Raw genomic sequence first — 288,358 nt, 5'->3', positions numbered from 1 at the left:
TTCTCAGGGCCGCTGACCTCAGTGATTAGCTGCAGCACTGTTGACATATCTCTAGCGCTGCAGACAATCAAAAGTACTAGGAGCAGCAGCAGAGACTCAACACTGGACCCGGGGAGGTTGAGTAAAACTCCGTTTGTTGTTGTTTTTTTTATTTTTTTAAACAATCTACAATTGGGGACAGGGGTTTTCTGAAAATAGAAAATCCCTTTAATTGTCCCCAATTGTCCGGAGCTGTCCCCCGCTGTAATCCTCTGACCGCTGATGCCGAGGAGGCGGGGAGAATGAGCTGCTCCAGCAAGCCGGGCCCAGAGCCTCGCTGAGCTCTGGAGCGGCGTCCTTTCACTCAGTGAGTTCCGCTTAGTGCAGGGTCCCTCTCACTGGAGCGAGTCATTCTCCCCGGCTCCTCGGCGTCAGCAGTGAGAGGATTACAGCAGAGGACATCTCCAGACGGGTGAGTATAAGGATTTTATTATTTTATTCTTATTTTTACAGTTGGACACAGCGGGAGCAGAATACTACTCTCATCATTGTCCCTGCTAGTGCTGATCACAGTGCCAGCAGAGGACAATGATGAGGGCAGCGTTCAGCACCCGGCGCTTGGAAACATCACTAACTGTACACTGATTCCCAAGCGCTGGTACATGTCACACTGATGACACATAGATGTTATCCTTGTGTGTTCAGCGTGAGACGTTTTGCGGACCGTGCAGCATGTAAAAAACAGACATGTTAACGTGTTTTACCCACTGACACCCGGTCCGTGGAAACACACTGACATGTGCACAGACCCATAGATTTGAATGGGTCTACGCGTGTCAGTGTCTCCAGTACGTGTGTACATGTATGGGACACACTGACGTGTGAAAGAGCCCTAAAGCTGTGAGCTTTTGGTGACTTTTTGACACTGCCGTTCCAGCAAAGTGAATGGGATTTATAGAGCTCTCATGCCTATTGTGCTGCTTCTGTTTTACTCAGTGTAAACTGACCTGCAGTGTGTGTTTCAAATCCGCAACATGTCAATTTCTCTTGCGGGTACGCTGAGTTTAAGGCTATGTGCCCACGATGCAGAAATGCTGCATATTTTTTCCGCTTCTCCCTGGCAGGAAAAACGCATGCGGATTTTACATGCGTTTTTCCTGCCAGGTAGAAGCGTTTGTCAAGCGTTTTTGCATGCATTTCTGCATGCGGGTTGTCAAGCACTTTCCAAGCGATTTTAGCATCACTTGGAAAAGTGCTTGACAACTTGTTCACACTATATAAATCCATGCAACCGGCATGGATTTATAGTAGTGTGACCAAGTTAGTTAAAAAAAAGAAGAATAAGAATGGTAAAAAATAAAAAAAAAGATTATACTCACCTTCCGATGTCCTCCCGGTGTTTTCTCTGCTGCGTCCGGTGTCTTGGGCGGCTCGCGGTGGTGTGAAGGACCTGCGTTGACGTCATTGAGTCATGTGACAGGTCACATGACTCAATGACGTCATGGCAGGTCCTTCACAACACCGCGACCCATACAGCAGACCAGACGGAGGGGAGAAAACACCGGGAGGACATCGGAAGGTGAGTATAATCTTTATTTTTTATTTTAAATTCTTTTTTTTACAGTTTCTATGTACCCAGATCTGGATGAGAGTCTCCTCTTCTCCAGACCTTGGTACCATCCGCACATTGAACCGTGTGATATCCGCATGTACAGATGCAGTGATGCAGATGTCAATCGGTCCAATGCAAGTCAATGGCGGCGATTACGCTGCGTGTCCGCAAGATTAATGGACATGCTGCGTATTTTTCCTCAATGATAATCCGCAGCGGAAATTTCCGCAGCATGTGCACAGCACATGCGGATTATCATTGGGGACCATGGGGCACGTATTATCAAGCGTTTTTTAAGCATTTTCGCTGCGGAAATTCCGCAGCAAAAAAGCTTGAAAAACGCATAGTGGGCACGCAGCCTTATGTGCAGAATTTCCCCACAGACTTACATTAGATGTGGAAAATCTACAGGTAAAAAATGCACAGGCATTTTTAGTGCATTTCCGAGTCAAAAACACATGTAATCCGTACATGACTGTATCAATAGAGTTTTGTCAAAGCCAAATATCAGGAAGACATCACGGTCACCAAATAAACCAGAGCAGAATTAATTACAGAGCAATAGTTTATGAGATAATACAGGAGCGCACGTCTCTGCTGCTTTATGTCCTCTCACATTTCATGATACCCTTTTACTCAAGAGCCTTAACCACATAGTAGAGATGTCTCAGGACAGATAAATATAGAGGAAGGAGCTGTTATCCATCCTTAGACTTCCTGCCCAGTCTTGTGGAAATGAAGGATCTCATGGCAGATTAGTTTCACCATCAGAATATGTTTTTCCTGAAAAGCCGTCGTGGCGATGCTGGAGCTCGGCATTCATCATGTGTGCAGTCAGGTTCAATATGATGTGCGAGACGTAGAGGAGCTTGTGAGACAGTGATGATGGGACCATGTCAACACCAATGCATGACATTAAAGAGCAGCCCAACATTTACATATCAGCGGCTGACAGCTCTTGTCATCTGCTTGCCAATCTCGCCTTTCCCCTTCCTTAGCTGACGCTTGACAGGTTGGCGAAGCTTGACTCCTCCATGCTGCCCGGCCAGATCGACATTTTCATACACATCGTGCTGAAACTGCAAAACGTTGGGTCTGCGTAATAAAATGTGATACTTTATATGATCTTATGTGTTCAAGTCAGCAGTCGTCTGATTTTTGACATTTGTTAGAAAGTCAATAAAATGTATATAAAGGTAGTAAGGTCATATCTGCTCATCACACAGCCCTGGATCCAGCACACGCGTGTAGAGCAGCAATACTTGGCTCACGGTAGAAATACAGAATCCATTACTTTCATCTACAGAACAGAATTTTGCTTTGATTCAGTTTTGTGTATAATGGGGTCACGCTAAATTGTTAAATACTTTGGGAATTTGCTTCCATGTTTTATTTATTTACCATGCCTAATGTTAGCTGCAATGTTGTATCAAATGTGCAAAGAGGTTGAAATGTGGCATCCACATTTAGTCCACGTTTAGTCCAAAGACTGGAATATAATATAAGTGTAGATGGGTCTGGTTGTCACGTAAGGTGTGGGAAAGACTAGGTGCAACACGAAGGGATGAGGGGAAGATATCTCAAACGCTAAGGAAAGGGGGCGTGGAGACCCCTAGGCAGATCTAATATCATCCTGTCTACCCTACCGTCCCTATATAGGTTCTGCACCTATCGCTGAGCAGGAACCTAAGCCCTGAATGTCCCTAAAGCTTGGCCCTAGATAACGAGGGGACAGGGTGAGCACTGGTCAGGCCCCACTACAAACTAAAGACAACAAGGTATACAAACAAAGAGGGAAAACTTAGCTTGAGCAGACACCAGTGAGATAATGCCAACTGTCCTCCAAGGGCACCAGAGAAGATGCTAGCTGACTGCTAGTGCTCCAAGCCTGCACAAGGGAAAATGGAAATATCACTGGCGACACCCTGAAGCAAACTGAGAGTATTTAAACACCTAGAATAGGGTGTGTCAATCAGAGCAGGAGGGAGGTCGCAGCTGGGTCCTAACGGAAGGATTAAGAAGGCGTCTGCAATGCCAAATGCAGTGACCTTTTATTGCCAGATCCAGAGCGACTGGCTATAGAAGGTCACCCATGGCACTGGGATATACCGGAACTAAGACCTTCTTCACTTGTCCTTGTTTCCAGTACGCGGGGTATCCATGAAAAAAATGGTACCCATTATAATCTATGGTGCTGTTCACCTGTCCGTGTTTTTACATGGATGGTGTAAACCACATGGGGACATGTCCGTTTTTCCTGGCAGCACAGATGACAAGGACCAGTACATGTCTATGAGTACAGCATACGGATGTCATCTGTGAGTATAGAAGAAGTTTTGTAATTTATTTATTTATCCATCCGTGAAAAACACTGATGACAAAAACGGACACACAAATTACATTGGTACCATTTTTTCAAGCATGTGTTTAAACTGTCTGAATGAGGACTAAAATTCAGCCATTTCAAAGCCCACCGGCTCATGCCGTCCCATTCTGCAAGACTTATTCAGATGAATGAAACAGTTGCAGAAATTTCTGGTCAGCCAGAGACTCCATACAGAAGGGTCTTCCTGAAGGCTGAAGACCACAAGCTCGGCTCATGGTGGGCGCACAGCCTTATACTCTGAAGCCTTCACTCTAATAGTAAAACAGTTTGTATGTGCATCCAGTTGCATTTATCAGCAAGCAAAAGCCATCAGACAAAAGAAATACAATAGCACTCATTATTACTAATAACACCTGGGAGAGAGATTAAACCACAAATTTACTGCTCGATTCCATTAAATCATATGTTTTAAGTGAAAATTGTGCTTCGTTTATTAACCAATTAAAGTAACGGAGGGGAGGAGGTTGCAAAAAGAAGAATTTTTCTTTTTCTTTTGCATTGCAGCGCCATCTTCTGGCAAAATTGCAAATAATCTATTCTGAAAATGGTGTTACTACTAGTTTGTTACATTATAAAAAGTTGTTTATTTTCCATTATATCAAAGCCTAAGGGTGTCTAAGTAAGGGCTCGTGCACATTGCCGTATTTTCGGTCCGAGTGCAATCCGACAAGATATCGAATCCCACTCGGACCGATGTTAGTCTATGGGGCCGTGCACATGTCCGAAATTTTCCTCGGACCGAGTCTGTCCTAGGAAATAATCATAGCAAGCACAAGTTTGATCCAATATTCAGATCCACTCGGCCAAGTAAGTCAATGAGTCAGTGGAAAACATTGGATTGCACTTGGACGTCATCTGAGTACAGTCTGACTTTCATGGACTGACAGAATGGAGAAGGTGGGGACATATTTGTTTCCATCTTCTCCACATCCGATAAAATCGGATCATACTATGATCACACTCTGATCAGAGTGTGATTAACCTAATTATCTCGATTCTCTCGGATGATAGAATCTACACTCGTGTGACCCTAGCCTAAATATGGGTTATTACATAATAAAGAAATTGACATTTGAGATTATGGATTTTTTTTGGCATGGTAACCAGTTTACAACTAGGCACATTTTTGGATTCTTCATACATTGGTTTTTAATAGCGCTAAATCTCTTTCTTGTTTGGATATTCGAATTTCTGTTACCTCTTTTTTTCCAATACACATAATTTTTCATATATATATATTACTTATTTTACTTTGGAGTGTGGCAAAACCCACTCAATCGCAGGGAGAAGATACAAACTCCTTGCAGATGTTGTCTTTGGTGGGATTTGAACCCAGGACCCCAGCTCTGCAAAGCAACAGCGCTAAAAAAAAAAATTCTGTTATTGGGGAAAATATAAAGAAAAAAAGGAAACTAGCGTTTGTTTTTAATTTTTTTTGGAGCATAAAAGACCACTAAAATGAAATTTAAATTGTGTTTCCTTTTCCATAATAATTCGTTTTCATTTAGATTGTGAGCCCCAATGGGGACAGCGATGATGGTGTCTGTAAAGAGCTGCGGAATATGATGGCGCTATAAAAGGGAGCATAATAAATATACATCGGACATGTGACGGGTCTAATAATAGTGATTGAGACTGGCAGCAGCTTTCTTTTTTTTTCTGCATATTTTCCACATATTGTGTGTCTATAAAGTCATAAAAGACCTTTGGAGGGCACAAAATATCTAAATACATTTTTTTCATATCTTATTTCCCCTGTACCTGGGATATTCTGCAAGACCTGGTCATCAAAATAAAAAGGGGAAAGTCTTTCTTGATCAGAGGTAATGTCAGATTGTGCTACCAGAATGGGTTTGAATAAATGATGGTCATAATCCATACATTATACCTAGGCCTCATACACACTGGGACAGCTTTATCTGTCCGCTTTGTAATAGGACTGCCATAGAGGTGCCCGCTCCTTCTACTCTACATCTGTATGCCTTTAAAATTGTGCCATTTTGCCACATGCTCATTCATTTTATGCATTGAGATATTGCGCTTCTCTACAGAGGAATAGTTCTGGGGGAAAGGTAGGTCATGTGTCCCCCGGTGCAGAGTTAGGGCTCATTCACACGTCCCATTTTTCCACGTACGAGAAAAATGGTCTGATTTCTGATCAGACTTTAATCAGAGTGTGGTCCGAGTGTCATCAGTTTTTCTCGCAGCGTAAAGAAAGGAAAAAAAAAAAAGTTTCTCCATGTCCACGAAAATCGTACCGCACTCGGATGCCATCAGAGTGCTGTCCGATTTTTTTCACAAAACTATTGACTTGCATTTTGATCCAACCCTCAAAATCAGACAGGTCACTGCGATTTTCCACTGACCTGTCGACCTGAGAAAAGTCACAGACATGTGAACAGCCCCATAGACTATCACAGGTACGAGTGCAATCCGTGAAAACCACAGATAGCACTCGGATGTGAAAATCGGACATGTGAATGAGGTCTTAGGCAACATGTAGAGGGGTGTAACATGTCCTCCTCCAGCCTTCCTTGCTCTTTTTGCTCTGCTCTCCCTCCTATAGGTGGATCTTACTTTTTCGGTTTTAATAATTTTTATTGGTTTTTCAAAATATAACCGGGGAAAGTGAGGAGGGAGAAGGAAATTATAGGGCAACATTTTATTGGGAAGGGAAGACTAGAAAGATACAAGGAGAACAGTTAAATATACATGTTATTTTAACCTTTTGTCAATATTTGCACATATAGAATAACAAATCAATCTGATTAATAATACAGTAGTTTTAAGTGAGTATTTCACAAAATATATTAGAGTATTGATTGGTCGTAATTTAACAAGCGGTAAAAAGAAAGTACAAGGACAGATCAAAATGTACATTGTATTTGGCTGCTTAAGGGAATGTATGGATCCATGGTTCCCACCTTTTGTAATAAAATGGAAACATGTTATTTGAAGATGCGTGACTTTTTTCGTCTGCGTTTTGTAGAGAGACCTTTTTTATTATATCTAGGATGGTGGGCATTGAAGTTTTTTTACAATTTAATGCAATAGTGTTTTTAACTACCAATATTATATGAATCAAGATTGGTTTACGGTATGGATCAGTATAGTCCATGTCTAAGGCCACGGCCCCACTATCAGTATTCGGTCAGTATTTTTTCTCAGGAGTGGGAGATAAATGCAGAATTGGTGACTTGTTTCTATTATACCTTCTCTCTGATTGTTCCTCACCTGGTTTTGGCTCCCACTCCTGAGAAAAAATACTGACCGAATACTGACCAAATACTGATAGTGGGGAAATTAGTGGCTTTAAACGTGGTACTGTCCTAAGATGCCAGCCTTGCCACAACTCAGATCATTACATTTTTGCAAGATTTTATGAGCTCAAGTGTATTCAGTCTACGTCCCCCTAAACCTGACTGACAGCTGCAGCTTGTACTGAGCACTGTGAGGTCTCAGCAGCAGGAGGGAGGAGGGACACTGAGAAGCTGTTAATCAATCTACACGGGCAGAGATTGAGTTTAATATCTCATAAAGGATCATACTGCCATTCTGATATAGATTATCAAAGTAAGTACACTTGCCTGATCAGGAGTAAGATATTCGTTTAATAATGTATTTATTGTTTATCAGACCCCCCAAATCCTTTTGTTCTGCAAGCAGATAAGATGCTGCCTGCCCATAGATAACACCTAAGCCTATAGCGTATGAACTGACTGAGTTGGTCTTAAATCCACCTCTGTCTTGTTAGAAAGTCAGGCTAATATTGTGTCCAACCTCTACAATTCTGCCTCTTCATCTGCTTTGGTGCATATTTGCAAGATCACAAGGAAGTCTGTTAACGCGTTTCAGACCATGGCAATGACTAAGGACCCTATGGTCTGCAACGCGTCTGCCCAGGAATTTTCTCCTTCCCCTTCTGGGGTTGTGACATATTGCTGTGAGATACATGTTTTTTAATATTTATATAATCAAACTTGGATTTTACATATTTCTGAGGCTGGACCTATTCTGCGATAGACTGAAGAACGTTACCCATGAGGCTGAAGAAGTTTGTCTCAGACAGTAAAACTCCCTGACTGCGCTGCACTTTTTCCCCCGAGGAAGCTTCAACCCACAGAATCGATACGCGTGGGGTTCGTTCCCTATCTTTGCTCCATGGATATTATTACATCTCCGTTACTCATTTAACCCTTATTTGGGTCTTTATAGCGCAATGTGGCGGTTGTTTTATAGCTTTCAGCTACCGGCTATATATCCATTTAGTTTGACTTCAGCCTGGTTAATATTGTTTTATTTGTATATGCATTTTTGTCTTCATCTTTATATTTGGTATTTTATATTCAAAATATATTTATTTACCCATAGGTTATGCTGGTGTGGTATACTAATACATATATGTACATATTTTCTCTTCCATTTTTTTTAGATTTCTACTTATATTTTGGCGGATTAACATTCAACTGACGGCATTTATCTCTTGCTATATGTATTGTCACCCATGTGTCTTTCTTATTATAGGCAGGGGTATTTTCTTCTTTGCCTCTTTAGCTTTTTTAATTGTTTTTATCCTATTGTGGTTTGTTGTTTAATGAATAAATATGTATTATTGTAAGGTGATCCCTTTTTCTTGGCTTACTTCTTTTCTTAAGTGGTCATTTACTTATTTAGTATGCCTAAGGAGATCCCTAATTTAGTGGTGGTTCTTTAAGACCGGAGACAGAAGAACGGTTACCTATGAGGCTAAAAAAGTTTGTCTCAGACAGTACCCCTCCCTGACTGCAGGGGCAGTATTTTCTCAGACTTACGCTTTCTTTTCTCAATCTGTGCAGATAGGGGGTTCACTTTTCTTCCCCTGTTATTAAAATCTGTTTATTACTATTACACTTATCAATAGAGTTGTGTCCCTACATACTGTAACGCTAGGGGCACAACCCTTTGACTGGAGAAATAGTAACACATTTATTTATTTATTTATTGATACAGTTTCAGGGAGGAAAACAAAACAAAGAAACCTCATTCTGCAATGTTATAAGAACAGATGCTCCACTATGGATCTTTCGTTTGGACCACAAGCATTTACTAAGACAAACATGTCAAGAAAGATGACAGCTCCTCTTTCACGCTGTTTTGATCGCTCTCTTTGCATTTGATGTTTAATATTCCTGCTAATTTCCCATAATTCCTGATTGTGATGACATATCAAAGCAACCATAAATAAATGACCGCCATCCTCTTACCGTCTGCTCATCCTTTGCTTACTATCGCCTCCCGTACTTTCTCTTTTCCGGACTTCCTTTTCTATCTCTACAAGACGCTGACTTTGTATTTATTTAATGACACATGGACAGAGATGAATCTAGTGCAATGTATCCAGCGGCCGGACCCCATGTTCTCACCACTTGCAGTTGAAGCCACGATTCATTTGCGTTGTATCGCCCCAGTTGTAATCAGCTGGCACCATCAATGCATCATTTTTTTTCTCTTAGCCTACGAAAACCATTACTGATACAATTGGGAATAATGCTCTACATGAACAGTTGTACTGTCAGAGGATATTGATACACAAATCAATATCAGATCGGTGGGGGTCCGACACCTGGCATCCCCACTTATCAGCTGCTATTTGCACAGGGGGCGGCTGGATGTAAATACATGGAACAGAGCTGCAAAATGCATCTCCATTCAATGAGTAGCACCCTCTGCTGGGTACTGAAGAACAGCTCCTAAAAAAAGCAGCTGATTGGTGGGTGTGCTGGGTGTTGGACTCTTAACAATCTGATATTGATGATCTATTCTATGGATAAGACCCCAGATAGAGTCAAAACATCAATACTCACCTGTACTGGTTCTAGTACTGAGCATGGCCGGATGGTCCTGTCTCTTCTTCTTCACATCAGGTTGTTGCTACAACCTGAAGCACATTATCCATTCAGGTCATTTAAACTCAGCACAGGCAGCAGAATGCTATACCAGTCATCACTGATTCAGCTCTGCTACACCAATAATCGCTGATGCAGCTCTGCTACACTAGTCATCGCTAATCCAGCTCTGCTACACCAGTCATCGCTGATCTAGGTCTGCTACACCGGTCCATGCTAATTCAGCTCTGCTACAGCGTTCATCGCTGATTCAGCTCTGCTACACCAATCATCGCTGATGCAGCTCTGCTAGACTAGTCATCTCTAATCCAGCTCTGCTACACCAGTCATCATTGATCCAGCTCTGCTACACCGGTCCATGCTGATTCAGCTCCGCTACACCATTAATCACTGTTCCAGCTCTGCTACACCGGTCATTGCTAATCCAGCTCTGCTACACGCTGATCCAGTTCTGCCACACAGGTCCACGCTGATCCAGCTCTGCCACACCAGTCATGTGTGATCCAGCTCTGCTACTTCAGTTTGGCATGGAATTAGAATATTTTGCAGACTACATAGTCAATAATATTTTGGGAACTTGACTTTGTAAATGATTATATGTCATTTTGATGTAATTTTTGCTGTACCTGAAATGGAAATTCATTTATTAATTTTATTAGTATTATTCATAATCAACAACAATAATAATACATGGTGAAGATGATGATTATGGTAATATTAACTGTGTCCAATTGATACTTGTTCTTTTTCTGGTGGCTTGTGGCCTTCTGTTCATCATTGGTTGTAGACATAAAAAAATCTATCTAATCTATCTATTATCTACAGTGGGTACGGAAAGTATTCAGACCCCTTTAAATTTTTCACTCTTTGTTTCATTGCAGCCATTTGGTAAATTCTAAAAAGTTCATTTTTTTTCTCAAAAAAGTACACTCTGCACCCCATCTTGACTGAAAAAACAAATGTAGAAATTTTTGCAAATTTATTAAAATAGAAAAACTGAAATATCACATCGTCATAAGTATTCAGACCCTTTGCTCAGCATTGAGTAGAAGCCCCCTTTTGAGTTAGTACAGCCATGAGTCTTCTTGGGAATGATGCAACAAGTTTTTCACACCTGGATTTGGGGATCCTCTGCCATTCTTCCTTGCAGATCCTCTCCAGTTCCGTCAGGTTGTATGGTGAACGTTGGTGGACGGCCATTTTCAGGTCTCTCCAGAGATGCTCAATTGGGTTTAGGTCAGGGCTCTGGCTGGGCCAGTCAAGAATGGTCACAGAGTTGTTCTGAAGCCACTCCTTTGTTATTTTAGCTGTGTGCTTAGGGTCATTGTCTTGTTGGAAGGTGAACCTTCGGCCAAGTCTGAGGTCCAGAGCACTCATCCAGGATATCTCTGTACTTCTTCCGCATTCATGTTTCCTTCAATTGCAACCAGTCATCCTGTCCCTGCAGCTGAAAAACACCCTCATAGCATGATGCTGCCACCACCATGTTTCACTGTTGGGATTGTATTGGGCAGGTGATGAGCAGTGCCTGGTTTCTCCACACAAAAAAAGTTCTATCTTCGTCTCATCAGACCAGAGAATCTTATTTCTCATAGTCTGGGAGTCCTTAATGTGTTTTTGAGCAAACTGTATGCGGGCTTTCATATGTCTTGCACTGAGGAGAGGCTTCTGTCGGGCCACTCTGCCATAAAGGCCCGACTGGTGGAGGGCTGCAGTGATAGTTGACTTTGTGGAACTTTCTCCCATCTCCCTACTGCATCTCTGGAGCTCAGCCACAGTGATCTTGGGGTTCTTCTTTACCTCTCTCACCAAGGCTCGTCTCCCACGATTGCTCAGTTTGGCTGGACGGCCAGGTCTATGAAGACTTCTGGCGGTCCCAAACTTCTTCCATTTAAGGATTATGGAGGCCACTGTGCTCTTAGGAACCTTGAGTAATGCAGAAATTGTTTTGTAACCTTGGCCAGATCTGTGCCTTGCCACAATTCTGTCTCTGAGCTCCTTGGGCAGTTTCTTTGAGCTCATGATTCTCATTTGGTCTGACATGTACTGTGAGCTGTGAGTTCTTATATAGACAGGTTTGTGCCTTTACAAATCAAGTCCTATCAGTTTAATTAAACACAGCTGGACTCCAATGAAGGAGTAGAACCATCTCAAGGAGGATCACAAGGAAATGGACATCATGTGACTTAAATATGAGTGTCTGAGCAAAGGGTCTGAATACTTATGACCATGTGATATTTCAGTTTTTCTTTTTTAATAAATTTGTAAACATTTCTACATTTCTGTTTTTTTTCAGTCAAGATGGGGTGCAGAGTGTACTTTAATGAGAAAAAAAATGAACTTTTTAGAATTTACCAAATGGCTGCAATGACAGAAAGAGTGAAAAATGTAAAGGGGCCTGAATACTTTCCGTACCCACAGTATTTATTATCTATCTATCTATCTATCTATCTATCTATCTATCTATCTATCCATATATCTATTATCTATCTATCATATATCTATTATCTATCTCTTGTAGAGATTTGTACTCACTGAGCCGCGTTGGAGGTAGGCACGGGTGCACACAGTGATGCAGTCCACGGGTTCAAACAAACTGGTGGTTTATTTAGTGTCCATACACCAGTGAGGAAACAAAAGTAACAGCCTTTTCCTGCCACAAAAAGGAATAACAGAACAAAGCTCAAAATAACAAGACCATGCAGCATAGCTTCAGCCGTTTAAACAAGGTGCTTTACTCTGCCTCCTGCCGAGTCTAAGAAGCACCTGCAAGGTCTGCTCACCTTGCCCAACACACACACAGACAGAGACAGGCGCATCTGTCTTAAATTACCCTTCCAAGACCTGGACTGGAGGTAAGTGAGCAGCTGTTCCCCCCCCCAGCTCTTTCAGCTGCTCGTAAAACCCGGCCCTGTAATCCGGGCCCATTAAATTCCTCTCAGCACTATGTCTGCTGGAGCCTGCTTCTCCGAGTCCTACATCACCGAAGCTTGGCACTTCGGGGACACATACCTTCCATCCACGACCGGTCCGGCAGCCACCTTACATACCCCCCCCTCTGCCCAAAGCCGGGGGGCTTGGCACCTTCTGTCACCATACAATAAACCCTTGACAAGGCTTCAGCATTCCCATGTTGTTTCCCAGGCCTATGCTCTACCCAGAAACTAAAATCTTGTAGAGCCAGGAGCCACCTAGTCACTCTGGCATTGTTCCCCTTCTTTTCTCGCATTCACCTCAGTGGGGCATGGTCTGACACTAACCTGAACCTTCTACCTAACAGGTAATACCTCACAGTGTCTAACGCCCACTTAATGGCCAAACATTCTTTTTCTACAATGGAGTAGTTCTTCTCACAAGTGGAGAGCTTCCGACTGCGGTATATTACAGGGTGTTCTTCTCCGTTAATCTCCTGGGACAAGACTGCTACCAGCCCGACATCCGATGCATCCGTCTGGACCACAAACTCCTTGGAGAAGTTGGGCGCCACCAAGTGTTATGTTCTGCTACCAGAGCTAAGGAAAGAGAGGAGATCTGTCCCTACGATAGAACTCAGCTTAATCCCTACGATGTAACAGGGGACCTGATCCTGCGATCAGACCTGCTAAAGTCCTAAGCTAGTCTGTACGGAGACCTATAGATGTGGGGAAGGAATCCCTACAAGTACTAAGGACTGGGAGGAATATGGGACACCTCCTAACAGAAATAGTAGCAGACAGACGAGCAAACAAAATCTATAGAACATAGAGGTCCGTAGACCAAGCAAACTAACAAAGCAAGACACAGAGCACAGGCTAGCTAGAAAGTAGATATACAATGAAGTCCAGCAAAGCCAGAAGGGCGGAGCAGGATTAAATAGGCCAACAAGGTCATGTGACCAGCAAAGGAAAAAAAAACCTAAGAGCAAGGTTCTAACAGTACCCCCCCTTCTAAGAGGATCCTCCGGATCCCCTAGGACCAGGCTTATCAGGAAATCTCCTGTGAAACGCTCTGATAAGTCTGGACGCGGAAACATCATCCGACCTCACCCAAGAGTTATCCTCGGGACCGAAACCTTTCCAGGCCACAAGATACTGCAAACTACCTCTATACCGTCTAGAGTTAAGGATGCGAGAAATTTCATATTCCCCGTCCTCCACCACCGGAGGAACAGAGGCAGAGGCGTCACAATCCGATACAACAGCTTTTTTCAACAGAGAGACATGAAATACCGGATTAAGTTTCCAGGAGGTAGGAACCTCCAACCTAACAGCAGATTGGTTGACAACCTGAAGCACCTTAAAGGGCCCTACAAACTTGGGACCCAATTTCTTAGAAGGAATCCTCAACCGCAGATTCCTAGAGGACAACCAAACCATGTCACCAACAGCGAACAAAACCTCCTGTCGTTTCCTATCAAAGTAGTCTTTAGATTTTCTGTTGGCCTCCTGAAGATTACCACGCACATCCGTCCAAACTCTCTCCAAATCACCGGAAAAATTCTCCTCCTCAGGCACGGCAGATCCCAACTTGGAGAACGACCCAAACGACGGATGTCTCCCAGAACAACAAAAAAAAGGCGAACAACCAGCAGAAGAAGATGTATGATTGTTCAGAGCAAATTCAACAAGTGGCAGAAACTCAGACCACCCCTCTTGATTGTCTGCCACAAAACAACGCAAGAACTGCTCAACATCCTGGTTTTTCCTTTCTGTCTGGCCATTAGATTCAGGATGATATCCGGACGAGAACGACAAATGAACTCCCAACCTATCACAAAAGGCACGCCAAAAACGAGCCACGAACTGAGGACCCCTATCAGAAACAATGTCAGTAGGAACGCCATGAAGTCTGACAATTTCCTTGACAAAGGCCTTAGCGAGAGTTTTAGCGCAGGGCAGTTTGACGAAAGGAACCAAGTGACACATCTTGCTAAAACGGTCCACGACCACCCAGATGACAGTAAAACCCTCAGAGGGGGGAAGGTCAGTTATAAAGTCCATAGCCAAATGTGTCCAAGGAGCACTGGGAACCTCCAAAGGACAAAGCAACCCCGCAGCAGGAGTATGTGAGGACTTAGATCTAGCACATATAGTACATTGACGCACCCACTTAATGACTTCCTTCTGCCATCCAGGCCACCAAAAACTGCGACCCACCAGTCTCTTGGTCTCAGAGATTCCGGGATGACCTGCCAACCGAGATTCGTGACACTCAACAAACAAATCTCTCCTAAAGGTCCCAGGCACAAACAACCTCCCATGAGGAGTGTTAGAAGGGGCATTCTCCTGTGCTTTAAGAATCTCATTTTCCAAAACGGAGTCCAAAGCAGCTATCACAACACCTTCTTGTAAAATGTTCTCCTCTTTCTCAGCACCGACTATGGGAGAAAAACTGCGAGACAAGGCATCCGCCTTAACATTCTTAGTACCAGGGATGTAAGTAACGGAGAAATTAAACCGCGAGAAAAACAGTGCCCACCTAGCCTGACGGGCATTCAGGCGCTTGGCAGCATCAAGATATATCAGATTTTTATGATCCGTAAGAACCTGAACGGGAAATTCCGCACCTTCCAAGAAGTGGCGCCAGTGTTCAAATGCGAGTTTAATAGCCAATAATTCCCGATTACCAATATCGTAATTCAGTTCAGTCTCCGAAAAATTTTTTGAAAAAAAGGCACAGGGATGTAATCCATCCCCGTTATCCTGAGACAATACTGCGCCAACCCCCACAGAGGAAGCATCAACCTCAACCAAAAACGGCCTAGTCACATCAGGCTGCATAAGGATGGGAGCAGAGGTGAACCTCTCCTTGAGATACACAAAAGCTTCTATGGCCTCAGAAGACCACTGAACCGCATCAGCACCTTTCCTGGTGAGATCAGTCAGAGGTTTGACAATACTAGAAAAATTTTTTATGAATTTTCTGTAGTAATTGGCGAAACCCAAAAACCTCTGTATCGATTTCAAACCAATAGGCCTAGGCCATTCCTGCACAGCCTGAACCTTAACCGGATCCATCTCAAAACCTTTGCTGGAGATAATGTAGCCCAAAAAACTAATTCTCTGTACAGCGAACTCACATTTCTCCAGCTTAGCAAAAAGCGAATTGTCCATTAATAACTGTAATACCTCACGCACGCTCCGCCAATGAGACTCCAGATCCGGCGAATAAATCAAAATGTCATCTAAATACACAACCACATTTTTGCCGATCAAAGGTCTAAGGATGTCATTAATCAGATTCTGAAAAAATGCAGGAGCATTAGTAAGACCAAAAGGCATAACCAGATTCTCAAAATGACCCACAGGAGTGTTAAAAGCAGTCTTCCATTCGTCACCCTCCTTCATGCGCAACAGATTGTATGCCCCCTTAAGGTCAATTTTAGAGAACCACTTGATTCCTAAACAGATCAGGAATCAATGGCAGTGGGTAAGGATTGCGTACAGTAATTTTGTTAATCTCACGAAAATCCAGACAAGGACGTAAACTGCCGTCCTTTTTTTTTACAAAAAAAAATCCAACCGCCACAGGAGACTTAGAGGGCCTAATGTGACCGGCGGCCAAACTTGTCTGTATGTATTTCTCCAAAGCCTTCCTCTCAGGAATAGTAAGGTTAAATAAACGACTTTTAGGAAGAGTCGCTCCAGGGACAAATTCAATAGAACAATCATAGTCTCTATGGGGAGGCAAAACCTGCGATTCCTTCTCAGAAAAAACTCTCCAAAAATCCTGAATAGGAACAGGCAATTCTCCCCTATCCAAAGCTGCAATACGCCCGTTACAACACTTGTCATAACATTTATGGCTCCAGGATTTAATTTCACTGGTAGACCAATCCAGTACAGGATTGTGAAATTTTAACCAGGGCAATCCCAATATTACTGGAGAAGGCAAGTTATTCAACACTACCAAATCCAATTTCTCATGGTGAACACCATTAATAGTGAGAGGAAATTCACAGACCTTGAGAGTAATATTCTTCAAAGGGGAACCATCCACAGAAACCACAGCAATGGGGGATGATAAAGGTTCAGGTTCTAAATTGAGTCTTTCCACGAATCCCCCATCAATTACATTCAGAGTAGACCCGCAATCAACAAACACCCGAAATTACATTAATTTTTTCTGAGCAATCGTGGAAGCAGCTAAAAATATACCCTTGGAATTTAAACAGGCAATACGGGCATGACTGACCATTTTTTTTTCTTTCTTCATACGAAGCTCACAGCCTTTAATCAAATGACCAGATTTTCCGCAATAGAAACACAAGCCTTCAAAAAATCGACGGTCTTTTTCTTGAGAGCGAGGTGCCACCGATCCAATCTCCATCGGTTCACCACTGTTAGTACACACATTCTCATAACCAGAAACTGACATAGCAGAGGATTTGCTCTCATTAACCCTAGCACGCAGTCTCCTATCCACCCGTATAGCTAATTGCATAGCCTGTTGCAAATCTTCAGGTGTAGGATAAGCAATTAGCAGGTCTTTAACCCTTTCACTGAGCCCAGAAAGAAATAGACTTTTCAGAGCAGAATCGTTCCACCCTGTTTGAGTAGACCAACGACGGAAATGAGTACAATATTTTTCCACATTACCTGATCCCTGTTTTAAACGTCTCAACTCAGTCTCAGCTGATGCGACACGGTCAGGATCATCATATAATAGTCCCAAAGCAGAAAAAAAACTATCCACTGATCTGAAGCATGTATCACTAGGTTGCAAAGAAAAGGCCCACTCCTGAGGCTCTTTGCGCAAAAGTGACATTATGAACCCTACGCGCTGGGATTCATCCCCAGAGGACTTAGGTCTCAAACAAAAATACAATAAGCAAGCATTTTTGAATGAAAAAAATTCTCGGTGTTCACCAAAAAATAAATCCGGCAAACATACCTTAGGCTCCAAGAAATGTGCTCCAGGACAGTTACTCATGTGCTGACGGAGCTCGGCCACCTCCAGAGAGAGTCCCTGCAGGCGATGAACCAAATCCTGAACCGACACCATGATGGAACAGAAAAATCTTTCCTTAGAGAATTTGCAGGCTGGACTTACTGTTATGTTCTGCTACCAGAGCTAAGGAAAGAGAGGAGATCTGTCCCTACGATAGAACTCAGCTTAATCCCTACGATGTAACAGGGGACCTGATCCTGCGATCAGACCTGCTAAAGTCCTAAGCTAGTCTGTACGGAGACCTATAGATGTGGGGAAGGAATCCCTACAAGTACTAAGGACTGGGAGGAATATGGGACACCTCCTAACAGAAATAGTAGCAGACAGACGAACAAACAAAATATATAGAACATAGAGGTCCGTAGACCAAGCAAACTAACAAAGCAAGACACAGAGCACAGGCTAGCTAGAAAGTAGATATACAATGAAGTCCAGCAAAGCCAGAAGGGCGGAGCAGGATTAAATAGGCCAACAAGGTCATGTGACCAGCAAAGGAAAAAAAAACCTAAGAGCAAGGTTCTAACACCAAGACTGGTTGTTTACAGAGGACCAGTTTCAATTCCTGGAAGGCCGCTTCTGCTTCCGGGGACCACTTGGCCATAGCTGACTTCGTCCCTTTCAGAAGATCCGTCAGCGGGGCTGCTATCAGGGCAAAGTTAGGGACAAATCTTCGATAGTAGCCCACAATGCCTAGAAACGCCCTGACCTGCTTCTTCAAGAGGGTCTGTGGCCAGTTCAAGATCGTCTCGACCTTATTTATTTGAGGTTTTATTTCCCCTCTACCAACCACATAACCTAGGTACTTGGCTTCCTCCATCCCCATGGCACATTTCTTCGGGTGGATAGTAAAGCCCGCCTTCCTTAGGGCATCAAGTATGGCTTGAACTTTGTCCAGATGACTTTCCCAGTCCTGGCTAAATATGATGATGTCATCTAGGTAGGCCGCTGCATACTTTTTGTGGGGTGCTAAGATCCGGTCCATGGCTCTCTGGAAGGTGGCCAGAGCTCCCTGCAACCCCAACGGCATCCTGACGTATTGACAACATCTGTCTGGCGTTGAGAAGGCTGTCTTCTCCTTGGCCTCTTTGGACAGGGGAATTTACCAATATCCTTTGGTGAGGTCCAGATTGGTGATGTACTGAGCGGGTCCTAGCCTTTCGATTAGCTCACCCCCCTAGGCATTGGGTAGGCGTCGAACTTTGAGACCTCGTTCAGCTTCCTATAGTCGTTGCAAAACCGCCATTCCCCATCTGGGTTCGGCACTAAGACTATAGGACAGGACCATCCACTTTTGGACTCTTCAATGACTCCCAGGTTAAGCATCCGCCTTACTTCTTTTGAGATCGCTTCTCTGCAGGCCTCGGGGATCCGGTATGGTTTTAGATTGACGCGAACATGAGGCTCTGTGAGAACCTCATGCTCTATGACCTGAGTGAGTCCTGGCAACTCCGAAAACAGGTCTTTATTTCGCTGTAACAACTCTTTGCACTGTTGCTTTTGGGCATGTGACAGTGACTCTGCCACCTTGACCTCTTTCACATCGGCCTCAGCCTCAGCCACTAAACAGGGAGCTTCCGCGGGCTCTCTATCTTGCCATGGCTTAATCAAGTTAACATGGTAAATTTGGTAGGGCTTCCTTTTCCCTGGTTGGTGGATTTTATAGTTGACTTCCCCCACTTTCTCTACCACCTCATAGGGGCCCTGCCACTTGGCCATGAACTTGCTCTCCACTGTGGGCACTAGCACAAGCACTCGATCTTCTGGGTTGAACGATCTCACCCTGGCCGACCTATTATACATCCTGGACTGTGCCTCTTGTGCCTTGAGGAGGTGCTCCCTCACAATTGGCATCACGTGGGCAATCCTCTCTTGCATCTGGGCAACGTGTTCCACCACGCTCCTATAGAGAGTGGTCTCAGCTTCCCAGGACTCTTTCGTCATATCCAGGAGTCCTCGAGGGTGTCATCCATAGAGTAGTTCAAACGGGGAGAAACCTGTGGAAGCTTGGGGAACTTCCCTGATGGCGAACAACAGATAGGGAAGCAGATAGTCCCAGTCTCGGCCATCCTTTTCCACGGCTTTCCTCAACATTGCTTTCAAGGTTTTGTTAAACCTCTCGACCAGTCCGTCCGCCTGGGGATGGTACACGGAGGTTCTCAGTTGTGCAATCTGCAGTGTCTTGCACAATTCCCTCATGACCTTCGACATAAATGTAGTTCCTTGGTCTGTTAGGATGTCCTTAGGCAACCTCGTTCTTGAAATCATGTGGACTAACTCCCGGGCTATACACCTGGCGGAGGAGTTTCGTAGTGGTACGGCCTCCGGATACCGTGTAGCATAATCTAATACCACCAGGATATACTGATGCCCTCGGGCAGACTTGACCAGAGGCCCCACTAGATCCATTGCTATGCGTTCGAATGGAACCTCGATGACTGGTAGGGGCACTAGGGGACCGTGGAAGTGGGCCACTGGGGAGGTTATCTGGCATGTGGGGCAGGAACGACAATAACTTTCTATTTCTCTATAGCAACCTGGCCAATTGAATCTTTGGAGGATCCATTCTTGAGTCTTGTCTGCACCCAGGTGACCACCCAACACATGAGAATGAGCCATGTCTAACACCCTGCGTCTATAGGGCCCTGGCACCAGCAACTGTTCTATTACCTCAACCCGTGGTTTGGTTACTCTGTACAGCAAATCCCCATTCACAGCAAAATGAGGGAACCGAGTATCAGCCCCCAGTTCCTGAGGCACCCCATTTAACACAGTAACATTTTCAAAGGCCCCTTTCAGAGTTAAATCCCTGAGTTGGGCAGTTCCAAAGTTTCCCTAGGACACCTCCAGCTCAGGGATATTGGCCTCAGGGGATGCTACTTCATCCTCATCGCCCACCAGCACACACATGGGAAACTCATCTACCATGTTCTGCGGGTAAGTTTCCTTAGGGGCGATCTGGCTGTCGTCTGAGCAACCAGGTGTCCCTGCTTTCCCCCACATTTCCCAGAATAATGCAAAGTCACGTCCAATTATTATGGGATGCAATAGATCCTTTACGACCGCCACTTCATGGGATGTGGTGCCACAGTCCGTGTTTACATCCACCTGGGCCACAGGATAGTTCTTAGCGTCCCCATGGATACACCGGACACCCACCACCTTCCCAGGGACCAGTCGATGAGGGAGTGTGGCCCTTATCAGGGTCACCAAACTTCCTGAGTCCAATAGTCCAGAGACTTGTGCCCCGTTTACTGACACTGAGCATGCCTGAGGACCCTCGCCATGTTGATGAACCGCGCTGTAGGCGGGGTAGGCAAAATAAGATCAACGTCGGCCCATATTGCAGTCCATTGGCTCAGAGTTTATGGGACACCGGGTGGCAATATGGCCAGGGGTATGACATCTCCAACACACTATATTATGGAGTGGGACCTTGGGAAGCAACTCAGACCCCTTCCGAACTCTAGGACGCCCCCCAGGTGTGGCGCTAGCTCCCTTCTTTTGGGTGTCCGCTGCCTTTTGGGAACCCCAGTATTGAAAGGCTACGACCCCTTGTTTCCCCAACGGACTCACAACTGCCTGGTATCTTTCCACCAACCCCATCAAGTCATCGACATTATGGGGATCTCCCTGGGCAACATAGGATTTCACCGACTTCGGGAGAGAGTATATATACCTGTCTATAACGACCTTCTCCACCATCTGTGCTGGGGAGGAAGATTCAGGTTGCAACCACTTTTGGACCAGGTGTAGGTGGTCGAACAACTGGGACAGGGGAGGTTTGTCACTGCAATAGGCCCAGTGGTGCACCCGTAGCGCCTTGACAGTCAGAGTCACTCCAAAGCGTGCCAAAATCTCAGTTTTCAACTTAGCATACTCTTTTGCGTCCTGCAAGGCCAAGTCATAATAGGCCTTCTGCGGCTCGCCTGTCAAATATGGCGCCAGTACCTCCGCACACTGCTCTGAAGGCAATTTCTCCCGCTCTGCCACCCTCTTAAAGACCGTCAGAAATGCCTCAATGTCATCACCCGGAGTCATCTTTTGTAATGCTCTTCTTACCGTCTTCCTGACGTGTGAGTCATCACCTGGATCTGAGGCTGTGGCAGTCGTCCTGCCACAGATCTGCTCTGCCAAGATTTCCATTTGTCTTTGCTGCTGTTGGATCTGCTGCATCAGAAGTTTATTTGTTTCCTGCTGCTGCTCCCGTTGCTGCTGCAGCTGCTCCCGATGCTGATGCTGCATGCTCTGCTGGCTCTGCAGCATGCTCTGCTGGCTCTGCTGCATGCTCTGCTGGCTCTTCAGGTACTGCTGCTGGAACTGCGCCTGCTGAGCCTGCTGTTGCTGAAGTTGCTGCTGGTGCTGCGTTTGTTGCGCCTGCTGTGCCTGCAACATATGTTTAAGCAGGTCCTCCATCTTGTCCGGCGACACTTGCTGGCTTATGGCCGACATCACCCAGGACATATACGTCTTCTTGTAGCAGTCACACTGCCGCTTGGGATCTGTGCCCGTGCTTCTAGAACCAATTGTAGGGATTTGTACTCACTGAGCCGCGTTGGAGGTAGGCACGGGTGCACACAGTGATGCAGTCCACGGGTTCAAACAAACTGGTGGTTTATTTAGTGTCCATATACCAGTTAAGAAACAAAAGTAACAGCCTTTTCCTGGCACAAAAAGGAATAACAGAACAAAGCTCAAAATAACAAGTCCATGCAGCACGGTCTCAGCCGTTTAAACAAGGTGCTTTTCTCTGCCTCCTGCCGAGTCTAAGAAGTACCTGCAAGGTCAGCTCACCTTGCCCAACACACAGACAGACTGAGACAGGTGCAGCTGTCTTAAATTAGCCTTCCAAGACCTGGACTGGAGGTAAGTGAGCAGCGGTTCCCCCCCCAGCTCTTTCAGCTGCTCGTAAAACCCAGCCCTGTAATCCGGGCCCGTTAAATTCCTCTCAGCACTATGTGTGCTGGAGCCTGCTTCTCCGGGTCCTACATCACCGAAGCTTGGCACTTCGGGGACACATACCTCCCACGACCTGTCCGGCAGCCACCTTACACTCTTTATATATATATATATATATATATATATATATATACACTGCTCAAAAAAATAAAGGGAACACAAACAACAGAATATAACTCCAAGTAAATCAAACTTCTGTGAAATCAAACTGTCCACTTAGGAAGCAACACTGATTGACAATCAATTTCACACGCTGTTGTGCAAATGGAATAGACAATAGATGGAAATTATTGGCAATTATCAAGACACACTCAATAAAGGAGTGGTTCTGCAGGTGGGGACCACAGACCACATCTCAGTACCAATGCTTTCTGGCTGATGTTTTGGTCACTTTTGAATGTTGGTTGTGCTTTCACACTCGTGGTAGCATGAGACGGACTCAACAACCCACAGAAGTTGCTCAGGTAGTGCAGCTCATCCAGGATAGCACATCAATGCGAGCTGTGGCAAGAAGGTTTGCTGTGTCTGTCATTGTAGTGTCCAGAGGCTGGAGACGCTTCCAAGAGACAGGCCAGTACACCAGGAGACGTGGAGGGGGCCGTAGGAGGGCAACAACCCAGCAGCAGGACCGCTACCTCCGCCTTTGTTCAAGGAGGAAATGGAGGAGCACTGCCAGAGCCCTGCAAAATGACCTTCAGCAGGCCACAAATGTGCATGTGTCTGCACAAACTGTTAAAAACCGACTCCATGAGGGTGGTATGAGGGCCCGACGTCCACAGATGGGGGTTGTGCTCACAGCCCAACACCGTGCAGGACGCTTGGCATTTGCCACAGAACACCAGGATTGGCAAAGTCGCCACTGGCGCCCTGTGTTCTTCTCAGATGAAAGCAGGTTCACACTGAGCACATGTGACAGACGTGACAGAGTCTGGAGACGCCATGGAGAGCGATCTGCTGCCTGCAACATCCTTCAGCATGACCGGTTTGGCAGTAATGGTGTGGGGTGGCATTTCTTTGGAGGGCCGCACAGCCCTCCATGTGCTCGCCAGAGGTAGCCTGACTGCCATTAGGTACTGAGATGAGATCCTCAGACCCCTTGTGAGACCATATGCTGGTGCGGTTGGCCCTGGGTTCCTCCTAATGTAGGACAATGCCAGACCTCATGTGGCTGGAGTGTGTCAGCAGTTCCTGCAAGAAAAAGGCATTGAAGCTATGGACTGGCCCGCCCGTTCCCCAGACCTGAATCCGATTGAGCACATCTGGGACATCATGTCTCGCTGCATCCACCAACGTCACGTTGCACCACAGACTGTCCAGGAGTTGGCAGACGCTTTAGTCCAGGTCTGGGAGGAAGATCCTACAGGAGACCATCCGCAACCTCATCCGGAGCATGCCCAGGCGTTGTAGGGAGGTCATACGGGCACGTGGAGGCCACACACAATACTGAGCCTCATTTTAACTTGTTTTAAGGACATTACATCAGAATTGGATCAGCCTGTAGTGTGTTTTTCCACTTTAATTTTGGGGGTGACTCCAAATCCAGGCCTCCATTGGTTAATAAATTTGATTTCCATTGATGATTTTTGTGTGATTTTGTTGTCAGCACATTCAACTTTGTACAGAACAAAGTATTCAATGAGAATATTTCATTCAGATCTAGGATGTGTTATTTGAGTGTTCCCTTTATTTTTTTGAGCAGTATATATATATATCTATCATCTGCAGTACAGACCAAAAGTTTGGACACACCTTCTCATTTAAAGATTTTTCTGTATTTTCTTGACTATGAAAATTGTACATTCACACTGAAGGCATCAAAACTATGAATTAATACGTGGAATTATATACTTAACAAAAAAAGTGTGAAACAACTGAAAATATGTCTTATATTCTAGGTTCTTCAAAGTAGCCACCTTTTGCTTTGATGACTGCTTTGCACACTCTTGGCATTCTCTTGATGAGCTTCAAGAGGTAGGGTCGCGCCCCCGGGAGCCTTACTGTTTGAGAGACAGTATATATATATATATATATCACGGTGGCTGGCCCAGGGCGGACAGTGCACAAAAGGGGTAGCGATTATTAATAAAGTTCGGAGAAATTCGTGACGCCACCTGTGTTGTCTGGTGAAGGTCACCAGCGCTGCAGCAGTCCTCTGAGGCAGGTGACAAGGCAGCTAAAGATGGTACAGCTCCCCACAGGTGGAGCGGGCCTCAGGGCAGTATAGATAGATAGATGAATGGTGTGCAGGGCGTTGTAGTGCGATGAGAATTAACGGTGACGGTGAAGAAACAGACAGAGGCAATTCCTTGCAGTCATCCAAGGTTTTACTTACAGTCCTTAGGCAAATCACACGTGCGCTTTACAGGTGAAGGCCTCCCTCGTCGCGCTGCGTTCACCGGGCAAGGGTTCAATCCTTTCTCAAGCAGTCCAGGAATGCCTGGCGGAACTCCACTTTCATATGTACCTATTTTGACCTTCTTCACACTTGGTCCTTCTCACCGTTGCCCTACGCTGCCCACTCTCTTTCCCGCTCGGGTATGCTGAAGTCCTTCCTGTATGTCGGATCCAGGACCAACCTGACCCCCTGGGGTTTTGAGTGTAGCAACCGATCCCTCCTGACACCTGGCAGGAGCGGGGCGTATGGGTGCCGTCCTGCACGGGCCGTACCCCCTGGTCCTGCTGGACTGGAGCAGTGTTGTGTTGAATGTAGGTGGTTGGGGTTTCGTGCAGCACTCCCATCTTACCTGAGTGAAGGGAGGCACCACACCTCGGGGTGAGATGCAGTACCTCTGTGGCGACTGAACCCTCAGGGGCGCCACATTCCCCCCTAGTAAAACACAGCACGTCCGCGGGCTGGAACAAAGCAAAGCAGGAATAAATGACATGCAAATTTTTAGAATGCATTATATACAAGATCATAGCAAAAACTATCTTCCCTTTATGGGAGGCACATTACTTTAAATGTTGCAGGTTACATTTTTCAAAACATTATAACTTTCTGGCTGTTCACAGTCCTCAGCCTGGAATCTGTATACCCTGACGGGTAATTATGCAAAACACACACTATAAAGGAAAAAAAAAAAAAACATTTTCAATACTGCACCCTTACGGGTGACTCTGTACAGTACTTTTCGGCAGTTCAATAATGGTGCTCCCTCCGGGGAAGCACCTGTCCACAATATGCTGGCACAGCCGGGTCATCAGCTCTTGATGGCGAGGGTTTGCTCTCCTCCACCACCCTGTGGACATTCAGGGCATACCAGCCCCTTTCACCTCTATGCCTGGTGTAGGTGACGGAGTCACCAGGGTAGAGATTATGGTCGGGAGCGTTATCCGGTGCTCCGGCGTCTTGCTGGTCATCGGCCATGGTTGCGCCCCCTAGTGAACCGAAGCCTACCTTCTTCACTTTTCTTTGAGGTAGGTCGCAGCTCCGCGGGCGACGGTCTTCCTTCCAGGACCTTGCGTCGCTCGCTTCTGACGTCAGGGCGTCCTCTGGCTCCTTCCAGGACCTGACGCTTCCTGGCTCGACGTCAGGGGTGGGGCTTGTCCTCGTCTTCGCGGGCTTCCAGAGGTTACGCCCCTCTTCTTCCCGCGCGACCCGAAAATGGCGGATAATGGGGAAACAGCGGCAATTGGCGGGAAAAACTTCACCACAGTAAGATTTACAGTCTTTTAAGGCACACAGTACCCGGTGGCATCGGGCACGCAATCCTGTTCGTGACGCCAGTTGGGATGTCACGCCCCCGGGGGCCTTACTGTTTGAGGGACAGTATATATATATATATCACGGTGGCTGGCCCAGGGCGGACAGTGCACAAAAGGGGTAGCGATTATTAATAAAGTTCGGAGAAATTCGTGACGCCACCTGTGGTGTCTGGTGAAGGTCACCAGCGCTGCAGCAGTCCTCTGAGGCAGGTGACAAGGCAGCTAAAGATGGTACAGCTCCCCACAGGTGGAGCGGGCCTCAGGGCAGTATAGATAGATAGATGAATGGTGTGCAGGGCGTTGTAGTGCGGTGAGAATTAACGGTGACGGTGAAGAAACAGACAGAGGCAATTCCTTGCAGTCATCCAAGGTTTTACTTACAGTCCTTAGGCAAATCACACGTGCGCTTTACAGGTGAAGGCCTCCCTCGTCGCGCTGCGTTCACCGGGCAGGGGTTCAATCCTTTCTCAAGCAGTCCAGGAATGCCTGGCGGAACTCCACTTTCATATGTACCTATTTTGACCTTCTTCACACTCGGTCCTTCTCACCGTTGCCCTACGCTGCCCACTCTCTTTCCCGCTCAGGTATGCTGAAGTCCTTCCTGTACGTCGGATCCGGGACCAACCTGACCCCCTGGGGTTTTGAGTGTAGCAACCGATCCCTCCTGACACCTGGCAGGAGCGGGGCGTACGGGTGCCGTCCTGCACAGGCCGTACCTCCTGGGATCCTTTACGTAGAATGGAGCCTGCTCCCTGCTCCCCTCCTGGGCCTCTCTGGCTAGGCCCGCCTCTGGAGCAGAGCTCCTACAGAGGCTCTGCTCCTCTCACTTCTCCTCAGACTGATCTGTAGACCTAATATGGCTTCCTATTATATACCTACTGTATATGTGCTCCATGTATAAACTTCCTCCACCCACACCCACTATTGGTTCCCCCTACCTTTGGGTTCCCCCCTACTCCAGCCAGGGACAGGGCTCAGCAAAAAATACATTGCGTCTTGCCCCCCCTGCTGGCCTGGAGTTGTGTTGTGTTGGATGTAGGTGGTTGGGGTTCCGTGCAGCACTCCCATCTTACCTGAGTGAAGGGAGGCACCACACCTCGGTGTGAGGTGCAGTACCTCTGTGGCGACTGAACCCTCAGGGGCGCCACAGTAGTCACCAGAAATAGTTTTCACTTCACAGGTGTGCCCTGTCAGGTTTAATAAGTGGGATTTCTTGCCTTATAAATGGGGTTGGGACCATCAGTTGTGTTGTGCAGACGTCTGGTGGATACACAGCTGATAGTCCTACTGAACAGACTGTTAGAATTTGTATTATGGCAAGAAAAAAGCAGCTAGGTAAAGAAAAACAAGTGGCCATCATTACTTTAAGAAATGAAGGTCAGTCAGTCCGAAAAATTGGGCAAACTTTGAAAGTGTCCCCAAGTGCAGTTGCAAATACCATCAAGCGCTACAAAGAAACTGGCTTCACATGAGGACCGCCCCAGAAAAGGAAGACCAAGAGTCACCTCTGCTTCTGAGGATAAGTTTAGCCAAGTCACCAGCCTCAGAAATCGCAGGTTAACAGCAGCTCAGATTAGAGACCAGGTCAATGCCACACAGAGTTCTAGCAGCAGACACATCTCTTCAACAACTGTTAAGAGGAGACTTTGTGCAGCAGGCCTTCATGGCAAAATAGCTGCTAGGAAACCACTGCTAAGGACAGGCAGCAAGCAGAAGAGACTTGTTTGGGCTAAAGAACACAAGGAATGGACATTAGACCAGTGGAAATCTGGGCTTTGGTCTGATGAGTCCAAATTTGAGATCTTTGGTTCCAACCACCGTGTCTTTGTGCAACGCAGAAAAGGTGAACGGATGGACTCTACATGCCTGGTTCCCACCGTGAAGCATGGAGGAGGAGGTGTGATGGTGTGGGGGGTGCTTTGCTGGTGACACCGTTGGGGATTTATTCAAAATTGAAGGCATACTGAACCAGCATGGCTACCACAGCATCTTGCAGCGGCATGCTATTCCATCCGGTTTGCGTTTAGTTGGACCATCATTTATTTTTCAACAGGACAATGACCCCAATCACACCTCCAGGCTGTGTAAGGGCTATTTGACCAAGGAGGAGAGTGATGGGGTGCTACGCCAGATGACCTGGCCTCCACAGTCACCAGACCTGAACCCAATCAAGATGGTTTGGGGTGAGCTGGACCGCAGAGTGAAGGCAAAAGGGCCAACAAGTGCTAAGCATCTCTGGGAACGCCTTCAAGATTGTTGGAAGACGATTTCCGGTGACTACCTCTTGAAGCTCATGAAGAGAATGCCAAGAGTGTGCAAAGCAGTCATCAAAGCAAAAGGTGGCTACTTTGAAGAACCTAGAATATAAGACATATTTTCAGTTGTTTCACACTTTTTTTGTTAAGTATATAATTCCACATGTGTTAATTCATAGTTTTGATGCCTTCAGTGTGAATGTACAATTTTCATAGTCATGAAAATACAGAAAAATCTTTAACTGAGAAGGTGTGTCCAAACTTTTGGTCTGTACTGTATATCTATTATCTATCTATCTATTATCTATCTATCATATATCTATTATCTATATTTTCATCTGTCTATTTATCCTCTGTTATCTATCCATCTATTAGTACATGTGTAAATATCAGGATATTTATGTATTATAAGTGGATTACCTGTCCCTAGACACAGTCCGATGATAATATGGCTATTGATTGCTATTGACTATGATCATCTATCTGGAAATGCTGATGGGGCAGGGAAATGGTTTAACCCTCTAATTGCCAAGCCCCAGCAGAGGACAGCGTGCATAGCTGATGCTGGGTCGCCTTGTCCTTTCTGTGGGTTGGGAGTAGATTTGGGGAAGTGGTAGTGTTGGTGATATTCGCCAGCACATTTTTTTTCTCATTGATTTCCTTTTACATGGCAGAAGAGCAGATCTGTATTAAAGTCTTGGGAAATTGTGAGAAAAGAGATGCAGCCATATAGGCAGAACAGAGTTCAGCAAAAGTGAGGTTAATCCAGTGTATGGAGCGCTGACAGGAAAGGGGATAAGTGAAGGTTTATATGTAATAGACAGATGTATCAGAATAGAGTGAAGCTCTGCGGAGGTAGGAGAGGGGTTAAGGCTGCTCTCAGCACAATGATATTATATATTTTGCTTTGTGTCAGTCTGTCTGTGCAGAACCTGTGACAGAGAACAGAGCATCACCAAGAGTGCAGAGACTGGGAAGAGGACTGGGAAGAGGACTGCAGAGAACAACCGAGCAAGTGAGAAAACCCGCCACTCACCCTCACACCCTCCTCTCCTTTTACTACCTCTTCCCACTCTAATTGATTGACTTTCTTGCTGACTTTCTTTCCCAACATTTCCCTTTATTTTTTCTTATTACGCACATAGATGTAGCAGAGCTGAATCTGTTAGATGTAGCAGAGCTGAATCTGTTAGATGTAGCAGAGCTAAGTTTATCATTATTTTACATGAGCAGCCAAACTGCCCCCAAATATTTGGCGCTCGATAACTTTAATAACCGTCATGTATCAATGATTCGAGCCATCATCATCCCATGTAAAATGACGTTAAGCTTACCAAATTACATTATCTCAAAGTGTTATAGCAAAGTAGCCCCAAACAGTTCACCACTGCTACATCGGGGTATGTCATCAGGCAATTATATCCGAAGGTGTTATCCTTCATCGTGCCAAGTAAAGCTGATCATTTATAACTAGGATGTATCGCAGTGATCTGGTTCTCGCTCTTTGATTCTGATATGATATTTAGTCATCTTCTTATATAATGGATAATCATCTCATCAGTTAAAAAAATGGGGCTTGGCTGCAGTGTCTATCTATCTATCTATCTATCTATCTATCTATCTATCCACATATCTATACATCTATCTATCTATCATCTATCTATAATCTATCTATCTATATCTTTATCTATTTTTCTATCATCTATGTATATCTCTATATCTCTATCTTTCTATCTATCATCTATCTATATCTCTATCTATCTTTCTATCAATTATCATCTTTCTATCTATCTTCTATCTATCTATCTATCTATCAACTATCATCTATCTAACTATCTATCTATACACATATCTATACATCCTTCTATCTGTCTATCTATCTATCTATCTATCCCTTTATCTATCTATAATCTATCTATCATCTATTTATATCTTTATCTTTCTATCTATCATCTATCTATATCTCTATCTATCTTTCTATCTATCATCTATCTATATCTCTATCTATCTATCTATCTTTCTATCATCTATCTAACTATCTATCTATCTATCAACTATCATCTATCTATCTATACACATATCTATACATCCTTCTATCTGTCTATCTATCTATCCCTTTATCTATCTATAATCTATCTATCATCTATTTATATCTTTATCTATCTTTCTATCTATCATCTATCTATATCTCTATCTATCTATCTATCTTTCTATCTATCTTCTATCTATCTATCATCTATCTATATCTCTATCTATCTATCTATCTATCTTTCTATCTATCTTCTATCTATCTATCTATCTATCTTTCTATCTATCTTCTATCTATCTATCTATCTATCTATCTACATCTCTATCTATCTATCTTCTATCTATCTATCTATCTATCAACTATCATCTATCTAACTATCTATCTATCATCTATCTATCTATCTTTCTACTATCATCTATCTAACTATCTATCTATCAATATTTTGTGTATCTGCCAGTGACTCCCAAACTTATCACTGCAGCAAACCCCTGAAAAATGTTTGTACTCTTGGACTGCTGGGGAACCCCTAATATCCATATTGGTGTAGGGGTGGGTAAAACATTTTTTTAATTCTTTCCCATTGCTATGTTTCCAAACTATCATTTTTTTGTGTATCTTTATGTTTGCAATCCCTATTATAAAAGTGAGTGGTTTGTGTTGCTGTGTTGATAACCCCGGCTTTCCTAGTTGGGGAAACACTGATATATGATGTGGATAATTTGCTTCCACAAACAAAAGGTGGTGCCGAACGACCATAAGGTGCGGCCGACCTAGCGTAGCTTTTCCCTTTAGCATACACATGGCATATACAGTGATTCAGCCAGGCTTATTACAGGAACGCTAAACCTAAAGCACATTGGCCACGATTCATTATTATCTTTGCACCTTTTTAATAAAAATGTATTTGTGTGCCAAATTCATTATGGCTTTTGTACCAAACTTATATCATTTTAGGTCTGCCGGACAATATGGGCGTGGTTTTCATTATAAAGATGTTATTGGTTAATTTATCATTTGGGACTTTTCAAAGTGCCCAAATTTTCCCCCATAGTTGCTCAGCAGTACCCTCCTGGAGTATGACATTTTATTTGGGGGAGGGGAGGTGAGGGTGGGAGACAGTTGTGCAACATTTTAAAGCTACGTTCCCACGTTGAGCTTTTCATTGAGTTTTTGATGTTGCAGATTTTTTGCACTTGTTAAGTAAAATAGATTAATTGCATTTTTTTAAAAATACGCAAAAAACTCACCAGAAGAGTTCTGCAACATTTTGCTCAAAGCACAAATAAAGAGAAAAGAAAACTTTGGTGGATTTTGATGCAAAACACAAAAAAAAACACAAAAGAAAGACATAACAAAAAAAGACTTAAAAATACATATTTATCACTGTTATTAAGCTGCAACAGGAAACACTTGTCTAATATTAATATGGACTTAAAGGGAACATGACAGCTGATACGTATTGCCCGATCCAAGGGCTGCATGTATTAGGCACTGGCTGTATGATCTTCGCCAGATATGTTTGACTCTGAAACGCTGGGGATTATAGGGGGCAAAGATATGTTAAAATCTGGCCGGGGACTGAGCCGCATGGGAGACTAGTCAGACAGGTGGGTCCAGGTGGCTTCTCCCCACCCTCTACTAGTGATTGACAGGTCTCTCCCTACACATGTAGGGACAATTGTTTCATAGTGTTTTAGGCTGAGGGTAGACATAAGTCCATCGAGTTCAACCTATAAGTTAACATGTTGATGCAGAAGAAGGCAAAATCCTCATGAGATAGATACTAATGGCCCCATAATAGGGGAAGAATTCCTTCCCAAATCCACATATGGCAAGCAGACTAATTCCCTGGATTAACATCCCAGAATCTAGTGCCCATAACCTGTAATATTATATTTATCAAGAAAGACATCCAGGACGTTCTTGTAATTTTTTTTAGCGAATTAATGATTACAATACCATGTGGCAGAGAGTTCCATAGTCTCACTGCTCTTACAGTAAAGAATCCATAGTTTTACTGCTTTTACAGTAAAGAATCCATAGTTTTACTGCTTTTACAGTAAAGAATCCATAGTTTTACTGCTCTTACAGTAAAGAATCCATAGTTTTACTGCTTTTACAGTAAAGAATCCATAGTTTTACTGCTCTTAAAGTAAAGAATCCATAGTTTTACTGCTTTTTCAGTAAAGAATCCATAGTCTTACTGCTCTTAAAGTAAAGAATCCATAGTTTTACTGCTCTTACAGTAAAGAATCCATAGTTTTACTGCTTTTACATTAAATAATCCATAGTCTTACTGCTCTTAAAGTAAAGAATTCATAGTTTTACTGCTCTTACAGTAAAGAATCCATAGTTTTACTGCTTTTACAGTAAAGAATCCATAGTCTTACTGCTCTTACAGTAAAGAATCCATAGTTTTGCTGCTCTTACAGTAAAGAATCCATAGTTTTACTGCTTTTACAGTAAAGAATCCATAGTCTTACTGCTCTTAAAGTAAAGAATCCATAGTTTTACTGCTCTTACAGTAAATAATCCATAGTATTTCTACTCTTACAGTAAAGAATACATAGTTTTACTGCTCTTACAGTAGAGTCCATAATCTCACTGCTTTTAAAGTAAAGAGTCCATAATCTCACTGCTCTTACAGTAAAGAATCACCTTCTGTAATTATGATTAAATCATTTTCCTCTAGATGTAGAGGATGCTCCATTGTCACTGTCACAAGTCTAGGTGTAAAAAAAAGATCATTAGAAACATCTCTGTACTGTCCTTTCATATATCTGTACTTTGTAATAAGATCGCCCCTAAACCTTCATTTTTCCAAACTGAATAACCCCAAGTTTGATAATCTATTTTACAGTCCACTTATTTCCTTAATAATTTTGACTCTCTTCTCTGCACCCGCTGTAGTTCAGCTATGTCCTTCTTATACACCAGTGACCAAAATTGTACCTAGTACTCTAAGTGAGGCCACACTTGTGATTTGTATAGAGGCTAAACTATGTTCTTGTCATGAGCATCTCTGCCTCTTTTAATGGATACCATTATTTTATTAGCCTTGGCAGCAGCTGCCTGACACTGGCCACTAAAGTTGAGCTTGCCGTCCATCCACACGCCCAAGTCTTTTTCAGTGACAGTTTTACCCAGCGTTTTACAATTTAGTACATAATTAGGGCTCGTGTAGAAGGCCGTTTAAATCAGATGAGCGCTATCCATGGTTTTGACCGATCGCACTGCTACCCATGTTATTATATGGGGCTGTGCACATATCCAATTTTTTCCTCGAATGAGTGGTCCGAAGAAAATCATTGACATGTCCGATTTTGATCTGAGTGTCGGATCAAAATCAGCAATGCAAGTTTATGAGTCCATAGAACACATCGGACTGCACTCGGATGACATCTGAGTGCAGTCCGATTTTCATGGGCTGACAGAATGGAGAAACTTTTTTTTTCTCTCCACCTCTGAGAAAAACGGATTCAACTCTGATCAGAGTCTCGTCAGCATAATCGTACCGTTTTTCCATGACCCTACCCTTATATACAGTATACTGACGAAAAGCCCAGACCTCATAACTACTTTATTATCTCAGTTCCGAGAAAGATTTTGCTATAAGATGGTCTTTTGTAAGATTTCTACATCAGGTTTAATGTCCCTTTAAAAGAATGTCTAATTGCAACATTTCACCAGGACCCCACTGCATAAATTGACCACAACATACATCAATGCAATGAGCTGTGGCTACACCGACGGCTTCTTCTACTGCTATGCTAAGGCTGAGACGTCTTAGGGTTTTTGGATGCCCATCCATCCCCTGAAGGGGTTAAGTAGGGAGGTTAAGTGGCAGATAGCACTTGGGATGATCTCCATTGACTGTCATCATCATTTATGTGTGCTGACTGGAGGCTGCGAAGAAGCATTAACTGTTTCATGGCCAGAAATGGGGCCAGCAGAGTGGGAGGGGTTAAGTGACACTGCAGGTCTGGGACAGTAGGGAGCTTTAAGGGAGCTCCCCTGCATTTTGGATAGAAGGGTGGGGTTAGTATGCAATGCTGCATGGTGCTAGCAGGCAAGTGGCTGATGCTTTGCAGTCTACATATTGTGTATTGTGCAATCTGGCTTGAAGGGAAAGGGTTAAGGGATCCTAAGTTGTGCAAGTTTTATCATGGGAGTGCTGTATAAATGCACAGCTGACGGATGGGGGGGCAACTATGGCCCAGTCTGGGGATATTATCTTCAGTGGTCTGCAGGGAGTCAGATGATTATTATAGTCCTCTAATCTCATCAGGTTAAATGCGGAAAAATAGCAGTTTAGTGTACAGTGATGGAAGGGTTAATCAATTGTCTTCACTACAAGTACAGGGTAAGCGAAGATCTTCAAGATCGGTAAGTAGCGTTGGCAAAAAAATGGTTAATTGTGGCCATTGCATTATCTTTTGCAGGTCCCCTGATGGAGGAGCATCATTCCCTCCCTTGCTTTCCTCCTTAGGTCCTGTACACATTCTGCATTTCTCAGATTGCTTCTTTTTCCATCTCCCCCACATCTGGAGCCTCCTCTATCTTTATCTTCTTCTCCTTCTGTCTCAATGCATACATCTTATTTCATCCTGTCTTATTCACTCCTTCCTTTCCACGCCCATGCAGTGTGTGGATAGGAGGGAGGTCTCTGGGTATCACTCTCCTCAGGGCATCAGATACCGGAGGGTGGGCTGCCAGCCCTCCTGGAGGGGGCTCATACCTGTGTGAGTGAGTGTGCAGGTGTGTGACTGCTCTACCCTCCAATATCGGACATCACAGTCTGGCGGCTCCGACACCTTCCCTCCTGGTAAGTGAGACCACCCATTCTCCACTCACTTCTGCTGACATTTCCACTTCTTTTTATATATCCTGATGAATATATAGGTAGTTGGATATCGGTCATATATCTATATAGGTTGAAAACTAACAAATATGCAATATAAATATATACGGTATATTATTTATTTATTATTAATTTATTTATTATTTATTTATTATTATTTCTATTTAATTTATGTATATATATATATATATATATATATATATATATATATATATATATATATAAAAGTGTATAGGTGTGATATAAATAACCAACATACAATATAAACAAATACAGGTGTAATATATATGTATGTATATATATAACTAATATGCAATATAAAAATGTGCAGGTGTAATATAAGTATAAATAACCAACGTATGATATAAACATAGACAGATGTAACATATATATATATTTATATATACGTATATAAAGCCAATATAAAATATGAAAATGTACAGGTGTAATATAAATAGAAATAACCAATATACAATATAAACAAATACAAGTGTAATATATATGTATGTATGTATATATATAACTAATATGCAATATAAAAATGTACAGGTGTAATATAAATATAAATAACCAATATACAACATACACAATTATTACTATTATTAGGTGATAAATAATCAGCATATGATATAAAGGTGTATCATAAACATAGATAACTAATATACGACAAAGAGATACAGATTTCAAATAAATATAGAAAAACAATATACAACATAAACATATACAGGTTTAATAGAAATAGAAATAACTAACGTACAATATAAACATACAACACAATAGAAATAAAATTCTTCTTATTATGTGAAAAATAAACATAACCAATATACAACATAAAGATATAAAGGTGTAATATAAGCATAAGTAACCAATATCCACAATTGCTTCCATTTGATTGTACCTGGAAATAACTGAATATCCATGAGGCTGATTGTGAAAGTTGTACAGTATCCTTATATCCAAAGCTTCATTAAAAACTTGATTTACAAGGAAGCTTATAAATATGTCAGGGTTAATTTAGTCATAGCATTAACAGAAGGCAATGGTATCTGTTAAAACGATTGCTCCCTGGGTGTACTAATTAATTCCAATGGTTAATGTTATATGCTTCTTCCAAGTCAGAAAATTGTTGCATAGTCAGTGTTTTCTTTAAGATGTTTGGAAGACATGGGAATTACTTGTCATTAAAATATAATCTGGAAATTCAGATGTGACGGTAATAATAATTTCCAATCTTCCCATGTCATTAATGGGGGCCACAGATACAGTATGGCTTATAGCTTTGTGGTCTTTTATCTGCCTCATGGTCTGCTTGTCACTTGGAGGGGAAGGGCTGGTCACTGGTGATTTTGACTTGATAAACACAATAATAGCACTAAAGGGTTGAAAAATAAAAATTCATGGAGGCTTAAAAAACATTTCTCTATATTATAGGGACCACTATTTGCTGATGGTGGGATTCAGGTGACCCCCACTGATCAAAGCACCTCTATGAAGTGCGGAGCTCCTGCATGAACTGTGCGCACAGAGTGGTGTATGGGATCAATAGACTTACCAATAAGCCCATACACTGCTCTGTGCATGTAGCTCATGCAGAAGCTCTGCACTTCAGAGTGTTGTTTTGGGGGTGTCAAAAACTAGACCACCACTGATCGTCAGAATTTCGCATTTATACGGTAAGGTGATAACTTGTTGATCGCTTGGGGGTCGATCGCTGGGATCTGCACCAATCGGTATAACAGGGAACTTTTATTCCCATTAAAATGGAGTGCCACTGCTCCATTCACTCTCTTAGAGCGGCACTGCGCATGCTCAACCACTACTCCATTCATTCTCTTAGAGCTGCACTGTGCATGCTCAACCACTGCTCCATTAATTCTCTTAGAGCGGCAGTGCGCATGCTCAACCACTGCTCCATTCATTCTCTTAGAGCGGCAGTGCGCATGCTCAACCACTGCTCCATTCATTCTCTTAGAGCTGCACTGTGCATGCTCAACCACTGCTCCATTCATTCTCTTAGAGCGGCAGTGCACATGCTCAACCACTGCTCCATTCATTCTCTTGGAGCGGCAGTGCGCATGCTCAACCACTGCTCCATTCATTCTCTTAGAGCTGCACTGTGCATGCTCAACCACTGCTCCATTCATTCTCTTAGAGCTGCACTGTGCATGCTCAACCACTGCTCCATTCATTCTCTTGGAGCGGCAGTGCGCATGCTCAACCACTACTCCATTCATTCTCTTAGAGCTGCACTGTGCATGCTCAACCACTGCTCCATTCATTCTCTTAGAGCTGCACTGTGCATGCTCAACCACTGCTCCATTCATTCTCTTAGAGCGGCAGTGCACATGCTCAACCACTGCTCCATTCATTCTCTTGGAGCGGCAGTGCGCATGCTCAACCACTGCTCCATTCATTCTCTTAGAGCTGCACTGTGCATGCTCAACCACTGCTCCATTCATTCTCTTGGAGCGGCAGTGCGCATGCTCAACCACTACTCCATTCATTCTCTTAGAGCTGCACTGTGCATGCTCAACCACTGCTCCATTCATTCTCTTAGAGCTGCACTGTGCAAGCTCAACCACTGCTCCATTCATTCTCTTAGAGTGGCACTGCGCAGCTGAGCTGCCCCCTGGGCCGTGGGGTACTCGGTGCCGGGCCGGTCGTTGCTAGGGGAGATGTCACAGTGGCGGTGACCCTGTCCGTGACCCAGGGTGGTCAATAAAAGGGGATTTATAGTTTTTATAGTTTAATGTTCGTGACGCCACCTGTGGTATGCGGCTATATGGAGCCGCTGCTGCGGTGCAGAACCTCTGGAGCTGATGGTGATGCAGCAGAGTTGGTTTAGCGCTCCACAGGTAGAGCTAAGCTCCAGGGCGGTGCAGTGATGTTATAGATAAGGTAGATGTTGCTGTGCAGTGTAGTGCAGGGGATGGCGCAGATAATAATTCTAGGACACAGTGGGGTGCAGTCTTCAAGGTTTTACTCACAGTTGTTGAACTCCAGGCTATCAGTACCAGGATAGCCTCCCACGTCCTGCGTCCACCAAGGAAGGGGTTCAGCAATCCCTCAGGTATTTCAGGAGTACTTAACGGGACCCCTTTCTATGTGCCTTCCTTGGTCGTCTTCCTGCGCTGGCTCTCACCCTCCTGCCCTGCGCCTCACAACCAGTGTCCTAAGCCGGTAACCTCGGATCTTGGCGGGCAACCTGCAGTTCCCTGAATCCTATATGGCTACCTTTTTTAGCGATGTAGTTGCGGTTGTGGGCAGCTGCACCCTGAAAGTACAGAAGCCTCCGGTTTCTAGCTGAGCCTTGTAGTTCTCCACTAGTTAGGGGCCGGTCCCCTTTGCGGCCTGATCCCTCCACGTTCCTGCAGATTCGAGCGCACGGGTGGCATCCACACTTCTAGTGCCCCTGGGATCCCCTCTATTCCTCTTGGAGCCTTCCCTGCTCCCTTCCTCATCCTGCCAGTCTTCCTGGACCTCTCTCTCTAGGCCCGCTCCTCTGAGCAGAGCTCCTACAGAGCTCCTGCTCCCACTCCTCCTCCTCTGTCTGACTTCTCTGACTGGACCCTTTTTAGATGGTTCCCTGCTTTCTTATACTCCTACTGAAGTGCTCCCCTAAACTACTTCCTCCACCCACACCCACTACATGGTTCCACCCTCCAGCCAGGGACCAGGGATTGTGCTGTCCCTTAGGAGCAATCTCGCCCTTCCCTCTGAAGTGGAGTGTAATGGATGCAAGTGTGTGGGTCCCAGGCAGTACTCCATCCTTACCTGAGAGTGGGATACCACACCTCTGGGTGAGATGCAGTACCCCTGTGGTGACTGAACCCGCAGGGACGCCACACATGCTCAACCACTACTCCATTCATTCTCTTAGAACGGCACTGCGCATGCTCAACCACTGCTCCATTCATTCTCTTGGAGCAGCAGTGCGCATGCGCAACCACTGCTCCATTCATTCTCTTGGAGCGGCAGTGCGCATGCTAAACCACTGCTCCATTCATTCTCTTGGAGTGGCACTGCACATGCTCAACCACTACTCCATTCATTCTCTTAGAATGGCACTGCGCATGCTCAACCACTGCTCCATTCATTCTCTTGGAGCAGCAGTGCGCATGCTCAACCACTGCTCCATTCATTCTCTTGGAGCGGCACTGTACATGCTCAACCACTTTTCCATTCATTCTTTTGGAGCGGCACTGCGCATGCGCAACCGCTGCTCTATTCATTCTCTATGGGTCTGCGCTTGGCTTTTTCCCGCAGCCCCACAGAGAATGAAAGGAGCGGCGGCCAGGCATCCGACAAGGATAAAAGTGACCCATTGTGCCGATCCATGTCGGTCTTATCAGTCAGATCCTCACCGATTAGTAAGTTATCACCTATCCTGGGAAAAGGTGAAAAACTTCTTTCCACTGGACAACCCCTTTAAATCTGCAGTGCAGTTTATAGTGTTTCATAGATTGAAAGCAACACTGAGATCCTTAATCTCCATTGTGAGGGTCCCAGAACTCATGATGACAATCTACTGCTTACGGGGGCCTCTGAAATCTTCCCCAATGGTGGGGAACAATTAGGCATGTTGGATATTAACATGCTCAGTCCTTTGTTCCCACGGGAGAGATGCTTGTTACTTCATTCCCTCTACCCATAGAGAAGACACCGTACTATAAGGGTTGGAATTAATAGCTGTCGGCCATCAGTTGTTGAAGGTATATGGACTATGTAGGGTCCTTACTTTGAGGAGAGCGTCCATTTGGTCACTCCTGAATTTTTCTTCTTTCTGTACAGATACTAACAGTAGACATCCCTTGCTGACATATGGTTGTACACAATTTATTGTGCAGAATGACGTGACTTGCATTATTTGGATGCCGACCAGACGCATCATTCGATTTGTAAATAGTCGTATCCCATATATTCAATACTAGACACCTTTTTTGTTTGTTCCCCCCCGTCCAGTGTCTTGCCACTCTCCAGTAGGTGGTCTTCCCGGAGGCTTTCTGTACCCACTGTCTTGCTCATCCCAAGATTCCATATTACTCGGAGACCAGGTTGGGATTGAAGAGGAGATATCACAGAATAAAAACGTCATGAAGAAGAAGACCGTGTTGGCCCTGCTCGGCCTGGTCCTTGGCTACCTGGTGACGGGGGCAGTGGTCTTCCAGATGCTTGAACAACCCTTTGAGACTCAGCAGCAGAATCTCCTGATGGAACACCGCAGGAAGTTCCTGGAGGAAAACATCTGTGTGCAGGAGGATATTCTGGACACCTTTGTGCTGGTGAGAGCCAACTATAGTGAACTATTAAGGACCAGGAATTATATAAATATATAACATAAATCCATTAGATTTCACCTATGGAGATGGCCACTTGAAAAAAAAAATCCCAGAACTATACTCACCTAATCCTCTGCACTGGCCACTGTGTCTCCAGCCAGTCTTCTGCCATAAATAATGTCACATGACAGCTGCAGCCAATCAGTGAATGATGATCAACTGCAGCCCTCAAGATTAAACATTGTTTATTTATTTTTTCCATATATCAATAGTACAAGTGAAAATAAGAAACTTTGTAATATATCTTATTAGAGAAATCTTCTGCTTTCTCCTCCTGGACTGATCTTTCATTCTCCAAATTCTCAATTCATGGGTAAAATACGTCTGCAGTGATTTCCCCATTACTGAGATAGGAGATGACAGTTGGTGCTCATAAAGTTCTATGGAGAAATGTATCATGTCAGGAGAACTTGCAGTAGAATGTCTGTGTGCTTCTCCAATCTCCATAGAATTGTAAAAGCACCAACTGTCATCTCCTATCTTAGTAGTGGGAAAGTCTTAACTGAATAAATATTTTACCCATAAATTGAGAGTGAATGATCAGTCCAGGAGGAGAAAGAAGCAGATTCCTCTGATAAGATATATTACAGAGTTTCTTATTTTCATGCGTACTATTGATCTGTGAAATAAAAATTAAAACTACGGTGACTCTTTCACATTCAGTCGAAACAAGAGTTCCTGTGTGGAGGGAATGTGAAGGCTTAAGCCATCAAGTGCCACCGCTGATTGGCTGCAGTTGTCATGTGACATTGCTTATGCTAGGAGACCACCAGGGATCCTCACCCTGGGCCTATGCACAATAACTTTTAAAGTAGGGGAAAACTTTTTTTTAACAAGATTTACTGTTTAAGGGTCTAGGGAAGATTTGTGACAACCACAATAAAAGCTGCAATGGGGCCATATTGGTTGTCACCCAGATTCCCAGAAATAGATGGAAATAAGTATAACTAAGTAGAATAATAAATCATTGTTTACAAGGGGACAACAAAGTATTATATATATATATATATATATATATATATCATATATAGTTAAGTTGAAAAAAGACAGGTCCATCAGATTATATTTACAAGTTATTTGTATCATTTTTCACTATGTTCACATGTACTGCTTTAATGGGTCTTTGACCAGATTTGTAAAAAAAAAATGACATTGAGACAACAAAAACACATACAAAAATACAGCCAGATGGTGAATAATCTTTAAAATCAGTCATATAAAATAAAAAATAATTATAATCGCAGTACTAGATTGGGATTAGGCTGACAATTGGATCCTAATGTCTTCAACAAGTATATAATAGGGTAAGACCAGACGGAGCGTCGAGGTAGTGACCATAATGTAGCCAAGTACTGCAGCCTATTACTGTAATTGCCTATTGAAAAAAATCTGTCAGCAGGTTTTTTGCTATGTTATCTGAGAGCAGCATTATGTAGGGGCTGAGAATCCGATTCCAGTGACGTGTCACTTACTGGGCTGCTAGGTGCAGTTTTGATAGAATCCCTATTTTATCTGCTGCAGATCTATCAGTTATCAGAATGCTGAGCCCTGTATAACCCCGCCCACACCACTGATTGGCAGTTTCCTATGTATATAGTCAGCAAGCTGCCAATCAGTGCTGGGGGCGTGGTTACAGATTATCTGGACTGCCTTGCACGAGACACCTTGTCCTCTAGTCATAACCTCTAGTGATAATCTCCTGCTGATAAAACACTGATTGTATTGAAACTACAGTAAGTAGCCGAGTAAGGTACACATCCTTGGAATCAGGGTCCCCCTGTTCTCAGATTAAATAGCAAAAAAAATGCTGACAGATTCCCTTTAAACAATTATAAAGGAAACTGCTGTTCCACCAGCGGCCAACCTGTTAGACTGTTAGTTCGGGTTTGGAGACCCAAGTTTGGTCCAGGTATGGCAGTCCGTGCACAGACTATGACACGTGGACGTGTGAATTCAGCCCAACACTAATATACCCAGGCACATAGTGGAAAATAAAATAGTGTGTCCTTTGATAGGTCCATAATTGTTAGTTAATCCCTCGGGCTGTAGTGAAATTATTCTCAGAGGTACAGAACAACCACTTCTGTGTGGAGAAAGGAGCCATTGATTATAGATGAGTTGTTCTAAGGGAGTGAACGTCTGTAACTTTAGCAGCTGTGACATCTCATGTGATACATTGTATGTGATGTTGTGTTTTCTTTATAAGCAGGTAGATTATATATGTTTTATTCAGTATACAGCTCTATGTAGAGGACATCTGCCTTATTTGCTGTCAGCTGCAGCACAAAAGTACAGGGGACGCGTTTCAGCATCGGAGAGATGTCTTCCTCAGGCCAGGCATGCCTAATGGACCACTCCAGGAACCACCATGCATGGCCTGAGGAAGACACCTGTCCGATATTGAAGCACATAGCCCATCATTTTTTTGATAAATTCTTATGAAGATATTACCTGCCTGTCAGTCACGCTCATCAGCGCTTTTATCGCCCACTATTTATCTAAAAAAATTTTTTTTTACATTTTTTTAGGCTTTGTCACATCTGCATTCTTTTAAGCACAGAGAAACAGAATTCATGTGGAAAATGGATCAGTTACAGACCAGATCTAAGCAGAAGCAGCGGGGCTCCATTAAAGGGGTTGTCCAATCCTTTTATATTTAGGATAGGTCATCAATATCAGATCCAGTTTTGGACTGGGCTGGCAAGGGCCCACCAGTAACATAGAATCTAAGGGCCCACTGTTGGTGATTAGATGATTAATTTATCTGTAAATATTAAATCAAGTGAATTAGCACTGCTTATTAGCACTCCTTTATAGGGGCCCACCTGGGAATTCTCCTGCTCTCCGGTGGGCCAGTCCGTGCCTATTCAGATCACTGGGGATGCGACATCCGGCACCCCCGCTGATCAGCTGTTCCCGGAGCCGGCCAGATGTGATCATTTGCAAAGTGGAACAGCACAGCTCCGTCAACTTAAAGGGGCTGCAGTAGGGTATAGGTGGGATGTGCAGTACCCGACCGCGGCCACTATACAGTTGATGGAGCTGTGCAGCTCCACAACTGATCACATCTGGTCGGCTTTGGGCACAGCTGATCAGCGGGGGGTGACGGGCGTCGAACCCCCACCAATCTGACATTGATGACCTATCACAAGGAATATAAAAGTACTGAACAGACCCTTTAATCATCATGACTCCATTTGTTTTCTATCATGGTGTCTGACTGCATAGTAGAATATCACTTTTTTTTTTTTTCGGCATTTTTGACAGAATCCTTATTATGATGAATGGCAAAAAAAATGGTTATGACAGAACTGATGAAGACTGATGACTTCAGTTAAAAAATATATATATATATATATATATATATATCCACAGAAATGATAGGATCCTCTGCACGATCTGTCACACATGTATTGCAAAAAGTGCAGAGGCAGCCTTAGCTCCTTCTCCCTGACATTGCCCTGTCAGTGGTAGTGCCGATTACAGCAGAACGTTTCCTCATTCAGCTTACGTACCCTAATTAAGTGATAATGAATCACAAAAAAAGATGGGAATTAACTGAGTCTTTGGCGTTACAGCAGGTGAAAGATGCGCTGGGTTCTGGAGCTGATATTGCAACTAACGGCACCAATGCCTCCACGCACTGGGACATCGGGAGTTGCTTTTTCTTTGCAGGAACGGTCATCACTACAATCGGTAATGCTCTTTTCAACTTTTTATTATAAACACAGGACAGGAGGAGAATTACATTTATAGAGCTAATTTGACAGATACATATGTCTAATCTAATAATAATAATAGTAATTCCTATTTATATAGCTCCAACATATTCTGCAGCACTTTACAAGTCTGAAGAAACTATCAGACATTATAGAGTAACATATAGTGCAACATTTAAAGAAGAGGTATGAGGGTCCTGCTCACAAGAGCTTACAATCTATATGGAAATAGGGGTGACACAAAAGGTAATAAGTGCTTGTATTGCCATGATTTTAATAAATAAGGGTATTTATTGAAGCTGCATGAACCGGTCACCAGCCAATATCTGTATATGTCCAGATACAAAGTGCAGCTGAGGTCATGGAGAGTGTTGGAAACAAATGAAAGAAGGAACCAAAAAGAAAAATGTAGGAAGGGAGAGCTGAGAAGTTAGAATTATGAGTTGATGAAAAAGATGTGTTTTTTGCGAACTCTTACACTAGTGGATACTAGGAATTAATAGGATTGTCTTGGGTAGTACATTCCAGAGAACAGGTGCAGCACGAGAAAAGTCTTGGATGCAGAAGTTGGAGGTACGGATTAGAGATGATGCTAGTGCTAGATCATTAGTAGGCCACAAGTAATATGGAAAACAGAAATGAGGGTGGAGATGTAAGCCAGTACATCATTGTGGAGAGCAAGGGTAGACAGAGATAAGAGAGAAGATATAAAGCAGTGTAGCACAGTGGAAAGCTTTGCGTGTGAAGGTGATAAATGTATTTATTTTACTCACTTATATAGCGCCATTAATTCCACAGCGCTTTACAGACATCACCATCACTGTCCCCATTGGGGCTCATAATCTAGATCCCCTATCAGTATGTCTTTGGAGTGTGGGAGGAAACCGGAGAACCCGGAGGAAACCCACAGAAACACGGGGAGAACATACAAACTCCTTGCAGATGTTGTCGTTGGTGGGATTCAAAGTGCTAACCACTGAGCCACCGTTCTGCCCCATGTATATTGTATTCTGCAGAGGATGAGCAACCAGTTTAATGACTGGCACAGAATGACGGCATCTGTGTAAGAGGTGGACAGAAATGTGTCTGACTGCTGCACTCAGGATAGATTGGAGAAGGGGGGAGTTTAGTGGGAGTATGACCAATTAGTAATGAGTTTCAGTAGTTAAGATGAGAATGAATAAATCAACAAATGTTGAATTATTATACAATATTTTAATTCTGGTTGGTCAGCCATCATGCACTCATGTATACTTATGTATGGCTTTGTAAACATCTGAAATGTATGCAGCTGTAATGTGGCGGCTACAGACCTTTGTGAGGCATTACTGGAACTCTAAATGATTGTAGATTCATACAAAAGTTTTTTCTCTGTTAAATAATTAGGTAGTGCAGAGCTGAGCGTTGTTTGTTGCCTGCTGCTGACAGATTAGTGATGTGAGCTGCAAATGCTGCTGTTTTGATGCATACAACAGAAGATAATCCTTTGCTACTTGCATCAACAAAACATTTACCGTTTCACATCACTAATCTATCAGCAGCAGCCAACAAACAAACACAGCTCAGCTCTGCCTAGTAATAACTAGCTCCGTTGTGGAGGAATGCAGGAGAGTTGATCTTTGAGAGAAACCAGTCAAAAATTATGTAAAACCACAGGTAAGAATAGGACCACACATTCAACTATGTGAAGCAGGATGCTCCAAGGGGCAGATAGAGATGAAAAAAAGACAAAAAGGTACAATAAAGAAATCTTATGTTGAGCTTGGTCTGTATATTAAGAATAAATTAGGCATTTACTGTGCTTTGTGAAACATAATGTGATTGTGGAATTAATCCGTTAAGTCCCCGATCATGTATTATATACTGCTGGCAGCTTGTTAGGAAATGCTACTATAATGTTTAGCTTTGAAAAAATATCCAGAATATCTAAAATACTCTTGTTCATATGATGGAGAATCTATAATGTAATAATGAAATAAAATAATTAATTATTCTTGATAAACTATATTCTTCTCTCTGTGCAATGTGTCACAGGATTTGGTAACAACGCACCTAAGACAGAAGGCGGACGGCTCTTCTGTATTTTCTATGCACTTGTCGGCATTCCTCTTTTCGGTATCCTTCTGGCTGGAGTGGGCGACCACTTGGGATCTGCTCTCCGCAAAGCTATTGGGAAGGTGGAAATGATATTCTTGGTAAGGTCATGTATCTCCTATACTATATCTATGTAAATATAAATATATACAGTGCATATATATATACCCTAGCTATAACAGTTACCATTCATTAGCAATGAGTTCATAAACTAAATTAAAACACAAAGTGCATTAGAAGGTTTCATTATACTTTCTTTGCATAAAACTTGAAAACTTTTTTTTTCACTTTTTACTAGTTAATTGTACATAGCAGCTGTTTAGTTGGCCGTATATTGTGCGATATCTTGGGTCTCATTAAGACGTCTGTTGTTTTTTTTTTTTATCTGTACAAGAAAAAATGGACCAGATTTAATTTTCCATTTTTGGTCCGCGTCCATTTTTCCATCAGTATGGCATATTTTTTTTCAAGCTTCTCCTACCCTATCGGCATTAAAAACTAGACAGAATTTTGATGACACTCGGATGGCATCCAAGTGCTGTACGTTTTTTTTTTTTTTTACAGTCCTATTCATTAGAATGGGCGATTTTGATCTTCAAATCAGATTAAAATAAAAAAACGACGTCTCCTTGTGGATGGTCAAACTACCAAAAAAGGACATGTGAACGCGCCCATAAAGGGTACTATGAAAAGCACGGATAGAACATGCATGGCAAAAACGAACGTCTGAATGAGGCCTTACTTACTCCTGTGCTTAGGATGGAACCTACAAACTCCTTGCAGAACACAAAGGTGGGAAAATCTCCACGTGCAACTTTGGATAGTTCACATAGTCATTGCTTCAAGGCTCCCTGTAGTTCTCAGCTTTTGAGAGCCTGAAGGTAAATCTTATATATATATTGCAAGGTTTTAACAATTTTCCTTTATACGACGCTAAAGATTAAAGAGAATCTGTCAGCAGTTTTTTCCCATGTTATCTGAGAGCAGCATGATGTAGGGACAGAGACCCTGATTCCAGCGCTCTATCACTTATTAGGCTTGTGTGTTGCTGTTTCAATAAAATCAGCGTTTTATCGGCGGGAGATTATCACTACAGGACTAGGTGTCTCGTGCCTCCTGGTCCAACCCTGTCCCCACCACTGATAGGACAGTGTGCACAGAAAGTTGCCAATCAGGGATGTGGGCGGGGTTATACAGAGCTCAGCATTCAGAGCACTGCTAAATCTGCAGCAGAGAAAACAGGGAATTTATTAAAACTGCAGCAAGCAGGAAAGTAAGTGACACATCGCTGGAATCAGGGTCTGTGCACCTACTTCGCCAGGCATTGTGCACATATCCTGTTCATTAGAGTAAGACAGGTGCGCGATATCTACCTATTGCACGTCTCGCCAGGCGTTCGGGTCATAACGTCATTAGCGTCGCTCACCTGCAATGTGAAAGTAATCAGCACCACACTACCCCTTTAATACCATATTGAGCTCTGCTTCATCTGTAAGTAGACAGTCCTTTTGTCTACTTAGCAAAAACCATTTTACCCTAAGACCTTCAGTTGTGTACAAACGTCACTTATCGTTCTTCCGATCGTTCGTCCTGTCTGAGGAAGGTTTTGAGCTTCTCTCTACACATATTCTGCCAGTAAATCCCTGGATCCAGTGATGGAGTTCACCTGACTGAAGGTGAAGGTACCCGGGTCATATTGCTTGTACCCCCCTCCCACCTCGCATTGTCTCTTGGGGTCCTTCTGGAGATACATTAACTAAACCTTGTCTCCAAAAGAGCTCATTTATCGATTTGCGCTGTGAAATTCAATTTTTTTGTGCTTTTGAAATTAGATTTTGACTTGAGTTTGGGACTCAGCGCAGACAGAAACTCACGTGAGACAAAGTGCAAATAGTCTATTAACTGAGCAGAGCGCTATAGACTACAGGAACATCTATGGAATGAAAGATAATCAGGACATTATTATATACGGCTTCATATGGTGCGGGCATTTTTCGAACACAGGTGATGGGAGGCGCATGCGGCTTCTCATATGTCTACTATGATTACTCTTATTATTTAAAAAGAAAAAAAAAAAATTTGTATAGAGTTTAATTTAAAAGGTTACTCTACTACGCATTTAAAGGGAGTCTGTCAACCCAAACTGATGGTATAAATTAAGCACATAACCTTGAAGGGGATATAGCCCCTATGAAAATCTCACCTTTTGGCTAGGGTCACACCAGGCTATATTCTCTCATCCGAGAAAATCAGATCAATTATGCAAATCACACTCTGATCAGAGTTTGATGACAGTGTGATCCAATTATCTCAGATGAGGAGAAGATGGAGAAAAAGATTCTCCATTGTGTCAGTGCGCAGAAATTGGATTGCACTCAGATGCCATCCAAGTGCAGTCCGATGTTTCCACGGACTCATTGACTTGCATGGCCGAGTGCGATCCTGTTACGATACTGGCGTAGTACTGGTGGAAACCAGTGGCTGAAGGAGCACAAGCAGGAACAGCAAGCGGTAGTAGAAGTTCTTGGAGATAGCAAAGAGTTTGTAGGAAACAATTCGTAGATGAATAGAATAGTCTGGGGAAGAATGTTCAAGAGCTGGAGACTGAAACTAGGCTAACAGCTAGACACAATACTCAAGCAATGAGTGAGAGATCCTTGCGGCTTTAAGTAGGCTCAAACAGGAAACAAAATGGATTACATAGATTCAGAATCTGCCATCTTGGTAAAGGGCAATTGCAGAACACAACAGCAGCCTCCAGTGGTAAGGAGTGAAACTGCAGCACAATATTAAAGTGAACAATAGCGGCCGCTAGTGGTCAAACTGTAGAAGGGCAACAGAAATCCTGACAGATTCCAATATCGGATCAAACTAAGGAATGCTGCGACTTTTATCATGTGCACGACCACATAGACTAACATTGGTCCGAGTGCACTCAGACCAAGAATACGGCCATGTGCACGAGCCCTTAGTGTTCTAATCACTGCTGCCATTCTGCAGAAACTGAAGCTTAATCAGACATACCAGTTAGGATGCTTGGTGCCTCCTTGGGGTATGTGCACACAAAGACTTTTTCAGGCAGATTCTAGGTGCCCCAAAACCACCAAACTAAAGGAACATGTAAAAATTACATTGCTCTGCACATGTTCAGTCTTTTTTACTGCAGGGTTCGGGAATCACAAAATGGTTAAAAGAAGCAACATGTTCATTCTTCTAAATGAAGCCGCCGATCTTTATAACTGAATAAATAGGAAGAAGACGACGGCAGCGGAGCCGCTGCAAAAAAGTGACGCAAAACTGTCAGCAAAGCCATCAGCTGAAGTGCCTTAGTCTAGGAAAGACCTTGATCCGTCAGAGAGTTATAGACGTTGTATGCACATACCCTTGGGCACACGACGAGAGGAAGCTCAGGCAAGTCAGCGCTGTCAATCACCAGCGAGGGAGGCAGGACATGTAAAACCAGATGGATTCACCAAGACCACCTTAAAGTTGAATGTGCAGGGAATCAAAGATCCTACAAAAGCCGAACGGTGCAAAATTTGTAATTAAATTCAATTGCAAAAAGATTTTTTTTTACCTGTGTTTAAGTAAAAAAAAATCCTCAAAATGCGGCCAACCACTTAAGGGGTTAAGGTGTGTGTCCTTTCAGAAGAAATTGCAGCAGAATGTTTGTTTGCCTCTAGCTCCTTCCTCCTCTCTCCATAGAACTTCATGAGCACCAACTGTCATCTCCTATCTCAGTAATGGGAAAACAGATTTTACAGCTTTTATCCATGAATTGGGAGTGAAATATCAGTCCAGGACGAGATAGAAGCAGATTTCTGTGATAACTAGTGTTGAGCGATACCTTCCGATATCAGGAAATATCGTATCGGATTGGATCGGGCCGATACCCAAAAAGTATCGGATATCGCCGATTCCGATACCGGAAACCAATGCAAGTCAATGGGACACAAATATCGGAATGAAAATAAACCCTTTCTTTCCTTGTAGGTTAATTCTACATGAAGTAAAACAACTAAGAATAATGTAGAATGACATGAAAAGCCGGCAATTCATCAGCGGCATACACCGGTACCCGACAATTTACAACAGAAAGAATAGAGAATCACACATAGATTAGATAGATAGAAACATGTCAGTCACATATATATGAAGTACAGTGACAGTGTTGCTTACTGTACTTGTCATTTAGTGTAAAGGATTTATTAAAAAAAATATTAGTGTTTTCGTGCACCGTCTCTTTAAAAAAGCCGGCCGGCAATTCAGCAGCGGTACCCGACAATTTATAACAGAAAGAATAGAGCTTCACACATAGATTAGATAGATAGAAACATGTCAGTCCCATATATATGAAGTACAGTGACAGTGTTGCTTACTGTACTTGTCATTTAGTGTAAAGGATTTATTAAAAAAAATATTAGTGTTTTCGTGCACCGTCTCTTTAAGAAAGCCGGCCGGCAATTCAGCATCTGTACCCAACAATTTATAACAGAAAGAATAGAGAATCACACATAGATTAGATAGATAGAAACATGTCAGTCACATATATATGAAGTACAGTGACAGTGTTGATTACTGTACTTGTCATTTAGTGTTAAAATAAAGGATTTATTTAAAAAAAAATTGGCGTGGGGTTCCCCTTAACTTTAGGCTCTAGCGGAGGTTAAGCAGACAGCTGGGGCAAATGTTTGAAGCCTGGGAAGGGGGTAATACCCACGGAGCTTCCCAGGCTACTAATATCAGCCCCCAGCTGAATACCTAGCCTTTACTAGCTATTAAAATGGGGCAACCCCCCCAAAAAAATAACGTGGGGTCCCCCCTAATTTAATAGCTAGCACAGGCTAGGCAGACAGCTGGGGGCTGATATTAATAGCCCAGGAAGGGTGCCATGAATATTGGCCCCCTCCCAGGCTAGAAACACCAGCCGTCAGCCGCCCCAGAAATGGCGCATCCATAGGATGCGCCAATTCTGGCACTTAGCCTCGCTCTTCCACGCTGCCCTGGTGCGGTGGCAGTGGGGTAATAGGGTTGGGGTTGATGTCAGCTTATAATGCCAGCTGACATCAAGCCCAGGTTAGTAATGGAGAGGCGTCTATAAGACACCCCCATTACTAACCCCATAGTCAAAGTTAAAAGAAAACACAAACACCCAGAGTAAAGTCCTTTAATTGAAATAAAGACACAATTCTTTATTGTTCTAAATTAAACCATACTTACCATCACGCCCATTCCAGCTGAAGCCAACGATCTCCTGCAATAAAAGAAAAATAATAAAGCAACCTCATCCTTACCTTTCGATGGTTCCCAGGACAGCTCCAGCTCTGCTACATCGAGATGACAGGCTGGACCGCAGCAGAACGCTGCCATCCAGCCTGTCATCCCGCAGACACTGAGAAGCGCAGGCATACTTCCACTCCTCAGTGTCTCTCTGTGACGTCATCCAGATGAGCCGAGTTCATGTCCAATGAACTCAGCTCACCTCATGCACGTCACTGACAGCGTGGGAAAGTTCTCCTGCACTCAGCGCTTCAGCGTGAGAATTCTCCCACGCTGTCAGTGACATACATGAGGTGAGGTCATGTCCAATGAACTCAGCTCACCTCATGCACGTCACTGACAGTGTGGGAAAATTCTCACGCTGAAGTGCTGAGTGCAGGAGAATTTTCCCACGCTGTCAGTGACGTACATGAGGTGAGCTGAGTTCATTGGACATGACCTCGGCTCATCTGGATGCCGTCACAGCCAGACACTGAGGAGTGGAAGTATGCCTGCGCTTCTCAGTGTCTGCGGGATGACAGGCTGGATGGCAGCGTTCTGCTGCGGTCCAGCCTGTCATCTCGATGTAGCAGAGCTGAAGCTGTCGTGGGAGCCATGGAAAGGTAAGGATGATGTTGCTTTATTATTTTACTTTTATTGCAGGAGATCGTTGGCTTCAGCTGGAATGGGTGTGATGGTAAGTATGGTTTAATTTAGAACAATAAAGAATTGTGTGTTTATTTCAATTAAAGGACTTTTTTCTGGGTGTTGTGTTTTTTTAAATACTTTACTAGAAATTCATGGTGGTCATGTCTAATATTGGCGTGACCCCATGAATTTTGGGCTTAGGGCCAGCTGATAATGCCAAGCTGGCCTTAACCCCTTTATTACCCAGTGAGCCACCGCACCAGGGCCCTGGATGAGTTGGGTACAGCGCCAGAAGATGGCGCTTCAATGAACGCGCCATTTTCTGGGGCGGCTGCGGACTGCAATTTGCAGCGGGGGTGGCCCAGAAAGCTTGGGTCTCCCTGCGCTGCGGATTCCAGCCCCCAGCTGCCTAGTTGTATCTGGCTGGGCACAAAAATAGGGCGAAGCCCCACGCATTTTTTTTTTAAATTATTTCATGAAATTCATGAAATAATTAAAAAAAATTTATGTGGGGCTTCGCACTATATTTGTGTCCAGTCAGGTACAGCAGGCAGGAACGGGCTGCCCCCAACCACCAGCTGCCTATTTGTACCTAGCCGGACACAACAATATAGGGAAGCCCTTTTTTTCTTAATTATTCCATGAATTTCATGAATTTAAAAAAAAAAAACGTGGAGCTTCGCCCTATTTTTGTGTCCAGCCAGGTACAACTAGGCAGCTGGGGGCTGGAATCTGCAGCGCAGGGAGGCCCAAGCTTTCTGGGCCCCACCCGCTGCAAATTGCAGTCCGCAGCCGCCCCGGAAAATGGCGCGTTCATAGAAGCGCCATCTTCTGGCGCTGTACCCAACTCATCCAGGGCCCTGGTGCGGTGGCTCACTGGGTAATAAAGGGGTTAAGGCCAGCTTGGCATTATCAGCTGGCCCTAAGCCCGAAATTCATGGGGTCATGCCAATATTAGACATGACCACCATGAATTTCTAGTAAAGTATTTAAAAAAAACACAAACACCCAGAAAAAAGTCCTTTAATTGAAATAAACACACAATTCTTTATTGTTCTAAATTAAACCATACTTACCATCACGCCCATTCCAGCTGAAGCCAACGATCTCCTGCAATAAAAGAAAAATAATAAAGCAACCTCATCCTTACCTTTCCATGGCTCCCACGACGGCTCCAGCTCTGCTACATCGAGATGACAGGCTGGACCGCAGCAGAACGCTGCCATCCAGCCTGTCATCCCGCAGACACTGAGAAGCGCAGGCATACTTCCACTCCTCAGTGTCTGGCTGTGACGGCATCCAGATGAGCCGACAATGAACTCGGCTCACCTCATGTACGTCACTGACAGCGTGGGAGAATTCTCCTGCACTCAGCGCTTCAGCGTGAGAATTTTCCCACGCTGTCAGTGACGTGCATGAGGTGAGGTCATGTCCAATGAACTCGGCGCACCTCATGCACGTCACTGACAGCGTGGGAGAATTCTCATGCTGAAGCGCTGAGTGCAGGAGAATTTTCCCACGCTGTCAGTGACGTGCATGAGGTGAGCTGAGTTCATTGGACATGACCTCGGCTCATCTGGATGCCGTCACAGCGAGACACTGAGGAGCGCAAGCATGCCTGCGCTTCTCAGTGTCTGCGGGATGACAGGCTGGATGGCAGCGTTCTGCTGCGGTCCAGCCTGTCATCTCGATGTAGCAGAGCTGAAGCTGTCCTGGGAACCATGGAAAGGTAAGGATGAGGTTGCTTTATTATTTTACTTTTATTGCAGGAGATCGTTGGCTTCAGCTGGAATGGGCGTGACTGTAAGTATGGTTTAATTTAGAACAATAAAGAATTGTGTCTTTATTTCAATTAAAGGACTTTTTTCTGGGTGTTTGTGTTTTTTTTAAATACTTTACTAGAAATTCATGGCGGTCATGTCTAATATTGGCGTGACCCCATGAATTTCGGGCTTAGGGCCAGCTGATAATGCCAAGCTGGCCTTAACCCCTTTATTACCCAGTGAGCCACCGCACCAGGGCCCTGGATGAGTTGGGTACAGCGCCAGAAGATGGCGCTTCTATGAACGCGCCATTTTCTGGGGTGGCTGCGGACTGCAATTTGCAGCGGGTGGGGCCCAGAAAGTTTGGGTCTCCCTGCGCTGCAGATTCCAGCCCCCAGCTGCCTAGTTGTACCTGGCTGGACACAAAAATGGGGCGAAGCGCCACACATTTTTTTTTTTAATTATTTCATGAAATTCATGGAATAATTAAGAAAAAAAGGGCTTCCCTATATTGTTGTGTCCGGCTAGGTACAAATAGGCAGCTGGTGGTTGGGGGCAGCCCGTTCCTGCCTGCTGTACCTGGCTGGACACAAATATAGTGCGAAGCCCCACGTCAATTTTTTTTTAATTATTTCATGAATTTCCTGAAATAATTTAAAAAAAATTGACGTGGGGCTTCACACTATATTTGTGTCCAGCCAGGTACAGCAGGCAGGAACGGGCTGCCCCCAACCACCAGCTGCCTATTTGTACCTGGCCAGACACAACAATATAGGGAAGCCCTTTTTTTCTTAATTATTCCATGAATTTCATGAAATAATTAAAAAAAAAAAAACGTGGAGCTTCTCCCTATTTTTGTGTCCAGCCAGGTACAACTAGGCAGCTGGGGGATGGAATCTGCAGCGCAGGGAGGCCCAAGCTTTCTGCCCCCCCCCCCCCCCCCCCGCTGAAAATTGCAGTCCGCGGCCGCCCCGGAAAATGGCGCGTTCATAGAAGCTGGATGCTGTACCTGGCTGGCATACAAAAATATGGCGAAGCCCACGTCAAAAGTTTTGGGAAAAATTTATTAAAAAATAAATAATAATTTAGGGACTGCATCTTTATTAAGTCCTCAAATGTCATTTAGTGTTAAAATAAAGGATTTATTTAAAAAAAAAAATGGCGTGGGATCCCCCATAATTTTAGTCTCTAGCGGAGGTTAAGCAGACGGCTGGGGCAGATGTTTGAAGCCTGGGAAGGGGGTAAAACCCACGGAGCTTCCCAGGCTACTAATATCAGCCCCCAGCTGAATACCTAGCCTTTACTAGCTATTAAAATGGGGGACCCCCCCAAAAAAAATGACGTGGGGTCCCCCCTATTTTAATAGCTAGCAAAGGCTAGGCAGACAGCTGGGGGCTGATATTAATAGCCCAGGAAGGGAGCCATGAATATTGGCTCCCTCCCAGGCTAGAAACACCAGCCGTCAGCCGCCCCAGAAATGGCGCATCCATAGGATGCGCCAATTCTGGCACTTAGCCTCGCTCTTCCACGCTGCCCTGGTGCGGTGGCAGGGGGTAATAGTGGTGGGGTTCATGTCAGCGCCAGCTGCCATGAAGCCCAGGTTAGTAATGATGGGCGTCTATAAGACACCCCCATTACTAACCTACAAAGTGTTAAAAAGAAAAAACACACTACACCCAGAAAAAAATAATTTATTTGAAATAAAACACCATTTTATTTAATTCTTAGTTTACTAAAAAAAAATAGTTACCTGTCCACGTTCCTGCGCTGATCTCCCATGCACAGCTGTCACATCTGGAGAAGGTGACAGCTCTGCATGGCTGCTGTAAGCTCACGCTGCCGGGAACACGTCCGCTCCCGGCAGCGGGAGCCACTGACTGAGGTTACCGGAGTGCATTCAGGCAGCGCAGCTCCGGAGACCTCCTTTACGGCAGTGCTGTACCGTGGGAATTTCTCACGATACAGCAGTGCCGTAAAGGAGCTAACCGGAGCAGCCCTGCCTGAACTCCGGTGAACCCTTACGGCCCCGTCATTCTAGCGGCGGCAGCGGTTCAGAGCGGTCACATTCTATGTGGCTGCTCTGAACTGGAGATCATCGTGGGACACTCGTGGACTGCTACGGAGGGGTAAGGATAAGGTTGTGGTTTATTATTTTATATTTTATTACAGGAGATCGATGGCTTCGGGGAATTAGGTGTCTAGGTGAGTATAGGTGTAGTTTTTTATTTTTTACTTTATTTTAGGTGGCGATCGGCGGGGACAGGTAATGTATGAACTAATTTCTTTTAGGTAACTACTGGCCACCAATGACATGTATCTAACATTTATTGGGGACACAGTAGGGCAATTTATATAGCAGGATCAGGCTGATGGGAACTACTGCTCCCATCGAGCTGATCCTGCTGGCACGAGTGGACGGGGGACAGACATAGGCCGATGGGAGTAGTAGTGTCACATCGGCCTATGTCTGCCTGCACGCACAGACACCCCGCACACACACCCCGCACACACACACCCCGCACACACTAATCATGACGGGTCTGGGAGGTGAGGCTGACCTGTGCGGCCGTGGGAAAGTTGATGTGAGTTCATGCAGTCAAGCATGAACTCACATGAACCCTCTGAGGGCACCGCGGCTACTTCAAATGAACAGCTGATCGGCATCACCTGATACCTCAGCTGTTCATTTGAAATAACCGGCGGGAAAGCGCAGCACAGAACGGGAAAGCCGGCGGTGAAGTCTTTTCACTGCCGGCTTCCCCGCCCGGGTCCTTCGCTCCTTGGTGCTGCGCTCCCCGCCCGGTCCTAATTTACGATTGGGATTGGAGGTGGCGAGGGGAGCGGAGGATCGGGGTGGGAGGCTGCGGGGAAGCAGTATGGGGCTGTGTGATTGTTTAAAAGCCGGCGGCTTTTTACCGCCCGCCGGCTTTTAAACAATCAGGAGAATTCTCCCACGCTGGGATGGCATTCTGATGACAGGCTGGATCGCAGCTGAGCGCTGCCATCCAGCTTGTCATCCTTCACAGACACTGCAGAGCGCAGGCATTATGGGAACTTCCGATTCCGGTATTCGATATTATAAAAGTATCGGAATTAAGTATCGGAATTCCGATACAGTGAATATCGGCCGATACCCGATATTTCAGTATCGGAATGCTCAACACTAGTGATAACATATATTACAATATTGCTTATTTTCATGTGTACTATTTATTTATTAAATAAAAAATAAAACAATAGTTACTTTTTAACGTCAACGTGTAAGTATAGCCCAAGCATGAACCCTTTAATGAGGGGGTTTGCTCTGATTGGAGCATATACCATTTCATAGGGTGACTGCTTCTCAAGAGAACTGTGGGACTCCATGAAAGGCGATTACTTAGATATATTATACATTAAGTTATATGGTTCAAGAATGGGTTGGGTTTTCTCTTCTGGCTTCTAGAACAAATTGGTACTCAAAGATCCGAAATGTTTCAAAAGGGTTGATCTGATCGGTCATTATGGGTTTCTCTGACAGTTTAATTGTAGGAGACACATTGATTGTTTTGGAAAAAAAAAAGTAAAGTAGGAAATTGTATCCATAGTGTGGAACGTTGGCTCAAGTATTGTGTGGCAATATGCAGGGTATAATGAGGCCGCTACAGCCTAAGATCCACAACGAAAAAATGCAAAAACTATAACAATATCTAATTTTGTTTATTTCTTTTCATGGAATACTTATATCCATCACCAAATGTCAGAGGCAAATTGTGTAGCAACTTTCTTTGCTCCGGTACATGTGTTCTATGAATGAACACACCCAGTTAGATGGACATTGGACATTATGTTTTGCCAGAGTCCAAATGGCCATCTGTGTTCATATCCGTAGCCAATTTCAATACGCCACATGCTTCACCCCTCTCTTTTAAAGGGGTTGCCCAAAATAATGAAAATGCTGCACAAAGGCAGCAATGCATGTAAAGTAAGAACTAATACACACTCCCTCTTCTAGGTTCTGGCTCTTCCTTGGTTGTGTCTCTGACACTTCTGACAGCAGAGGTCACAGTCTATATTCCCCACATGAAGCCTGCAGCCAATCACCAGCCTCAGTGGGATACACCCGGGGAGGTCAGTGATTGGCTGCAGACATCACGTGGGGTTTTTGGGCGATGACATCTGCTGACACTGTATACAAAAGTGTCAGGGACGTAGCAGTGGATCTTCTGGGAGCTAGAAAGGTGAGTATACATTAGTTCTTATTTTGCATGTATTGCATCCCTTGTGCCGTTTCATTATTTTTAACTTTTGCCTTAATGACACTCGGTGGCTTCAGCAAAAGTGGTTTTAGTGGCGCTGAAATGCGCCTGCTAGCTTAATTTTAATGATTTCCTTGGGCTTCTCATAACCCTCTACCAGATATCTGCGGTAACAATGGGTGTCTGAATACATGGCTACTATTTTTTTTAATTTTTTGTTATTGGCAAGATAAAGAAACAAGACAGAAGAAAAATCGACATCTTCGAAATGTGGTGCTGGAGAAGGATGTTATCAATACCATGGATGGCAAGAAGAACAAACAAATCAAGCCAAACATGTCATTCGAAGGAAGGATCACCAAGCTACAACTTGACTACTTTGGACACATCATACTAAGACAGCAATCACTGCAGAAGGACATCATGGTTGGAAGAATAGAAGGAACAAGGCGAAGAGGAAGACCAGCAACCTGATGACTTCATACTATCAAGATATCAGCGGAGAAGACCCTGGTGGACCTATCTAGGCTTACACAAGATCGATCTTCCTACAGAGCGTTCATCCATCAAGTCGCTATGGCTTGAGATCAAGTTGAAGGCCGTTAAAGAAAAATATATATATTGGAAAGATTGGAGAAAGGACATCATGGTCAGAAGAAATGAAGGAACAAGGCAAAGAGGAAGACCAGCAACTCGATGGCTTGATACTATCAAGATAACGCCGGAGAAGACCCTGGTGGACCTATCTAGGCTTGCACAAGATTGATCTTCCTACAGAGCGTTCATCCATCAAGTCGCCATGGCTCAAGATTGCGTGTAAGGCCATTAAAGAAAAGTATATACCGTATATTGGCAAGATTCCTGTGTTATGCCACTTACGCACCAAACAGTGTAAAATTTACTTTTGCTGGAACGAGAAGTTCTGGACATTGAGAAGTTGACCAGCAGATTAGTCATTTGTTTCTTTGAATGAGCCTGTGTGCACATAAACCTCCAGTATCGTGTGAAACCCACACTAACTAATACTATCCTCATCTCACCTATCTTGTAAAGAACTGATGCCAACGAGGGCCACCGCTACAAAATGATCACAAAACTCCTCGCCATACAGAGAAGATACCTCTGCGGAATCTTTCTGATTGATCATGTCATATTACATTTTTTGTAATTCTGGAGAATTTATTACTTTCGTCAAATGTCCAATGACAGCAAAGAAACTGATGTTGGACGCCACTTTATATTATACTTACAATATAGATGATTCAGCGACATCTCTGCCAAAGTTGATCTTAAGTGATTCTCAATGATTGACAGTTTGCTGAAGCTTCTCCCACCAGGAGCTGCAATCAGTTCTTATGATGCAAAACTATTTCAGAGAGAAGCATCCTTTGGAAAATATGTTAGTTGTTTGATTGCATTTAAAGGGAACTTGTCGCACTGGATAAGCAGTATGATCTGTGGGCAGAATATTGTAGAGCAGGAGAAGCTCCATGTGGGGTTTTTTGGGGGGGAGGGATCAGTGAACTTGTAATTTACTCATTTCATTCCTTGCTCCTTCTTGGCCGAGAGGTCCAGTGGGCAGTCCTAACTAGTGACTGACAGCTATCTCTTTGTGTATGCTCATACAGGGAAGGCTGTCAGTCACTGATAAGACCTCCCACTGGATCTCTGAGCCAAGAAGGACCAGGGATTTAAATGAGTCAATTACAAGATTTAATGAATATTTTTCCAAATTGATGAATCAAACTTCTCAGTGGGAAGTATTTTAATTCTTTTATATGATATTCATATCTTCTTGTTACTTTGACACCAGAATATTTATGAATCGAGTGAAAAGCTAATTAACACAGCAGGGGTGATATTAAGTATTTCTCTCAGTCTCTAAAGTAATATTACTATGACAAATAACATTTTGAAGATTCATTTTTTTTTTTAAAGAGGAATCGTTAGTAGAGATGAGCGAACCTGAACTTATAAGTTCAGGATTTGTACCGGACAGTCACTATCTGGTGCTAAATGCCGAACACGGACTTCTCCCGGAGTCAGTTGCAATGTTCGGAGTTACGGGGGGAAGGAGAGTTTTCCATCTCCAAAGTTCAAGTCCCCATTGATTTCAATGTGGTTCAGGTTCAGGCAGGGGCGTACATAGAAATCATGGGGCCCGATAGCAGAAGTTCTAATTGGGCCCCCCTTCTCATAAAAAAAAAAAATAAATAATTGTCGGGGTCACAGAGAAGCAGATCTCACAACTTTACAGCCTTTACATAGTAATTTTCCTCCTGCTGAAGTCCTAGATTCCTCTTTCATTGCCCCCCATAAAGTATGATGCCAACAAAAGTGCCCCCCAAACACAGTATGATACCCGCATGGTGAATTCCTCCACATGCACAGTATAATGACCCTACTGTACCCCACCTCAACTCCCAAGGCAAAGTATGGTGACCCCAACACAGTATGATCCCCCTACTGTGTCCCTCACACTGCCCTCCATACAGTATAATGGCCTACATACAGTATAATGGCCCGCACTAGCCCTCCAAACAGGCCCCCATACAGTATGATGGACCCACACAAACCTTCACACTGTATAATTGCTTGCATACAATATAATGGACCCCCACATATTATAATGGCCCCACATAGCCTTCCATATAGTATAATGCTCCCCCCATAATCCTCAATATAGTATAACGCTCTAATGCTCTCCCCATGGTCCTCCATAAAATATAATGCACTCACCATGGTCCTCCATAGATTATAATGCACTTACCATGGTCCTCCATATAATAAAATGCTTTCCCCATGATCCTCCATACAGTATAATGGACCCCTCATGGTCCTCCATACAGTATAATGCACCCCCATGATCCTCCATAAAATATAATGCACCCCCATGATCCTCCATACAGTATAGTGTACTCCCATGGTCCTCTATACCGTATAATGCATCCCTCATAATCCTCCATACAATATAATGCACCTCATGGTCCTCCATACAATATAATGCACCCCCCATGATCCTCCACACAATATAATGCACCCCCCATGGTCCTCCATACTGTATAATGCACCCCCATGGTCCTCCATACAGTATAAACCACCCCCATGGTCCTCCATACAGCATAATGCACCCCCATGGTCCACCATACAATATAATGCACCCACATGATCCTGCACACAATATAATGCACTCCCCATGGTCCTCCACACAATACAATGCACCCCCCATAGTCCTCCATACGGTATAATGCACTCCTATGGTCCTCCATACAGTATAATGCACCCCCCATGATCCTCCACACAATATAATGCACCCCCCATGATCCTCCACACAATATAATGCACCCCCATGGTCATCCACTCAATATAATGCACCCCCATGGTCCTCCACACAATATAATGCACCCCCCCATGATCCTCCACACAATATGATGCACCCCCCCATGATCCTCCATACAATATAATGCACCCCCCATGGTCCTCCACACAGTATAATGCACCCCCATGGTCCTCCACACAATATAATGCACTCCCCATACTGTATTATGGTTACCGGTCACTGATTTAAAAAAAATAAACACAGTACTCACCTCTCCTGGTTCTACTCGATGCTCCAGTCTCCTCAGGTGCGGTGTGAAGTGCCAGACATCTCCTAGAAGCTGACACCCTGTAATGATGTCATCGCGCCTGCTGCTCTGAGACGTCAGAGGCCGAGGAAGAATGATGGGGCCCTGGGCACCCCCTTCGGCCGTCAGCGCGAGCAATGATGATCGAGGAGGGAGCATCAGCAGATGCCTCTACACCCATCATTATGTGCGGGCGGCCCCGCAGTGCGGGTGCTGACAGGAGGAGATGGTGCCTGCTTCGGTAAGGGCCTGCTGCGGGACCCCAAGGCTCGCGGGCCCCATAGCAGTAGCTTGGCCTGCCGCCATTAGCGGTACGCTACTGGGTTCTGGTTCAAGTTCGGCTAAAGTTCTGGTACCTGAACCGAACTTCCACCGGTCCGCTCATCCCTAATCGTTAGTTTTCGTTATGTGTTCCCATGAAATAAAAATTCTGAAGATTTTTTTTTTCATAGATCTGAATTATGGTGTTTCTCCAAGAAATGTATGAATAAATTGTGAAATGGGTTTTACTAGTTGGGGAGTATCCTGACTGATTCTGTCCAGTCAGTGCTGGCAGCTTCAGACTTTGTATGGACAAACCCTTTTGACCAAGAGAAAGGTAACTTCATGTTATCAATTCAGGAGGAAAATTAGAGGAACGGAACAAAGCAGCGCTATAATGGTAGATGCTCCAGCGTTGTTCTTTTATTAGGAATACACTGAAACAGTCAGGCCTGAACTGCGGACAGCTCCTTTAAATAAATATACTTGATCCTTTACTTCAAGTGAAGTAAGAAAATTTTTACAATTAGTGAAATGAATGTCCTAGGTGCATGTTAAGTACCGTAACTCCCCAGAATGGTACTAGTGATAACTATAGCTCATCCCAAGAAAAAAAAAAACAAGCACCATAGACAAATAAAAATAAAAAAAATTAAGGTTTTCAGAATTTGGCAGTATAAAAAAGTTGATTTAACAAAAAAAAACACATTTTTTATTTCTGCATAAGTAGCAAATTACATAGATTTGGCATCACCAGAATTATGATGACGCACAGAATAAAAGGAACACTGTAGTGAACATTACCGGTAAATTAAAAAAAAAAAAATTCCAGAATTATTTTGTGCATTCTGCTTCCCAAAAACTAAAAATAAAATGTGATCAAAAAGTTACATGTGCTACAAAATGGTAAATATTTACACTAAAGCGTCTCCTGAAATAAAGAAATACAACTCATTTTTTTTATAGAATATTAAAAAGTTATGGCTCTTATAAGTTTGGAAAACAAAATCAAGTACCCTTTTGAATTTATAGTGCAAAAGTAATAAAAGAATAAAAAAAAATTGTATAACTATACAGTTAACATATTAATTATGCTCAGTGAATGGCGTAAAATTGTACATATAAAATAACAGAATTGCTGTTTTCTTTCCATTCCTCCATAAAGAGTTAATCAAAAAAGTATATATATATATATGTATATATATATATATATATATATATATATATATATATATATATATATATATATATATATATATATATACCCAAAATAAAACCAATGAAAAATGAAATATTCTTCCACAACAAGAAAGCCCTCGTGCATCTAGGTTGACAACAACTTTAAAAATAAAAAATATATATGGTTTTCAGAATAAAATGCTGAAAAAAAATACTTACTTGTAAAAGCTCAAAATAGGAAGGTCCTAAGGAAGCTAACTAATATAGATATAAAGTTCCAAAATCAATACCATACATGTGGCATGGTACCAAAATACATAGTAATGTCATAAAGTGAATAAATAAAAGTACCAAATAATATAATTTGCCATACATAAAAGTGCCATATAGTAAAAACAGTGCCATACATATAATACCTGTGTGGTACCACAGCTGGTGCTATGCTCTTAATAAGTTGCCAGGTTTATAATAAATAATAATAATTTTATTTACACAGCGTCAACATATTCTGCAGCACTTTACAAGTTGGTGTCAGATGCATATTAAAAATATTGTAGTAAAGGCTCCAGAACAATTGCTTCCTTGATGATGCTAAAATCCAACCCTAGTTGACCATGAATTTTTATTTTTCCTCTACTACTAGAGATGAGCGAATCGATTTTGCACAAATTGAATTGAGCACTTATTTCAAAATTCATTGCATAAGCAAGTCTGAATAATTCTTGATTCAATTTGGGCAAATTACCTAAAACAGCGTCTACCCTGCTACAGATTGCATAAGAAAAACAAGAAGAATCATGACTTCAGACATGGACTGTGGGTTGCCCCATAGCTCCTTGCAGCAGGCACCCAACCCTATAGCAAAGCCAATGATAATAGATCACTGATGACTCACAGCCACTATAAAAGCCCAAGCAGGAGAGTTTGCTGCCATTTAGATGGGAATGTGGACCTCAGCTCAGTCAGGTTGACATAGTACACATTTTGAGGATTAGTGTATGAGAAAAAGAAAATAGCTTCAATTTCAAGAAATTATGAAAGAGATATGAGTCACTGACGCTGGGTTAGGCAGAGACAGATGGCTGCTGCTGTCATTGCTGTAAATCATAATTAGTGCTCTGTGTCCAAGTGAAGTGATAATTTAGCACAAAACTCATTTTTTTGGCTAATGTTCAGTGTCTGCAACTACCGCACCCAATATTGCCATGTGTATTTGCTGTGTCAAACTAGCACATTTAAATTAGTTATTGTCTCCCAGCACTCATTTTATTTGAACATGTTCATTGTCCTCGAGTGCCGAACCCAATATTGCTTTTTTAAACTTTTGCACTTAAGTAACAGTTAGACAACAAACATCACCAATACTTATAGTTTAGTCTGTGACAAATTTGTGTCACTCATTTTTTTTGCACTTGTGCAGAGTCTGTGATTGCCGCACCCAATGTTACCTTTTTTATTTTCTTCATCAAACTTTTATTTTCAACAGTTAAACACTTCCATTAGTTATTATAGCTCATTCTGCGACAAGTTTTGTAATTTTTATGGTTCTTTTTTAACTTTAAAAAGCATAAAAAGTCTGACAGTGCAGTGTGCTATTAAACAGGTTCTTGGTTACTACAAGTTCTCTTCCTTTTACCTGTAGCCATATATGATGGGGCACCTAAAAGAAACATGTATTGTCTTCTGGAAGGCGGGGCACTTGTAGTATGGGCTTCTATCACTAGGTGAGCAGATTCCTTTTGAGTTAGTATACCAGCTGATGTTGTTGAGGAAGGTTGCATTTGGCTCCAGTGATTTTTTTGTTTGTTTGTTTTTCAATGAGTTGTTCAATCTTTTGCCTATTTTGTGATGACTGATTCACATGAACAACAGATTAAAAAAAAAAAAAAAAAGGATCGGAAATAAAAGAAACCGGAATTCATTTGTATATTTTGAAAGTTGAGTCTCATTTAAAGTAATCTCCAATTGCAGCTAGGCGATTAGCTCTGGTCAGGGGTGAGCAGGTGAGGCAAAAATTTTGCTGCAACTCATTTCACGTCTAATTTTTCCATCAAAGTTTGCTAATAGGAACCCCATGAAATCCCAATAAACTCCACAATGGTCCGATGATAATCTTCCCGAATGGTTTGATGAATTTTCGTCACATTTTCATCAGTTCGGAAGGTCGAGTTCAATGACAATTAAAAAATAACAAAATAGGTGAAAGATTTGTTATGGTTAATACTTATACTTTGCTTGAATTATTATTTAGACAATTAAGTATACCTATATATCTTTGATAATTTAGTATTTTAGTATTAGCTTTATAAGGGTTATTCATAAAGCAATAACACAGGGCGTTGTATCTGATATTGAGGTGTTAAGTTTTCTTTGATAGAAAAGGCATAGAAGGCTGGGCAGAACCAGTTTCAAAGAATTCGGCAGGTTTCGATAATTTACAACTCTGTTTTTCCCGATTAAAATATCTTCTTCCTTAAGTATTGTGAAGCCATTCCCTTTTCCTTATCTCTTTGGTTGTAATAAAGACTTGTGACTGGACATCTGAGTTCAGACAAGAATTATACACTGACAGAAACTGACTGTGTCTTACTTTCTTGTCTCCATTGCATCGTATTTATTTATTTTATTTTAATTTGGACCAATAATGGCAGATTTGGAGATAATTTGCACCTCAACCCAAATTAGCTCTTCTTGGAAGGGGGCTACCATGATAGATTGAACAAAAGGTTTAAAAAAAAATCAATGGAGCCAAACACAACCTTCCTTAACAAGTCAGCTGGCATAGAGTCCTGCGAACATTCACCTACCGGAAAGCTCCAGAAGACGATTCCTGATCTTTTGGGTACCCCTTGTATGTTGAGGTCACATTGCTAAGGCTGTATTTGCCTTAAAAGCGGTTGGATAAAGTCCTATCAGACCTTAGAGTGTCATTAATGTCTTTTTAGGTCAAGTGCACAATTTGGAGCCCTTTCAATTTGTGCCGGATTGATTTGGTCTGAATTGAACCTTCAATGTATTTTGGAAAATGTGCTCATCTCTGATTAACACATCTGAGAACCTCCTTTCCTCCTCATCCTAAGGCTAAGGTCAGACGGCCGTAGATTCTCTCATCTGAGACAATCAAGCCGGTTTTGCAAATGATGCTCTGATCAAACTCTTATCACAGTGTGATCCGATTCTCTCAGATGAGGAGAAGATGGAGAAAAAAAATTCTCCATCTTCTCTATTGTATCAGTGCGTGGAAATCAGACTGCACTCAGATGTCACCCGAGTGCAGTCCGATATATTCCACGGTCTCGTTGACTTGCATGGCCAAATCCAAATATCAGATCAAACTCGGCATGCTGCATTTTTTTCCACGGAGAAATAGTTTTTCCAATAAAGAATAATTCTGAACATCATAACCTGTGCACTCATGATACTTCTATAATGACTTAGTTACCATCTGTCACTTTAGTTGGTGCACTCATTGCTATAATGAGCAACATTTCTATCTGTACATAAAGCTAATACAATGCAAAGGTCTTCTATTCTACCTTGCTGTTCTATTCGCATGGATATACTGTATCATTGCAAATTATTAATCAAGTAATTTCATCTAGCTGACTGGATAGTTTCCACTTGCAAGAGACATAAATCTTTCTTCTTGGTATCAGGATAGAAGAAGTACAAGCTTGCAGATAATAATTTGTATCAATGCCTTAGTTGCATCCTGCAGAATCATTGGGAATTTGGATATTAACCCTCTTTATTCCAGTACAATACTGTACATGCACATCACAGTAATCATGTGGATACAACCATTGTGCACTCAGTACTGGACAGCCCTTGTCAAGTGTCCGTCGGACACTATATTTTAAACATTGCATTGCTCAGATAATTGTAATAATATTCCTCCTTTTATTAAAATTATTCAACCCCCATTGCAATTTTTGGTTTATTAGAAAAATTTGCAAACTTTCTGCTGTTTGCAATAAACCAATGAAACAAAAATAATAAAAACTGCTCAATACAACTAATATAACAAGTGGTTTCTCCAAATTCAGCAGAAAATGCCATTTTAAATGACCACTGCAGACTCAGAATTATTCAACCCCTTCATTACAAGCGTTTTTAGTAGTAATGAGCGAGCACTAAAATGCTCGGGTGCTCGAAGCACGGGTCGAGCACATTGGAATACTCGGGTGCTTGACCCGAGCAACGAGCCCAATGTAAGTCTATGGGAAACTCAAGCATTTTTCTGGCGGTCCCCTCCGGTGGTCTGCAGAAGGCCAAAAATTGCCCAAATCGATGGGAACAGTGCTCAATTAAACGTCAGTCAGGCAGAATATATAGGCAGGCAGGGTATATAGGTGGGTGCATGAAAAACATAGCAGGGCACTTGGAACACACTAGTGCCCTCCAATTTTCATGCACCCCTCTCTTTAAAAAAGCCGGCCAGAAATTCATCAGCGGCATACACCGGCACCCGACAATTTAGAACAGAAAGAATAGAGCATCACACATAGATTAGATAGCCAGAAACATGTCAGTCATATATATAATAAGTACAGTGACAGTGTTGGTTACTGTACTTGTCATTTAGTGTTAAAATAAAGGATTTATTAAAAAAAAAAAATTGGCGTGGGGTTCCCCATAATTTTAGTCTCTAGCGGAGGTTAAGCAGACCGCTGGGGCAGATGTTTGAAGCCTGGGAAGGAAGTAATACCCACGGAGCTTCCCAGGCTACTAATATCAGCCCCCAGCTGAATACTTAGCCTTTACTAGCTATTAAAATGGGGGACCCAAAAAAAATGATGTGGGGTCCCCCCTATTTTAATAGCTAGCAAAGGCTAGGCAGACAGCTGGGGGCTGATATTAATAGCCCAGGAAGGGTGCCATGAACATTGGCCCCCTCCCAGGCTAGAAACACCAGCCGTCAGCCGCCCCAGAAATGGCGCATCCATAGGATGCGCCAATTCTGGCACTTAGCCTCGCTCTTCCCACTGCCCTGTAGCGGTGGCAGTGGGGTAATAGGGCTGGGGTTGATGTCAGCTTATAATGCCAGCTGACATCAGCCCAGGTTAGTAATGGAGAGGCGTCTATAAGACACCCCCATTACTAACCCCATAGTGAAAGTTAAAAAAAACACAAACACCCAGAATAAAGTCCTTTAATTGAAATAAAGACACAATTCTTTAATGTTCTAAATTAAACTCTACTTATTGTCACGCCCATTCCAGCTGAAGACAACGATCTCCTGCAATAAAAGTAAAATAATAAACCAACCTCACACCTTACATTTTTGCAGACTTTTTTTTATGCATTTTTTGAATGCAAGCCACTTTTTACAGTGCCAGCATGGCTATGAGATTTAAGAAATTCAAAAATAGCTTTTTTTATTTTCCTGACCTAATTGGAAAACTACTGCTTTTTTTTTTTTTAAACTGCTGCAATTCTTTCAGCGTTTTTGCAGCGTTTTTTCACTATAAAAAGGAATGAGACAGTGTGAAAACTCTTGAAAGAAATTCAACCATGCTTTTTGATGCTTTTTTGGTGAATGAAACTAACTTTATTAAGCATATACTGTAGACAAATGACACATAATCTGCACCAAAACGCAGCAAAACCTACTTTTTGTAAGCAGATTTTTTTACTGCTGAGAGAGCAGGATTTGCAACATGTGATCATAGTAAATATAATTTGAAATGGGAAGAAATAATTTAATCTGTGCCTAAATATTTAGATCCCTTGATGACTGATTTAATTTTTTGAATGAAAACTATCTTCGGCATCTCATGTGTCTCCCTTGTCGTTTTTTTGTATACAGAAGTGGCGTGTCTCACCGACCATCGTGCGAGTTATCTCAGCTGTACTCTTCATCCTTATCGGCTGTGTACTCTTCGTCCTTATTCCTACTTTAGTCTTCCAAGAAATCGAGGAGTGGACCCTGCTAGAAGCCATTTACTTCGTAGTCATCACCCTTACCACAATTGGCTTTGGTGACTATGTGGCAGGTATACAATTCTATTCTGTGATGTCCTTTACTAGATTATTAATTCCAGCCATGCGTAAATTTGTCTACATTGAGTGGAATATCTACTTCTTTCCTAACTAGTGTTCCCACCCTTCCCCTACCCCCCAAAAAAAACACTTTTGCATAATGTTTTATTAATTTTTTAAATTATTTTTTTACTTAACTATCCATAAAAACATGACATTTTCCAGTTACGTACTAGACAGACATTACACATTTATCAGCACTTTTCAGCTTTGCTGTTTAGACTTGGACAGAGTTTACGGAGGCATCTTATTACTTGCCCCATAAATAGCTTGTAACACCTTTTTATAGGATAGATGATAAATGTATAATCACTTAGAGTCCAGCTGCTAAAGCCACAACATATTCCCTGTGTGAATGAAGCAGTAGTGAGCATGTGCAACCGCCGCTCCTATCGGCACTGAATGGAGCAGTAGTTGCACATGCTCACTACTGCCTCACTCACAAAGGGCAATTCGTAACCCTTGTTTTCGAGATCAGTGGGGATCTCAGCTGGATCCCATAAATTTATCACCTATCCAGTGATATATGTTGTCTTTGGGACGACCCCTTTTAGGATTTTGAATGGCAAAAGAAATTTGTTTCATGGTTAAAAAAAAAAAAACAGAAAACTTTGGCTCAGGAAAACACTTGAAGTAGGTGGACACTTTCTTATTGTTTTTTTTCCATTTTGTTCCATTATATATTCTACAAAAACGGTATATAAATATGTATATAAATAAGATTTGAATCTCGTTTTATAACATCGTGGACAATTAATAAAGGTTTATAGCGTTTAATGTTCCTAAGAGGTATTTGTTTTGATGGCTAATTATGGGGTCAGGGTAGGTTGAAATCTGAAGACTATTGTCTTTTAGCAATAAGTAACATTGGAGAGAGAATGCATTAACAGAAGCCTTGCTTGCTTGTGGCTTGGCATAGAACTCTTTTCTCCCAGGAGAAGACTTCAGTATTCCGACACATGGAATCTTGTGATTTGCTTTTGCCGGGAGTGCCCTAATGGTTGTCCCAGCAAGCCATAATACCCTTGTAGCTGGCCCCGACATAGAAAGGGCGGCCCATTCACACGACTACCGCCGGGGCCAGTTTACAAGAGATGTTGGATTTGCCTTCGCTCTCTTATGGGTCCACATGTATCGCTGTGATCCCAATACTCGGAGTCTTTAGCTATGTCAGTCCCAGGGGCCACTCGTTGAGACAATGCTCCCTGTTTAGTACTCATAGCAAGGCTCTACCTTTTTTTAAGGTCCCCCTTTGCGCTGGACTGTAGGTTTCCGGGCTTGTAAGCTTTCCTCACTGTAGGGGTCCCCACTTGACTGAGATGTCCTGCCGCCTCTGTAACTAGCTTCTTCCCTTCCTGAGCCTTGTAGTTCCACACCCGGCCTTGCAGTTAACCCTATAGGAACCTGACACACACAGACCGGCCATAGGGATAAAATACTTTACTTAATAATATGCATAAACTTTAAACACATAACTTTAACAATTTTAGCACACTTGCCACAATGTCTTCTTGAGGGGGACAGGACTCATGTCCACCCTCTCACACCCTAGACAACTTATGTTTTAGAGGTACACTATATGGACAAAAATATTGGGGCACACCATTTCATCACTGAATTCATGTTTTTCCTCCAGTCTCCGGCAACTGGTTGAACTGAGCCGTCTCCACTTCCTTGTGCAGATAACAGAGCGGCCTGTGCTGAATCCAGATAACTATCAATTCATTTGTTATTTTTCTACAGAACTAAGCCCAAAAGTTGCCTTTTTGCCCATAAAACCCAATGACATCAGCACCAAATATGTGCGCCGGAAGATTCACGGCAAGGCTGATGGCCATGGCCGAGCAGCACCATACAAGATGTCCATCACCAAGCACAATGCCAAGCGTTCGATGGAGTGGTGTAAAGCCGCCATCACTGGACTCTGAAGCAGTGGAAACGTGATGGATCACATTTCACTATCTGGCATCTGATGGATGAGACTGGATCTAGTAAATGGCAGGAGAACGTTACCCCCTGGACTCATTGTGCCAAGTGTACAATCAACTGGAGGAGGGATTACGCTATGGGGTTGTTCTTTAGGGGTTGGCATGGACCTCTTACTTCCTTTGATGGGAAATCCAATTCTTTAGTATACCAAAACATTTTGGACAGTTGTAGCTTTCATTTTTGTGGGAACAGTTTGGATAAGGCACTTTTCTGTTCCCCATGACGGTGCCCAGCGAGCACATGGTACATAAAGACATGGATTGGGGAGTTTGGTGCAGAAGAACATGACCAGATACACAGAGCGCTGACCTTAACCCCATCCAACACCTTTGGGATGAACTAGAATGAAGATTGTGATCCCGGCCTCTCCCCAACATCAGTGTCTGACCTAAAAAATGTTCTTCTGCATGAAGGGGCAAAAATTCCAACAGACACATACAAAATCTTGCAGAAATCCTTCCCAGAAGACTGGAAGCTGTTATATCTGCAAAGGGAACAACTCCATATTAATGTCTAAGGCTATGGAATGGGAGGTCATAAAAGCTCCTGTAGGTGGGATGTGGAGGGGTCACGATACCTTTATCTGTATAGTGAACATTAAAGAGAGCCTGTCATGTCTAGAAAAGCTAATTACATGCAGCTAAAGGGTTATTTTGCAGGTTTACTGAGCCTAAGACATTCATGTATCATTGTTCTTCAGTCAATAATGTTATATATTTTTCTGACTTTCAATGTGTCAGTAAAATAATAAGATCAATATATTAATGTACATGATTTATTATTCCATCATTGTATGTCTTCGGGACTCATCACTTGCTGTCTTGTAGGTGACAGCGCTGGAAATGAGCACACTTGGTATAAACCATTGGTCTGGTTCTGGATATTGCTTGGTCTTGCCTACTTTGCTTCCATTCTCACAATGATAGGAAACTGGCTGAGAGTCCTGTCCAGAAAAACCCGAGCAGAGGTAAGCCACAAAGACGAATTAATGGGGCTGAATGTATTTTTTTTCCAGTACTTCTAAATGTTCACAATTTATTAGGCCAAAGTCACCAATATTGGCGGGATTTGGTCTCAGTTTAATGTGCATTGGGGGCTCCTGACTCTTCCCTGACCGATGATACTGGAGGAGAAGAGGATCCGCCATGTCCAGTTGTGTACTGCTAATCCTTTTGTTCTCCAAGAATTAAGTCGCCCCCAGAGGAGTCTGATAGTGGCTTTCTCATAGAGTACAAGGATGGTGATGATGATGGTGATAAGAAATTTCCATAAACTTTTGGCTTTTCTTATGGTCAATAAGCTTTTTTTTTGTAATATCAGACCTTGAACTTTTTCTAAATTTAATTTCACAGTCCCCATATGATTTTTGGTGAATCGCAGGTAAGATATCTAAGATCACCTCCAAACTGTTGTAGCACCTGAGTGGTAGTTCTTGTATGCTCAGGCTTATGCACCCAAACCTGGTTAGGTTATAACAGAGGGGGTTAGGCAACCTCTTCAAAGGGAATAATATTTTGGGATAACTTATGATAATGTTTTATTTTAATTTGCAAATGTGTTTGTTATGATATCACAATTTATATGTATATAGGTAGATAGATAGATAGATAGATAGATAGGTATGGATAAATATATAGATAGATATTATGGATAGATAGACAGACACCGGGAGCAGCGGTGGAGACTCAGCGCTGGACCCGGGGAGGAGGGCGAGTAAAAAACAGTTTGTGTTTTTAAAAACAAACTGCAAGAAGAAAGTTTTTTAAACTGGAAAACCTCTTTAAAGATTTGTTAAGAACGTAATGAGCTTCAGCAGTGTATGGTGTAGGACCACCGTTCCGTCAAGTGGCTGGTCCTAGAACAGTTCCCAATCATATGGTGGTCCAATCAGTACAATATTTACATCTGGCTTAAAGGGGTTGTCCATAGGATAGGTAATCAATACCAGATCTATGGTAATCCAACACCCGGCACTCTCCATCAGCCAGAGCTGGTAAGAGCTGAGCTGTGGAGGGTGCCGGGTGTTGGATTGCCGTACATCTGGAATTGATTACCTATCCTATGGACAACCCCTTTGAGGTTGAAAGTTGTCCTGCACTTTCAGGAAGAGTTTTCAGCAGGCTCATTATCATGAGAGGCAGGATTACAATGACAGGTAACACCACTATACACAGCTGATAAGACAGGATCCACAAATCCCAATAAGTGCAATAAGTGATATCACAGTTGACTCTGCTCCCACTCTGACTCTGCTCCCGCTCCCTTCACAGTGACCTTTGCACACGCTCATTAGATGCTTCTATACAAAAAAAAAAGTCTGAGTCAGTCTAGACTAGCCTCTGTGGTTGCAAGATTTCTAATTTTTATTTTCAATATTGAGATATGGAAAAAAAATTGCCATTTTTTTACTATATATTTAACACTAAATCCTAATTTAAATAATAGGTAATTTTCATGATGAGACGTTCCTTTTAATTACTCACTGTGTTGTCTGTTCTGAGGGATATCCAGTGACTTGTTTAGTGAGTTGGCCATAATTAATATTACTGATCTGTAGAATGACACATTTCAGATGATAAAAGCTTTATCGGAATGATGAGCATTTCTGGTATCACTGCACCTGATGCACTTGTTTGTTATTCTTGGCATGGTGTGAAATTACATTCCAGAAATGAGTCAAAGGGCCTCCAATACCATGATATAAAACCACCTGAAAATCATGAAGTTCTGCTCCAACCTTCCAAGACCATAATTTCTAGTGACATAGACATATACACCCCACCAGCCTCTCTATAAGGTGCGTTGGGCGGTAGTCATTGACGAGGGGCTGCTGCGTTCATACACCCTGGCACCCCACAAGTAAATAGTGTCCTGTTTCCATTGTGCTTTGTGTGAATTGGATAACACTCACATTTTGGCTGGTGGCCTCCATGATCCTGGTTCCTGGAACAGTCGCACGGTCAACAGGAGGCATTTTGTCCTTTTCAAACAGTTTAACTTTACTGAGCAGTCCAAGTTCAATTGTTGTTACAGCACAATACGATGTCTTCATTACAGTACTTTCAGCCTTATCTATCCCTCGCCTTGCTGGCATCTCTGGCCCCTGGGATACTCCACCTGGCTCCGCAGTTCTCATGAATCCCGTCCCGACTTCTGTACGTGGTTTCCCGTCCGGCTTCCCCTTGTGGCAAGAGAATAAGGCAGGCAGGCTCCTCCATGCCTAGTTCAGGCCGTAGGCCCGGGCATCCCTTGAAGATCCATTGAACTTTGTTAGTGCCGTTCTCGTGCTGCCCACACACCGACCGTATTCTTCCGTGCTCTCCAGCCCTTTGGCCTTGATTTTCTGTGCTCTATACTTTTATCTAACCTCCTCATCTGATCTCAATCAGGAAGTGTTCCCCTTTTTATCTACTCTTGCTCCTCCCAAACTGGGGCTGTTCCTAAACACTTTAACAGTTCCTTATCCTTTACCTATCTAATGGTGATGGGCTCTTTTTGGTGATCTGGCTCTTCTGGCTAAGCTTACCAAAGAGAGCCGGCTCTTTTGGATCCTAAATAGATCCCTATTAAATATGTGTTCACCATAGGTGACGTTGATGCGGCTGAAACTCCGCACACCCACGGCTGAAACCCCACCCACTTGCAAGCAGCCAATTAAATTGATGAGTGGGCGGAGTTTGGTTAGAGTGGGCGAACTTACGTCTGCAGAACATCGGAATTTTACGCCCAGTGAGAGACATTCAGAGAATTTAGTGGCTCTCACTGGGTTGCTGGCTCCCATTGTTCACAGCAGGGAGCCAGCTCTTTGTCCCGGTTCGTTCTCGAATGACCCATCACTACTATCTATTTCCTGAATCTTCAGTGCCCACCACTACACTTCTCCCAGTCCTATCTTATATCTAAAGCTAAACCTATATTCTATGTCCTAATTTCCTAACCTTATACTTTCCCTGTACGTAATACATTATGACATCCACATCACTAAGTATTTATAAAACTCTATAAAATTGTACCTATTTTATCTTTCACATTACCATACATAAACTGTTCACATTAGTGCCTGAAGTATTCTTTGCACTTGAAATACATTTTAATACACAAAAGCACAGGGGAGAAAGAGCATGATTGTCCCAGACACAATCCCTCCACCCAGTTAGCATGAGACCAGAAACCCACTACTTCTGCTTTGAAGCTTTGAACTAAATACTATGGCAGCAACATGTGAATGTAGCCTAATATTAAGGTCCTGAAAGACTCAATACTACTACTACTAACTACTACTAACTACTAACTACTACTACTAACTACTACTACTACTTCTAATAATAATAATAATAATAAAAATCAAATAAAAGTAGCAAAGAAGAAACAGAATGGCCTATTGCTCTGGAAGGTAAAACAAATTCAGCAAATACACATAGAATAGTAAAAAAAAAATAGAATTTAAAATTTAAAATAATGTGCATGTGTTGCCCACTTATTAATCTGGGCAGGATGGTGAGAGAGAATAAGAGAAAAACTATTAAATTATTTTTTTTTTCTTTCTGCATTTTTATTTTCTTCTGTTTTATAAGGACTCTTAAAATGTTGAGTGAAGTGCTCAGTAATAATTTTTTGAGAAAAAATAGAACGCTATTCATCAGTGGGCTGTATCCAAATTTTATGCCTTTTTCATCCAAGTTTCCGTAAAGCATCCATGCGTTTTTATTACATGCAAATAAAAATTAAATTTCCAGGCTTCTCCTTACTCATTAGGATACGTTGCAAAGGAACATATTTTCAGTGGAGGTCCAGCAGTGATATCCGAAGCGGTATATACCTCTGTACATATCATTGCGGGCCACATATTGCAACTCCCACCTACAGTCATGGGTGAAAGTGTTGGCACCTTAAAATTGTTCCAGAAAATGAAGTATTTCTTCCAGAAAATTATTGTAATTACACGTTTTGTTATACACATGTTTATTTCCTTTGTGTGTATTGGAACAACACAAAAAAAACAGAGGAAAAAAGGTAAATTGGACATTATTTCACACAAAACCCCAAAAATGGGCAGGACAAAATTGTTGGTACCTTTCCAAAATTGTGGGTAAACAACTTTGTTTCAAGCTCATTCAAACTCATCTGTGGCAAGTAACAGGTGTGGGCAATATGAAAATCACACCTGAAACCAGATAAAAAGGGGATTTGACTCAATCTTTGCATTGCGTGTCTGTGTGTGCCACACTAAGCATGGAGAACAGAAAGAGGAGAAGAAAACTGTCTGAGGACTTGAGAACCAAAATTGTTTAACAATACCAACAATCTCAAGGTTACAAGTCCATCTCCAGAGATCTTGATGTTCCTTTGTCCACGGTGCGCAACATAATCAAGACGTTTACAACCTATGGCACTGTAGCCTATATATTTTGCAGCTTGCGCATGAGGTTTCTTAACTGCTTTCTGATGTGATCAGTAATAGTACACACCACGTCAGAAAGGCCGGTTCAGTGGGGGCTCCGACGCTGAGCCTGCACTGAACCGGGCACATGTCAGCTGATTCTTACAGCTGTCATGTGCCCGCAACAGCCGCAGGTGGAATCGTGATCCACCCGCGGCTGTTAACCAGTTAAATGCCGCAGTCAATCTCTGAAAGTGGCATTTAACATCGCCGCGCCGGAAGTGCGGCATTAGCCCCGCCCATCGGTGACCCCGTCACGTGATTGCGGGTCACCGATGGGTTGGCATGACAACCCGGGGTCTGCAGCACGCTCCTGTGGTTGTCATGTCTCGATTGCTATGAGCGCCACCCAGTGGTCGGCGCTCATAGCAAGTGAGCATTTTTACTACATAGAGTTGATCTGTTCATCGCCTCTATGTAGCAGAGGCGATCGGACAGCTGCTGCTTCTACTCTCCTATGGAAACTATAGAAACAAGCAGAAAGTGTAAAAAAAAATGTTTTTAAAAAAATGAAAAAAATATAAAAGTTTAAATCACCCCCCTTTTGCCCCATTCAAAGTAAAATAATACAAAATAAACCCCACATACACATATTTGGTATCGCTGAGTTCAGAATTGGCCAGTCTATCAATATAAAAAAAGAATGAATCCGATCGCTAAATGGCGTAACGAGAAAAAGATTCCAAATGCCAGAATTATATTTTTTTGGTAGCTGCAACATTGAAATAAAATGCAATAACAGGCGATAAAAACATCACATCTGCCCCAAAATGGTATCAATAAAAACGTCAGCCCGGCGCGCAAAAAAATAAGCCCTCACCTGGCCCCAGATCCCATTTATTTATTTTTTTTAGCAAACTTTGGAATTTTCATTACTTAAATAAAATAGAACCTATACATGTTTGGTGTCTAAGAACTCGTAATGACCTGGAGAATAATAATGGCAGGTCAGTTATAGTATTCAGTGAATGTGGTAAAAAAAAAACAAAAAAAAAAAAAACTGTGGAATTGCATTTTTTTTGCAATTTCATCGCACTTGGAATTTTTTATCCATTTTCCAGTACACAATATGGTAAAACCAGTGATGGTGTTTAAAAGTATAACTTGTCCCGCAAAAAATAAGCCCTCACATGGCCATATTGAACAAAAAATAAAAAAGTTCTGGCTTTGGAAAGAAGGGGAGTAAAAAAAAAACTAAAACGCAAAAACGTAAAATGATCCGGTCATTAAGCGGTTAAAATCTCATGCATTTTGTTGGCACTGAAAAATGCAGCGGATTTTTTGCAAGCGAATACACAGCGCAGAATGCGTTGTGTTTTTGCACCGTAGGAGCTTAGCCTTAAACAGTGAATACCAGCCAGCACTCGGATGACCATATGCTACCTGTTGTTTTCATTCACCCATTCTTGAAAATGGTGTATTTCAAGTGTCCATGATATTGTTATTGTCATGTTCTTCATTTTACGGTTCAAGATAACTGGCGCTAAAGTATTCATATCACTATGACATCTAGGAGCTTCATGGTTCATTTTGGTTTTCCAATATCTGTAAAAATGTTGGCTGTCCATGATCTCTGGATAACTTGTCAAGAAAAAGTAATATCTCGATGGGCATATGCAGTAAGTGCATTGTACTAAAACTTTCAAAAACATAACTGGCAAGTTCTAAAAAGCTTTTCTTGCCCTCTTTACAGATGGGTGGTCTAACGGCTCATGCAGCAAACTGGACAGCAAGCATGACCGCTGATATGAAGCTTCCTCACCGGGGGTTAAGCCTTAACTTTCAAGAACGAATGTTGCGACAGAAAGGGGGTTACCAAGATTCAGATGAAAACCCAAGAGACGAAGACGAGGTAGAAGTGGAGATGGAAAACAAGGGAGGTAGACAAGCAAAGACGACAGAAGACGAAGACGAGGAGAATGAAGAGCCCCAAACACTTCCAACTTCTATTCCCACCATTGCACCGCAGACACCACCGCTAACTCCTTCTTTTAGGGCAGAGGATCCTGCAAAACGAATCATGGAGTGGGGAGAGAATTTGGCCTTCATTGATGAATCTTCAGATACTCAGAGTGAGAAAGGTGAAGGGGAGAAGGAGACCGATGAAAAAGGGGGGAAGGGAAAAGCAACAAAGAGCAAGAGGAGGAAGAGGACAGGAGGAAGAGGTGGAAGGAGAGAGACCCTCCCAGCTCCACGGAATCGGGATAAGGGGGAAAGCGGGTAAAGAAGAATGTAACGAAATCTTACAACGTTGCTTTAATGAATATCAACACTACCAAAGTGCCACTCCCCTCCCATCACTTCACTGCCAGACCACGCGTTGACCACCAATCCAACCGGCTGAGAGCTGTGACATTAGTCACTTGGCTACTTTTATACTCATTGTCCAGGATATTTTAATTGGCAATTTTCAACATGACATGAAGATTTTCTATGTTCACCAATATAGCGCTATGCAAAAGCCTTCACACCAATAAGTGTGGACACGGCAGGGCCAAATTCTATACACTCATCCTTCTCAGCATGTCATGTAATGGCGCATCACAATAATATACCGATGTGACTAACAGTATTCTCCCATTTCCTAGAAATCATCCGATCACGCTTTTTTATCTGAGTAGTCACCTGATTGGCTTGTGTACCCAATATACACCTGGGTGGTAAATGTGATTAATAAATGGCCTGCAATAAAGAGGTTTAATGAGCTGTCTGTGCGGCTGCATATTAAATGCTGTTTGTCTTCTACGCTGTCAAGACTAGACCATTTCTATCCTCCAAGCAATCCTTGCTGCAGCCACCACTCTGTCTTCCATTAGGTCGCTCCCGGTACTGTAATAAAAGATGGCATCTTTCCAGATATTCTTTCCCCAGCCTCTTCTTACATCTCTTCTCATCGTCTGATCAATTTGCAAACGTCTACATAACGATCTCCTTCATTGCAGACTGTTCCTTAACTTGTCCTCAGGTTCCCCTACTACTTCTAGCTGAGAATATTCAGGGTGTTACATTACAGATACAAGCCGGGCTCTCACGAAGCAGCAAGACTATTAAAGGGAAATAAATGAATATTTATAACTTTTCTTTTTCTTGACCCTGTCCAGTCCATATATCAAAATCCTAAGAATGAAAAATATTTACCCTCTGTTTGTGGTTTTATTTTTCCCTCCAGTGCTGGTTCTAATAAAGTAAGATGTTTGGGGAAAAATATGGGATTTAGGGTATGTTCACACTGTCTGTTTCTGCCAGTTTTTGAGCTCGTCTGCGAAAGAAAATGGTGGAAAAAGCGCTAACAATACAATCAAACAAATGGATTTATTAATTTGTATGGGAAAATGACTTATTCAAACAGCGGGTGAAATAAGTATTGAACACGTCACAAATTTTCTAAGTAAATCTATTTCTAAAAGGTGCTATTGACATGAAATTCTCACCAGATGTCGGTAACAATCCGCACAGGCATAGAAATCAAACCATAGATATCCATAAATTATGTATATTAATGAGAAATGACACAAGGAAGAAAGTATTGAACATGCTTACTGAAATTTATTTAATATTCAGTACAAAAGCCTTTGTTAGTGATGACAGCTTCAAGAGGCATCCTGTATGGAGAAACTAGTCACAGGCATTTCTCAAGTGTGATTTTGGCCCATTCTTCCACACAAACACTCTTCAAATCCTGAAGGTCCCGTGGGCTCCTTCTATAGTTTTAAAGATTGAAAAAAGACCTAGGTCCATCAAGTTCAACCTTTTTCCACCAATTATACATTTTTTTGTCACTAAATTATCTATAGTTCCTTTCATAACTTTTCTACTGGATTCAGGTCCCCTGATTGGCTGGGACATTCTAGCAGCTTTATTTTCTTCTCTTTCTGTGTGTTTGGGATCATTGTCTTGCTGACATGTCCACCCTCATTTCATCTTCGTCATCCTGGTAGATGGCAGCAGATTTTTCTGAAGAATTCCTCGGTATATTTGTCCATTCATCCTTCTTTCAACTATATGAAGTTTGCCAGTGACGTATGCTGAAAAACAGTCCCACATCATGATGTTCCCACCTCCAAACTTCACTGTTGGTATGGTGTTTTTGGGGGGATATGAAGTGCCTTTTGGCCTCCAAATGTGTGTATTATGGCATCCAAAGAGTTCAATTTTGGTCTCATCTGACCAGACTATATTCTCACAGTTTTCACAGACTTGTCTAAATGATGTTGGGCAAACTGTAAATGTGCTTGAACATGCTTTTAGTTCCGCAACGGAGTCTTGCGTGGTGAGCGTGCATACAGGCCATGGAGGTAGTGTGATGAGCGTGTATACAGGCCATGGAGGTTGTGAGATGAGCGTGCATACAGGCCATGGAGGTTGTGTGATGAGCGTGTATACAGGCCATGGAGGTTGTGTGGTGAGCGTGCATACAGGCCATGGAGGTTGCGGGGAGAGCGTGCATACAGGCCATAGAGGTTGTATGGTGAGATTGCATACAGGCCATGGAGGTTGCGGGGTGAGCATGCATAAAGGCCATGGAGGTTGCGGGGTGAGCGTGCATACAGGCCATGGAGGTTGTGTGATAAGCGTGCATACAGGTCATGGAGGTTGAGTGGTGAGCGTGCATACAGGCCATGGAGGTTGTGTGGTGAGCGTGCATACAGGTCATGGAGGTTGTGTGGTGAGCGTGCATACAGGGCATGGAGGTTGTGTGGTGAGTGTGCATACAGGCCATGGAGGTTGTGTGATGAGCGTGCATACAGGCCATGGAGGTTGTGTGGTGAGCGTGCATACAGGCCATGGAGGTTGCGGGGAGAGCGTGCATACAGGCCATAGAGGTTGTATGGTGAGATTGCATACAGGCCATGGAGGTTGCGGGGTGAGCATGGATAAAGGCCATGGAGGTTGCGGGGTGAGCGTGCATACAGGCCATGGAGGTTGTGTGATAAGCGTGCATACAGGTCATGGAGGTTGAGTGGTGAGCGTGCATACAGGCCATGGAGGTTGTGTGGTGAGCGTGCATACAGGCCATGGAGGTTGTGTGGTGAGCGTGCATACAGGGCATGGAGGTTGTGTGGTGAGTGTGCATACAAGCCATGGAGGTTGTATGATGAGCGTGCATACAGGCCATCAAGGTTGTGTGATGAGCGTGCATACAGGCCATGGATGTTGTGTGGTGAGCGTGCAAACAGGACATGGAGGTTGTGTGGTGAGCGTGCATACAGGCCATAGAGGTTGTGTGATGAGCGTGCATACAGGCCATGGAGGTTGTGTAGTGAGCGTGCATACAGGCCATGGAGGTTGTGTGATGAGCGTGCATACAGGACATGGAGGTTGTGTGGTGAGCGTGCATACAGGCCATAGAGGTTGTGTGATGAGCGTGCATACAGGCCATGGAGGTTGTGTGATGAGCGTGTATACAGGCCATGGAGGTTGTGTGATGAGCGTGCATACAGGCCATGGAGGTTGTGTGATGAGCGTGCATACAGGCCATGGAGGTTGTGTGATGAGCGTGTATACAGGCCATGGAGGTTGTGTGATGAGCGTGCATACAGGCCATGGAGGTTGCGGGGAGAGCATGCATACAGGCCATAGAGGTTGTATGGTGAGCGTGCATACAGGCCATGGAGGTTGCGGGGTGAGCATGCATAAAGGCCATGGAGGTTGCGGGGTGAGCGTGCATACAGGCCATGGAGGTTGTGTGATAAGCGTGCATACAGGTCATGGAGGTTGAGTGGTGAGCGTGCATACAGGCCATGGAGGTTGTGTGGTGAGCGTGCATACAGGCCATGGAGGTTGTGTGGTGAGCGTGCATACAGGCCATGGAGGTTGTGTTGTGAGTGTGCATACAGGCCATGGAGGTTGTGTGATGAGCGTGCATACAGGCCATGGAGGTTGTGTGGTGAGCGTGCATACAGGCCATAGAGGTTGTGTTGTGAGCGTGCATACAGGCCATGGAGGTTGTGTGGTGAGCGTGCATACAGGTCATAGAGGTTGTGTGATGAGCATGCATACAGGCCACAGAGGTTGTTTGGTGAGCGTGCATACAGGCCACGGAGGTTGCGGGGTGAGCGTGCATACAGGACAATGAGGTTGCTTGGTGAGCGTGCATACAGGCCATGGATATAATTTGGTGAGCGTACATCCAGGTCATGGAGGTTGTGTGGTGAGCGTGCACACAGGCCATGGAGGTTGTGTGGTGAGCGTGCATACAGGCCATAGAGGTTGTGTGGTGAGCGTGCACACAGGCCTTGGAGGTTGTGTGGTGAGCGTGCATACAGGCCATGGAGGTTGTGTGGTGAGCGTGCATACAGGCCATAGAGGTTGTGTGGTGAGCGTGCACACAGGCCATAGAGGTTGTGTGGTAAGCGTGCATACAGGCCATAGAGGTTGTGTGGTGAGCGTGCATACAGGCCATGGAGGTTGTGTGATGAGCGTGCATACAGGCCATGGAGGTTGTGTGATGAGCGTGCATACAGGCCATGGAGGTTGTGTGATGAACGTGTATACAGGCCATGGAGGTTGTGTGATGAGCGTGCATACAGGCCATGGAGGTTGTGTGATGAGCGTGCATACAGACCATGGAGGTTGTGTGGTAAGCGTGCATACAGGCCATGGAGGTTGTGTGGTGAGCGTGCATACAGGCCATGGAGGTTGTGTGATGAGCGTGCATACAGACCATGGAGGTTGCGGGGTGAGCGTGCATACAGGCCATAGAGGTTGTGTGGTGAGCATGCATACAGGCCATGGAGGTTGCGGGGTGAGCGTGCATACAGGCCATAGAGGTTGTATGGTAAGCGTGCATACAGGCCATGGAGGTTGAGTGGTGAGCTTGCATACAGGCCATGGAGGTTGCGGGGAGAGCGTGCATACAGACTATGGAGGTTGTGTGGTGAGAGTGCATACAGGCCATGGAGGTTGTGTGGTGAGCGTGCATACAGGCCATAGAGGTTGTGTGGTGAGCGTGCATACAGGCCATGGAGGTTGCGGGGTGAGCGTGCATACAGGCCATGGAGGTTGCGGGGGGAGAGTGCATACAGGCCATGGAGGTTGTATGATGAGCGTGCATACAGGTCATGGAGGTTGAGTGGTGAGCATGCATACAAGACATGGAGGTTGTGTGGTGAGCGTGCATACAGGCCATGGAGGTTGTGTGGTGAGCGTACATACAGGCCATGGAGGTTGTGTGATGAGCGTGCATACAGGCCATGGAGGTTGCGGGGTGAGCGTGCATACAGGCCATAGAGGTTGTATGGTGAGCGTGCATACAGGCCATGGAGGTTGAGTGGTGAGCTTGCATACAGGCCATGGAGGTTGCGGGGAGAGCGTGCATACAGGCCATGGAGGTTGTGTGGTGAGAGTGCATACAGGCCATGGAGGTTGCGGGGTGAGCGTGCATACAGGCCATGGAGGTTGCGGAGGGAGCGTGCATACAGGCCATGGAAGTTGTATGATGAGCGTGCATACAGGTCATGGAGGTTGAGTAGTGAGCATGCATACAGGACATGGAGGTTGTGTGGTGAGCGTGCATACAGGCCATAGAGGTTGTGTGATGAGCGTGCACACAGGCCATGGAGGTTGTGTGGTGAGCGTGCATACAGGCCATAGAGGTTGTGTGATGAGCGTGCATACAGGCCATGGAGGTTGTGTGGTGAGCGTGCATACAGGTCATAGAGGTTGTGTGATGAGCGTGCACACAGGCCATGGAGGTTGTGTGGTGAGCGTGCATACAGGCCATAGAGGTTGTGTGGTGAGCGTGCATACTGGCCATGGAGGTTGCGGGGTGAGCGTGCATAGAGGCCATGGAGGTTGCGGGGGGAGCGTGCATACAGGCCATGGAGGTTGTATGATGAGCGTGCATACAGGTCATGGAGGTTGAGTGGTGAGCATGCATACAAGACATGGAGGTTGTGTGGTGAGCGTGCATACAGGCCATGGAGGTTGTGTGGTGAGCGTACATACAGGCCATGGAGGTTGTGCGATGAGCGTGCATACAGGCCATGGAGGTTGTGTGGTGAGCATGCATACAGGCCATATAGGTTGTGTGATGAGCGTGCATACAGGTCATAGAGGTTGTGTGATGAGCATGCATACAGGCCACAGAGGTTGTTTGGTGAGCGTGCATACAGGCCACGGAGGTTGCGGGGTGAGCGTGCATACAGGACAATGAGGTTGTTTGGTGAGCGTGCATACAGGCCATGGATATAATTTGGTGAGCGTACATCCAGGCCATGGAGGTTGTGTGGTGAGCGTGCACACAGGCCATGGAGGTTGTGTGGTGAGCGTGCATACAGGCCATAGAGGTTGTGTGATGAGCGTGCATACAGGCCTTGGAGGTTGTGTGGTGAGCGTGCATACAGGCCATGGAGGTTGTGTGGTGAGCGTGCATACAGGCCATAGAAGTTGTGTGGTGAGCGTGCACACAGGCCATAGAGGTTGTGTGGTGAGCGTGCATACAGGCCATGGAGGTTGTGTGGTGAGCGTGCATACAGGCCATGGAGGTTGTGTGATGAGCGTGCATACAGGCCATAGAGGTTGTGTTTTGAGTGTGCATACAGGCCATGGAGGTTGTGTGGTGAGCGTGCATACAGGCCATAGAGGTTGTGTGGTGAGCGTGCATACAGGCCATAGAGGTTTTGTGATGAGCGTGCATACAGGCCATAAAGGTTGCGTGATGAGCGTGCATACAGGCCATGGAGGTTGTGTGATGAGCGTGCATACAGGCCATGGAGGTTGCGTGGTGAGCGTGCATACGAGGTTGCGTGATGAGTGTGCATACAGGCCATAGAGGTTGTTTGGTGAGCGTGCATACAGGCCATGGAGGTTGTGTGATGAGCGTGCATACAGGCCATGGAGGTTGCGTGGTGAGTGTGCATACAGGTCATAGAGGTTGCGTGATGAACGTGTATACAGGCCATAGAGGTTGTTTGGTGAGCGTGCATACAGGCCATGGAGGTTGCGGGGTGAGCGTGCATACAGGTCATGGAGGTTGTGTGGTGAGCGTGCATACAGGCCATAGAGGTTGTGTGGTGAGCGTGCATACAGGCCATGGAGGTTGTGTGGTGAGCGTGCATACAGGCCATGGAGGTTGTGTGATGAGCGTGCATACAGGCCATGGAGGTTGCGTGGTGAGTGTGCATACAGGTCATATAGGTTGCGTGATGAGCGTGTATACAGGCCATAGAGGTTGTTTGGTGAGCGTGCATACAGGCCATGGAGGTTGCGGGGTGAGCGTGCATACAGGCCATGGAAGTTGGGTGGTGAGCGTGCATACAGGCCATAGAGGTTGTGTGGTGAGCGTGCATACAGGCCATGGAGGTTGTGTGGTGAGCGTGCATACAGGCCATAAAGGTTGTGTGGTGAGTGTGCATACAGGCCATGGAGGTTGTGTGCATTACTTATTGTTTTCTTTGGACAATTGTACCTGCTGATTGTAGGTCTTTCTGTAGCTCTCCACAGGTCATCCTTGGCTCTTGGACAAGTTGTCTGATAATTCTTTTCACTCCCCTGTCTGAAAACAGACACACCTGGTCGTGGCCGGTTTATGGTGAAATTATGTTCTTTCCGCTTCCCGATTATGACACCAACAGGAACCTTCAATTGTTTAGAAATTCTTTTGTAACCAATACCATCAGTATATTTTGCAACAATAAGGTTGTGAAGGTCTTGAGACAGCTCATTGGTTTTACACATCATGAGATGTTTCTTGTATGGCACCTTGTTAATGAGACACCTTTTTATAGGCCATCAGTTTAACCACCTGATATTATTTTTCACCAAGTGGCAGGATTGCTTTCTAATTACTGATAGATTTCAGCTGGTGTCATGACTTTCCATGGCTTTTTGCACCTCCCTTTCTTTGTGTACAATACTTTTTTCCTGTGGAATTTCTCATTATCACACATAACTTAATTCATGGACCTCTATGGATGAGAATTTCATGTTAATATCACCTTTAGAAATATATTTACTTAGAAAATTTTTGACGCTTTCAATACTTATTTCACCCGCTGAATGTTCAGGCTTTTGAGCTTCTTTTAAAAGCTTTAGGATTTCAAAGATGCCAAGCGGTTAAAGGAAATAATATGTCCATTCTACTGACATTTTCTGCTAGGAAGATTTTATAATAAAAGGCTAAAAAGATGCCCGGACGTCTAATTTAGCATTTTGTCAGTTTTCTTTTGCTTAAAAAAACGCTATGGTTTTCTTCATTGTTTAATGCATTTAAATCAAAAAAAGTAAAGAATGCTGAAAAAAACGTAAAAAAAATGCTGGAGAACAAAAAACACTCAGGATACAACCAAAAAATATTCTTCAGTTTACAAAACTCCAGAAAAAAAGAGCGATTCCTAAAGCATCTTCTGTTTGAAAAGTTTACATTTTTTTGACCACTAGAAAAAAAAAACGCAATGTGAACATACCCTTACAGGTAAATATAGACTCCTGCTATATTTCTGCAATTTCACTTATTTAAAGAGAACCTGTCACTTGCCATAAACAGGTATTTATTTTATATGGCTGGTCATCTACTTGTCCTCACGTCACCTTCATATTTCAGCCTTTAAACTTTCCGTTTTACAGCTGGCCAGTCTTTCGTACAATTCCTTGGCATGCTATGTTTTTTCAGGTAACTTCATAATCTCTTTTTCCATTCTATACCCTTAATGACTGCATTCTGTATATTTAATACCGTAAGTCAACAATATGCAACCTCTCTGCTGAAATCCAAATGAGCTCATAGAGTTTCTATTAGAAATATCTCTCATACAGTATATAATAAACTTATTTGTGATTCATTTCTTTTGGAGATCTATAAAGTATGCTCATGCTCTGGCTAAGGCTACATTCACACATGCGTGTGTCACTGTCCGAACATGAACCGTTATGCACAGACTATCCATATTCTCGGGATCGTTGGGGGTCCCAGAGGTCAGACCACCATCATTCTGAAAGTTATCTTGTATCCCTTGGACTGTCACGCAAGGTGAGGGAAAGAATAAGTGTACAACGACGGGAAGAGAGGGAAGGGAGCCCAATAACTACGGAAAGGGGGAGAGGAGACCCCTAGGCAGATCTAATATCACTCTGCCTACCCTGTCATCCCTATATAGGTTCTGGACCTATCACTGAGCAGGAACCTAAGCCCTGAATGTCCCTAGAGCTTGGCCCTAGGTAGGGAGGGGATGGGGTGAACACTAGTCAGGCCTCACTACAAACTAAAGATAACAAGGTAGACAAACAAAGGGGATAAACTTAGCTTGAGCAGACACCAAAGAGATAACGCCAACTGTCCTCCAAGGGCACCAAAGAACAAAGTAGCCGACTGCTAGTACTCCAAGCCTGCACAGAGGTACATAGAACTATCACCGGTGACTCTCTGGAGAAACTGAGAGTTTTTAACTACCAAGCAAGGGTGTGTCAATTAGCAGCAGAAGGTGGAGGTCGCTGCTGGGTCCTAAAGGGAGAAGGATATAACTATGACTGGCGCTATAATAATAAATAATAATAATAATAGTACAGAGATGAGATGATCAAGAAGGTGTCTGTGTAATGGGTCTGGGAGGCGGAACCTCTGAGCTACTATACAAGGGGCGGTCCTTGTAAGGGAGCGGGTGGCGACCAGGCAGGCAGTCACAGCAGGTGACCGGGACAGTCTCTAGAAGAACGGGCAGGAGGTCACGGCAAGTGACCGGGGCAGTCTCTGGGTGAACGGGCAGATGGTCACGGCAAGTGACCGGGGCAGTCTCTGGGTGAACAGGCAGATGGTCACGGCAAGTGACCGGGGCAGTCTCTGGGTGAACGGGCAGATGGTCACGGCAAGTGACCGGGGCAGTCTCTGGGTAAAGGGTTGGTACGACCTGTGGCGGCTGATGGTAGACGTGAGCTCCCAGGTGAGCTGGCGAGAGTCTCTGGATAAACGGGTGGTCACAGCATGTGACGACGGAGCCTCCAGGAGGACCAACAGACAGGCGGCAGATGAGCGCTCCCAGGTGAGCAGGCAGAAGTCTCTGGACAGGCGGGTGGCCACAGCACGTGACGGCAGAGCCTCCAGGTAGGCTAGCAGACAGGCAGCAGATGAGCGCTCCCAGGTGAGCGGGCAGGAGTCACTGGACAGGCAGGTGGTCACAGCACGTGACGGCAGAGCCTCCAGGTAGGCTAGCAGGCAGGTAGCAGATGTGCGCTCCCAGGTGAGCGGGCAAGCTGGTCCATAGACAGACTGACAAGAGTTGGAAGGCAGACCGTCGGACCTCGGGCAAGCAGGCAGGTAGTTGATGTGCGCTCCCAGGTGAGCGGGCAAGCTGGTCCTTAGACAGACTGACAGGAGTAGTAAGGCAGACCGTCGGACCTCAGGCTAGCAGGCAGGTAGCAGAATATCAGGCAGGAATAAGACAGCAAGCTGGCAGGAATCTGGCAGGTATCTGGCAGGTAACTGGCAACGGGACCTGAGGGCTGAAGCAGAGTAGTGAACAGTGCAACAACATTGCTCGGGCACCTCCATTTTGGAGGAGGTGCCTTATATATGGTGAAGTCCTCCGGCCATTAGCCGGGGACTCCTTAGGACGGCGCGCGCGGCCCCTTTAAGAGGGAGGGAGAGCGCGCGCGCCCTAAGCACAGTGGACGGGAAGGAGCGCGCGCTGCCAGCAGAGCGGGAGGAGGACGCCGGGCACGGAGCAGAGAGGTGAGGGGAACAGCGTCCCTGCCTAGCAGAGGGCAGGGACGCCGGCGCTACAGTACCCCCCCTTTAGGCCCCCCCTTTTTTAGGCCAGACAGAAATTTAGCAAGGATGAGCGGGGCATGGATGTTCTCTCGGGGCTCCCACGTTCTCTCCTCAGGACCAAACCCCTTCCAATCTACTAGAAAAAAGGTCTTTCCTCTTACCCTTTTGGTGGCAAGAATGTTCTCTACCTCAAACTCGTCCTCAGCAGAAACCGGAGCAGGAGGCGTACCTGTAGACTTGGAAAAAGAGTTAAGTACCACAGGTTTGAGGAGAGATACATGGAAGGAGTTAGGGATCCGTAAGTTGGCCGGGAGTTTCAATTTATAGGCCACCGGGTTGATCTGACTGATGACCTCCAGAGGACCGATGAACCGAGGCCCTAACTTGTAAGAAGGTATCTTGAGTCGGACATATTTAGATGAGAGCCAGACTTTATCTCCAGGACGAAATTGCGGAGGATCCAGGCGTTTTTTGTCAGCGTGTCTTTTCATCCGTTCGGACGACTGAAGGAGTGCGGATCGGGTACTTTCCCAAATGGAGGAAAATTTGCTAACGAGAGATTCCGCAGCCGGGTTGTCCACAGAGGTGGAGACAGGAAAAGGAATCCGAGGATGCTGACCGAAGACTACAAAAAACGGGGATTTGGAGGAGGATTCGCTCTCGTGATTGTTATAAGAGAACTCGGCCCATGGTAGGAGATCCACCCAGTCTGAATGATGGGCATTAACGAAGTGCCGGAGGTAACTGGTCAGGTTCTGATTGATCCGCTCCACTTGACCATTGGACTGTGGGTGGTAAGCGGAAGAGAAGTCCAGGGTGACGTCTAGCAGTTTACAAGTGGCTCTCCAGAAGCGTGAGGTGAACTGTACCCCACGATCCGACACGATGTGGAGGGGCAGGCCATGAAGACGAAAGATGTGACGAATAAAGTCTTTAGCTAGCTCGGGTGCAGACGGGAGGCCTGGCAGGGGAACGAAATGAGCCATCTTGGAGAAGCGGTCAGCGACCACCCAAATGACCGTACAACCGGCAGAGACTGGGAGGTCAGTTATAAAGTCCATTGCTATATGCTGCCAGGGGGCAGCAGGTACAGAAAGCGGAAGGAGGCGACCGGCTGGCAGATGTCTCGGAACCTTGTTGCGGGCGCAGGACACACAGGCAGAAACAAAGTCTATTACGTCCTTGTGCAGGGTAGGCCACCAGTAGTGCCGGGTAATAAGCTGGAGGGTCTTTTTCTGACCGGCGTGGCCAGCCAGTTTAGACGAGTGACCCCAGTGAAGGATCTTCTCCCGATCAGGTACTGATACGAACGTCTTTCCGGGAGGGAGACGATTTAGACTCACGGGAGCCACCTGCATTACTCTGGCGGGATCGATGATGTGTTTCGGATCTTCCTCGAGATCAGACACCAGAAAGGATCGAGACAAGGCGTCCGCCTTGACGTTTTTGTCAGCCGGGCGAAAATGAAGAACAAAATCAAAGCGAGCAAAAAACAAGGACCACCGGGCTTGGCGCGGGTTAAGTCTCTGGGCATGCTGGAGGTAAGCCAAGTTCTTGTGGTCAGTGTAAATTATTACCGGGTGAAGAGCCCCCTCGAGCAGGTAACGCCACTCCTCCAATGCCAGTTTGATGGCCAATAACTCTCGGTCTCCTATGGAATATATGCGCTCTGAGGAGGAGAAGAGTTTAGAGAAGAAGCCGCAAGTTACCATCCTCCCGGAAGATGATTTTTGAGTAAGTACCGCTCCGGCTCCAGAGGAGGAGGCGTCAACTTCCAGGAAGAACTGCTTGTTGCCGTCCGGGCGATGCAGCACCGGGGCGGAAGAGAAGGCCTGTTTTAAGGAAAGAAAGGCCTCCTCTGCTTCGGGCGGCCACTCTTTGGGATTAGTACCCTTACGGGTGAGCGCGGAAATTGGGGCAGTCCGGGAAGAGAAGTGCGGTATGAAGAGGCGGTAGTAGTTGGCGAAGCCCAGGAACCGCTGAATGGCCTTCAACCCCTCCGGTCGAGGCCATTTCTCGATGGCAGACAGTTTCTCTGGATCCATTCGTAGGCCGGTCTGAGAAATAATGTAGCCCAAAAACGGAAGCGAGGTCTGCTCAAAGAGGCACTTCTCATATTTAGCGAAGAGGTGATTCTGCCTGAGCCTGAGCAGGACCTGACGAACGTCCCTCCGGTGAGTCTGGAGATCCGGAGAGAAGACCAAGATGTCGTCCAGGTACACCACTACGCAGGAGTAGAGAAGGTCCCGGAAGATGTCATTGACCAACTCTTGAAAGACGGCAGGAGTGTTACAGAGACCAAAGGGCATTACCAGATATTCATAGTGGCCGTCCCGGGTGTTGAATGCCGTCTTCCATTCATCCCCCTGACGGATATGAACCAGGTTGTACGCCCCACGGAGGTCCAGTTTGGTGAAGATTCTAGCCCCCCTCAGACGATCAAATAACTCCGGAATAAGCGGAAGGGGGTACTTATTCTTCACCGTGATCTGGTTAAGGCCTCTATAGTCTATACAGGGACGGAGAGAGCCGTCCTTCTTTTTGACGAAAAAGAAGCCTGCTCCCGCTGGGGAGGTAGATTTCCGGATGAATCCCCTGGCCAGATTCTCCTCAATATATTCGGACATCGACCGGGTCTCAGCAGCGGATAATGGATAAATACGCCCACGGGGAGGAGTAGTACCAGGTAACAGGTCGATAGGGCAGTCGTATGGTCTATGAGGGGGTAGTGTCTCTGCCTCCTTTTTATTAAAGACATCAACATAAGACCAATAAGGAATCGGAAGTCCAGGTAGATTAGCTGGGGTAGGAGAAGGACGGACGGGATGGACGGGAACCAGACAGGTCTTATGGCAGTCCTGTCCCCAGCGAAGGACTTCTCCGGTCTGCCAGTCAAGCACGGGTGCATGTCTCTGGAGCCAAGGTAGACCTAGCAAGAGGGCGTGAGAGAGTCCAGGCAGAACATGAAAGGAGATACTCTCAGAATGCAGCATTCCCACCTGCAGAGTAATGGATTCGGTGATGAGTTGGATGGAGCGTGGTAAGAGACCCCCATCCACGGCAGCAACAGACAAGGGTACAGCCAGAGGTTTGGTGGGGATGCGGTATTTCTCTACCAGGGACTGTGAAATAAGATTCCCGGCTGCTCCAGAATCAAGTTGGGCTAGTTCGAAATAACGGTTCTCCCCGCAGACGATTGAGACTGACAGCAGCAAAGATGGAGAGGATTTATTCTTGTCTAGGTCGACCTCTCTGAGCGAACCTAGAAACAGGCGTTTCCCGACCTCTCCGGGCAGGCACGGATCCGGTGCTCCTTACTGCCACAGTAGAAGCAGCTCCCCTCGGCACGGCGTAAGTCCTGACGGGTTTTGACCATCTTGGTCTGGTCGACCTGCATAGGCTCAGGAGAGTGTACCTGAGGAGAGACGGATTTCTGAGAAGTAGGAGCTAGACGTGGAAACCTCCTCTCACGGGTGACCTCTTTGGCACGCTCCTGGAACCGTAGGTCAATCCGGGTGGCAAGAGTTATTAGGTCATCGAGAGTGGTAGGAATGTCCCGACCGGCAAGTTCATTTTTAATACGGCCGGACAGACCCTCCCAGAAGACGGATACCAGAGCGTCGTTATCCCAGGCCAGCTCCGAGGCAAGGGTACGGAACCGTATGGCATATTGGCCCACGGTGAGACTTCCCTGACGGAGGCGTAGCAGTGATGATGCGGATGAGGTCTTCCGTCCGGGTTCGTCGAAGACTTTCCGGAAAGCCATGAGAAAGGCAGGCAAGTCGGACACCAGGGGGTCTCCTCTCTCCCATAGAGGATTTAGCCAGGCCAGGGCCTCCCCGGTGAGATGGGACATGATGAAGGCAATTTTGGCCCGGTCGGAGTTAAACTGTGGGACAGGAGTTCAAAGTGCAGGGTGCACTGATTTATGAAGCCCCGAGCCTGGGCGGAGTCGCCTCCGAAGCGAGGAGGTGCAGAAAGCCGGGGTCCGGGGTAGGATACCATGGTATTAGTGGACAGCGGAGCTGCCGGATTGCGAGTCATGGCACTGGCGGAGGTTGCTGGCGGAGCAGTCAGAGTGTCCAGGCGAGAATTGACATTCCGCAGGTGACCCAGGATGGACTCCTGTTGGGACCTCTGACGGGACAGTTCATGACACAGGTCCGAGAGCGAGGGAGCTTGGGTGCCACCGGGTTCCATGGCCCGAGCAAACTGTAATGGGTCTGGGAGGCGGAACCTCTGAGCTACTATACAAGGGGCGGTCCTTGTAAGGGAGCGGGTGGCGACCAGGCAGGCAGTCACAGCAGGTGACCGGGACAGTCTCTAGAAGAACGGGCAGGAGGTCACGGCAAGTGACCGGGGCAGTCTCTGGATGAACGGGCAGATGGTCACGGCAAGTGACCGGGGCAGTCTCTGGGTGAACGGGCAGATGGTCACGGCAAGTGACCGGGGCAGTCTCTGGGTGAACGGGCAGATGGTCACGGCAAGTGACCGGGGCAGTCTCTGGGTGAACGGGCAGATGGTCACGGCAAGTGACCGGGGCAGTCTCTGGGTAAAGGGTTGGTACGACCTATGGCGGCTGATGGTAGACGTGAGCTCCCAGGTGAGCAGGCGAGAGTCTCTGGATAAACGGGTGGTCACAGCATGTGACGGCGGAGCCTCCAGGAGGACCAACAGACAGGCGGCAGATGAGCGCTCCCAGGTGAGCGGGCAGAAGTCTCTGGACAGGCGGGTGGTCACAGCACGTGACGGCAGAGCCTCCAGGTAGGCTAGCAGACAGGCAGCAGATGAGCGCTCCCAGGTGAGCGGGCAGGAGTCACTGGACAGGCAGGTGGTCACAGCACGTGACGGCAGAGCCTCCAGGTAGGCTAGCAGGCAGGTAGCAGATGTGCGCTCCCAGGTGAGCGGGCAAGCTGGTCCATAGACAGACTGACAAGAGTTGGAAGGCAGACCGTCGGACCTCAGGCAAGCAGGCAGGTAGTTGATGTGCGCTCCCAGGTGAGCGGGCAAGCTGGTCCTTAGACAGACTGACAGGAGTAGTAAGGCAGACCGTCGGACCTCAGGCTAGCAGGCAGGTAGCAGAATATCAGGCAGGAATAAGACAGCAAGCTGGCAGGAATCTGGCAGGTATCTGGCAGGTAACTGGCAACGGGACCTGAGGGCTGAAGCAGAGTAGTGAACAGTGCAACAACATTGCTCGGGCACCTCCATTTTGGAAGAGGTGCCTTATATATGGTGAAGTCCTCCGGCCATTGGCCGGGGACTCCTTAGGACGGCGCGCGCGGCCCCTTTAAGAGGGAGGGAGAGCGCGCGCGCGCCCTAAGCACAGTGGCCGGGAAGGAGCGCGCGCTGCCAGCAGAGCGGGAGGAGGACGCCGGGCACGGAGCAGAGAGGTGAGGGGAACAGCGTCCCTGCCTAGCAGAGGGCAGGGACGCCGGCGCTACAGTCTGCAATGCCAAGCGCAGTGACCTTCTACAGCCGGATCCAGTGCGGCTATCTGTCACACCTGACACACCCGTGATATGGACTTGCTATTTTAGCAATAACTTTTTAAGATGTAGCCGAGTTGATGGGCAGAGCATAAGCACAAGAAAATCTACACCCAGAGGTCGGACCCTCAGTAACATAGTAACATAGTTTTTAAGGTTGAAGGAAGACTAAGTCCATCTAGTTCAACCTATAGTCTAACATGTTGATCCAGAGGAAGGCAAAAATAAACCATGTGGCAAACACTAAGCTCCACATTGGGGAAAAAAATTCCTTCCTGACTCCATACGACAATCAGACTAGTTCCCTGGATCAACGCCCTATCAAGGAATCTAGTATATATAACCTGTAATTATTATACTTTTCACTTTTCAAGAAAGACCCTTGTTAAATTTTAATAGTGAATCACTCATTACAACATAATGCGGCAGAGAGTTCCATAGTCTCACTGCTCTTACAGTAAAGAATCCGCGTCTGTGATTATGTTTAAACCTTCTTTCCTCCAGACGTAGAAGATGCCCCCTTGTCCCCGTCTCCGGCCTCAGAGTAAAAAGATCAGTAGACAGGTCTTTGTACTGTCCCCTCATATACTTGTACATACAGTCATATGAAAAAGTTTGGGCACCCCTATTAATCTTAACCTTAATGTTTTATAAAAATTGGTGTTTTTGCAACAGCTATTTCAGTTTGATATATGTAATAACTGTTGGACACAGTAATGTTTCTGCCTTGAAATGAGGTTTATTGTACTAACAGAAAATGTGCAATCTGCATTCAAACAAAATTTGACAGGTGCATAAGTATGGGCACCCTTATCATTTTCTTGTTTTAAATACTCCTACCTACTTTTTACTGACTTACTAAAGCACTTTTTTGGTTTTGTAACCTCATTGAGCTTTGAACTTCATAGCCAGGTATATGCAATCATGAGAAAAGCTACTTAAAGTGGCCACTTGCAAGTTGTTCTCCTGTTTGAATCTCCTCTGAAGAGTGGCATGATGGGCTCCTCAAAACAACTGTCAAATGATCTGAAAACAAAGATTATTCAACATAGTTGTTCAGGGGAAGGATACAAAAAGCTGTCTCAGAGATTTAACCTGTCAGTTTCCACTGTGAGGAACATAGTAAGGAAATGGAAGAACACAGGGACAGTTCTTGTTAAGGCCAGAAGTGGCAGGCCAAGAAAAACATCAGAAAGGCAGAGAAGAAGAATGGTGAGATCAGTCAAGGACAATCCTCAGACCACCTCCAGAGAGCTGCAGCATCAACTTGCTGCAGATGGTGTCACTGTGCATCGGTCAACTATACAACGCACTTTGCACAAGGAGAAGCTGTATGGGAGAGTGACGCGAAAGAAGCCATTTCTGCAAGCACGCCACAAACAGAGTCGGCTGAGGTATGCAAAAGCACATTTGGAGAAGCCAATTTCTTTTTGGAAGAAGGTCCTGTGGACTGATGAAACCAAGATTGAGTTGTTTGGTCATACAAAAAGGCGTTATGCATGGCAGCAAAAAAACACAGCATTCCAAGAAAAACACTTGCTACCCACAGTAAAATTTGGTGGAGGTTCCATCATGCTTTGGGGCTGTGTGGCCAATGCCGGCACCGGGAATCTTGTTAAAGTTGAGGGACGCATGGATTCCACTCAGTATCAGCAGATTCTTGACAATAATGTTCAAGAATCAGTGACAAAGTTGAAGTTACGCAGGGGATGGATCTTTTAGCAAGACAATGATCCAAAACACCGCTCCAAATCTACTCAGGCATTCATGCAGAGGAACAATTACAATGTTCTGGAATGGCCATCCCAGTCCCCAGACCTGAATATCATTGAACATCTGTGGGATCATTTGAAGAGGGCTGTCCATGCTCGGCGACCATCAAACTTTACTGAACTGGAATTGTTTTGTAAAGAGGAATGGTCAAAAATACCTTCATCCAGGATCCAGGAACTCATTAAAAGCTACAGGAAGCGACTAGAGGCTGTTATTGTTGCAAAAGGAGGATCTACTAAATATTAATGTCACTTTTCTGGTGAGGTGCCCATACTTATGCACCTGTCAAATTTAGTTTGAATGCAGATTGCACATTTTCTGTTAGTACAATAAACCTCATTTCAAGGCAGAAACATTACTGTGTCCAACAGTTATTACATATATCAAACTGAAATAGCTGTTGCAAAAACACCAATTTTTATAAAACATTAAGCTTAAGATTAATAGGGGTGCCCAAACTTTTTCATATGACTGTAGTAATAAGATCACCCCTAAGCCTTCGTTTTTCCACAGTAAATAACCCCAAGTGTAATAACCTGTCTTGGTATTGCAGACCCCCCAGTCCTCTAATAACCTTGGTCGCTCTTCTCTGCACCCGCTCTAGTTCAGCTATGTCTTTCTTATACACCGGAGACCAGAACTGTACACAGTATTCTAAGTGTGGTCGCACTAGTGACTTGTATAGAGGTAAAATTATGTTCTCCTCATGAGCATCTATGCCTCTTTTAATGCATCCCATTATTTTATTTGCCTTTGCAGCAGCTGCCTGACACTGGCCACCAAACTTGACCTTGTCGTCCACCAATACACCCAGGTCTTTTTCAGTGACAGTTTTGCCCAGTGTTTTACAATTAAGCATATAATTATACATTTTATTTCCTTTGCCCAAGTGCATTACCTTACATTTATCCCCATTAAAGCCCATTTATCAGCCCAAGCTTCTAGTTTACATAGATCCTCCTGTAATATAAAATTGTCCCCCTCTGTATTGATTACCCTGCAGAGTTTAGTGTCATCTGCAAATATTGAAATATTACTCTGTATGCCCCATACAAAGTCATTAATAAATATGTTAAAAAGAAGGGGGCCCAATACTGACCCCTGTGGTACCCCACTGTTAACTGAGACCCAGTCTGAGTGTTTTCCATTAATAACCACCCTTTGTTTCCTATCACTGAGCCAATTCTTAACACACATACATATATTTTCCCCTATCCCCATTGTTCTCATTTTATGTATCAACCTTTTGTGTGGAACCGTATCAAAAGCTTTTGAAAAGTCCATATACACAACATCCACTGCATTTCCTTGGTCCAGTCCAGAACTTGCCTCCTCATAAAAACTGATCAGATTAGTCTGACAGGAACGGTCCCTCGTAAACCTATGTTGATATTGAGGTTATTTTTCTTCAGATACTCTAGTATAGCATCTCTTAGGAAACCCTCCAGGATTTTATCCACAGTAGAGGTTAAGCTTACTGGCCTATAATTTCCAAGTTCAGTTTTTGTCCCCTTTTTGAATATTGGCACCACATTTGCTATACGCCAGTCCTGTGGTACAGACCCTGTTATTATGGAATCTTTAAAGAGTAAAAATAATGCTCTATCTATGACGTTACTTAATTCCTGCAGTACTCGCGGGTGTATCCCATCCGGGCCCTGGGATTTGTCAACTTTAGTGATTTTTAGAAGCTGTACGTCCTGCTGGGTTAAGCAAGTGACATTTAATGGAGAATTTTTGTCATCACTAATCAAGTTTTCTGTCATGCGATTTTCTTATGTAAATACGGTAGAAAAAAAAACATTTAGCATATTGGCTTTTTCCTCATCCTCATCCACCATTTCACCCAGACTATTTTTAATGGGGCCAACACTATCATTTTTTAGCTTTTTACTATTTATGTAGTTAAAGAATAGTTTGGGATTATTTTTACTTTCTCTGACAATGAATCTCTCTGTCTCAATCTTTGCTGCCTTGATTTGGTTTTTACAGAATTTATTTAATTTTCTGTATTTATTTAATGCCTCATCACTACCTACTTGCTTTAGTTCTCTAAATGCTTTATTTTTGTCACTTATTGCGCCCCTTACAGCTCTATTTAGCCATAGTGGTTTCCTTCTATTTCTAGCATGTTTATTCCCATAGGGTATATATTGTGCACAGGTCCTATTCAGGATGCTAATAAATGTCTCCCATTTGCTTTGTGTAGTTTTATGTCTCAGGATATCATCCCAGTTTATTGCACTAAGATCATCTCTCAACCGTTGGAAATTTGCCTTCCTGACGTTTAGTGTCCTTGTAACCCCTCTACTACGCATCTTATTAAAGGTTATATGATAACGTATTCTTTTGTGATCACTATTACGCAAGTGACCCCCAACTTGTATATTTGATATGCGGTCTGGCCTGCTGGTTAATATTAGGTCTAGCAGTGCCCCCCTTCTTGTTGGGTCCTGAACCAGTTGTGAAAGGTAATTGTCTCTCATAGTTGTCAAAAACCTATTACCTTTGCTTGAACCACAGGTTTCTGTCCCCCAATGTATTTCAGGGTAGATCAAGTCCCCCATAATAATGACTTCTCCTTGAGTCGCTGCTTCATCTATTTGCTTTATGAGGATATTCTCCGCTGCTTCCATTACTTTTGGAGACTTATAACAAACCCCTATCAGTAGTTTATTATTTTTTCCCCCTCCCATTATCTCCACCACAGGGACTCTACAGTAATCAGAAAGATATAGCTATTTGAGCCCTTTAAGTCAAGAATGATTTCAAAATATTTGATCCTACAAAGATGCCAGTGAAAACCCCCAAAATTATATATATGTAACAATGTTTAAATTGATTAATTAATAAATATAGCTGGACAACCAAAGATAAAAAAACAACACTTAGACACAAGACTAATTAAAAACAATGGAGGTGGAGGAACACAGCATGTATGCGATGTAATGTAGATTGGATAGTAGACATGGTAGTAAGCAAAGTACATGCACGTGTTGCAATAATACTCAAGTGAGTAGCACCACAAATGATTGGAAAAAATAAGTGGTATAAAAACATATGGGACACAGCAAGCACACTGATAAGTGGTGCAGAGTGCAATAAATAACAAGTATAATATGAAACAAAAGTGTACTCAGTTCCAGACAATAAAAATGCAGACCATACAAGTGTAAAGAGTATTGTAATAAAACGTTTGGATGGAAACAATCATAATAGGTACTGACAAGAGATTTAAATGCCCAGATAATTGCTGTGTTGCCTCCACCATATTCTCCAATGCACGTTTCGCTGATGCTTCCTCAGGGAGTGGTGATTGAATGACTATGGGAGTTTCAAAATATTTGCCTATTTTTATCATAGAACATTGTAGTTCTGAAGTAACATATAAACACTCTTCATATGCATATAGATGCGTATAATCATACTTGCCAACACTTCCCCTTTTCCAGGAGCCTCCCAGAAGAGTTAGCAAATGTGCAAAGTGCAATCTGCAGGGTGCATAAGATGCCTGGTGGAAAGCAGCACTTCTGAATGTTTTTAGCATGATGCCAGGATATCCATGGGAATAGAGTGTGGAAACGTGGTATGTTTATGCAAAAAATAAACAAAAATGGCCATGCTCTCGATTCTCCTGGAGGACAATTTCTAAAAGATGGCAACTATGAATACAGTTCATTGTGTTCATATGTATATTTTCCCTATTGGTTGTTGAAGTTGTAGTATTGCAATATGTTAATGCACCCATAATAAGCAATGGAGCACAACCGGTCATATTAATGCTGTATCTAGTGATGGGCGAGCACTAAAATGCTCGGGTGCTCGATGCTCGGGTCGAGCACAATGGAATACTCGGGTGCTCGACCCGAGCAACGAGCCCAATGTAAGTCTACGGGAAACTCGAGCATTTTTCAGGCGGCTTCCCCCGGCGGTCTGCAGAGGGCCTAAAAATTGCCCAAATCGATGGGAACAGTGCTCAAATGACATGGGAACAGCATGGGGGAGACCCCTGGAAGCATTTCTGTCTCCCAGGTCACTGCTGTCAACAACGTTGTCAGAGTATTACACCACTTTTACGGACTCACAATAAAACATACACAAACGAAACCAAAATGGATTTTCCTGGGAAATATGTTAAGGAACATCCTTTCCAGCATAATGACTTGTATGTAAGGCAAAGTAAATAAGCAAAACCAAAAATACTCCTCCACACCTTGGGCTATGTTCACACGTAGCTTTTTTGATGCGTTTTTGCACTTTTGCATTGCTTTCAACCGTGACAAATGCATTCACCGGGACATGTCATTTTAACATTTTACAACTTTATCTGGCCATGTGGTGTGTGAGACATGATCAGACACATCCTGCTTCATTTATGAAGGAGGGACTCTGAAAGACACAAAGCCTATTTTTATAGGGCCATCAGGCGGCCTTTACTATTCTTAAAGGGCCAGCAGTCAGCCCTCACCATTCTTAGAGAGCCATCAGCCGGCTATGCTTTGTTGTTCCCATTACTAAAGAGTGGGTCTCCTTTACTGTTATTGTGTATGCAGTGAGTGGCAGGGCAGCCCAAAATTTGGACGCACCCCAATACCCCTCTGAAAATTTGGACACACCCCAATACCCCTTTGAAGAGACTTAGAGGAGGGCCTCCTGACAACAATGTTCCCATTATTAGGTAGTGGGTCTCCCATAGTGTTGGCATATGCAGTGAATGCAAGAGTTGCCAAAAATTTGGAGGCACTCCAATGCCCCTTGGAAGAGACGTGGAGGTCAGAGGGCCTCCTGAAAACAATGTTTCCATCATTAGGAAGTGGGTTTCCCATTGTGTTTCCCTATGCAGTGAATGCAAGGGTTGCCAAAAATTGGGAGGCACTCCAATGCCCGTTGGAAGAGACGTAGAGGGCCTCATGAAAAAATGTTCCCATTATTAGGAAGTGAGTCTCCCATAGTGCTGGCCTATGCAGTGAATGCAAGGGTTGCCAAAAATTTGGAGGCACTCCAATGCCCCTTGGAAGAGATGTAAAGGAGGGCCTCATGAAAAAAAAATGTTCCCATTATTAGGAAGTGGGTCTCCAATAGTGTTGGCCTATGCTGTGAATGCAAGGACTGCCAAAAATTGGGAGGCACTCCAATGCCCCTTGGAAGAGATGTGGAGGAGGGCCTCATAAAAAAATGTTCCCATTAGAAAGGAGTGGGCCTCCTATACTTGTGATGCCCATGCACTAAGTGTATGGGTTGACAAACATTTACCACTGGGGGGTATACATGAACATACTGTATAAAAATTTTCTTTTACGGGCATCATAAACACCCTTTAAAAAAATGATGTGAGTGTTGCATCACGGACCACGGTCACCCTGGTGATATGGTGTTGGAGGATGAGGATGAGGAGAAGGAAGAGGACAAGAGCAAATAGCCAAAATCAGGAAGCATATACCCAAGTGTGGGTGTGAAGAGGTGCATAGGAATACACCTCCCAAAAAAGACACTGGATTTGAGTTTATGTTACGCTGCTATCATTCGGTGGTGTTGAGAAGTCTGGCCCAATCCAGCCCTTGTTCATTTTTATAAGAGTCAGCCTGTCAGCATTTTCAGTTAACAGGCGGATGCGCTTATCAGTTATAATTCCACAAGCGGCACTAAAAACCCGCTCTGATAAAACACGGCAGGGCAGGCCAGGACCTCCAAGGCGTAGAGAGCCAGTTCATTCCACGTATCCAGCTTGGATACCCAATAATTATAAGGCACAGAGTAATCACGGAGGACGTTGGTACGGTCATCAAGGTACTCCCTCAGCATCTTCAAAAACTTTGCACTCCTTGTGAGAGTACACCGCGCCTCAGGGCCTGTGCGATGGGAGGGTCTGAGAAAACTCTCCCAGAACTTTGACAGTGTTCCCCTGCCTCTGCTGGATTGAAGTTGTGTCTCTCTCGCCTGTACTCCTTGGTTGTCCAACGAAGTGTGCCCTCTACCGCCAGTGTTTTCAGATGGGAATTTTTTTAATAGTTCAGCAACAAGGGCTTTCTGGTACTGCCCCATTTTTGTAGACCTGTCCACCTCAGAAATAAGAGATATAAAATTCTCCTTGTAGCGTGGGTCTAGAGGTGTCACCAACCAGTAATGACTGTCACCCAAAATTTTGAGAACGCAAGGGTCATGGGAAAGGCAGAGTAACATAAACTCAGCCATGTGTGCCAGACTGCTAACACGCAAGACTTCCGTGTCCTCACCAAGAGGACGACTGATCATGCTCTCCTCCTCCTTCTCTCTGTCCTCAGGCCATCCACGCTGAACAGATGGTATGACAGTTGTGCAGGTAGTACCGTCTATAGCACAAAAAACTAGCTCCTGTTCTTCTTTCTCCTCCTCTTCCTCATTGTCACCCAATCCACATTGGGATGAGATAAGGCTGGGCTGTGTGTAATCACCCTGTATGGTTCCTTGCTCCATCTCATCGTGCTCTGCCTGCAATGCATCGTCTTTGATTGTGAGCAGAGAGCATTTCAGAAGACAGAGAAGCGGGATGGTGACTCTAATTATGGCGTCATCGCCGCTCACCATCTTGGTGGAGTCCTCAACGTTTTAGAGGATGGTACATATGTCTGACATCCATGTCCACTCCTGAGGTCTTATGTGTGGAGTCTGAACTGAATACCGACGGCCTTGTAGATGCTGGTACTTAACAACTGCCCTCTTCTGCTCACAAATCCTTCCCAACATCTACAGTGTAGAGTTCCAACGCGTGGGGACATCACACACCCGTTTGTGAGCCGGAAGCTGCAAATGCTGCTGAAACACAGCAAGGGCAGCGGAAGCTGTAGCTGACTTTCTAAAATGGGCACACAGGCGGCGTACTTTAACAAGCAGATCCGGCAGCTCCGGGTAGGATTTCAGAAACCGCTGAACCATGAGGTTAAGCACATGGGCCAGGCATGGTACATGTGTGAGCTTTCCTCGCCTCAGAGCCGCCACCAGGTTCCGGCCATTGTCACACACGACCATGCCTGGCAGTAGGTTCAGCGGTGTGAGCCACAGATCTGCCTGCTTTTTCAGAGCTGTCCACAACTCTTCAGCATTGTGCGGTTTGTCACCTAAGCATATTAGCTTCAGCACAGCCTGTTGCCGCTTGGCTGAGCACGTGCTTGTGTAATGCGAGGACGGCACACTGGGAGAAATAGTGGCGGCTGGGGACTGAGTACCGAGGGACAGCCACCGCCATCAGGTTGTGGAATGCTTCCGTCTCCACGAGCCTAAAAGGCAACATTTCGAGCACAAGCAGTCACGAAATGTGGGAATTTAGTAGTGTAGCCTGTGGGGCGTTGGCTGCATATTTGCGCTTGCGTTCCAAGGACTGGGGTATGGACAACTGAATGCTGCGCTGGGACAAGGACGTGGATGTGCTTCCTGATGCTGCTACTTGGGAGTGTGCAATGACAGGTGCAGGGCAGGAGGCATCTTCACATGCACCTGTGGCGCCCCTGAGGGCTGTGCTGTGTTTCACCAGGGGGGAATGTGGCGCCCCTGAGGGTTCAGTCGCCACAGGGGTGCTGCACCTCAGACCGAGGTGTGGTATCTCCTCTTCGAGGTAAGGATGGAGCACCTCTCAGGACTCAGCCATCCATTCAACACTACACCACTCCTGTCCTGAGGGGGGCTTTAAGGCACCATAGTGCTGCCCCAGCTGGGATAGAGGAGATGGGGGGGGGGATCCAAAAGTAAGGGGGAACCATGTAGTGGGAGAGGGTGGAGGAATCACCTTTAGGTTACACTTATTAATCATATTTAACTAATGGCCATCTTAGGTTCATGGTCTTTTGATTGTGGTCTTCATCGCTGAATGTGGCTTTCTGCTCAGAACCTGCAGCCTGTTGAAGATACACAGTCCTCGTTCTCTGGCCTTGAGACGAGGAGCGGGTTAGAGTTAACCACTGTCCCTACCCGGTCAAGGTCCCTACCTAAGAAGGCCTGGAGGGGAGCGGAGGAGTAAAGCTCCACAGGCAAAAGGATCCCAGGGGAAGCGGACGGAGCGGCGTACGCCACCTGCTACCCTCATTCTGGACAAGTCAGAGGGACTCCTGCTGCAAGAGGGGTACCGGCCCCCGATAACTGGCTCTGCCACTTCACATCTCAGTCAGAAAAGCCCGGAGGCTTAGAGGATCCCACCGGGTAACGGACGGAGCGGAGTCGCCACCCGTACCCTTGTTCTGTGTATAGCCAGAGGGAGACCCAGCCTTGTAACACGCACCACATACGGACAGGAGAGGACCTAGTGGGAAATTCTAGGAACACTCTGGTGCGTGGTGGTCCTGATTGATGCACCCGAACTACCCGGAGTGTGCTGAACCCCCTTCCTGGTGGCAGCAGCGCGCCATGAGGAGCAAGGAGAAGCCTTGCAGCTGACACCTAACAACGTGAGTAAAGTTGGGAAGACTGCATCCATTGCCTCCGGTTCCTTATTTCAGCGCGGCACCACACCTCACTACACCACCCACTACTACTCCCCTGATCCCTCTTCTCTGCCCTGAGGACCTGCTCCGCCTGTGGGGAGTAGTACCATCTTCTGCTGCCACGACATCCCACCTCAGTGGACTGCCGCAGCGCTGGTGGAGGATCACCAGAACACCACAGGTGGCGTAGTCATCACATCCACTCGATTACCACTGTCCCTTCTGGCCCTTATTTTTACTGTGATGACCCTGGGCATCCACCGTACACAGGAGGCCCGGTTCCGAGTAACCCCATCTGTCAGGGTAGGACTAGCAAGCGGGAGCGAGGCGTCACAGACCTGGCGTAGTCGGCAGGATTGCGTGCCCGCAGCAACGGAAGAAATTGTCCCCATTGCTACCGGGTACTGCGCACCTTTACAAAAAGACTGTCGTTTCACATTCCATGTGGCGCCCGCCCTAGAAGAACGGACGCCATTATGTGCAGAAAGGACAGCAACCCAGCACCTCTCATTGTGGGCCTGGCTCCCTCATGGCGCCAAAAGTGCAGACCGCCCCCTTCAGTAAAGACACTCCGCAAGGTAATGTCCGTCAAAGCGGATGGGATGTCCCTGGGAGTGCCCGTCAGCCAGCCGCCCTGAAGCCGCCCCGAAAAGAGGAGGAGACGAAGGCAACAACGAGGTGTGGCCGCAACAATCCGAGACTCACCGCACCCTGCAGCAGTGATGGACACCGCCGAGGAGAGTCGTTTCAAGCCCTCCAACGCTGGTCCACAAGCTGCCACCTTCCGTGGAGTGGAAGGGATTCACTTGACCCTGGAAGAGGCTGAGTTCCTCTGTGAAGAGTCACAGGACCTGATCCGGAGGGTTGCGGAGGCCCAGCGATCGGTGTCCATAGCATGGCGGGAGGAGGTGTTGCAAAAGATCCGGTCCCGCCGCCAAGGTTCTGCAAGCCTAACAATAGGAGCTGCAGCACAGGAGGAGGAAACCCAGGAGGCTGTGCGCAACCCAGGAGCGGGTAAGATGGAAATCCCCAGCCCGCGCGAGGAACGCACTGTACCCCTCCTTAGCATCATGCCGGCACCCCTGTCCCCGGGCGCCATCATCTGGGAGCAGCTATCAGCCCTGGAGATCGAGGCCCAAGCCACCGCCGGCACCGGAGACCTGCTTTGCCTCCCGACTCCCGGTCAGCAGGATCCTGCCCTTACTGGGGAGACCACCAGCCCCAACCCAGACTGGTCCGTTCTGGTTGAGGACCTGCAGCAACCCCTACTGTCGCCGCTACCCGCGCCCCTAGTCATCTGCCCGGCGGCGGAGGAGATGGCCTGGGACAACCAGGGGCGCGACCTAATAGGCTTCCCCCAGGAGACCCGGGCTGAAGCGCAGAGGAGGAAGGAGTTCTGTAGAAGGGAGCTCCTCCAACTTGACAAGGAGCGGCGGGAGAGGAGAGTCCGCTGCGAGCGTCTGGAGGTACGCTCCAAAGCTGCCAAGACAAGGGCCCGCCGGGAGGAGACCGCCCGTCCAAGCCCCCGGGAGGAAGGGCTGATAGTCCGCTTCCACTACGAGATGGGATGGGGCTTCATACGGAGTCTCCAGTTTGAGCAGGACGTCTTCGTCAGCCGGCGGGACGTTGAGCCAAAACTGAAGGAGGGACACCCTGGTCGGAACCTCTACCCGGGTGATCTGGTGTCATACACCCGCCACCATGGGGTGCGTGGCTGGTACGCCCTGGACATCCATAGGGTGTTACATAGATACATACATAGTTTGTAAAGCCGAATAAAGACTTGCGTCCATCAAGTTCGACCTGTAAGTTCTGTAGTTGCTAAAGTTGATCCAGAGGAGGGCAAAAACCCCAAATGATTTAGCCAATCTTCACCTGAGGAAAAATTCCCTCCCGACTCTGAAACCAGCAGTCAGAATAAATCCCTGTATCAACCTACTATTTTATTCTATTTTTAAGTATATGCAGAAATCTGCCTGGTATCTAGAAAAGCATCCAGTCCCCGCTTGAACTGGTGTAGTGAATCCGACATTACCGTCTCCTCACTCAGTGAATTCCATATTCTCACTGCTCTTACCGTAAAGAACCCCTTCCTATGCTGGTGCTGAAACCTTTTCTCTTCCAGTCTTAGTGAGTGCCCTCTTGTTACCGTAATATCCCTCCTTTTGAACAAATCCCGGGCAAGGTCTCTATACTGTCCCCTAACATATTTGTACACATTTATTATGTCCCCCCTCAACCTTCTCTTTTCCAGGCTGAATAGTCCTAGTTTTGCCAACCTCTCTGGGTATTGCAGTCCCTCCATTCCCTTTATTAATTTTGTTGCCCTCCTTTATACCTTTTCAAGCTCATTTATATCCTTTCTATATATTGGGGCCCATAACTGAGCACAGTATTCCAAGTGTGGTCTGACCAGTGCTTTGTACAGTGGAAGAACAATGTTCTCATCCTTTGCAGCTATACCTCTTCTGATACATCCCATTACCCTGTTTGCCCTTACAGCAGCGGCCTGACTTTGGGCACTCCAATTTAGTTTGCTATCAATCAAGATGCCCAAGTCCTTCTCCATCTCTGAATTCCCCAATGATTTCCCATTCAGTGAGTACTGGTGACTTCCATTTTTCCTTCCCATATGTATGACCTTACATTTCTCCTCGTTAAACCTCATTTGCCATTTAATGCTCCACCTACCCAGCTTATCCAAATCCCTCTGAAGGTCTTCACTATCCTCTTTTGTATTAATTGTTTTACATAACTTTGTGTCATCTGCAAATATTGATATTTTACTATTTATCCCGTTGACTATGTCGTTAATAAAGATATTAAATAACATTGGGCCTAGTACAGACCCCTGTGGTACCCCACTAGTGACGCTTACCCAATCTGAGTATATTCCATTTATAACCACCCTCTGCCTTCTATCCTTTAGCCAGTTAGCTACCCACTTGCAGACATTTTCCCCCAGCCCCATCATTCTCATATACCAACCTATTATGTGGCACGCTATCGAACGCTTTTGAGAAGTCGAGATACACGACATCCACTGGTTCCCCCTGATCTACTCGAGAGCTAACCTCCTCGTAGAAGTCAATCAGGTTTGTTTGGCAGGAGCGATTCCTCATGAATCCATGTTGGTTCGGGGTTAATAGATTATTAGCGTCAAGATGCTCCATGATTGCCTCATTAATAAAGCCTTCAAAAATTTTGCCCACAACGGACGTCAGACTCACCGGCCGATAGTTTCCGGCGTCACTTTTTGCTCCCTTTTTGAATATTGGCACTACATTCGCCTGTCGCCAATCAAGTGGTACAGACCCAGTCTCAACAGAGTCCTTAAATATAAGATATAACGGTCTGTCTATCACATTACTTAGTTCCCTTAGTACCCGTGGGTGTATGCCATCAGGTCCTGGTGATTTGTTTATTTTAATGTTACTGAGGCGTTTCTGTACCCCAGCTTGGGTTAGATTTGTCATACTTAGTGGAGGATTAAGCTTGTCACTTCTCATTTCGCCTGTTAGTTCTTTTTCCTTTGTGAAAGTTGACGAAAAAAATTTATTTAATAGATTAGCTTTATCCTCATCTTTCTCTATGATTTTGCCTTCATCACTTTTTATCGGTCCAATATTATTCGATTTAATCCTTTTACTATTTATATACGTAAAGAACAGTTTGGGATTTGATCTACTTTCCCTAGCAATACGTCTCTCTGTTTCCTCCTTTGCTGTTTTTATTTGTTTTTTGCAGGTTCTCGTTTTTTCCTTGTAACACATTAGTGCCTCCTTGCTGTTTTCCTGTTTTAATCTCTTGAATGCCTCTTTTTTGCTATTTAACGCCCCTTTTACGTTCTTATTCAACCATATTGGTTTCCTCTTATTTCTGGCCCTTTTATTCCCATACGGTATATACCTCTCGCACTGAGTATTCAGAATTCTTTTGAAGGTTTCCCATTTACTATTCGTATTTCCTTGATTAAGAACTTTGTCCCAGTCTATAAGTTGAAGGTTTTCTTTCAGCTGATCAAACTTCGCCCTCCTAAAGTTTAATGTTTTAGTTGTTCCCTTATTGATAACCCTACTGAAGGGCATTTTGAAATTGATAATATTATGATCGCTATTACCTAGGTGCCCCCCTATCTGTACCTCAGTTATTCTATCAGGCCTATTAGTCAATATTAAGTCCAACACTGCCTTCCCTCTCGTTGGTTCCTGCACTAGTTGGGAGAGATAATTATCCTTGATATTTGTCAAGAACCTTTTTCCTTTCTGCGATCTACAGGTTTCTGTTTCCCAGTCAATATCCGGGTAGTTGAAGTCCCCCATTACAATCACCTCATTATGTTTTGCTACTTTGTCTATTTGTCCTAATAGCAGTTTCTCATTCTCCTCTGTTATATTGGGTGGCTTATAGCAGACCCCCAGTAATATTTTATTATTATTTTTTGCCCCCTCTATCTCTACCCACATGGACTCGACCCCCTCTTCTCCCTCTCCTATATCTTCCCTTAGTCTGGGCTTTAGACGTGACTTTACATATAAGCAGACTCCTCCGCCCTTCCCCTGTTTCCGGTCCCTTCTAAATAAACTATAATCTGTTAAATTTACCGCCCAGTCGTAGCTATCGTCTAGCCAAGTCTCTGTTATACCTACGATGTCATACCTCTCCTCCGATATAAGCGCCCGCAGCTCATCCGCCTTATTGGTCAGGCTTCTTGCGTTGGTCAGCATGCAAGATAAAACTTTGGGGTTATTTAGCATCCTATTCTTCTCTAACGATCTAACTGTACTATCCCCACCCCCCTCTCCACCCTCATTATATTCACTTCTCCCCTTCCCCCTTGCTTGCCTCACATCCCACCTATTTCCTTGGTTTCCCCCCCCCGTCTCTAGTTTAAAAACTCCTCCAACCTATTAGCCATCTTCTTCCCCAGCACCGCTGCACCCTCCCCATTGAGGTGCAGCCCGTCCCTACGGTAGAGCCTGTAGCCGACAGCGAAGTCGGCCCAGTTCTCCATGAACCCAAACCCTTCTGCCTTGCACCAACTCTTTAGCCACTTATTCACCTCCCTAACCTCCCGTTGGCGCTCCTGTGTGGCTCGCGGGATTGGTAGTATTTCTGAGAAAACTACCTTGGAGGTCCTTGCCCTAAGCTTCCTACCTAGATCCCTGAAATCATTTTTAAGGACCCTCCATCTACCACTCACTTTGTCATTGGTGCCAATGTGGACCATGACCGCTGGGTCTTCGCCAGCCCCACCCAGTAACCTGTCAACCCGATCCGCGATGTGCCGGACTCGAGCGCCAGGGAGGCAGCACACCGTTCGGCGATCCCGGTCTTTGTGACAGATTGCCCTGTCTGTCCCCCTAATAATAGAGTCACCCACTACCAGGACCTGTCTAGCCTGCCCTACACTTCCCCCCTCCCCCTCATTACTGGAGCATACACTCCCCCGGCGGTCAGAGGATCTGTCGTGCTCCAATAATGCCGGTTCTGAACCAGCCTTCCTATACTTCTTCCCTCTATCCCTTCTAACCGTTACCCAGCTCCCTGCCTGTTCAGCCTGCGCTTCCCCACTAAGCTCCACCCCCAGTGTTGACCCATTGAGTGTCTGCTCGGTGAGCAGCAAACTCCGTTCCATGTTGTCGATGCTCCTCAGTACCGCTATCTGAGCACTTAGATCCAGGATTTGGGCTTCCAAGTGCACGATATGCTCACATCTCTCGCAGCAGTATGGATCCCTGAGCGGTAGCTCAGGGAATGCATACATTGCGCAAGATGTACACTGCACGGCTCCGGCCAACATGGACGTCATTCTAAATATGGGGATACAGTCAGTATATATGTACAAGTACAAAACACAATTATTTATATATAGGTGTATGGACGGGGATCAATTAGGGATGTGCAAGTGTATCGATTAGATATCGGCGCGGGATCAGTTAAGTATGGACGGGGGATCAATTAAGTATCAATTAAGTATGGACGGGGGATCAGCTGAGTGGGTCAGGTGGATTAATTAAGTGTGGACGGTGTGTCAATTAACTATGGACTGGGATCAATAAGTATGGACTGGGGAAATAATTAATTGTGGACTAGGGATTCAATCAATTAATTATGGACAGGGGGTTTAATTAAATAGGATGGGGGGTAAAGCAAAAAAATAGGTATGGACGGTGGGTCAATTAACTAAGGACTGGGGATCAATAAGTATCAATAATATCAATAAATATGGACTGGGGAAATAATTAATTGTGGTCTGGGGAATCAATCAATTAATTATGGACAGGGGTTAATTAAATATGGTGGGGGATAAGGCAAATAGATAGGGACTGGGGATGAGTAAAAGTGGACAAGGGGAATCTATTAAATAGGACAAGGGGGATCAATCAATTATGGGCTGGGGGGGTCAATCATTTAAATGTGGTCAGGGGGATCACTTTAATATGGACGGGGGGTGGTCGGGGATCAATTAAATGAGGACGGGGGGGTCAATTTAATGTGGTCAGAGGGATCAGTTAAATATGGACGGGGGTGTTCAGGGGAATCAATTTAAATATGGACGGGGGGGTAATCAATTAAATATGGACTAGGGAATACAATACAATTACAATACAGATACAAATACAATACAGTACAGTACACACTTGGGTTCAGTAGGGCCGCTTATCGCGGCCTCCTGCCCCTCACTCACCTCCTCTAGGGACGCTGCACGCTATCACAGCGCGCTTGTCCCTCCGGTCGCCTCTTACCGGTCCTCCTGATCACCTCCTGGTAACCACCACCTGGCACCCTCCGCTGGCCGGCACTGCACGCTGCCACAGCGCTCTCTTGCGCTCGTCCCTCCGGTCGCCTCCTACTGGTCCTCCCGGTCCGCTCGGTCACCTCCGCCTGGCTCTCCTCCCTTCCCAGGAGCTCTCTCCACACACAGCACAACTCTTGCAGCACATGGCAGGCTCCGCCTCCACCACTTCCTGTCAGGCCTCCTCCTGTCAAGGGTGAGACCCCCGCGCGCCTGCCAGAAGAGGACCGGTCAGGCTCCGTAGGGAGGAACGAGCCTTTTCCCAGGTGGGGATACCTGGACTAAGCAGCCCCGGAGGTTGCACCTCTCTGTTGGTTAAGTTACTGTTATATGCTAATATGTTGTTTTTCCTCCCGGTTTAAAGAGACATTTGTCCCTGCGGACACTGGCAGTAGACAGACTCTTACTTGTATATAGTTTTGCACCTATTTAGGTGCTCCCTATTGGTTTTATGCAAAACCGCTCTACTACTACCTCAGACCTCAGAAGCAAAACCTGTCTGGAGTGGCTCTACCGGAGGTCCAACTCGGGATCTCCATGCCCTGCCGCCACCCCAGGGCCCACGTGAGGGTTAGGGACAGGTCCCTCTTGCTGCTGGACTGACTCTTTTTCTACTAATCCGTCTACTTGCATAATGTCTCTTAGAGTTTTATACATTTGTGCTATTTAATCTGCAACGTTTAAGAAATTGAACCTCCCTTAAAGGGAAGATAGTTATATGGTTAAAAAGCATATAAAAAGTCTGTACCAATGATTTGCTCTCTTTCCAGCCCGCGGACGTACTGTGTTTCACCAGGGGGGAATGTGGCGCCCCTGAGGGTTCAGTCGCCACAGGGGTACTGCACCTCAGACCGAGGTGTGGTATCTCCTCTCTGAGGTAAGGATGGAGCATCTCTCAGGACTCAGCCATCCATTCAACACTACACCACTCCTGTCCTGAGGGGGGCTTTAAGGCACCATAGTGCTGCCCCAGCCGGGATAGAGGAGATAGGGGGCGGAACCAAAAGTAAGGGGGAACCATGTAGTGGGAGAGGGTGGAGGACGCACCTTTAGGTTACACTTACTAAATTCATATTTAACTAATGGCCATCTTAGGTTCATGGTCTTTTGATTGTGGTCTTCATCGCTGAATGTGGCTTTCTGCTAAGAACCTGCAGCCTGTTGAAGATACACAGTCCTCGTTCTCTGGCCTTGAGACGAGGAGCGGGTTAGAGTTAACCACTGTCTCTACCCAGTCAAGGTCCCTACCTAAGAAGGCCTGGAGGGGAGCGGAGGAGTAAAGCTCCACAGGCAAAAGGATCCCAGGGGATGCGGACGGAGCGGCGTACGCCACCTGCTACCCTCATTCTGGGCAAGTCAGAGGGACTCCTGCTGCAAGAGGGGTACCGGCCCCCGATAACTGGCTCTGCTACTTCACGTCTCAGTCAGAAAGCCCGGAGGCTTAGAGGATCCCACCGGGTAACGGAGCGGAGTCGCCACCTGTAGCCAGAGGGAGACCCAGCCTTGTAACACGCACCACATACGGACAGGAGAGGACCTAGTGGGAAATTCTAGGAACACTGTGGTGCGGGGTGGTCCTGATTGATGCACCCGAACTACCCGGAGTGTGCTGAACCCCCTTCCTGGTGGCCGCAGCGCGCCGTGAGGAGCAAGGAGAAGCCTTGCAGCTGACACCTAACAACGTGAGTAAAGTTGGGAAGACTGCATCCATTGCCTCCGGTTCCTTATTTCAGCGCGGCACCACACCTCACCACACCACCCACTACTACTCCCCTGATCCCTCTTCTCTGCCCTGAGGACCTGCTCCGCCTGTGGGGAGTAATACCATCTTCTGCTGCCACGACATCCCGCCTCAGAAGACTGCCGCAGCGCTAGTGGAGGATCACTAGAACACCACAGGTGGAGTAGTCATCACATCCACTCGATTACCACCGTCCCTCCTGGCCCTTATTTTTACTGTGACGACCCTCGGCCTCGGCCGGGCCTAAGCCATGACTGCATCCACCGTACACAGGAGGCCCAGTTCCGAATAACCCCATCTCTCAAGGTAGGGCTAGCGAGCGGGAACGAGGCGTCACACACCATGGACAGGGGATTGGCTTGCATGTACAACAACGGAAGAAGCAGTGGTGCCACCCGCAGACACTGTTCCTGAACCCTGGGGTTCGGCCCACAAAGTCGGGTGCTTTGCTGCCATGTGCCTGATTATGCTGGTGGTGGTCAGGCTGGTAGTTTTGCCACCCCTGCTGATGCTGGCCTGGCAGGTGGTGCAAATGTCCTTTTTGGGGTTATCAGCAGAGTCTTTAAAAAAACAACCAGACTTGGGGCGACCTAACAGTTGTACTGGCAACTTCCTTCATGTTAGTGCTACGGGAAACGGTTGCCTGCTTTCTGTCTGCGGCCACCACACTGCTTCTTCCTGCCTGTTGGGGTGCTCTGCCTCCCTCCCTCTGTGTGCTGCTGTCCTCGCTCTGCATGTCCTCCTGCCAGGTTGGGTCAGTTACTATATCAACCACCACCTCGTCTTCCACTTCCGCACCCTGGTCCTCCTCCTGACTTTCTGGCAATTGTGTCTCATCATCGTCCACCTCTTGTGACACTTTCCCACCGTCGCCTTCGTGTGACCGTGGCTGCTCAAATATTTGGGCACTGCTACATGCGATCTCCTCTTGCCCCGCTTCTAGTGGACCCGGCGAGAGGCCCGAATCTATAAATGGAAAAGTGAACAGCTCTTCGGAGTGTTCAAGTGTGGGATCAGTTGTCTCTGGGCACTCGGCATGGTGGGAGGAAGGAGGTTCAGGGTGAGGAATATGCGGTCCAGACTCATGGCTACTGAGAATTGACCGTGTGGAAGAAAGGGTGGTGGTGGCTAAGTGACTGGAAGCATTATCTGCTATCCAACCAATAACCTTTTCACACTGCTCTGTGTTCAATAGTGGTGTGCTGCGGTCCCCTATTAATTGGGACAGGAAGGTCAAGCAAGAAGATGTGGGTGTTTGTTGTGGCACAATTGCAGCTTGCCCGCGGCCTCCGCCTCTGCATGCACCATCACCATCACGTCCAGTTCCCCGTCCCTTGCCACGTGCCTTGCCCATTTTAAATGGAGGACAATATCTTCCACGCTCACTACAAATGGCTGAATTTGGAGCGAACTTATATGTGATCCGTGTGACGGACAAACCACAGTTTTAAATAACTGTCCTGTAGGTAACTATTTTTAACAGCGCCGACCTTGTGTCAATCAGTTCACTGACATACTGCAACAAAATTTCAATGGAGGCCAGAAATGGCAATATTTTCAGCGCAATTATATTTGATCCGTGTGACGGACAAACCACAGTTTTAAATAGCTGGACTGTAGTTAACTATTTTGAACAGCAAATTGGTGTCAATAGCTTCACTGACACACTGTAACAAAATTTAAATGGAAGCCAGAAATGGCAGTATTTTCAGCGCAATTATATGTGATCTGTGTGACGGACAAACCACAGTTTTAAATAGCTGGATTTTTAGCGCTGTAATATGGAAAGGACCTGGCTGTATTCTGCAGTGCCAACAAGCAAATGGCGTAGAAAAACGGTGTTCTCTGGATTGCTTTTTAAGCAAATAATGAGGATTAAGATCCCCAAAAAAATTATTCCTGGTCCCTGAGACCTGGGGCTATGTCTAGAAATGTCTAACAGCAGCAGCAGCAGACAAAACTGGAATGGAGCCTCTTGTGCTATATGCACTGCAGTCTGCTATATACACTGCCTGCCTATATACACTGCCTGCCTGATATCTCTGGAGATGGATTACAGTAGTCCTCAGAAGGGCTGTTTGTTGAGATGGATATGTGTCTCTAATATAGTTTGGTACATCTACACTAACTAGAAACAAGCAAATCTCTCCCTAGCTCAGCAGCACCTCTCCCTACACTGTCTGATTCCGGAGTGACTGTGACGAGCATGGCGGGGCCAGGTCTGACATAGACCAGATGACGCTATGCGGCCAGCCAATCACTGTAATGCCACAACCAACATGGCTGCGGCATTACAGTGAGTGACAGACAATCCCTGCATGTTCATTGGCTCTGTAAAGAGCGCCAAACATGCAGGGAGGGGACCCGAGCTCCCGTCGAGCAACCCCGGAAATACTCGGCGAGCACCGAGCATCATGAGCAGTGAGATGCTCGGGCAAGCACCGAGCAGTAGCGAGCATGCTCGCTCATCACTAGTTGTATCCCAACACACAGATTCCAATGCAGAACCATGAAGGAGCAGTTCAGGTCTTGCTTTGGAGACTTCTTCCACAATTTTTTTCCTGCAGCTCAGAATATTTCCTATGTTTTTTTTTCCTTTATGACAGCCACACAAAAAAATGCATGAGTGATAAACATTAAGAAACGAAGGAAATAACAAAAATATTGTTTGACCGGCTAAAAAGCAAGAACTGATGACACCTCTGTCCAAGGTCAGCTCATTCACAGTTTCATATCATTAAATCTGACTAATGAATATGTCTGACCGCCAATAAGCTGTGTGTGACCTTGAAAATGTACTGAGAAGACCCAGTCTGCTGGGGGAATGGAGAATATTGTTTTGTCTTAGTTAACTCTTGTTATTGGTATGTTATATGCTCATATGGTATGTGATAATATTTACAATATTTATGTGCTACAATTCTCATTAGTAAATATTACATTTTTCTGTTAGATTGCACAAAACATAAAAACTGCACGGAAGTATTTCAGTTGGAGTCACTTTTTAAAAATGCTCCAGATTATATACTGTATGTGTAATGGCGCCCCCTTCTGTTCTTTTACTTTCTTTCTTTGGACATCCAACTATTTTGCCCAATAATGGTGAATAAAAAGCTGCTTCTGGCGCCGATCCTTAATAGATGGCATGCATAATAGGAGAAATCACTCTAAGGTTATTAGAGACAACCTTCATCATGATTCTCCATTTCCTTAGCCATTTCCTTAGACAAATAAAAGTCATTAGGGTGAATCCATTCTGTGAGTCATTGCATTTCTATATATACAAATAAACGCCACCAAATTAATGAGAATTTACTGTTTAGAAATTTACTTTTGTGTTCTATTATCAAGATAATGTTGTATTTAGGAGGAAGCTGCATCCAAACACCGCATTCTGGAGAGAGTGATCATCGGGGACCGACCATGCACCATGCATTCTTTGAATACACCACTGATTTCAGACCATTGGCAGTGCTTTAGGGGACTTGCATTCTTGCTGCTGGGTTCCCCCTCAGATTAAAGGGATTTTCCAATATTTGACCCCCTTTCATAAGTCCTAACTCTTCCTAAAAATCATTTTTCTAATATACTTTGATGAGCGTATCTCTGTGTGGGTCACATAACCCTTTGTTGTCATTCAGCCACTGGTTGCTGCTTGATTCCTTCTGATCTGTGCACAGAAATTGGACAAAATTACAACAGGATGTCACTAATGGGGGCGGGGCTACCTTTCAATGATTGACAGGAGTCTGAGCACTTCACTGTCCTCTGCACGATGCCGTGGACTGCCGGTGTCTTCGGCTGACAAGCGCTGTGATATGATTTCTAATGACATGTAGCACATCGCAAGGACTTATAAAAGGGGGTCAAATATTAGATGAGCAAACCCGAACTTAAAAGTTCAGGGTTCATACCAGACAGTTAGTGTCCCGTGCTAAACGCCGAACACGGACTTCTACCGGGAGTCCGTTGCAATGTTCAGAGTTCCGGGGGAAGTCCGGGAGGAGAGAGAGAGAATTTCCCTGCTCCAAAGTTCGGGTTTCCATTGTTTTCAATGGGGTTCGGGTTCTTATTCTAGTTCGGGTATTGTCCTGCTACAAAAGAAGGTAGTAGATCCAGCACTTCAGGTAAAATGCAAAATTTTATTCCAATAGTGTTCCATCAGTAAAAACAGCAAATCCACATCATCAGATGAAGAAACATATCATCCAACGAAAAAAGTCCCAAGAAGAAGAAATCTTTATTGTCCTGCTACCCAAACCAGACTTTGGACTAAAGTTTGGGTTGGGAACCAGAACCTAAACTTCCACGGGTCCGCTCATCCCTAGTTATGAGTAGCAGGCACCCTATGATATTACTTTTGGGGCAACCTAACAAAAATAAATTGTCCAAAAGAATAACCCTATAATTGAAATAGCTGGTAAGTGCAATAAAATGAGTTGTCCATCTTTGGGAAACAATTTTCTATTTAAATGCATGTATTTGATGCTTTGCAAAAAAAATTTTTCAATTGGAGTTCACTAAAAAATGTAGATTTGTTTGCCCTTTGTAGCCTCTTTGTTACAGTTCACTGAGAATCGGTCGGTAAATTCGTTCTGTCGGTCTGAGAGTTTGTAACTCTTTTATCTGTCTTTTTCTGAGCTCCTCTCAGCTAATTTATGACCACAGATCACATCAAAGTTGAATGTGCGAGGGAAGCAAAGCCAAAGGTTTTTAACGAAAGCCAATTGCAAAAATAATTTTTCAGACCCAAAATACATGCATTTAAATAAAACAAATAAAAATTGTTGCCAAAGGTTGGCAGCGCCCCTTTAAAGAATTGCACGCTTCTTCCGTTTTTCTTATCAACCCTCATTTAATATAATATTCTAGTATAAAATAAACTATAATTACAGAAAGAAATATGTCCATCAAATCCAATGACACAAATCTCAGGATTACAACTAGAGATGTACAATGTACTGCCCCACCTTTTTTCATGAGTCACATAATCACTTATTCACCTTACTCTTTCCAACCCCCTAACTCCACATTGCTAGCAAGTGGTCTCTGGTAATTTTGTAGCCAGAGATCTTGGTATAAAGCAGGCCTGCATAACACACGGCCCGTGGGCCACATGCGGACGGCCAAAGGTTTTGCTGCAACGCTGCACCCTTCTTCTTATATTCAAATGTATTCAGGGGGCAGTGTGGGGGATATTTTAAAGGTGGGCAGTGTGTGTCTTGGGGGGAGATTTTGGAGAGGGTCAGTGGGGGGGGGATATTTTGCAAAGGGGCAATGTGGGGGGATATTTAGGACGGAGGCAGTGTGAGGGGGAATATTTTGAACAGGGGCAGTGTGTGGGGTTGATATTTTCAGAGGGACAGTGTGGGGGGAATGTTTTGGAGAGGGGCAGTGTGAGGGGATATTTTCCAGAGGGGCAGTGTGTAGGGGGACATATTGCAGAGGGGCAGTGTGAGGGGATATTTTCCAGAGGGGCAGTGTGTGGGGGACATATTGCACAGGGGAAATGTGGGGGGATATTTTCCAGAGGGGCAGTGTGTGGGGGACATATTGCAGAGGGGCAGTGTGGGGGGATATTTAGGACGGAGGCAGTGTGAGGGGGAATATTTTGAACAGGGGCAGTGTGTAGGGTTGATATTTTCAGAGGGACAGTGTGGGGGGAATGTTTTGGAGAGGGGCAGTGTGAGGGGATATTTTCCAGAGGGGCAGTGTGTGGGGGACATATTGCAGAGGGGCAGTGTGGGGGGGATATTTTGTGCCACAACATGGGAGATATTTATGGGGCAGTATAATGATACTTTTATTTTTAAGAGCATTGTGTTGGGAAGTGCTGCTTAAGACAGAAAAGATTGAAGTCTGCAGAGATAAGCTCTGGTCGTGAATTCTCATCATGGCGTATGTACTACACGGAGACAAAAAGGAAGGGGAACGACTTCAATCAGAGAAGATGTCAAGTATAAGGTATCTGGATGTAATTATTTATTTGTGATCCTTCCTGCGTTTCATCAGTGCTATGGTTCCTGTATGGTCCACATTCTGATGATGACTGTTAATAACTCATCTCCCAGTATCTCCTTACCATTGGTAAAGACATACTGGGAGTTGTAGGTTCATGCGATACAATTATACATGGGGCTAATTTGACATTGTAATTGATTGCTGTACTGAGCTTGGTGATTTATTCATGCACTGATAGTAGTTCTGGTGCTGCATTCATGCACTGATGGTGTTTCTGACGCTGCATTTATGTACTGATGGTGGTTCTGATATTGTACACATGTAACAATCCAAATTGTGCTTCGTGGCTATGTTAACCCTTTCACGACATGCACCGTATATCTACGGCACATGTCGCATACCCCTCTTTGACACGGGCTCCGGCGATGAGCCCGCGCCTTTCCGGCCACATGACACCTGACCGCAGCTTCTAGTCTCCCGTGAAGACTATTGAAGCAAGTAAAAAGTAGAAAAAAAATGTAAAAAAAATATTTAAAAAAATTACAAAATATAAAAGTTCAAATCATCCCCCTTTCGCCCCATTCAAAATAAAGGAATAAAAAAAAATTAAAAAATACACATATTTGGTATTGCCGCGTTCAGAATCACCCAATCTATCAATATAAAAAAAGTATTAATCTGATCGGTAAGCGGCATAACGATAAAAAAAATCAAATCGACAGAATTACATTTTTTTGGTCGCCGCAACATTGCGTTAAAATGCAATAACGGGCGATCAAAACATCGGATCTACCTAAAAATAATATCAATAAAACGCCAGCTTAACATGGACAAAATAAGCCCTCATTCAGCCCCAGATCATGAAAAATGGAGACACTACAGATCTCTGAAAATGGCACCGTTTTTTTTTAAACAAACTTTGGAATTTTTTTTCACCACTTAAATAAAAAAGAACCTATATATGTTTGGTATCTGTGAACTCGTAATGACCATGAGAATCATAATGGTAGGTCAGTTTTAGCATTTAGTGAACATGGTAAAAGAAACCTCAAAATACAATTGTGGAATTGCACTTTTTTTGCAATTTCACTGCACTTTGAATTTTTTTCCCATTTTCCAGTACGTGATATGGTAAAACCAATGGTGTCATTCAAAAGTGCAACTTTACCTGCAAAACACAAGCCCTCATCTGCCATATTGATGGAAAAATAAAAAAGTTATAGCTCTGGGAAGAAGAGGAGCAAAAAACGGAAGAGCAAAAATGGAGAAGGGCCGCGGCGTGAAGGGGTTAAAACTCAAAAATCTTCAAAACTTAGCGTTTTGAGATTATGAGGAGGATTTGGTGAGATTCTGCTCAGTTTCTGCTCCAAAAACTAAGTAAGTTAGCGTATGTTCACACTTATTATTTGGAGCTGAAACAGAGCAGAATCTCTCCAAATCCTCCTCAAATATTCAAAACGTGGTTCTAGTGATGTTTTAATGTACTGATGATGGTTCTGGTGATGTATTCATGTAAGTACCCCTTAAATTTTTTTGCTGCCCTTGGGATTGGTTCAGTATGGCATTGCAGCCCGCGAAGCACCAGGGTTCCTCCTTTGGAAAATTGTAATGTATTATTGCATTTTGAAAGCAATAACTTTTTTAAAATTTTCATTAATGAAGCTGTATTAGGGCTCAATTCATATGGTTGAGGCTGTGCCTGGTACTGCAGCTTAGTCCTAGTCACTGTGAACTGAAGTATTTGCTTTTTTTTATTTTACTCACTCACTTTACAGACATCACCATTATCATGACTGTCCCCATTTGGGCTCACAATCGAATCAGTATGTCTTTGGAGCGTGAGAGAAAACTGGAGAACCTGGAGGAAACACACGCAAACACGGGGAAAACATACAAACTCCTTGCAGATGTTGTCCTTGGTGGGATTTTAACCCAGGACCCCAGCGCTGCAAAGCAACAGTGCTAACCACTGAGCCATCGTACTGTACCACTTACAGTCAGAACCACATGTACTGCGCTGCACCCGGGTGAACAATAAAGGTCATGCCGAGCTTACTAGAAAGCCGCGGTCCCATCATTTAGCTGAACAGAGGGTATGTCTGAATTAGGACCCCACCAATAAAATATTGATGGTGCAGATGAATAATTTAATTTGCGTTGCCCTAGTCTGGCATGCAGTTTGGTCCACTGTGGCAAGAGGATCTAGTAAGTGCAAAAGGTGCCCAGAAGTGAAGATTGTCTGCCATGGATGCCAACGCCAGATCATGGCAGTGAGAATCAAATTGCTTATTTCTAATTGTTGGGAAAACTCCTTTAAACCAAGCACACTAGGGTATTCATATAACCAATGCTAGCTTGCATGCCCCAGTTTTGCTGCTATCAACCAAAAGGTGACATCGGTGCTGTAGACAGGTATTTATCCAAAAAAATGGAGTGGTGCAACTTTAGCCAAAGAAAGAGATGCACACACAGCAGGCATAGCCGCTAAAGATCTGGTTTTCGTTGTGCCAGTCCAATCAGTGTTTACCTATCACTAAAGGTTACAGATTGGTTCAGTGATCTGTTACGGATCAGTAGAGCCGCAAACTGTTGGTCTATGAGACTCTGACCACTGCACTAATTAGCACTTCCCTTCACTATTAGGAAACTGATTTAACTGACTGGCAGCAACAGTTGGGGAGGCCTGCAGGAGGGGATAGGATATCCTGGAAAGACTGGGAATGCTACACGCGGTGCACACAACACTGGACATGTCACTACTCTGTAGGCACTGCGTATAATACTATTCTATGGAAGCTATAATTAACCCTATCCTACTGTCGTTGGTATATGGCGCTCTTTGGTGTGCACTGTATGTGACATTACTATTCTGGCATTGCACTGCACTACTATGTTGGCAAACTGAGTATTGCGAAGAGGGTTGTGCATTTTTGCCACCTTCACCTTGGTCTCCCCAGAATCAGACCATCATGAATATTGCTTGATATAATTGGATAATTACAGCAGTAGTGAAGTCCTAATTAGCTCTGGATCTGGACTGGTGGAATCTCATTTGCAGCCTATGTTCTGTGTTCTGTGCATATTTTGCTATGTAGATAGTCAAACACCAGGAATAACCAGCAAAGCCCAAAATAACCAAATTAAACTGGCTCAGTTCTTGTTTCTTGGAGCATTATTGTCAAGTACTGTCCTTCCTTTCATTTGGTCTGGCTTCTAATTTCAACTTAATGGTTATATTTGTGACCTCTATTCAGTACTACTAGTCTGCATTGCATATTTGGTGCTGATTTTACTTTTGAATTTCTAACCTGAAATCCGCCCCGCCGCACTTCTGCATCAAAAATCCTTACAGATTTTCAGAACTTATTCATGCATTTCTATTTGTTTTTTTTGTGTGGAAATGCACCTTAAAATGCAGCAAAACAGTGCCAGGCCAGCAGTTTAATCTTCGGATTTAGAGTCTCCAATAAAATCAATGGGTAAAATCCACACCACAAAAAAAGGTGCATTTCTGTAATAGAAATGAGCAGAAAATGAATGACACAGACCCTGCTGATATAGACCATCCACAGAATAGAAGATATAGTCAAGGTTGCTTCATTGGTAAGATATTCAAGTAACACGTTTAGATTACTAATTGGTGTCTTCATCAGGTCACCACTGACAGACCATAAATCTGCAAGGCTTTACTAGGGTTGAGTTTGTAATTCCATAATGCCAAGGTCACGTTCACACGTTCAGTATTTGGTCAGTATTTTACATCTGTATTTGTAAGCCAAAACCAGGAGTGGAACAATCAGAGGAAAAGTATAATAGAAACACGTCACCATTTCTGCGTTGTTCCACTCCTGGTTTTGGCTTACAAATACTGATGTGAAATACTGACCAAATACTGAACGTGTGAACGTGGCCCAAAAGGTGAGCGCATACCCCACTAATCTAAATATCTCCACCTTACAATGGGCTTATTGCAACTATCGCAATAGAAATTGACATGCTGCACATTTAAGGAAAAAAAATCAAATTTCCGCATGTATTCTGCACAAAAAAAAAGCAGCATGTAGATGAGATTAAAACTCACCCACTTTGCTGGTACTGTAAAATGCTGATGATTTTGCTTACATAAATTCCATGTGTGAAATCCGCACCAAATATGCAATGTGTGAACCCAACCTTTTACTTTCCTGAATGCATTCTGTTTTATGCAGGTGTGTCAGTCGGTTTACAAATCTCCGATTGGCATCAATCATAGACATCAAATTTCCATAAAGTAATTCTGCCCCCAGGGTGCTAGGTCACCCCCTTTACTGCCAGGACGGAAGTAATCTCACCTGTGCCAGTATTACAGAATATTATCTAACTCTTCCTATTTCTAGTTACAAAAGATTACATCACAATTGATATATTTTGATTGACATAAAAATATAAAAATCACAACATGTGCATATTGATGCAGGGATTAACAAACATTTTTTTTATTCTCTGTGATTTTCTTTGTTGCTGAATTCCTTTTCGTGTTTCTTCAAGGACATCTTGAAGGGCACACTGTAATTACAGGTGTCATGTGATTCTTCCCCTACAAGGCTGTACCCTGACCCACGGTAATAAAACACTGAACTCTTCATGTTAAACTTGCTATGTATGACAGCTGAGGGTTTCCGCATTATAGTGTATTTCAGGTGTATTCACTAGTTATGCAATTAGTAGCAATTAATGATATTTGCAAAATGTTTGAGATACAAGTGGATACAAGTTAGATATATTTGTCAACAAAGGATTTATCAAAAACATTCCAAAGAAGAAAAAGGAAATGCATGTGCCCCCTCTGAATACAGACCCCAGACCAGGCACTCATTTATGCTGACCCCAACTGGAAACTTCTATAGACTCTGGACTTCATCCATTATACAGACCCCAGATCAGATGCCCCCATTTTAGACTCCTTTACTAAATACAGACTCCAAACAACCTTAACAAATAAGGACACCAGACCAAACCCAAGTCCAGATCAGCTCTATATAGGGATTACAGACTAGACTTGCCCTTAATAGGGGTGAGCGGACCCGTGGGCTCTGGTAACTGACCTAAACTTTATTCCAAAGTTCGGTTAGGGTACCAGAACTGTACATGAACTTGAACCAGAACTCCATTGAAAAACTGAGAACAATGGGAACCCCAAACTTTTAGTTTCAAAAGTTTTTATTTTGGGGAGCCAAACTTTTGAGCTGGAAAATTCTCTCTCTCCCTCACCCCGGAACTCCGAATATTCATTGCAACAGACGTCTGGAAGAAGTCCGCGTTCGGGGTTTAGCACCGGACACTAACTTTCCGGTACAAACTCCAAACTTTTAAGTACAGGTTCGACAATCTCTAGCCCTTAATACAAATCCCTGACTAGACCTTTAAATAGACCCCAGGGCTGACACCACTCTAGACACAGATACCACTATATGCCCCAGACTGTCCCTCGGACTAGCTTTGTATAAAGACTCTCTCCACTTTTTTATAGACCCCAGGCTTCCTTCTGTAGACCTTATACCAGACGTACAGATACTCATCATTTTCTGCAGTCCTTTTCTGCAGCAGACAGCGCCCTAAAGTGTCTATGCTGGTGTCCAAGAGTAGAGTAGCAGGAATTGCAATAATGGGGAGGGTCAATATATTTTAAAAACACAGAGGGGTATGAAGGGAAAGGGAGGTAGCGGGGCAGGGATTGAACCCATTCAATACATGGCAGGTGCTGGCAGTGTTATGCAGCCGGCGTCTGTCTCCAACAGTTCCAAAGTCAGTTCTGCTCTCTGCTGTTTAATGATTTACATGACGCTGACAATCTCTTACGAGCAGGGTCATCATTACTTTTGCTTTAATTATTCTATTATGTTTAACTAAGTTACTCATGACTGTTGTATATGAACCTCTGAATTGTAAAGCGCTGCGGAATATGTTGGCGCTATATAGATAAAGATTATTATTATTAATCTTGATTCCTATGCATGTGCACCCATCACTCCTTCCGCAATGCGATTGTGCATGTTGATGAGCTAACATGGCAGCTTGCTGAAAGCCCCTGTTACCGCCCCCTTTTTAATCCATGTTTCTAGGCTTCATAGGAAATTGTAATTTTTACTATAAATTGAAAAACTGATGCATTGCCATATATAGCACAAAGCGATCAAACCCCCTAGGGGGACTTAAAAAAGCAGGTGAGAGTTAATAAAAAGTTTTTAAAAATATTAAAAATGTTTAAAAAAATCTAAAAGTTTAAACTTTCGCCCTCCCCCTTCTCTTTTCCCAATCCAAAAATAAAGAATTAAGAAATTTTAAAAATAAACATATTTGTTATGGCTGCATTTGTAAAAGTTTGATTTGTAAAAAATAATAAACGACATAAAAAAAATTCCTAATAACTGAATTGGTGTTTTTTGGTCATTGCTCATTCCCCCCTTGGCACCAATAAAAAATACAGTTCGCCACACAAAAAAACCAAGCCCTGACATAGCTCCATTTCTCAGAAAATGGCGCACAAACCAATTCTCGTCATACAAAGATCTGATTTTTTTAAAAACAAAACATTAGTAACACGCATGTAACTTTTATATATCCACAATCGTGCTGATCTAGAGAATCATGATGCCAGGTCATTTTTACTGTGCACTGAACTCCCATAAAAACAAAACCCAAAAATAATGGTAGAATTGCATCTTTTTCACCATTTCACCCCACTTGGAATTTTTTCCCATTTTTGAGTTATATATTATGGTAAAATTAATGTTGCAAGCCATTGTGTGGCTATGTTTACGGAACAATAAAAAAAGTTATGGCTTTTGGAAGAAGGGGATAAAACGAAGGTGGAAAAAAATAATAAACTTTAAATAACACCTCTCCTATAGCAACTAAACAAACATTAAAAGTCTCTAAAATCTCTCAAATGTCATCATGTACATTCATATGAAATTAGCATTTGCATGGTCCTATTTCCTAGAAGTCTGTGCTCTTGTATGCTGGTGCCTTATTTATCTATGGAATGTGGAGAAATTTTGCTTTTTCTAACAAACCTAGTTCTCTCAACTTGCAACTGGTTTATACTGACAACTTGGGAAACTTGATAACCCTTAAAATAAAGAATCCTCCCATGCATTTGTATGTGCTATACACATTGCTCAGTTTTACAGTATACATACAGACAGATGTGTATCTAGGGGGGCAGCTGGAGCATCTGCCCCGGGCACAGCCAGCAGGGGGGGTGCTGTCAGGCTGCCTAATGCGGCGGTCTGAGGTGTCTCCCCCGACAGCTGCATTCTGCCTCCCCTGGACATGATTCGGCTGTTCTCTGAGCCGGCTGTCAAGCTGACAGCCAGCTCACAGAAACTGCAGCGCACCGGCTCCCAATGATCAATTGAACTCGCGTCTTTCAGACGAGAGCACAATTGAAGCTCTGACCGTTTGCTTAGAGCGACGTCAGCAGCGTGATCAAGTCATGTGATCATGCTGATGACGTCACTCGCCAGCGCCCAGAAGAGAGAGAAGACCATCGGTGGTAAGTGCTCCTGTGGCTATGGAGCTGAACATACCGAAGATTAAGCAGGGGGGGCCTATGTATTCAGTGTGGGGGGGGCTATTTATTTAGTGTGCGGGGGGGCTATTTATTCAGTGTGCGGGGGGGCTATTTATTCAGTGTGAAGGGCGGCTATTTATTCAGTGTGCAGGGGGGCTATTTATTCAGTGTGGAGGGGGGATTTATTCAGTGTGGAGGCAGAAATTTATTCTGTGTGGTTGGGGGAGACTTAATCTTTGGGGAGCGAGTGGGGGGTGGGTGCAGACACGTTATGGGAAGCGAGGGGAAAAATGTGTGCAGACACAGTATGGTGGGCGAGGCTGATGTGTGCGGACACAGTATGGGGAGCAAGGGTGATGGGATGTGTGCGAACTCAGTATAAGGAGTGAGGGTTATGGGATGTGTGCGGACACAGTATGGGGAGTGGGGGGGATGTGGGAGGAGGAAATATGAGGAGGTAGGGGGAAATGTGTAAGGAGACTATTAAGGGGAATAGTGTGAGGAGACAGTATGGGGGAAGAAAAGTGAGAGTGGGCACAGAATAGAGACTGAGTATTGGGTGGGGGGTAGCATGGGGTGACCGTGTAAGGTCACGGTCAGCAGGTGACAGTATGCTAAGGAGGGGGAATGTGATGAGGGGGGAGTGTGATGAGGGGGTCTCAGTATAGAGACTGGGCTCTATAAGGGGGACACAGTGTGAGAGGACAGTGTGAAGAGGGGGCCCACTATGGAAAGGAGAGGGCAGTGTGGAGGGCATGTACCATAAGAGGGACAGTGTGTGGGTCATATTTTGTGCAGGGAATATAGTGAGGGGCAATTATATATTCAGGGGCTCAACGTAGGGCAGATATTTTTATTCAGGAGCATTATACTGACACTCCATACATTTTCTAAGTGAAAAAGTGTAGGAATTTTTAGTAAACAGTGAACCACATAGAACCCTTGAATCTTCACTGTAAAAACATGGCATGCCATCGTTGCAGGACAGGATATAGAGACCGGCAGGGGACCAAGCAAGTATGAACACGAGTGGCAGAAGATTGGCTGGATTAGTTTATTGCGCTTTTTAATTTTTAAGTTATGTTCTCATGTAGATTTGAATATCTGCAGAAAAATCTTCATGTTATTTGTGGACTTTGCAGTAAATGTAACCCTTGGAATTGCAAATGCTGGAATCCATGATGAGTTCCATGGAAAGAATTGACAATCTGCGTATTTTCAGCAATGTGTTGATGAGATTTGTTGGAATCCCATCTGCTTAGTTGCTATTGTATTACGTTGCTGATTTTTTTTCCACACAAATCTTTGCATAAAATACACAATGTGTGAATTTTCCCTGAATCATTATCCGCACCTAAGTATTTTCCATCACATGCAGGTAAGAAAGGTTCAAATCTTATTTATACGGCTAGCACTGAAATCCTTTGTAGATTTTCCTGAGCACAAATGAGCATGGAAAATCTGCAGCATTTCCATCTCTTGTGAACATTCCCTTAGGCTACATGATACACTGCGGTTGTTTTAATAGTCCACACGTTGCAGACTTTTTCCCTCAAGGATTTCTTTGCAAAACTGCAATGAAGTCCTAATGAGTTAAGTGCAGAATTTACCCTATGCATTGCAAGAGATTCATCAAAGCTTTTATACCAGAATTCTGGTGTAAAAAAAAGCTTTGAAAACTTATAACATAATGTTGCTACTTGATGCACTAAATTTTTGTGATTCTTGGCGTTCTTACGCCATTTTCGCCGGGCTCTGACAAAGTGGGTAGAGCTGGGGAAGGACGGATGGGGTTGTGGTGACTGCCACTTGTCAAATTCATGACGAGCGGTGGCGTTCGTTACGCCACAAATATTACTCCACCAGAGACTGGAGTAAGATTTGTAGTGAGGTGCACGCTACTTGTCCCATGCTCCTGGATCATTCAAAGGCGCCCGCTTCTTAATGATTCAGGCCAAGGAAAAAAGAAAAGATATGCAAAAACAGGGATCCCTATAAAAAATAACATTTTTATTCATAGAAAACAAGCCAAGAAATTCATAAAGGCCTTACAATACCAACCAATAAATCATGAAAGAATTATGGTCAACCCTAAACCAACCCTGTTTTTGCATACCTTTTCTTTTTTCTTGGTATATTATATGCATTGGCAGCTTCAGTAAGATTCTTAATGATTCAGGAGCGTCTGACTCCAGCACACCTCCATCATCAAGACCGGGGTGCACAATGCCGGTCTTGATAAATCGGGGTCCACAACTGCTGTGAAGGTCACCGAAAGAATTAGAGGGGCTACCTGGGACTTTAACATTGATGGTCTGTTAAGATAGGTCATCAATGCCTGATTGGTGGGGGTGCGACACCCGGCATCCTTGCCAATGAGCTATTCCCTGTGTCGGCCGGAACTGCTCTGTCGACGGAATAGTGGCAGCGGCCGTGTACTGCATATCCACACCCTATTGATTTGAAGAAGTGGTGGATATGCAGTATCCTGCCGCGGCCACTATACAGCTGACAGAGCAGCTCCGCAACTGAGCAGTTCTGGCTGCCGCTGACACCGGGAACATTTGATCGGCGGTGGTGCAGGGTGTCGCTTCCCCACCGATCTGATATTGTTGACCTAAGGATAGGTCATCAATGTTAAAGTCCCGGACAACCCCTTTAACATGCAGCGGATTCAAAAATGCACAATATGGCTGGCTTTACATATTACATGTTGTGTATTTTATGTAAATTCTCCGCACATACAGTACAGACCAAAAGTTTGGACACACCTTCTCATTTAAAGATTTTTCTGTATTTTCATAACTTTGAAAATTGTACATTCACACTGAAGGCATCAAAACTATGAATTAACACATGTGGAATTATATACTTAACAAAAAGGTGTGAAACAACTGAAAATATGTCTTATATTCCAGGTTCTTCAAAGTAGCCACCTTTTGCTTTGATGACTGCTTTGCACACTCTTGGCATTCTCTTGATGAGCTTCAAGAGGTAGTCACCGGAAATGGTTTTCAATTCACAGGTGTGCCCTGTCAGGTTTAATAAGTGGGATTTCTTGCCTTATAAATGGGGTTGGGACCATCAGTTGTGTTGTGCAGAAGTCAGGTGGATACACAGCTGATAGTCCTACTGAATAGACTGTTAGCTGCTTTTTTCTTGCCATAATACATAATTTCTAAGTAAAGAAAAACGAGTGGCCATCATTACTTTAAGAAATGAAGGTCAGTCAGTCCGAAAAATTGGGCAAACTTTGAAAGTGTCCCCAAGTGCAGTTGCAAAAACCATCAAGCGCTACAAAGAAACTGGCTCACATGAGGACCGCCCCAGGAAAGGAAGACCAAGAGTCACCTCTGCTTCTGAGGATAAGTTTATCCGAGTCACCAGCCTCAGAAATCGCAGGTTAACAGTAGCTCAGATTAGAGACCAGGTCAATGCCACACAGAGTTCTAGCAGCAGACACATCTCTACAACAACTGTTAAGAGGAGACTTTGTGCAGCAGGCCTTCATGGTAAAATAGCTGCTAGGAAACCACTGCTAAGGACAGGCAACAAGCAGAAGAGACTTGTTTGGGCTAAAGAACACAAGGAGTGGTCATTAGACCAGTGGAAATCTGTGCTTTGGTCTGATGAGTCCAAATTTGAGATCTTTGGTTCCAACCACTGTGTCTTTGTGCGACGCAGAAAAGGTGAACGGATGGACTCTACATGCCTGGTTCCCACCGTGGCGCATGGAGGAGGAGGTGTGATGGTGTGGGGGTGCTTTGCTGGTGACACTGTTGGGGATTCATTCAAAATTGAAGGCATACTGAACCAGCGTGGCTACCACAGCATCTTGCAGCGGCATGCTATTCCATCCGGTTTGCGTTTAGTTGGACAATCATTTATTTTTTAACAGGACAATGACCCCAAACACACCTCCAGGCTGTGTAAGGACTATTTGACCAAGAAGGAGAGTGATGGGGAGCTACGCCAGATGACCTGGCCTCCACAGTCACCAGACCTGAACCCAATCTCGATGATTTGGGGTGAGCTGGACCGCAGAGTGAAGGCAAAAGGGCCAACAAGTGCTAAGCATCTCTGGCAACTCCTTCAAGAATGTTGGAAGACGATTTACGGTTACTACCTCTTGAAGCTCATGAAGAGAATGCCAAGAGTGTGCAAAGCAGTCATCAAAGCAAAAGGTGGCTACTTTGAAGAACCTAGAATATAAGACATATTTTCAGTTGCTTCACACTTTTTTGTTAAGTATATAATTCCACATGTGTTATTTCATAGTTTTGATGCCTTCAGTGTGAATGTACAATTTTCAAAGTCATGAAAATACAGAAAAATCTTTAAATGAGGTGTGTCTAAACTTTTGGTCTGTACTGTATATCTGCATGCATTCTACAATGCCAGCAAAGTGGGTTCCTTTTAACTTAATGCTTTTGTTTTTTAGGTGCAGACTCCGCTCAGAACGTGGCTTTTGTTGTAGAAATGCATCGGTTTGGTGTGGATTCTACCCATTCATTTCAAAACTGTATAGTAAATCTGCAGTGACGTTGCTTTGCTACATTTTTTGGGGGGAGGGTTTCAGCAACAATAAAAAAAGCACAGTAAAAATGCAGGAATAATTGCATATTTGAGATGCAGAAACACTGCTGATTTCCATTACGAAATCCACGTGTAAATTCAAGTAAACTCAGTGTAATCCTTCCCTAAAAGTCTGCAGAAATTTCTAGCATGCTACGTTCAGTTTGGCCCTAAGCGCATTCTACAGATTTTGCTCTTTGCTAAACTTCAAGTAAAATTCCCGAGTCCAAATCCATATGGAAATGTGAAATTTGCAACAGAAAAAAATATTTATTTTTCTAATTTGTTCTGTACAGGTTATTCCTATGTTTGCAACATATTGCTGCACATGTATTGTGTGTCTGTGGGATTGCTCCTAGACAAAATCCTATATATGTGGAGGAGCATTGGGTAGGGTGCATCGCACAGGCTGGGGGCAGCGTACAGGCTGGGGGGCAGCATACAGGTTGATGGGCAGCGTACAGGGTCAGGGCAGTGTACAGGCTTGGGGCAGCATGCAGGTTGGGGGCAGTGCACAGGCTGGGGGGCAGCGTTTAAGTTGGGGGGCAGTGTACTGGTTGGGGGCAGTGTACAGGTTGGGGGCAGCATACAGGCTGGGGGCAGCATACAGGCTGGGGGGCAAAGTACAGGCTCGGGGCAGTGTACAATTTGGGGGGCAGCATACAGGTTGGGGGCAGCATACAGACTGGGGGGTAGTGTACAGGTTGGTGGCAGCGTACAGGTTGGTGGCAGCGTACGGTTGGTGGCAGCGTACAGTTGGGGGGCAGCGTACATGCTTGGGGCAGCGTACAGACTGGGGGGTAGTGTACAGGTTGGGGGGCAGCGTACAGGTTGGGGGCAGAGTACAGGTTGGGGGGCAGCGTACAGGCTAGTGTGGCAGCGTACAGACTGGGGGGTAGAGTACAGGTTGGGGGCAGCATACATGTTGGTGTCAGCGTACAGACTGGGGGGTAGCGTACAGGTTGGGGGGCAGCGTACTAGCTCTCTCCTGACATGTTTGGGCAGTGAGGGAGGCTCTTCTCCCTGTTGAGGTCACATGAAGGACATGGTCCTTCTCCCTGTATTGCTGTCTCTGCTGCACATAATCCGAATGTTTCCCTGGCAGACGCGCGGATCAGCTGCTCAAGGTCACTGCAGAGTCGCTGACAAACTTGTGACCACAGGAGGCACAGGAGGAGTCACAGGAGCTGCACAGAGACTGCCTCAAGGTCGCACACAAGGTCGTGCAGAGCCGGGGACACTACTGCACCAGCCGTGTGTACACACCGCACACAGCCCCGCCATCACCACAGCGCAGGTACACGGCGAGGAGCAGCCATTGTGTCCCCTCATAGAATATGTAATGAAGCCGGACAGCAGCCGCAGCCAGTCAGCGCCGCGCACAGGACCAGCCGCCAGTGCCGGACACTACGGAGTCACTACAGTGCGGCTGCTCAGCCTGCCGGGTCACGCCCCTTCCCCGCGGGAGGAGGAGCCAGTGTAGGAAGTGTGTCTGTGTGTGAGTGTGTGACACGGAGTGTGTGAGTGTGAGCGCCGCGTCCTCTGCTGTGTCCTACACTACTGTGTGCACGGACAGCAGCCTGCACCGAGGAGGACTGCAGCACACGGCCACACAAGGTATGCACGAGTGGGGAGAGTGAGCAAGAGCCGGGGCCACGGACAGCTACGTGGGGTATAGCACGAGTGGGGACTGTGGTGACAGTGTGGGCACAAGTGTATGTACAAGAGTATGTGCGGCAGGGATGGGGCTGTGTACACGTTATATGGGCTCAGGATTATAGTGTATAGATAATAGTGTGTGTAATATATATATATCATGTGTGTGTAGTGTGTGTATATATATATATTTATAAGTATAGTGCATGTATGTGTAATATATATATATATGTACAGTATGTATGTGTAATATATATGTGTGTATATTTGTATAGTGTATGTATGTTTAAACTGTCTGTGTATAGTGTATGTATATATAATGTAATTATATTGTATAGACACTATTGTATATGTGCATATATATATATATATATATATATATATATATATATATATATATATATATATATATATATATATATATACCTGTGTGTGTGATGTTCATGTATGTGCATAGTCTGTGTGTATATACGGTACATATGTATTTCTTTAATGTGTTAGTATGCAAATATACAATGTATGTGTCTGTGATACTATACTTACATATAAATAGTGTGTATACATGTATGTTTAGTAAATAGTATACAATTATGAGTAATACAATGCGTACATATAATAAAATTATTGTGTGTGTGTGTGTGTGTATATATATATATATATATATATATATATATATATATGTGTATGTGTGTGTGTGTGTGTGTGTGTGTTAATTTAGTCTTTTGTCCCTTATGTATCAAAGCTCTTTGTGCCATTTTGCATTATTTCAATCATTACACTGTTGTGCTAAACTTTTTATGAAGGATCAGACTGACAATTGTTCAGCTCCCCATATACAACAGCTACATGTCTCATGGGTTTATGGGCACTTATAAACATGTGTAACAAGACTGAGACATTTTAGAAAGTCTCCAATCTGTAGAGATAAACCATTCATTTATATTGGACTGTTCACTATATAAAGGAATATATATGGTGTATAAATATATAGAGAGATACAGATGTGCGTGTGTGTGTATAATATATATATATTGTAGATACGCTTGTGTGTGTGTGTGTGTGTGTGTATATATGCATGTTTCTGTGTATATGTAATACATATATATTATATACACATACATATTTATATATGTATATAGTGTTTCATAACCATTTGCAATAGATTAATAGGAACCCTAAGACTACCATGTAGGGGTACAGCTATTTGCTCCCTTCTCACTAATTATCCTTATAGATTGTATCTAGCTCTTGATGATTTCATTATCCTTGTACTGAGCTCGCTCTTCTTGGAAACATGTAGTGACTTTGAACCAAGGTCATTGGGATTTTGGAGACGTGGGTCAGTGTACGTGGTGGCTGCAGCACAGGGCTCTGATCAGATACAAGCAGTTATATGTAAAGTAAAAGATGTAAATGGATCACGTTTTGTTTAGCTAGAAATATCATTATATATAATTCTATTTAAGGAGTAATTGGACTTTTCAGATTTCTGCAGCTTAGATGGTTCGGTGTGCTTTTATGCATTAACCTCTAAAATCTCAAATCATGGTAATTCTAAGTCTTTGTCCACCTTAGTCAAGTTGTTAAACCTATTTTCCTATTAACTATTTATTTCCGTACTTGGGGAAAGTTGGGTGACTACTACTATTACAGCTCTCACATTAGTGATTTAGCTATATGGGAACCTTCCTACTTATGTAGGAAGTGCCATGCAGATGTCTAAGAAAGCTGGGTGGCCAAGCCTTGAAAGAGTAGTAACGGCAGACACATTTGTATGAATTAACTTTACCAAAATGAGCTGTAACTAAGAAATTGCTTAATAGAAGGAAAAAAAAGGACAACTCAAGGACTAACTTTACTATGGTCGCGACCAGAATTTGAGCAGACCTTTCTTAAAGTGAGTGACAATATCTGTAAAGCGTTGCAGAATAAGTCGGCACTAAGCATAATAATAAAGTATATATGTGTATATATAATATATCTCTTTGTGATTTTCTATCTACAGATGTTACATCTCTTATAACGACTGTCAGCCAAGCCCAGCCGACCACCTGTCGACATAGGGTGTGTGACCCAAAACAGCGGGAGTAGTAGTGTTGCCTTCATGTGTATCTTCTTGTGAGTTCCCACCAGGCTATGTTCTTTTTGTTCATTATTAGTATATAATAAAGTGCACGCATTGAGGCTAAATACATCGTAAAGTTTATGTACTCAGGAACTATGCTCAGTGAGCCGATATATTGTAAAAGTGGGGAGGGGGTACAGGTCAAAGGTTAAACTGACCAGTTTCCTAATTTCGATTCTTCCTGTGTTCCCAGTTCCATTGCTTTTTTAGTTTCTTTCTGTAAACAAATATTTGTTGCTTTTCTTACATATTTACAAATTTTGTAATATTGTAACCCTACTATATAGCAATGCCAGGATTTCCCTGACACTTATGTCTCGTCCAGTCCTTGTTGTTCTCCACTCCAACATTTTACCACTTGTTTCCTAAAAACAAATCCCGGCAATTTACAGTTCTTGCTCGATTTATCTCCTGTGTAAAGCATCAACATAGTTGTGTTGCTACAACTGTGCTACTGTTTCTGTCCTTTACACCCTGAGGTTATTGCTAAACCAGTCGAACTAAACACTGGTGTAGTAGGCTTTACCAGTGCAAAGGTCACGATCTCCCCTGATTTTTTTTTTTCTCCTCGAAGACGAAACTTGTATGATATAATCTTAGGATATTTTCTTTTTATTCCTTGATTGATCCTGGTGCTTTGTCTACAGTCGTCTTAGTGATTTGCTCCTGCAGTATATAGTTAGTGGCTGTTCTGCCTGCCCCAAACAATGTACAATAGGAGTCCTGACATTCCTCCACAACCGGCTGCTACCTGAATCTGACTTTTTTTTCTGAGTTTCCATAGTCACAAGTTTACTTTTACAGTACATTCTGTCTATTGTACCTTTACCTGTGGCTTGTTTCCGTGTGTACAGGTATCCAAAGATATTGGGTTACTTGCTATATACTTTATAAAAGTTAGAAAAAAGTCGTTTCGACTGATTTAAGAGGAAAAAAAGATGATCCTGAAAGGGTTGCTCCACTATTTTGTCCAGGTCATTAATATCGGATCGGTGAGGGTCCGTCTCCCGTCACTGTCACCGATTGCTGTTCTCTGTGCTGGATGTTAGCTGTGGCGGAGCTGAAGTGCAAAACTCCCGACAACTGTAGCTGCTGCTGTCGGGTACTGCAAATCCGCTCTTATTCATTCGACCTATCCTTACGATAAGTTATCAATATAAAAATAGTTGGAGCAACCCTTTAAAGTTGAATTATTTTCAGTCTTTGCTTCTGTTTCCAAAATCCAACACAAGAGTTACCTATCCTCAGCAGGTGGTTGGTCATGTGCACGAGGTAAGGGTTGCCTGACCAGGAGACCTTGGGACACATGTAATCTGCATGGACTTCAGACCCCTGTCCATAAAAACGCTTACTTGCAATTATTAGTTCATTAAAAGTGTGCAGCTGGTGAATGAGCAAAATTTGCATTCAGCAGCTGATTCAATAGTGTATGGGGACCTAAAATTCATCATTGTCAGCTGCACATCTCCTGTCTAACTTTTTGGGCACTTAATGATTATTTGGTTACCATACAGTTTGCATTGCCGATTAGATCTTTAATCAGCGCTTTATTATGGACAGAAATCTGCCCATATAAACTAATTTATCACAGAGTGATATTTTCTGCATTTATTATTTCATTAACAGCAAGACACTGTCCTAAAGAAGACCTTTCGCCAGCTCAGAAATGTGCATTTTTTTGCTCTTATTTTATTCCTGCTGCTCATCTGAGCATTCAATTTTTCTTTCTTTTAAACCCTGCTATACAGTTCCAGTGATATAGGCCTTTTATCCTAGTATGCTAATTTTTATGGTCTTTACCAAAGGGGCGTGACTCAGGGTAATAGTGCTGAGCAGCCTAAAGACACACCCCTGAGGATCCTGGGAGTCACACCTTATCAGAAAAGACCATGAAAATTATCATATTGGGTGCACTAAATATAAAGGGCCATATCTCTGGGACCATATGATAGATTTTTAAAAAAGAAAAATACAGAATACTCGGGAACAGCAGGAATAAAATCAGAGCAAAAACTGGACACTTTTGACTTGGTGACGGGTTCTCTTTAAATGAACGTGTCTGCGCCATGACCCCCTGATGAGTGGCAAAGATCAAGGGGAGTTCTGCTCCAGAGACCCTACGATCTGTTAATAGTTCCAAGAAAAACAGACGACTGTTCATCTTTCTTGCGCAGGGGAAATAAGTCATTTTCTGCTGCTTTTGCCTTTGCTGTAGATTTACATTTCTGCAACATGTTATTTTGCAGGTTGTTGTAGATTTTTGGTACAGGTTTTGCACTAAGGGTAGGATCACACTTTGTGTATTTGGTGCAGATTTGCTTGCAGCGTAATACAGGATGAGCGAAGTATATCAGATCGCAACAAATGTCATTTACACATTGCAGAAATTTCTGCATTGACATTGTACTACGTTGTAGATTTTAAAATATACAGCGTGGGAATTCTTAGTTCTGAATCATTGCGGATTTCATCCTTTGTAATGGAAAGGGTGAAAAAAATGCATCTAATCTTCAACAAATTCAGCATGAAAAAAAACTCGCTAATTTTGCTGCGGAAAAATCTGCACTAAATACTAAATTCAACGAAGAAATCTACCCCGAAAATCTTCAACAATCTGCAGAAATGTAAATCTACTGTATGCACTGTCTTGGATTTTTTGGGGGGGATTTTGCTATAAATTTCACCCATTGTTTTGTTACTGGAGAATCCTGTGTAAATACATGCAGATTATTCAAGGAAATGCATAGGGATACATGTGTGAATATGGCCTTACATTGCAATTAGTAGGCTGTTAGGCTATTTACTCTCATCCACATGTTTTGCAATAGTGCCAAGCCCTCTACACCACACAACTTGCGGACAGGCGTTGCACTGTTTTTTTTAACACGGCAGGCATAATTTTTCAATTCCGGGACAAAAAAAGGTTCTTGGGTTCACCTGCTACCTATTAAGTGTAAACCTTAGTACTATATTAAGCTGCTATGTGGGCACAGGCCAATGTGAATTCTTCCATCATCCATAAACCAAAAATTAGTCATAATGCTACTGGCAAATTTTTGCAAGCTCGTGTTCCCCATATATGTGTACAAGCAAAACTATTATTTTAGAGTGGACAGAATTTACATAGGGCATTTTATTTCAGGATATTAACAAATATTCCTTTCTTTTCATAGATCACTTCTATATAATGTCTTCTCGTGACAGACGCCCTGATCTCTGCATCAAGGCAGAACCAGGGACCCCAGAAAGCATTGGACGGCGGAGTCCTAGTGGGTCCAGCGATAGTAGTGGACATGGGCCTGAACCACAAGGGCCACGCTGCTGCAGAGGTGATGATGAACAAGAAGATACACCTGGAAGGGGAAAATATGTCCTAAACTCCATCCCTAAAAGGCTCTGCCTGGTGTGTGGTGATGTAGCGTCTGGATACCACTATGGGGTGGCTTCTTGTGAAGCTTGTAAAGCTTTCTTCAAACGTACTATACAAGGTTAGTCTGGTCTTATGTCCCTTTTCCGATCTTGTGTTGATAACCCAAGGATAGGTCCTACATATACGACCATTGGTGGAGTTGATCAGTGGGAGTGCCCATAATTATTGGTAATCCATCCATAGAAAATAAAAGTAGTGGAGAATTCCTTTAATGTGGACATGAGAGATGCTTGAAGTAGTATTTGTATATACATCTATGGTCACTTCTCTTTCTAGGACCAAGCATGACCAATCTTTATATTAGTTGGACCCTTAACGATTAGACCTTTAGGCCATGTCGAACCGATAAATAAATGCCATAAGTTTCGATTATGGTACATTGTAACAGAAGAGGAATATGTCTTGCGATGAATGAAGTGGTCATGTGTTAGGAAATCGGAAATGAAAAAAACAAAGTTTGTACTCAGACTTTTTTTAATGTCTTGTAAGTAATTATGTGATTAGTAGGTCAATAAGAAATTGCTTTTTCTACGTCCTCACTTCGTATAGTGCTGAGAATATATTAACTTCTCTCTTTTCCATGTAGGCAATATTGAGTACAGCTGTCCTGCCACCAACGAGTGTGAGATCACCAAACGGAGACGGAAGGCATGCCAAGCGTGCCGATTTACAAAGTGTCTCCGGGTGGGCATGCTCAAGGAAGGTGAGCGTGAAGCATTATTCTCCTGTTTTTGAGTATTATGGACTTGTGTTATCTGGATAACTAGCAAGTCTACTGCTCTATAGGGAACCAAACTGATAAAGTGAATATTTTCGGCCATCTGAGCCGGCCTTTGGCTGGAACCAAATGAATAACATAGTGACATGACATGAGCAAGGATTGTTATTAGAGCTACTCTCTAAACAATGGGCTGCAGGTCCTACAGAAGGACTTTATTTTTTGTTAATCTTTACTTGCAGGGGTTCGTTTAGACCGTGTAAGAGGAGGTCGGCAGAAATACAAGAGGAGACCAGAAGGAGACCTCCTTCAGTATACGCCAGGAGGACATCAATCCCATCAAAGTACAACTGTAATTAAGAAGCAAGGTAAGAACTGGTCGTCTGACCTCTCGCTGCACTTATAAGCTTACGTTGTACGCTGTATTATCATTTATTAGGACAGATACTTTTTATCTGCCCCTTATTCAATAGGAGTTGACTTCAAAAATAGAATCTTTCTTTAAATTCTTTTGCGCTACTTTTAAAGTGTTCTTTAACCCTTTCCTGACATTGGACGAACTGTACCTTCCTATGTTAAGTGTACGGAGCGGGTTCGGCCATCTTTGCGGTTTAACCATTTAAATTCTGCGGTCAATCTCTGATAGCGGTATTAAAATTGATGAAACGCCCCCCTACTCCACCGCGACAATTTGTAGGATTTTGTAGCATTCTGGTGAGTTACCATGGCAGTTGAGAACCCACCAGAGGATTCCGTTGTTGCCACATTGCTGCTTCTATTAAGCCACAGGGCTTCATAGAAGATCAGAAATGTACACAGATCACAGGTTCATCTTCCTTAGGGGGCTTAAAAAATAATGCAAAAATTAAAGGCGATGTCCACTACTTGGACAAACTTTCTTAAATGCTATATTCCCCAGTGTAAAGTAAAAATAACACTCTCTCCTCCCGCGGCGCCATTCCAGCGCTTCAGCCAGTTAGTTGCCGCTAATGAGCTGCAGTTATCGCACTTCTCTAGGATGAAACTTGGAGAGTAGTATGAGACTGCAGCGCATTAGCGGCAACTGATTGGCTGCAGTGCTTACGTGGCATAACAATGTCGTTGCATTGGTGCTGGCGCGGGAGATGAGTCTGTTATCTTTTATTTTACACTGGGAAATGGAGTATTTAAGAAAAGGTGGTCCAAGTAGTGGACAACCCCTTTAATAAAAAATAGTTTAAAATTTTTTAAATAACTTTACCAGAAATGTAATTCATCCCCTTTTCCCAATTTGAAATTAAAGACCTAAAAAAAGCATATTTGATATTGTCATGTCGGTAAAAATTTGATCTATCAAAATATAAAATTAATTAACCCATACTGTACTGTTAAAAAAGAAAAATAACTAGAAACATCAGAATTGCTTTTTTTATTTTCCACATTTCCCACAAAAAAATGCACTAAAATGTGATCAAAACATTGTATAGACCCCAAAATGGTATCAATAAGATATGCAAAAAGAAACAATCACTGCTCCATCGACAGAAAGATAAAAAAAAGTTACGGGTCTCCAGAAAATGGCAAAATAAGCCAATTATTTTTAAACCACTAAAACAAAAATATAAAAATAAGTTTGGTATTGCTGTATCATACTGATGTGGAAAATCATATTGAATCTTCAGTAACTAAAAGGTGCCATATTTATCACGCTCCTGGTTGTCGCTTGTATTAGGCCACTTCAGGCTGTTACTCCTTATATTTCTTCTGCATTACAATGAAGTGTTTTGAATGGTAATGATGTTCATTTAGCAGATTGACCTTTCTGTTTTCTGCCCCTTAGCTCCAGTGAACACTGTAGTGTCACATCTGCTGGTGGCAGAGCCCGATAAGCTGTTTGCTATGCCAGACCCGTCACTTCCCGACGGCTACTTGAAGTCTATGAGTACGCTGTGCGACCTCGCAGATCGAGAGATTGTCATTATTATCAGTTGGGCCAAGAATATCCCAGGTGTGTGAGTAGTATCACTGACCGCCTGCTAGAAAACTTCATGACTTACTAGGATGCAATTGTTGGCTGAGGCTTTTCATTCCTTTTTTCTTGTTTCCCCAATCAAATACTGTTTGCTAGGCGCACAGACGCTCCTAGCCTTAAAGGGATTGTATCATCAGAGAATTACCTAATGTTTAAATCAGGTTTTTGTGTTTCATGTACATACTTACGAACGTTCATAGAAAGAGGGGCAAACTATGCGGCACACTTACCGCATTGCAGGGAAAAAAAAAGATCAAAACTGCGCTAAAGACGCATAGTGGGTAAGAGTTCTCATGAAATCACATCCACTTTGCTTTGTCATTGTTTTACATTATCAATGATCATTTTCATTTAAAAAAAATTCTGTCTTTTATTTTCCATCTAGAATACAGGTACATAGAAATGCACTGGTATATAGAGATGTATCTCTATGTACCAGTACAATATGCCTGTAAAGAAGAATATGGTGCACATTCAAGTACAGAAATTTTTCGAATACTTGATCGTGCAGCCTGTGGCTCTTAGCAATTGCTGCTGCCTCTGATATTACAGGTTGGTAGTTTGAATTCCAGAGAATACCTTAATTCAAGAAAAGAGAAGAATGAGTTAATTAAATAAATATAAGCATGTAAAGACAACAGAGATGCTGATCCCTCCCCCCGGAGTCAGGGGAAGAGAAGCAACCATTGAGCAATTAATTTGAGACGGGACATAGCCCTTACCTCCCTGGACAGCGCCTCCAAATCTGGTCTCGGGATGGTTGGGATATATATATAATATAATATATATATATATATATATATATATATATATATATATATATATATATATATATATATATATATATATATATATATATATATATATATATATATATATATATATATATATATATATATATATATATATATAGGCAATTTTTTTTTTTTTAGATTATGATCTTTATTAAAAATAACAAACAAGATTAGCAATCTTGCAATTTTCACAATGGCCACTAGGTCTTTTAGGCTCCTGCTTCTTGTTATTTCAGGAAGAGTTTTCACCAGACTCCTTATCAGAGGCAGGATTACAAAGACAAGTAACACCCCAATACACAGCTGATAATACAGGATCCACCAATCGCAATAGGCGATGTTACAGCTCCCCCTCCCTTCACAATGACCTTTGCAGCTTTGTACATGTGTTATTTCCTGAAACAATAGGAAGTTAAAGTCTAAAAAAAAAAAGCCCCAGTGGCCAGTGTGAAAATTGCAAGGGTTATATTTTTTTTTATTTTTAATACTGCTTGTGATATTTAAAAAAAAAAAAAATACATACTTAACCCAAAAGCTGATTTATACAATAGGTCATTTTCCGATGACCCATTCCCTTTATTCACGGTGTGACAAATGTTCTGCAAAGGTATGCGTTTCTCTGAGAATTGCTCAGTTTGTAAAACATCTGTTTGCCGTTAGTGAATGGAAACATTTATGGTAAAAACATGTACAGACTTAGTCCTGCTCACAAATAAGAGTTGGATACAGCTTTTCATTAAACTATGATGGCTTTATGTACATAAAATATTAATTTAAGCTGTCCCAGAGGCTGCAAAAAAATGTAAAAAAAAAATTGCTGACATATAAAGGTTATATTTTGCTAAAGTTTACACTACAAGTAATTTAAAAAAAAATTCTCAGTAATATGTAAAGTCTTCCATGTGGGGCAGGTGTGCTTGTATGTTATGTATCGGGTGTAATAAAACATTCTGTGGCTGACAGTGCTACGTTCAGTGCTGATTAGTATCAGTTATTATATTGCACCTCCCGCTGTATAAGTAGGATGTGCAATAAAGTAAGTAGCTGAAATTTGCTCTCTTACAGGTTTTTCCTCGCTTTCCTTATCGGACCAGATGAGTCTCTTGCAGAGCGTCTGGATGGAGGTTCTCCTTTTGGGAGTTGTGTTTCGCTCTCTTCCATATGAAGATGAAGTTGTTTTTGCTGAGGATTTTGTGTTGGACGAGGAGTCCTCACATTCTGCCCGTCTGTCTGACCTCTGCTCCTGCGTCCTTCATCTAGTGCGCAAGTATCGGGCCTTGCGTGTGGAGAGAGAGGAATATGTCATGTTAAAAGCACTCACCCTTACAAATTCAGGTATGTTGTCATTTGTTTGTGTTTTTTGGTTCTACTGATAAGAGCTTTTATATTTAGTGCTAAATTTTACGGTCACATGATCCTCAGGGGGCGTGTCTTTAGACTTCTCAGCATTATTAACTTGTGAGCGCCACCCCCTTTGTAAAGATCATAAAAATATTAGCACTTAATAAAAAGCCCATATTTCTGGATCCACATGATGGATTTATAATACTCAAGGTATCGGCGGCAATAAAATAAGATCAAAAATTGGACATTTTTAACCTTGTGTCCGATATTCTTAAAATTTTACACAAGCCTTTCTGTATTAAAGGAGTTCTCTCAGCCTAAGATATTGATGACCTATCATTAGATTAGCCTAGTCTGTAGCGGTCCAACACTCTGCACCCCCATGAATCAGGTGTTACAATGTCCCTCAGCCATAGAAAATACAAAGCAATAATCTGTAGTGGCTGTTCTTGGGTACTGCAGCTCCACTACCATTTCAGTAGGAGCTGAGATGTTTCTTTGGCTTTTTCAGCTTTCATGCATCACAGTACATAGCAGGCTGCAGAATGCTGTTAAGAGAAATCGGTCACAGGGCTACTCTTAATGGTCTTCAAAAGCATGACAGCTGCATATAAATACATGAAACTGTCAAGCTCTGGTCGGAAGAGCCTCTGTCTAGTCCATGCACTGCGTTCCGATCTTTGTCCGATTTATATGGCCTTCTGACCGCACCCTTAAGAGAGATCATCAATATCAGATAAGTGGAAGGTCCAACGCTCTGCACCGCCACCGATCAGCTGTTAGTGGCTCCGGCGGGCCACTGTACAGAGCAGAGTGCCATCATGCTGTTTAGTGGCTGCTGCCGATCAGCTCCTATAGAAATAATACTGATGTTGGTACTGGAAAACCCTTTAACAAAACAGTAGTGTTTTGAAAAGTGGACATTCACCCTAGTGCCTATTTTATATAAAGTTCTACGTTCTTTAACATAGTTTAGGTAAATGCAGCCATCTTTCTATTCTTCTCTTTGTAGATTCTGTGCACATTGAAGATCCAGATGCAGTGTTACGTCTCCGCGACGCTTTGCAAGAAGCACTCAGTGAATATGAATCAAGCCGTCACCCCGAGGAACCGTGCCGTGATGGAAAATTGCTTCTAACACTTCCCTTACTTCGCCAGACAGCTGGCCGAGTCCTCCAGCACTTCCACGCCCTACGAGAAGAAGGGACTGTCCCTATGCACAAGCTTTTCCTAGAGATGCTGGAAGCCATGATGGATTAGGATGGATGAAATCCCCATATACTTTCCTTGTAAAGACCCAGAGGATGCAAGCTGGGACTTCATATAATGAATGTATAGGACAAGCAAACCAAGCAATGTTTATTTTCCATGCACACATTCTTCCTGTAATGCATTATAGACTGTTAAGGAAGATACTGCAGAATCGGTGCAGGCATGTATGCAATATGAAGTGGATATACATGGACACTGGCAAACATAGCAAGAAGATATATGTATCGGCTATGTGGCATCAAAGCCTTTTTAGTTATTTTTATTTAATTTAGCAAAGTTCTGATATCCTATGGTAGGATAAGCCATAGGAAGAATCGCTGGGAGTCCTTCCATCCTTCAGACATACTCTAGAGCCATAACCTTGCTCCCATAAGTAAGCAATAGGGCACATCACTCCGTTACTGGATGATGACTTTCTCTTTCTGTTCATCTTGATGTAGAACTTTACAGCGGTCAATTTGTTTTTTAAGAATCTGCCCAAGTGACGATTTCCCCTGAAAATGTGGGATTTGCAGTCCATTTTTGGGAAGCCACTGTTTTTTTTTTCCCTTTTATTAGGAGAAAACATTTTGTTCAATAATTTAGTTTTAAAACACTATGGATAATTGCAGGTGCTGTCCAGGGGGAAGGGAAGGGGGCCGTTGTCATTTAAAGGTGCACTTTTATTTTGCAAACCCAGGTTTGCTCATGTGTAATACTTAATATGAAGATGCTACACATTTGGCGACGTTCTGGTGCGTTACTTGCTGAATCTATATCTAATGTAAGGAGAAAACGAGTCGGGATGGTGGATTTCTGTAAGGTTATGTCTACGCTGATCACATGTAAAGGCGTGGATTATGGTTTGTGTCACATGTATATTACTGGTTTTCCTAATCTACAAGATCCAATGGTCATTAGGGTAAAGAATATTACTACTCTATAAGTATAAGGGCAGGTTGCAGAGCGGTCAAGAAACATGATTTTATCTAATTGAAGAAATACCGCATGCTTGATATTTCTCTGCCCCCCCCCCCCCCCATTATATTAAAAGGGGTTGTCCAGATGGATACTGTAATATTGATGATCATCAATATCAAATCGGTGGTGGTCCGACACAGAGCACTCGTACCAATCACGTTACTTACTTTGGTAGTGTAGTGGTTGGATGTAAGCGCTGACCGCACCGATCTGCAGTTCTTGGCCGCAGCTGCTACACATTGTGCAGAGCTGTGCCATTCCACTCCGTCCAATATATAAATCCCACGGCCTCCAGAGCTAATAAAACGGGAGTGGGCAGGAAAATGTTGTCCCTCAACCCCAATATTATATATTTACAGTTGATGGGAAAAGATTCCCATGACCTGGTAATCTGTGCGCGTAGGACTGGAGCTACATGAACCGCCCCTTCCCTGACTGCATCCATGCTCATTTGTGGTCGAAGGACTGGAGCCACAATAACTGCCGATTTTCTGACTGCATCCATGCTCATTTGTAATCTTAGGACTGGAGCCATGAGAACTGCCCCTTCCCGGACTGCATCCATGCTCATTTGCAATCTTAGGGCTGGAGCCATGAGAACCACCCCTTCCCTGACTGCATCCATGCTAATTTGCGGTCGTAGGACTGGAGCCATGAGAACTGCTGGTTCCCTGACTGCATCCATGGTCGTAGGACTGGAGCCATGAGAACCACCGATTCTCTGACTGCATCCATGCTGATTTATGGTCGTAGGACTAAAGCCACGAGAACCGCCCCTTCCCTGACTGCAGCAATGGCTCCTCTTTTGATTAGGCAACTTGGGGAGACATCAAGCCAGGCCAGGCAATCAAAAGAAGGAAAAAAAGAAGTATATCTCACTACTCCATAGTTGATGTGCAAGGAGTCTTCCGGCCACCAGGCAGCACTGGTAGAGCGTTAGCTGGTGGCCGTCAGGCTTGGTAATGCTACTTATTAGCAGGGCTGTGGAGTCTGAGTCAGAGCCCATTTTGGTGGAGTCGGTATAAAATGGACCCATTCAGACTCCTAAAATATATAATACATTGGGTACAGTAGTTCAATGCAGTTTGTGGGGAATATTTTTTCATAAGAATTTGGGAAAGTTATGAAATGTCCTATAAATGTCTGTCCTATTCCTGATCTAAGGGTCTAGACTTTTAGTTGATGAATCTGTGCTACAGTAAATTTATCACTTAAACATGAGCCATGTATGAGGGAGTCGTGGAGTCGGAGGCATGGAAATTGAGGATTTGGAAGTTTGGCTTACTGACTCCACAGCCCTGCTTATTAGTTCCTTGAGATCCACACGATTCCGCACTTCTAAATGTAAAATCCTTCCTTATTCGACAAGTGTACCATACATCCAGGATTAGAGGAACTGAGTAGTACGGCACAATGGTGTGAATGAACCTACGGATTTCAAACAAGCTTGTTCTTAATCATGATATCTAGGTCTTGTGATACTTATAGCATGATTAACAAGTTTGTTTGAAACACGTAGGTTCATCCACACCATTGTGCCGTGCTACTCAGTCCGTCTAACCATGGATGTATTTTATAATAATAAAAAGAAGAGCTACCAATGCAGTCAGGAAAGAGGTGGTGCTCAAGGTTGTCATACAGCAGTCACAGATTGCTGTCGTGGCCAATGGACCGGGTCATGCAAATTTATTCACATTAAATCTAATAATATTTTATGCCCAAACAACCCCTTTAATCATTGATACTGATAGTATCAATTTGTAGCTTTAAAACTTTTGTATGACTGATGAAGGGCCTTACAGCCGCATGGATGCCCAACATATTAATACTCGCTTAAGAGTTGCCAGGGCATTATCATAACGTCTGAGTTTCCCTGTTAGGGCAAAAGCCTTGTCTTGCACAGATATCAAAATTATCAACTCTGCAGAAATGCATGCAACTTTTTCCAACATTAAAGTCCTGCACAATTTTACCGCCAGGCAGGGGCAGACAAATGTCACCGTAAAGCCCTAACCATCCATGTGCTCCTACCAAGATCTGCTGTCAATCGTCTTCAAATGAAAGGAAAAAATAGAGATAGGGCTGAATGTCTCGTTAGGCCCCATCTAAGAACAGACCACCATTGAATGTTCCTGGACATATCCCTTTGACACATTAGAACATTACATTGTGTTGTACTCAAACCAATGCATCATAGTTATTGGCAATCTCGTTGTGACACAAGATTCGGAAACCTCTTCTTTAATCCATCCAGCATGCAACATGTGTTACTGCATCAGGTCCTATATAACAGTCACATTAGCTGCTCTGGTCTCTTCACATGGAAATTGGGCAGAATATTGGCTCCGATTTACAGCAAATTAGCAGGGATCAGGTTAGCTGCAAAAAAAACCTAATATTCATGCAACATATCTCCTAGAGAAAGACTGGATTTTCAGCAGGAGCGGACACAGACAGAAGAGGCCCCTGTACAAGAACAGTATATGGGAGGTAGTAGTGGCCCCCTCACCTCTCGGGCCCCTTTGCAGCTGCACCAATTGCACGTCTGTCCCTTATTTTCATTTTGTTTATGAGATAGCTGACTATTCCTCTAATCTTTCCTTGCTATAACATTGCAAACAGAGCCCAGCAGCAGAAAGCTGTCCTCTCCCGGGATGTCCATACTGACTACAAGTATATGGAGACAGATTAGAATCGGTCATGCAAGTGCAGCTACAGGTGTGTTTGGCCTCAGCTATTGTAAGCCAAAACCAGGAATTGGTCCAAATCATGGATAAAGTACAAGGCTCGTCTTCCCTTTATACTTTTTTTTTTTGTTTTGCAAGTCCCAGCTAGATCCCTCTGCTGTGATGATCATAAACCAGATGTGGATGAGATGCAGCCACATTTTCCTAATGGTAAAGCTATAATGCCATTATGTCAGCGAGGGTTTGGACTCCCATACACTTGCAGTACCGTCTTTTTATTGGTTATTGCAAAGAGAAGCGCGCATTGTTAATTTTCCCAGCAATGTTGCAGAGGACTATTAGGGTTTCTACATTAAATTGCCTGTTTCTTCCTGCTGTGGCCAATATCGCCCCTCCACAGGCATATAAAATCTAACTCCGAGAATCCCATTAAGTCTTACCAAGCCGATTTACTCCTCTGCCCTCAGTTCAACTCGGTGATAACTTTACCTTAACTGAAGTCATGAGTAATCTGCCACAGACTGACAAATCCTGTTAAGAATAAAATGGTTGGTAGACAGTGTATCCTGCCATTTCACAGATGAATTGGTATTTATGGCAAAATATATGCAAACCAAACTCCAACCATATATATGGCTGTATGCATCAGATCTTTCATTTAGCCCAGAGCAATAGATGCCGTAATATAAATAGGTAAATTTACACGAGCATTGTCACGTTCACATTTACGATCTGTTGTGTTGAGCCGCTTACAGTCCTCATTGCTGACTTCTGCAAGGCCATATAAGTGTTAAAAAACCTACAAGAGGAAGCGGGTGTATGAAAGGACATTAGTGATTCACACAAGTGTGTGATCAAAGCTAAAAAAGGTGATTTTTCTCCAGCTTCTCCATCCAACTGCTTTCCGATTTTTCATAGATATATAGGACTTGCACTGGTGACTTTGATCTGACACTCAGATCAATATTGGACAAGTTTCTGTTGCACTGGTGACTTTGATCTGACACTCAGATCAATATTGGACAAGTTTCTGTTGCACTGGTGACTTTGATCTGACACTCAGATCAATATTGGACAAGTTTCTGCGTTTTTGTGCAGACCACTCAGTCCGGGGGAAAAAAAAGAAAATATCAGACATATGGACCACCCCATAGACTATCATAGGTACGAGTGCTATCCATGAAAATCACAAATAGTACCTGTATGAGAAAAATTGATTTCTGAATGAGCCCCTAATAGCCTTTAAAACCCTTGGTGTATAAACATGGTCCAATAGTATGAATGAGTTCTCGAGTGAAACCATGCTTGGCTTGGCTTTTGATCTTTTGGGGAAAAAGAAAAGCCCAAGTCAGACCCATGTTAATTTGTGGAGCATTTTCTTGATTACCTTCGCCATGTTATATCTTCAGATCACACGTATGAAAAGCAGAGCAAAAGGTATGTCTGTCAGTATCATAACTGTTCATTAACCAAAGGATCACCGATCTTTCCCTTACGTGCATTTTTACTTAGTCCACATTACTTTTACTACCTACTCCTCTCCAGACTGCACCAGTATTAGTCAATGTGTTCTATGAATTTTTCCGATGATATTAGGGCAAAGTGTCAATTACCGTTCAATATATAGGAAGTGATATATGCAGACAAAACGATGAGCTATGTCTTATGTCAGATACTAGGTTACCCACATGCTTAGGGAATATATTGGGCAGTTCTGGTATCTTGGTACATAAACTCAGCCTTTTACTTCATTTACTATATAAGGGACATTTTTTCCACAGCTAGAAGACAGAATATATGCCGGCGAGGTACCTACATCCTGCAGTATTGGAGGGGACCTAGTCTTTTGGTCTAGTGTTGTATTGCCTTCCCTTGCAGCTACACTACATTCTGCTGTCCTGCGCTTCTAGTGTTCTTGCTACAGTCCCTGGAGTACTGCTATTTCTGTCTCGATGGTTAGTACATTTTGTCCTCCATGTGGTCACACCTCTGTATTTTGGCTGGTTACCCTAGTACTTGTGGGTGCTCTCTACTGTACATAGCCTATAGAATAATGTGCATATGTAATATACCTCATGGCTTATATAAATATAAAAAGACTTATTAAGGCTCTTATGGGCCTGAACTGCAATAAACATCAGGGAGATTTCATGTTTTGTGCCGATCATTTGGGTATACAATTTAAGCCTCATTCAGACGTCCATGAAACATGGTCTAAGTACGGACCACAATGCAAAGACTAGCCGTGGGTCTATTGACCTTAACTTGGTAGCCTCGTAGGCATGTATGAGACTGTCAAAATCCGTTTAGGAGACCCCCACACAATCCCAAGTGTTGCAGTCTGTATTTGTAAGTATCGCATCTTGTAAGAAGTCCTGAATAAATAAATATACTTATTTTGTATATTTAACAGTCCTCAAGACAAATACAAAAGGCTTTGGGGCAGAAAAGACGCAAGATGTCCAACAGGTAACAGCGTTTAATAAGAACAGACAGAACAAAGGGTGGTGGGGTGATATTTACAGGCCGGGAAAGACGATGGCTTGTTAGGACTCCTCCTCGTTAATGAGCATGTTGGGAATTCCTCTGTTGATGGGAAATTCTGTGCCAGACTCTGGACATTTCAAGGCGCCTTCAGTAACTTCAACCTGGCAGAGATAAATGAGAAGTTGAGTGCACCGGTCTAACATGGCGCATGTCTACCCCCCGCCCTACTTTTATCCTGGGGTCTTACCTCCAGCAATACATGATGAACTTTCTTCAAGAACTCCTCGTCATTTTCATATCCAGATACAAGCTCTCGTGGAAGGTCCGAGCCGTGCCCCAGCTGTAACGAGAGAAAACGAGTGTCATTACTTACACGTATTCTTTACACCGAGCTATAGAAAATCATTCTATAGTATATAATAATTAGGCCACTTCCTCATACAATGCCGGTACACCTGATGGCGGCATTATTATAAATCTAACAGGCACAACAGCAACACAGACTCTACATATTGTCAAAGCGAGCTGCAAAAGAATTCAACCCCTAGCAGAACTAAGTACCGTATTTTTCGGACTATAATACGCACTTTTATCCTCCAAAATTTTGGAGGAAAGTGGGGGTTACGTCTTATAGTCCGAATGTACACTACCGTTCAAAAGTTTGGGGTCATTTAGAAATTTCATTATTTTTGAAAGAAAAGCACATTTTTTTTTCAATGAAGCTAACATTAAATGAATCAGAAATACACTCTATACATTGTTAAGAGTGTTAAATGACTATTCTAGCTGCAAACATCTTGTTTTTATTGCAATATCTTCATAGGTGTATAGAGGCCCATTTCCAACAACCACCACTCCAGTGTTTTAATGGTACATTGTGTTTGCTAACTGTGTAAGAAGGCTAATGGATGCTTAGAAAACCCTAGAAATCCCTTGCACAAGTATGTTAGCCCAGCTGAAAACGGTTTGGCTGATTTGAGAAGCTATAAAATTGACCTTCCTTTGAGCTAGTTTAGAATCTGGAGAAAAAGAGAACTTTCATGTGAAACTCGACAGTCTATTCTTGCTCTTAGAAATGAAGGCTATTCCATGCGAGAAATTGCCAAGAAACTTAATTTCCTACAACGGTGTGTACTACTCCCTTCAGAGGAGAGCACAAACAGGCTCTAACCAGAGTAGAGAGAAGTGGGAGGCCCCGCTGCACAACTGAGCAACAAGACAAGTACATTAGAGTCTCTAGTTTGAGAAATCGACGCCTCACAGCTCCTCAACTGGCAGTTTCATTATATAGTACACGCAAAACGCCAGTGTCAACGTCTACAGTGAAGAGGCGACTCCGGGATGCTGGTCTTCAGGGCAAGGTAAAAGCCATATCTGAGACTGGCTAATAAAAGGAAAAGATTAATATGGGCAAAAGAACACAGACATTGGACAGAGGAAGATTGGAAAAAAGTTTTATGGACAGATGAATCAAAGTTTGAGGTGTTTGGATCACACAGAAGAACATTTGTGAGACACAGAACAACTGAAAAGATGCTGGAAGAGTGCCTGACGCCATCTGTCAAGCATGGTGGAGGTAATGTGATGGTCTGCGGTTGCTTTGGTGCTGGTAAAGTGGGAGATTAGTACAAGGTAAATGGGATTTTGAATAAGGAAGGCTATCACTCCATTTTGCAACGCCATGCCATACCCTGTGGACAGCGCTTGAGTGGAGCCAAATTTCATCCTACAACAGGACAATGACCCAAAGCACACCTCCAAATTATGCATGAACTATTTAGGGAAGAAGCAGGCGGCTGGTATTCTATCTGTAATGGAGTGGCCAGCGCAGTCACCAGATCTCAACCCCATTGGGCTGTTGTGGGAGCAGCTTGACCGTATGGTACGCAAAAGGTGCCCATCAAGCCAATCCAACTTGTGGGAGGGGCTTCAGGAAGCATGGGGGGAAATTTCTCAAGATTACCTCAGCAAATTAACAGCTAGAATGTCAAAGGCCTGCAATGCTGGAATTGCTACAAAGGAGCATTCTGTGACGAAAGCAAAGTTTGAAGGAGAAAATTATTCTTTCTAATAAAAATCATTATTTCTAACCTTGTCAATGTCTGGACTATATTTTGTAATCATTTTGCAACTCATTTGATAAATAAAAGTATGAGTTTTCATGGAAACACAAAATTGTCTGGGTGACCCCAAACTTTTGAACAGTAGTGTACATGGACTATATATGGTGGCTGTGGGTGGTGTGGGGGAGCGGCAGCGGGGGATCAGTGGGGCACAGGAGGAAAGAGCCGCCCGCTACTAAACAAAATGAATATTTACTGCTCCCCACGCCCATGGGCATGGACAGCAGTGAATATTCATTTTCCTTAATAGCACTCAATGTACCGCAGCGCAGCTCCTGCTGCAGCCAGCGGTCAGTGTGCCCGCTATTAAAGACCATGAATATTCACTACAATCCACTCCCATGGGTTGTAGTGACTATTCATGCACTTTAATAGCGGGCACACAGACCGCTGCAGGAGCCGTGCTGTGGGTACAGTGTGAGCGCTATTAGGGAGAATGAATGGTCACTGCTCCCCACGCACACAGTCCCGGCGTGGGGAGCAGTGACTCTTCCAGTACAGCATTTCACAGTGAACCATGCGCAGCTCACACTGAGATCAGTGCTGGCAGCAGAGCAGGACGCAGCGCTGGAACACAGGGGAAGAAAGGCGAGTAGAACTAGTTTTTTTTTTGTGTGCAGCATGGGATGGGGGGAGCCATGCATACCAGGGATAGGGGATAAGGGGTGCCATGCATACCGGGATTGGGGATAAGGGGTGCCATGCATACCAGGATTGGGGATGAGGGGTGCCATGCATACCAGGATAGGGGTGCCATGCATACCAGGATGGGGGCCACATATAACAGGAAGGAAGGGCCATATATACCCGGATGGAGGATATTAACAGAATTGGGGGACATTACCCCTATACCAGTGTCAGCAGCAGGCCCCTTCCCCCATAACAGTGCATCATGACCACATTTTTTGCTTACATTTTTTTATCGGTCGACCATGACAGCACCACGAGAGAGGGGATCCGCCCACCAAGGAGAGGAAACCTACAGGCTTAAAAGGGGGCGGCCCTCTCTCTCGCCTCAGTTTGGTTTCCTGTCCTTGATGGAGGGAACCTATTGCAGGCCCGTGGAAGAACTGGATAGCGACAGCTGTTGAGCAGCGCCCCTATCTGGGATCGGCAGCTCCAGCGTCTACTATGCGGGTGCATCCCTATCTGGGAAAGGCACAGCATTCTTGCACCGGATAAGCAGGGGGCTGCGCCCCTATCTGGGGTGGCAGCCCTTTCATCATCTGCTTCAGCCAGGTTTGCGCCCCTTTCTGTTGGGGGTGGGGGTGGGGGTCTGCTCCGGACTGCGCCCCTATCTGGGGTGGCAGGCCCACCATCGCCCTGAAGATGATGCGGGTTGCGTGGGATGCCGTCCCCATCGACACCCGGCGGAGGTCGGCGCGTTGGATATCCGGGAGGCTGCGCACCGATTTGGGGTAGCAGGCCTGTCGGTCTTAGCAGAGCCTACCTGGAGCGGCGGAGACTGGAACTTCCCGGCGAGAGGCTCGTGTGGGCGCGCACTTCCGGCCTCCTCCTGTAAGTCGCGGTCCGATGATGTCACCGCGCCTCAGGGCGGTCACGTGATCGGGACCCGGAAGTCCGGTCACGTACGTCTAAGTGTAAGTGCGGTATTAACCGCGGCGGCGTCCCTGGGTGGATACAGACCGTGAGATCTCCCCAGCCCCTGATGACTCCTTGTCGTCGGCTTATGAGTTGGACTCGGACAACTCAGCCTCTTCATCATCCACTTCCTCAGACAGTGGTGCGGGTCAGCATTGTTTCCCACTTAATGGAGTTAATGGTTTGCTTAAAGCGATTCGGTCAACCATGGGTATTACAGAGGCCAGACCGGAAAAATCAGTCCAGGACGTAATGTTCAGGGGGCTGGGGCAGAGGAAAAGAAGAAGTTTTCCCTTTAACGATAAACTTCAGGACTTGATACGTAGAGAATGGAAAAGGCCAGAGAGAAAGGGTATTCTCCCTCCGTTCTTTAAAAGAAAATACCCCTTTGAAGACTCAGCTTCTTCCTCCTGGGAGAAAGCCCCAAGAATAGATGTGGCTATAGCTAAGGCATCTAAACGATCCTCTCTCCCCTTTGACGATATGGGGGCTCTTAAGGACCCTTTGGATAGAAAAGCTGACATCTTTCTCAAACGGACCTGGGAAACGTCTGCGGGGGCCTTAAAGCCAGCGGTTGCCGCTACTTGTACCACCAGGTCCCTAATGATATGGTTGGACCAACTTGAATCCCATCTAAGAAATAACACCCCCAGGAAGGAGATTTTATCAAATAGGTCACTCCTACAGGGGGCAGCAGCCTTCCTGGCGGATGCCTCTGCGTATTCAGTCAGACTGGCAGCGAGGTCAGCCGTCATGTCCAACGCAGCCCGTAGAGCCTTGTGGCTTAAATGTTGGCCAGGTGATATTCAGACAAGAAAGAGACTCTGTACTATACCGTGCGAAGGAGAGCATCTTTTTGGGCCTGTTCTGGACGAGCTTCTGGATAAAGCTAGTGACAAAAAGAAAGGTTTCCCTAGCTTGTCTATCCCCGCTCATAAACGTCCTTTCCATAGGAGAAGGTTTCTATGAAAAAGACCGCAGAAGAGTCAGGAGAAATGGGAAGACTGCAGACCGAAAGGTAGAGGGCTCCTATCCCTATAACCGAGGGCCATGGAAACCGAGTCAATGACTCGCAGCCCAGGTAGGGGGGAGGCTGTTGGGCTAAAAATTTCTTCTACTAACTGGATCCTTGATTTGGTAGGTTCGGGTCTGAGATTCGAGTTTCGGCAGATTACTCGTGGGAGATTCATCTTGACCCCAAACCATTCCTCAGTATTAGAGCAGACGGCCCTACAAGTGGAAGTCCTGAACTTGGTTCATAAAGCAGTCCTAGTGGAAGTCCCGACAGCAGAAAAGGGGCTAGGATTCTACTCGCCTCTCTTTTTGGTTTCTAAGCCGGACGGTTCTTTTAGGTGCATCATTAACCTTAAAGCCCTTAATAAGTTTTTGTTAGTTCCCACCTTTAAGATGGAATCCATTAAATCTACAATAAAGTTACTTTTTTCAGGCTGTTACATGGTAGTGTTAAGACGCCTATTACCATGTACCGATACATACGGACTGCCAGAAATACCTTAGGGTGGCTTTGATCATAGATGGAGAAATTAAACATTTCCAGTTTAAAGCCTTACCATTCGGTCTGGCCAAAGCCCCCATGGTATTTACTAAGGTTATAGCGGAAGTCATGGCTCATGTTAGGGAACATAATATTTTAATTATCCCTTGCCTGGATGATTTCTTGATAGTTGAAGACTCAGCCTCCCAATGTGATAATCATCTTAAATTAGTCATCTCCAGCTTAGAAAGTCTGGGCTGGATCCTAAATCTAGAAAAGGCCAGGGTAGTGTCTTCAAAAATACAACAGTTCTTGGGTGTTATGTTGGATTCAGACCTTCAAATATGTTTCCTCCCGGAAGCCAAAAAACAAAAAGGTTAAAATTCTAGTAGAGAAAGCATTATCAAACCCGGTCATGTCCCTTAGAGCTGCGATGTCCTTGTTGGGTACCCATGTTTAGCAAAGGCCCTGAGAAAGACCATGTAAGGTCGAAACGTTGGCCTGCTTTTCACTTATGGGGAATTCTGTTAATAAAAACCAATTTTCGCATCTATACTGGAGTGCCGAAGTTCTTTTGATACTTGTTGGGTACCCTGTCATCTTGCCTTCCTGGGGTTCTGTGGGCACCATACCACTCCAGGGTTCTACAATGGGACGTTCTACATAATGAGGTTTTGTTAGATGGGCACTTAGAAGGACAAATGTCCTTGTCACCCCGATCAGTTGTGTCCTTGCAGTGGTGGGTGAACGAGGCGAACCTGTCACGAGGTGTTCCCTGGGTGTTTACAACCGATGCAAGCTTCCGTGGGTGGGGGGCCCATCTGGGGGATATGGTTGCCCAGGGCTCCTGGTCAGACGCTGAAAAGGGTCTTTCCTTCAACACTAAAGAACTGCTAGGAGTGGATAAGGCGATTAACCATTTCTTGCCTTTCCTTCATGATAAGAATGTTAAAATCCTTTCAGATAATTGGATAGCTGTAGCTTACGTGGTCAGGGGGTTACACGTTCTGGATCACTGATGAGAGCGACGGATCATCTTTTTCAGATTTCGGAATGCAATCTCCTTTCCTTAATGGCCCTCCACATCAAAGGAAAAGAAAACAAAGGCAGACTACTTAAGCCGTTTTTCTCTGAAGTAGGGCGAATGGGAACTAAAGCAGGACATTTTTTCCCAAATAGTCCGAAAATGGGGACTTCCGGTGGTAGATCTCTTTGCCACAAGGCTAAATCGAAAGACAGAGCTCTTTTGCTCCCTAAATCCCAGAGAAAACCCCCTGGCAGTGGACGCTCTCCAAATAACTTGTATTTCAGTCTGGCCTACGCCTTCCCCCCATTGAATCTCCTTCCCATGGTCCTAAAAAAGATCAGAGAGGACAAGGGGAGGGTCCTTCTGGTCGCCCCCTTTTGGCCCAGGAGGCCCTGGTTCTCATGCCTGAGGAACATGTCCATCTCCGATCCTTGGGTCCTACCCGAAATCCGGATCTCCTCAGCCAGGGTCCAATAGTCCATCCTCAAGCTCCTGGCCTCCATTTGACGGTGTGGAACTTGAGAGGTCTCTGTTAGAACGCAAAGGATTCTCCCGAGATCTAGTGGCTACACTAATGCGTAGTAGAAAACCTGTCACTACCAGGATTTACGCTAGAACTTGGAATTTTTTTTTTTTTTATCTTTCTCGAGTTCTACAGTTGGTGAGGGGGCGCCAATTGGTAAAATTTTAGAATTTTTACAGAAGGGCCTCGAGTTGGGGTTGGCAACAAGTACCCTTAAAGTCCAAGTCTCCGCCTTAGGTGCCCTATATAACTGTGACTTGGCAGGAAATTACTGGATTTCTCGCTTTATCAAAGCTGTGTTTAGATCCAGGCCTGTTATCAAAAGCAATTTAGTACCCTGGGATCTAAATTTAGTTCTAAAAGCATTAACCGGTTCACCTTTTGAACCAATAGATTCAGCATCCCTTAAGTCCATCTCCCTTAAAACAGCGCTTCTAATAGCTCTAACATCAGCTAGAAGGATTAGTGACATCCAGGCTCTGTCTTCAGCCCCACCTTTCACTCAGATCCTGGACGATAGAATAATTCTTAGAACGGACCCAGCATATCTCCCTAAAGTAGCTTCCCGTTTCCATAGACTCCAAGAAGTAATCCTACCCTCATTCTGTCCTAATCCAAGTAACCAAAAAGAAGCAGAGTTCCATACCTTAGATGTAAGAAGATGTGTGATTAGGTACCTTTCGGTCACCCAGGCTTTCAGGAAAGATAGTTACTTGTTTATCTCCTACCAAGGGGTTAGAAAGGGACTTAAAGTTGCTAAGTCCACCATAGCTAGGTGGATCAGGGAGGCTATTACTCTAGCCTATGTCTCCAGCGGTGAGGAAGCACCACAGGGGTTGAAGGCTCACTCTACCCGAGCAGTGGCAACCTCGTGGGCGGAGAAGATGGGTGTCTCGATGGAAGACATATGAAAGGCTGCTACCTGGTCTTCTTCATCTACCTTCTATAGGCACTATAGACTGGATTTGGGTGTTTCATCTGACCTCACATTTGGGAGAAGGGTGCTCCAGGTTGTGGTCCCGCCCTAGACTTTTTCCATCTCTGCAATTCTCTCGTGGTGCTGTCATGGTCGACTGATAAAGTCATAAGTTACTTACCGGTAACGGGATTTTTCGGAGACCATGACAGCACCCTTACATTCCCTCCCTTCACTTTATGGGAGCACTCCTCATCTATTAATTACAATTTTCTCACTTAGTGGTGTTGTATAAAAACATTATTTTTATGATTGTTTACCATGTCTACTAACCTGGCGGTCCTCTCAATGCTCTGTAATCCAAACTGAGGCGAGAGAGGGGGCCGGCCCCTTTTAAGCCTGTAGGTTTCCTCTCCTTGGTGGGCGGATCCCCTCTCTCGTGGTGCTGTTATGGTCACCGAAAAATCCCGTTACCGGTAAGTAACTTATGACTTTTTCTATTTTCCTCCTCTAAAACCTAGGTGTGTCTTATGGTCCGGTGCGTCTTATAATCCAAAAAATACGGTACACTGGGGAGATTAAAAAAGTTCAACGTGGTTTACCCCTGACTGACATGTCGGATGCACGTTGCTGAGTCTTCTCCATATACACTGAGTGCCAGCTGTGTTATACAGCCAGAACCTGCCTTTAACAGCAGCAATCAAACCATCAGAATCAATTTTCGGTAACAGCATTTCCCACAATTCAAAGAAAATAAAAAGAGATCAAAATGTCATAAGTATCCAAAAATGGCCTGGATAAAACACGTCAGTTCTAAGTGCAAAAAATAAGCCTTTGCACAGGAACATAAAAAAAAAGGTACAGATCTCAAAAAAATTGGACAAAACTAAAAAAAAATATGTTGGTTTGTGTCACCAACCAAGCTTTTGTTTCTTTAACTGCTAAAATATTTAAAAAAAAAAGAAATACAAGTTTGGTATCGCGGGAGTTGTATTATCCTGAAGAATCATACTGCCAGGTCATTGGTACAGCAAAATAAATGCCAAACCCAAAAAAAACAATGGCAGAATCGTTTTTTTTTTTCTTTTCACTATTACACCCCACTTTTAATTTATTTATTTTTTACTGCTCTTCAGTATATTATTTGGTAAAATGAATGAGGTCATTACAAGCTACAAATCAACAAATCATACTGCAAAAAAATATAAAAAAAACAGCCCCCAATACGGCTATGTCGCCGGAAAAAGAAAAGTCATTGCTCTTGGATGAAAATACAAAAATGTTATTACATATATATGTATGTGAGTGGGAGCCAAAGCCAGGAGTGGGTGATAAATGCAGAATTGGTGACTTGTTTCTATTCTACCTTTTCTCTGATTGTTCCTCACCTGGTTTGGGCTCCCACTCCTGAGAAAAAATACTGGCCAAATACTGATAGTGGGGCCGTGGCCTAAGCCTGTGGCTCCACTATGACTTTAGCTGCACGACCTGCATCCCAACCAAAGATGGTTATTTGCAGCTGCTACATCACAGCACAATACAAGTGAATAGGGGGTTGGAGGCCCAGGGTGCAGCGATTGCAACAAGTCGCAAAAAATCCAACCCGGCTGTATTGTTTGTGCAGCAGCTATACATAATGATCTTTGGACTCCTACAGTGTCGCAGCCGAAGTCTCCGTGTAGCAGTGTCCTAAAGATTCCTGCTTGAAATACATGAACACTTATTGCAGGGTCACAGGTTTTTTTATAGTGAATATTGGAGGTATCATTTGGAAGTGGGAGTTGAGGAAAGACAAGGCGCAGTCTATTCTATGTTATAAGCAAAGAAATAAAAGTAGCAAAATTGAAAAATAAAAAGTATTAAAAGAGGATTAAAAGCGGTGAGTGATGCTACATACTCATTTCTCCACCTAGATGCTGGAGTGAATAAAGGATACTCACACTCTCTGCAGACTGCACCAGGGCCTCCCATTCCAGCTTAGGGATCATACGTGTCACAAACTCTCGGTTGAAGTCCACAGAATTCAGCTTCACCTCCTCTGCCTAAAATCAAAGCAGAGAAAACATGGAAGTCATTCAGTACAAATAACAGAGCGGAGCGGAGACTGGACTTATTCTAGACTGCATCCTAGTGCAGCGCCATCTAGTGCTGAAAGAGGGAAATTAGGCGCCGCTCCGTAGCAAAGGGGCTCCAGTGTGATGAGTTGATTCCAAAAAGCACTGACCAGGGAGGACTGGGTAAAACTCAATTAAGTCTTGCAAAGGTTTTTTTGTGCAGGAAATAGTAGGAATAAGACATAATTATGAAAGATCAAACCTGGAAAATATTAATGTCTGTCTACACAGGTGAGATATATGTGACGGCTCACGGGGGCTGGGGATCAAGTACACTTGCATTCAACCTGTATGTCCACCTGCTGAAAGTCCCATGGCTGCCATATTGGAAAAACGCATGTAATGTACTCTACATTTTTCATGCAGAAAAAAAACACTGCAAAAAATGCTTTGTATGAACATACCCAAACTGGGTTCTCCAGCTCTGTATATGCACAAGAGTCAGTTATGTAGGTTACGCAGGAGGTGCCAGTACATAAATCATCAAACATCATTGGCGGAATGCAGATACTGTCATGGCTGAAAGTGTTGGCACCCTTGAAATTGTTCCAGAAAATTATTGCGGTTACACGTTTTGTTATACACATGTTTATTTTCTTTGTGTGTATTGGAACAACACAAAAAAAAAAAAAGAGAAAAAAAAGGAAAATTGGACATAATTTCACACAAAACTCCAAAAATGGTCAGGACAAAAATTGTTGGCACCTTTCCAAATTTGTGTGTAAACAACTTTGTTTCAAGCATGTGATGCTCGTTCAAACTCACGTGTGGCAAGTAAAAGATGTGGGCAATATGAAAATCATACCTGAAACCAGACAAAAAGGAGAGAAGTTCACTCAATCTTTGCATTGTGTGCGCACACTAAGCATGGAGAACAAAAAGAGGAAAAGAGAACTGTCTGAGGACTTGAGAACCAAAATTATTGAAAAAAAAAAAATTAATAATGTCACGGTTACAAGTTCATCTCCACCGATCTTGATGTTCCTTTGTCAACAGTGCGCAACATAATCAAGAAGTTTACACCCCATGGCACTGTAGCTCATCTCCCTGGATGTGGATGGCGGAGAAAAATTGATGAAAGGTTGCAGCGCAGGATAATCTGGATGGTAGATACACAGCCCCAATCAAGGTCCAAAGAAATTCAAGCTGTCCTGCAGACTCAGGGAGCATCAGTGTCAGCGCGAACTATCCGTCGACATTTGAATGAAATGCTATGGCAGGAGACCCAGGAGGACCCCACTGCTGACACAGAGACATAAAAGGCTAGACTGGTTTGCCAAAATTTACATGGGTAAGTGTCTTGTGGACAGATGAGACCAAGATAGAGCTTTTTGATAAAGCACATTGTTCAACTGTTTACCAAAAATGGAATGAGGCCTACAAAGAAAAGAACACAATAAGTACAGTTAAATATGGTGGAGGTTCAAAGATGTTTTGGGGTTGTTTTGCTGCCTCTGGCACTGAGTGCCTTGAATGTGTGCAAGGCATCACGAAATCTGAAGATTACCAAAGGATTTTGGATCTCAATGTAGTGCGCAGCGTCAGAAAGCTGGGTATGCATGCTTCTTGCTAACATTCAGTAGATTAAAGGAGTTTTCCAGGCTTGGTGCTTAAGTCTGCAATCTGACTACAAATTTGTGAATCCTCCTATCGTGCACAGTGCATACTGTCATGATTGTCCAGAGCAGAGAGCATGACTGCCAGTATGTGATTTGCATACATGCGGTCACATGCTGACTAGACGTGCACGGCTTCGCTTGATAAAAATGAATTGAGTGAGGCCGGACACATCTAGTTGGAATGTAGCTAGAAGTATGCAAAACGCATACTCGTCGTCACATGACCGCCAGCTCCCGGAGAATCCTCACACTGCGCTATGAGAGTATTCACAAGGCTGCAGTCACATAGATTGATTGCAGACTTAAAGGAGTTGGCCACTACTTTTTATGATTCCCTCAATCGATGGACCCTGTGCACCCAAGTGTTTTTTCTAATTACCTCATGCTGTCCGCGGGCCACTCACAGGCATCACGTGACCCACCGCTGATGTCACGTCAAGTGAGGTGTGACATCAGTGATGCGGTCCCCGCGGTGGCTGCTGGGTTGTGGGCGGGGTTTCCCCTTGCGTCACACCCAGCATCCACAGTGCACTTTCCCAATGAATGGGGAGAGGCAGAGCGCGTGGTGGATACCGGGTGTGATGTGCGGGGTAACCCTGCCCATATCACATTAATCAGAGGGGAAAGCAGCACTGAGTCATGCCCGGCTGCAGCCAGAAGTTGACGTGACATCAGAGGATGTCAGTGCCGGCTGCAGCCAGGGGTCACGTGATACCAGTAATAGCGCCGCTCATAGGCAATAAGGATAGCAGAAGGTAGTTAGAAAAACACTTAGGGGCACTGGGTCCATCAATTGGTGGTAATCATAAAAAATAGTGGCCAATTTCTTTAAGCCCCGAGCCTGGACAACCCGTTTAATCTCCTGAATGTTAGCAAGAAGCATGGAGTGTGCCTATAGAATCAGACTACACAGGGGTTAGTGGTAGTCTGTAACCATGGAGACGGACTAGCACAGACACACAAGGAGAATTTATCATCAGAAGGATTTTTTGTTTCTTTAGGCTATGTGCCCACAATGCAGAAATGCTCCGGATTTTTTCCTGAGCGTTTCTGCATCTCCCTGGCAGAAAAAAAGCATGCGGATTGTACATGCGTTTTCCTGCCAGGGACATGCGGATGTGAAGCGTTCTTCACATGCATTTCTGCATGCGGGTTGTCAAGCGCTTTCTAAGTGATTTTAGCATCACTTGGAAAGTGCTTGACAACTTGGTCACACTATATAAATCCATGCAAACAGCATGGATTTATATAGTGTGACTGAAAAAATGGTAAAAAATAAAAAAATAAATCTATACTTACCTTCTGATGGCCCCCGGAGTCTTGCTTCGCTCCGTCCTGGCTTGCTGGCAGCTCGCGGTACACTACACTGAAGGACCTGCCGTCACATGACTAAATGACGTCAGCACAGGTCCTTCAGTCCACCGCGATCTGCTGACAAGTGAAGACAAGAGCACCGGGGGCCATCAGAACGTAAATATATTTATTTTTTATTCTTTTTTTTACAGGTTCTATGGTACCCGGGTCCGGGGGAGAGTCTCCTGTCCTCCACACCCGGGTACCATCCGCACATTGAAACGCATGGATTCCGCATGTACAGATGCAGTGATGCGGATTCCATGCGTTCCAATGCAAGTCAATGGCGGCGAAAACGCAGCTCTTCCACAAAATAATTTGTAGTGCTGCGTTTTTTTCCGCAATGATAATCCGCAGTGGAAATCTCCGCACCATGTGCACAGCACATGCGGATTATCATTGGGGAACATGGCAGGCCTTCTACCATGCGTTATTTAAGCGTTTCTGCAGTGTTTTTGCCACTGCGGAAATGCTTGAAAAAATGCATCGTGGGCACACAGCCTTACGGGGGGTCGGGTCCTTGGGGGGAGGAGCACCTCATGGGGCCCTCGGGGTGGGCATGGCTCGAGCATACTCTGCATAATTACCATGAGCCGCGCACTAAATAAAAAAAACTCTCTCTGGAACCGTATGGCGGATTTTAAGAAAACACAAAGTAGAATATTCAGGGGAGCAGCAGGAATAGAATTTGGGGAAAAACTGCACACTTTTAATCTGGTGATAATTGCAAAAAAAACAAACAAAAAAAACAACTACCCCCCACCAAAATCAACCGGGGCAGAGTCATAGCCCTAAAATCATATACAGAGAAGACAGGAAAAAGGCCCAGACCAGAGATAAACATGAGGGGGGATGGCGCAGACAGACAAGTATTATACCCGGATGATTAGCGGGAATCCTCGCGTCACCCCGCTTACGTGGCTCCGCAGCATATTATGCGTCAAAAGCTTCATCCTCCGGTACCGGCACCCACGTGCTTCACACTTCAATTACTTCCGGGCACGTAGGTCACCGCACGTCTGTAGCTCCGCCTCCAATTCGTGTCGCTAAGCGACTGTGCAGGTAGACGTCCCTGTTCTAAGCGCAAGCGCATTGGGGGTGAGAGGCACGCGCATGCGCTCTATCCGCTTTGGGTCTGGTGGGCGTGTCCTCCAGCAGAGTCATGAGGCCGCCCCTTTGTGGCCCGGCCCACAGTTGTCATGGCTCTTCGGTTGCCCGTATCATTCCTCCTCCTGTCACCGCCGCGTTCAGGCGCCAGGAGCGGAGTGTGGAGCAGAGCCATGTCTATCAAGGTAACCGCGCCGTGTACATTGGACCCTAGGGCACATGCGGTCTGTGCGGCGCATTATCAGGGCTGATAATATCGTGCTGTGCTAATAATAGCTCATATATCAGTGCTGGTGTGTAATAATGGCTGTAGTGCCAGTGATTCAGCCACAAGACACGGAAATCCCCCCATGGCTTTTATCGCTCATGGTTTCCTCGATTTATTACATCAATTTTTAGTTTCTGCACCAAAATGTAAATTTGCAGAGGACGGGGTGCGGATGACCCTTTGGCGTGAAGTGCGACGTCTGTACGATTGCATCTCTACCTAAAAAATGTGAAAAGGTTTTATAAAACGGCGCGGAAAGTTTAGGAGGAGGTTAATTCTGGTCTAAATAAGCATACGGATGTGACATGCGCCTGTTTTAGTAGGAAAGAAGAGAAAAAAAAACATCGGCTCACCCAAAAAATGTCAGGGCAAATGTGTCCACGGGGTCATGAGGGTATATAGCGGGGCCCCGGCAGCAAATATAGGAAAAAATCCTGCTCCAAAAAAAGGAAAAAATATAAGTAAATTTATTTTTTTTTAACTATAAGTATGGTCGTAGGGGTCCGAAACATGTAAGGTTGTATGGGGTCTAAAACGCGTAGGGGTCTGAAACGTGTTAGGTCGTAGGGGGTCTGAAATGCGTAGGATCGTATGGGTCCGAAACGCATAAGGTGGAAGGGGTCTGAGACACATTCAGTTGTGACACTGATTTTAAGGGTCACAAAACGTGTGGCTTCTGTATCTATGGGTGGGCTTGGTGACAACACTGCTCCACAATTACCGCCCCGGTTTTTCCACATTCCCTACATGACTTTCTTGTATTCTACAGTTTAAAAAATCCGATCCGTGCCTTCACTGAGGTCTGTTTTTTACCGCTCCAAATCACTTCTGCTAATTTGTTAGCAGCCGAGAAGCTGTCGTTTTGTCAGGTGGTCAATGCTGGGCTCTAATGTTAGGGTCAATGCCAAATGTGGAGGTATGCCTGGCCCATTATAGTCAGGGGTCCGACCATTTTTCCTATAAGAAGCTGAACGAGGCGAACAAGAAGCCGACATGTCTGATAGGTGATTTCTCTTCAAGGTTGGAGATGCTCTACCGGATGTGCCGATCTTTGATGGAGGTCCAGCAAACAAGAAAAGCGTCAGGGATGTGTTCGGCAACAAGAAAGGGGTGCTGTTTGGCGTTCCAGGGGCTTTTACTCCAGGGTGCTCCAAGGTAAGTTCTGTCTGTTCCAAGAGGAGAAGTACCTGACACAGATCTAGCAATGCAATGGATAAAAGTGCACCTGGGTGCTCATTCGGTAGTCCTCCCCTCCAGGTCTCTGGTGGCGGGTCGTCCCCTCCGGGTCTCTGGTGGCGGGTCGTCTCGTCCAGGTCTCTGGTGGCGGGTCGTCCTACGACTGTATATATTTCAGGATCGTAGGCACTCGGGTTACCAGATACCCCAGTCCAGTTTATCTTGTGGATTGGTCGTAGACATCCCTGAGAGCCGTCATTTCTCTTGAGAATAATTTGTGATGGGATTTTCCAACACTTCTGTAGCAGTAATTACAGCTATGGGGCCGGTGTGGAAATGACTCTCGGCTCTGACTGGTTTCTTATTGCCCAACATGACACTTAAAGAAACTTTCGTAACCAGTGGAGTAACGGGCAGCGCAGGGGGCATCAAACTGACAGTGTTTATTGGTTACCACATTTTTAGTTGCATCACTTCCGTTTCATGTGAGTCGTTCTTCATTTAGAGCATTTTAAAAGACAAGGTTTTTTTTTTTAGAGCGTTTTTAGTATTATTATTTATTATCATTTTTTACATATGTTTTTCCTGTAATTTCTTTGTGCACTGGAAAAATGCTGTGTTTTTTTGTGTACCACAAAAAGCCATTAAAAAAACTTGATGAAAAACGGCTTGTTTCAGAGAAACCCAGTGGGACACATTTTCTTTGCACCCAAATTAATAAAGGGAATCTGTCACCAGGTTTTTGCTACCCCATCTAAGAGCAGCATGATGTAGGGTCAGAGTCCCTGATTCCAGTGATATGTCACTTACTAGGCTGCTTGCTGTAGTTTTGATAAAATCACTGTTTTCTTTGCTGCAGATCTAGAAGTTCTCTGAATGCTGAGCCCTGTATAACCCCGGTCACACCACTGATTGGCAGCTTTCTCTGTACACTGTGCATAGGCAGAAAGCTGCAAACCTTGGGTGGGGGCGGGGTTGGACTACATGGCAGCAGGTTTAGTAGTCCTCTAGTGTTAATCTCTTGCTGATAAAACTGTGATTTTATCAAAACTACAGCAAATAGCTCAGTAAGTGACACATTGCAGGAATCGGGGTCTCTGCCCTTACATGATGCTGCTCTCAGATTAGATGGCAAAAACCCGGTGACTGATTCCCTTTAATCCTTTGAATAATTTTGTGCAATTTTTGGCCTAGCAGCACGACGATGCCACTGGTCCGAACTGTCAATCAAGTTAAAGGGGTGCTCTTCTGTTCAGAACATGAGACTAACCCTTTAATAAGTTTGGCGGCCCCTGTTGACTACTCTCTCCCTCTTAAAACATGCCCACTTTTTTTTTGCCACATTTAAGAGTTGTTGTGTTGAAACATGAATGTAGTGGTGCCCCCTCCAGGTCGATAGCGTTCATTCTGGTATGTTTAGTTGTCATCCTTTGTGTTTTCCCAGACACACCTGCCTGGATACGTGACTCAGGCGGACGACCTGAAATCCCGTGGGGTGGAAGTCCTCGCCTGCATCTCAGTCAATGATGCCTTTGTTGTGAGCGAGTGGGGAAAAGTGCATGGAGCCGATGGGAAGGTAAAGGAAAAATGCTGTGCCAATGTGTGCCCTGCGTGCCAGCTATGTGTCCAGAATGAGTCACTGTGCTGCATGTTATACTGCGGCGTGCAGCAGGCGAAACGTCTCCACTTCTGAAGCAAGTCTTTATTAAAATGGTAGTGTGCATAGTATAGTAGACAGCCTGCGCTCAGATATGAGCTATTAGGAGAAAAATATTGGAACCCGCCTAAGCATCGAATTCACGTTTTTCACCGGCCCCATCACCAACCAGTGTATAACCTTGTTCCTCCCCTAGCGTATAACATCCGGGCCCCTCGTTCCTCCCCTAGCGTATAACATCCGGGCCCCTCGTTCCTCCCCTAGCGTATAACATCCGGGCCCCTCGTTCCTCCCCTAGCGCATAACATCCGGGCCCCTCGTTCCTCCCCTAGCGCATAACATCCGGGCCCCTCGTTCCTCCCCTAGCGCATAACATCCGGGCCCCTCGTTCCTCCCCTAGCGCATAACATCCGGGCCCCTCGTTCCTCCCCTAGCGCATAACATCCGGGCCCCTCGTTCCTCCCCTAGCGCATAACATCCGGGCCCCTCGTTCCTCCCCTAGCGCATAACATCCGGGCCCCTCGTGTATAACATCTGGCCCCTCTTTTTTCCCTCAGTGTATAACATGTGCCCCCCCCCCCCCCCCTGCCATGCCGTCTGCCTTTACTACTACTATCACCTGTGAGTGATATTAATGAGAAGTGGAAGGAACCGCAGCAACTCAGCCACGAAGTGGAGACCCCGTAACATTACAGAGCAGGGGGCCGAGTGCTGAGGAGCAGAGGGCAGGAAAGTCACCAGCACTCTGCTCTGCTGACTCCATAATAGCAGACTTCCTCTAGTATTAACATCAGCACAAATACTGCGCTACCACCAGGAGCTTCATGGCCGAGTAGCTGCATGCAGCCGTACATCACCAAGCACAATGCCGAGCTTTGGATGGAGTGGTGTAAAGCCATTATCACTAGACTCTGGAGTAGTGTAAGGCTGTGTGCCCACTATGCGTTTTTTAAGCGTTTCCGCAGCGGCAATTCCGCTGCAGAAACTCTTAAAAAATGCTTGGTAGAAGGCCTGCCATGTTCCCCAATGATAATCCGCATGTGCTGTGCACATGCTGTGGTAATTTCCGCTGCGGATTATCATTGTGGAAAAATCTGCACCACCACCAATTATTTTGCGTAATTGTGGCGTTTTCACCGCCATTGACTTGCATTGAATCACTTAATATCCGCATGACTACATGTGCACATGCAGATATTAAGCGATTCAATGTGCGGATGGTACCCGGGTCTGGAGAAGAGGAGACTCTGGTACCATAGAACCTGTAATAAAAAAAAAGAATTAAAATAAAAAATATACATTATACTTACCTACCGATGGCCCCCGGTCTCCTCTATTGGGCGTCCTGGCTTCCCGGCAGCTTACGATGGTCTAAAAGGACCTGCCATGACGTCATTTAGTCATGTGACGGGTCAGGCGACTGCTGACGTCGTCGGTCGCGTGACCCATCACATGACTAAATGACGTCATGGAAGGTCCTTTTACACCACTGCGAGACATCGGGAAAACCGGACGCATCGGATAAGGAGACTGGGGGCCATCGGAAGGTGAGTATAATGGTTTTTTTTTTATTTTTTACCATTTTTATTCTTTTTTTTTTTTTTAACTAACTTGGTCACACTATATAAAATCCATGCCTTTTACATGGATTTATATAGTGTGACCAAGTTGACAAGCACTTTCCAAGTGATGCTAAAAAATCGCTTTGAAAGCGCTTGTCAACCCGCATGCAAAATCACATATGCAAAACGCTTCACATCCGCATGTCCCTGGCAGGAAAAAAGCATGTACAATCCGCATGTACAATCCGCATGTGTTTTTTCTGCCAGGGAGATGCAGAAACGCTCATGAAAAACCCGGAGCATTTCTGCATTGTGATCACACTTATTTATCTGGCCTCTGATGGATGAATGCCAGGAGAACGTTACCCGCCTGACTGCATTGTGCCGACTGTACAGTTTGGTGGAGCAGGGATAGTGCTACAAGGACCAGCTCCATGATACTTTGTGTGGAATGCTCTGACTATCGGGGAAACTTGTTTATGAATTAGGACAATTCCATTAAATTGTGCTCACCCCATTCTCTAAATCTGCAATGGGGTGTATTGTGTCAAACACATACACTGCTCAAAAAAATAAAGGGAACGCTCAAATAACACATCCTAGATCTGAATGAATGAAATATTCTCATTGAATACTTTGTTCTGTACAAAGTTGAATGTGCTGACAACAAAATCACACAAAAATCATCAATGGAAATCAAATTTATTGACCAATGGAGGCCTGGATTTGGAGTCACCCCCAAAATTAAAGTGGAAAAACACACTACAGGCTGATCCAACTTTGATGTAATGTCCTTAAAACAAGTCAAAATGAGGCTCAGTATTGTGTGTGGCCTCCACGTGCCTGTATGACCTCCCTACAACGCCTGAGCATGCTCCTGATGAGGTTGCGGATGGTCTCCTGTGGGATCTCCTCCCAGACCTGGACTAAAGCATCCGCCAACTCCTGGACAGTCTGTGGTGCAACGTGACGTTGGTGGATGGAGCGAGACATGATGTCCCAGATGTGATCAATCGGATTCAGGTCTTGGGAACGGGCGGGCCAGTCCATAGCTTCAATGCCTTCATCTTGCAGGAACTGCTGACACACTCCAGCCACATGAGGTCTGGCATTGTCCTGCATTAGGAGGAACCCAGGGCCAACCGCACCAGCATATGGTCTCACAAGGGGTCTGAGGATCTCATCTCCGTACTTAATGGCAGTCAGGCTACCTCTGGCGAGCACGTGGAGGGCTGTGCGGCCCTCCAAAGAAATGCCACCCCACACCATTACTGACTCACTGCCAAACCGGTCATGCTGAAGAATGTTGCGGCAGCAGATCGCTCTCCACGGCGTCTCCAGACTCTGTCACGTCTGTCACATGTGCTCAGTGTGAACCTGCTTTCATCTGTGAAGAGCACAGGGCGCCAGTGGCAACTTTGCCAATCCTGGTGTTCTGTGGCAAATGCCAAGTGTTCTGCACGGTGTTGGGCTGTGAGCACAACCCCCATCTGTGGACGTCGGGCCCTCATACCACCCTCACGGAGTCGGTTTCTAACCGTTTGTGCAGACACATGCACATTTGTGGCCTGCTGGAGGTCATTTTGCAGGGCTCTGGCTGCGGGCCGGGGCGGTGAGCGGCGCAGGTTTCCGGTGTGCGCAGCCATCTTCCTGAAGTTGTGAGCCACAGGAAAATGGCCGCCCGAGCTACAAGTCAGCGCATGCGCCGGCTCGGGCGGCCATTTTCCTGTGGCTCACAGCTTCAGGAAGTGACCGCGCACACCGGAAACCTGCGCCGCTCACCGCCCCGGCCCGCAGCCAGACACTGCCCGCATTCAGTTCAACCCGCGCTGGCCCCCAGCCAAACACCCGCAGCCCTCAGCCAGACACACGCAGCATCTCACCTCCTCCTCCTTTGCTGCCGCCACCGCCAAGGAGGGAGATCCCGCTCCACCACCACCGCAGGTACCCAACATTCGGACCAGAAGACGCACCCCCCATTTTCCTCCCAAATTTGGGGGGAAAAAAGTGCGTCTTATTGTCCGAAAAATATGGTATATATGTGTTTGCAGTGCATCTGTCTGGATATCATGTCCCTGCTATCTGAAGCTGGTGAAGAGTTGGGTGGAGTTGTCACTCCAAGGGTTAATTAATGTTCCGTCAGGTAGTGTGTTGTGTAACCCTCAGAGTTGGCCGCCGTCCACTTTTCTGGTTGTATAATACCAGTGTACGGGGAATTCTCTGCATAGCAGGGCAGCACTGAAGCATATAGAAGAAAATACAGATTCTTCACATCTAAACTATTAAGAATTCTAAAATGTTGAAGACTATTTTGTATCTTCTCACTATTTAAATCTTAAGTAAAATGTTGAACCCTGATGAATCTAATTTTTTTTTTTTTTTTTTGTTATTTCACTCAGACATAGGACTGTTTTTGTATCTAGAACTTATACAAAAGATTATAAAAAATATGCTGTCTTCATGGTTAAAACAGGAGTCTCAAAATGCATTTGTTTGTAATTAACTTGCAATTTTAAAGTTGGATGAAAGTGTTGGATTATCAGAATTTCTGGACTATTGGGTGCTGACATTAGACAATTGACAAAACTTCTGGTATGTCATAATGAGACATCAGAAGTTTTTTATTGTGCAGTTTCTGGATGCTGAGACTCTTACTAATCCGTGGAATAAAGGGGGGAAATGCTGCTAGGCTATGTTCACACATGTGTTTTTTTTCTGCTGCAAATCTGCTACTAACTTTTCTCTGGTAGGAAAACAGCTGCGTTAAAAATACAGGTTTTGGTGCATTTTTTGATGCATTTTTGCTGCGTTTTTTTGACCACCCATTACTTGCTATGGTGCAAAAAACGCTGAAAGAAGTGACATGTTCTGTTTTTCAAAAACACAACCAAGGCACAAAATATGCAGCAAAAAAACAACATGTGCGAACAGAGAATTCTGGTTTCTCGTAGACTTTGCTGGTACTGCAAAACACAGCTGAAAATTTGCATAAAAAGCTGCAGCAAAAAAAGCTGCGAAACCCAACATGTGTGAATATAGCCTTAGATAAATTCTGGCTTTAGACTTTTAATCTCCGGCCCCTCGCCCCCCCTCCCATTTGGAGTTCATACATTCCTCTGCTTGCCAACTGAGGAAAAAAAAGCAGATCCGTGCCGTCTGGGTCCCAACCAAACATACACAAAAATTCTGAAATATAAAGGGGGGGGGGGGAACTTCTCCAAAAACTCAGCAAAGAAGGAGCCGTTCTAATTAGAAAACGCATCATTTTTGATCATCTCAAAAAAAAAAATCTCTTTTGATGGCACATGCACAAGATCTCAGGTGAGGAAGCAGGTCACAGACACTAACATCTTGCGCAGGTGCCGTCATTCGCGGGGGGGGAGACCCATGCGCAGTAAGGTTCTGATGACGTACTGAGAGCCGGACTATCAATTGGTGCATGGGCCCCCATCATTAATGATGGAACATGTGCAAGATCTTAGGTGGGTGAGCAGGTCACAGACACCAACATCTTGTGCAGGTGCCGTCATTCTCGGGGGTGACACGTGTACAGTAAGGTTCTGATGACGAACTGAGAGCCGGACTATCCATCGGCACATGGGCCCACGTCAGGAAAGATGGCACATGCGCAAGATCTCAGGTGGTGGAGCAGGTCACAGACACTGACATATCGCGCAGGCACTGTTATTCCTATGGGTGACACATGCACAGATGGATAGTCCGGCTCTCACTATGTCATCAGAAACTTACTGCACATGCGCCAACCCCAGGGGGAGATGTCGGCAGGGAGAGCACTTCATTGAGAAGAGTGACCACCTGTCAATCACTGGCAGGAGAAAAAGAGGTAGAGAGGCCGGAGAACTGTAAGTGCTGGATTATGAGACGACGAAGACACAGACTGATAATGTAAAGTTATGGAAGTAATCATCATCATGGGCACTGCACTGTGATGACATTATTTTGGGGTCTAAAAACCTGATGACTGTTTCCTTTTAAAGCACATATACTGCAAAAAAAAAAAAAAAGTGAACTTCAAGAAAATGATGCCATGTTTCGTTACTGCAATCTTTTCTCCGATCCTTTGCAACTAGATCACAAAAGATCAGAAAGAAGCGATTTGTACATATTTGTATCGAATGCTTGATCCGCTAATCAATCCTGTATTTCTCTTGTAGGTCCACATGTTGGCTGATCCATGCGGAGACTTTGCCAAGGTAATTACGATGACTCCTGAATTACGACCTATAAATAACTAGCACCGTGACTGCTATCTAACTATATCTGACTGTACAGGTTATACTGTGCCTTAAAAAAGTGTTCATACCCATGAACTTATCCACATTTTTTCACATTACACCCACAAACTGAGATGTATTTTATTGGGATTGTGATATAGCAAGTACTTGTGAAGTGTAAAGGAAATGATACATGGTTTTCTAAATATTTTAAAAATATAAATCTGAAAATTATGATGTGCATTTGTATTCAGCCCCCCTGAGTCAGTACTTTGTAGGACCAACTTTTTGCTGCAATTACTGCTGAAACTTTTTTGGAGGTCAGTCTCTACCAGCTTTGCACAGCTAAAGGCTGAAATTGTTGCCCATTCTTCTTTGCACACTCGCTGTCGCTCAGTGAGACTGGATGGAGGATTCTGTGAACAGTAATTTTCCAGTCTTGCCACAGATTCTCAATGGGATTTAGGTCCGGACTGTGACTGGGTCGTTCACACACATGAATATGCTTTGATCTAAACCATCGATTTTTTTTGCTCTGCTTGGATGTTTAGGGTCGCTGTGATGCTGGAAGGTGAACCTACACCTCAGTCTCAAGTCTTTTGCAGCCTCCAACAGGTTTTCCTCCAGGATTGCCCTTTACGTAGATCCATCCATCTTCCTATGAACTCTGATCAGCTTCCCTATACCTGCTGAAGAAAATGTTCCCCACAGCATGATGCTGATACCATCATGTTTAATGGTGAGGATGGTGTTTTTAAGTGATGTACAGTGTAAGTTTTCCGCCACTCACAGCATTTTGCATTTAGCCCAAACTTCCAGCGGGACTTCTTATGGCTTGCTTCTTGCCATTCTTCCACAAAGGCCAGATTTGTGGAGTATACAACTAATAGTTGTCCTGTGGACAGATTCTTCCACCTGAGCTGTGGATCTCTGCAGCTTCTCCAGAGTGACCATGGATCTCTTGGTTACTTCTCTAATTAGAGCTCCCCTTGCTTGGGATGTCCGGTTAGGTGGACGGCCATGTCTTGATAGGTTTGCAGTTGTACCATACTCCTTCCATTTTTGGATGATGAATTGAATAGTGATCTGTGAGATGTTCAGAACTTGGGCTATTTTTTTATAACCTAACCCTGTTTTATTCTTCTCTACAACTTTATCCCTGACCTGTCTGGTGTGTTCCTTGGTTTTCCTGATGCTGTTTGATACCTAATGTTCTCTAACAAACCTCTGAGGCCTTCACAGAACAGCTGTAGTTATACTGAGAATAAATTACACACAGGTGGACTCAATTTACTAATTATGTGACTTCTGGAGGCAATTGGTCACTGAGGATTTTATTTAGGGGTATCAGACTACAGGGGGCTGAATACAAATGCACGTGACAATTTTCAGATTTATATTTTTAAAATAATTAGAAAAAATAATTTCCTTAACACTTCACAAATACTTGCTACTTTGTGTTGGTATATCACATAAAATCCCAATAATATGCATTTAAAGGGGTATTCCCATCTCCAAGATCCTATCCCAATATGTAGTAGGTGTAATAATAATAATATTAGCTAATACCTCCAATTAGAAATGTTGTATAGTTTTTCTGATTCGCTATCTCTTTCCTCATGTGCAGGCATCGCAGGACCTTAGGTATCCATGGTTACGTCCACTGATAAAGTCAGTTAGCTAGTTGCTAGTTGTCGTAACCATCGATACCTAAGGTCCTGTAATGCCTGCACATGAGGTAAGAGAGATGGCGAATCAAAAATACTATACTACATTTCTAATTGGAGATATTTGCTAATATTATTATTATTATTATTATTACACCTACTACATATTGGGATAGGATCTTGGAGATGGGAATACACCTTTAAGTTTGTGGGTGCAATGTGAAAAAAATGTGTAAAAGTTCACGTGGTATGAATACTTTTTCAAGGCACTGTAAATGGATCTTGTCGGATAGTGCTTGGAAATAAAACCAATTTTTGCAATTTACTGCTTATTAAAATATTAATGTGTTCCTGAGATATTAAAAATTATTGTCTTGGAGACCGACCACCGCTGCTAGAGAGCAGAAGATGCGCAGTACTTACAAGCTGTTTTCTGTTGAGCTTGTAAGCATTGTTATGAATCTGGCCAGGATTGCTGGAACGCATTGTTACCTCCTAATCCGGGACAGCTTCAGTGCAAGGCTTACAATCTAGACAGCAGCAGTGGTCGGTCTCCTAGGCAGCTAGCTATAAACAAGAGAAAAATGTTAATATCTCAAAAACGGCTGCAAATTTTAATAAGCAGTAAACTGCAAAATTGCTTGTATTTACCAGCACTATCCAACAGTATCCATCTATGAAGATGAAAATAACCCTTTTAAGGAGATATTCAAATGTATTTTTCATCAGTTTCTGAAAGTTGGATTTGAGTGGGGTTTGTTATAAAAAAAAATAAATAAATAAAAAAATGCCGTGGCTCGGCAGTCCCAGCCATTCCTACAGTGATAATGGTCCATCGTTGATTCACATGCCTGCTGCAGCTAATTGCTTGCTTCAGTAGTCAGTCAAGGGCAGTGGAATCTGATATTAATTACCTATTGTAAGGATAGGTCAGAATTATTAATGTCCCAGGACACCCCCTTTAAAATATAAATCTTTTGAATACCCCTTTAAGTAGAGGTATACATCTTTTGTGCGATAGTTTTACATTGCAAACCAGTGCACACAGGGTTATGTTATGTGCGCTCGCTGACTTCTCACATTTTGCTCGCAGGCTGCTGGATTACTGCTGGAGAAAAAGGAGCTGGAAGATCTTTTTGGAAATAAACGTTGCAAAAGGTGAAACTTCCTGGAGCCGGGGAACTACATGAGCATTGTTAGAGGCTCCGGTTAACCAAAAATACCGGGCAAAAGAGTGCAGCATGCAGAGCTATTGTGTCCGGTTAAATGCCGGAAAGCAGACTGACCCCCCCCCCCCCGTTATAGTCAATGGTATTGCTACATTACTATCCAGCAATGCACCATTCATTAATTCCATCTATGAATACTAACCTCCTCATGTCTGGGCTATTTTCCATTTTTTTTATCGTATCCATTTTTTCCTTGCCTTTTTCCAAAAGCCATAATATTTTTTTTCCCGTCCACATAACCACATTTTTTTTTTTGTTTTTTTTTCTTTTGCAGGACGAGTTATACTTTTTATTAACATCATTCATTTCATCACTTCATTCACTGGAAAGTGGGGGGTAGATTCCAAGTGTGTTGAAATTGCAAAAAAAAAGTGCGATTCCACAATTGTTTTGGGTTTTTTTCTAGCTACAATGTTTTACTATATGGTAAAGTAACCTGGCATCGTGATTCTCCAGGTCAGTACGAGTATGCAGATATCAAACATGTCCAGGTTTTTTTTTTTAAGTGGTAAAAAAACAAAATCGGAAATTTGTTTAAAAAAGATAAATTATTTTTGCTTGTCGTTTTAAATTTTCAGGATATTGTTCAGTGTGGGGTTTTTTTGCGCCCAGAGCTGACATTTTAACTTATTGACCCCTCAAATGGTATCAGTTATCATTTATCCTATAGATAGGTCATAACCTGTTTTCATCGGACAACCCCTTTAATTAGATTTTAACCTCTTGCCTTCCTCACTTCAAATATTGCACTTATGGAGCAGTCATTACTACTTTGGTGTTCCTGAGGGCGCTGCTTACTGTGCACCGTACCATTAGTTGGTTGAAGCAATCATAGCCTGTATTCTGCACGTAGAAAGGACATACTGCGGATTTTAAAATCTCAATTTTTGTAATTTGTAGATTAATTAACTTAACCATTATTGTATTATGCTGCTGATTACCTGCTTGCATGTCTGTACTGAAAATACTCACCAAATCTGCATCGTGTAATATACACCATGGAGATCTGATTGGTGCAGGTTCCACAACGATCTGCAGACTTGAGTGTTCATTGACCAATTTATGCAACCAGGCACAGAATGAATGGAGAGATGTCTAATTTCTATGGCATATCCTGTGAGCTTGCTAGTAATGTTGGATAGGAATGCTTCTTTGAGTGCAGTCAGACGGCCGTGTAAGTCGGATTGAGATCGGGAACGCAGTGCAAGTGTCACGGGTATGTCAGAAGTGACAGTCACCCTGGAGTTGGTTGCAGGAGATCTTTGTTTGGCATTACAAACATCTTCTTAGAAGCCGTATCTCTAGGACCCAGCAGCTACCTTCCTGTGGCTAATAAACACCCTGACCTGGGTCTATAAATACTTGCTGTGTGCCAGAGGGAGGTGCCAGCGATATTCATTACTCCTTGTGAAGGCTTGAGCAAGAGCAGTACTTGATCCTCTCTTGTGCTAGAGGACGTGTGCGCATTTGTCTGGAGTCGACTAAAGCTAAGCGATTTTTCCTTGTTTGTTCCCCCTTGTTGTCTTTAGTGTTCAGTGGGGATCGACTAGTGCTTAACCCCTCCCTTCCCTAGCCTGAGCTTAATGCCAGGGAAAGACAGGGCGAGGTACACTTGCTGCGATTGGTGAAGAACCAATATATGGACGTTAGTGGAGACAGGGTGACGTTAGATCAACCTACGAGGTCTCCACTCCCCCTTTCCCTAGAGTCTGGGCTCCCTTTCCATCTTCCCTTTGTGTTGCTCTTAGTCTTTCCCACACCTTGCGTGACAGCAATGACTGGCCTTTGGCTATTCTGACCTGAGGGTGACCGCTTCATATATTTATATGCAGCTGTCATACTCTGGTCGGGAGAGCCGCCGGCCAGTCTGTGCACTGCGCTCCAATCTCTGTCTGATCTGTATGGCCGTCTAACTGCACCCTTTAACTGAGTTGTTCTTCAAGAACCACTGATGTTCCTTATCCTTCTTCTTTAGGTTTTCTCTGATCGTTGAAGGTGGGAAGGTGAAAGCTATTAACGTAGAAGAAGACGGGACGGGGCTGACTTGCAGTCTGGCTGGAAATATAATGTCTCAGCTGTAAGGTGGAATCCTACACGAGCTTTCATGTGTTTAGCTGCTTGGAGTAATACTGCGTAGCACTACAGAATTACCAGTATCTTCATCAATGGTGTAATAGAACATAATCCTTAATAAACACAATACTTCTACCTGAAATGTGCTGTCATTATTAACATCACGTCAGGACAGATCTTCCTGTTTATAGTTTCCTTATCGTCAAAGGCAGATTACAATGACAGGTAACACCTCTATAAACAGCTGATGACAATAGGCGATGTCACATCTGACCCTCCTCCTCCTCTCTTCACAATGACATTTGCACATGCTCATTAGATGTTTCTATACAAAAGATAGGGTCATTGTGGCTAATGCGCACGTTTTCCCGAAACAGAAAATTAGAATCTAAAATTACCCCAGTGACCAGTGTGAGAATTGCAAGATTTCTACTTTTTATTTTTAATAAAGATTGTGATGTACAAAAAAAAAACCATTTCCAACATTTTTTTTTTATTTAACACAAAAACCTGATTTAAACTATCGGGCATTTTCTGATGACCCATTCTCTTTAATAATGCAGACAGTTTTTGCCTTGTAGGCACAGCCCCTTATTTCAAATCTGACATATCATTTTATATGGGAATAACTTTAGAATACTAAAATGAAGGTATGGGCTTGTGATTTATTTGGCATTGCAGTACACTACACTACAGTTATTTTTAATTGAAAAACTGTCATTGCAGATGGAGAAAATGTTTTATATATAATATATATATATACACTGCTCAAAAAATAAAGGGAACACTTAAACAACAGAATATAACTCCAAGTAAATCAAACTTCTGTGAAATCAAACTGTCCACTTAGGAAGCAACACTGATTGCCAATCAATTTCACATGCTGTTGTGCAAATGGAATAGACAATAGATGGAAATTATTGGCAATTATCAAGACACACTCAATAAAGGAGTGGTTCTGCAGGTGGGGACCACAGACCACATCTCAGTACCAAAGCTTTCTGGCTGATGTTTTAGTCGCTTTTGAATGTTGGTTGTGCTTTCACACTCGTGGTAGCATGAGACCGACTCTACAACCCACAGAAGTTGCTCAGGTAGTTCAGCTCATCCAGGATGGCACATCAATGCGAGCTGTGGCAAGAAGGTTTGCTGTGTCTGTCAGCGTAGTGTCCATAGGCCGGAGGCGCTACCAGAAGACATGGAGGGGGCCATAGGAGGGCAACAACCCAGCAGCAGGACCCATACCTCTGCCTTTGTGCAAGGAGGAACAGAAGGAGCACTGCCAGAGCCCTGGAAAATGACCTCCAGGAGAGCGATCTGCTCCTGCAACATCCTTCAGCATGACCGGTTTGGCAGTGGGTCAGTAATGATGTGGGGTGGCATTTCTTTGCAGGGCCGCACAGCCCTCCATGTGCTCGCCAGAGGTAGCCTGACTGCCATTAGGTACCGAGATGAGATCCTCAGACCCCTTGTGAGACCATATGCTGGTGCGGTTGGCCCTGGGTTCCTCCTAATGCAGGACAATGCCAGACCTCATGTGGCTGGAGTGTCAGCAGTTCCTGCAAGATGAAGGGATTGAAGCTATGGACTGGCCCGCCCGTTCCCCAGACCTGAATCCGATTGAGCACATCTGGGACATCATGTCTCGCTCCATCCACCAACGTCACGTTGCACCACAGACTGTCCAGGAGTTGGCGGATGCTTTAGTCCAGGTCTGGGAGGAGATCCCACAGGAGACCATCCGCAACCTCATCAGGAGCATGCCCAGGCATTGTAGGGAGGTCATACAGGCACGTGGAGGCCACACACAATACTGAGCCTCATTTTGACTTGTTTTAAGGACATTACATCACAGTTGGATCAGCCTGTAGTGTGTTTTTCCACTTTAATTTTGGGGGTGACTCCAAATCCAGGCCTCCATTGGTTAATAAATTTGATTTCCATTGATGATTTTTGTGTGATTTTGTTGTCAGCACATTCAACTTTGTACAGAACAAAGTATTCAATGAGAATATTTCATTCATTCAGATCTAGGATGGGTTATTTGAGCGTTCCCTTTATTTTTTTGAGCAGTGTGTGTGTGTGTGTGTATATATATATATATATATATATATATATATATATATATATATATATATATAAATTTTTTTTTTTTTTTTACCTAGTCCCACTATGGGACTTGAACATAATTTGATCTGATATTTCTTTTACTTATTTATAATACATTACAATAAAGATCAGTTGTCCACTGATATACAGCCTATTAGACTCTGCTTCTAGTAGGACCTAATAGGCTTCCGTAGCCGGCAGACCCTGAGGCCTTTTCTTGGCCTCTGGCTGCAATGCCTAATTGGGTACAAATGGATTCCATTCCCTCTATCAACCACCTGGATGCTGTGGTTGCTATTGACCATAGCATCCAGGGGGTTGAATGCCACGATCTGTGCCAGATCAATCCCGGCCGAGATGCTCTGGTCAATAGCGCCCGATGCAGCACTGTGTATACACCTGATATCTGCTGCTGGTAGGGCGACCTCAGATTTGTTGCTGAAAAATTTTCACTTTCTCCAGAGAAGTTTCTGAATTTTTGTTTAATATATCAGAAAAAAAAGAGCTTTAATTGACTATATACAAATTGATCAGCACTCGTTAGTGGCCCTGTTACTCCGATCGGTCCCTAGGCTGTATGCATTTTGTCGGCAGCATATTCCCTATTTGCCCTGGGAAATGTGCTGCCATCAGCAATAATTTAATGCCCCGCATAAATCCAAGTAGTAGACATACGAGTGTAGACTTTTACAGATTGCCGCTGGGTTCACACTTTTTTATGGTGCTGATTTTCCGCAAATAAAATCCGTAGCTTTTTTTTTACATTAACAGTCAAGTGCACTTTATTTCAATCACATATTTGCACTATTTATTTTTTTTTGCAGCTTCTGTGCAAAAATTTAGTTTTTTGGTGCGTTTTGGAAACACTTTTTAGGTGCAGTTTTCACTTGTTTATTTGGGGCAGGTTTAACCGTTGTAGACCAACAAAGAGGTATAAAGAACTACAATTTAGACAATTATTAATACATAATTTTTATTGAATACATGAAAAAAATAAAAACAGACAACAAGACCAAAATTAAAAATAAATGTAAAACATAATTAAAATAAGAGTCAAGAGGGGGAAGGGGGATGCTCACAAAAAATGTAGTCCGATGGGTCCATCACATAGATTTCTCACTAGTGGTGTGAGGGGGCCAGGGTATGTTCACTGAGTACTCCCTTTATATTGATGTGGTCTCCCATATTTGGATGCATTACATGAATTGCTCAGGACCTCCCCATTAGTGAGAGCCTGCATATGGCAGGAATTTAAGAAAATGTATGGCAGCTAATCTTTCCTGAATGGATATTCTGTGGTGAATTAAATTAGTTTTTTCCTATATTTATTGCACAAGCACTTTATGTTTAATGAAATATGTATAGTATATATATTATTGCCATCACATTTCTACTTTTTAAGTGACTATATATGCCTAATTTATAATAGTGTGGGATTCCTTTGGGCTAATTAATGTGCTTCTCTATATATGGCGGTATTTATAGCAATAATTCAACACTTATTGTTCTGTTATTATTATATTATTTTTACTTAATCTTTCTAAGTTTGGATAATAACTATTGATAATCAATATATTCTTTGCACTGGCACTTTATATATTTTTTACATTCTTGGTATATATTGACACTATACCGCCATATCTAGCTGAGTATGTTTGTTGAAATGGTGACTATGAATAATTTACATAGCAATTAAATCTATGTGATGGACCCATCGGACTACATTTTTTGTGAGCATCCCCCTTCCCCCTCTTGACTCTTATTTTAATTATGTTTTACATTTATTTTTAATTTTGGTCTTGTTGTCTGTTTTTATTTTTTTCATGTATTCAATAAAAATTATGTATTAATAATTGTCTAAATTGTAGTTCTTTATACCTCTTTGTTGGTCTACTTTGTATAGTTTGAGGTATTTTGTTATATACTTGTTGAAACCTGTGGTATTTCCTTCTTCTATAGGATCTATTCAGGTTTAACTGTTGACCTGCATTTTTTTGTTGCATTTTTTTTTCTGTGTATTTTCTAAAAAAAATGCAAATAAATGATTGAATAATTACTAAAAATATATGCATAAAATCCACATCAAATATGTAACCTGTGAACTGAGCCTTGAATGAGGCCTGATGGGCATTGTCCTGTAGAAACTGCACAAAGGGAACAGTGATCTCTGAAATACTCTGCGTCCCATATACTATACGAGTGGTTACGGGTATACACCTACTGTCATTAAAGTCGTCCTATCTTGGGCCAAACTCTGCGACTGCGCAATGGAAAACTTCCGGTGACTGTGGTAAGAAGAGGGAGGATACAGGACTTAAGAGAGAGGAACTGATCTATCTGCAGAAACCACAGTGACGCTGAGAAGTATAATGTACAGAGGACATAGGGGAGACGGTGACGACTGAGCAACAAGACAAGGATAAAATGTCTCATAAAGTACCAGGGAGATAGCAGAGGAGACCTGATTACTTACACAGCAACTGGAAGACATGGATGGCCAACAGGGTCCAACCATTGACCACCTAATGGATGGAGCTCTGGTCACATGGGTAAGAAAGCCTTGTCTTGCATTTTTGTCTTTATGCAAAAATCATAGATGGATTAATTTAGTGTGATGTATAGAAACACACATCATCAGAGGTGTCAGTACAATGCCACCTGGGGGTGCACAATGCAACGGCGAAACATGGGTTGCAATCTCTGCAAACTATCCCAATAAAAATGTCCCATCAGCGCCCAAGTAGAGCAAATAATGCCCCTTTTTTAAAGTATTAATTCCTCCTTAAAAGTAATGATGTCCATTTTTTGCCCACTCGAAAAGTAATAATGCCATCCGCCACGAAAAAGTTTATACTCCAGTAATCGAATCCTCTTTTCTGCCCCTGCACAACAAGGACGGGCACAGGTGACATCATTGTGCCGCTTGTGCCAGGGCGCTGACATCTTGTAGGCCTACAGCGGCATACAGGACGGGCAGCACTGTGGCCCCTTTCTCTACCTTAATGTTGATGCCGATACAGCTCAAAGTGACGCTCACCTGGAGATCGGAGGAATCCGGCACAAGCACCAGATCTTTAGCGTTGGCACCACTGCTACTTTTTATTTTCTCTAGAAATAATGCGTCCATATATATTCCCCCTGAAATGTGGTATATTATTGCATATCATACTTTTCACATATCTCTATGTATCATTAGTGCAGCAAGTGTTGAGGAAATTGTATGTTGAGCAAATCCATTTCATCATTTTCAGACGTTTTCTGTCGCCTCCACTCCCCCTCCAGGCTCATCAGCCCTCCGTACATCCAGATGCTAATCATGCAGATCTCAACGCGTTTCGGACGACTTTACTGCCATTTATTATTTGCTGAAGATTTGCTGTTTTATTTGTCCCCAGATATAGCGGAGCTGAGCTTGTCATATAGTACAACAAATATCACAATATCTTATTTGTGGATTTGCATAGGAATATAGGTCAAACTACTAAAGGTTAGGAGTTATACAAATACACAAAACAAACAGCGACACGACAGCTTTGCTCCATCTGTGTGTACCCCATTGTGTACGTGGAATAGACAAGGAAGGGAAAAAAAAACACTAGAGGACATTACTAAGACAGTGGAAATGTAGTCCAGGTCGTCTGTAGATGCGGCAAAATTATCACAGTGGTGCAGACTGTGTGACCGATACGCCACATATTGCTAAATAAGAAAACTTATGCCAACTCTTACTGGTTTAGACCATTAATTTGCAAAAGAAAACTGGCGCGCACTAATGATAAACTCTGCACGTTACCACTCCTCCTCTTGATCATGCGAGTATGACAGATATGCTGATTCTTTCTGCATAAAATATTAATAACAATGTATCCAGCTCAGACGTTGGTAAAATCTGCAATGATTATTTAAGAATCATTTAATCAGTAGTTTCTGTACTTCCACAGATTGTCCATGGGAAACAAGCAATGCATTTCTGGTGCATGTAGCACTCTTACGCATGGCGGCTGCTCATGGACAATCTCTGGATATCCACCATGAGTAAGGTTGCTACACACACCTAAAAAGTGTTGGTGGCTTCTCATGGACAATCTCTGGATGTACCCCCTGAGTATGGTTGCTACACACACCCAAAACGCGTTGGTCGTTTCTCATGGATAATCTCTGGATATCCACCATGAGTAAGGTTGCTACACACACCAGAAACGCCTTGGTGGTTTCTCATGGACAATCTGTAGATGTACACCATGAGTATGGTTTCTGCACACACCCCCAAAACGCGTTGGAGGTTTCTCATGAACAATCTGTAGGTGTACACCATGGGTAAGGTTGCTAAACACACCAGAAATGCATTGGTGGTTTCTCATGAACAATCTGTAGATGTACCCCCTGAGTATGGTTGCTACACACACCCAAAACGCGTTGGTGGTTTTTCATGGGTAATCTCTGGATATACACCATGAGTAAGGTTGCTACACACACCAGAAACGCGTTGGTGGTTTCTCATGGACAATCTGTAGATGTACACCATGAGTAAGAGGGCTAAAAACACCAGAATCACGTATATGGTTTCACACACCCAAAACACATTGATGGTTTCTCATGGATAATCTCTGAATGTACACTATATGTAAGGGGGCTACACAGACCCCAAACACATTGGTGGTTTCTCATGGACAATCTTTAAATGTTTTTATGAGTAATGGTGCTACACACACCAGAAACGCGTTGATGTTTTTCATGAAATCTCTCTAGATGTACGCTATGAGTAAGGGTATTACACACACCCTAAACACATTGTTGGTTGCTCATGGACAATCTGTAGATATACGCTATGAGTAAGGGTGCTAGGGTGCTACACACACCCAAAACGCGTTAGTGGACAATCTCTGGATATAGTATATATTCGGAGTGCACACATGAGGTTTCTTGGAGGTGCACGTGAAATGGGAGTGGGATCCCAATATACATCAAGAGAATTATTCACTGTACACTCAATGGGTCAAGCAGAAGTGAAGATGTTTATTTACAGTGTTACAAGTGGTGCAGCGTTGCATCCTATAAGAATACCTTCATGCTTCTGGCTTCTCCTTACTCCTCTACTGTGACATTTTGAAAAAAATTCACCAAATTGAAATGTAATTTATTTATAGTCACAATCAAGAAGCAATTTTCTTTTATGTGAATGTTTCACTTGTACCACTATAAATAAACATCTTCACTTCTGCTTGACCCATCGAGTGTGCAGTGAATAATTCTCTTAATCCCTGGATATACACCACGAATATGGGTGCTATACACACCAGAAACGTGTTGGTGGTTTCTCATGGACAATCTCTGGATGAAAGCCATGAGTAAGGGTGCTGCACATTTCTTTAAATGTGAATTATTAGTGCAGATCCTGAAGCACTGGTGTTTTCATTCAATGACCCTTCAGTCTTATTAATACATCTTGTTTTAGTAATTACTTGAATTTTTCATATAATACACATAATAGAAAATGCAAGTTTTGCTCTGAGCTGTGCCCAATCCTCCATTTTTCTACCTGGAAATGCGTGGTTACATTAACAATTGGACATTACCATTTTTTTTTCACTGTGATGTTTTGCTCCTTCACTGTTCAATCAGTGCTGATAGTGTGAGACTGTGGAGAGACTCGGTGTTATGCTAGGTATGGGAAGGACCCAGCGTACGATGATGGGAAAAGGGGGAAAGCCAAGCAACTAGGGAAAGGGAGAGTGGAGACCCCTAGGTAAATCTAACAACACCCTGACGCCCCTAACGTCCCTAAATAGGTTCCGCACCTATCACCGAGCAGGATACCTTAGCCCTGGCTGTCCCTAGAGCTAGGCCCTAGGTAGGGAGGGGGAGGGGTGAGCACTAGTCAGCACCACTGCAACTGAAGACAAACAAGGGAAACAGACAAGGGGATACACTTAGCTTTAAGAAGACACCAGAAGGATTACGGCTACAATCCACAAAGGAACTCCAAGAAGAATCTTGCCGACTCCAAAACTCCAGACCTGAACAGAGGACTTTACTCTATCACCAGCGATTCTCTGGAGCAACTGAGTGTATTTAAAGATCCAGCAAGGGTGTGTTAATTAGCAGCAGAAGGTATAGATCACCGCTGGGTCCTAGAGAGGGAGGTGTCTGCAAGGCCAAGCACAGAGACCTTCTACAGACGGATCCAGAATGACTGTCTGTCAAACCTGACACACCCGTGACACCCGGGAGGAAAGAAAATACCCAGTTACTAAATTAGAAATCCATTCCAAGGGGAATAACAAAGGAATGGTACAAAGCTGACTTTTGAGAAAAAGTTGCTCCAAAATTGTTATTTCATAGGAAATACCAGTATTTACTAATAGAGATATGTCAAAAGGGATGACTGATCCTATTTAAAGGAATCTTCCAGTTTTGGGCAGCATTTGAAACATGAATGTATTTTATGCAGGAATTTAAGAAATATCTTTGCCTTTTTGTTTCCATACCCTTTTGGACTAGGGGCTTGATAAAAGCAAAATAGCTTATTTTTTACTATGGCTACCTAAATATATACTGTACATTAATTAAAATAAATGGTAATATCCCTTTAAGTTACTCTATAAGAGGGGCTTACAAGGAGCTCAGCGCCTCTCCTTTTTGCCCATTATACTAGACAAAGATCATACATTCACAACAAATACATATAAGTAAATACGATGATTGTGTCAATACCAAACAAATAACCAAAAGATAGACACATCCACCAAAAATAATAATACAATTTATCACTTTTATTCAATACTTGATAATAAAAACATAGTAAAAACACACAAAAATAGTAACAAAAGGGAAAGGTGATAAAGACACTCACATACAGAGAACACTTAGGGTAAAATATGTTAACCTATTAATTGGACAGGTATCACATGCGAAAAAATCAAATGTATCTTACGTGTATACATCCACAAAAAAGTGCACTGTGCTATTGCATAAAGGGTAAATATATAAATAAATAAATATAAATATAATTATCATCATATTTATAATAAATAAATCCAAGTGGATAAATAATGAATCAATATAACTATATGTATAAACATATTAAGGATATTGCACTAAGATAGTAAAACTTTTGGTTACTTCCAAAGATCATACATTGTTGTGAAACGCGGTAACAAAGGACGGTGACTTTAAGTCAGGACAAGTGGTCACACTGCAGTTAAAAGCAGGTTGCAACATCGGATTATATGTCCATCTGTGTCCCTTCCTCATTTTGTCTTTGTGTCACCAGAAGCGAATTATCAACAATGTGACTAATGCAGTCATCTGTGCACAATCACCACAAGTTTGGGTGCCTTCACATTTGACAAATTTTCAGAGTCAAATGATCTCCATTTCGTAAATATTTACTGACTGACGGTCACTGAATAGCGTGTTCACACCAGCGGACCTGGCATCAGATGCGCACTGATCTAATATCATAGGCTGCCATTGTTCTCAGCAGCACAAGACCTGTTTACATAGAACGATGAGCTGCCGAGAACGATGGTCTTTTGTGCAAACCAAAAGATCATATCGAGGACACCATGAGTAAGGCACTTGACCAGAAACGCGTTGCTAGTATGGATTTTTTATGAATTTGCTGTACCTGCTTTAACCCCTTTACCCCCCAGGGTGGTTTGCACGTTAATGACCAGGCCAATTTTTACAATTCTGACCACTGTCACTTTATGAGGTAATTACTCTGGAACGCTTCAATGGATCCCCCTGATTCTGAGACTGTTTTTTCATGACATATTGTACTTCATGATAGTGGTAAAATTTCTTCGATATCACTTGCGTTTATTTGTGAAAAAAACGGAAATTTGGCAAAAATTTTGAAAATTTTGCAATTTTCAAAATTTTAATTTTTATGCCCTTAAATCAGAGAGATATGTCACACAAAATAGTTAATAAATAACATTTCCCACATGTCTACTTTACATCAGCACAATTTTGGAACCAATTTTTTTTTTTTATTGGGGAGCTATAAGGGTTAAAAGTTGACTAGCGATTTCTCATTTTTCCAACAAAATTTACAAAACCATTTTTTTAGGGACCACATCACATTTGAAGTCACTTTGAGGGGTCTTTATGACAGAAAATACCCAAAAGTGACACCATTCTAAAAACTGCACCCCTCAAGGTGCTCCAAACCACATTCAAGAACTTTATTAACCCTTCAGGAATTTTTGGAATGTGGAAGAAAAAAATTAACATTTAACTTTTTTCACAAAAATGTTACTTTAGACCCAATTTTTTTTATTTTCGCAGGGGTAACAGGAAAAAATTGACCCCAACATTTGTTTTGCAATTTCCCCTGGGCACGCAGATACCCCATATGTGGGGAAAAAACACTGATTGGGCGCACGGCAGGGTTCGGAAGGGAAGGAGCACCATTTGACTTTTTGATTGTAAAATTTGTGTGCGCGCGCGATCGCCATGACATATTAATACGGGTCAGGCTCTTAAAGCCCAGGGCACAGACGCGTATTAATACGTCATGGGCTTTAAAGGGGTTAAACACATTAGAATAAAGAATTGAAGAAATTTTAATATACATTCATTGAGCCATTAAAGTTACTGGACAAGATCTTCAAATTGATGGACATTTCACTGGCGGCGAAGACACGGCTCCGTACATAGTTTAGTCTTCTCTGTGGTAACATACGGATGCGAATCCTGGACTATAAAGAAGCAAGATAGAAGAATCAACGCTTTCGAAATGTGATGCTGGAGAAGGATGTTATCAACGCAATGGATGGCAAGAAGAACAAACAAATCAATTGTGGAACAAATCAAGCCAGACATGTCACTGGAAACAAGGATCACCAAGCTACGACTTGTCTACCTTGGACACATCATACAAAGAGAGCAATCACTGGAGAAGGACATCATGGTGGGAAGAATAGAAGGAACAAGGCGAAGAGGAAGACCAGCAACCCGATGGCTTGATACAATCAAGATAACGGTGGAGAAGACCCTGGTGGTCCTATCTAGGCTTGCACAAGATTGATCTTCCTATAGATTGTTCATCAATTAAGTCGCCATGGCTCGAGACTGAGCCGAAGACCGTTAAAGAAAAATTAGTTGAGCCAGACTATTCTTTCTTTTGCACCAGGCCAGTGGTGAGATTTTGAGCCCTGAGTACCGGCCTATGTGGAGCCGTCTATTTTCACCTTTACAAACCATATTGATGACGCCCCTCTGCAAAGCCTTCTGCACTGGTGAAAGGGCATGATGTGGAGTTTTTGGAAAGCTGGCATCACTCCTTATGGGCTCTGCGTTGGCTGCCAGTATTGATGATGGTCAGTCACGCAGTAAATGTCCCCAAAGATCGTTTAGAAATGTGTCTTGAGTATGGTTAATGCAGCTTTACTAGTGGAGTATTTGCACTCAGGATTGAGACTCTGCACTTGGAAAGCTTGAGCAGAATTATGTCATCTTCTAGACTCTACAAAGTCTTGGCAATTGTATCCAATAAAACTTAGAATCTATAGTCAGTGAGAGCAGCGACGTAGCATGGGTTGCCAGCACCCTATGCAATGCAAGAAGTGGTGGTCTACTACGTGATCCAATTGTATCGGAGTCATGTTGTTTCCGATACAGTTCAAAGTGGCCCTCACCGAAGTGGCCCTCACCGAAGAACAAGGTCAACCAATCAGAAGTCCGGGGCATGTGAGTCGTCACCGGATTTTTGCTGCTAACAATGCCACTGTTACTTTCTACTTTTTTCTTTAGAAATTTTGTAGCCCTTATAATTGTTGAACCAAGGGCTATAGCACCTGTGACGATCAGGTAATATTTCCTCATATTGTAAATTAATGGAGCATATAGGCAGAAGCAAACCATTTTCCCTATTCCCCTAGTTCAGTATCCGTTCCGCAAACGTCTCTATAATAAAACAATTTTTTTACAGAAGTTGTGGCTTCTTACAAAAACAAAAAGTTCCATAACTCAGTAGATAATAATTTACAAACGTGATGGTTGCGATGAATTGAGGGACATTTCTATGTAATGGGTCATGTGAGCGCATAAACATTTTCAGTAAAATCCATTATTTGTAATTGTGAGCCACAAAACGGTAAAAAGTCATGTAAACCATGTCAAATAAAGGTAATTATGTAGCGTTCTTCCAACTCGCATGCAATGTAGTTTAAAAATCTATGAAAATGAACAAATGAAAGTCAGACATTGCTTTTCAACCCTGCTTCCACAGAATTAAAAAAAAAAAATGAAATTCATCATTTCTGTCCAGTCCTATTTCATGAGTTTAATTTTTTTTAAACATTCTGTGGAGGGATACCAACAATTTTGACCACGCGTGTATGTTCTTGTGATATGCAAGTTGTTTCTCTCCGTCTACAGAAATTTTCCCAGAACCAGCAGTGTGCAGCACAGGTCCATCCTGTAAAGAGGTTCTGAAAGCTGCCAGCAGGGCATGACCCTGGAAAACCCAGCATTCAACTTTAATTTGTGGGGTTCTGACCATCTCTATGGTGGGTCTACTCATGCATGATGGAGCCACTTCCTGCTCCTGACGGTAGTAACAACTAGTGATGAGCAAGGTGTACGAGTCCCTGCTCTGCATGATTTATAGCTGTTAGACAGCCTCAACACACGCAGGGATTGCCTGTTTGTTAGGGAATCCTTACATATGTTGAGGCTGCCTAACAGCCATAAATCATGCAGACGCAGGGACTTGAACATAATAAATGAGCACGCCAAAGATACTCGGTAAGCACCCGAGCATGCTCAGTTAAAGGATTAAACGAGCACACTCACTAGTCACCACCAAGAAGCCTCCATTTATTATCTTAAATTTCTCAGATTGTTGGCTTTTCTAGACCATATGATTGAAGAATCATTTATTCCCCTGTGTCAACAGAGCAAGGTCAGAAAATCAAGCTCCAAACAGTTTCGTTTTGAGAGCGACAGACAGGAAAATGCCTGAATTGTTAGAGGGATCAAAAGCTATAAAGGCTCGTCAGAAGTCATGGGTGGCTTAGCAGTTATTTCAGTTTTATCATGTGTCTAATGAGACAGCTATCTCTGGTGGCAGCTTATCTCATGGGATAATGGAAGGATCTGATGTTGGAAGATAATAAACCTAACCCTCCTTTCAGAGTAAGCGAGTCCCTGTACACATGAGGCCTCATTCACACGTCCATGTTGTAGCAAAGCCAGGTAGGACTGGGTTAAATTTTAGCACTACAGATCTTGATTAATTGCATATGACTAGCTTTGACTAAGAACCAGGAAATGGGTTCACCCTGAGTCAGTCTGCTAGAGGATGTTGAGCAAAGTGCAGTGTGTTGAAGCTGATGAGTGAGCAGCCAAAATGTGAGCTGTAGCTGGGTGAGAGACAAGCAAGGGTCTGTCTCTGAATGGAGACTGCACGGGTCAGCTAACAAAGCTGAGCAGTCTGTGTGTTGGAGCTGCAGAGAACCGTGTGGAAGCGGCAGCTTGTTCAGTGTGAACTGTGCATGGAGTTGAACACTTCTGTTGAGCGCTGGAAGCACAGTCTGTGAAAAAAGATGGATATGTTAATAGCGCCATCGATTAAAATGGCAACGTGTTCTTCTCATGAAAAAAAGCAGATAAAATATGTGCGTACAACACAGACGTCTGGGTGCAGCCTTGGATGGTTGGTTGTTCCCTCAGAAATCAAATTCTTTGATTGCCAAGAGTGTGCAAAGCAGTCATTAAAGCTAAAGGTGGCTACTTTGAAGAACCTAGAATATAAGACATATTTTCAGTTGTTTCACACTTTTTTGTTAAGTATATAATTCCACATGTGTTAATTCATAGTTTTGATGCCTTCAGTGTGAATGTACAATTTTCAAAGTCATGAAAATACAGAAAAATCTTTAAACTTTTGGTCTGTACTGTACGTGAAAAACTGATGACACTTGGACCATATTCTGATTAAAGTCTGGTCAAAATAATGGGTCAGTTTTTCTCATATTTGAGAAAAATTTACATCTGAATGATGCCTGAGTGTGTATGGTCTTAAGAGATATCAATGTATCCTGTACCTGCAGAAATTCATCTCTATAATACACTTGGTTTGAGTAAAATCATTTCTTAGATACACCTTATTTATTTATTTTTTTATTTAGGAACAAAACATAAAACATAGCAAGTGACACGCCCCCTAGGACCGTGGGGTACTCGCCACCGGATCGGTTGGTTCCTTGGGATAGTCACGGGGGCATGACCTGGTCCCGGGCCCTAGGCGGTCAGTAAAAAGGACAGTTTATTTAGGGGACAAGTTTTGTGACGCCACCAGTGGTATGCAGCTATAGGTGGCCGCCGCCGCTACTGAAAGAGACCCCTGGGGATGTTGGTGACGCAGCTGGGATGGATTTGCTCCCCACTGGTAGAGCGGGGCCCCATGGCTACTGGTATGGTTTATGTAGGGGATTGTGGATGTTGGGGTGCAGGACTGAGGGTGCAGACAATGATTAGATGACACAAGAATGGCGGTTTCCTCTACCTTTACTTGAGGTTTGATGGTGCAGACCGGGGCACTGGTAACAGAAGGTAATGGAGATCCGGGCAGCCTAGAAGCAATTTGGGATCCACCTCACCAGGTGGGGTTGTAGGCCTTCCTTCTGCGCTGTCCTCTTTGGCCCTGCTGCCTAAAGCTATGCTACGGCCCTCTTTCCTGAGTGATCGTTAAATCCTAGCCCGTATGGCAGGCAGCTCGAGCCTTTTTCCGGTGTGGCTCCTTCGTGGCGGCTCCGGGCTCTAGTACGCTGTTGAGTCGCCGGGTGTTTCGCGGGGCCAGGAGACCTGCAGTCTCCCGCCCTCCGGATTTAGCTGCCGGTACTTCAGTACCCGAACAACCACGGACTCCGGTGCCCGGTTTCTGGCGCTTTTCTCTGGGGCGAGCTAGGTCACAGCTCCCTTCCCCAGGTTCTCCCTCGTCTCTCCTCTCCAGTCTCCAACTGACTTTTCTAACCCCCACCTCCGGGCTCCAATTTAAAGGGGAAGTTCCACTGAAACCTGATTAGAGCTCCCCCTTCTGGTCTGGAGCCAGGAAATGTATTGGATGCTGGTGTTACCTGATAAGGGGACCCCTCCTTGCTTCCAGGCATGGCATCACCCCCTGTGAGGGAGGCAATGCCAATGTGGCAACCGGACTCCTAAACATATTTAGTTCAGGTAAAAACATACTTTGAAAAGTTGGCCAGATACCGAGATTCTCAGATGACTAGTCCAAGGCTGGTCCCCAACAGCTTCTCCCTGCCCTGATCCCCTTGACTGACAGGTCTCTCCCTATACACACATGGGGAGACACCTTTCAGTATAGGGGAGCAGGGCCGGGAGATCTGTTGGGGATCTGCCTTGGACTGGTCACCTGAAACACATGGTCCCAGACCGGCTTTTCAAAGTATGTTTTTCTGAAGTTCTGCAATCAGACGGCTGCAGTAACAAAAGCCAACGTCTGATTCAACCTGCCTGTGATTCGGAAATAATTTATCTCTTGTTTGTTTCTTTTTAACCTTGCATAGTGTTTTAAGGGGTCTTGGGCTTCCTTTGGGCATTTTCCTTAAGGCCAGTGCCAGTGCCTGCTTGTCAATCTGAACAGTGTGCAAATTGAAGTGGTCAGTGGGGCGCTAGAAACTGGATAAGACGCTGGAAAAGGATAAAACAAACCTCTTTATTGAAGTATTAATGCCCACAACGCGTTTCTGCAGCGGTCTGCTGCCTTCATCAGGTGGAGTTATGGGAAAATGGCAGAAACAGGCACTTTTATACATAAAACAAAGGAACTCAATGGGAGGTGCCAAGGGAGAATTTTGTACTTAACCCCTTAATCACCATTAAAAAGACAATTACAATTTAATAACAAAGGGACTTAAAAAAGCATTACAGGTCAATAACTACACATTATAAACTTACTATGAAGATGCAAGATGCAGACATTAACGGCAATGCTTTAAAAATACATACATATAAAAATGCATATATAAATGTTTCCAGCGCCTTATCCAGTTTCTAGCGCCCCACTGACCACTTCAATTTGCACACTGTTCACTTTTCCCTTGGGAGTTGTGGCTGGAGGCTGCAGAGAACTGGATACAATTTCAGCTGCAGGACCTGTAGGACCTGCGATGATGTCATCACCCATGTGACCCCACCCGGAATCACATGATTGGAAGCTCCATCTGCTAATCCAGAGGAAACACTGAAGGCATCGTGGCAGCGCTATCAGCGCCAGTAGCTGTTTAACCTGGGTTGTGCGGTCTGCACAACCCACTCAGGTGAGCAGACCACTGTATCTGCACGTATATTCTACTTCCATACAGGTTCACACAAGCACTGCGCTTTTCCACCCCACCCCCTTTTTTGTCTTGCTTGTCAATCTGAGGCTGAGGCAGCGCTCACTCAGTGCTGGTGACGCGCCCCCTGGGCCGTGGGTACTCGGTGCCGGGCCGGTCGTTGCTAAGGGAGATGTCACAGTGGCGGTGATCCAGTCCGTGACCCAGGGCGGTCAATCCAAAGGGGAATATTTACAGGGGATTTATAGTTTTTATATACAGTTCGTGACGCCACCTGTGGTATGTGGCTATGTGGAGCCGCCGCTGCGGAGCAGGTCCTCTGGAGCTGTTGTTAATGCAGCAGAGTTGGTTTAGCTCTCCACAGGTAGAGCTTAGATCCAGGGCAGTGCTGAGTTGTTATGGATGTTGCGGTGTAGTGCAGGGGGTGATGGCGCAGCAGCAATAACTGACAGAGACGGTGGGGTGCAGTCTTCAGGGTTTTACTCACAGTTGTCAAGTTCCTCGGGTTGCACTGTAGAGCTTACAGCCTCCCACGTTGCGCTGCGTTCACCTGGCAGGAGTTCAGCCAACCCTCAGGTACCTCCAGAGTACATAGCAGGACTCCCTTCTGTGTATTCCTTCTGGCCGTCTCCCTGCACCTCACACCTAGTGTCCCAATCCAGTGACCACGGACCTTGTCGGGCGACGTCTTCTCTGTCCCCTGGGCCCTCTATGGCTACCTTCTTGGTGAGACAGATGTGGATTGTGGCTGCAGTACCTGAAATACTACAGCCTCCGGTTTCCTAGTTGAGACTTGAAGAACTCTGCTAGTTTAGGGACCGGTCACTTCTGTGCGGCCTGACCCCTCCACCGCCTGGCAGATTCGGGCGTACGAGTGGCCTCGAGCACTTCCTGTACCCCTGGGGTCCCTTCCACGTTACTGGAGCCTCTCCTGCTCCTCTCTCCCTCAGTCTGTACTGGGCCTCTCCTCAGGCCCTCCTCCTGCGCAGAGTTCCAACAGAGCTCCTGCTCCTCTCATTGTCCTCCTCTGACTGAACACACACACCCAAGATGGCTTCTCTCTTTATACTATTCCTAACAAGTGCTCCCCTGATTTACTTCCTCCACCCACACCCACTACATGGTTACCCCTACTTTGGTTCCCCCCACTCCAGCCAGGGACAGGGCTCAGCAGGAAGCGCGACACATCTTGCCCTTACAGCTGGTCTGGAGTAGTGTAGTTTTGGATGCAGGTGTTTGGGTCCGGCAGTACTCTATCCTTACCTGAGAGTGAGATACCACACCTCTGGGTGAGATGCAGTACCTCTGTGGCGACTGAACCCTCAGGGGCGCCACATACCCCCCTGGTAAAATACAGCACATCCGCAGGCTGGAACAGAGTATAAACAAGGTATTTCAGACTTGCAAAAATTTTAGAATGCATTCACATATAAGAATAATCATAACTTTTCTTCCCTTTATGGGAGGCACATTTTCTTAAACGTTACTGGTTTCTATATAAAACTCTTTAAAGAACATTTTCTTTATACTCATAAAACATTTCTCACATAAAACATTTCCAATCAAATACAGTGAAGTTCACAGCCGAATGTCCTTTTCACTGGTAAGGTGCACTTTGATGATCATGAGGGACCCGTCCGAAAACCCTCAACGTAGGCCCTGGGCGTGGCTGCAGGGCATAGGTGATCCAGGTGTTGGACCACGTCTTCGGCCAAGCGAAACGGGTTTTTGTTCTGAGGTCTGTCTTGTTGTATAAAACCAATAAGGGGCACTTTAAGAAGTGCAACTATTTACAGGTAAAGTTTTTGGCTGCTCACAGTCCTCAGCCTGTCAGTTTTTGGTACCCTGACCGGGTAATTATGCACACACACAGAACTTTTTAAACTTGCAGTGTCTCTGCTGTACCCTTCCGGGTAACTATATACAGTCTTTAAACTTTTTCTTTCAATTAAACAGTTCAACAGTGGTGCTCCCTCCGGGGAAACACTTGATTTCTGCAGGCTGACCCAGCCGGGTGATCAGCCTTAGACTGCGGGGGCCTAGGAGCAGGTCTGCGGAGTCGGCGCCAGGGATTGGAGGCTTCGCCAGGGGGCCTAGGAGCAGGTCGGTTGAGCAGGCGTCCAGGATCAGAGGTTCCGCCAGGGGGCCTAGGAGCAGGTCAGCGCTGTCTGCGCCCGGGACAGGGAAACTCTTCCTACCAGCTCCCGCGGCTGCTCCTGTGCTGCTCTCTGCCTCCTGGTCCTGGTTAGGCTCCGCCGGGGCTGGGGCGCTGCCGGTGGAGTCCGGTGCTTGCTGCCGTCTGGTCCTCATCTTCTCCAGCACCTCCTTCTTCCAGCCGGTGATGGCTGCTTGCTGGGCCTCTCCCACCCGCTGACTTAGCTCACACATCTCAGCGTGGAGAAATTCCGCATCCTCCAGGGACAGCTTACAGATCACCTTTCCCAGGGTAAGAGGTGTCTCGCTCTGCTGCAGGCCGCAGGCTGGAGTTCCAGGCTCACCTCCCTCCATCTTGCCTGCCGGGTGCGGTCTGTCTTGACTCCTGGAGACCACACCCTGTCTCCCAGTTTTCTTCTTTCCTCCTCCTCTCAACTTTCTGGGGCGGTCCCATGGCTGCTTGCTGTCGGCCACACCTGGGGGCAGCTCCCCCACCTTGATGGACACATCTACATACATGGTCCTTGCTGCTTGGGGCGTGCTCCGCTTTTGGCGCCATTCTGGGACCCGGCCCACGATGGGAGGTTCTATGTTGTCCTTGATAACGCACATAATGGCGCCCGTTCTTCTGGGGTGGGCGCCACATTCAGTATAGAACACAGTCTCTAGACGCACAATACCCGGTGATAATGGGTGGGTGTAACATACCTGGCGGCGTCTTTGCATAGTGGTCCATCTCCCACTGTGCAAGAGCGCGCACTTGATCTCCAATCCAGAATGTCTCTCTGGCTTCCCTCCATGCTGTCTGTTTGCTTCTCTTTCTGCTGCTTAAGGGCGGCGCCCGATCACTTCCTGCTTTTTGTACCTGCTGCAGGCACACCCCTTGTGCGTCCTCAGCCTATTGCTGTCTGTCACCTGGTATTTAACCCAGCTGCTCCAATTAACCCATGCCTGAGCATTGTGTTTCATTCAGTGTGCTCTTTCACTCTGAATGTGTCAGGTCCCCTTCTGTGTTTGCTTGTCTGCCTATCCTGGAGGCTGTATTTCCAGGCCTGTCTGAACACGCTCCTTGCCTGTTCGTTTCGCCTTCTAGGGGCCGCATACCTAGACCCGCTCCTGTATCTTGTCTGTCCTGTCTGAACACGCTCCTAGCCTGTTCCTCCCGCCTTCTAGGGGCTGCATACCTAGACCCGCTCCTGTATATTGCTACTGTGTCTGTTCTTGTCTGTATACCCTTCTAGCCTGTTTTCTGTGTTTCTCTATGTCCGTACCTTTCCTTTTTCTGCAGAGTCTGAACTCTTACCTAACTCCTGCTCGTTGTCACTGTACTCCCGTTTGTGGTCCACTCGCTACTTCACAGCAAGTACCCTGTGGGTATCTGGTTCTGCCTTTCCCTTCCTGTCTGTTCCGTGTGAACAGAGCCCTGTCCCCCCTGCTCTGCCTTGCTCACCGCTCCGGCGGTTCTAGCCTGCTCTGCCGTGCTCACCGCTCCGGCGGTTCTAGCCTGCTCCGCCTTGCTCACCGCTCCGGCAGTTCTAGCCTGCTCTGCCTTTGCTCACCGCTCCGGCGGTTATAGCCTGCTCTGCCTTTGCTCACCGCTCCGGCGGTTCTAGCCTGCTCTGCCTTTGCTCACCGCTCCGGCGGTTCTAGCCTGCTCTGCCTTTGCTCACCGCTCCGGCGGTTCTAGCCTGCTCTGCCTTTGCTCACTGCTCCGGCGGTTCTAGCCTGCTCTGCCTTTGCTCACCGCTCCGGCGGTTCTAGCCTGCTCTGCCTTTGCTCACCGCTCCGGCGGTTCTAGCCTGCTCTGCCTTTGCTCACCGCTCCGGCGGTTCTAGCCTGCTCTGCCTTTGCTCACCGCTCCGGCGGTTCTAGCCTGCTCTGCCTTTGCTCACCGCTCCGGCGGTTCTAGCCTGCTCTGCCTTTGCTCACCGCTCCGGCGGTTCTAGCCTGCTCTGCCTTTGCTCACCGCTTCGGCGGTTCTAGCCTGCTCTGCCTTTGCTCACCGCTTCGGCGGTTCTAGCCTGCTCTGCCTTTGCTCACTGCTCCGGCAGTCTCGCTCTGCTCTGACTCCTTTGCTCACTGCTCCGGCAGTCTCGCTCTGCTCTGACTCCTTTGCTCACTGCCCCGGCAGTCTCGCTCTGCTCTGACTCCTTGCTCACTGCTCCGGCAGTCTCGCTCAGCTCTGACCCTTTGCTCACCGCTCCAGGCGACCTTGTCCTGCTCTACTCTTGCTCACCGCTCCAGGAGGCCTTGTCCTGCTCTACTCTTGCTCACCGCTCCAGGCGGCCTTGTCCTGCTCTACTCTTGCTCACCGCTCCAGGCGGCCTCGTCCTGCTCTACTCTTGCTCACCGCTCCAGGCGGCCTTGTCCTGCTCTACTCTCACTCACCGCTCTAGGCGGTCTCGTCCTGCCCTGCTCTCGCTCACCTCTCTGGGCGGCCTCACTCTGCTGTGTTTGTCCGCCACATCTGTGGTTCTGTTCCTGAGTCCCAGTGTGTACTGGGTCCTATCCCGCCTGTGTTCCTACCTGCTAGTGCCTCCCTGTCTGCACTCTAGCCGTGATTGCCAGTACCCCCCTGCCTGCATACCCGCCTGCCTGCATACCATTCGTGCCTGCCTATACCCACCAGTCTGTGTGCCAGCCTAACCAGTCTGTTCCTGTATTCCCCTGTGTGGGTCAACAGCCGTTTCTGGGGTCTGTCCTGGAGTAGCACCTGGTCCCTCTGCTCGGTTCCTCCTTGGTGCACTGGCGTCGTATGCCGTAGTGCGACCCTGGTCGGATCGGGTGAATACCTAGTTACGCCCGTCCAGGCATTCACTCTCCGGCACGGTCCAGTGGAATCACACGCACACGCCGCTCAGCCCGGGCGTGTGCATTACAGTGGGTTCATATCCTGTTCGTGACGCCACCTGGGCCGTGGGGTACTCGGACCCGGTCCGCGACCCAGGGCGGTCAATCCAAAGGGGTATATTTACAGGGGATTTATAGTTTTTATATACAGTTCGTGACGCCACCAGTGGTATGCGGCTATGTGGAGCCGCCTCTGCGGAGCAGGTCCTCTGGAGCTGTTGTTAATGCAGCAGAGTTGGTTTAGCTCTCCACAGGTAGAGCTTAGATCCAGGGCAGTGCTGAGTTGTTATGGATGTTGCGGTGTAGTGCAGGGGGTGATGGCGCAGCAGCAATAACTGACAGAGACGGTGGGGTGCAGTCTTCTTGGTTTTACTCACAGTTGTCAAGTTCCTCAGGTTGCACTGTACAGCTTACAGCCTCCCACGTCGCGCTGCGTTCACCAGGCAGGGGTTCAGCCAACCCTCAGGTACCTCCAGAGTACATAGCGGGACCCCCTTCTGAGTATTCCTTCTGGCCGTCTCCCTGCACCTCACACCTAGTGTCCCAATCCAGTGACCGTGGACCTTGTCAGGCGACGTCTTCTCTGTCCCCTGGGCCCTCTATGGCTACCTTCTTGGTGAGACAGATGTGGATTGTGGCTGCAGTACCTGAAATACTACAACCTCCGGTTTCCTAGTTGAGACTTGAAGAACTCTGCTAGTTTAGGGACCGGTCACCTCTGTGCGGCCTGACCCCTCCACCGCCTGGCAGATTCGGGCATACGGCTGGCCCCCAGCACTTCCCGTACCCCTGGGGTCCCTTCCACGTTCCTGGAGCCCCTCAAGTTCCTCTCTCCCTCAGTCTGTACTGGGCCTCTCCTCAGGCCCTCCTCCTGAGCAGAGCTCCGACAGAGCTCCTGCTCCTCTCACTGTCCTCCTCTGACTGAACACACACACCCAAGATGGCTTCTCTCTTTATACTATTCCTAACATGTGCTCCCCTGATTTACTTCCTCCACCCACACCCACTACATGGTTCCCCCTACTTTGGTTCCCCCCACTCCAGCCAGGGACAGGGCTCAGCAGGAAGCGGTATACATCTTGCCCTGCCAGCTGGTCTGGAGTAGTGTAGTGTTGGATGCAGGTGTTTGGGCCCCGGGCAGTACTCTATCCTTTCCTGAGAGTGAGATACCACACCTCTGGGTGAGATGCAGTACCTCTGTGACGACTGAACTCTCAGGGGCGCCACGCTGGTTATGTCAGTTTCTCTACCAGATCAGGAGTACTCACATTGACAAGCAGCATAGTATACAGTTTGCATCCCATGCTGGCACTAAACTACTGACTACAGTACTATTGTGAGCAATTTTGGCAGTGCAGTTACTGGTCTTTTGGAATAAGAAATCAGGATAAGCAGCAGGCGATGCCGCGTGGAAAGGATTAGCGGTGTCAGCATTACTGATCAAACTATATGATTCTTTTCTTTTAAAGGGAATCCGTCAGCAGGTTTTTGCTACCTCATCTGAGAGCAGCATGATGTAGACAAAGAGAAGCTGAATCCAAAGATGTGTTACTTAGATTACTGGGTGCAGCCATTCTGACACAATCACAGCTTTTAGATTTAGCAATGCAGCAGAGCTGAGAAAGCTAGCCCCGCCCACACCAGGCTCTATATAGACAGTGTGGTGCTTAACACAGGAGGGGGCGGAGTCAATTACCAGGCAGTGCTGTGTCCCAGCAATGAAAGCTCACAATCATTGCAAGTAAACAGGACAGAGCTTGATAAGAGAAGCATCGTTGAAATCTGTGTTTTAACCGCTACACCATGCTGTCTTCAGATTACCTGCTGACATATTCCCTTTAACTTGCTCCCCTTCTGTTTTAATCTAGGTAGCATCTACTTCCTCTATATAGCCTCTCAGCCCTGTATACAATTATTGGTATTATATACTAAGTTGTCTACTAAATGACATTTTTATGTAATTGTGTTACACTATGTTAGCATTTAGATAATGAGCAGTGTCTAAGAGTAGATATTCACAGCTTCTGTGTGTCACTTAATAGTTAAAATATATAAAGCATTTTTTTTTCAAAGTAAATATGAGTTTACACAAAAACAGGACACACACCAGAAATATAAACCGAGTTCTGTTTACTGTAAACCTCAGTAACTTCCAGTGACTCATACAGACAAGTCTGTAGACATGAAAATGCCACAGAAGGTGGTTTTCTTCCAGTACATGGAATTGTAATATTATTTTAATGTAAATTGCATCATTAATATCATTTTAGTATCTTGAAAAACAGTTGGAAAGTCCAGATGATCCAATAAGAGCACCAGGTGCACATTGTGTATTGTTGTGTACTGTTGTGTGCAAGGTGTACTGTTGTGTGCAAGGTGTACTCTTGTGTGCAAAGGTGTACTGTTGTAAACAAGGTGTACTGTTGTATGCTAGGTGTACTGTTGTGAACAAGTTATACTGTTGTGTGCACAGTGTAAAGTTGTGTGCAAGGTGTACTGTTGTGAGCAAGTTGTACCATTGTGTGCAAGGTGTATCGTTGTGAGCAAGTTGCACTGTTGTGAACAAGGTGTACTGTTGTGAGAAAGGTGTACTGTTGTGAAGAAGGTGTACTGTTGTGAAGAAGGTGTACTGTTGTGAACAAGGTGTACTGTTGTGAGAAAGGTGTACTGTTGTGAACAAGGTGTACCGTTGTGAGAAAGGTGTACTGTTGTGAACAAGGTGTACTGTTGTGAACAAGGTGTATTGTTGTGAGAAAGATGTACTGTTGTGAACAAGGTGTACTGTTGTGTGCAAGGTGTACTGTTGTGAACAAGGTGTACTGTTGTGGGCAAGGTGTACTGTTGTGTGCAAGGTGTACTGTGTGTGAAAGGTGTACTGTTGTGAACAAGGTGTACTGTTGTGAACAAGGTATACTGTTGTGAGAAAGATGTACTGCTATGAATAAGGTGTCCTGTTGTGAGCAAGGTGTACTGTTTTGTGCACGGTGTAATGTTTGCAAACACACAGCCAGTAAAGAGATAGTGTAATGATACATTCACAATCCACCTTGTCAACCATTTGTTATTGTTTTACTAAATTTAAATAAAAGAGAAAGCAACATTGCAAATTGCTTAGAGTAAAAATGTCCTACTGTTTTGTGTCTACGACTCCTGTGTATGTGCCGTGTGGTCCTGAGTCAGATACTCCCATATATTTGGTAGGTAAACTACAAGAAGTGTACAGTTGAAGGAGAGTAATAAAACTGGACCATATAGGATTTATTTATAATCTGTTACCATGGAGACAAAGGAAGTTTTTAATTAAGAATTTTTGCAAAGTAGCTTCACTTTCTAGTGCATTGAAGCCAAGAACATGGAGCTAAGACAACCATTGTTTAAAACTTTTGTCCACCTTTATTAAATCTGAATGCTGACTTCAAATTATGGCTGCCTTACCTCCCTTCTTTTATACTTTACCTGGATAATGAGATTGATGAAACGCTGTGTAATGTTTTTTTCTGGTGTGTGTTAGGACCCAATTCATCAAAGCTTTTATCCCAGAAGTGTTGGGTAAAAAGCATTGAAAAGTGGCAAACGCAACCCAAGGCTAAGCTAAAATTTTACAACTTTTGCCATTCTCATTCCAATTTTGTTCCGCTTCGACAAAGTGGGGTGAACTGGGGTGAGGAGATGGTGGCAACCCCCCGCTCATCAAATTCACGATGAGTGGTCATTTTTCTACTTAAATGCATGTATGTTTGGCTAAATATCATTAAGTAATTGGGTTTCATTAAATATTTTGCAGTCTTTGCCTTCTATGGGCTATAGAGTCACCAATGGCTTTCTATAGAGTTAGATGAGAATCTGTTACCTACAGGAGATGTAGATGTGTAGTCTGTGTTTAACTTGCAGCAGTTAAATGGCTAATGGCAGAGTTGCATGCAATAAGTAAATGAATGGTTAATCACAGGTAGTAATGATAAACAGGCAAACTAAATATTTGCTTGCATAGTAGATTATACACTGTTGCAGCTTCTTAATAATGTGAACAGCACAAGTATTAGCAGAGAAAAGTTGTCATACTTAAAGCAGATAATGGTTAACCGCAGATCTGAGCTAGCAGGTACATGTAGATAGATGGTAAAAAATCAGGAGTTTGCTGAAGTGATGATTAGCCAGCTAAGAGAAATGGATCATGAAGAAAAAAAATAATGACTTTGTAACTGAATGTAAAGCTTACTGAATACCCGGACAGCCTTTAAAGGCCTTTAATGATGATCTCAAAGGATTTTGGCAGATCACTTTAAAAACGTGGGGTGCAGCAAATGGAGGCAGCCATAGGAAATGGGAGTAGGCCCAACGCTGGAGCTGGGATAAGTGAATAACACTTATTGCTATCCCATTGCTCGTGTTTGGGATCAGTGCACAGCTTAACATATTTCTCTTTTTACGTAATACAAATATTGTTGCAGGACATGGGTGTGGATTTTAAAACAGACTTGGTGAACTTTCAGCAGACTGTAAAATCAGATCATGCGTGCCCTTCACTGTCTGATCTTTGTTCAGGTCCACAATTCTCAAAGAAATTTAATGGACACAGAACTGCGCAACATAGCTGTAGGACAATGACAAGCAAAACGTTCCTAGTAAAGACTACAATGGCTGACGCTTTCACTGGTGGATTGTAATGGCAATCATTAAAAGTTGAGTTCACCTATGCATCAAAAAAAAGAAAATGTAGCAACATTGCAAATAGTTCTAAACTTGCCAAGGTGGAATGACAGGCTCGGAGTCGGAAATGGTGACTGTGAGGCTTGTAAGGAGCTGTAGGAGGAGGTCACCTATTGGGTAGAGTGATGGCCTCAAAAGAAGACTACAGCTCAGCTTGTCTTGTCTAGTAAGACTTACAAAAAACACCCTCCATGAGTATGTTACACTTGGTACTGGAGTGGGAGATGCTCTAACAGTTGTAGCGTCGGCGTTCCTGCCTCCTGCTAGGCAGGGACGCCGTTCCCCTCACCTCTCCGCTCCGTGCCCGGCGTCTTCCTCCCGCTCTGCTGACAGCGCGCGCTGCTTCCCGGCCACTGTGCTTAGGGCGCGCGCGCGCTCCCCCTCTCTTAAAGGGGCCGCGCGCGCCGTCCTAAGGAGTCCCCGGCCAATGGCCGGAGGATCTCACCATATATAAGGCACCTCCTCCAAAATGGAGGTGCCCGAGCAATGTTGTTGCAAAGCCTTTCAACTCTGCTTCAGCCCTCAGGTCCCGTTGCCTGATACCTGCCTGATACCTGCCTGATTTCTGTCTACCTGCTTGCAATCCTGTGGTCCGACAGTCTGCCTACCAGCACCTGCCAGTCTGTCTATGGATCAGTCCACCTGCGGACCAGGAAGTACCTTCCAGATACCTGCCTGATTCCTGCCTGCCTGTCCAGAGACTCTTACCCGCTCTCCTGGGAGTGCTCTCCTGCTACCCGCCTGCTAGCCTACCTGAAGGCTTAGCCGTCACTTGCTGTGACCACCTGCTTGTCCAGAGACTCTCACCCGCTCTCCTGGGAGCGCTCACCTGCTACCCGCCTGCTAGCCTACCTGGAGGCTTAACCGTCACTTGCCGTGACCCCCTGCCTGCCTAGAGACTCTTACCCTGTTGTCACTTGCCTTGACCACTCGCCTGTCAAGAGACTGTCCCCGTCACTTGCCGTGACCACCTACCCGCCTTCCCTGGGAGCCACCCGCTTCCTTACAAGGACTGCCCTTTGTATAGTAGCTGAGAGGTTCCACCTCCCAGACCCGTTACAGTTTGCTCGGGCCATGGAACCCGGTAGCACCAAACTCCCTCGCTCTCGGACCTATGTCATGAACTCTCCCGTCAGAGGTCCCAACAGGAGTCCATCCTGAGTCACCTGCGTAGTGTTAACTCCCGCCTGGACACATTGACTGCCTCATCGGGAGCTGCCTCCACTCGCACACTTACTACCCCGGCACCGCCGCTGCCCATCAATACCATGGTATCTCTTCCCGGTCCCCGCTTCTCCGCCCCGCCTCGTTTTGGCGGAGATCCCGGCCAGGCACGGGGCTTCATTAACCAGTGCACTCTGCACTTCGAATTGTTGGCACACTAGTTTTCCACCGACCGAGCCAAAGTAGCCTTCATCATGTCCCATCTCACGGGGGAGGCGCTGGCTTGGCTAAATCCTCTATGGGAGAGAGGAGACCCCCTGGTGTCCAACCTGCCAGCCTTTCTCACGGCTTTCCGGAAAGTCTTCAACGAACCAGGACGGAAGACCTCATCTGCCTCATCTCTGCTACGCCTCCGCCAAGGAAGTCTCACCTTGGGCCAATATGCCATACGGTTCCGTACCCTTGCTTTGGAGCTTGCCTGGGATAACGACGCCCTGGTGTCCGTCTTCTGGGAGGGTCTGTCCGGCCGTATTAAAGATGAACTCGCCGGTCGGGACATTCCTACCACTCTCGACGACTTGATAACACTTGCCACCCGGATTGACATCCGGTTCCAGGAGCGCACCAAAGAGGTCACCCGTGAGAGGAGGTTTCCACGCCTTGCCCCTACCTTCCAGAGACCCGTCACTTCCTCCGTTACTCCCAAGGCGCACTCACCCGAGCCTATGCAGGTCGACCAGACCAAGATGGTCAAAACCCGTCAAGAATTACGCCGTGCCGAGGGGAGCTGCTTCTACTGTGGCAGTAAGGAGCACCGGATCTGTTCCTGCCCGGAGAGGTCGGGAAACGCCTGTGTCTAGGATCGCTCAGAGAGGTCGCCCTAGACAAAAGTAAACCCTCTCCATCTCTGATGCTGTCGGTCTCTATCATCTGCGGGGAGAACCGTTATTTTGAACTGGCTCAACTTGACTCTGGAGCTGCCGGAAATCTCATTTCTCAGTCCCTGGTAGAGAAATACCGCATTCCCACCAAACCTCTGGCTGTACCCTTATCTGTCGCCGCCGTGGATGGGGGTCTCTTACCACATCCCATCCAACTCATCACCGTATCCATAACTCTGCAGGTGGGAATGCTGCACTCTGAGAGCATCTTCTTCCATGTTCTGCCTGGACTCTCTCACGCCCTCTTGCTAGGCCTACCTTGGCTCCAGAGACATGCACCCGTGCTTGATTGGCAGACCGGAGAAGTCATTCGCTGGGGACAGGACTGCCATAAGACTTGTTTAGTTCCCGTTCATCCTGCTCGTCCTTCTCCTACCCCAGCCAATCTACCCGGCCTACTGGTTCCCTATTGGTCTTATGCGGACGTCTTTAGTAAAAGAGAAGCAGAGACATTACCCCCTCATAGACCATACGACTGCCCAATCGACCTGATGCCCGGCGCTACTCCTCTTCGTGGGCGTATTTACCCTTTGTCCGCTGCTGAGACCCGGTCCATGTCTGAATATATTGAGGAGAATCTGGCCCGGGGATTTATCCAGAGATCTACCTCCCCGGCGGGAGCAGGCTTCTTCTTCGTCAAAAAGAAGGACGGCTCACTCCGTCCCTGTATAGACTATAGAGGCCTTAACCAGATCACAGTGAAAAATAAATACCCCCTTCCGCTCATTCCTGAATTATTTGACCGTCTGAGGGGGGCTAGAATCTTCACCAAGCTGGACCTCCGTGGGGCGTATAACCTGGTCCGTATCCGTCAGGGGGATGAATGGAAGACGGCATTCTACACCCGGGATGGCCACTATGAATACCTTGTAATGCCCTTCGGTCTCTGTAACTCTCCCGCCGTCTTTCAAGAGTTGGTCAATGACATCTTCCATGACCTTCTCTACTCCTGCGTGGTGGTGTACCTGGTCGACATCTTGGTCTTCTCTCCGGATCTTCTCACTCACCGGAGGGACGTTCGTCAGGTCCTGCTCAGGCTCAGGCAGAACCACCTCTACGCTAAATATGAGAAGTGACTCTTTGAGCAGACCTCGCTTCCATTTCTGGGCTACATAATCTCTCAGACCGGCCTACAAATGGATCCTGAGAAACTGTCTGCCATCCAGAAGTGGCCCCGACCAGAGGGGTTGAAGGCTATTCAGCGGTTCCTGGGCTTTGCCAACTACTACCGCCTCTTCATTCCGCACTTCTCTTCCTGGACTGCCCCTATCTCTGCGCTCACCCGTAAGGGCGCTAATCCCAGAGAATGGCCGCCTGAAGCAGAGGAGGCCTTCCTTTCCTTAAAACGAGCTTTCTCCTCCGCTTCTGTGCTGCATTGTCCGGACGGCAACAAACAATTCTTCCTAGAGGTTGACGCTTCCTCCTCCGGAGCCGGAGCGGTACTTACCTAAAAGTCGCCTTCCGGAAGAATGGTATCCTGCGGCTTCTTCTCCAAACTCTTCTCCTCTTCTGAGCGCAATTATTCTATAGGAGACCGAGAATTATCGGCCATTAAGCTGGCACTGGAGGAGTGGCGTTACCTGCTCGAGGGGGCTCTTCACCCGGTAATAATTTACACGGACCACAAGAACTTGGCTTACCTCCAGAGCACCCAGAGACTTAACCCGCGCCAAGCCCGGTGGTCCTTGTTCTTCGCCCGCTTTGATTTCATTCTTCATTTTCGCCCGGCAGACAAAAACATCAAAGCTGATGCCTTGTCCCGATCCTTTTTGGTCTCTGATCTTGAGGAGGAGCCTAAGCACATCATCGACCCCGCCAGAGTAATGCAGGTGGCCCCCGTGAATCTAAATCGTCTTCCACCCGGAAAGACGTTCGTAACAGTACCTGATCGTGAGAAGGTCCTACACTGGGGACACTCGTCTAAGCTAGCTGGCCACGCTGGTCAGAAGAAGACCCTCCAGCTTATTACCCGGCATTACTGGTGGCCTACCCTGCACAAGGACGTAATAGATTTTGTTTCAGCCTGTGTGTCCTGCGCCCGCAACAAGGTTCCTAGACACCTGCCAGCCGGCCGCCTCCTTCCTCTTCCTGTACCTGCTGCCCCGTGGCAGCATATAGCTATGGACTTTATAACGGACCTCCCTGTCTCTGCCGGTTGTACGGTCATTTGGGTGGTCACTGACCGCTTTTCCAAGATGGCTCACTTCATTCCCCTGCCGGGTCTCCCGTCTGCATCTGAGTTAGCTAAAGACTTTATCCATCATGTTTTCCGTCTTCATGGTCTTCCTCTCCACATTGTATCCGACCGAGGGGTTGAGTTCACCTCTCGCTTTTGGCGAGCCATGTGTAAATTGCTGGGGGTCACCTTGGACTTTTCTTCTGCTTATCACCCACAGTCCAATGGCCAAGTAGAGCGGATCAACCAAATTTTAACCAGTTTCCTCTGGCACTTTGTTAATGCTCACCATTCCGATTGGGTGGATCTTTTACCGTGGGCCGAATTTTCCTACAATAATCACGAGAGCGAATCTTCCACCAAATCCCCGTTTTTTGTAGTCTTCGGTCAGCATCCTCGGATCCCGTTTCCCGTCTCCACCTCGGTGGACAATCCGGCTGCGGAATCTCTCGTTAGCGAATTTTCCTCCATTTGGGAGAGTACCCGATCCGCACTTCTTCGGTCATCCGAGCGGATGAAAAAACAGGCTGACAAAAGACGTCTGGATCCACCACAATTCCGTCCTAGAGATAAAGTCTGGATCTCGTCCAAATATGTCCGGCTCAAGATTCCTTCCTACAAGTTAGGGCCTCGGTTCATCGGTCCACTGGAAGTTATCAAACAAATCAACCCGGTGGCCTATAAATTGAAACTCCCGGCCAACTTGCTGATTCCTAACTCCTTCCATGCATCTCTACTCAAACCCGTGCTACTTAACTCTTTTTCCAAGTCTACAGGTACGCCTCCTGCTCCGGTTTCCGCTGAAAACGAGTCTGAGGTAGAGAACATTCTGGCCACCAAAAGGGTAAGAGGAAAGTCCTTTTCTCTAGTGGATTGGAAGGGGTTTGGTCCTGAGGAGAGAACGTGGGACCCCCGGGAGAACATCTTTGCCCCTCTCATCCTTGATAAATTTTACTCTGGCCTAAAAAAGGGGGGGCCTAAAGGGGGGGTACTGTAGCGTCGGCGTCCCTGCCTCCTGCTAGGCAGGGACGCCGTTCCCCTCACCTCTCCGCTCCGTGCCCGGCGTCTTCCTCCCGCTCTGCTGGCAGCGCGCGCTGCTTCCCGGCCACTGTGCCGTCCTAAGGAGTCCCCGGCCAATGGCCGGAGGATCTCACCATATATAAGGCAACTCCTCCAAAATGGAGGTGCCCGAGCAGTGTTGTTGCAAAGCCTTTCAACTCTGCTTCAGCCCTCAGGTCCCGTTGCCTGATACCTGCCTGATACCTGACTGATATCTGCCTGATTTCTGTCTACCTGCTTGCAATCCTGTGGTCCGACAGTCTGCCTACCAGCACCTGCCAGTCTGTCTATGGATCAGTCCACCTGCGGACCAGGAAGTACCTGCCAGATACCTGCCTGATTCCTGCCTGCCTGTCCAGAGACTCTTACCCGCTCTCCTGGGAGTGCTCTCCTGCTACCCGCCTGCTAGCCTACCTGGAGGCTTAGCCGTCACTTGCTGTGACCACCTGCTTGTCCAGAGACTCTCACCCGCTCACCTGGGAGCGCTCTCCTGCTACCTGCCTGCTAGCCTACCTAGAGGCTTAGCCGTCACTTGCTGTGACCACCTGCCTGTCCAGAGACTCTTACCCGCTCACCTGGGAGCGCTCACCTGTTACCCGCCTGCTAGCCTACCTGGAGGCTTAGCCGTCACTTGCTGTGACCACCTGCCTGTCCAGAGACTCTCACCCGCTCACCTGGGAGCGCTCTCCTGCTACCTGCCTGCTAGCCTACCTGGAGGCTTAGCAGTCACTTGCTGTGACCACCTGCCTGTCCAGAGACTCTTACCCGCTCTCCTGGGAGCGCTCACCTGCTACCCGCCTGCTAGCCTACCTGGAGGCTTAGCCGTCACTTGCCGTGACCCCCTGCCTGCCTAGAGACTCTTACCCTGTTGTCACTTGCCTTGACCACCCGCCTGTCAAGAGACTGTCCCCGTCACTTGCCGTGACCACCTATCCGCCTTTCCTGGGAGCCACCCGCTTCCTTACAAGGACTGCCCTTTGTATAGTAGCTCAGAGGTTCCACCTCCCAGACCCGTTACAACAGTTCTCGCTCATGCAGCCATGCTTCCCTTGTAAATAGTTGCATGGGCTTATGTGGATGGAGAAATTATTCATGGCATGTGGATATGGGATTGTGCATGCTGTAAATGTGATGTGAAAGGTGTTGTGTTGCAATGTATCGCTATGGTCATAAGAAACTAGAAAGAGTAAGTCTTCGGTAGTACCCACATGGTGTACCAAGACAACCAGCTGAATACAGTTCTTGGGTTGTCGGCTCTAGCGAGCAAGCTTGAGGAGAGTTGGCATCAGAGGTGTGTGCCATTTACCACATGAAGGGCAAAGCTGAAGTATGGTTGATCTGTTAGGTTGAGACCTTGACCACCAGCAATGGCAACTTGTCTCTCTGCAGCAAGGTAGGGGGCAACTGGAAGATTGCTTAGGTGGAGTGGTGAAAGAGAACCTGCAAGGTGGAGGCCGCTTGTTGGACCAAAAGCCAACCTATGAATGGATGACAGTTTGGCTCTCTTCTTGACTAGTGAGGTGTTGGAAATCAAGAGTGGCCACGTTACATTGGTTGTATGGTGGTGTGTCCCTTTGCCTACAAGGTTTCTACTTGAACATATGGCAGGCAACCCTGATAAAAGGTCAAACAATGCTAAAGCTGCAGTTAGTTCTTCAACAATTACTACCAAAAGTTTCAGAAACTTTCGAGACCTCTACAGAATGTAACATACTAAGCCAGGACAGTAACCAATTCTTGAGTCAATGATAACACTCATCTCCTAAATTCGGCTTACTGCCTCCATTTTCTTGCTTCTACGTTTTTGTTCCTCTATAGCAGTACAAAAGAAAACCATCTCTTAAAGGGAACCTGTCATCTGATTCATGCTGCCCGAACTACTGCATGAATCGGATTTCGGCTGTGTTATTGCAACCCTGTATGTAAGTCTAGGGGATCGGGGCAAGGAAAAGCCGCCGGGGACCTGCTTCAGACATGTCAGCTGAGACACAAAGGGCCGGATTTATTATTGCCTCTGTACTTATTTGACCAGTTTTGGGTGTTTTTTGTCTATTTTTCATTTGTGCCTCATTTTTTTAAAATGTTCACCTTTTTTTCAAGTCTATTTTATGTGTTCACTAGTGATGAGCGAGCATGCTCGCTACTGCTCTGTGCTCGCCCAAGCATCTCACTGCTTGAGATGCTCGGCGGTTGCCGAGTATTTCGGGGTTGCTCGGGCGGGAACTCAGGTCCCCTCCCTGCATGTTTGGCGCTCTTTAGAGAGCCAATGAACATGCAGGGATTGCCTGCCATGCACTGTAATGCCGTAGCCATGATGGTTGTGGCATTACAGTGATTGGCTGGCCGCATAGCGTCATCGGGTCTATATCAGACCTTGCGCCGCCATGCTCGTCAAAGTCACTCCGGATCAGACAGTGTAGGGAGAGGTGCTGCTGTGTCAGGGAGAGATTTGATCGTGTATTAGGTAGTGTAGGGAGAAAAAACGTACATTACACATATCCATCTTAACAAACAGTCCTTCTGAGGACTAATCCATCTGCAGAGATATCAGGCAGGCAGTGTATATAGCAGACTGCAGTGCATATAGCACAAGAGGCTCCATTCCAATTCTGCCTTCTGCTGCTGTTAAATATTTCTATACAAAGGCCCAGGTCTCAGGGGCCAGGAATACTTTTCTTAGGATCTTAATCCTCATTATTTGCTTAAAAAGCAATCCAGAGAACACCATTTTTTCTGCACCATTTGCTTGTTGGCACTGCAGAATACAGACAGGTCCTTTCCATATTACAGCGCTAGAAATCCAGCTATTTAAAACTGTGTTTTCTCCATCAAACGGATCACATATACGTTGTCAGAAAATACTGCCATTTCTGGCCTCTATTAAAAATTTCCTTTAGTGTGCCAGTGAAGCAATTCACAGCAGTTTGCTGGTCAAACTACTTACCTACAGGCCAGGTATTTAAAACTCTGTTTTCTCCATCACACGGATCACATATAAGTTCGCTCCAAACTCAGTCATTTGTAGTGAGCGTGGAAGATACTGTCCTCCATATAAAATGGGCAAGGCACGTGGCAAGGGACGGGGAACTGGACGTGATAGTAATGGTGCATGCAGAGGCCGAGGACAAGGCCGTGGGCAAGCCGAAATTGTGCCACAACAAACACCCACATCTTCTCGCCTGACCTTCCTGTCCCAATTTCTAGGGGACCGCAGCACACCACTATTGAACCCAGAGCAGTGTCAAAAGGTTGTTGGTTGGATAGCGGATAATGCTTCCAGTCACTTAGCCACCACCACCACCACCCTGTCTTCCACACGGTCAAGTCTCAGTAGCCGTGAGTCTGGACCTCATATTCCTCACCCTGATCCTCCTTCCTCCCACCATGCCGAGTACCCAGAGACAACTGATCCCACACTTGGACACTCTGAAGAGCTGTTCACTTTTCCATTTATAGATTCGGGCCTCTCGCCCGGTCCACTTGAAGCGGGGCAAGAGGAGATCGCGTGTAGCGATGCCCAAATATTTGAGCAGCCACGGTCACACGAAGGCGACGGTGGGAAAGTGTCACAAGAGGTGGACGATGATGAGACACAATTGCCAGAGTACAGAAACAGTGTCTGCGGGTGGCACCATTGCTTCTTCTACTGTTGTGCATGTGACGCGCCCCCTGGGACATATTCCTTTTTGAGGGGAATACCCGGCACCGGATCAGATGGGGGGTTGTAGTCTCCGAGCGGCTGTGACCCGGCCCGTGCCCAGGGCGTCAAGCTCAGTGTTATGTGGCAGTCCTACAGATGTTATTAAGAGTTCTTTTGTGTCGACTACGCCACCCGTTGTGATGCGGTCACTGTGGCCGCCGCTGCAGCAGGGTCCGCTGAGGCTGATGGTGGGTGCGCAGCTTGGTGGGATAACCCCCAACGGGAGGGGTATAGCCTCAGGGGGGACAGGTGCAGAGGATGGGGGTTGTGGTGGTGCAGTGCAGACGGCAATGAAGACAGAGTCGGGTTGTGCAGTTAAGGGTGTTTACTTACTGCAGATGTTGTACTGGTCACTCCAGCTGCGAGTGACCACCCGAGCCGTGCTGCGTCCACCAGGTCCTGGATCCAGCCAACCCCCAAACAAGTCCGGAGCGTGGCCCTGAGCTCTCCTTCTGTCCCGTTCTCTGGCCGTCCCCCACCAGTGATCCACCCAGGTCCAGCTCCCTCGGGCCTTCTGTTGGGACACCCTTGGCCTTGGGTTCCCTGACCCTTCATGTGGTGTGCCTTCGGGGTGGATGTGATGGGTGACCGTGACAAACGCTGCCCACGGTCTCCGGTCTCTGGCTAGGGTGTGTTTTCTGCCCCCACCAGCTTGGGTTCCGGTACCCTGTGCCGACTCCTCACCCGGTGCTTTAATTTGGGTTCTTGGGTCCTCTCTGTTTTCCCCTCTGGGTACTCCTTCTCTGCTCCTCTCTCACTCAGGGTCTCTCTCTTGCTGCAGGCTGACTTCCTCTCTGCTTGCTGTCTGCTCCTCTGCAGATGTCTTGCTGTCTCCAACTGACTTGTTCTCTGCATCTGACCCTGTTCTTAGTTGGTGCCCACCTTATATACACCCTCTATGTGTGAGCTCAGGTGACCAGCACCCAATGAGCTCCTAACTTTACCCAGGCTGCTCCCCCTATCTGCCCCTACACTACTTGGGATGTACCACCCCCCTCCCACTCCAGCCAGGAACAGACTCGGTCGTACCTGCACATTTCTAAGTGGGAGTACCGTCGGCCTGTTCCTCGGAAATGGGATGTATGTAGTGCATGCAGCCTACCGAGCTCAGTTCCACACTCCATCCTTACCCGGGAGTGGAATATCACACCTCTGGGTTGAGGTGCAATACCCCTGTAGCAGCCGAATCCTCAGGGTGCTACATTCCCCCCTGGTAAATCACAGCACGTCCTCGGGCTGTAAGACATAAATAACACCAAAACATACATTTTTTTTTTTTTTTTTTTCATAACCATATAAAATATATAAAACATCATATATATAAAACTTTCTCGTCGCCTCTGGCTCCTCCTCCGGTCACTGTGCAACGTTTGACCGGGTAAAGTGCGACAGTCTCTCTGGAAAACTGGTTTTCCTATAAAACCAGTAGGGGGCGCTTTAGGAAGCGCAACTATATACAGGGGAAGTTGGCCGCTCTCAGTCCTCGGCCAGGTAAAGGGAAGGGAATGGCTGCTCACAGTCCTCAGCCTGGTATGGATACGGAATAACGGGTAAATAGTTCACTCATGCTGGTCCCAACGGGGACTATATATGTAGCAACAGTTTCTTTGGTACCCGGTCGGGTAACTATTTACATCTACTGCTCTGCCGCACTCAACGGCGTCTTCCTCCTGCTCTTTGCTTGTAACTTGTTGTAACTTCAGACCCGTCCGGGTCCTCTTGCTCCTCCTCCTCGCACCGCAACTCCTCCTCCGTCAGGCGGTGTACGTGGAGGGCGTAAGGTCCTTTGGCACACTTGTGCCGGGTAAAGGTGACCTCGTCTCCGATGTAGAGGTCACGACCTCTGTGCCCCTCCGGCAGATGGGACTCCACGTCTCTGCGCGTGACAAAGACGTCGCCGGGGGTGTTGTTGTCTCTGATGAAGCCCCACCCATGCTGCTGGTTGAACTTGATCACTGTCCCGATGGTGCGGGGACAATGCGCTGCACGGGGGTCCCTCCTGGTCCGGCTCTTTTGCTCGGCGCTCCTTATTTGGGCCTGTTGTTCCCGGACCCGCCTCTCTCTCCGCTCCCTCGCAAACTCCTCGAGCTGTTGGCGGCAGCACTCAGCACGCTCCGCTGCAGCTGCCCTGGTTTCCTGAGTGAACCCCATTAGATCTTCTCCGGTGGGGTCCCACTCAAACTGCGCTTCCGCTAGCGGGGGCGAGATCCTTATTACGGGCTTCGGAGCCGGAATCAGGGGTGCACACATGGTCCCAACCCTCCTCTGGTGCTCCAATTCGTAATACTTCTGGGGCCAGATGAAAGGCTGCCCGTCCGGCCACGTGTGCTGGGCAAACAAGTCCTCTCCCAGACGCGGCACCCTTGGTTTTACGGGTGCGGGCGCGGTGGTGGTGGCGCCCGGGTTGCCCAGGCCTTGCGGCCAGGCCTGGGGCACCTGGAAGGTGAAGGGCACCGTTAATACGGCGGCGCCCTGGGCTACCTGGCCTTGCGACCAGGCCGGAGGCTCCGCGGAGGTAGGGGGCGCTGTTGGTGATGCGACGCCCGGGAATTCTAGGCCCTGCGACCAGGCTGGTGGTACTTCCTGCTTGGTCACGCTCGGGGTCGAGGCGTGTGACGTCACAGGGGTCGCGGCGGCGGCTTCCGGTTGGGGCCTAGTCTGCGTCGGTGACATGGCGTTTTCGGGCACAGCAGGGGGACTTTCGGGCTCTGCGACGGGGAGCTGGGGCAGGTAAGCGGTGTCACGGCTTGGGGTATAGACGTCCCCTTTACCTGCCTCCATGCGTTCGGCTCCCTCCTCGGCGCCGTCTCCGGCCTTGGGTCCTCCCGCGCCATCCTCAGAGGCGGTCTGCTTCCTCATCTCGGCTGGCGTGCTCCGGGTCTTGGTTTGCTGGGCCATCTCCCGGCTCCACTCCGCCAATGTCTCTCGCTGTACCCGGGCCATCCTCCGTGCGAGGCCCTCCAGGGCAGTCTGTGCACACTCCCGGTCTCGGGGGAGCTGTGCAAGGACCTCCACTAGGCCTAGTGGGGTCGTGGTGTCCAGCAGGCTCCTGACCGACGGGTCGGTGCTGCTCTGCTCTTCTTCCAGCAGGCTCCTGGCCAGCGGGCCGGTGCTGCTCTGCTCTCTGGACATCTCCGGGTGAGCTTCTCTGCTACTCCTCTCCAGACTTCTTGCCTCCGGGTGCGCTCGCTCCAGACTGCTCCAGGCGGCACCCATCTTCGTTCTTTTCTTCCGTCTCCTCCCACTTCGAGGACGGTCCCGGGGCAACTCGGTGACTGTCAGCTCCAGGGGCAGTTCTTTCACGCTGACAGACACCTCTAGCATCACAGTCTCTGTTGGTGGGGGCGGTTTCCACTTTTGGCGCCATTTTCTGTCCTGGCCCACGATGGGAGGCGGCCTCTTGCCCTCCTTTGGCACGCCCATAATGGCGTCCGCTGCTCTTCCAAGGCGGGAAATCTTCGGATTTGGCGGGAAGCGTCGCCCAGTGGCGGGAAACTCTGCAGATGGCGGGAACAAGCTGGAAATGGCGGACAATCGGCGGGAAACGACTGGTGATGGAGTCCGATGGCGTGGACCCTCCGGAACCGGCGGGAGACTTCTTTCTGAGGTAAACTTGCACTTTTCTTCAGGCACGCAGTACCCGGGTGTTGCGGGCACGTAATCCTGCCGACTACGCCAAAGTTGACGCGCCCCCTGGGACATATTCCTTTTTGAGGGGAATACCCGGCACCGGATCAGATGGGGGGTTGTAGTCTCCGAGCGGCTGTGACCCGGCCCGTGCCCAGGGCGTCAAGCTCAGTGTTATGTGGCAGTCCTACAGATGTTATTAAGAGTTCTTTTGTGTCGACTACGCCACCCGTTGTGATGCGGTCACTGTGGCCGCCGCTGCAGCAGGGTCCGCTGAGGCTGATGGTGGGTGCGCAGCTTGGTGGGATAACCCCCAACGGGAGGGGTATAGCCTCAGGGGGGACAGGTGCAGAGGATGGGGGTTGTGGTGGTGCAGTGCAGACGGCAATGAAGACAGAGTCGGGTTGTGCAGTTAAGGGTGTTTACTTACTGCAGATGTTGTACTGGTCACTCCAGCTGCGAGTGACCACCCGAGCCGTGCTGCGTCCACCAGGTCCTGGATCCAGCCAACCCCCAAACAAGTCCGGAGCGTGGCCCTGAGCTCTCCTTCTGTCCCGTTCTCTGGCCGTCCCCCACCAGTGATCCACCCAGGTCCAGCTCCCTCGGGCCTTCTGTTGGGACACCCTTGGCCTTGGGTTCCCTGACCCTTCATGTGGTGTGCCTTCGGGGTGGATGTGATGGGTGACCGTGACAAACGCTGCCCACGGTCTCCGGTCTCTGGCTAGGGTGTGTTTTCTGCCCCCACCAGCTTGGGTTCCGGTACCCTGTGCCGACTCCTCACCCGGTGCTTTAATTTGGGTTCTTGGGTCCTCTCTGTTTTCCCCTCTGGGTACTCCTTCTCTGCTCCTCTCTCACTCAGGGTCTCTCTCTTGCTGCAGGCTGACTTCCTCTCTGCTTGCTGTCTGCTCCTCTGCAGATGTCTTGCTGTCTCCAACTGACTTGTTCTCTGCATCTGACCCTGTTCTTAGTTGGTGCCCACCTTATATACACCCTCTATGTGTGAGCTCAGGTGACCAGCACCCAATGAGCTCCTAACTTTACCCAGGCTGCTCCCCCTATCTGCCCCTACACTACTTGGGATGTACCACCCCCCTCCCACTCCAGCCAGGAACAGACTCGGTCGTACCTGCACATTTCTAAGTGGGAGTACCGTCGGCCTGTTCCTCGGAAATGGGATGTATGTAGTGCATGCAGCCTACCGAGCTCAGTTCCACACTCCATCCTTACCCGGGAGTGGAATATCACACCTCTGGGTTGAGGTGCAATACCCCTGTAGCAGCCGAATCCTCAGGGTGCTACACATGCAAGCCAATCCCCTGTCCATGGTGCATGCGAAGACGCCTCCTGCCCTGCACCCGTCGTTGCACACTCTCAAGTAGCAGCATCAGGAAGCATGTCCATGTCCTTGTCCCAGCGCAGCGTTCAGTTGTCCATACCCTAGTCCTTGGAACGCAAGCGCAAATATGCCCCACAGGCCACACTACTAAATTCTCACATTTCACGACAGCTTGCGCTCGAAATGTTGCCTTTTAGGCTCGTGGAGACGGAAGCATTCCGCAACCTGATGGTCCCCAGCCGCCACTATTTCTCCTGGTGTGCCATCCCCGCATTACACAAGCACTTGTCCCAAAACATTAGCCGTGCTCTCAACAACGCAGTTACCGGTAAAGTCCACCTAACCACGGACATGTGGACAAGTGCTTGTGGGCAGGGATGGTACATCTCGCTGACGGCACACTAGGTTAACATAGTGGAAGCAGGGACCCAGTCGGACCTTGGGACGGAACACGTCCTCCCGACGCCAAGGATTGCGGGCCCTAGATCAATCAGGGTTGCCCCCACGGTCTACAGCTCCGGCACCTGATATCCTCCTCAGCCTCCTCCTCCTCTTCAGCCTCCATCTCCGGATTTGACCACATCAGTCACAAGCTGGAAGCACTGCAGCACTGCCTCGGCCAAGCGGCAACAGGCTGTGCTGAAGCTAATATGCTTGGCTGAAAAACCGCACAATGCTGAAGAGTTGTGGACAGCTCTGAAAGAGCAGGGAGATCTGTGGCTCACACCGCTGAACCTACAGCCAGGCATGGTCGTGCGTGACAATGGCCGGAACCTGGTGCCGGCTCTGAGGTGAGGCGAGCTCACACACGTACCATGTCTGGCCCATGTGCTTAACCTCGTGGTTCACCGGTTTCTCAAATCCTACCCGGAGCTGCCGGATCTGCTTGTTAAAGTACGCCGCCTGTGTGCCCATTTTAGAAAGTCAGCTACAGCTTCCGCCGCCCTTGCAGTGTTTCAGCAGCGTTTGCAGCTTCCGGCTCACAGACTGGTGTGTGATGTAGTGTCTCTACACTGCAGATGTTGGGAAGGATTTGTGAGCAGAAGAGGGCAGTTGTTGAGTACCAGCATCAACAAGGCCGTCTGTATTCAGTTCAGACTCCACACATAAGACCTCAGGAGTGGACATGGATGTCAGACATAAGTACCATCCTCCAAAACTTTGAGGACTCCACCAAGATGGCGAGCGGCGATGATGCCATAATTAGCGTCACCATCCGCTTCTCTGTCTTCTGAAATGCTCTCTGCTCACAATCAAAGAGGATGCATTGCAGGCGGAGGATGATGAGATGGAGCCAGGAACCATACAGGGTGATTACACACAACCAAGCCTCATCTCATCCCAACGTGGATTGGGTGACAATGAGGAAGAGGAGGAGGAGGAGGATGGACAGGAGCTAGTTTCATGCACTATAGACGGTACTACCTGCACAGCTGTCATACCGTCTATTCAGCGTGGATGGCCAGAGGACAGAGAGGAGGAGGAGGAGGAGGAGAGCATGGTCAGTCATCCTCTTGGTGAGGACACGGAAGTCATGCCTGTTAGTAGTCTGGCACGCATGGCTGAGTTTATGTTATGCTGCCTTTCCCATGACCCTTGCGTTCTCAAAATTTTGAGTGACAGTCATTACTAGTTGGTGACACTTCTAGACCCACACTACAAGGAGTACTTTATATCTCTTATTCCTGAGGCGGACAGGTAATTCCTCTGTGCCTTATAATTATGGGTATCCAAGCTGGATACATGGAATGAACTGGCTCTCTATGCCTCGGAGGTCCTGGCCTGCCCTGCCGCCAGCGTTTTATCAGAGCGGGTTTTTAGTGCCGCTGGTGGAATTATAACTGATAAGCGCATCCGCCTGTCAACTGAAAATGCTGACAGGCTGACTCTTATAAAAATGACCAAGGGCTGGATTGGGCCAGAATTCTCAACACCACCGAATGATAGCAGCGTAACATAAACTCAAATCCAGTGTCTTTTCTTGGGAGGTGTATTCCCATGCACCTTTTCACACCTACACATGGGTATACGCTTCCTGATTTTGTCTATTTGCTCGTGTCCTCCTCCTTCTCCTCATCCTCCTCCACCATATCACCAGGGTGACCGTGGTCCGTGATGCAACACCCACATAATTTTTTTAAAGGGTGTTTATGATGCCCGTGAAATTTTTTTTTAATACACTATGTTCATGTATACCCCCCAGGGGTAAATGTTTGTCAGCCCATACACTTAGTGCATGGGCATTACAAGTATAGGAGGCCCGCTCCTTTCTAATGGGAACATTTTTTTATGAGACCCTCCTCCACGTCTCTTTCAAGGGGCATTGAAGTGCCTCCAAATTTTTGGCAGCCCTTGCATTCACTGCATAGGCCAACACTATGGGAGACTCTCTCCTTTCTAATGGGAATTTGTCATTACTGTGGCCCTGCTCTGTGTGTCTTTAAATTCTTAGTGGGGTTTTTCCTAAAATTGGTCAGCCGTTGGACTCATTGCATACCCTATAACTGTATAGCAGACCCTCTCCTTTCTAATGGGAACATGTCGTACCTTGTTACTGTGGCCCTGTTCTGTGTGTCTCTAAATTCGTAGTGGGGTTTTTTCCTAAAATTGTCAGCCGTTGGACTCACTGCATACCCTATAACTGTATAGCAGACCCTCTCCTTTCTAATGGGAACATGTCGTACCTTGTTACTGTGGCCCTGCTCCGTGTGTCTTTAAATTCTTAGTGGGGTTTTTCCTAAAATTGGTCAGCCATTGGACTCACTGCCTACCCTATAACTGTATAGCAGACCCTCTCCTTTCTAATGGGAACATGTTGTACCTTGTTACTGTGGCCCTGCTCCGTGTGTCTTTAAATTCTTAGTGGGGTTTTTCCTAAATTTTGGCAGCCCTTGCAGTCATAGCATGGGCATTACCACTATAGGAGACCCGCTCCTTTATAATGGGAACATTTTTTTTACTGAGACCCTCCTCTATGTCTCTTCAACGTGGTATTCGGTTGCGTCCAAATTTTTGGCAGCCCTTGCAGTCACTGGATATGCAATAACAGTATAGGAGACCCACTTGTTAATAATGGGAACAACAAAGCATAGCCCTCTGATGGCTCTCTAACAATAGCTAGGGCGACTGCTGGCCTTTTAAGAATAGTCAGGGCCGTCTGATGTCCCTGTAAAAATAGGCTTTATGACTTTCAGAGTCCCTCCATCATAAATAAAAAAGGTTGTGTCTGATGATGTGTCACACACCACATTGCCAGATAAGGTTGTAAAATGTTAAAATGACATTTCCCGGTGAATGCATTTGTCTTAAAAAATAACGTAAAAAAACCCAAAACAATAGGATCTTTCTTTAGTATAAAAAACAGCGTCACCAATTTAACCTCAATGTAATCACATTGTTCAGCTCATGCACATCCTCCTCCATCTCCGAAATGATCACATCAGTCACAAGCTAACAGCACTGCAGCACTGCCTTGGCCAAGCAGCAACAGGCTGTGCTGAAGATAGCATGCTTAATTGACAAACCGCCCAGCGCTGCAGAGTTGTTGAAAGCTGTAACACAGCAGCCTGATCTGTGGCTCTCACCGCTGAACATACAGCAAGGCATGGTCGTGTGTGACAATGGGCGGAACCTGGTGACGGAGAAATGACAGCCGGGGTAGATACAGTTTCCCTCTATGCCAGTCCTTTCACCAAGCTAAAGAATATGGCTGTGGTGAAATACAACTCCCACTGAGAAGCTGTTTCAGATTGAAAAACATTGTGCCCACCAGAGGATTGGATTCTGAGGACTAACCTTTCTCCCCCGCTCAAGAGCCCCATAGCAGCTGCAAAGTTAGCTCTATCATGAACTCTCCTGAGGTAGAAGCCAAGGCACACCAGAGGATTCTCTGCTGGGACCGTCCAACCCAGCCGAGAAGCAGTCCTGGCTAAGAAAAGTATGTGGGAAGGTTCCCGGACACTCTATGACTGCTTTTTTACTGAGGAGGAAACACACACAAACACAGGGAGAATATACAAAGTCCTTGCAGATGTTGTCCTTGCTGGGATTTGAACCCAGGATCCCAGTGCTGCAAGGCTTCAAGTGCTAACCACTGATCCAATGTGCTGCCGTTCACCCTCTAATATCTAACAAGCTGGAGAAACTTGCATCTACTGCCACTCTATCTTCAGCTCCTTTGTGAGAAAATGTATTTGGGCAGCCACTCAGTCTACCAAATAAAATTCCTGAGAAGGAAATTGGGGATGGCTTTGCTACTGGTACTGGGGGCAGTGCTAATACCATGGCATTGTACCATAGTTTACTGGAAATATTCCAGGCTGGTAGGAGGCAAGCAAATTCCCACAGAAAAGTACCAGCAGTAAGGTTCAGGCCACATTTCAAGTGCAAGCAGCTTTAGAGGACTTCCTGGGAGAAATGACACGCAGGGTAGATACGGTTTCCCTCTATGCCAGTCCTTTCACTGAGCTAAATACAACTCTCAGCAAAAAAAGTTGTGGACTGGCTCCGTACCGTCCCTGGCCACATTCACCTGTCCACGTGTTTGTGGTTAGGTGGTGCTTCCCAGTAAGTGCACTGGGGAGGGCACAGGTAATGTTGTGGGACCCGTGCTTGTGGAAGGCGGAGGCGATACCGGGAAATATAGTGGCGGCTGGGGACCGAGTATGGACACCCGGCCGCCGCCGGCATTAGGTTGTGAAAAGCTTCCGCCTCCACGAGCTTAAAAGGCCATATTTCAAGTGCAAAGAGCTGCCCAGAAGTCTGGCAGTTTTAGTGTTGCGGCCTGTGGGTGGATGGGTGGCTGGCTGTATACTTGCACTTGCATTCCAAGTAACAGAAAACTAAGCAGATGGTGGCCTCTATCATCTTCATGGCCTCACCTCGGCACTATGAACTCTCCTGAAGGATAAGCCAGGGCTCGCCGGAGGAGTCTCCAGTTCTCTGGTGAGCCCGTCCAGCCCTGCCGACAAGCAGCCCTGGCTAAGAAAAGTGTGGGGGAAGGTTCCCGGACACTCTATGGCTGCTTTTTTAATGTGGATCGGCCATGCTTATGCATATTATTTCTCAAACCGCATTACAGATCAGGCCATTGTCCAACTCTGTATTAAAGAAATTAAATGCGCAAAGAAAGATGTGTGTGTGTCAAAGCACCACCGACAAGTGGGAGTTGATGTTGGACGGGCTGCCATTGCTTCTGCAACAAGCTCAATTACTGGACGTCCTGGGAGAAATTACACGCAGGGTAGATAGGGTTTCCCTCTATGCCAGTCCTTTCACCAAGCTAAATACAACTGTCAGCAAAAAAAGTTGTGGACTGGCTCCGTACCGTCCCTGGCCACATTCACCTGTCCACGTGTTTGTGGTTAGGCGGTCCTTCCCAGTAAGTGCACTGGGGAGGGTACGGGTAATGTTGTGGGACCCATGCTTGTGGAATGTGGAGGCGATACCGGAGAAATATAGTGGCGGCTGGGGGCCGAGTATGGACACCCGGCCGTCACCGGGATGAGGTTGTGAAAAGCTTCCGCCTCCACGAGCCTAAAAGGCCACATTTCAAGTGCAAGCAGCTGTCAAAAATTTGGCAGTATAGTATTGCAGCCTGTGGGTGGGTGGCTGGCTGCATACTTGCGCTTGCATTCCAAGGAATGGGGTAGGGACAGCTGAACGCTGCAGTGGGACAAGGACGTGGACGGTGATTGTTGCAAGTCTGCAACGACAGGTGCATGGCGGGAGGCATCTTCGCATGCGCCAAGGATCACTTATGATGGGCACACTTTTAGGCAGTGACCTGGGAGTCAGAGATGCTTCCAGAAGTCTTCCCCATGCTGTTCCCATGTCTTTTCAGCACTGTATGCATGTGTCTGATGATGTGTCACACACCACATGGCCAGATAAGGTTGTAAAATGTTAAAATTACATTTCCTGGTGAATGCATTTGTCTTGGTTGAAAGCAATTCAAAAGTGCAAAAACGCTACGTGTGAACATAGCCCAAGTTGTGGAGGAGTTTTTTTGTTTTTGGTTATTTATTTTGCCTTATATACAAGTCATTACCCTGGAAAGGATGTTCCTTAACATATTTCCCAGGAAAATCCATTTTGGTTTAATTTTTGTATGTTTTATTGTGAGTCCGTAAAAGTGGTGTAATACTCTGACCACGTTACTAACAGCAGTGATCTGGGAGTCAGAAATGCTTCCAGGGGTCTTCCCCATGCTGTTCCCATGTCATTTGAGCACTGTTCTCATCGATTTAGGAAATTTTTAGGCCCTCTGCAGACCGCCGGGGGTGAGCCGCCTGAAAAATGCTCGAGTTTCCCATAGACTTACATTGGGCTCGTTGCTCGGGTCAAGCACCCGAGTATTCCAATTTGCTCGACCCGAGCAACGAGCACCCGAGCATTTTAGTGCTCTCTCATCACTAGTGTTCACCTGTTTTTTTCTTATGTTCTGCCTTGTGAGCAGAGTTTGGAGTTTCCAGACGTTATCGGCTGTTTTATCAATTGCAACATTTTAAAAAATAGTCACGTTATCCCCTGGAGTGATTTATGTTTTATGTATAGTTATTTTGGCGCAACCATTTTGCAAATGTGTGACATCTTTGCTCTAAAAAAAGAAGTGCAAAACAGGTCATAGAGAAGAAGAAAGACCATTTTTGACTCTGTGTAAAATTCATGAACCATTTTGAAAAATTTGGAGCAAAAAACAACAATGAATGAAAAGAACTTTGCTCAGAAATATAAACAGAGATTGTCAGGGATCTCTGGAGTTTGTATTGGTGGAGGATTTAACAAGGATTTAACAGATGAGTACAGTGTTTTTTCTATATTAGAACATTATTTTCTGCTGCTGTTTTATTTTTGTTTTCTTAGAATAAACCCTTTAGTAATGTAAATTTGTTATTTTTGTTATTATTATAATTTATTATTATTTATTGTCATTTTATATTTTTCACAATCCTCAGATCCGAACCTTTGAGCAGTCTCGGGACTTTGACTGTGGACCACTATCTCCTATGAAGGATCCCCTGAGAGAGTACCTGCAGCTGACTACAGGATGCGCTCTGCACTACATCATGAGTTTTATGTAAGAGGAGCGGCTGTGATGTTTTTATCTTCAGAGTAAAATGCAAAAATTCGGCTTAAAGGGGACCTGTAAATAGGTTAAAAGTGGCCATTTTCTGCTTTTATTTTATCCCTTTTAGTTTTTTTTTGTTAAATCCACCTTTATCTTTAGTGCAAATTTTATGGTCGTTCCAAGGGGGCGTAGCTCACAGGGTAACAATGGAGAGCAGCCTAAAGACACGCCCCTGAGGATCCTGTTAGCCACGCCCTCTTATTAAAGACTAGAAAAATTAGCACTAAATAAAAAGGTCCATACTCAGGAACCATATGGCAGAATTGAAAAAAAATGGTGCAGTGGGAATATAATAAGAGCAAAACCTGCCCGCTTTTATTCTGGTGAATGATCCTTTATTTCTATGTGAATTTGGTGCAGCCGCTACATATTGCACTGTGCCACTGAGACAGAAATGTTGTACTGTATTGTTAGTAATTATAACTGTCTCTTAATTAGTGACTCCCGACCGTATCATGGGAATGTAGATCTCCATGGCCTGAAAATGAGACTGCGATCTTATTACCAGGTAATGTGATTAATGCAAAAAAATAAACATAAAGGTGATTAGTAGTGCACAGAGCTGGGCAAGTTTTTGGAAAAAAAAAATTTGAGCCTTCCTAAGCCATGTTCACATGTAGCGTAAATACTGCGGGATTTATTGTGCAGAAAGTCTGTGTTTAGCTATTCAAGCAAAGTGGATGTGATTTCATGAAAACTCATGCCCCACTGTGCCTTTAAAGACACTACTGAACTGTGTGTTTTTTGGCGTATTCTTCCCTACAGGCTTCTACGGGGAGCTTGGAAAAAATAAGTAAATACAAAATTGCATTTGTAACACCCCTTTAAGCCACGTCCGTGAGCAGGGTGTCTGTTATAAACTCCTCAGCAGTGAAACCACATGTGCCAGCAGTAGCTACTCACGCCTTGCTGTAGCACGTTTGGGGTCATACAGAGATCCAGCTTGGGGCTGCAGGATCCAAATGTCTGGGACACAGGGAATGGATCGCAGGATCCTCCTCTGAGTTCGACAAGGCGGTGGTGGACATCTCCTGGTAACCAGGCTGGTCTGCAGATGTGGTTCAACTCCAGGATTATCCTCCTTCCTCACACACTGAGCTGCTGAGCTGTCAGCACTCACTTTGTGTCTCTGTTCCCATCTCTCCAATGTCAGACTCTCACTAGTCTGCCATGGAGCGTCACAAACATCTCATGCCCAGCTGGCTCTTCCCTTCTTCTCCAACTTGCCCAGCCAATCAGTCTCTTTCTCGTCTACCCCTCCGCTTCCAGGAGCAAAGACTGCTGAGAGTTGTACTCCAGGATAGTGCAGCAAAAACATTAATGTCTGCTGATGTAAATGTCTGCTTATTCCCAGCTGAAGTAGTCTCTGTACACATAGCTCCCACTGCAGGTGTTACACATGTTTAAGTGCAGAATCAAAGCTTTTCTGTAATGATAAAAAAAAGCATTAAAGGAGTTGTCTGGGACTTTAATATTTATGGCCTATCTTTGGGATAGGTCATCAATGTCTGAACGGTGGGGGTGCGACATCCAGCACTCCCTGCTGATCAGCTGTTCCCGGTGTCGGTGGCGGCCTTAACAGCTAACTACAGCTCCGTCAACTCTATATTCAAATCAATAGGGGGCGGATGTGCAGTACCCGACAGCGACACTAGTAAATGGAGCTGTAACTGAGCAGTTGCGGTCACTGCCAACACCGGGAACAGCAGATCAGTGGGGGTGCCTGGGGTTGCACCCCCACCACCGTTCAGAGATTGATGACCTATCCTAAGGATAGGCCATCAATGTTAAAGTCCCAGACAACCCCTTTAGAAACGCTGTTTCAAATTTGCACCAAAAATGCATCAAATAAAGGGAAAAGCGTATAAAAAAAACCTCACAATACACAAAAGATTTTCATTGTGTAGTTTGGTGCAGAAAACATGCAGATAAAAAGCAGCAAAAAAAACCCCAGCAGTTATGTTACGTGTGAACCCGGCCCTAAGTCTCATTCTGACTTTTGCTTACTATATGGACAGCCCCAGGTTATACTGGGTATGTTTTCTATCTAAGGAAAACTCGGACAGAACTCATATGTTAAAAATGGAGGTCTGAATAAGATCTTACTCTTGACTAGAGGAGGACAAAACAACTAAGGGGAGGTGTCACTTATGGGGGTTGATTGCATGCACCGTGGCTTACATTGGTATAGCCAGCCTGTGACTGGCACCATTATAGTGGTATCCACTGTCGCTGTATCATGGGGCACTGTGGGCGCCATCTATTGGGTGAGATGAACAATTGCAAATGCTATGTGTGAAATCTGTGTACTCCTCTTACATACTGCAATATCACACTCTCATAGCAGTGATGTACACGACCAAGAAATAAAATGAGTATATTATCATCTGTTCCAGGATGAACTGCAGCAATTGATCCTGATGTCACTCCCAGACACACATCTGATCTCTCAGGACCCAGTCTCAGGTCAGCCTGCACCCACCAGTGCCAGAACATAGGAAATATATCTACAAATTACTAATTGTTCTATATGTAACATCTGCTTATTTAGATGCTTCGCTGCAAGAAATGGTGAAGATAATATCACTGATGCTTGGAGCTGCTGTTCAGGTAATTGACCAGGGTCGCTGCGCCATTTCTGGCATAATTGGAACCAAAATTCAGCTACAAGAATTTTTTTTTTGGAACATTTATTAATGTTTTGTTTAAAAATAATGGCTCTCGTTACTTTCCTTATTTTCGACTTATTTTGTGATTTGAGTCAAATTTATTATTGGCGAGCACCATTAAAGTAAGTCAAATAGGAAGTGGCGCAAATAAGAGGAAGATATATAACTAGCAAGATACGACAAGTCTATCACACAGCGGCATCACTGTGATACATATGGTACATATCCAAGCTCCCCGGACTAACGATCAGACGGCACTACGTCGCACATCATGTCTTATTGTTTAAATGCATCCTATAGGTATGTGCACTCCACATCTTTCTTTGGCGGAGGAACTCTGGGTTTTTCAAGAGAAAAGAGCTTCAGGAAACGCAGGTGTTTTTCTTTTTTCCCCCGAAGCATCATTTTTTAGCTTTTTCTTTTGTTGTTTCCTGAGTGGATTTTTGACCAGTAGTTTTTGGGGGGTTTTTTTTGTGTTTTTCCAGCATTTTTGTTGTGTCTTTTTTAATTCATTCTTTGGATATTTTTTGTTTAAACTCCAACAATCAAAGTCCAGCAACCAAAGTCCAACAACCAAAGTTCAACAATCAAAAGTCCAACAATCAAAAGTCCAATAATCAAAGTCCAACAGTCAAAAGTCCAACAGTCAAAAGTCCAACAATCAAAGTCCAACAATCAAAGTCCAACAATCAAAGTTCCAACAATCAAAGTCCAACAACCAAAGTCCAACAATCAAAAGTCCAACAATCAAAAGTCCAACAACCAAAGTCCAACAACCAAAGTCCAACAACCAAAGTCCAACAATCAAAAGTCCAACAATCAAAGTCTAACAATCAAAAGTCCAACAATCAAAAGTCCAACAATCAAAAGTCCAACAATCAAAAGTCTAACAATCAAAGTCCAACAATCAAAAGTCCAACAATCAAAAGTCCAACAATCAAAAGTCCAACAATCAAAAGTCCAACAATCAAAAGTCCAACAATCAAAGTCCAACAATCAAAAGTCCAACAATCAAAGTCTAACAATCAAAAGTCCAATAATCAAAGTCCAACAATCAGAGTCCAACAGTCAAAAGTTGGACAATTGTTTAAATGCATCCTATAGGTATGTGCACTCCACATCTTTCTTTGGCGGAGGAACTCTGGGTTTTTCAAGAGAAAAGAGCTTCAGGAAACGCAGGTGTTTTTCTTTTTTCCCCCGAAGCATCATTTTTTAGCTTTTTCTTTTGTTGTTTCCTGAGTGGATTTTTGACCAGTAGTTTTTGGGGGTTTTTTTGTGTTTTTCCAGCATTTTTGTTGTGTCTTTTTTAATTCATTTTTTGGATATTTTTTGTTTAAACTCAATTCAACAATAAAGAAACAGTTTTTCAAGAAAAACCAAAGTCCACAATCAAAGTCCAACAACCAAAGTCCAACAATCAAAAGTCCAACAATCAAAAGTCCAACAATCAAAAGTCCAACAATCAAAAGTCCAACAATCAAAGTCCAACAATCAAAAGTCCAACAATCAAAAGTCCAACAATCAAAGTCCAATAATCAAAGTCCAACAATCAAAAATCCAACAATCAAAGTCCAACAGTCAAAAGTCCAACAATCAAAGTCCAACAATCAAAGTCTGTTGCACCTTTCCATTGACTTACATTGTAAAGTATAGAGCATCTTCAGAGCAGAAAACCCCTGAACAACGGTCAGGTCACTTATTTTAGTCGCTTGGCGTCTTTGGAAACCTGAAACAACGTTTTTACATAGAATTGCATGTGTTTATTTTTTTGGAGCGTTTTCTAGGTGCCTTTTCAGGCGACTTTCAGAGCAGATCCACCTGGAAAAACAAACAAACATGCTCACATACCCTAATGGTGCCCATAGACCTTAGATAGCTGTCAGCTAAATATTTGTTCAGCCAGCAGCCATGTCTCCCTACCACCCCCAGAGATATGCATACTTGGTTCAGCCGTACTTCAATCTTTATCAGTCCGACGTCATCTGCAGGATGAGAGTCAGGTGGCCCCCCATGCAGATCAGAGGGTCATCCAATGTTGTTGAAATCAGTGGGTTCAGACAACCTTAATTTAATATGTAAGTGAATTTATGAAATTATATTAAGAGTTCCAATAAAGTCCCCTCCATTCTTCCCATGGTGTCTCTTTACAGGGAGAGGGTCGTGAAGAAATAATTGGTGGAATTCGTAGTCTAAGTCTCGATTTCCAAAGCGAGTTGGCGGGAAAGATTCAGGAGGTGAGCCGGCGGACCATCTTAGAGCACCCTCTGTCTTCCTCCTCTTTGTCTTACTTGTTTCTTTGCTCAGTCTCTGCTGACAGTCCTTTGTACTCTCTTTAAAAGATGACCCAAGACTCAGGGAAAATATTCTCTCTACCAGGGTCAGAGTTGTGCCAGCTCTCCCATTCTGACCTGGAAGATTTGGTGCACATGTTATGTGCTCACATGAAGGACATCCTGAAGCAGAGAGACGACACTCTGGAGGTAAGAATGTCATTCTGTACATGGCCTGGCTAACATCATTAGTCATGTTGTAAGGCTCCTTAAAGTGGGGGTTATGGCGCAGTCAGACGGCCGTATAAATTGGAGTGGAACCAGAATGTAGTACACGGACTGGCCGGCGGCTGTACCCACCCGAGCATAACAGCTTCATGTATTTCTATGCAGCTGTTACGCTCAGGTCGGGAGAGCGCCAGCTAGTCGGTGCACTGCAGTCTGATTTAAATGGCTGTCTGACTGACCCCGTAAAGGGGTTGTGGTCCTTTCAGGATTTTTTTTTCCCCTATTTGCATATAAACGGGGTTAAAAATAAATTCTGCAGATGGCTTGCAATAAAACTTTTGCACCATTTGCCTTCTATAGCCTCTATGTGTCATTGTCTATTGCTGGCTGCAGATTTAGTTAACTGAGAATCTGTCAGTAAGCTCGCAATGACAGAATTTTGTTTGTATCTTTCTCAGCTGATTTATAACCATAGATCACATTAAAGTTGAATGTGCAGGGAACCAAAGAGCCTTTATAAGCCAAATGGTGCAAATTTTTTAATGAAACCCAAATACAAAAATTATTAATCAGTACATGCATTTAAGTAAAAAAAAGTCCCCAAAGCCCCTTTAATTGCAGACAAGTTGTGGATAAGTGGAAACGTATGGGTTGGGATCCTTAGGTCTTTATATCTGTTGTGAATTCTCAGTAGCAAACTTTTCTCATTTCTTTACAGCGGCTGTCAATCATCCGATGTGAAAAACATTTGAGACCGACTGATTCCAGGGCTCAAACAATGTCGAAAAATGTGATTTCTGACCCGAATGCTTGGCAGAATCACTCTCTACGCATTGCTGATCTACAGAGCAAGCTACGTCGTGTACGGCAAGAGCTGTAAGTCATACGTACAGTGTGTACGGAAAGTATTTAGACCCCTTTAAATGTTTCACTCTTTGTTTCATTGCAGCCATTTGGTAAATTCTAAAAAGTTCATTTTTTTCTCATTAAAGTACACTCTGCACCCCATCTTGACTGAAAAAAAACAAATGTAGAAATTTTTGCAAATGTATTAAAAAAGAAAAACTGAAATATCACATGGTCATAAGTATTCAGAACCTTTGCTCATACACTCATATTTAAGTCACATGCTGTCCATTTCCTTGTGATCCTCCTTGAGACGGTTCTACTCCTTTATTAGAGTCAGTCCAGCTGTGTTTAATTAAACTGATAGGACTTGATTTGGAAAGGCACATACCTGTCTATATAAGACCTCACAGCTCACAGTGCATGTCAAACCAAATGAGAATCATGAGCTCAAAGGAACTGCCCAAGGAGCTCAGAGACAGAATTGTGGCAAGGCACAGATCTGGCCAAGGTTACAAAAGAATTTCTGCAGTACCCAAGGTTCCTAAGAGCACAGTGGCCTCCATAATCCTTAAATGGAAGAAGTTTGGGACCACCAAAAGTCTTCCTAGACCTGGCCATCCAGCCAAACTGAGCAATCGTGGGAGAAGAGCCTTGGTAAGTAAAAAAGAACCCCAAGATCACTGTGGCTGAGCTCCAGAGATGCAGTAGGGAGATGGGAGAAAGTTCTACAAAGTCCACTATCACTGCAGCCCACCACCAGTCTGGCCTTTATAGCAGAGTGGCCCTACGAAAGCATCTCCTCAGTGCAAGGTGTGGCGCCCCTGAGGGTTCGACCGCCACAGGGATGCTGCACTTCTCTAATGGAGTGTAGTGTTCCTCCTCTGAGGTAAGAACAGCGTGATGGTCAGGACCCTTCCTTTTCATCCAACACCACATTTCTCCACCAGAGGGGGCTAGAATGCACTAGGTGCTGCCTTCCTGGTTACAGGTAGACTGGGGAACCAAAAGATAGGGGGAACCATTTAGTGGGTGAGGATGGACTCACATTTTAGTGACACTTAATAATCCATATTTAATAGATTGCCATTTTGGCTCTAGGTCCTTTTTGAGTATTTTGGCTAGTGGTCAGTCATTCTGTCCTGGTCTTTGCTCTTAGTTCTTTGATGTGATCTCTCACGCTGAACGTGGATCCTGTGTGGACCTGCAGCTGATGGGGACACGGCCCTCGTACCTTAGCCTTGGGGTCGAGGGGCACGTTGCAGATAATGAAGGTCTCAGCCCGGTCAAGGACCATGATCAAGAAGGCCCGGAGCTTAAGAGTGTGTAGCGCCCTGAGGGTTCGGTTGCTACAGGGGTATTGCACCTCAACCAGAGGTGTGATATTCCACTCCCAGGTAAGGATGGAGTGTGGACCAGGGCTCAGTTAGCTGCATACACCACACACACCCCATTTCCGGGGGACAGCTCTACGGTGCTCCCATTTATATAGTTATGCAGGCACATCTGACTATGTCCCTGGCTGGAGTGGGGAGGGGGGAGGAAAACCCAGTGGTGTAGGAGCAGATAGGGGTTGGGTTCTGAGCATAGGTAGGAGCTCATTGGGTGCTGGTCACCTGAGCTCACACACAGAGGAGGAGGTATATAAGGCGGGCACCATCTTAGTTCTGAGAGAAGTTCAGTGGAGAAGTGACAGGGAGCAGAAGCTCTGTAAGAGCTCTGCTCAGAAGGCAGGCCTAGAGAAAAGGCCGGGGCCTGAGAGGAGGAAGGAAGGGGAAGTAGGCCTGGAGAAGAAGGAACAGGAAAGAAGGAGAAGAGACAGAGGAGTAGAAAGGCTCAGAAACAAGAAGGAAGAAGGGACCCTAAGAACCCACGAGATAACGGGTGAAGGGTCAGCATAGGCGGATTATAATGAGGGCAATCCGGGCTACCGCCCGGGGCCCCGGGGCTGCAAGGGGCCCGCGGCTCCGGGCGGGGTGTCTAATGCCGGATTGCCCTCATTATATGTGCGGGCCGCCGCGGCACATACCGGTAGCAGTGGCGGGACCGCTCACCCAGCAGCGGCCGCCGCTACTTCTTCATCGGCCGGGCCAGCACTGCAGCAGTTAACTTCCCTGTGCTGGCCCGGCCGCGTCACTGCTAGGAGACACTTCCCTGTGCGCAGCCGTGTCTCCTAGCTGTGACGTCACGCAGTGCGCGCCCGGCCTGCACTGCTGCAACGGAGAAGTCAGAGCAGGCAGGAGGAATAGAGCCGGGGAATGGTGAGTCTATGTCTATGTATGTGTGTGTGTGTGTGTGTGTGTGTGTGTGTGTGTGTAGGCAGATATCATTGTGTGATGTCTGTTTATATGTATTTTTGTGTTTCAAATGTGTTTATGCGTGTATGTATATGTCTGTATATGTTTGTGTGTGTGACTGCATGTGCGACTGCGTGCGGCCTCCTGCTGAGTATAGTTGGTGCCGTGCGGCCTCCTGCTGTCTCTGGGGGGGGCGTTCGGCCTCCCTCTGTGTATAGATGGCGCCGTGCAGCCTCCCGCTTTGTATAGATGGCGCCGTGCGGCCCTCTGCTGTGTATAGATGGTGCCGTGAGGCCCCCTGCTGTGTATAGATGGCGCCGTGCGCCCCCCTGCTGTGTATAGATGGTGCCGTGCGGCCCCCTGCTGTGTATAGATGGCGCTGAGCGGCCCCCTGCTGTGTATAGATGGCGCTGTGCGGCCTCCTGCTGAGTATAGATGGCACCGTGCGGCCTCCTGCTGTCTCTGGGGGGGGCGCCGTGCGGCCTCCCGCTGTGTATAGATGGCGCCGTGCGGCCTCCTGCTGTGTATAGATGGCTACGTGTGGCCTCCTGCTGAGTATAGATGGTGCCTTGCAACCTCCTGCTGTGTATAGATGGTGCCGTGCGGCCTCCTGCTGTGTATAGATGGTGCCGTGCGGCCTCCTGCTGTGTATAGATGGAGCCGTGTGGCCTCCTGCTGTGTATAGATGGCTACGTGCGGCCTCCTGCTGAGTATAGATGGCGCCGTGCGGCCTCCTGCTGTCTCTGGGGGGGGCGCCGTGCGGCCTCCCGCTGTGTATAGATGGTGCCGTGCGGCCTCCTGCTGTGTATAGCTGGCTACGTGCGGACTCCTGCTGAGTATAGATGGCGCCGTACGGCCCTGTGCGCGGGCGTGTCTCCTAGCTGTGACGTCACGCAGTGCGCGCCCGGCCTGCACTGCTACAACGGAGAAGTCAGAGCAGGCAGGAGGAATGGAGCCAGGGGATGGTGAATCTGTGTGTGTATGTGTGTGTGTGTGTGTGTGTGTGTGGGCAGATATCATTGTGTGATGTCTGTTTATATGTATTTTTGTGTTTCAAATGTGTTTATGCATGTATGTATATGTCTGTATATGTTTGTGTGTGTGTGTGTGACTGCATGCGTGACTGCGTGCGGCCTCCTGCTGAGTATACACTGTGTTCCAAATTATTATGCAAATAATATTTTCTCAGATTTTCCCAAATTACCTATATGAATTGCAGTCATTGTAATTTTCCAGTCAAATAATTATTAGAGTACAATTGAAAGGTTTTTGTACAAACTGCCTATGATAACAGTAGATTTTTTAAAAAATAAAACTCAAACTGCACTCAAAATGCATGTTCCAAATTATTATGCACAGCAGAGTTTTCAACCTTTTCATTTTAATAAAGAACAAAAAAATGGTCATTTTTGAAATTATAAGCATTAGCAGGTTATTACAAACTGAAATCAAACAGTTTTCAACTCAAAACTTTATTCTAGGTGATGTTACATTTGCACATAGGACCCCTTGTTCGAAAGGAGCTTCTGAACTCTCTTGTCCATTGAATTCGTCAGGTTTTGGATGGTTTCTGCTTTAATTGTTTTAAACACATAACATAACATAACACATCTGCATCTCTGGCTGATATGGGCATAAAAGGGGACAAACTTATTGTGTGGCCCCCATGCTCCCCTGACCTCAACCCCATTGAGAACCTCTGGAGCATCATCAAAAGGAGTGTCTATGATGGCGGGAGGCAGTTCACATCTAAGCAACAGCTCTGGGAGGGTATTCTGTCCTCATGCAAAACAATTAAAGCAGAAACCATCCAAAACCTGACAAATTCAATGGACGAGAGAGTTCAGAAGCTCCTTTCGAACAAGGGGTCCTATGTGCAAATGTTACATCACCTAGAATAAAGTTTTGAGTTGAAAACTGTTTGATTTCAGTTTGTAATAACCTGCTAATGTTTATAATTTCAAAAATGACCATTTTTTTGTTCTGTATTAAAATGAAAAGGTTGAAAACTCTGCTGTGCATAATAATTTGGAACATGCATTTTGAGTGTTTTTTATTTTTTTTAAAAATATACTATTATCATAGGCAGTTTGTACAAAAACCTTTCAATTGTACTCTAATAGTTATTTGACTGGAAAATTACAATGACTGCAATTCATATAGGTAATTTGGGAAAATCTGAGAAAATATTATTTGCATAATAATTTGGAACACAGTGTAGTTGGCGCCGTGCGGCCTCCTGCTGTCTCTGGGGGGGCGCCGTGCGGCCTCCCGCTGTGATTAGATGGCGCCGTGCGGCCTCCCGCTTTGTATAGATGGCGCTGTGCGGCCCCCTGCTGTGTATAGATGGCGCCGTGCGGCCCTCTGCTGTGTATAGATGGCGCCATGCGGCCCTCTGCTGTGTATAGATGGCGCCGTGCGGCCCCCTGCTGTGTATAGATGACGCCGTGCGGCCTGCTGCTGTGTATAGATGGCGCCGTGCGGCCTCCTGCTGTGTATAGATGGTGCCGTGCGGCCCCCTGCTGTGTATAGATGGTGCCGTGCGGCCTCCTGCTGTGTATAGATGGCGCCGTGCAGCCTCCTGCTGTGTATAGATGGCGCCGTGCGGCCTCCTGCTGTGTATAGATGGCTACGTGCGGCCTCCTGCTGAGTATAGATGGCGCCGTGCGGCCTCCTGCTGTCTCTGGGGGGGGCGCCGTGCGGCCTCCCGCTGTGTATAGATGGCACCGTACGGCCTCCTGCTATGTATAGATGGCTACGTGCGGCCTCCTGCTGAGTATAGATGGCGCCGTGCGGCCTCCTGCTGTCTCTGGGGGGGGCGCCGTGCTGCCTCCCGCTGTGTACAGATGGCGCCGTGCGGCCTCCTGCTGTGTATAGATGGCTACGTGTGGCCTCCTGCTGAGTATAGATGGCACCGTGCGGCCTCCTGCTGTCTCTGGGGGGGCGCCGTGCGGCCTCCCGCTGTGTATAGTTGGCTACGTGCAGCCTCCCGTTGTGTATAGTTGGCTACATGCGGCCTCCCGCTGTGTATAGTTGGCTACGTGCGGCCTCCCGCTGTGTATAGTTGGCTACGTGCAGCCTCCCGCTGTGTATAGATGGCTACGTGTGCTCAACATTGAGTCTTACAATTGATGTAAAGCTATGTGCCCACGATGCAGAAATGTTCCGGATTTTTTTTGAGCGTTTCTGCATCTCCCTGGCAGAACAAACGTATGCGGAATTGTACATGCGGATTTTACATGCGGATTGTACATGCGTTTTCCTGTCAGGGACATGCGGATGTGAAGCGTTCTTCACTTGCATTTCCGCATGCGGGTTGACAAGCGCTTTCCAAGTGATTTTAGCATCACTTGGAAAGTGCTTGACAACTTGGTCACACTATATAAATCCATGCAACCGGCATGGATTTATAGCAGTGTGACCAAGTTAATAGTTAAAAAAAAAGAATAAGAATGGTAAAAAATATATACTTACCTTCTGATGGCCTGCCGACGTCAACGGTCGCGTGACCCATCACATGACTAAATGACGTCACGGCAGGTTCTTTTCAGACCATCGCGAGCTGCCGGCAAGCCAGGACGCATCGGATAAAGACATCGGGGGCCATCAGAAGGTAAGTATAATATTTATTTTTTATTTTATTCTTTTTTTACAGGTTCTATGGTACCCAGGTCCGGAGGAGAGTCTCCTGTCCTCCGCACCCGGGTACCATCCGCACATTGAAACGCATGGATTCCGCATCTACAGATGCAGGGATGCGGATTCCATGCGTTCTAATGCAAGTCAATGGCTGCGAAAACGCCGCGCTTCCGCAAAATAATTGGTAATGCTGCGGATTTTTCCGCAGCGGAAATTTCCGCAGCATGTGCACAGCATATGCGGATTATCACTGGGGGACATGGCAGACCTTCTACCAAGCGTTTTTTAAGCGTTTCTGCAGCGGAATTGCCGCTGCGGAAACGGTTAAAAAACGAATAGTGGGCACACAGCCTAAAAAAAATATTATAATTAATATTGTGCCAAATTAGTTTCACGTGAACTATCACATGATCTATTACAGGGGATCATGTGACATGTCACGTGATAAATCAGGTGTGTTGGGGGGGGGCCCGCGCCTTCTAAACTGCCCGGGGCCCTTGCTACTCTTAATCTACCCCTGAGGGTCAGGCAGAATAAGGGTACCGGATTCCCAAGTTGGTGGAGGTAAATTACCCCTCAGCCAAAGACCGGAGGTCGTGATCATCTATTGGTGCGACCCCCCGCCAGACCTGCTAGGAAGGCACCATACAGGATAGCGGGAAACGGGGTCCACGTTTACCCGCGTAGATCCGCGGCAGCTGGACAGAAGTTTGGTCACTGGTGGGGCACGAGCCAGAGAGAGGACAGAAGGGAGTCCTGTACCATACTCCTGAATTGCCTGGGGGTTGACCGAGCCCCTCACCTGGTGGACGCAGCACGGCTTGGGCAGTCATTACCGGCGGAAGTGACTTGGATATCAAATGTGAGTAAAAGACCCTGGACTGCAACACGTTGTCTCTGCGTTTCTTACCGCGCCAGCACTAACGGTACTGGGACGCCCTGCACCACAACCCCCACCATCTACGCTCACTGCCCTGAGGCTACACTCCTCCCGTGGGGAGTTATACTATTCTCTGCTGCACCCACAACACCAGCCTCAGCGGTCTGCCCCGCAGCGGCGGTTCACCCTGACCGCAATCCACGGGTTGCGTAGTCGGACATTGACCTAAAACATATAGAAGACTGCCACTGGTCTGACCACCCTGAGCCACGGGATCGGGTTGCCACTACTACCCCCATCATTGCGCAGAAGCCCGGTTCCGAGTGCCCCACGGCCCAGGGGGCGAGTCAGCTTTCTGGCGTAGTCGGCAGGATTGTGACCAACCCGCCACAAACGGGTATTGCGTGCCTGAAAAATACTTTATACTTACCTGAGTGAAGTTTCCCGCCATTCGGAGCCATTTCCCGCCATCTTCAGCCATTTTCCCGCCATCGGATGCCATCTTCGGGACGCCGCGCGGGAAAAAGAGGGGCGTGGACGTCAAAAGCGCCCGAAGCCCCGCCCCACGCACTGACGCCGCACAAGTTCCTGGAAAGAGCCCAGCAAGCACTGACGTCAGCAGCGCGCGACGCCAGGTCCTCAACGCAGACCATCGCCAGCGGAGCCGCGGCCTACAGAAGAGGATCGCCGGAAGGTAGGCCACGGTTAACCGGGGGGGAGGAAGACATCAGGAATGGAGGGCAAGATGGCGGACCGGCAGCAGACTAAGCTGCCCAGCATCGGCAGTGCCCCAGCCGTCGCGGGCCCCGTCCAGCGCCAGGAGAAGACGCGTGACACAGGAGCATTCGCGGGAGCAGGTAAGAGGAGTCTCCCTGTCCCGGACGCTGCCAGCGTCAGCCTGCTCCTGGGCCCCCTGGTGGAGCCGCCGATCCCGGGCGTCATCAACAGCGGCCCTCTCCAGGCCCGGTCGCTAGGCCTGATCTCCCCAGGCGCCTCCCAACCGCGTGCGCCACCGGTCCCGAAGCCACCACCCCTTGGGACTGACCTGTACAGCCAGCTCGCCGAACCCGGTTATCCAGAGGACCCGGACGGGTCTGAAGAATATGATGAGGAGGAAGAAGGCGCGGATGGAGGGTATCGCTACCAGTGAACAGTAGCATACCATTGTGTATAGTTACCCGACAGGGTATGTGGGACTGTTTCAAATTTGAGTGTGGTCCCCGTTGGGACTGTTATGGGACTGTTAACTGTGTGAAGTTACCCCTTTTCCCTGACCTGGCTGAGGACTGAGAGCAGCCATCCCCTTCCCAAACTGGCCGAGGACTGAGAACGGCCGTCCCTGTAAATAGTTGCGCTTCTTAAAGCGCCCCCTACTGGTTTTATAAAAGAACTGCAGCATCTACCTCTGGACGAAGTGTCCCTCAAGTTTGAAGTTTTGCACTTAATAGGAAGATGGACACCTGGTCGCAAGCTGCACAGTGGCCAGTGAAGAAGAGAATTTACTAAAACGTTTTATATGAGAAGTTTTGTATGCTGCTAAAAGATAGTAAAAATGCTTTATATAATGTCTGAAAAAAGAGTTCCGGTAGTATTCAAAATGTTTTATAAAGTCTAGTAAAAGAGAAGTATTGAAAAAGAGAAAAATGTTTCCCATAAAGGGAATTGAATAATGTCGGTCGTTTTCTAGATGTAAAAAGTTATTGAAAAAGTTTTGCATGTCTTGTAAATCAAATGTTTTTGCTCTTTTCCAGCCCGAGGACGTGCTGTGGTTTACCAGGGGGGGAATGTAGCGCCCCGAGGGTTCGGTTGCTACAGGGGTATTGCACCTCAACCAGAGGTGTGATATTCCACTCCCAGGTAAGGATGGAGTGTGGACCAGGGCTCAGTTAGCTGCATACACCACACACACCCCATTTCCGGGGGACAGCTCTACGGTGCTCCCATTTATATAGTTATGCAGGCACATCTGACTATGTCCCTGGCTGGAGTGGGGAGGGGGGAGGAAAACCCAGTGGTGTAGGAGCAGATAGGGGTTGGGTTCTGAGCATAGGTAGGAGCTCATTGGGTGCTGGTCACCTGAGCTCACACACAGAGGAGGAGGTATATAAGGCGGGCACCATCTTAGTTCTGAGAGAAGTTTAGTGGAGAAGTGACAGGGAGCAGAGGCTCTATAGGAGCTCTGCTCAGAAGGCAGGCCTAGAGAAAAGGCCGGGGCCTGAGAGGAGGAAGGAAGGAGAAATAGGCCTGGAGAAGAAGGAACAGGAAAGAAGGAGAAGAGACAGAGGAGTAGAAAGGCTCAGAAACAAGAAGGAAGAAGGGACCCTAAGAACCCACGAGATAACGGGTGAAGGGTCAGGCAGAATAAGGGTACCGGATTCCCAAGTTGGTGGAGGTAAATTATCCCTCAGCCAAAGACCGGAGGTCGTGATCATCTATTGGTGCGACCCCCCGCCAAACCTGCTAGGAAGGCACCATACAGGATAGCAGGAAACGGGGCCCACGTTTACCCGCGTAGATCCGCGGCAGCTGGACAGAAGTTTGGTCACTGGTGGGGCATGAGCCAGAGAAAGGATAGAAGGGAGTCCTGTACCATACTCCTGAATTGCCTGGGGGTTGACCGAGCTCCTCACCTGGTGGACGCAGCACGGCTTGGGCAGTCATTACTGACTTGGATTATCAATTGTGAGTAAAAGACCCTGGACTGCAACACGTTGTCTCTGCGTTTCTTACCGCGCCAGCACTAACGGTACTGGGACGCCCTGCACCACAACCTCCACCATCTACGCTCACTGCCCTGAGGCTACACTCCTCCCGTGGGGAGTTATACTATTCTCTGCTGCACCCACAACACCAGCCTCAGCGGTCTGCCCCGCAGCGGCGGTTCACCCTGACCGCAATTCACGGGTGGCATAGTCGGACATTGACCTAAAACATATAGAAGACTGCCACTGGTCTGGCCACCCTGAGCCCAAGGATCGGGTTGCCACTACTACCCCCATCATTGCGCAGAAGCCCGGTTCCGAGTGCCCCACGGCCCAGGGGGCGAGTGTAGCTCCATAGCAAATGGATCCCAGGGAGGATGCAGACGGAGCGGCGTTCGCCACCTGTCCTCTCTATGCTGATCTAGTCAGAGGGATTCCAGCTGCAAGAGGGGACCGGCCCCCGACACCTGACCTTGCTACTCCACGTCGTAGTCAGGAAAGCCCGGTAGGCCCTGAGGACCCCACCGGGTATCGGACGGAGCGGAGCTGCCACCCGTACCCTTGTTCTGAGAGGAGTTCAGAGGCAGTCCCGGCCTATTTGCACACACACGGACAGGAAAGGATTCGGTCTGTAGTTCAGGAACACTCTGGTGTAGGGTCCCGATTGAACGCTGGACTTACTCGGAGGTTGTCGGACCTCCGTCTCTGGTGACCGCAGGACTCTGCGGGGAGCAGGGAGTCGCCTTCCTTCTGCCATCTCTGATGTGAGTAAAGCCTTGGAAGTTCACCCCTATGGCCTCCGGACTGTTCATTCTGCGCCACACCGTGCAACGCGGCATCCGTTCTCCTCTACTACTACCCCTTCCATCTTGTCCCTCTGCCCTGAGGCCTCGCTCCGCCCGTGGGGAGTAGTAATAACTTTGGCCGCCATAACACCATGCCTCAGCGGACTGCAGCGGCGCTGGTGGCCTTCACCAGGTGCCACAGGTGGCGTAGTCGTAAATCAGCCACTCAACCCGGATAAGCCCACACCATCCTTTTTAAATTGTGATGGCCCTGAGCACGGGTCGGGTCCGGGCCACGGCTGCACCCCATCTCTCCATCACAGGACCCGACTCTGAGTCCCCCATCTCCCAGGGTAAACAAGGGCTTCCGAGAAGAGGCGTCACACAAGGCATATGAAAGCCCGCATAGAGTTTGCTCAAAAACACATGAAGGACTCCCAGACTATGAGAAATAAGATTCTCTGGTCTGATGTGACGAAGATAGAACTTTTTGTTGACAATTCTAAGCAGTATAGGTGGGGAAAACCAGGCACTGCTCATCACCGGCCCAATACAATCCCAACAGTGAAACATGGTGGTGGCAGCATCATGCTATGGGGGGGGTTTTCAGCTGCAGGGACAGGACGACTGGTTACAATTAAAGGAAACATGAATGCGGCCAAGTACAGAGATATCCTGGATGAAAACCCCTTCAAGAGTGCTCTGGATCTCAGACTTGGCCGAAGGTTCACCTTCCAACAAGACAATGAACCTAAGCAATAAAATGCAATAAGAGGTGATCAAAACATTGTATCTACCCCAAAATGGTATCAATAAAAACGTCAGCTCAGGGAGCAAAAAATAAGCCCTCACACAATTTTTTTTTTTCTGCTTTACAAATTTCAAAATTTTTCTCACCACTTATATAAAAAAGCATACATGTTTGGTATGTGCGTACTTGTACTGACCTTGAGGATCATATTGCTAGGTCAGAGTTACCGTATAGTGAATATGGTAAATAAAAAAAAAACAATTGTGGAGCTGCACTTTTTTTTGCAATTTTGCTGCACTTGGAAATTTTTCCTGCTTTCCAGTACATTACATAACATGAATAGTGTCTTTCAAAATTACAACTCGTTTTGCAAAAAACAAAGCCCACTTACAGCTATGTGGATGGAAAAGTAAAAAAAGTTATTACTTTTGGAAGAAGAGAAGGAAAAAACGAAAAAGAAAAAACTAACATGAAAAAAAGGGGTTAAGAAAGTCAGATTTGGGCAGCACAGAGGCCTAGTGATTAATACTGTTTCCCTGCAATATTGGGGTCCTGCATTCAAATCCAAGCGGTGATACAGAACATCTGCATGACATTTGTATGTTTTCTCTTTGGCCACGGCCCCACTATCAGTATTTGGTCAGTAATTTTTCTCAGGAGTGGGAGCCAAAACCAGGAGTGGGTGATAAATGCAGAATTGGTGACTTGTTTCTATTATACCTTTTCTCTGATTGTTCCTCACCTGGTTTTGGCTCCCACTCCTGAGAAAAAAATACTGACCGAATACTGACCAAATACTGATAGTGGTGCCGTGGTCTTAATGTGAGTTTTTTGGGGTGCTCTAGTGGTATGAAATATTGTGGCCGCAACAAAAATGGAAACCGTGGGTGCATTACCACTCATGGCCACTTAGTGGCGCCACTGAGTTCTTCTCACAGACAAATATGGAGCATACTTGCTTCATGCATCTTGTGCCAGGAAAAATGTGTTGTTTTTTTTCATCTGAATATTTTTCACTTTGAATTGCTTTTTATAAAGATTAAAATAAAACGCAAAAAATAGTTGTAAAATTATCTTTTATTATTTAAAGGTATCAAATTCCAACTGGTCTTTTTTGAGAAGATACTGTAGTTGCCTCTGTATACTGTATTACTAACCATCCAGAAATTCTTGGACAGTCTGTAACTTTTTTCCCCTGTCCGTAAAAAAAAGAACTGATGCGTCCATTATTTTATTTTAAGCTGGAGAGATTTGTACAGATTTTTATAACTGTAATTATGACCCTTTTCCAGTTCACAGTGAATGCAGCGAGTGTGTTTATATAGGATTTATGGCCAGCAGACATGTATCACTTATAATTCTAATGATTTATGACGGTCATCTGATGTGTCCGGAAAAAAAAAGTTGCCTGTACTTGACTTCTTGAGAAACTGTCCAGAAAAAAATAAAGGAGGCAAAACTGATCACTCAATCAATTAGTTATTCAGATAAGACAGACTAGACATCCCCCAGGCTTGGTTAGGGCTCATGCAGACAACCGTTTTATTCGGATGAGTGCTATCAATGGTTTTGTTGGATAGCACTTGTACCCTTGTTATTCTTTGGGGCCTTGCACTTGTCCGATTTTTTTCCTTGAATCGAGTGGTTTGAGGAAATAATTGCAGAATGCACAATTTGCCCACCGAGAATCGGATTGCACTCGCCCATTCATGTATATGGGTCCATAAAAAAAATCGGACTGCACTCTGATGACATGTGAGTGTGGTCCGATTTTCATGGACTGACTGCATGGAAAAGGTGGAGAAACTTTTTTTTTTCTCTCCAATTTTGCAAAAAATCAGATCCCACTCTGAACAAACTCTGATCAAACTCTGATCAGAGTGTGAATTGCATAATCAGACCGATTTTCTCAGATGGAGAAAGCATGGTTGTCTTCACCTGCCTTTATTATAAGTCCTGTGGGATCTGAACAACACGTAAAGAAGTTGTCCAGTGAAAAAAGTTATAACCTATCCATAGGTGATAACTTATAGATCAGTGGGGCTCCAACTGCTGGGACCCCCACCAATCAGCAGAACAGGGTACTTTTATCCCTTTTAGTATGGAGCAGCCATGCTCATTCATTCTCTGGAGCCGCACCGATCAATAAGCTATCGGATAGGGTGGATGGGTGAAAACTGATTTTCACTGAAGGACCCCTTTTGTGTAGAACTTTTTAGCACTGTGAAGTAGTCTAAAAAGTCTCAACAAGCAGGTGATCAAAAACATTTTTAGAGATGGAATTTTTTGTTTTTGAGGGGTGGTATATCAGTCTAGATTTAACTGTCCAAGCAAAGTGGATGTGATATCATGAAAACTCCTGCTCACTGTGCGTCTAATGCCACTGTTGAACTGTGCATTTTTGGTACGTTGTAACACATGTTAAAATGCACATATATTTTTAGATGCAGAATTGAAACTTTTCTGTTCGAAAAAAAAAGCATGAAAAAACGCTGCTTCAATTCTGCACCAAAAATGCATAAAAAATGTAGAAAATGCATAAAAACTGCAGCAAGAATGCAATAAGCAGAGAAGATTGTTATTTTACATTTTAGTACAGACACCTAAAAAAAACATGAGGATAAAAAGCAGCAGAAAAAGACAGCTACGTGTGAAAACAGCCTTACAGAGGTTTTTATAATGTTCTGGGACCACGAGAACTGCAAATGGAAGCTTCTTGGAACAGTAGTAAAACATCTCAGAAAGGGACATAAATGACTACGACTCAACCAGGAAGTCAATAAATAACAAAAAGGAGAACTTCTAACTTGCTGGCCTCAGTTAATATCAATGTTCACAACTTCACCAATAGAAAGATGCTGGGCAAAATCAGTATCCATCAATATCCAATATCTACTGTAAGGTGCAGGTGGATGGGCAACAAGTGACTAGACAGTTCTCATGTTATTAAATTGCTTTAGTTAATGAGATAGCATGAAATAAGCAAGTTTGCAATTGACTTGCTTTTTCTATTTGCTGTCATTCTTCTGCTCTGAGAGCTTGTATCTTTCATTGTGTACAGCTTGTTTCCATGAAGCTTGGACACCAGAGTCTGGCTAAGTATACTCAGTAGTCAGGCTAACGAGTTAACTCTTAAGATCTCAGCCTTTTCTTCTAGCCCATTCATTTCTATACAGCAGTTAGCTGATCACCTCCCTCACCCTCCCTCTCAGCTCCTGACAAGGTGCTCTTATCACTCCTACATAATCACAATCCCCAGCACCCAAAATTAGAAGTTTCAAGAGAAGTTCTCCTAATCAAGGCTCTCATTTTCCTGAGCTTTGTGCTTGTTCAAATACACAGTTATCTCTATATGGAAATGTAGTGTAGGCAGTTAATGTGTTGAAGCAGTTAACTACCTGTAGTTGTAGCATAAAATTGACACAATTAGTTATTAGGCTATGTGCCCACAATGCAGAAATGCTCAGGATTTTTTCCTGAGCGTTTCTGCATCTCCCTGGCAGAAAAAAACGCATGTGGATTGTACATGCGGATTGTACATGCGTTTTTCCTGCTAGGGACATGCGGATGTGAAGCGTTCTTCACATGCATTTCCGCATGCGGGTTGACAAGCGCTTTCCAAGCGATTTTAGCATCACTTGGAAAGTGCTTGTCAACTTGGTCACACTATATAAATCCATGCAGCCAGCATGGATTTATATCGTGTGACCGAGAGAATGTCAAAAAATAAAAAAATAAATCTATACATACCCTCCGATGGCCTGCGCTGTCTTGCTTCGCTCGGTCCCGGCTGCCGGCAGCGGTAGACTGAAGGACCTGCCGACGTCAGCGTCACGTGACCCGTCACATAACTCTGACGTCAGCGCAGGTCCTTCATTCCATCGCGAAGTGCCGGGAAGCAAGGAGGAGCGCAGCGCGGGCCGCCGGAAGGTAAGTATACATTTATTTTTTATTTTATTATTTTTTTACAGCTTTTTTAATTGTACCTGGGTATGGATGAGACTCTCCTCTACACCTGGGTACCATCCGCACATTAGTACGCGCCAATTACGCATGTACAGATGCAGTGATGCGGATTCCATGCGTTCTAATGCAAGTCAATGGCGGCAAAAACGCAGCTCTTCCACAAAATAATTGGTAGTGCTGCGTTTTTTCCGCAATGATAATCCGCAGTGGAAATTTCTGCAGCATGTGCACAGCGGATTATCATTGGGGAACATGGCAGGCCTTCTACCATGCGTTTTTTAAGCGTTTCTGCAGCGTTTTTGCCGCAGTGGAAGCGCTTAAAAAACGCATTGTGGGCACACAGCCTTAAAGGGTTTTTCATATCTCATATCGCTCTCCATGGGCAGCCATACCTTCAGCAAGATAAAAATTAGTTTTCCATACAATAGTAGTTACTGTATCATCCCACCTCTGACTGTGTCCCGGATGCTGCTGTTTTCACTAGCTCTCATGTATCAGCACAGCTACCTTTTATTAGCATTTCTCCTGTCTAGAGACACTGATACAGCTCCTGTGTAATCTCCTCTCTCTTGAATCAACACAGCCAGGGATTTGCAGACTCTGTCTTTCTGTATGACTTCTTATATTCCTCTAGCCTTGGAAAATTGCTTTGTATATGATATCTTTCCAATTTACAAGTACATAATGTCCTGGGTACAACCCTACTTGTTCCTTCACCTTACTCTACTGAATTCACCTGCTAATCAGGGGCGAAATGAGAGGGGTGCTGCCGATACCAGCGCCTATTTCAGCTGGATGTGTGTCCGATGACTGATACATTCAGCTGAAATGTATTGCAGAGCAAAGACCCCCTGGGACCCTTCATCGCAATACATACCGCTCGACAATAAGAGGCCAGCTGCTGACGTTGCCGCACCAGTCACAGGCGGTGCATAGCAGTTAGTTACCGGAGTCTGGGCGCAGAGGAAGGTGAGAAGAATAGTTTTTTTTTAAATGTGTTAGAGAACAGCGGCAGAATTGGGAGCATTATTACAGGATGGGCCCAGGAAGGGGCCCAAGATGGAGGACATATATTACTGGAAAGGGCCAGGATGGGGAATTACACCTGAGTGGGGGACATTATTACTGGAAGGGGCCCAGGATCGGGGATATTATACCAGGAAGGGGCTAGGATAGGGTTATTATTAGAGAAAGGAGCTCAGGATGGGGGACATTATACCAGGAAAGGGTCCAGGATGGGAGACATTATACCAGGAAAGGGCCAGAATGGGAGACATTATACCAGGAAGGGGCCAGGATGGGGGACATTATACCAGGAAGGGAACAGGGTGGGGGAAATTATACCAGGAAGGGGCCCAGAATGTTGGACATTATTGCTGGAAGGGGCACAGGATGGGGACATTACAGCTGGGTGGGGGAGATTATTACTGGAAGGGGCCCAGGATGAGGAACATTCTTACCGGAAAAGGCACAGGATGTTAGATATTATTACAGCAAGGAGCCCAGGATGGGGGCATTATCACTGGAATTGGTACAGGATGGGGAACATTATTACCAGAAGGGGCCCAGAATGAACGACATTATACCAGTAAGGGGACCAGGATGGATGACATTAGTACATAATGGGGGACATTATTACACTATGGGGTGGGTCAACAAGTATGTATTTAAAGAATTTAGAACGCTACAAGGGCTAATACATCTGATCAATGTAGGTCGAGGCCCAGGTCCAAATTTTGCCCTAGGGCCCATCGGACTCTAGTTATGCCATTGCTGCTACTGTTCACTACTGACTGTATTTTAGTAAAGATGTAAATTCACAGCCAGCTATGTGAAGGAGTTGCACAGACTCTACATCAGCAAAACAGATTTTTTTTTTTTATAATCATGATCACTTGGAAAGTAAATGAACGAGAAATAAAGTTCTGAATGTAGGAGTGCATTTGCATGATTGGATCATAAATGTGCAGACGCTACCAAATGTATGACATACAGTTACATATGGTTCTTAAATACAAACAGATACTCGAAATGGGTGAGAGTGGTCTAAACAGTACCTATAAGGTTTTTCTTTTTGTGTTTTATAAGGGAAGAGAAATCGGAGGAATTACTTGACAGTCAACAACAAGTTCAATTAGTAGAGGTGGAGTTAAGAAAAATGCATCAGCAGGTACAGTACAAAAAGTTAGACATTTCCTTAGAGCACCCCTCTATTATCCATAGCATATTGTGTTACTAATTCTTCACTGGTGATAAAAGGCAATCATCAAGAGTTAATGAAGCAAAATCTGGCCCAAAATTCTGCTTCTGTCTCTTGAAATTATACATTTGTTTATTAAATGGTTCAAAAGTTTTGATATTTGTTGTATAAGCAAGTTCTTCTCTTCTCTCAAGGTCCGTGAACTCTCCCAATTGGCTGCACAGTCTCGTGGTTATCGTGATGAACTTGATGCACTAAGGGAGCGCTCTCGACGCTCGGAAGGACAAGTGAATGCTCTCACGGAGAAGTTACGCACCATGGACCTCGTCCAGAGAGCTATACAGGTCGGGCTCCTGCATAATTTGCGGTCACATGCAATGGGTGTAGAGGTTGTCATTGCACCCGGGCCCTGGAGTCAAAAAGTCGTTTTGGCCCATATGAAAAGACCAATACTGTTTAAGACCCATGAAAGTTGGAGGCCCTGTTGGAGATTTTGCATTGCCTAAGAGGTTGAAGTTATGCTGCCACCTCTGGATGTAATGTAATCCGCAACTAATTGGTGAATCATAGTATCCTAGAATGTTAAGAGTTGGAGGGGACCTCCAAGGTCCTCGTTTCCAACCCCCTGCTCAATGCAGGATTCACTAAACCATCTCAGACAGATGGCTGTCCAGCCTCTGTTTGAAGACTTCCATTGAAGGAGAACTCACCACCTCTCGTGGCCGCCTGTTCCACTCATTGATCATAGATCATTAGAACAGCTGCTAACTTTAGTCACGAGACTGTATCCTGTACCTAAATCTTCAATATTAGCTCCAACTGAATCACCAACGCTCCTGCTGGAATAAAGGTCCTACATAGACAGGTAGATTACTAGTATTGATGATCGAAAAATGTGAGGTTTTCATGAGAATGATCATTTCTGCAATTTTTCATTTTCCACCCATTCTTTCATATCACAATCTTTATTAAAAAAATACAAACCTAGAAATCCTATAATTTTCCCACTGGCCACCACAGGCCCATACCTCCTGTCCTTTCAGGAAGAGTTTACAACAGTCTCATTATCATCAGAGGCAGGATTATAATGACAGATAACCTTTTATATAGAAGTCAATGCACAGGATCTACCAAACACAATAGCCTCTCCTAACACTAAACCCTTGTGTAAAGGGTCCTATTTTTTACTTCTATTTTTTTCCTCCTTTTTTTTCAAGAGAAATAACTTTTTTTTTTATTTTTGTGTCAACATAATCGTGCAAGAGTTTGAGTTTTTGGTGGACAAGTTGTAGTTTTGAATGGCATCATTTACTTTACCTTATAATGAACTGAAAAAACAGGTTAAAAATCCTAATGTGGTGAAATCGTGAAAAAAAATGCAATTTCGTTTCATTTTTAAGGCATTCATTGTGTGGTAAAAATGACCTGGCAACATGATTCTCCAGGTCAGTACGACTGCAGCGATACCAAACTTGTATAGTTTTTTTGTGGCTAAAAAAAATTTCAGAACTTTGTAAAAGAAAAATTAAGTTTGTGTGTCGCCATTTTCTGAGACCTTTAACTTCTTTTTTATATATATTTTCATTGATGGAGCAATTAAAGGGCTTGTTTTTCACACTGTGAGCCGTAGTTTTTATTGGTACATAAACATGATCACTTTTCATTGAATTGTTTGGGGGAGGTGCAGTGACTTTAAAATATCAATTATGGCTTTTTGATTTTTTTTCTTCAAGCCGTTTACTGTATCGGTTTCTGCTAAATATGTTTGTTTATTTTTTTACATGGGGTAAATTAGAATTTTTATGCTCTTTTATTTTATTTTTTTTTTTATATTTTTATAAGTTTTTACTACATTTATTTTTTTAGTCCCCATGGAGGACTTGAATCTGTGATTGGTAGATCGCTTGTACTATGTAATGCAAAATTGCAATATGTAGTAGAGATCATGATCTCCTAAGATGTCATCCCCATGCCTACATTCTTGTATTAGTATAATTATGAATGCCAATAAAGAGATTTATTTGCATTTAGTATTAGATAAGGATCCTACATGATACCCACTATGCACCATAAGAACACGCTTAGTCAACTGCACCTCCCAGAGTGCAGAAATGTCTCTCCATGTCCAAAGTCGGATCAGGCATTAGATCCTTAGTTGAGGTACTAACTGGCATCTGAAAAATCTAGAAATATTTTAATTTACACTGTATTTACAGGAGGAAAAAGAATTTTCAAGAAGTTTGTTGGAAGATAAAGAAGTGTTAGAACATCAACTTTCTGCAGAAAGAGAGCGATCAGAAAGACTGCGAATGTGCGAGAGAGAAAAGCAGTTGCTCGAAGAGAAACTCAAGAGAGTAGAAATGGTATTTATTTATTTTACTCACTTATATAACGCCATCATATTCCACAGCGCTTTAGAGACATTATGGGCACTGTCCCCATTGGGGCTCACAATCTACATTCCCTATCAGTATGTCTTTGGAGTGTGGGACGAAACCGGAGAACTGGGAGGAAACCGGAGAACCGGAAGGAAACCCACACAAACACGGGGAGAACATACAAACTCCTTGCAGATGTTGTCCTTGGTGGGATTTGAACCCAATATCCCAGCACCAGTGCTAGCCACTGAGCCACCGTGCCACCCATCCTAGGGTTTATTCTTCTATCTACATGTTGAGCCTTTATTGGTGTGTATAATGGATGCGACTGATTTATTTCAGGAGAGAGACTCGGAGGGACAAAGAGTGCAGAGTCTTCTTCATGATAATCTAACACTGGCCGAAGAGGTACGAATGCTGCGGGAAGAGACATCTCAAGTTTGGGAGAGAGTGTATGAGACTGATGGTGATACAATCCCAAAATGGGAAATAAGACCAGTGGCTGAGAGAGCTCAAAGTTGGGACAGACCGGATGCGGAATCTGAATGTAAGTATTGATAGACATATTACTAAAACTTGGATTTGTCCATTTTTCTTGACTTATTTTGTCCAATGGTCAGAGTAGAGTTTTGCCATGAAGTCTCAATGGTTCAGACATTTCTTGGTTTCTCTGTGATTACATTGCACAAAACTTCTATTTAAAATGCAACAAATATTTTTAAATTTGTAATCTACAGTTTTGGACCTAAGCTCCGAGATGTCCCAGGCCCTGCTACGTTTAGAAAAAGAAAATCAATATCTGAGAGAAAGACTGCAGGTCCTCACTGGAGATAAAGTGGAAGCGGAGAATACACAACAGTGTTCTATAGGTCTAAAAGAGCAGGAGGATCAGCCCTCAGATAAAATCCGGGACTTGTGTGTCAGAGAGGTAAGAACACTCCATTGGAAAGAAGAAAGATGTTCGGAAGCATGGTAGATACCTTGGTAGATAATCTAGACCGGTGTACTCAAAGAGAAACAGCGTTCGGTGAACCACTCTAGTTGTTGGTAAGACACAACTGAAGAAGACATTTGGACAGAAGTTGTAAAATCAGGGTGGGTCACTCTGGCATCGCTGGAAAGTTACCTTTTTGGGACACGAGGGAAAAAAGCACACTGTGATGTCTCTACTTGGTGGGGCACCATGCTTAAACAGTTACACCACTGCCTTAAAACTGCTTTTGCTCTTAGTCTCACTTAGGGCTCATTCAGACGTCTGATTTTCTCATATATGAGAAAAATGGACCTATTATTTTGATCAGATTCTGATCGAAGTTTGATCAGAGTGTTGTCCGAGTGTCCTCCATTTGACTCGTACTTGGAGAAATAATTTTTTTTTCTCTAAACCTTCTCCTATCTGACAGTCTGTGGAAATCAGACAGCACTTTCATGCCATCCAAGTGCAGTCTAATTTTTTCACGGACCTATTGACGTTCTATTGGACGTCTGAATGAGCCCGCAGGCTTAAATCTCTCCTATGATAGGGAAATTCATGAGAACTCCTCTAGGGCTGAGCTTCTCTTAGTTCTTCCTTCTTGACAATTAAGAGCTAATTCGGTTGGCAACTGTGCTCTGCTGTATTCCCCTGCACAGCTATAACCAGCCAAAGCTTCCACTTTGCAACCACTCAACAACTTCCCAAGTCTGCTGGTTGGCATCACGGTCACGTCCTCGCGGCTCAGGTAACTGCTTGACTGTGATGGCACACAACTCTCTGAAGCATGAGAAAAGCAGCATATTTATAACTGTTGGTCATTATGGTCGCACCGCACTATAGCAGTTCCACATTTTGCACTTAACCTAACACATGAACATAGGTGTACGTTGGGCAACACTGACTACATACTGTATTTGGTGCCAAACTGACTGAGACCCTAATTGCCTTAAAGGGACATTACACAAGTTTCTGACCACAGCATGTCAATTGCAAAATAAAGTTTTTTCCTATTGTCACAAGTCCAGAACCCTCTACCGCCACATATACCTAAAGTGATCGTATGTTGCACATTCTTTTATTTTGCTATACTAATCTCTGGCTTAGCAACTTAATTGGTCCATTTAATATTGTTATACTGGGCCCAAGAGCAAAATCAAAGATACTTTTAAATGCTATCCTTAATTTTGTCTTAGATTTTGACCAATGGTGAGTCTTAAAGGGAATCTGTCAGCAAGTGTTTGATGCTCCATCTGAGAAGAGCATAATGTAGGGGCAAAAACCCTGATTCCAGCGATGTGTCACTTACCGGGCTGCTTATTGCTGCAGTTTTGATTAAAAGCAGTTTTATCTGCTGCAGATCTAGCAGTTCTCTGAATGATAACCCCACCCACACCACTGATTGGCTGCTTTCTGTTTACACTGCACATGGGCAGAAAGCTGCCAATCAGGGGTGGGGGCTTGGTTTACTAGTCTTCTAGTGATAATCTCCTGCTGATAAAACAGTGATTTTATTGAAAACTACAGAAAGCAGCCCAGTAAGTGACACATCACTGAAATCAGGGTTTCTGCCTCTACATTATGCTGTTCTCAGATTGGGTGCCAAAAACCCAATGAAAGATTCCCTTTAAGCACCACTATATTCTGGTTAATGAGCTCTCCCTTTTCCTAACCATGCGAAAAGTTGTAAGTGAAATTGAGTAAAAGTAATTAAAAATAGTTATTTATATGATTTTGATTAAAATATAGTGTGTGTGAATATATTCATAGGGGATTCATTAAAGGATAATTTTCAAAATGACTATAACAGTGTTTTTTTCCGACTTATGAATTTCCAACAGTTGCAAATCTTTCCTTATGCCCAATATTTTGCAACACATATATTGTATGATGAATTGTCAATTAATTGTAGTTTTCCTGTAATATATGTAGTGCTTTAACATTACGTAAGGTCTAATGTTAAGGCCCCCATATGACTAAAGTTTAGTGTTTATGAAGGGCTCTACCCCTACAGATGATGTCGGGGGAGAGAAAGATCCGCCCAGTTGGATTTCCAATGATCGATCCTGTTTTCTGAAAGATAAATCACTGCCCGAGTAGTTTGTCAATGGTTCTCTCATAGATAATACATGCGCCCTCATCCATGCTTTGCCATGTATGGCTTAGTAAAGGGTGGTAGATGTCGGAGGAACGATCGTTTGGCCGATAGTTATCTAATATATATGAGGGCCTTTAGTGCTTTAAATTATTAAATTATCTAAATTTCTTTGTACTTTCATAGGAGCCAGACGGTGGCAGTTTAGTGGATAAAGATCATCTAATTGGAGATGGAGGCCAGGATGATAAAGAGAGGAAAAAAGCAGAGGATGATGTTGTAAAGAGACATCCACAAGATACAAAGGCAGAAACTGGTGAAAAGTCATTAAAAGCAGAGCAAGGCATTGATCAGTCACAGCCACAAACTGAAAGTGATAAAGAAAGTAACAAACATCCCAAAAATATTGATCCTGATGATCAGATAATCCAAAACCATTTAAAAGACTCTTCTTCGGAGCTACTGCCATTAGAAGGTTCGGCTAGTTCAAAAACTCAGAAGCTACAGATGAAGGATAGAGAACAACGTGATGGAGAGATACAATCCTTAAAGCTGGAGCTCGTAATGAGAACTGAAGAGGTACAGTCATTAAGAACACAGTTAGGATTGAGTGCGGAAGAGGTCAACTCTTTACAATGTCAACTAAATCTAAAAACTGGGGATGAGCAAGTGCTAAAGACACAGCTGGAGTCATCTCAGAGAGATGTTCAGACATTAAAAACACAACTGGAATTGAGCACCGGAGAAGTACAATCTCTGACGACCCAACTGGAGATCAGTACTAGCGAGTCACAGTCATTAAAGACTCAACTAGGACACAGCGATGGAGATGTACGGTCACTGAAGGCACAACTAGAATCGAGCAGAAATGGAGAACAATCTCTGGACGCACAACTGGAATTAATAAGTGGACAGGTAAAGTCATTGAGGACAGAGTTGGAACTGAGTACTGGAACGGTAGAGTCACTGAAAGCACAGATTGATTTGAGTGTTGCAGAGGTGCAATCACAAAAGGTCCAACTGGAGTTGAGTGTCGGAGAGTCAAGATCCTTGAAGACACAACTGGAGCTGAATGCAGGAGAGCTTGAGTCCCTGAAGACACAACTGGAATTGAGAGCCGAAGAAGTTCAATCATTGCAGACCCAGCAGAAACTGAGAGCCGAAGAGGTGCGGACACTGAAGACTCGTCTGGAATTAGGTAAAGACGAGATACATTCTCTAAATTCAAAACTTGAATTCAGCGCTACTGAGATAGAGTCGATAAAGAAACAGGTACAAGAGAAAGAAAATGAAAACACGACGTTGCAGAGACAACTATATGAGAAGGTGGTGGAGGTAACATTACTAAAACAGCAGTTATCTGATATGAGAGACTCGCACTTACTTAAGCAGCATCTACAAGAAAGTTCTGAGGAGATGCAGCTCTTAAAAATGCAGTTAGCAGCTAGCACGAGGGATATGCAATCCATAAAGATGCATCTTCAACAAAGAGAGGAAGAATCGTTAAAGAAGCAGTTTGAAGAAAGCACAAGTGAAACAGAGATGCTAAAAAGACAACTGGAAGATAGAACTGCAGAGGTTCAAACTCTTAAAGCAAACTTGGAGAAAAGAGAAGAATTAGAGCAGCTATGGAAGAAGCAACTGGAAGAAAAGTCTGGAGAAATACATTTACTAAGGAAAAACTTAGAAAATAGAGAAGAGTTGGAGCATTTAGTGAAGAGACAACTGGAAGAGAAAACTGTTGAAGCGCAGATTCTCAAGAAAAATGTAGAGAAAAGAGAACAAACCGAGCGAGCGCTGAAGAAGCAGCTGGAAGAGAGACATAATGAAGTAAATCAACTTACACGGAATTTGGAAAAAATAAATGAATTAGTGAAGTTAATGGAGAGCCAACTGGAAGAGAGAACGGGGGAGATACAAATACTTAAAAGAAGCTTAGAAAAAGAAGATGAATTAGAACAGCTTCTGAAAAAACAATTGGAAGAGAAAATTGAGGAGGTAAAAGAACTCAGGGAGAACTTGGCCAAAGAAGGAGAATTTCAGAAGTTTGTTAAAAGACAACTGGAAGAGAAGACAAGTGAGGTACAAGAAATGAAGCAGGACTTCGCGAAAAGAGAAGAATTAGATAAGTTAGTGAAGAGACAGCTGGATGAGAGAACATCAGAAGTACAGGAACTCAAAAGAAACTTGGAAAAAATAGAAGGCATAGAACAGTTAGTAAAGAAACAACTGGAAGAGAGCACTGTCACCATCCAGTTCCTTCAAAAGCAGCTACAAGACACTAGTAGTGAGAGTCAATTATTGAGGCGACAGCTTGAACACAGTCAAAGAGAAAAGCTATCAGAGTCCAAGAAACTAGAGGAGAATTCACATAAACTGAAGACCCTAAAAATACAGGTGCAAGAAAAAGATACAGTGGTGCAGTCAATAAAGTTACAACTCAAGGATATGGAGGAAAAATGTCTTCAGCACCAGATTCAAGGGAATATACAAGAAACAGATGTCGTGCAGACTCTGACAGCAGAAACGACTACATTGAAAAGCCAACTTCATGAAATGTCAGACCAATTCGAAAGTCTGACCAGAAAGATACTAAAAACTGCAGATAAAGAGGGGGCTCTACTTAGAAGAATTAAAGAAAGCGAGACGGATATACATGGCCTGCAAAAACAGCTTGAAGAAAGAGAAGAACAAATATTATTCCAGAGAAGACAGATAGACGAGAGCACCGGAAAGCAGCAGTCTCTAAACAGAAAGCTGGAAGAGAGTGACTGGGAGTTGCAAGTACTTAAGAGACATTTAGAGGAAAATGAAGGAAGGAGAAAAGTGCAGCAAAGACAACTAGAAGAACATGCAAGAGAGAGACAATTGCACCAGACCATCATGAAAGAGAATGAGGAAGAAATTCAGTCACTGTTAAGACAGTCGAAAGACAAAGAAATAAGGGAGATTTCACTGAGGAGGCAAATTAAAGAAAAAGTAGAAGAGATAGAATCCTTAAAAGGGCAGCTTCAAAAAAGTACAGAAGAAATAGAATCACAAAAAAGACATCTAGACGAAAGAAGTGGGGAGAACTTCATGCTCAACAGACGCTTGGAGGAAAGAGAGCAGCTTTTAAAGAGACATCTGGAAGAAAACAGTGCAGAACTCCAGTTCCTCAGGAGACAGTTGCAAGAGAGTGCCGAACAAGAAAAGTCCTGGAAGATCCAAATGGAAGAAAATGAAAGAGAGAGGCTGTCTTTGAAACGACAGTTGGATGAGAGAATATTGCAAGCTACAGAAAAACACATACATGATGGTACGGAGATTGAAATGCTGAAAAGACAAGTGGATGAAATGTCTAAAGAAAGAGAGCACATGAGCAGTTTAATTCATGAAGAAAGCAAGAAGTCAGAGACAGGGGAGGTAAAATCACTGGAAGAACAGATGCAGCAGAAAGATGAACAGTCGCAATGTCTAATGAAGCAACTTCAAGAAAGCGCCGAAAAGGCTGAAATCTCTCAGAAACTGCTCCACAAAAAAGAAAATGATATACAAACCCTCAAAAGCCAGTTAGAGGAATGCACAGGAAAAGAGCATTCGCTAATAAAACAGCTGAAAGAAAGGGAGATATCTGAGCAGTCTCTCATGTGCAAACTGGATGAGAGTAAAAAGTTATCAGAACTTCTTCAAAGACAACTGCAAGAAAGTGCAGACGATATGCAGGTTCTTAAAAGTCAGCTAGAACAAAGCGCTGGAGAAAAAACATCCTTCAAAAGAAAAGCCGAAGACAGTAAAACACACAGCAGTTCTCAAGAGTCAGAACCTCGGAAAAGGCACTTGGAAGCAAAGTCTGGAGAAGTAATTGTGATGAAAAAATTGCTGCAAGAAGAAGGTCAGGAGCCAAAATTAATAAAACGGCTAGAACAAAACACGCACCCAATTCTACAACCATCAACTGTTTCTGAGTCTAAAACTGAGAATATTGAATCCACTCTTTCATATTCCAAGAGTTTAGCTTCTAACTCAGAAGAAAAAACTCTTTATGGATCATCTAGTCAAGTGACCTCTACTACAGAGCGACGTTCTTCACCTGATTCCAATTCTGCTCATACCCCTCTTTCTGCAACAGAATCGCCATTGTCTTTGCTACTTATAGAACTGCATGGTGTGCGCAGAGAGAGGTCAGATTTACAAGGACGTTATGACTCCCTTCTCAGGGACCTTCAAAGACAAGAAGGAGAGCTGGAAAGGATGCAAAGAGAATTGAGGCGAGGTCGGAACGCCATGAGAGTGCTGAAACAAGAGCATCGTGAGCTACAGGAGAGGTAAGGCAATATTGTCACCAAGGTGAGGGAAAGACTAAGTGCACAATGAAGGAAAGAGGGGGAGGAAGTCCAAACACTAGGGAAAGGGGGAGTGGAGACCCCTAGGCAGATCTGACAACACCCTGTCTCCCCTAACATCCCTAAATAGGTTCTGCACCTTTCGCCGAGCAGGAAACCTAATCCCTGACTGCCCCTAGCGATAGGCCCTGATTAGGGAGGGGACGGGGTGAGCACTAGTCAGCCCCCACTGCAACTAAAGACAAACAGGTAAACAGACAAGGGAATACACTTAGCTTGAGAAGACACCAGAGAGATCACGCCAACTATCCTCCAAGGGAACTCCAAGAAGACACTAGCCGACTACTAGTACTGCAAGCTTGGACAGAGGAAAATAGAGCTATCACCGGCAACTCTCTGGAGAGACTGAAGGTATTTAAACATCCAGCAAGGGTGTGTCATTTAGCAGCAGAAGGTGAAGGTAACTGCTAGGTCCTAGAGAAAGCAGGATATCAATGCACTGCAGAGATGGAAAGATCAAGAAGGTGCCTGCAGAGCCAAGCGCAATGACCTTCTACAGCTGGATCCAGAATGACTGATTGTCACACCTGACACACCCATGACAAATATCTCCAGAACTGTCTCACAAGGGCTGACTGGCTGCTACTGAAATAAACTGCAATTTATATAGTGCCCCAAAACCCCTAGAAGTTAAGTGTGTGCCCCTTTAGGGCATCAGAACCTGAGCCCACCAAGGGAGCATCTGGCCAATCAGATTTTTTTAGACTACAGCATACTGCGAAAACTATCGTATTATTATATAAAAGTGATATATAATTTGTACTGTATACTTGCCCGGTAGGTTCTCTCAACTTTCCATACAAGGGGAACAGATCCAGCAGGAACAGCAAAGAAAAGTGCAAGAGCAGAAGGACAAAATTCAAGAATTTCACATGGAAAATCAAAGACTACAAGACGAGCACAAGAGGTGAATAAATCGGTAAAATGGATCGTTGCCTTAAAAGGTTCCCCCTAGAAATACACAAGGACAATCCTAAATCCTCTCCTTAAGCTTAGCTCTTTACTATGTAACCTTCAGTGTCTCATTTATTGCTTCAGTCAATTAACTGATGGAACTTACTCTTTCAACGTAGACTTCAGGAGGAGCTGTCTCGATTAGAGAAGACCTATACCGAAAAGACCTCAGAGCTAAGAGAAATGAAGAGACAGCTAGGAGCCGAGCAGAGACAGCGAGAGCAGCTTGAGAGAGAGCGTTTGGAATTGAAGGAGACTGTACAACGAGTGGAGATCAGCAATACTGGTCTATCTGAACAATGCCAGGTTAGTATTCCTATGTAAATTTGTTGCCATCAATAGTAAATGTATTCAGATAGACGATGACACATGATGGCACATTGGAAAGTGATGGCCCCGATGAGAGCAAAAATGTCAACCTACCCCTAAAGATGAGTAATTCTTTGTTTTTATTGTCATTTAGGTGTTATCCCAGGTGAAATTTACTATTCAGGAGCAGAATAATCATTTACTATCTCAGATTAATACATTAACCCAAGACAATCGTGAATTATTGGAGAAGAGCTTGGAAAGTGGAGCTTTGAGGCAAGAGGAGGAAAGATGCTACCGGTAAGGCTGTCATATTTATTGAGGGCACCGGTATTCAAAGACTACATTCTGTCCATATTTATAGGAAAGAAAGAGAGAAATTTGTGCTTGTTGGTTACCATTTCAGTTATTATTTCTAATTGTTTCCATGAGTATAAAATTGGAAGAGGATTGTCATGGTCCAATGCAGAAAGTGCTGTGTTCTTACTGATGTTAATATTGGTAAGGATTAGTGTTGAGCGAGTATGTTCTGTCCGAGTATGCTCGGGCCGAGCTCCGAGTATTTACAGCTGCTCGGTGATATGGTTGAATCGCTCCCGTGTGCATGATTTGCAACTTTTTGACAGTTTTATTACATGTGAGGAATGTGTAAGAAATAGAAATTCCTCTCATGTAATAAAACTGTCAAACAGTTGCAAATCATGCACACGGGAGGGATTCAACCATATCACCGAGCAGCTGTAAATACTCGGAGCTCGGCCCGAGCATACTCGGCGAAAGGGTTAATAGAACATACTCGATCAACACTACTAAGGATGCTCCCTGAACATTTACAGGATTTGTAATTGCAGTGTTATGTTGTATTGTATAGTTTACATAGGATATAAAAATACCTAGGTCCATCAAATTCAACCTTCTTCCGCCAATTGTCATTTTGTGCTTCGGGGAGTTTGGAGATAAAACATGCACAAAAAAGTGGAAATACTGTAATGAACTCATCTTTCTTCGATTTTTAGAGAGAAATTGACAGAGTTGAAGCACGAGAAGCAAAAGCTCCTCGATAAGATCATGGATCAGTATAGAGTCCTGGAACCGGCTCCTGCAGCACACAGGTAACTCCTTACTCCAAAACACAAGCACACATATTTAGGGGTCGACACTTACAGTGAAGGGCCCCAGCATAGAATTTGTCTAATACAGTACCTAATTACCCAGAGGGTAGATGTTAGTTCACAATTAGTGTTGAGCGAACATGCTCGACACTGCTCGGTACTCGCCCGAGCATCACGCTACTCGGGATGTTCGACGAGCACCGAGCATTTCCGGGTTACTCGGGCGGGAGCTCGGGTCTCCGCCCTGCATGTTTGGCGCTCTTTACAGAGCCAATGAACATGCAGGGATTGCCAGCCAGTCACTGTAATGCTGCAGCCATGTTGGTTGTGGGCATTACAGTGATTGGCTGGCCGCACAGCGTCACCTCGAGTATTTAAAACCGGGCGCCGCCATCTTGGACACAGTCGCTCCGGATTAGACAGTGTAGGGACAGCGCTGCTGATTTAGGGAGAGATATAAACTGCGAAATAGTTAGTGTAGGGTCTGTAAAGGCTGCCAGAACAAACAAACAGTCCTTCTCAGGACTAATATCCATCCCAGATACCAGGCAGGCAGGCTGTATAGGAGACACAGTGGTTATACCAGCAAACGCTGCATTACAGTCCTGTGTGCTCCTGTTGCTGAAATTGCTGGACTTAGCACCAGGTGTCGGGGGCCAGGAAAAATCCTTTTTTTTCATCTAAATCCTCCTTTTTTTTTTTTCCTTCACACTGTACAAATACCCGTCTTATTAACCTTTTGGTGTGTCCCCCCCCCCCCCCAAAAAAAAAGCGTATCTCTGATTTTTCAGACACAAATATAACTGTTGAAAAAGTCTGGTGTAGGCTAGAGAAACAGAAGTGTTGTTTTGCACTTCCACGGTTCAAACCTCTGTATTATCCATTTTGGGCCATTTGTATCTAAAAAAAAAAAAAAAACAGTTTGAGTGTGTCGCTCACTGTTCAGCCGCAAATCTATATATTTAAAAAAGTCTGGTATACCCCAGTAAACAATAACTGTGGTTTTGCCATCCCACGGTAAAAAATCTCTATTATTCATGTTTTGGTATTTTTTCCGTAAAGAAAAACAGTAGTGTCTCCTGACTGCTGTGACACAAAAATATATCTGTTGAAAATAGTCTTGTGTAGGCCCGACATCCCAGTGTGGTTTCGCAGTTCCACGGGTCAAATCGCTGTACTATCCAGTTTTGGGCCTTTGGTATCTAAAAAAAAAGCAGTTTGAGTGTGTCGCTCACTGTTCAGCCGCAAATATCTCTATTTAAAAAAGTGTGGTATACCCCAGTAACAATAACTGTGGTTTTGCCATCCCACGGTAAAAAATCTCTATTATTCAGCTTTTGGTATTTTTTTCCGGAAAGAAAAACAGTAGTGTCTCCTGACTGTTGTGACACAAAAATATATCTGTTGAAAATAGTCTTGTGTAGGCCCGACATCCCAGTGTGGTTTCGCAGTTCCATGGGTCAAATCGCTGTACTATCCAGTTTTGGGCCTTTGGTATCTAAAAAAACAGCAGTTTGAGTGTGTCGCTCACAGTTCAGCCGCAAATATCTCTATTTAAAAAAGTGTGGTATACCCCAGTAAACAATAACTGTGGTTTTGCCATCCCACGGTAAAAAATCTCTATTATTCAGCTTTTGGTAGTTTTTTCCGTAAAGAAAAACAGTAGTGTCTCCTGACTGTTGTGACACAAAAATATATCTGTTGAAAATAGTCTTGTGTAGGCCCGACATCCCAGTGTGGTTTCGCAGTTCCACGGGTCAAATCGCTGTACTATCCAGTTTTGGGCCTTTGGTATCTAAAAAAAAAGCAGTTTGAGTGTGTCGCTCACTGTTCAGCCGCAAATATCTCTATTTAAAAAAGTGTGGTATACCCCAGTAAACAATAACTGTGGTTTTGCCATCCCACGGTAAGAAATCTCTATTATTCAGCTTTTGGTAGTTTTTTCCGTAAAGAAAAACAGTAGTGTCTCCTGACTGTTGTGACACAAAAATATATCTGTTGAAAATAGTCTTGTGTAGGCCCGACATCCCAGTGTGGTTTCGCAGTTCCACGGGTCAAATCGCTGTACTATCCAGTTTTGGGCCTTTGGTATCTAAAAAAAAAGCAGTTTGAGTGTGTCGCTCACTGTTCAGTCGCAAATATCTCTATTTAAAAAAGTGTGGTATACCCCAGTAAACAATAACTGTGGTTTTCCTCTTCCACGGTTCTAATCTACTCTTTATTACCCTTTTTCCATTGATAGTGCAAGTGTAAGCTATTTTACTTAATTTACAATGGGCAAGGCGCGTGGCAAGGGACGTGGAAGTGGACGTTCTGGTGATGGTTCGTGCAGAGGACGGGGCCGTGGCCAAGGTCAAAATGTGCTACAACCAACAGCCACATCTTCTCGCTCCCACTTCTTGACCGAATTACTAGGGAAGCACAGAACAACACCAGTATTGAGAACTGATCAGTGTGAACAGGTTATTAATTGGATAGCAGATAATACTTCCAGTTACCTGGGCACCACCACCTCCGGTCTGTCTTCCACACGGTCAACTCTTAGTAGCCGTGAGTCTCGACCGCATACTCCTCCTCACCCTGATGCTCCTTCCTCCCACCATGCCGAGTGTCGTCAGACAGCAAGTGATCCCACACTTGGACACTCTGAAGAGCTGTTCACTGGTCCATTTCCATATTTGGGCCCCTCGCCCGATACGCTTGAAGTGGTGGAAGAGGAGATCCCATGTTGCGATGCCCAAATATTTGAACAGCCACGGCCACAGGAAGTCGACGTTGGCAATCTGTCACAAGAGGTGGACGATGACGAGACACAATTGCCAGGAAGTGAGGAGGAGGATCGTGGTGCGCAACTGGAAGAGGAGGAGGTGGTGGATGATCTAGTAGCTGACCCAACGTGGCAGGAGGACATGCAGAGTGAGGCCAGCAGCACACAGGGGGAGGGAGGCAGAGTACCCCAACAGGCAGGAAGAAGCAGTGTGGTGGCCGCAGACAGAAGGCAGGCAACCGTTCCCCGTAACACCAACACGAGGGACGTTGCCAGTACAAGCGGTAGGTCTTCCAGAGTCTGGAATTTTTTTAAAGACTCTGCTGATAACCCCAAAAAGGCCATATGTTCCACCTGCCATGCCAGCATCAGCAGGGGTGACAAAACTACCAGCCTGACCACCACCAGCATGATCAGGCACATGGCAGCAAAGCACCCGACTTTGTGGGGCGAAACCCAGGGTCCACGACCAGTGTCAGCGGGTGTCACCACTGCTTCTTCTACTTTTGTGCGTGCAATAGAACCCCCTGTTGTGTGTGCAAGGCAATCCCCTGTCCATACTGCATGTAAAGATGCCCCCTCCTCTCAGTCTTCACTTGTTATGGCAGTTTCTCAAGAAACAGCATCAACGTCCCACCGCAGCGTTCAATTGTCCATATCCCAGACCTTTGAACGAAAGCGGAAATTCGCAGCTAACGCCCCACAGGCCACAGTCCTAAATTCGCACATTTCACGACTGCTTGCGTTGGAAATGCTGCCTTTTAGGCTGGTGGAGACGGAATCCTTCCGCAATCTTATGGCGGTGGCCATCCCTCGGTACTCGGTCCCCAGCCGACACTATTTTGCCCGGTGTGCCATCCCCGCACTACACAAGCACGTGTCCCAAAGCATCTGCTGTGCCCTCAACAACGCAGTTACTGGGAGAGTCCACCTGACAACGGACACGTGGACAAGTGCTTGTGGCCAGGGACGGTACATCTCTCTGACGGCACACTGGGTAAACATAGTGGAAGCCGGGACCCAGTCGGACCTTGGGGCGGAACACATCCTCCCCACACCGAGGATTGCGGGCCCTATGTCAGTCAGAGTTGCCCCCACAGTGTACAGCTCCTGCGCATCCTCCTCCTCCTCCTCCTCCTCATGTTCAGCCTCCATCTCAGATATCACCACATCAGTTACAAGCTGGAAGCACTGCTGTACTGCCTCCGCCAAGCAGCAACAGGTTGTGCTGAAACTCATAAGCTTAGGTGATAAATCTCACACTGCTTGTGAGTTGTGGACAGCTGTGAAAGAGCAGGCAGATCTGTGGCTGAGACCGCTGAACCTACATCCCGGCATGGTCGTGTGTGACAATGGCCGTAACCTGGTGGCGGCTCTGAGGCGAGGTGAGATCACACACGTACCATGCCTGGCTCATGTGCTTAACCTCGTGGTTCAGCGGTTTCTTAAATCGTACCCCGAGTTGCCAGATCTGCTTGTGAAAGTACGCCGCCTGTCAGCTCATTTTCGCAAGTCGGCTACAGCTTCCGCCGCCCTTGCTGTGTTGCAGCAGCGTTTGCAGCTTCCGGCACACCGACTGGTGTGTGATGTCCCCACACGTTGGAACTCTACCCTCCACATGTTGCAAAGGATTTGTGAGCAGAAGAGAGCAGTTGTGGAGTACCAGCTGCAACAAGGCCGTCGATATTCAGGTCAGACTCCACACATAAGACCTCAGGAGTGGACCTGGATATCTGACATATGTACCATCCTGACAAACTTTGAGGAGGCCACCAAGATGGTGAGTGGCGATGACGCCATCATTAGTGTCAGCATCCCACTTGTCTGTCTTTTGCAACGCTCTCTGCAGAGAATTAAAGAGGAGGCATTGCAGCCAGAGTATGATGAGATGGATCAAGAAGCCGTAGCGGGCGATTACACACAGCCCAACCTCATCTGATCCCAACATGCATTGGGGGACAATGAGGGAGAGGAGGAGGAGGAGGAAGAACAGGAGCTGCTATCATGCGTTGTAGACGGTAGTACCTGTACAAGTGTCATACCGTCGGTTCAGCGTGGGTGGCCTGAGGACAGGGGGGAGGAGGAAGAGGAGGAGGAGGAGGAGAGCATGGTCAGTCGTCATCTTGGTGAGGACACGGAAATCTTGCCCGTTACCAGTCTGGCACGCATGGCTGACTTTATGTTACGCTGCCTTAACCGTGACCCTCGCGTTGTCAAAATGTTGGGTGACAGTCATTACTGGTTGGTGACACTTGTAGACCCCCGCTACAAGGAGAACTTTCACTCTCTTAGTCCTGAGGTGGAGAGGTCTACAAAAATGGGGCAGTACCAGAAGGCCCTTGCTGCAGAACTCTTAAAAAAATTCCCATCTGAACACGCTAGCGGCAGAGGTCACAGTTCGTTGCCCAACCAAGGCGTACAGGCGAGAGAGATGCAACTCCAATCCAGCAGAAGCAGGGGAACACTGTCAACGTTCTGGGACAGTTTTCTGAGACCCGCCCAGCTTACAGGCCCTGAGGCGCGGGGTACTCTCACAAGGAGTGGAAAGTTTCAAAAGATGGTGAGGGAGTACCTTGCCGACCGTACCAGCGTCCTCCGTGATTCCTCTGTGCCTTTTAATTATTGGGTATCCAAGCTGGACACTTGGAATGAACTCGCTCTGTACGCCTTGGAGGTCCTGGCCTGCCCTGCCGCTAGCGTGTTATCGGAGCGTGTTTTTAGTGTCGCTGGGGGAATTATAACTGATAAGCGCACTCGCCTGTCAACTGACAATGCTGACAAGCTGACCCTTATCAAAATGAACAAGGGCTGGATTGGGCCAGACTTCTCATCACCACCAAATGACAGCAGAGTAACATAAAGTCAAATCCACTGTGTTATTTCGGGAGGTGTATTCACATGCACCTCTTCACACCCACACATGGGTATACGCTTCCTCGTTTCGGCTGTTTTATCTTCTTCTCCTTATCCTCAGCCTCCACCACCACTATACCACCAGGGTGCCAGCATTGCAAGTTCCTCCGTCCTTATTTTTGGCAGCTTTTGCTTGCAAGGCATAAGCAAATACCATGGGACACCCACTCCCCAATAATGGGACTTATGTTCGTAATATGCTGTACTGCATGGCTCTTGTAAGGGGCATTGCAAGTTGCTCCGTCCTAATTTTTGGCAGCTTTTGCTTGCAAGGCATAAGCAAATACTATGGGACACCCACTCCCCAATAATGGGACTTATGTTTGTAATATGCTGTACTGCATGGCTCTTGTAAGGGGCATTGCAAGTTGCTCCGTCCTAATTTTTGGCAGCTTTTGCTTGGAAAGCATAAGCAAATACTATGGGAGACCCACTCCCCAATAATGGGACTTATGTTTGTAATATGCTGTACTGCATGGCTCTTGTAAGGGGCATTGCAAGTTGCTCCGTCCTAATTTTTGGCAGCTTTTGCTTGCAAGGCATAAGCAAATACTATGGGAGACCCACTCCCCAATAATGGGACTTATGTTTGTAATATGCTGTACTGCATGGCTCTTGTAAGGGGCATTGCAAGTTGCTCCGTCCTAATTTTTGGCAGCTTTTGCTTGCAATGCATAAGCAAATACTATGGGACACCCACTCCCCAATAATGGGACTTATGTTTGTAATATGCTGTACTGCATGGCTCTTGTAAGGGGCATTGCAAGTTGCTCCGTCCTAATTTTTGGCAGCTTTTGCTTGGAAAGCATAAGCAAATACTATGGGAGACCCACTCCCCAATAATGGGACTTATGTTTGTAATATGCTGTACTGCATGGCTCTTGTAAGGGGCATTGCAAGTTGCTCCGTCCTAATTTTTGGCAGCTTTTGCTTGCAAGGCATAAGCAAATACTATGGGAGACCCACTCCCCAATAATAGGACTTATGTTTGTAATATGCTGTACTGCATGGCTCTTGTAAGGGGCATTGCAAGTTGCTCCGTCCTAATTTTTGGCAGCTTTTGCTTGCAAGGCATAAGCAAATACTATGGGAGACCCACTACCCAATAATGGGACTTATGTTTGTAATATGCTGTACTGCATGGCTCTTGTAAGGGGCATTGCAAGTTGCTCCGTCCTAATTTTTGGCAGCTTTTGCTTGCAAGGCATAAGCTAATACTATGGGAGACCCACTCCCCAATAATGGGACTTATGTTTGTAATATGCTGTACTGGATGGCTCTTGTAAGGGGCATTGCAAGTTGCTCCGTCCTAATTTTTGGCAGCTTTTGCTTGCAAGGCATAAGCAAATACTATGGGAGACCCACTCCCCAATAATGGGACTTATGTTTGTAATATGCTGTACTGCATGGCTCTTGTAAGGGGCATTGCAAGTTGCTCCGTCCTAATTTTTGGCAGCTTTTGCTTGCAATGCATAAGCAAATACTATGGGACACCCACTCCCCAATAATGGGACTTATGTTTGTAATATGCTGTACTGCATGGCTCTTGTAAGGGGCATTGCAAGTTGCTCCGTCCTAATTTTTGGCAGCTTTTGCTTGGAAAGCATAAGCAAATACTATGGGAGACCCACTCCCCAATAATGGGACTTATGTTTGTAATATGCTGTACTGCATGGCTCTTGTAAGGGGCATTGCAAGTTGCTCCGTCCTAATTTTTGGCAGCTTTTGCTTGCAAGGCATAAGCAAATACTATGGGAGACCCACTCCCCAATAATAGGACTTATGTTTGTAATATGCTGTACTGCATGGCTCTTGTAAGGGGCATTGCAAGTTGCTCCGTCCTAATTTTTGGCAGCTTTTGCTTGCAAGGCATAAGCAAATACTATGGGAGACCCACTACCCAATAATGGGACTTATGTTTGTAATATGCTGTACTGGATGGCTCTTGTAAGGGGCATTGCAAGTTGCTCCGTCCTAATTTTTGGCAGCTTTTGCTTGCAAGGCATAAGCAAATACTATGGGAGACCCACTCCCCAATAATGGGACTTATGTTTGTAATATGCTGTACTGCATGGCTCTTGTAAGGGGCATTGCAAGTTGCTCCGTCCTAATTTTTGGCAGCTTTTGCTTGCAAGGCATAAGCTAATACTATGGGAGACCCACTCCCCAATAATGGGACTTATGTTTGTAATATGCTGTACTGGATGGCTCTTGTAAGGGGCATTGCAAGTTGCTCCGTCCTAATTTTTGGCAGCTTTTGCTTGCAAGGCATAAGCAAATACTATGGGAGACCCACTCCCCAATAATGGGACTTATGTTTGTAATATGCTGTACTGCATGTGACGCGCCCCCTGGGCCTTGTGTACACGTGTGTGGGATACCCGGTGCCGGGTCTCTGGGGTCTGCAGTCTCCGTGGCGGTGACCCGGTCCCGTGGCTCAGGCTGGTCAAACCAGTGGCAGTCTTTCTTAGGTTTTGAGGTTAATTGTCCGACTGCGCCACCCGTGGATTGCGGTCAGGGAGTACCACCGCTGCGAGGCAGACCGCTGAGGCTGGTGTTGTGTGCGCAGCATAGAATGGGATAACTCCCCTCGGGAGGAGTATAGCCTCAGGGCAGTGAGTGTGGATGATGGGGGTGATGGTGCACGAGCGCAGCAGGAACGACTCAGAGTCTTTGCAGTGCAGTTCAGGGTCTTTACTGATGATTATAAGGTAGACCCTCCCGGGAGTACTGGCTAGCATAAGAGGCCTGGTCAGTCTGTGAGCAAGCAGGAGTTCCCCTGGCCAGGTGGAGTTGTAGGCCTCCCCGTCTGTCTGCACTCTTCCTGGCTACCTTGCTGTAAGCGGGTAGAAGTAGCCCACGTCCCTGAGTGTACCGTGTAGTGCTCACCCGTATGGCTGGTGACTTGGGGCCTTCTGTTAGCCTCCGCTCCACGACAGTGGTGCTGGTCCCTTGCTTGTGACTGAGCCTCCGGGCTTCTATGGCCAGAGGACCTGAAATCCCATGCCGGCTGGTTTCTGCTGCTGGATATATAAGTCTTCACAGCCTCGGACTCCTGTGTCCGGTTCCTATTGTCTTCTGCCAGGGCGAGCTCTGCTCAGCTTCCAGCCCCTGGTCTTTAGCTCCTAGCTCCTACAGAGCTCCTTGCTGTTACTTTCCCTTGCTCTCACTCTGACTCTGACTGTTCTCTGACTCACTCAACCCCGCCCCAGATCCAGTTTATAAGGGCAGAATTCTCCCCTCCCAGGACTGGGGCAGGAGGATGTTGCATGTTTAAGGGATCCTGACCAGGAAACCTCCCACTTGCTCTCCGACGTAATATCTCTATTACTGTGGTGACCAGACCCCTGGGGTGCCACACATGGCTCTTGTAAGGGGCATTGCAGTTCCTCATAATTTTTGGAAAGCCTTCCATTCACTGCTTAGGCCAACAGTGCACAGGTGACACAGTTGCTATAAATGGAAAAAAAGGTTTAGTTAACGCCCTCTGACCTCCATGTCATTTCCAAGGGGCATTGGAGTGCCTCGAAATTTTTGGTAGGCATTGCACTCACTGTATGCCCTATAACTGTGTAGCCGAACCGCTCCTTTTGTTACAGAAACGTATCCTACAAGACATATCTGGTTGACTGGCCTGATATTGATGTGAATGGTCCCTGTTCCTCCTGCTCTTTCTCCTTTGCCACTACCTCATCCATCATTTATCACCTGAAGCTTTGTTTTAACGGGAGTCATAGAACTTGGATAGTAGCAGGAAAACATCCAGCAATCCTCTGAGGAGGTAGGATATGCGCCAAAACGCTGACCACCTCAGGCCTAGCCGCTACTACATACATGCGCTTGCATTACAACAAAACAAAGCAGATGCTAACTTCTATCATCCTCATCATGCTCCTCACCTTGGCACTCTCAACTCCCCTGATGGAGAAGCCAGGGCCCACCGGAGGAGTCTGATAGTCCGGTGGGCTCGGCCAATGCTGCCCTAAAACAGGCCAGGCTAAGAAAAGTGTGGGAAAGGTTACCGGGACAAATAGGGGTGGCTGGGGACCGAGTATGGACACCCGGCCACCCCCTGGAGGCTGGGGAGCAAGCGGGGACTGAGTATGGATACCAGACCGCCGACACAGCCATGGCGTGGTGGCCAGATTCCGCCTCCACATGCCTAAAAGGCCCAATTTAAAGTGCAAGCAAGCAAGCAGTATGGTATTGCAGCCTGGGGGTGGGTGGGTGGCAGGCTGCATACTTGCACTTGCATTGCAAGGAATGGGAGAGGTACAATTGAACACTGCCCTGGGACAAGGACTTGAATGGGGATAGTTGCAAGTCTGCAACGACAGGTGCAAGGTGGGAGGCATCTTCGCATGTACCATGAACAGGGGTTTGGCATGCACACACTACAGCGGAATAGGCTCTCCTTCCCACTAAATGCACTGGGGAGGGCACAGGTTATGTTTTGGTATACGCGCTTAATCTTATGTATAAGGCACACCAGGACAAATAGGGGCGGCTGGGGACTGAGTATGGATACCTCGCTGCCGAAGCAGCCATGCGGTAGTGGCCAGCTTCGGCCTCCTCCAAACTAAAAGGCCCCATTTCAAGTGCAAGCTAGCAGTATGGAATTGCAGTCTGGGGGTGGGTGGGTGGCAGGCTGCACACTTACACTTGCATTAAAAGAAAACATAGCAGATGCTAACTTCTGTCATCATCATCATGCTCCTCACCTTGGCACTCTCAACTCCACCGATGGAGAAGTCAGGGCCCACCGGAGGAGTCTGGTTCTCTGGTGGGCTCGTCCAATGCTGCCTAAAGCAGGCCGGGCTAAGAAAGGTGTGTGGGGGGATGTTCCAAGGAGAAATAGGGGCGGCTGGAGATCGTTTATGGACACCCGGCTGCCCCCAGGCGGCTGGGGATCGTGTGTGGACACCCGGCCGCGGGGCGGCTGGGGACCGAGTATGGACACCCGGCCGCCGGGCGGCTGGGGACTGAGTATGGATTCCAGGCTACCAACACAGCCATGACGTGGTGGCCAGATTCCGCCTCCACATGCCTAAAAGGCCCAATTTCAAGTTCAAGCAAGCAGTATGGTATTGCAGCCTGGGGGTGGGTGGGTGGCAGGCTGCATACTTGCGCTTGTATTGCAAGGAATGGGGGAGGTACAATTGAACACTGCCCTGGGACTAGAACTTGCATGGGGATAGTTGCAAGTCTGCATCTTCTGATGCGGCAAGGATCACTTATGATGGGCACACTTTTAGACAGTGACCTGGGTGTCAGACATGCTTCAAGGGGTCTTCCCCATGCTGTTCCCATGTCTTTTCAGCACTTTATGCATGTGTCACACAGCACATGGCCAGATAAGGTTGTAAAATGTTAAAATGACATTTCCCGGTGAATGCATTTGTCATAGTTGAAAGCAATACAAAAGTGCAAAAACGCATAAAAAATGCTACTTGTGAACATAGCCGAAGGTGTGGAGGAGTATTTTTGTTTTTGGTCATTTATTTTAACTTATACACAAGTCTTTTCCCTGGAAAGGCTGTTCCTTAACATATTTCACAGGAAAAAAGTTTCACTTTCGTTTTTGAACGTTTTATTGTGAGCCCGTAAAAGTGGCTTAATACCTCTGACCACGTTGTTGACAGCAGTGACCTGGGAGTCAGAAATGCTTCCTGGGGCGATCCCCATGCTGTCCCCATGTCATTTGAGCACTGTCACTATCGTTTTGGGCACTTGTTAGGCTTTTAAAAGACTGCCGGGGGTGCCACCGCAAAAATGCTCGAGTCTCCCATAGACTAACATTGGGCTCGTTGCTCGGGTCGAGCACCCAAGTATCACGGCGAGCTCGGCCCGAGCTTCGAGCACCCGAGCATTTTAGTGCTCGCTCAACACTATTCACAATTCTTTTAGATGGACAAAATAAAAGTCACGTTTTAACTTATCCCTAGTTTAGAGTTTATTTACCCTTAGGGTAATTAGGTATTAGTTATATGGTTTCCCTATAGGAGTGTGAACACCTTCTGTTTTTTGAGAGTAGAATTTGTGACCCCAGTCAGACCCCACTGTATGCATTATATTTCTGTTCACTTTTTTATGATTTTGTTGGAGAGAAAAAACAAACCAATAGCGCCATTTTTTACGCCATGTACCGGTCACGGTAAATAATCTGTCAATGTATTGTACGGGTTTTAAAATTACAGGGATATCAAATAAGTCCATGTTATTTCCTGCTTTGTGACATTTATTTCTAAAAAGTGTATAAGAATGTTACTATTATGTTTTTCATAATTTTTTACTGTATTTTATAGTATTGTTGTAGTAAAAAAATATCTAAGATTTGTAATTTATCTCTAGTATATAGGTATATAGATATGTACTGGTATATAGGGATATTTCGGTACAGTATGCAGAGATGTATGTCTATGCACCAATACAATATTCTTGAAAAATAAGAATACCATTAAGACCTTTAGGCAGAGAAAATCCTCCTATTCCTAGCAGTGCAGCCTGCCGTTCCTGCCAGCCATACTAGAGGTCCCAGGTTTGAACCCTAGGACAGATCACAAGTGAATCATTAACTATACATGATAGCATCTTCTAGGCACAGAGGGCCTGTGATGAACCTACACCTCACAGCCCCGCCTGACTTCCCTATTACGTCGGAGGGATCACCCGGTACGGTCAATCCACTTTCACCAACGTGACATTCTGCACCCTTGGGGATGCGTAAGGTCAGTTTGGCGCAGTTTGACACAGACACCCCCTGTCTCCACGGGCACAGGGAGGCACTGGAAGTGAGAGAGTGTGGCCCACGCAGCCGAGGGCATGGCACAACACTCCCTCACAACCCTGACTGGCTGAGAGGCCCCTTTCACTAGCACCAGTGAAACAGCGCCTGGTCAGCCCGGTAGGACTGCCACCAGTTCCTCATTAGTTATAAGCCCGGTCTGTTAACGGGATTATATTGGGCCAGAAACCAGCCCCGGTAGTATGTGAAGTTAAACCGAATACAGAGAGAGGGAGCACAAGGCCTTACATAAGCATTTAACCCCTTGAACGGTCACTCCCTTTTTCACCACCGAGATGGTCCTAATTCTCCCTCCACTGGATTTTTGTAGCTAAAACTTCAAAACCTATGAAGGATCATAACTTCCAAATGGAAGGTCACAAGGTGGCGGTTTTGGCGCCATCGGAACCGGCCTGGCCCCCTTTATGCTCGGAGACCAAACACGGCTTTGCTACCTGGATTCTGCTAGCCTTTCTGTGTATCTCCCCACCTTGGGGTGTTAGAATGGATCCAGACGTTGGCAGGCATTTGGACCCTTCCAGAAATCTCGAAAAAGTAACTAGTATACAGCTCGGATGTAAGATAACTCCATAATCTCCTTATGAAATTCTGACTGGGAAATTAGGATGAAGCAGTTACACAGTGTGGACCCTAGGGGGTCATCCTGTCATGAGATCCTTGGTACAAGCTAAATTGCTGGGGGTGTTATTTTTTTCTTTTTGAATCTGATGAGGCTAGACCACCTGCTGAGCCAGGCGTCCTATTTCAACTACACATTTTGAAGGAGGATTGTAATCTTGGATTCTTCACAGGGCCCTTTCCTCAATGGTCCAGAAAAAAAGAATTTACACAGGTAGACAACATTTCGACTAGACTGTGTCCAGCCTGGCTCAATACAATGCATTGAGGGAGACCGCACCCATCTAGACAGCACGTGACCACCACATGAATGCAAATCGCAGACTTGTGGTAACGAGCCCACCGCTCCTGGCACTGGGAACGGAAAATCCTCACTGTGTGCATGCGCGCGATGTGAGGATTCTCAAGTCTACAGTTACATAGACTGACGGCAGACTTGTAGCCTAAGGCCGGACAATCCCTTTAAATTTAGGGCTTCTATATAGACTGGTATAACTCTCCTGGTAAACCAGCAGAATTTGTTACTCAGTGGTGTAGGCAAATTGTATATAATGTGCATTAGGTTGAGTGTCTCGCCTGTAAAGCCTTCTCTAGTAGCTCCATACTGGACATGGCAGGTAGAATCGGTTTCATTTCCTGACATTTTTTGTTTTACAGTCACAAGAGGAGTAACTGGATAACTGATAAAATGAAGAGACTCCTGAAGACCAAGGAGAAGCCTTCAAGAGGCCCTGGAGATGCTCCACGTTTTCTGAATCCTCCTATAGAGCCTTCATTGGAGCCAGATAGCCCCACTAAATGTAAGAACAAAACAATGGTTTTATTACTAAAATTCTATAACCCGGAACAGTTCCAATCTGCAAAACCATGCCCAATCTGTTCTAAGAGATAGCATACAAGATTTTAAAATCATGTACAACCCCTTTAAAGAGGACCTGTCAATAGGTTCAAAGTGGCCAATTTTTGCCCTTATTTTATCCTCACTGCTCCCCTAAGTAATCCAATTTTTTATTTTCTTTAAATCCGCCATACAGTCCCAGAGATTTTTATTTAGTACTAACTTTTATGTTCTTTATTAAGGAGGTGTGGCTTACAGGGAAATTATGCAGAACTGCCTAAAGACACGCCCCAGAGGATCCTGTGAGCCACACCCTCTTGAGAAAGACCATAAAAATCAGCACTAAATAACCCACATATCTGGAAACGTATGGCTGATTTAAGGAAGTTTAAAAACTGCATATTGGGGGGAAAAGCTGAAATAAAATAAGAGCAAAAACTGGCCACTTTGGACATAGAGACAGGGAAGGGGAAGAAAACAGTAAGTGAGTGTAGAAGCTGCTCTTATGGTGGTGTAGTGGTAGGGGAGATATTGTAGGTTGCAGGGTTTTCAGAAGAAATATAGTTTCTGGTTGCCTTTGAAGATTTAGAAGTGGGGAAATTCTGACTGGTGGGGGTAGTGAATTCCAGAGTATAGGTGAAGCACATGAGAAGCATGGGGAATGATAGGAGCAGACACAAGAACAGCAAAGAAGAGGTCTTCTGCAGAACAGAGATTACGTGTGGTACTTTTATATAATCTTTGATAATGACTAGCATCTAAATTTGATTTTATATTTATTACATAATATAAAACAGATAGATAAATTCTATAGTTTATGTCTTTTTAAGATAAATGCACAGTGTTTCCTTATTGCGATGTTTCTCTATATTCTCTACCATTGACTACTCAGCTGGAGACGTTGCTCTTCGTCGCAGCAGAAGCTCGCTCAGCGTCTCCAGCCAGTCCTACCAAGTGTCATCTCCACGTTTCCGTCGTATGAAGCTGAGCTCCACCATGCGGAGCAGTGAATCCTTCAGTGCAGCGGACTCTTCTCCCAGAGATAAATTTCGGCTGAGACAAAGGGGGCAAGTACAGGACAGTGAAGAGGACGACACCGGATCTGAAGGCAAGCGGGACAGCAAGGGTGAAGAGACATCATGAGAGGTCAAATGTAAGCAGTGGAGCTGAACACATCTGAGGAGGTTACTGTGTGATGGAAGGCCCGCTCTCTCGTGGACACACAGTATCCATAAAGTGGTCATACCACGATTAAGTATTAATTTAGTCCATCACAGATGAAGTCGTGCCAGCCCCGGCAAATCAAACATCTAGCCAGGGACACCAGAAGTTAAGTGATTCGTGGCCCTCCTGTTTAGTTGCCAGGTGGCACTGACCTGGACGCTAGACCGGAGTCCCGCGAATCGATCCGTCCATCTCTAGGTGGAACTAGAGCTCCTGTCCTCTTTCTCTCTGAAGAAGCTACTTGCCCATGCCGCCTGGGATACATTGGCCCATATTTAATAAGAAAGACACTGTACATACAAGTCTTTACAAAAAATGAAATTGCTGGGGTGAATGGCACGAATGTTTTAATAAAATGCATGCCTCCTAATAAATGTGGCTCCTTTTGGACTTTCTTAAAGTAAAAAATGAAATCTACTCCTCCTAGGAGCAGATGTAAATTTGAACTATTTTGCTATTGGTTTTAATATTTCTAAAGACGAGTAATAGTTATGGTCTAAACCTAAGATATTTAAAGTGACACTCCACCTTGGGGCAGAAAAGTGACTACAGATTCTCTCATCTACAGTCAACCCTACCTGGTGACCTCCGTTTGCCTCCAGTTGCGTCCCCCGCTCAGTATTAACTTCCATTCTTCATGCTTTCAGGAGGAGCACCGCAGGGGTGGGTCTAAACCAATGCAGCACAGCAAAACTAAGGGAGGCGCCAAAGGGAGACTAACCACTGCACTCCCCGGTCACTGCTGCAGCCATCCCTGGAAGCAGGAGGAACGGCAGTACTTAAGTTTACAGGAACTTTTTAAGAATAATGGACAATAATAATTCTTGTTATTTTTCCATATTATTCCCTACAAATATATTTATTGATACATTTACATAGATTTCAGATGAAAAGGCCATGACTGATGTATTTCATATTATTATAATATATCCAGGTAATATCATCCACGTATGGGAAGCAAACAATATCTGTGATTGTATCATTGGGTATTAAGAAAGGCTTTACAGTACAATGAAGGCCAGATATTAGAGGCTCTGTACTTAAAGGGATTTTCCAGTTTCCGAAAAAGCCTTTTCCCCGGTTGCAGCTTGTTCCAGAAAAAATAAACCTCTTTTCTCTCCCTCCCTGGGTCCAGCGCTGAATCTTCGCTGATGCTCCCAGTATCCATTATTGTCTGCAATGCTGATGTCAGACACTGAGAGCAGCAGCAGAAACTCAGCACTGGACCTGAGGAGGGTGAGCAATGCACAGTTTGTTTGCTTTTTCTAAACAAGTTGGGAAAATGGGTTTTCCAAAACTGAAAAACCTCTTTAAAGGGGTTGTCTACTTTATTTCCAGAGCATTTTCCTGAAACAAGCACACTTTCCAAAATATCCACTGGTAAAAAAAAGGATATTTAAGGCCCACCTACAGTCCTGCCCTGGCAACACCCATAAACTAGGGTGGACTTTGAGAATTGTTTTGCCTGTTTACAGAAATACCAGAATTTGCTGAAATTGTTTCCAAAATTCAGGACAGTTCTGGCAAAATCAGAACCAGGGGATGGCTTCAATCCAAAGGTCCATTTAGATGGGTTGATTTTAACCCATTAATCAACGCTGACTGACTATATTACTGGCCATCCATGGGTCTACAAAAACTGTATGGGCAAGGACTGTTAATGCAATAGATCTGCGACCAAAAAGCATCAAGTTATCCTCAGCACATTCCTGTGTACACGGTGCGATGTGCTGCTGATAACAATGATTTCAGAAATCTTCTTTAGGCCACAAAACTGTGGAAACTGTATTGCAGAGTATAAGTAATAGACGGGCAATCAGTTTAAGGCCACGTCCCCACTATCAGTATTTGGTCAGTATTCGGTCAGTATTTTTTCTCAGGAGTGGGAGCCAAAACCAGGAGTGGGTGATAAATGCAGAATTGGTGACTTGTTTCTATTCTACCTTCCTCACCTGGTTTTGGCTCCCACTCCTGAGAAAAAATACTGACCGAATACTGAACACATACTGATAGTGGGGCCGTGGTCTAAGCCTCAAAATCTGACATTTATTTAATGAATCATACATTTATAGATCAGAAGAAAAATCCAACCAGTATCATGATCGGTGTGACTCTTGCTGATGCAATGGAGGCAACTTTACAATTTTTTTTTACACTATTTGTAGACATTAACCAATTTTTGTTTGCTCTCAGGCTGCCATGGAAGTATAATATGTATATATTGTCATTGTTATTAGTTACCAATAAAATGAGTAAATTAAAATCTGAGTACAAGTTGTCCTTTTTTAACTATCATGGACAAAAATGGTCAGAAAAGGTGGCTCAAATAATTATTGTAATTGATTGCTATAGAACCCAACTTTGGCTATGTATGTATATATATATATATATATATATATATATATATATATATATATATATATAAATTTCATTTATATAGCACTTTACAATTCAGACAATTTTACAGACATTATTGGCACTATCCCCATTGGGGCTGACAATCTAGATTATATATATATACTGTATATATATACAGTACAGACCAAAAGTTTGGACACACCTTCTCATTTAAAGATTTTTCTGTATTTTCCTGACTATGAAAATTGTACATTCACACTGAAGGCATCAAAACTATGGATTGACACATGTGGAATTATATACTTAACAAAAAAGTGTGAAACAACTGAAAATATGTCTTATATTCTAGGTTCTTCAAAGTAGCCACCTTTTGCTTTGATGACTGCTTTGCACACTCTTGGCATTCTCTTGATGAGCTTCAAGAGGTAGTCACCGGAAATGGTTTTCACTTCACAGGTGTGCCCTGTCAGGTTTAATAAGTGGGATTTCTTGCCTTATAAATGGGGTTGGGACCATCAGTTGTGTTGTGCAGAAGTCTGGTGGATACACAGCTGATAGTCCTACTGAATAGACTGTTAGAATTTGTATTCTGGCAAGAAAAAAGCAGCTAAGTAAAGAAAAACGAGTGGCCATCATTACTTTAAGAAATGAAGGTCAGTCAGTCCGAAAAAATTGGGAAAACTTTGAAAGTGTCCCAAGTGCAGTTGCAAAAACCATCACGCGCTACGAAGAAACTGGCTCACATGAGGACCCCCCCAGGAAAGGAAGACCAAGAGTCACCTCTGCTTCTGAGGATAAGTTTATCCAAGTCACCAGCCTCAGAAATCACAGGTTAACAGCAGCTCAGATTAGAGATCAGGTCAATGTGACGCGCCCCCTGGGCCGTGTGTGCACGCGTGTGGGATACCCGGAGCCGGGTCTCTGGGGGTTGTAGTCTCCGTGGCGGCGACCCGGTCCCGTGGCTCAGGGTGGTCAAACCAGTGGCAGTCTTTATAGGGTTTTTGTGGTTTTAATGTCCGACTGCGCCACCTGTGGATTGCGGTCAGGGTGTACCGCCGCTGCGAGGCAGTCCGCTTAGGCTGGTGTGGTGTGCGCAGCTAAAGATGGGATAACTCCCCACGGGAAGAGTATGGCCTCAGGGCAGGGAATGTGGATGATGGGAGTGATGGTGCGCGGGCGTCCCAGTACTGGTAGTGCTGTATGCGGTGAGAAAGCAGGAACGACTCAGAGTCTTTGCAGTGCAGTTCAGGGTCTTTACTGATGATATTAAGGCAGACCCTCCCGGGAGTACTGGCTAGCATAAGGGGCCTGGTCAGTCTGCGAGCAAGCAGGAGTTCCCCTGGCCTCCCCGTCTATCTGCACTCTTCCTGGCTACCTTTCTGTAAGCGAGTGGAAGTAGCCCACGTCCCTGAGTATACCGTGTGGTGCTCACCCGTATGGCTGGTGACTTGGGGCCTTCTGATAGCCTCCTCTCCTCGATGGCGGTGCTGGTCCCTCTTGTGACTGAGCCTCCGGGCTTCTTTGGCCAGAGGACCTGGAATCCCCTGCCGGCTGGGTTCTGCTGCTGGACTCCGTTATCCGGTAGTAGTCTCTTCAGCCAGGACGAGCAATATATCTGCTTCCAGTCCCTGGCACTCAGCTCCTGCTCCTACAGAGCTCCTAGCTGTTTCTCGCCCTGTGTCTGGAACTTCACTCCAGGCTCTGACTGACTAATCCCGCCCCAGACCCAGTTTATAAGGGCAGATTCCTCCCCTCCCAGGTCTGGGCAGGAGGTGTTGCATGCTTAAGGGCTCCTGACCAGGAAACCTCCCACTTGCTCTCAGACGTAATATTTCTATTACTGTGGTAACCAGACCCCTGGGGTGCCACAAATGCCACACAGGGTTCTAGCAGCAGACACATCTCTACAACAACTATTAAGAGGAGACTTTGTGCAGCAGGCCTTCATGGTAAAATAGCTGCTAGGAAACCACTGCTAAGGACAGGCAACAAGCAGAAGAGACTTGTTTGGGCTAAAGAACACAAGGAATGGACATTAGACCAGTGGAAATCTGTGCTTTGGTCTGATGAGTCCTAATTTGAGATCTTTGGTTCCAACCACCATGTCTTTGTGCGACGCAGAAAAGGTGAACGGATGGACTCTACATGCCTGGTTCCCACCGTGAAGCATGGAGGAGGAGGTGTGATGGTGTGGGGGTGCTTTGCTGGTGACACTGTTGGGGATTTATTCAAAATTGAAGGCATACTGAACCAGCATGGCTACCACAGCATCTTGCAGCGGCATGCTATTCCATCCGGTTTGCGTTTAGTTGGACCATCATTTATTTTTCAACAGGACAATGACCCCAAACACACCTCCAGGCTGTGTAAGGGCTATTTGACCAAGAGGGAGAGTGATGGGGTGCTACGCCAGATGACCTGGCCTCCACAGTCACCAGACCTGAACCCAATCGTGATGGTTTGGGGTGAGCTGGACCGCAGAGTGAAGGAAAAAGGGCCAACAAGTGCTAAGCATCTCTGGGAACTCCTTCAAGATTGTTGGAAGACCATTTCCGGTGACTACCTCTTGAAGCTCATCAAGAGAATGCCAAGAGTGTGCAAAGTAGTCATCAAAGCAAAAGATGGCTACTTTGAAGAACGTAGAATAGAAGACATATTTTCAGAAAATACAGAAAAATCTTTAAATGAGGTGTGTCCAAACTTTTGGTCTGTACTGTACATAAATATATACATATATATATATATATATAGATAGATATCCTGTAGTACTGTATATAGGTAGATAGATATATGTATAGATATATATATATTTTTTTTTTACTTAAATGCATGTAATTGTTGCTAAAAAAAAATTTGCAATTGGGTTTCATTAAAAAAGTTGCACCATTGTGCTTTTACAGGCTCTTTGTGTCCCTGCATTTAAAGGGCGCAGTCAGATGGCCTTATAACAAGGGTAACGATCGCAATGCAATGTTCAGACTGACCGTCGGCTCTCCTGACCCGAGTGTGACGGCATGTATTTCTATGCAGCTGTCAGGAGTCAGGAGTCCATGCCTTGCGATGCGATCGCCGTCTGTGCTATACCCCCGCCTGACAGCGCCCTTAATATAATCCATGGACATAAATGAGCCAGAGGAGCTAAAAAAAAACAGATAAAGGAATTGCAAACTCTCCTATCAGACTGTAAGAATGAGCTCACTGACGAATTCTCAGATAGCTCATTGTGCATCCAGCAATACATAGTGCACAGCTTCCCTATATACAGTATGATACCTCCACAGCTCCCTATATACAATATGGGACCTTTACAAGAAATGACTAATAAAATAATTTAAAAAAATCCTCTGCTAGATACGTTCCCCCGGTGTTTCTGCAGCATGTGGTCTGTGGCTGTGCACGGCAGGCCCGATCTGTGGATGTCACCTTTCCTGCCATGTCAAGTCTCAGATGCACAGACTGAATGGCAGAGGAGGGAGCCATCAGCTCTGTCCTCCACCATTGTATTCAATGGTATCTGTATCCTCAGGCATCAGCACTAGCTCACAGTTCGGCACCAGACTCCCCCCAACTCAGGTGCCTCATAGACGTCTGACGCTGTGGACACCACTGAAGACGCCTGTGCCCGTCGGAGGATTCTCCGGTTCTCCAATGGGCCAGTACAACTCTGGTGAGAGCTCACAGTTCACAACTTAGTAATAGAGAAGGGAAGAAAAAACGTAAAAACACTGAATAACTATTACAGATAGTGTGTGTGATAGGACATCAGCAAAAATCAGCTACAATCCATTTACCCATAGACATATACAATCATGGCCCAAAGTGTTGGCACCCTTGAAATTGTTCCAGAAAATGAAGTGTTTCTCCCAGAAAATTATTGTAATTATACTTGTTTTCTTATACAAATGTCTATTTCCTTTGTGTTTATTGGAACAACACAAAAAAAGATGGAGAAAAAAAAGGGCAAATTGGACATAATTTCACACTAGACCCCAAAAATGGTCCAGACAAAGTTGCTGGCACCTTTCCAAACTTTGTTTCAAGCATGTGATGCTCGTTCAAACTCACCTGTGGCAAGCAATAGGTGTGGGCAATATGGAAATCACACCTGAAACCAGATAAAAAGGAGAGAAGATTACTTCTTTGGTTAGCAGTCCCTCTGTCCCAGGAGGGTGATGTTATGTCTCGGCTTCAACTATATCTACATCCTTTGTATGCAGATACAGTTCAATACAATGGTGGAGCAGGGAACAGTCAGCTCCCTGCTTCGCCATCAGCCGGTGCCCTTTGATATCACCAGGTCGCTCTGAGCCAAACACCGCACAGACGGGAACAAACCTATAGATCTGTTCAACAAGGTGAAAACTTTTTTTATTGGCCTGTGCACTATTCTGAGCAGTGTGAGGTGGAGGGGCGCCATACTTGGGGGGGAGGGAGCACCTGGTGGCAAAATATTGCGTTGGAGGTACATTGTGGCAACATATTGTGTGTGTGGGGAAACAAAGGGGTCATTGTACTTGTGTGTATACGGGCATCTGAGTCATAATACTGTACCTCATGGGGGCGTCATACTAAATGGGGGTTGTCATACTAAATGGGGGGGGCGTCATGCTAAATGGGGGGTGTCATACTAAATGGGGGGGCGTCATACTAAATGGGGGGTGTCATACTTTCTGAGGGACATGCAAGGGGTATCGTACTGTATAAGAATACTAAGGGGCTTTGTTAGAGTACTATTTCTGTGGGGGCTCACATGAAAAGCTGGGTGAGGTTAGAAGTATGGCTTGCCAAAAAAAATTGTCTGTCCTTCAAAGTTGAGATGTTTGGCCAGACAAAATGTTGGCCTGCCTGACATCTCACTATTAAAAGAAGAAGCCACATGCTGGCTCTTACAGTCTATTGGTCACTCCCATTATATTAGATCAGGCAGGATTCCCTGCACTATGTAAGTGCACCCCACAATGGTGCACAATGGTGTTTTGTCATTGTGGGATGCACTTACATAGTGATGGGCGCCATATCTATATATCTCAATAACAACCCCATACTACTACATCAGGAAATTATTAATTTTGTTTAAAGGGTACCTTTGATTTCTAAAACTTGTGACGTCAGAAGTTTTCTTTGATGGTGGACCAGGTGCTCATACCCACACCTTCTGCTCCACGGGAGGTTTCTGGCTTCCCTGAGATCCCCTTAGGACACCTGCCTAACATATTAACATACTTACTGGAGTACTTAACGGAGTGCTGTTCCCCTCTATTTCCCAACAACTCTGCTCTTAGTGGATTCATAGAAAGACTATCATACCTGTCACTCTCAACTTTCTTAAGGGGCACCGTGCTCCACTAAATGCCTCTATCCCTTCATGGTAACGATTGATGGTGGCTTCAGCAGCCGGATCCACAAGGATCAAACTTTTGCCATGTCACGATGACATTTCAAAAGTTTTTCAAATGGTTCCTTGGTATGCCTTAATGTCTATTAGTTTGCCTGCCATAAATAGTAATCACTAATAGAGGCATGCGCAATGCATGATCACCATATAGTAACTGTATACTATTAGTATTTGAATAAAAATCTGCTTTTACTTCTCTGACATTGAATTGCTGCCATTTTTTATAGATTCCGAGTATATATAGCTTTATATACATATATGTATATGAAACTCACATATGCATTGCAAACACATACACCTTACATACACATATATACAGATTTCAAACATAAACATTCCACCCCTCCCCCTCAGGTAGCAACAATTTGCCCCTTTTTTCCTAGCCCTCCCCTGCTGGTAAAAGCATTGTGCCCCTTTCTTCCTAGCCCTCCCCCACTGGCAGCAGCATTGTGCCTTAAACCCTTCTTGCTCTATGGAAAGTCCTCTAGTCTCCTATCTGCTCTGAAGTTCTTTCAAGGACTTGTGATCATGTGACCATCGTGTGTCAGCACAGGTCCTTAATCTAATCTCAGATACTGTACAGACTTGACATTATCAGTGTAGTTACTCTTTGCAAAGACTGTCTGATCCAATGGGATTCTGCCAGAAATCCCACTCCGGGCCTGAAAACTTTCTGTAATCTTGATTCTGTAATTTACCCCCCTCCCCCCCCAAAAAAAAAATACAGTGGTCAATAGAATCTTTACAGGGTAAAAATTTTCTATAAAAAAATATTTATTTTGTATAAATATAATAAATAAATACATAAAAATATACATCATAGCATAGAGCACAAATGTAATCCATACCATTCTACCCACTTTAAGAAAAAGATTACAAAAATCTCATAGGTTTTCAATGCTTTCTGCCTTAAAAGACATATTTGTTACCCCAGTATCATCTCCTCTTGTCCTTTTAATACTTCTAACCTTCTTTTTTCTCCAAAACCAATAAAAAAGGACAGAAAACCCCAATACTCCAGCAAGTATTGCCAAGCCAACTCCTATAGCTATATAAGACCCCTGTGAAGCATAGGTATGAAATGTGCCACATGGACCTACAGTTTCTCCTTGGTCGAGCTCGTCATCTTCTCCATCTCCAGGCTCTACCTGGCTTTCTCCTGCATCATTTATGGCTATCACACACACCCTGTAAGAAGTTCCAGGGAGGAGATTTGTAATTGAGAAGAAGCGATGTGACTGATTGAGCAAGGGTCCCGTCTCCAGTGGTCCTTCAGGTGGACCATACCTCACTCTATAGGACTGAACCGTTGAAAGAGGAGCACACCAGCTCACCCCAATTACAGCCTGTCCAGGAATAACCTGCTTCAAACGGGGGGAGTCAGGAAGAACTGAGCTTGGACTAATCCCAGGACAAAGGCATTTCCCTCCTGACATCTTTTGTAGCTCCTCACAAGGTAACTGGAGATGTTTGCAGCGATCATATGGACATGCTTTATTGGAATGTGGGGGTTCAGTGAACACCTCACTATCATCATCTTCATCTTCATAGTTATCATCATCTTCATAGTCCACGTATTCGGTTATGTAGAGAATGCGTTCCTGCGTCGTTTTCTTACTCCGTGTTACGTCCAGGGCTTGAGGGACAGAAGCTTCATTATTCAACCTAAGTGGTGAAGAGGTAGGAGCAAAGCCTAAATCACTACTCCATGGCCGAGTGTCATTACTGTCCACTGGGGTTGATGTGTTTGCTTCAAGAGGCAAACCAGTAATGGTTACACAAAGTTGAACCAAAAGGAAAAATGGAAGTGTATGTAGATACATGATGGCCGCACAATTCTGTAGTCACAGCAAATGCAAAGACTGAAGAGAGAATGATAAAAAAAAGAAGAAACAAATGTTAGTTGCATTATTCTTCTAAGATACTAAAAAAAGCTGATTATACTTGACTCGAATGACTTGAGTAACGAGCACTTGCGCTCATCACTATTCGGTAACAACCCTACCAAATTTGTGGTGCCTACAAATGGTCAGTTCTGATACAAATACAAAGGTTGAAAACCAGTGGCGTAACTTGGTGCTCATGGGCCCCAATGCAAAATTTTCAACAGAGCCCCCAATTATCACAGGTTTTAAATAGTAATGGTCTTTTATATGGGCCAAAGGGACCTTTCGGGCCCCCACTTAACTCAAAGACCCTGGTGCAATTGCAACCCCTGCACCTATTATAGTTACGCCCCTATTGGAAACTATGCTAAGGAAGTAACTACTAAAAATCTAGAACACCAAAATAAAGTCAAGGATGGACACCTACTAAATACAATAATAAACTAAGCTGCAGTAATTCAAACAGCGTAACTTCCTTTATGTAAGTATTCAGGTTGGTGGTCCTAATCAATGATACAGGAGCGGACATACCATTGGTGCAACCTGTGCAGCCGCATAGGGGCCCGAGAGGTAAGGGGGCCACTATCACTTCCAAAGCAGGTGGAATTGAGCATTATGATGAGCTACTAAACTGCAAAGTGTCCATATATTGTTTTTACACAGGGGCCTCTTCTGTCAGTGTCCATCACTGCAATGATAGACAGCTTTCCCTGTTTAAGCATGCATGCAGAGATAACGGTCCCCCAATTAGGACCACCCTCTCAACTACCTAGCCCAGACTGGGTGGAGATTTCAATAGAAATATAATTAATACCAAAACTTTTCCCACAAATTCATATCAATCTGTTCAGTCTCGCCTGCTCTGTAATATGCTGCTGACACATCAGATTACATTTTCAATGTGACTGGATCCCAAAAAAACTATATTTTTCTGAAAATTGTACATTATAATAAACGTAATAAATGTTTCTCCACAAGCGAATGCAATTTTTTTTTTCCATAATATTTTTTATTTCTTTTTCGACAATACAAACAGAAAACTGTTCTATTTTGTTACCGGAAACTTTTACTTCCCAAATAAGTTCCAAGTAAGTTTTTTAACAATCCAATTATTTTCTGTGCCAAACAGTATGTTTCAGAGAAAGAGAGAGAGAGAGAGAAAGTCCTTTCAAGGTTCTTTTGTTTGTTCCAGGGGAATGTAACATTGTTTCCAGTGTGATCAGTACAGTCACACTCGTATTAATAATCCAACAGTAACGAGAACTGTTCCAAATAATTAGGTGGCGAAAGAAGTAACAAATACAATTTTAAAAAGAATTGTTTACTAACTCTAACACGATTTGTATCTTACCTTGTTATCTTTAGATCTTATGTATCG

At 45.1% G+C, this 288,358-nt stretch overlaps 6 protein-coding genes across 13 annotated transcripts in view; 4 read left to right on the top strand and 2 right to left on the bottom strand.

The window, feature by feature from the left end:
• The first annotated feature begins 29,634 nt into the window (after nucleotides 1–29,634).
• On the top strand, nucleotides 29,635–79,916 carry KCNK4 (potassium two pore domain channel subfamily K member 4). 3 transcript variants are annotated; one of them, XM_073659505.1, is made up of 7 exons: nucleotides 29,635–29,722; nucleotides 40,560–40,879; nucleotides 44,515–44,632; nucleotides 46,690–46,850; nucleotides 69,533–69,719; nucleotides 72,582–72,721; nucleotides 78,888–79,916. In XM_073659505.1, coding segments are annotated over exons 1-7 (1,458 nt in total). In that variant the 5' UTR covers nucleotides 29,635–29,721; the 3' UTR covers nucleotides 79,419–79,916. The 3 variants fall into 3 exon arrangements, with proteins under 3 accessions (XP_073515606.1, XP_073515608.1, XP_073515607.1); XM_073659507.1 differs by lacking the exon at nucleotides 29,635–29,722 and adding an exon at nucleotides 34,734–35,122; XM_073659506.1 differs by lacking the exon at nucleotides 29,635–29,722 and adding an exon at nucleotides 35,195–35,561.
• Nucleotides 79,917–133,394: 53,478 nt separating this feature from the next.
• On the top strand, nucleotides 133,395–151,012 carry ESRRA (estrogen related receptor alpha). 2 transcript variants are annotated; one of them, XM_073658503.1, is made up of 8 exons: nucleotides 133,395–133,537; nucleotides 135,902–136,014; nucleotides 139,195–139,509; nucleotides 140,038–140,154; nucleotides 140,412–140,537; nucleotides 141,989–142,156; nucleotides 144,040–144,309; nucleotides 145,331–151,012. In XM_073658503.1, exons 3-8 carry the CDS (start codon nucleotides 139,209–139,211, stop codon nucleotides 145,576–145,578), a joined length of 1,230 nt encoding a protein of 409 aa, XP_073514604.1. In that variant the 5' UTR covers nucleotides 133,395–133,537; nucleotides 135,902–136,014; nucleotides 139,195–139,208; the 3' UTR covers nucleotides 145,579–151,012. The 2 variants fall into 2 exon arrangements, with proteins under 2 accessions (XP_073514604.1, XP_073514603.1); XM_073658502.1 differs by lacking the exon at nucleotides 133,395–133,537 and adding an exon at nucleotides 133,717–133,857.
• Nucleotides 151,013–151,698: 686 nt separating this feature from the next.
• Nucleotides 151,699–165,621, bottom strand: TRMT112 (tRNA methyltransferase activator subunit 11-2). The gene is made up of 4 exons (XM_073658505.1): nucleotides 165,375–165,621; nucleotides 161,351–161,452; nucleotides 151,972–152,064; nucleotides 151,699–151,885 (listed from the first exon to the last, which is right to left on the bottom strand). Exons 1-4 carry the CDS (start codon nucleotides 165,447–165,449, stop codon nucleotides 151,784–151,786), a joined length of 372 nt encoding a protein of 123 aa, XP_073514606.1. The 5' UTR covers nucleotides 165,450–165,621; the 3' UTR covers nucleotides 151,699–151,783.
• A 9-nt stretch (nucleotides 165,622–165,630) lies between these two features.
• PRDX5 (peroxiredoxin 5) lies at nucleotides 165,631–179,605 on the top strand. Its single transcript, XM_073658504.1, has 6 exons — nucleotides 165,631–165,788; nucleotides 166,892–167,026; nucleotides 168,492–168,623; nucleotides 174,442–174,480; nucleotides 177,262–177,326; nucleotides 179,373–179,605. Exons 1-6 carry the CDS (start codon nucleotides 165,696–165,698, stop codon nucleotides 179,476–179,478), a joined length of 570 nt encoding a protein of 189 aa, XP_073514605.1. The 5' UTR covers nucleotides 165,631–165,695; the 3' UTR covers nucleotides 179,479–179,605.
• A 4,277-nt stretch (nucleotides 179,606–183,882) lies between these two features.
• CCDC88B (coiled-coil domain containing 88B) lies at nucleotides 183,883–279,246 on the top strand. 5 transcript variants are annotated; one of them, XM_073658498.1, is made up of 21 exons: nucleotides 183,883–184,128; nucleotides 226,565–226,686; nucleotides 227,176–227,245; nucleotides 229,134–229,203; nucleotides 229,289–229,347; nucleotides 231,557–231,640; nucleotides 231,746–231,886; nucleotides 232,623–232,780; nucleotides 249,859–249,940; nucleotides 250,165–250,314; nucleotides 252,187–252,333; nucleotides 252,691–252,895; nucleotides 253,086–253,276; nucleotides 255,603–259,723; nucleotides 260,583–260,708; nucleotides 260,875–261,061; nucleotides 261,219–261,364; nucleotides 262,081–262,176; nucleotides 275,937–276,079; nucleotides 277,010–277,270; nucleotides 277,989–279,246. In XM_073658498.1, exons 1-20 carry the CDS (start codon nucleotides 184,069–184,071, stop codon nucleotides 277,258–277,260), a joined length of 6,609 nt encoding a protein of 2,202 aa, XP_073514599.1. In that variant the 5' UTR covers nucleotides 183,883–184,068; the 3' UTR covers nucleotides 277,261–277,270; nucleotides 277,989–279,246. The 5 variants fall into 5 exon arrangements, with proteins under 5 accessions (XP_073514599.1, XP_073514598.1, XP_073514600.1 ...); XM_073658497.1 differs by lacking the exon at nucleotides 277,989–279,246 and having other exon boundaries at nucleotides 277,010–277,715; XM_073658499.1 differs by lacking the exons at nucleotides 183,883–184,128; nucleotides 277,989–279,246 and adding an exon at nucleotides 195,735–195,873 and having other exon boundaries at nucleotides 277,010–277,715.
• A 6,604-nt stretch (nucleotides 279,247–285,850) lies between these two features.
• Nucleotides 285,851–288,358, bottom strand: part of LOC141174566 (LRRN4 C-terminal-like protein) — a 2,731-nt gene continuing 223 nt past the window's right edge. Inside the window, exons 1-2 of the mRNA XM_073659504.1 lie at nucleotides 288,332–288,358; nucleotides 285,851–286,956 (exon numbers count right to left, since the gene is read on the bottom strand). The exon at nucleotides 288,332–288,358 is cut by the window's right edge and continues 223 nt beyond it. Coding sequence (XP_073515605.1) covers nucleotides 285,979–286,917 — 939 coding nt within the window. The 5' untranslated portion in view covers nucleotides 286,918–286,956; nucleotides 288,332–288,358 and the 3' untranslated portion in view covers nucleotides 285,851–285,978. The remainder of the gene's footprint in view (nucleotides 286,957–288,331) is intronic.

This window comes from Phyllobates terribilis, unplaced genomic scaffold, assembly GCF_046119375.1.
Source record: "Phyllobates terribilis strain yellow unplaced genomic scaffold, ASM4611937v1 Scaffold_13__5_contigs__length_258822181, whole genome shotgun sequence".
Lineage (NCBI taxonomy): Eukaryota > Metazoa > Chordata > Amphibia > Anura > Dendrobatidae > Phyllobates > Phyllobates terribilis.
This window is presented reverse-complemented; position numbering and strand designations above follow the sequence as displayed.

Excerpts from the sequence above, each read along its gene's own strand:
- KCNK4 (XM_073659505.1), top strand. Across the intron at positions 40,880-44,514 it reads TTCTGGACACCTTTGTGCTG|CAGGTGAAAGATGCGCTGGG; the intron begins GTGAGAGCCAAC and ends TTGGCGTTACAG. Across the intron at positions 72,722-78,887 it reads CCAGAAAAACCCGAGCAGAG|ATGGGTGGTCTAACGGCTCA; the intron begins GTAAGCCACAAA and ends CCCTCTTTACAG.
- ESRRA (XM_073658503.1), top strand. The coding sequence starts at position 139,209 with ATGTCTTCTCGTGACAGACGCCCTGATCTCTGCATCAAGGCAGAACCA. Across the intron at positions 140,155-140,411 it reads GGTGGGCATGCTCAAGGAAG|GGGTTCGTTTAGACCGTGTA; the intron begins GTGAGCGTGAAG and ends CTTTACTTGCAG. Across the intron at positions 140,538-141,988 it reads AACTGTAATTAAGAAGCAAG|CTCCAGTGAACACTGTAGTG; the intron begins GTAAGAACTGGT and ends TCTGCCCCTTAG.
- TRMT112 (XM_073658505.1), bottom strand. The coding sequence starts at position 165,449 with ATGAAGCTTTTGACGCATAATATGCTGCGGAGCCACGTAAGCGGGGTG. Across the intron at positions 161,453-165,374 it reads GATTCCCGCTAATCATCCGG|GCAGAGGAGGTGAAGCTGAA; the intron begins GTATAATACTTG and ends CTTTGATTTTAG. Across the intron at positions 152,065-161,350 it reads TGGTGCAGTCTGCAGAGAGT|CTGGGGCACGGCTCGGACCT; the intron begins GTGAGTATCCTT and ends CTCTCGTTACAG.
- PRDX5 (XM_073658504.1), top strand. The coding sequence starts at position 165,696 with ATGGCTCTTCGGTTGCCCGTATCATTCCTCCTCCTGTCACCGCCGCGT. Across the intron at positions 174,481-177,261 it reads CATGCGGAGACTTTGCCAAG|GCTGCTGGATTACTGCTGGA; the intron begins GTAATTACGATG and ends TTTTGCTCGCAG. Across the intron at positions 177,327-179,372 it reads GGAAATAAACGTTGCAAAAG|GTTTTCTCTGATCGTTGAAG; the intron begins GTGAAACTTCCT and ends CTTCTTCTTTAG.
- CCDC88B (XM_073658498.1), top strand. The coding sequence starts at position 184,069 with ATGGATGGCCAACAGGGTCCAACCATTGACCACCTAATGGATGGAGCT. Across the intron at positions 227,246-229,133 it reads GACTGCGATCTTATTACCAG|GATGAACTGCAGCAATTGAT; the intron begins GTAATGTGATTA and ends CATCTGTTCCAG. Across the intron at positions 231,887-232,622 it reads AGAGAGACGACACTCTGGAG|CGGCTGTCAATCATCCGATG; the intron begins GTAAGAATGTCA and ends ATTTCTTTACAG.